This window comes from Salvelinus alpinus, chromosome 23 (assembly GCF_045679555.1).
Source record: "Salvelinus alpinus chromosome 23, SLU_Salpinus.1, whole genome shotgun sequence".
Classification (NCBI taxonomy): Eukaryota; Metazoa; Chordata; class Actinopteri; order Salmoniformes; family Salmonidae; genus Salvelinus; species Salvelinus alpinus.
In genome coordinates this window covers 3,493,290-3,781,647 of record NC_092108.1, presented here as the reverse complement: position 1 = coordinate 3,781,647, position 288,358 = coordinate 3,493,290, and the positions used below count along the sequence as shown (strand labels likewise).

General features: G+C 45.5%; 9 protein-coding genes and 1 pseudogene across 22 annotated transcripts in view; all 10 read right to left on the bottom strand.

Moving 5' to 3' along the window:
• The window catches only part of LOC139550098 (guanine nucleotide-binding protein G(s) subunit alpha-like), a 191,250-nt gene extending 151,908 nt beyond the window's left edge, over positions 1 to 39,342 (bottom strand). Inside the window, exon 1 of the mRNA XM_071360727.1 lies at positions 38,547 to 39,342. Within this exon, the coding sequence (XP_071216828.1) occupies positions 38,547 to 39,078 (532 nt within the window). The 5' untranslated portion in view covers positions 39,079 to 39,342. The remainder of the gene's footprint in view (positions 1 to 38,546) is intronic.
• A 2,755-nt stretch (positions 39,343 to 42,097) lies between these two features.
• LOC139550086 (transmembrane protein 14C-like) lies at positions 42,098 to 45,227 on the bottom strand. The gene is made up of 4 exons (XM_071360710.1): positions 44,140 to 45,227; positions 43,897 to 43,998; positions 43,686 to 43,773; positions 42,098 to 42,513 (listed from the first exon to the last, which is right to left on the bottom strand). The coding sequence occupies exons 1-4, from the start codon at positions 44,213 to 44,215 to the stop codon at positions 42,456 to 42,458; spliced, it is 324 nt and encodes a 107-aa protein (XP_071216811.1). The 5' UTR covers positions 44,216 to 45,227; the 3' UTR covers positions 42,098 to 42,455.
• Positions 45,228 to 61,325: 16,098 nt separating this feature from the next.
• On the bottom strand, positions 61,326 to 81,477 carry pak1ip1 (PAK1 interacting protein 1). 3 transcript variants are annotated; one of them, XM_071360707.1, is made up of 10 exons: positions 81,141 to 81,477; positions 79,450 to 79,612; positions 78,316 to 78,436; positions 74,236 to 74,310; positions 74,086 to 74,138; positions 73,829 to 73,974; positions 72,249 to 72,346; positions 72,008 to 72,104; positions 71,021 to 71,150; positions 61,326 to 61,490 (listed from the first exon to the last, which is right to left on the bottom strand). In XM_071360707.1, the coding sequence occupies exons 1-10, from the start codon at positions 81,216 to 81,218 to the stop codon at positions 61,360 to 61,362; spliced, it is 1,092 nt and encodes a 363-aa protein (XP_071216808.1). In that variant the 5' UTR covers positions 81,219 to 81,477; the 3' UTR covers positions 61,326 to 61,359. The 3 variants fall into 3 exon arrangements, with proteins under 3 accessions (XP_071216808.1, XP_071216809.1, XP_071216810.1); XM_071360708.1 differs by lacking the exons at positions 79,450 to 79,612; positions 81,141 to 81,477 and adding an exon at positions 79,110 to 79,260; XM_071360709.1 differs by lacking the exons at positions 79,450 to 79,612; positions 81,141 to 81,477 and adding an exon at positions 78,941 to 79,055.
• Positions 81,478 to 95,379: 13,902 nt separating this feature from the next.
• Positions 95,380 to 115,883, bottom strand: LOC139550084 (uridylate-specific endoribonuclease C-like). Its single transcript, XM_071360705.1, has 8 exons — positions 115,769 to 115,883; positions 111,544 to 111,643; positions 108,304 to 108,415; positions 107,684 to 107,805; positions 99,478 to 99,590; positions 98,159 to 98,312; positions 97,383 to 97,523; positions 95,380 to 96,153 (listed from the first exon to the last, which is right to left on the bottom strand). Exons 1-8 carry the CDS (start codon positions 115,777 to 115,779, stop codon positions 96,034 to 96,036), a joined length of 873 nt encoding a protein of 290 aa, XP_071216806.1. The 5' UTR covers positions 115,780 to 115,883; the 3' UTR covers positions 95,380 to 96,033.
• A 19,555-nt stretch (positions 115,884 to 135,438) lies between these two features.
• LOC139550082 (serine protease FAM111A-like) lies at positions 135,439 to 173,037 on the bottom strand. 3 transcript variants are annotated; one of them, XM_071360703.1, is made up of 6 exons: positions 172,799 to 173,037; positions 172,465 to 172,530; positions 141,490 to 141,570; positions 141,323 to 141,397; positions 140,097 to 140,168; positions 135,439 to 139,801 (listed from the first exon to the last, which is right to left on the bottom strand). In XM_071360703.1, the coding sequence occupies exons 3-6, from the start codon at positions 141,535 to 141,537 to the stop codon at positions 137,675 to 137,677; spliced, it is 2,322 nt and encodes a 773-aa protein (XP_071216804.1). In that variant the 5' UTR covers positions 141,538 to 141,570; positions 172,465 to 172,530; positions 172,799 to 173,037; the 3' UTR covers positions 135,439 to 137,674. The 3 variants fall into 3 exon arrangements, with proteins under 3 accessions (XP_071216804.1, XP_071216805.1, XP_071216803.1); XM_071360704.1 differs by lacking the exon at positions 172,465 to 172,530; XM_071360702.1 differs by lacking the exons at positions 172,465 to 172,530; positions 172,799 to 173,037 and adding an exon at positions 146,158 to 146,278 and having other exon boundaries at positions 141,490 to 141,620.
• On the bottom strand, positions 160,333 to 169,836 carry LOC139550081 (serine protease FAM111A-like). 2 transcript variants are annotated; one of them, XM_071360701.1, is made up of 5 exons: positions 168,686 to 169,836; positions 166,473 to 166,553; positions 166,306 to 166,380; positions 165,077 to 165,148; positions 160,333 to 164,781 (listed from the first exon to the last, which is right to left on the bottom strand). In XM_071360701.1, exons 2-5 carry the CDS (start codon positions 166,518 to 166,520, stop codon positions 162,640 to 162,642), a joined length of 2,337 nt encoding a protein of 778 aa, XP_071216802.1. In that variant the 5' UTR covers positions 166,521 to 166,553; positions 168,686 to 169,836; the 3' UTR covers positions 160,333 to 162,639. The 2 variants fall into 2 exon arrangements, with proteins under 2 accessions (XP_071216802.1, XP_071216801.1); XM_071360700.1 differs by having other exon boundaries at positions 166,473 to 166,548.
• A 4,079-nt stretch (positions 173,038 to 177,116) lies between the features above and the next one.
• On the bottom strand, positions 177,117 to 237,314 carry LOC139550080 (zinc finger FYVE domain-containing protein 9-like). Of its 7 annotated transcripts, none has more exons than XM_071360695.1 (19): positions 237,211 to 237,314; positions 224,928 to 225,038; positions 224,440 to 224,547; positions 208,806 to 210,430; positions 208,586 to 208,685; positions 205,807 to 205,983; positions 205,038 to 205,219; positions 200,980 to 201,112; positions 200,308 to 200,430; positions 198,738 to 198,893; positions 194,679 to 194,903; positions 194,510 to 194,592; positions 192,127 to 192,231; positions 186,410 to 186,560; positions 186,181 to 186,255; positions 183,896 to 184,057; positions 181,144 to 181,250; positions 180,767 to 180,949; positions 177,117 to 179,955 (listed from the first exon to the last, which is right to left on the bottom strand). In XM_071360695.1, the coding sequence occupies exons 3-19, from the start codon at positions 224,507 to 224,509 to the stop codon at positions 179,794 to 179,796; spliced, it is 3,819 nt and encodes a 1,272-aa protein (XP_071216796.1). In that variant the 5' UTR covers positions 224,510 to 224,547; positions 224,928 to 225,038; positions 237,211 to 237,314; the 3' UTR covers positions 177,117 to 179,793. The 7 variants fall into 7 exon arrangements, with proteins under 7 accessions (XP_071216796.1, XP_071216794.1, XP_071216793.1 ...); XM_071360693.1 differs by having other exon boundaries at positions 237,116 to 237,261; XM_071360692.1 differs by lacking the exon at positions 237,211 to 237,314 and adding an exon at positions 236,389 to 236,855.
• On the bottom strand, positions 202,494 to 202,576 carry LOC139551413 (small nucleolar RNA SNORA17; annotated as a pseudogene).
• A 3,451-nt stretch (positions 237,315 to 240,765) lies between the features above and the next one.
• LOC139550069 (transcription factor BTF3 homolog 4-like) lies at positions 240,766 to 252,072 on the bottom strand. Of its 3 annotated transcripts, XM_071360673.1 has the most exons (7): positions 251,924 to 252,072; positions 251,234 to 251,295; positions 245,301 to 245,414; positions 243,462 to 243,663; positions 241,492 to 241,560; positions 241,189 to 241,266; positions 240,766 to 241,008 (listed from the first exon to the last, which is right to left on the bottom strand). In XM_071360673.1, the coding sequence occupies exons 2-6, from the start codon at positions 251,285 to 251,287 to the stop codon at positions 241,220 to 241,222; spliced, it is 486 nt and encodes a 161-aa protein (XP_071216774.1). In that variant the 5' UTR covers positions 251,288 to 251,295; positions 251,924 to 252,072; the 3' UTR covers positions 240,766 to 241,008; positions 241,189 to 241,219. The 3 variants fall into 3 exon arrangements, with proteins under 3 accessions (XP_071216774.1, XP_071216775.1, XP_071216773.1); XM_071360674.1 differs by lacking the exons at positions 240,766 to 241,008; positions 251,924 to 252,072 and adding an exon at positions 251,637 to 251,797 and having other exon boundaries at positions 241,018 to 241,266; XM_071360672.1 differs by lacking the exon at positions 240,766 to 241,008 and having other exon boundaries at positions 241,019 to 241,266.
• A 7,241-nt stretch (positions 252,073 to 259,313) lies between these two features.
• The window catches only part of gipc2 (GIPC PDZ domain containing family, member 2), a 38,203-nt gene continuing 9,158 nt past the window's right edge, over positions 259,314 to 288,358 (bottom strand). The window contains exons 2-6 of the mRNA XM_071360671.1: positions 271,597 to 271,782; positions 264,459 to 264,639; positions 262,327 to 262,439; positions 261,138 to 261,219; positions 259,314 to 260,504 (exon numbers count right to left, since the gene is read on the bottom strand). Of these exons, the coding sequence (XP_071216772.1) occupies positions 260,353 to 260,504; positions 261,138 to 261,219; positions 262,327 to 262,439; positions 264,459 to 264,639; positions 271,597 to 271,782 (714 nt within the window). The 3' untranslated portion in view covers positions 259,314 to 260,352. The remainder of the gene's footprint in view (positions 260,505 to 261,137; positions 261,220 to 262,326; positions 262,440 to 264,458; positions 264,640 to 271,596; positions 271,783 to 288,358) is intronic.

Sequence of the window (288,358 nt, the reverse complement as noted above, 5' to 3'; positions counted from 1 at the left end):
ATTGTGGTGTTTGGAGGATATATTGTTCGGAGGATATATTGTGGTGTTCGGAGGATATATTGTGGTGTTTGGAGGATATATTGTGGTGTTTGGAGGATATATTGTGGTGTTTGGAGGATATATTGTTCGGAGGATATATTGTGGTGTTTGGAGGATATATTGTGGTGTTTGGAGGATATATTGTGGTGTTTGGAGGATATATTGTGGTGTTTGGAGGATATATTGTGGTGTTTGGAGGATATATTGTTCGGAGGATATATTGTGGTGTTCGGAGGATATATTGTGGTGTTTGGAGGATATATTGTGGTGTTTGGAGGATATATTGTGGTGTTTGGAGGATATATTGTTCGGAGGATATATTGTGGTGTTTGGAGGATATATTGTGGTGTTTGGAGGATATATTGTGGTGTTTGGAGGATATATTGTGGTGTTTGGAGGATATATTGTGGTGTTTGGAGGATATATTGTGGTGTTTGGAGGATATATTGTTCGGAGGATATATTGTGGTGTTCGGAGGATATATTGTGGTGTTCGGAGGATATATTGTGGTGTTTGGAGGATATATTGTGGTGTTTGGAGGATATATTGTGGTGTTTGGAGGATATATTGTGGTGTTTGGAGGATATATTGTGGTGTTTGGAGGATATATTGTGGTGTTTGGAGGATATATTGTGGTGTTTGGAGGATATATTGTGGTGTTTGGAGGATATATTGTTCGGAGGATATATTGTGGTGTTTGGAGGATATATTGTTCGGAGGATATATTGTGGTGTTTGGAGGATATATTGTGGTGTTTGGAGGATATATTGTTCGGAGGATATATTGTGGTGTTCGGAGGATATATTGTGGTGTTGGGAGGATATATTGTGGTGTTTGGAGGATATATTGTGGTGTTTGGAGGATATATTGTTCGGAGGATATATTGCGGTGTTTGGAAGATATATTGTGGTGTTTGGAGGATATATTGTTCGGAGGATATATTGTGGTGTTTGGAGGATATATTTTGGTGTTTGGAGGATATATTGTGGTGTTTGGAAGATATATTGTGGTGTTTGGAGGATATATTGTTTGGAGGATATATTGTGGTGTTTGGAGGATATATTGTGGTGTTTGGAGGATATATTGTTCGGAGGATATATTGTGGTGTTTGGAGGATATATTGTGGTGTTTGGAGGATATATTGTTCGGAGGATATATTGTGGTGTTTGGAGGATATATTGTGGTGTTTGGAGGATATATTGTGGTGTTTGGAGGATATATTGTGGTGTTTGGAGGATATATTGTTTGGAGGATATATTGTGGTGTTTGGAGGATATATTGTGGTGTTTGGAAGATATATTGTGGTGTTTGGAAGATATATTGTGGTGTTTGGAGGATATATTGTTTGGAGGATATATTGTGGTGTTCGGAGGATATATTGTGGTGTTTGGAGGATATATTGTTCGGAGGATATATTGTGGTGTTTGGAGGATATATTGTGGTGTTTGGAGGATATATTGTTCGGAGGATATATTGTGGTGTTTGGAGGATATATTGTGGTGTTTGGAGGATATATTGTGGTGTTTGGAGGATATATTGTGGTGTTGGGAGGATATATTGTTCGGAGGATATATTGTGGTGTTCGGAGGATATATTGTGGTGTTTGGAAGATATATTGTGGTGTTTGGAGGATATATTGTTTGGAGGATATATTGTGGTGTTCGGAGGATATATTGTGGTGTTCGGAGGATATATTGTGGTGTTTGGAGGATATATTGTGGTGTTTGGAGGATATATTGTTCGGAGGATATATTGTGGTGTTTGGAGGATATATTGTGGTGTTTGGAGGATATATTGTTCGGAGGATATATTGTGGTGTTTGGAGGATATATTGTGGTGTTTGGAGGATATATTGTGGTGTTTGGAGGATATATTGTGGTGTTTGGAGGATATATTGTGGTGTTTGGAGGATATATTGTGGTGTTTGGAGGATATATTGTGGTGTTTGGAGGATATATTGTGGTGTTTGGAGGATATATTGTGGTGTTCGGAGGATATATTGTACGGAGGATATATTGTTCGGAGGATATATTGTGGTGTTCGGAGGATATAATGTTTGGAGGATATATTGTGGTGTTTGGAGGATATATTGTGGTGTTGGGAGGATATATTGTGGTGTTGGGAGGATATATTGTGGTGTTGGGAGGATATATTGTGGTGTTGGGAGGATATATTGTGGTGTTTGGAGGATATATTGTGGTGTTTGGAGGATATATTGTTCGGAGGATATATTGTGGTGTTTGGAGGATATATTGTGGTGTTTGGAGGATATATTGTGGTGTTTGGAGGATATATTGTGGTGTTTGGAGGATATATTGTGGTGTTTGGAGGATATATTGTTCGGAGGATATATTGTGGTGTTCGGAGGATATATTGTGGTGTTTGGAAGATATATTGTGGTGTTTGGAGGATATATTGTTTGGAGGATATATTGTGGTGTTTGGAGGATATATTGTGGTGTTTGGAGGATATATTGTGGTGTTTGGAGGATATATTGTGGTGTTTGGAGGATATATTGTGGTGTTTGGAGGATATATTGTTCGGAGGATATATTGTGGTGTTTGGAGGATATATTGTGGTGTTTGGAGGATATATTGTGGTGTTTGGAGGATATATTGTGGTGTTTGGAGGATATATTGTGGTGTTCGGAGGATATATTGTGGTGTTCGGAGGATATATTGTGGTGTTCGGAGGATATATTGTTCGGAGGATATATTGTTCGGAGGATATATTGTGGTGTTCGGAGGATATAATGTTTGGAGGATATATTGTGGTGTTCGGAGGATATATTGTGGTGTTTGGAGGATATATTGTGGTGTTTGGAGGATATATTGTGGTGTTTGGAGGATATATTGTGGTGTTTGGAGGATATATTGTGGTGTTTGGAGGATATATTGTGGTGTTTGGAGGATATATTGTGGTGTTCGGAGGATATATTGTGGTGTTCGGAGGATATATTGTGGTGTTCGGAGGATATATTGTTCGGAGGATATATTGTTCGGAGGATATATTGTGGTGTTCGGAGGATATAATGTTTGGAGGATATATTGTGGTGTTCGGAGGATATATTGTGGTGTTTGGAGGATATATTGTGGTGTTTGGAGGATATATTGTGGTGTTCGGAGGATATATTGTGGTGTTGGGAGGATATATTGTGGTGTTGGGAGGATATATTGTGGTGTTGGGAGGATATATTGTGGTGTTGGGAGGATATATTGTGGTGTTGGGAGGATATATTGTGGTGTTGGGAGGATATATTGTGGTGTTGGGAGGATATATTGTGGTGTTGGGAGGATATATTGTGGTGTTGGGAGGATATATTGTGGTGTTGGGAGGATATATTGTGGTGTTGGGAGGATATATTGTGGTGTTGGGAGGATATATTGTGGTGTTGGGAGGATATATTGTGGTGTTCGGAGGATATACAGTGGGGAGAACAAGTATTTGATACACTGTCAATTTTGCAGGTTTTCCTACTTACAAAGCATGTAGAGGTCTGTACTTTTTATCATAGGTACACTTCAACTGTGAGAGATGGAATCTAAAACAAAAATCCAGAAAATCACATTGTATGATTTTTAAGTAATTCATTTGCATTTTATTGCATGACATAAGTATTTGATCACCTACCAACCAGTAAGAATTCCGGCTCTCACAGACCTGTTAGTTTTTCTTTGAGAAGCCCTCCTGTTCTCCACTCATTACCTGTATTAACTCCACCTGTTTGAACTCGTTACCTGTATAAAAGACACCTGTCCACACACTCAATCAAACAGACTCCAACCTCTCCACAATGGCCAAGACCAGAGAGCTGTGTAAGGACATCAGGGATAAAATTGTAGACCTGCACAAGGCTGGGATGGGCTACAGGACAATAGAAAAACAGCTTGGTGAGAAGGCAACAACTGTTGGCGCAATTATTAGAAAATGGAAGACGTTCAAGATGACGGTCAATCACCCTCGGTCTGGGGCTCCATGCAAGATCTCACCTCGTGGGGCATCAATGATCATGAAGAAGGTGAGGGATCAGCCCAGAACTACACGGCAGGACCTGGTCAATGACCTGAAGAGAGCTGGGACCACAATCTCAAAGAAAACCATTAGTAACACACCACGCCGTCATGGATTAAAATCCTGCAGTGCATGCAAGGTCCCCCTGCTCAAGCCAGTGCATGTCCAGGCCCGTCTGAAGTTTGCCAATGACCATCTGGATGATCCAGAGGAGGAATGGGAGAAGGTCATGTGGTCTGATGAGACAAAAATAGAGCTTTTTGGTCTAAACTCCACTCGCCGTGTTTGGAGGAAGAAGAAGGATGAGTACAACCCCAAGAACACCATCCCAACCGTGAAGCATGGAGGTGGAAACATCATTCTTTGGGGATGCTTTTCTGCAAAGGGGACAGGACGACTGCACTGTATTGAGGGAAGGATGGATTTGGCCATGTATCGCGAGATCTTGGCCAACAACCTCCTTCCCTCAGTAAGAGCATTGAAGATGGGTCGTGGCTGGGTCTTCCAGCATGACAACGACCCGAAACACACAGCCAGGGCAACTAAGGAGTGGCTCCGTAAGAAGCATTTCAAGGTCCTGGAGTGGCCTAGACAGTCTCCAGACCTGAACCCAATAGAAAATCTTTGGAGGGAGCTGAAAGTCCGTATTGCCCAGCGACAGCCCCGAAACCTGAAGGATCTGGAGAAGGTCTGTATGGAGGAGTGGGCCAAAATCCCTGCTGCAGTGTGTGCAAACCTGGTCAAGAACTACAGGAAACGTATGAACTCTGTAATTGCAAACAACGGTTTCTGTACCAAATATTAAGTTCTGCTTTTCTGATGTATCAAATACTTATGTCATGCAATAAAATGCAAATTAAATACTTAAAAATTATACAATGTGATTTTCTGGATTTTTGTTTTAGATTCTGTCTCTCACAGTTGAAGTGTACCTATGATACAAATGACAGACCTCTACATGCTTTGTAAGTAGGAAAACCTGCAAAATCGGCGGTGTATCAAATACTTGTTCTCCCCACTGTATTGTGGTGTTGGGAGGATATATTGTGGTGTTGGGAGGATATATTGTGGTGTTGGGAGGATATATTGTGGTGTTGGGAGGATATATTGTGGTGTTGGGAGGATATATTGTTTGGAGGATATATTGTGGTGTTGGGAGGATATATTGTGGTGTTTGGAGGATATATTGTTCGGAGGATATATTGTGGTGTTTGGAGGATATATTGTGGTGTTTGGAGGATATATTGTTCGGAGGATATATTGTGGTGTTTGGAGGATATATTGTGGTGTTTGGAGGATATATTGTGGTGTTTGGAGGATATATTGTGGTGTTCGGAGGATATATTGTGGTGTTGGGAGGATATATTGTGGTGTTCGGAGGATATATTGTTCGGAGGATATATTGTTCGGAGGATATATTGTGGTGTTCGGAGGATATAATGTTTGGAGGATATATTGTGGTGTTCGGAGGATATAATGTTTGGAGGATATATTGTGGTGTTCGGAGGATATATTGTGGTGTTCGGAGGATATATTGTGGTGTTTGGAGGATATATTGTGGTGTTCGGAGGATATATTGTGGTGTTCGGAGGATATATTGTGGTGTTGGGAGGATATATTGTGGTGTTGGGAGGATATATTGTGGTGTTGGGAGGATATATTGTGGTGTTGGGAGGATATATTGTGGTGTTGGGGGGATATATTGTGGTGTTGGGAGGATATATTGTGGTGTTGGGAGGATATATTGTGGTGTTCGGAGGATATATTGTGGTGTTGGGAGGATATATTGTGGTGTTCGGAGGATATATTGTGGTGTTGGGAGGATATATTGTTTGGAGGATATATTGTGGTGTTGGGAGGATATATTGTTTGGAGGATATATTGTGGTGTTTGGAGGATATATTGTTTGGAGGATATATTGTGGTGTTCGGAGGATATATTGTGGTGTTGGGAGGATATATTGTGGTGTTGGGAGGATATATTGTGGTGTTCGGAGGATATATTGTGGTGTTCGGAGGATATATTGTGGTGTTGGGAGGATATATTGTGGTGTTGGTAGGATATATTGTGGTGTTCGGAGGATATATTGTGGTGTTGGGAGGATATATTGTTTGGAGGATATATTGTGGTGTTGGGAGGATATATTGTTTGGAGGATATATTGTGGTGTTTGGAGGATATATTGTTTGGAGGATATATTGTGGTGTTCGGAGGATATATTGTGGTGTTTGGAGGATATATTGTGGTGTTTGGAGGATATATTGTTCGGAGGATATATTGTGGTGTTCGGAGGATATATTGTGGTGTTTGGAGGATATATTGTGGTGTTTGGAGGATATATTGTGGTGTTTGGAGGATATATTGTTCGGAGGATATATTGTGGTGTTTGGAGGATATATTGTGGTGTTCGGAGGATATATTGTGGTGTTCGGAGGATATATTGTGGTGTTCGGAGGATATATTGTGGTGTTTGGAGGATATATTGTGGTGTTTGGAGGATATATTGTGGTGTTTGGAGGATATATTGTGGTGTTTGGAGGATATATTGTGGTGTTTGGAGGATATATTGTGGTGTTTGGAGGATATATTGTTCGGAGGATATATTGCGGTGTTTGGAAGATATATTGTGGTGTTTGGAGGATATATTGTTCGGAGGATATATTGTGGTGTTTGGAGGATATATTGTGGTGTTTGGAGGATATATTGTTCGGAGGATATATTGTGGTGTTTGGAGGATATATTGTGGTGTTTGGAGGATATATTGTGGTGTTTGGAGGATATATTGTGGTGTTTGGAGGATATATTGTGGTGTTTGGAGGATATATTGTTCGGAGGATATATTGTGGTGTTTGGAGGATATATTGTGGTGTTTGGAGGATATATTGTTCGGAGGATATATTGTGGTGTTCGGAGGATATATTGTGGTGTTGGGAGGATATATTGTGGTGTTTGGAGGATATATTGTGGTGTTTGGAGGATATATTGTTCGGAGGATATATTGCGGTGTTTGGAAGATATATTGTGGTGTTTGGAGGATATATTGTTCGGAGGATATATTGTGGTGTTTGGAGGATATATTGTGGTGTTTGGAGGATATATTGTTCGGAGGATATATTGTGGTGTTCGGAGGATATATTGTGGTGTTCGGAGGATATATTGTGGTGTTTGGAGGATATATTGTGGTGTTTGGAGGATATATTGTGGTGTTTGGAGGATATATTGTGGTGTTTGGAGGATATATTGTGGTGTTTGGAGGATATATTGTGGTGTTTGGAGGATATATTGTGGTGTTTGGAGGATATATTGTTCGGAGGATATATTGTGGTGTTTGGAGGATATATTGTGGTGTTTGGAGGATATATTGTTCGGAGGATATATTGTGGTGTTCGGAGGATATATTGTGGTGTTGGGAGGATATATTGTGGTGTTTGGAGGATATATTGTGGTGTTTGGAGGATATATTGTTCGGAGGATATATTGCGGTGTTTGGAAGATATATTGTGGTGTTTGGAGGATATATTGTTCGGAGGATATATTGTGGTGTTTGGAGGATATATTGTGGTGTTTGGAGGATATATTGTTCGGAGGATATATTGTGGTGTTTGGAGGATATATTGTGGTGTTTGGAGGATATATTGTTCGGAGGATATATTGTGGTGTTTGGAGGATATATTGTGGTGTTTGGAGGATATATTGTGGTGTTTGGAGGATATATTGTGGTGTTTGGAGGATATATTGTGGTGTTTGGAGGATATATTGTTTGGAGGATATATTGTGGTGTTTGGAGGATATATTGTGGTGTTTGGAGGATATATTGTGGTGTTTGGAGGATATATTGTGGTGTTTGGAGGATATATTGTGGTGTTCGGAGGATATATTGTACGGAGGATATATTGTTCGGAGGATATATTGTGGTGTTCGGAGGATATAATGTTTGGAGGATATATTGTGGTGTTTGGAGGATATATTGTGGTGTTGGGAGGATATATTGTGGTGTTGGGAGGATATATTGTGGTGTTGGGAGGATATATTGTGGTGTTGGGAGGATATATTGTGGTGTTGGGAGGATATATTGTGGTGTTGGGAGGATATATTGTGGTGTTGGGAGGATATATTGTGGTGTTGGGAGGATATATTGTGGTGTTGGGAGGATATATTGTGGTGTTGGGAGGATATATTGTGGTGTTGGGAGGATATATTGTGGTGTTCGGAGGATATACAGTGGGGAGAACAAGTATTTGATACACTGTCAATTTTGCAGGTTTTCCTACTTACAAAGCATGTAGAGGTCTGTACTTTTTATCATAGGTACACTTCAACTGTGAGAGATGGAATCTAAAACAAAAATCCAGAAAATCACATTGTATGATTTTTAAGTAATTCATTTGCATTTTATTGCATGACATAAGTATTTGATCACCTACCAACCAGTAAGAATTCCGGCTCTCACAGACCTGTTAGTTTTTCTTTGAGAAGCCCTCCTGTTCTCCACTCATTACCTGTATTAACTCCACCTGTTTGAACTCGTTACCTGTATAAAAGACACCTGTCCACACACTCAATCAAACAGACTCCAACCTCTCCACAATGGCCAAGACCAGAGAGCTGTGTAAGGACATCAGGGATAAAATTGTAGACCTGCACAAGGCTGGGATGGGCTACAGGACAATAGAAAAACAGCTTGGTGAGAAGGCAACAACTGTTGGCGCAATTATTAGAAAATGGAAGACGTTCAAGATGACGGTCAATCACCCTCGGTCTGGGGCTCCATGCAAGATCTCACCTCGTGGGGCATCAATGATCATGAAGAAGGTGAGGGATCAGCCCAGAACTACACGGCAGGACCTGGTCAATGACCTGAAGAGAGCTGGGACCACAATCTCAAAGAAAACCATTAGTAACACACCACGCCGTCATGGATTAAAATCCTGCAGTGCATGCAAGGTCCCCCTGCTCAAGCCAGTGCATGTCCAGGCCCGTCTGAAGTTTGCCAATGACCATCTGGATGATCCAGAGGAGGAATGGGAGAAGGTCATGTGGTCTGATGAGACAAAAATAGAGCTTTTTGGTCTAAACTCCACTCGCCGTGTTTGGAGGAAGAAGAAGGATGAGTACAACCCCAAGAACACCATCCCAACCGTGAAGCATGGAGGTGGAAACATCATTCTTTGGGGATGCTTTTCTGCAAAGGGGACAGGACGACTGCACTGTATTGAGGGAAGGATGGATTTGGCCATGTATCGCGAGATCTTGGCCAACAACCTCCTTCCCTCAGTAAGAGCATTGAAGATGGGTCGTGGCTGGGTCTTCCAGCATGACAACGACCCGAAACACACAGCCAGGGCAACTAAGGAGTGGCTCCGTAAGAAGCATTTCAAGGTCCTGGAGTGGCCTAGACAGTCTCCAGACCTGAACCCAATAGAAAATCTTTGGAGGGAGCTGAAAGTCCGTATTGCCCAGCGACAGCCCCGAAACCTGAAGGATCTGGAGAAGGTCTGTATGGAGGAGTGGGCCAAAATCCCTGCTGCAGTGTGTGCAAACCTGGTCAAGAACTACAGGAAACGTATGAACTCTGTAATTGCAAACAACGGTTTCTGTACCAAATATTAAGTTCTGCTTTTCTGATGTATCAAATACTTATGTCATGCAATAAAATGCAAATTAAATACTTAAAAATTATACAATGTGATTTTCTGGATTTTTGTTTTAGATTCTGTCTCTCACAGTTGAAGTGTACCTATGATACAAATGACAGACCTCTACATGCTTTGTAAGTAGGAAAACCTGCAAAATCGGCGGTGTATCAAATACTTGTTCTCCCCACTGTATTGTGGTGTTGGGAGGATATATTGTGGTGTTGGGAGGATATATTGTGGTGTTGGGAGGATATATTGTGGTGTTGGGAGGATATATTGTGGTGTTGGGAGGATATATTGTTTGGAGGATATATTGTGGTGTTGGGAGGATATATTGTGGTGTTTGGAGGATATATTGTTCGGAGGATATATTGTGGTGTTTGGAGGATATATTGTGGTGTTTGGAGGATATATTGTGGTGTTTGGAGGATATATTGTGGTGTTTGGAGGATATATTGTTTGGAGGATATATTGTGGTGTTTGGAGGATATATTGTGGTGTTTGGAGGATATATTGTGGTGTTTGGAGGATATATTGTGGTGTTTGGAGGATATATTGTGGTGTTCGGAGGATATATTGTGGTGTTCGGAGGATATATTGTTCGGAGGATATATTGTTCGGAGGATATATTGTGGTGTTCGGAGGATATAATGTTTGGAGGATATATTGTGGTGTTCGGAGGATATAATGTTTGGAGGATATATTGTGGTGTTCGGAGGATATATTGTGGTGTTCGGAGGATATATTGTGGTGTTTGGAGGATATATTGTGGTGTTGGGAGGATATATTGTGGTGTTGGGAGGATATATTGTGGTGTTGGGAGGATATATTGTGGTGTTGGGAGGATATATTGTGGTGTTGGGAGGATATATTGTGGTGTTGGGAGGATATATTGTGGTGTTGGGGGGATATATTGTGGTGTTCGGAGGATATATTGTGGTGTTGGGAGGATATATTGTGGTGTTTGGAGGATATATTGTGGTGTTTGGAGGATATATTGTGGTGTTTGGAGGATATATTGTGGTGTTTGGAGGATATATTGTGGTGTTTGGAGGATATATTGTTCGGAGGATATATTGTGGTGTTGGGAGGATATATTGTGGTGTTGGGAGGATATATTGTGGTGTTCGGAGGATATATTGTGGTGTTGGGAGGATATATTGTGGTGTTGGGAGGATATATTGTGGTGTTGGTAGGATATATTGTGGTGTTCGGAGGATATATTGTGGTGTTGGGAGGATATATTGTTTGGAGGATATATTGTGGTGTTGGGAGGATATATTGTTTGGAGGATATATTGTGGTGTTTGGAGGATATATTGTTTGGAGGATATATTGTGGTGTTCGGAGGATATATTGTGGTGTTCGGAGGATATATTGTGGTGTTGGGAGGATATATTGTGGTGTTGGGAGGATATATTGTGGTGTTCGGAGGATATATTGTGGTGTTGGGAGGATATATTGTGGTGTTGGTAGGATATATTGTGGTGTTCGGAGGATATATTGTGGTGTTGGGAGGATATATTGTTTGGAGGATATATTGTGGTGTTGGGAGGATATATTGTTTGGAGGATATATTGTGGTGTTTGGAGGATATATTGTTTGGAGGATATATTGTGGTGTTCGGAGGATATATTGTGGTGTTTGGAGGATATATTGTGGTGTTTGGAGGATATATTGTTCGGAGGATATATTGTGGTGTTCGGAGGATATATTGTGGTGTTTGGAGGATATATTGTGGTGTTTGGAGGATATATTGTGGTGTTTGGAGGATATATTGTTCGGAGGATATATTGTGGTGTTTGGAGGATATATTGTGGTGTTTGGAGGATATATTGTGGTGTTTGGAGGATATATTGTTCGGAGGATATATTGTGGTGTTCGGAGGATATATTGTGGTGTTCGGAGGATATATTGTGGTGTTTGGAGGATATATTGTGGTGTTTGGAGGATATATTGTGGTGTTTGGAGGATATATTGTGGTGTTTGGAGGATATATTGTGGTGTTTGGAGGATATATTGTGGTGTTTGGAGGATATATTGTTCGGAGGATATATTGTGGTGTTTGGAGGATATATTGTGGTGTTTGGAGGATATATTGTTCGGAGGATATATTGTGGTGTTCGGAGGATATATTGTGGTATTGGGAGGATATATTGTGGTGTTTGGAGGATATATTGTGGTGTTTGGAGGATATATTGTTCGGAGGATATATTGCGGTGTTTGGAAGATATATTGTGGTGTTTGGAGGATATATTGTTCGGAGGATATATTGTGGTGTTTGGAGGATATATTGTGGTGTTTGGAGGATATATTGTGGTGTTTGGAGGATATATTGTGGTGTTTGGAGGATATATTGTTTGGAGGATATATTGTGGTGTTTGGAGGATATATTGTGGTGTTTGGAGGATATATTGTGGTGTTTGGAGGATATATTGTGGTGTTTGGAGGATATATTGTGGTGTTTGGAGGATATATTGTGGTGTTTGGAGGATATATTGTGGTGTTTGGAGGATATATTGTGGTGTTTGGAGGATATATTGTGGTGTTTGGAGGATATATTGTGGTGTTTGGAGGATATATTGTTCGGAGGATATATTGTGGTGTTTGGAGGATATATTGTGGTGTTTGGAGGATATATTGTGGTGTTTGGAGGATATATTGTGGTGTTTGGAGGATATATTGTGGTGTTTGGAGGATATATTGTTTGGAGGATATATTGTGGTGTTTGGAGGATATATTGTGGTGTTTGGAGGATATATTGTGGTGTTTGGAGGATATATTGTGGTGTTTGGAGGATATATTGTGGTGTTTGGAGGATATATTGTGGTGTTTGGAGGATATATTGTTCGGAGGATATATTGTGGTGTTTGGAGGATATATTGTGGTGTTTGGAGGATATATTGTGGTGTTTGGAGGATATATTGTGGTGTTTGGAGGATATATTGTGGTGTTTGGAGGATATATTGTTTGGAGGATATATTGTGGTGTTTGGAGGATATATTGTGGTGTTTGGAGGATATATTGTGGTGTTTGGAGGATATATTGTGGTGTTTGGAGGATATATTGTGGTGTTCGGAGGATATATTGTACGGAGGATATATTGTTCGGAGGATATATTGTGGTGTTCGGAGGATATAATGTTTGGAGGATATATTGTGGTGTTTGGAGGATATATTGTGGTGTTGGGAGGATATATTGTGGTGTTGGGAGGATATATTGTGGTGTTTGGAGGATATATTGTGGTGTTTGGAGGATATATTGTGGTGTTTGGAGGATATATTGTGGTGTTTGGAGGATATATTGTGGTGTTTGGAGGATATATTGTTCGGAGGATATATTGTGGTGTTTGGAGGATATATTGTGGTGTTGGGAGGATATATTGTGGTGTTGGGAGGATTTATTGTGGTGTTGGGAGGATATATTGTGGTGTTCGGAGGATATATTGTGGTGTTCGGAGGATATATTGTGGTGTTGGGAGGATATATTGTGGTGTTGGGAGGATATATTGTGGTGTTGGGAGGATATATTGTGGTGTTGGGAGGATATATTGTGGTGTTGGGAGGATATATTGTGGTGTTTGGTGTTCGGAGGATATACAGTGGGGAGAACAAGTATTTGATACACTGTCAATTTTGCAGGTTTTCCTACTTACAAAGCATGTAGAGGTCTGTACTTTTTATCATAGGTACACTTCAACTGTGAGAGATGGAATCTAAAACAAAAATCCAGAAAATCACATTGTATGATTTTTAAGTAATTCATTTGCATTTTATTGCATGACATAAGTATTTGATCACCTACCAACCAGTAAGAATTCCGGCTCTCACAGACCTGTTAGTTTTTCTTTGAGAAGCCCTCCTGTTCTCCACTCATTACCTGTATTAACTCCACCTGTTTGAACTCGTTACCTGTATAAAAGACACCTGTCCACACACTCAATCAAACAGACTCCAACCTCTCCACAATGGCCAAGACCAGAGAGCTGTGTAAGGACATCAGGGATAAAATTGTAGACCTGCACAAGGCTGGGATGGGCTACAGGACAATAGAAAAACAGCTTGGTGAGAAGGCAACAACTGTTGGCGCAATTATTAGAAAATGGAAGACGTTCAAGATGACGGTCAATCACCCTCGGTCTGGGGCTCCATGCAAGATCTCACCTCGTGGGGCATCAATGATCATGAAGAAGGTGAGGGATCAGCCCAGAACTACACGGCAGGACCTGGTCAATGACCTGAAGAGAGCTGGGACCACAATCTCAAAGAAAACCATTAGTAACACACCACGCCGTCATGGATTAAAATCCTGCAGTGCATGCAAGGTCCCCCTGCTCAAGCCAGTGCATGTCCAGGCCCGTCTGAAGTTTGCCAATGACCATCTGGATGATCCAGAGGAGGAATGGGAGAAGGTCATGTGGTCTGATGAGACAAAAATAGAGCTTTTTGGTCTAAACTCCACTCGCCGTGTTTGGAGGAAGAAGAAGGATGAGTACAACCCCAAGAACACCATCCCAACCGTGAAGCATGGAGGTGGAAACATCATTCTTTGGGGATGCTTTTCTGCAAAGGGGACAGGACGACTGCACTGTATTGAGGGAAGGATGGATTTGGCCATGTATCGCGAGATCTTGGCCAACAACCTCCTTCCCTCAGTAAGAGCATTGAAGATGGGTCGTGGCTGGGTCTTCCAGCATGACAACGACCCGAAACACACAGCCAGGGCAACTAAGGAGTGGCTCCGTAAGAAGCATTTCAAGGTCCTGGAGTGGCCTAGACAGTCTCCAGACCTGAACCCAATAGAAAATCTTTGGAGGGAGCTGAAAGTCCGTATTGCCCAGCGACAGCCCCGAAACCTGAAGGATCTGGAGAAGGTCTGTATGGAGGAGTGGGCCAAAATCCCTGCTGCAGTGTGTGCAAACCTGGTCAAGAACTACAGGAAACGTATGAACTCTGTAATTGCAAACAACGGTTTCTGTACCAAATATTAAGTTCTGCTTTTCTGATGTATCAAATACTTATGTCATGCAATAAAATGCAAATTAAATACTTAAAAATTATACAATGTGATTTTCTGGATTTTTGTTTTAGATTCTGTCTCTCACAGTTGAAGTGTACCTATGATACAAATGACAGACCTCTACATGCTTTGTAAGTAGGAAAACCTGCAAAATCGGCGGTGTATCAAATACTTGTTCTCCCCACTGTATTGTGGTGTTGGGAGGATATATTGTGGTGTTGGGAGGATATATTGTGGTGTTGGGAGGATATATTGTGGTGTTGGGAGGATATATTGTGGTGTTGGGAGGATATATTGTTTGGAGGATATATTGTGGTGTTGGGAGGATATATTGTGGTGTTTGGAGGATATATTGTTCGGAGGATATATTGTGGTGTTTGGAGGATATATTGTGGTGTTTGGAGGATATATTGTGGTGTTTGGAGGATATATTGTGGTGTTTGGAGGATATATTGTTTGGAGGATATATTGTGGTGTTTGGAGGATATATTGTGGTGTTTGGAGGATATATTGTGGTGTTTGGAGGATATATTGTGGTGTTTGGAGGATATATTGTGGTGTTTGGAGGATATATTGTGGTGTTCGGAGGATATATTGTTCGGAGGATATATTGTTCGGAGGATATATTGTGGTGTTCGGAGGATATAATGTTTGGAGGATATATTGTGGTGTTCGGAGGATATAATGTTTGGAGGATATATTGTGGTGTTCGGAGGATATATTGTGGTGTTCGGAGGATATATTGTGGTGTTTGGAGGATATATTGTGGTGTTCGGAGGATATATTGTGGTGTTGGGAGGATATATTGTGGTGTTGGGAGGATATATTGTGGTGTTGGGAGGATATATTGTGGTGTTGGGAGGATATATTGTGGTGTTGGGAGGATATATTGTGGTGTTGGGGGGATATATTGTGGTGTTCGGAGGATATATTGTGGTGTTGGGAGGATATATTGTGGTGTTTGGAGGATATATTGTGGTGTTTGGAGGATATATTGTGGTGTTCGGAGGATATATTGTTCGGAGGATATATTGTTCGGAGGATATATTGTTCGGAGGATATATTGTGGTGTTCGGAGGATATAATGTTTGGAGGATATATTGTGGTGTTCGGAGGATATAATGTTTGGAGGATATATTGTGGTGTTCGGAGGATATATTGTGGTGTTCGGAGGATATATTGTGGTGTTCGGAGGATATATTGTGGTGTTGGGAGGATATATTGTGGTGTTGGGAGGATATATTGTGGTGTTGGGAGGATATATTGTGGTGTTGGGAGGATATATTGTGGTGTTTGGAGGATATATTGTGGTGTTGGGAGGATATATTGTGGTGTTTGGAGGATATATTGTGGTGTTTGGAGGATATATTGTGGTGTTTGGAGGATATATTGTGGTGTTTGGAGGATATATTGTGGTGTTTGGAGGATATATTGTTCGGAGGATATATTGTGGTGTTGGGAGGATATATTGTGGTGTTGGGAGGATATATTGTGGTGTTGGGAGGATATATTGTGGTGTTGGTAGGATATATTGTGGTGTTCGGAGGATATATTGTGGTGTTGGGAGGATATATTGTGGTGTTCGGAGGATATATTGTGGTGTTGGGAGGATATATTGTTTGGAGGATATATTGTGGTGTTTGGAGGATATATTGTTTGGAGGATATATTGTGGTGTTCGGAGGATATATTGTGGTGTTCGGAGGATATATTGTGGTGTTGGGAGGATATATTGTGGTGTTGGGAGGATATATTGTGGTGTTCGGAGGATATATTGTGGTGTTGGGAGGATATATTGTGGTGTTGGTAGGATATATTGTGGTGTTCGGAGGATATATTGTGGTGTTGGGAGGATATATTGTTTGGAGGATATATTGTGGTGTTGGGAGGATATATTGTTTGGAGGATATATTGTGGTGTTTGGAGGATATATTGTTTGGAGGATATATTGTGGTGTTCGGAGGATATATTGTGGTGTTTGGAGGATATATTGTGGTGTTTGGAGGATATATTGTTCGGAGGATATATTGTGGTGTTCGGAGGATATATTGTGGTGTTTGGAGGATATATTGTGGTGTTTGGAGGATATATTGTGGTGTTTGGAGGATATATTGTTCGGAGGATATATTGTGGTGTTTGGAGGATATATTGTGGTGTTTGGAGGATATATTGTTCGGAGGATATATTGTGGTGTTCGGAGGATATATTGTGGTGTTTGGAGGATATATTGTGGTGTTTGGAGGATATATTGTGGTGTTTGGAGGATATATTGTGGTGTTTGGAGGATATATTGTGGTGTTTGGAGGATATATTGTTCGGAGGATATATTGTGGTGTTTGGAGGATATATTGTGGTGTTTGGAGGATATATTGTTCGGAGGATATATTGTGGTGTTCGGAGGATATATTGTGGTGTTGGGAGGATATATTGTGGTGTTTGGAGGATATATTGTGGTGTTTGGAGGATATATTGTGGTGTTTGGAGGATATATTGTTCGGAGGATATATTGTTCGGAGGATATATTGCGGTGTTTGGAAGATATATTGTGGTGTTTGGAGGATATATTGTTCGGAGGATATATTGTGGTGTTTGGAGGATATATTGTGGTGTTTGGAGGATATATTTTGGTGTTTGGAGGATATATTGTGGTGTTTGGAAGATATATTGTGGTGTTAGGAGGATATATTGTTTGGAGGATATATTGTGGTGTTTGGAGGATATATTGTGGTGTTTGGAAGATATATTGTGGTGTTTGGAGGATATATTGTTTGGAGGATATATTGTGGTGTTGGGAGGATATATTGTGGTGTTGGGAGGATATATTGTGGTGTTGGGAGGATATATTGTGGTGTTTGGAGGATATATTGTGGTGTTTGGAGGATATATTGTTCGGAGGATATATTGTGGTGTTTGGAGGATATATTGTGGTGTTTGGAGGATATATTGTGGTGTTTGGAGGATATATTGTGGTGTTTGGAGGATATATTGTGGTGTTTGGAGGATATATTGTGGTGTTTGGAGGATATATTGTGGGGTGTGGTGTGGAGGATATATTGTGGTGTTTGGAGAGGGGGGAGTATATTGTGGTGTTTGGAGGATATATTGTTTGGAGGATATATTGTGGTGTTCGGAGGATATATTGTGGTGTTTGGAGGATATATTGTTCGGAGGATATATTGTGGTGTTTGGAGGATATATTGTGGTGTTTGGAGGATATATTGTTCGGAGGATATATTGTGGTGTTTGGAGGATATATTGTGGTGTTTGGAGGATATATTGTGGTGTTTGGAGGATATATTGTGGTGTTGGGAGGATATATTGTTCGGAGGATATATTGTGGTGTTCGGAGGATATATTGTGGTGTTTGGAAGATATATTGTGGTGTTTGGAGGATATATTGTTTGGAGGATATATTGTGGTGTTCGGAGGATATATTGTGGTGTTCGGAGGATATATTGTGGTGTTTGGAGGATATATTGTGGTGTTTGGAGGATATATTGTTCGGAGGATATATTGTGGTGTTTGGAGGATATATTGTGGTGTTTGGAGGATATATTGTTCGGAGGATATATTGTGGTGTTTGGAGGATATATTGTGGTGTTTGGAGGATATATTGTGGTGTTGGAGGATATATTGTGGTGTTTGGAGGATATATTGTGGTGTTTGGAGGATATATTGTTGCGGAGGATATATTGTGGTGTTCGGAGGATATATTGTGGTGTTTGGAGGATATATTGTGGTGTTTGGAGGATATATTGTGGTGTTTGGAGGATATATTGTGGTGTTCGGAGGATATATTGTTTGGAGGATATATTGTGGTGTTCGGAGGATATATGTGTGTTGGAGGATATATTGTGGTGTTTGGAGGATATATTGTGGTGTTGGGAGGATATATTGTGGTGTTGGGAGGATATATTGTGGTGTTGGGAGGATATATTGTGGTGTTGGGAGGATATATTGTGGTGTTTGGAGGATATATTGTGGTGTTTGGAGGATATATTGTTCGGAGGATATATTGTGGTGTTTGGAGGATATATTGTGGTGTTTGGAGGATATATTGTGGTGTTTGGAGGATATATTGTGGTGTTTGGAGGATATATTGTGGTGTTTGGAGGATATATTGTTCGGAGGATATATTGTGGTGTTCGGAGGATATATTGTGGTGTTTGGAAGATATATTGTGGTGTTTGGAGGATATATTGTTTGGAGGATATATTGTGGTGTTTGGAGGATATATTGTGGTGTTTGGAGGATATATTGTGGTGTTTGGAGGATATATTGTGGTGTTTGGAGGATATATTGTGGTGTTTGGAGGATATATTGTTCGGAGGATATATTGTGGTGTTTGGAGGATATATTGTGGTGTTTGGAGGATATATTGTGGTGTTTGGAGGATATATTGTGGTGTTTGGAGGATATATTGTGGTGTTTGGAGGATATATTGTGGTGTTTGGAGGATATATTGTGGTGTTTGGAGGATATATTGTTCGGAGGATATATTGTTCGGAGGATATATTTATTGTGGTGTTCGGAGGATATATTGTGGTGTTTGGAGGATATATTGTGGTGTTGGAGGATATATTGTGGTGTTTGGAGGATATATTGTGGTGTTTGGAGGATATATTGTTCGGAGGATATATTGTTTGGAGGATATATTGTGGTGTTTGGAGGATATATTGTGGTGTTGGAGGATATATTGTTCGGAGGATATATTGTTTGGAGGATATATTGTGGTGTTGGAGGATATAGTGTTTGGAGGATATATTGTGGTGTTTGGAGGATATATTGTGGTGTTGGAGGATATATTGTGGTGTTGGAGGATATATTGTGGTGTTTGGAGGATATATTGTGGTGTTTGGAGGATATATTGTGGTGTTTGGAGGATATATTGTGGTGTTCGGAGGATATATTGTGGTGTTCGGAGGATATATTGTTCGGAGGATATATTGTTCGGAGGATATATTGTGGTGTTCGGAGGATATAATGTTTGGAGGATATATTGTGGTGTTCGGAGGATATATTGTGGTGTTTGGAGGATATATTGTGGTGTTTGGAGGATATATTGTGGTGTTCGGAGGATATATGTGGTGTTGGAGGATATATTGTGGTGTTGGAGGATATATTGTGGTGTTGGGAGGATATATTGTGGTGTTGGGAGGATATATTGTGGTGTTGGGAGGATATATTGTGGTGTTGGGAGGATATATTGTGGTGTTGGGAGGATATATTGTGGTGTTGGGAGGATATATTGTGGTGTTGGGAGGATATATTGTGGTGTTGGGAGGATATATTGTGGTGTTGGGAGGATATATTGTGGTGTTGGGAGGATATATTGTGGTGTTGGGAGGATATATTGTGGTGTTCGGAGGATATACAGTGGGGAGAACAAGTATTTGATACACTGTCAATTTTGCAGGTTTTCCTACTTACAAAGCATGTAGAGGTCTGTACTTTTTATCATAGGTACACTTCAACTGTGAGAGATGGAATCTAAAACAAAAATCCAGAAAATCACATTGTATGATTTTTAAGTAATTCATTTGCATTTTATTGCATGACATAAGTATTTGATCACCTACCAACCAGTAAGAATTCCGGCTCTCACAGACCTGTTAGTTTTTCTTTGAGAAGCCCTCCTGTTCTCCACTCATTACCTGTATTAACTCCACCTGTTTGAACTCGTTACCTGTATAAAAGACACCTGTCCACACACTCAATCAAACAGACTCCAACCTCTCCACAATGGCCAAGACCAGAGAGCTGTGTAAGGACATCAGGGATAAAATTGTAGACCTGCACAAGGCTGGGATGGGCTACAGGACAATAGAAAAACAGCTTGGTGAGAAGGCAACAACTGTTGGCGCAATTATTAGAAAATGGAAGACGTTCAAGATGACGGTCAATCACCCTCGGTCTGGGGCTCCATGCAAGATCTCACCTCGTGGGGCATCAATGATCATGAAGAAGGTGAGGGATCAGCCCAGAACTACACGGCAGGACCTGGTCAATGACCTGAAGAGAGCTGGGACCACAATCTCAAAGAAAACCATTAGTAACACACCACGCCGTCATGGATTAAAATCCTGCAGTGCATGCAAGGTCCCCCTGCTCAAGCCAGTGCATGTCCAGGCCCGTCTGAAGTTTGCCAATGACCATCTGGATGATCCAGAGGAGGAATGGGAGAAGGTCATGTGGTCTGATGAGACAAAAATAGAGCTTTTTGGTCTAAACTCCACTCGCCGTGTTTGGAGGAAGAAGAAGGATGAGTACAACCCCAAGAACACCATCCCAACCGTGAAGCATGGAGGTGGAAACATCATTCTTTGGGGATGCTTTTCTGCAAAGGGGACAGGACGACTGCACTGTATTGAGGGAAGGATGGATTTGGCCATGTATCGCGAGATCTTGGCCAACAACCTCCTTCCCTCAGTAAGAGCATTGAAGATGGGTCGTGGCTGGGTCTTCCAGCATGACAACGACCCGAAACACACAGCCAGGGCAACTAAGGAGTGGCTCCGTAAGAAGCATTTCAAGGTCCTGGAGTGGCCTAGACAGTCTCCAGACCTGAACCCAATAGAAAATCTTTGGAGGGAGCTGAAAGTCCGTATTGCCCAGCGACAGCCCCGAAACCTGAAGGATCTGGAGAAGGTCTGTATGGAGGAGTGGGCCAAAATCCCTGCTGCAGTGTGTGCAAACCTGGTCAAGAACTACAGGAAACGTATGAACTCTGTAATTGCAAACAACGGTTTCTGTACCAAATATTAAGTTCTGCTTTTCTGATGTATCAAATACTTATGTCATGCAATAAAATGCAAATTAATTACTTAAAAATCATACAATGTGATTTTCTGGATTTTTGTTTTAGATTCTGTCTCTCACAGTTGAAGTGTACCTATGATACAAATGACAGACCTCTACATGCTTTGTAAGTAGGAAAACCTGCAAAATCGGCGGTGTATCAAATACTTGTTCTCCCCACTGTATTGTGGTGTTGGGAGGATATATTGTGGTGTTGGGAGGATATATTGTGGTGTTGGGAGGATATATTGTGGTGTTGGGAGGATATATTGTGGTGTTGGGAGGATATATTGTTTGGAGGATATATTGTGGTGTTGGGAGGATATATTGTGGTGTTTGGAGGATATATTGTTCGGAGGATATATTGTGGTGTTTGGAGGATATATTGTGGTGTTTGGAGGATATATTGTGGTGTTTGGAGGATATATTGTGGTGTTTGGAGGATATATTGTTCGGAGGATATATTGTGGTGTTTGGAGGATATATTGTGGTGTTTGGAGGATATATTGTGGTGTTTGGAGGATATATTGTGGTGTTTGGAGGATATATTGTGGTGTTTGGAGGATATATTGTGGTGTTTGGAGGATATATTGTGGTGTTCGGAGGATATATTGTTCGGAGGATATATTGTTCGGAGGATATATTGTGGTGTTCGGAGGATATAATGTTTGGAGGATATATTGTGGTGTTCGGAGGATATAATGTTTGGAGGATATATTGTGGTGTTTGGAGGATATATTGTGGTGTTGGGAGGATATATTGTGGTGTTGGGAGGATATATTGTGGTGTTGGGAGGATATATTGTGGTGTTGGGAGGATATATTGTGGTGTTGGGAGGATATATTGTGGTGTTGGGAGGATATATTGTGGTGTTGGGAGGATATATTGTGGTGTTGGGAGGATATATTGTGGTGTTGGGAGGATATATTGTGGTGTTTGGAGGATATATTGTGGTGTTTGGAGGATATATTGTGGTGTTTGGAGGATATATTGTGGTGTTTGGAGGATATATTGTTCGGAGGATATATTGTGGTGTTGGGAGGATATATTGTGGTGTTGGGAGGATATATTGTGGTGTTCGGAGGATATATTGTGGTGTTGGGAGGATATATTGTGGTGTTGGTAGGATATATTGTGGTGTTCGGAGGATATATTGTGGTGTTGGGAGGATATATTGTTTGGAGGATATATTGTGGTGTTGGGAGGATATATTGTTTGGAGGATATATTGTGGTGTTTGGAGGATATATTGTTTGGAGGATATATTGTGGTGTTCGGAGGATATATTGTGGTGTTCGGAGGATATATTGTGGTGTTTGGAGGATATATTGTGGTGTTTGGAGGATATATTGTTCGGAGGATATATTGTGGTGTTCGGAGGATATATTGTGGTGTTCGGAGGATATATTGTGGTGTTTGGAGGATATATTGTGGTGTTTGGAGGATATATTGTTCGGAGGATATATTGTGGTGTTTGGAGGATATATTGTGGTGTTTGGAGGATATATTGTTCGGAGGATATATTGTGGTGTTTGGAGGATATATTGTTTGGAGGATATATTGTGGTGTTTGGAGGATATATTGTGGTGTTTGGAGGATATATTGTGGTGTTTGGAGGATATATTGTGGTGTTTGGAGGATATATTGTTCGGAGGATATATTGTGGTGTTTGGAGGATATATTGTGGTGTTTGGAGGATATATTGTTCGGAGGATATATTGTGGTGTTCGGAGGATATATTGTGGTGTTCGGAGGATATATTGTTCGGAGGATATATTGTTCGGAGGATATATTGTGGTGTTCGGAGGATATAATGTTTGGAGGATATATTGTGGTGTTCGGAGGATATATTGTGGTGTTTGGAGGATATATTGTGGTGTTCGGAGGATATATTGTGGTGTTGGGAGGATATATTGTGGTGTTGGGAGGTTATATTGTGGTGTTGGGAGGATATATTGTGGTGTTTGGAGGATATATTGTGGTGTTCGGAGGATATATTGTGGTGTTTGGAGGATATATTGTGGTGTTTGGAGGATATATTGTGGTGTTTGGAGGATATATTGTTCGGAGGATATATTGTGGTGTTCGGAGGATATATTGTGGTGTTTGGAGGATATTTTGTGGTGTTTGGAGGATATATTGTGGTGTTTGGAGGATATATTGTTCGGAGGATATATTGTGGTGTTCGGAGGATATATTGTGGTGTTTGGAGGATATATTGTGGTGTTTGGAGGATATATTGTGGTGTTTGGAGGATATATTGTGGTGTTTGGAGGATATATTGTTCGGAGGATATATTGTGGTGTTTGGAGGATATATTGTGGTGTTTGGAGGATATATTGTTCGGAGGATATATTGTGGTGTTCGGAGGATATATTGTGGTGTTCGGAGGATATATTGTGGTGTTTGGAGGATATATTGTGGTGTTTGGAGGATATATTGTGGTGTTTGGAGGATATATTGTTCGGAGGATATATTGTTCGGAGGATATATTGTGGTGTTTGGAGGATATATTGTGGTGTTTGGAGGATATATTGTTCGGAGGATATATTGTGGTGTTCGGAGGATATATTGTTCGGAGGATATATTGTGGTGTTTGGAGGATATATTGTGGTGTTTGGAGGATATATTGTTCGGAGGATATATTGTGGTGTTCGGAGGATATATTGTGGTGTTGGGAGGATATATTGTGGTGTTTGGAGGATATATTGTGGTGTTTGGAGGATATATTGTTCGGAGGATATATTGCGGTGTTTGGAAGATATATTGTGGTGTTTGGAGGATATATTGTTCGGAGGATATATTGTGGTGTTTGGAGGATATATTTTGGTGTTTGGAGGATATATTGTGGTGTTTGGAAGATATATTGTGGTGTTTGGAGGATATATTGTGGTGTTTGGAGGATATATTGTTCGGAGGATATATTGCGGTGTTTGGAAGATATATTGTGGTGTTTGGAGGATATATTGTTTGGAGGATATATTGTGGTGTTTGGAGGATATATTGTGGTGTTTGGAGGATATATTGTGGTGTTTGGAGGATATATTGTTTGGAGGATATATTGTGGTGTTTGGAGGATATATTGTGGTGTTTGGAGGATATATTGTGGTGTTTGGAGGATATATTGTTCGGAGGATATATTGTGGTGTTTGGAGGATATATTGTGGTGTTTGGAGGATATATTGTTCGGAGGATATATTGTGGTGTTTGGAGGATATATTGTGGTGTTTGGAGAATATATTGTGGTGTTTGGAGGATATATTGTGGTGTTTGGAGGATATATTGTTCGGAGGATATATTGTGGTGTTTGGAGGATATATTGTGGTGTTTGGAGGATATATTGTTCGGAGGATATATTGTGGTGTTTGGAGGATATATTGTGGTGTTTGGAGGATATATTGTTCGGAGGATATATTGTGGTGTTTGGAGGATATATTGTGGTGTTTGGAGGATATATTGTGGTGTTTGGAGGATATATTGTGGTGTTTGGAGGATATATTGTGGTGTTTGGAGGATATATTGTGGTGTTGGGAGGTTATATTGTGGTGTTGGGAGGATATATTGTGGTGTTTGGAGGATATATTGTGGTGTTGGGAGGTTATATTGTGGTGTTGGGAGGATATATTGTGGTGTTTGGAGGATATATTGTGGTGTTTGTAGGATATATTGTGGTGTTTGGAGGATATATTGTGGTGTTTGGAGGATATATTGTGGTGTTGGGAGGTTATATTGTGGTGTTTGGAGGATATATTGTGGTGTTTGGAGGATATATTGTTCGGAGGATATATTGTGGTGTTTGGAGGATATATTGTGGTGTTTGGAGGATATATTGTGGTGTTTGGAGGATATATTGTGGTGTTTGGAGGATATATTGTGGTGTTCGGAGGATATATTGTGGTGTTCGGAGGATATATTGTTCGGAGGATATATTGTTCGGAGGATATATTGTGGTGTTCGGAGGATATAATGTTTGGAGGATATATTGTGGTGTTCGGAGGATATATTGTGGTGTTCGGAGGATATATTGTGGTGTTCGGAGGATATATTGTGGTGTTCGGAGGATATATTGTTCGGAGGATATATTGTTCGGAGGATATATTGTGGTGTTCGGAGGATATAATGTTTGGAGGATATATTGTGGTGTTCGGAGGATATATTGTGGTGTTTGGAGGATATATTGTGGTGTTCGGAGGATATATTGTGGTGTTGGGAGGATATATTGTGGTGTTGGGAGGTTATATTGTGGTGTTGGGAGGATATATTGTGGTGTTTGGAGGATATATTGTGGTGTTGGGAGGTTATATTGTGGTGTTTGGAGGATATATTGTGGTGTTTGGAGGATATATTGTTCGGAGGATATATTGTGGTGTTTGGAGGATATATTGTGGTGTTTGGAGGATATATTGTGGTGTTTGGAGGATATATTGTGGTGTTTGGAGGATATATTGTGGTGTTTGGAGGATATATTGTGGTGTTTGGAGGATATATTGTGGTGTTTGGAGGATATATTGTGGTGTTTGGAGGATATATTGTTCGGAGGATATATTGTGGTGTTGGGAGGTTATATTGTGGTGTTGGGAGGATATATTGTGGTGTTTGGAGGATATATTGTGGTGTTTGGAGGATATATTGTGGTGTTTGGAGGATATATTGTTCGGAGGATATATTGTGGTGTTTGGAGGATATATTGTGGTGTTTGGAGGATATATTGTTCGGAGGATATATTGTGGTGTTTGGAGGATATATTGTGGTGTTTGGAGGATATATTGTTCGGAGGATATATTGTGGTGTTTGGAGGATATATTGTTCGGAGGATATATTGTGGTGTTTGGAGGATATATTGTGGTGTTGGGAGGTTATATTGTGGTGTTGGGAGGATATATTGTGGTGTTTGGAGGATATATTGTTCGGAGGATATATTGTGGTGTTTGGAGGATATATTGTGGTGTTTGGAGGATATATTGTGGTGTTTGGAGGATATATTGTGGTGTTTGGAGGATATATTGTGGTGTTTGGAGGATATATTGTTCGGAGGATATATTGTGGTGTTTGGAGGATATATTGTGGTGTTTGGAGGATATATTGTGGTGTTTGGAGGATATATTGTTCGGAGGATATATTGTGGTGTTTGGAGGATATATTGTGGTGTTTGGAGGATATATTGTTCGGAGGATATATTGTGGTGTTTGGAGGATATATTGTGGTGTTTGGAGGATATATTGTGGTGTTTGGAGGATATATTGTGGTGTTTGGAGGATATATTGTGGTGTTTGGAGGATATATTGTGGTGTTGGGAGGTTATATTGTGGTGTTGGGAGGATATATTGTGGTGTTTGGAGGATATATTGTGGTGTTGGGAGGTTATATTGTGGTGTTGGGAGGATATATTGTGGTGTTTGGAGGATATATTGTGGTGTTTGTAGGATATATTGTGGTGTTTGGAGGATATATTGTGGTGTTTGGAGGATATATTGTGGTGTTGGGAGGTTATATTGTGGTGTTTGGAGGATATATTGTGGTGTTTGGAGGATATATTGTTCGGAGGATATATTGTGGTGTTTGGAGGATATATTGTGGTGTTTGGAGGATATATTGTGGTGTTTGGAGGATATATTGTGGTGTTTGGAGGATATATTGTGGTGTTCGGAGGATATATTGTGGTGTTCGGAGGATATATTGTTCGGAGGATATATTGTTCGGAGGATATATTGTGGTGTTCGGAGGATATAATGTTTGGAGGATATATTGTGGTGTTCGGAGGATATATTGTGGTGTTCGGAGGATATATTGTGGTGTTCGGAGGATATATTGTGGTGTTCGGAGGATATATTGTTCGGAGGATATATTGTTCGGAGGATATATTGTGGTGTTCGGAGGATATAATGTTTGGAGGATATATTGTGGTGTTCGGAGGATATATTGTGGTGTTTGGAGGATATATTGTGGTGTTCGGAGGATATATTGTGGTGTTGGGAGGATATATTGTGGTGTTGGGAGGTTATATTGTGGTGTTGGGAGGATATATTGTGGTGTTTGGAGGATATATTGTGGTGTTGGGAGGTTATATTGTGGTGTTTGGAGGATATATTGTGGTGTTTGGAGGATATATTGTTCGGAGGATATATTGTGGTGTTTGGAGGATATATTGTGGTGTTTGGAGGATATATTGTGGTGTTTGGAGGATATATTGTGGTGTTTGGAGGATATATTGTGGTGTTTGGAGGATATATTGTGGTGTTTGGAGGATATATTGTTCGGAGGATATATTGTGGTGTTGGGAGGTTATATTGTGGTGTTGGGAGGATATATTGTGGTGTTTGGAGGATATATTGTGGTGTTTGGAGGATATATTGTGGTGTTTGGAGGATATATTGTTCGGAGGATATATTGTGGTGTTTGGAGGATATATTGTGGTGTTTGGAGGATATATTGTTCGGAGGATATATTGTGGTGTTTGGAGGATATATTGTGGTGTTTGGAGGATATATTGTTCGGAGGATATATTGTGGTGTTTGGAGGATATATTGTTCGGAGGATATATTGTGGTGTTTGGAGGATATATTGTGGTGTTGGGAGGTTATATTGTGGTGTTGGGAGGATATATTGTGGTGTTTGGAGGATATATTGTTCGGAGGATATATTGTGGTGTTTGGAGGATATATTGTGGTGTTTGGAGGATATATTGTGGTGTTTGGAGGATATATTGTGGTGTTTGGAGGATATATTGTGGTGTTTGGAGGATATATTGTTCGGAGGATATATTGTGGTGTTTGGAGGATATATTGTGGTGTTTGGAGGATATATTGTTCGGAGGATATATTGTGGTGTTCGGAGGATATATTGTGGTGTTGGGAGGATATATTGTGGTGTTGGGAGGATATATTGTGGTGTTTGGAGGATATATTGTGGTGTTTGGAGGATATATTGTGGTGTTTGGAGGATATATTGTTCGGAGGATATATTGCGGTGTTTGGAAGATATATTGTGGTGTTTGGAGGATATATTGTTCGGAGGATATATTGTGGTGTTCGGAGGATATATTGTGGTGTTCGGAGGATATATTGTGGTGTTCGGAGGATATATTGTGGTGTTGGGAGGATATATTGTGGTGTTTGGAGGATATATTGTGGTGTTGGGAGGTTATATTGTGGTGTTTGGAGGATATATTGTGGTGTTTGGAGGATATATTGTTCGGAGGATATATTGTGGTGTTTGGAGGATATATTGTGGTGTTGGGAGGTTATATTGTGGTGTTGGGAGGATATATTGTGGTGTTTGGAGGATATATTGTGGTGTTTGGAGGATATATTGTTCGGAGGATATATTGTGGTGTTTGGAGGATATATTGTGGTGTTTGGAGGATATATTGTGGTGTTCGGAGGATATATTGTGGTGTTCGGAGGATATATTGTTCGGAGGATATATTGTTCGGAGGATATATTGTGGTGTTCGGAGGATATAATGTTTGGAGGATATATTGTGGTGTTCGGAGGATATATTGTGGTGTTCGGAGGATATATTGTGGTGTTCGGAGGATATATTGTGGTGTTCGGAGGATATATTGTTCGGAGGATATATTGTTCGGAGGATATATTGTTCGGAGGATATATTGTGGTGTTCGGAGGATATAATGTTTGGAGGATATATTGTGGTGTTCGGAGGATATAATGTTTGGAGGATATATTGTGGTGTTCGGAGGATATATTGTGGTGTTTGGAGGATATATTGTGGTGTTCGGAGGATATATTGTGGTGTTGGGAGGATATATTGTGGTGTTGGGAGGTTATATTGTGGTGTTGGGAGGATATATTGTGGTGTTTGGAGGATATATTGTGGTGTTTGGAGGATATATTGTTCGGAGGATATATTGTGGTGTTTGGAGGATATATTGTGGTGTTTGGAGGATATATTGTGGTGTTTGGAGGATATATTGTGGTGTTTGGAGGATATATTGTTCGGAGGATATATTGTTGTGTTTGGAGGATATATTGTGGTGTTGGGAGGTTATATTGTGGTGTTCGGAGGATATATTGTGGTGTTTGGAGGATATATTGTGGTGTTTGGAGGATATATTGTGGTGTTTGGAGGATATATTGTGGTGTTTGGAGGATATATTGTTGTGTTTGGAGGATATATTGTTCGGAGGATATATTGTGGTGTTTGGAGGATATATTGTGGTGTTTGGAGGATATATTGTTCGGAGGATATATTGTGGTGTTTGGAGGATATATTGTGGTGTTTGGAGGATATATTGTTCGGAGGATATATTGTGGTGTTTGGAGGATATATTGTGGTGTTTGGAGGATATATTGTTCGGAGGATATATTGTGGTGTTTGGAGGATATATTGTGGTGTTTGGAGGATATATTGTGGTGTTGGGAGGTTATATTGTGGTGTTGGGAGGATATATTGTGGTGTTTGGAGGATATATTGTGGTGTTTGGAGGATATATTGTTCGGAGGATATATTGTGGTGTTTGGAGGATATATTGTGGTGTTTGGAGGATATATTGTGGTGTTTGGAGGATATATTGTGGTGTTTGGAGGATATATTGTTCGGAGGATATATTGTGGTGTTTGGAGGATATATTGTGGTGTTTGGAGGATATATTGTTCGGAGGATATATTGTGGTGTTCGGAGGATATATTGTGGTGTTGGGAGGATATATTGTGGTGTTTGGAGGATATATTGTGGTGTTTGGAGGATATATTGTTCGGAGGATATATTGCGGTGTTTGGAAGATATATTGTGGTGTTTGGAGGATATATTGTTCGGAGGATATATTGTGGTGTTCGGAGGATATATTGTGGTGTTTGGAGGATATATTGTGGTGTTTGGAAGATATATTGTGGTGTTTGGAAGATATATTGTGGTGTTGGGAGGATATATTGTGGTGTTCGGAGGATATATTGTGGTGTTGGGAGGATATATTGTTGTGTTCGGAGGATATATTGTGGTGTTGGGAGGATATATTGTTTGGAGGATATATTGTGGTGTTGGGAGGATATATTGTTTGGAGGATATATTGTGGTGTTTGGAGGATATATTGTTTGGAGGATATATTGTGGTGTTCGGAGGATATATTGTGGTGTTTGGAGGATATATTGTGGTGTTTGGAGGATATATTGTGGTGTTTGGAGGATATATTGTGGTGTTTGGAGGATATATTGTGGTGTTCGGAGGATATATTGTGGTGTTCGGAGGATATATTGTTCGGAGGATATATTGTGGTGTTCGGAGGATATAATGTTTGGAGGATATATTGTGGTGTTGGGAGGATATATTGTGGTGTTGGGAGGTTATATTGTGGTGTTGGGAGGATATATTGTGGTGTTTGGAGGATATATTGTGGTGTTTGGAGGATATATTGTTCGGAGGATATATTGTGGTGTTTGGAGGATATATTGTGGTGTTTGGAGGATATATTGTGGTGTTTGGAGGATATATTGTGGTGTTTGGAGGATATATTGTGGTGTTTGGAGGATATATTGTGGTGTTTGGAGGATATATTGTGGTGTTTGGAGGATATATTGTGGTGTTCGGAGGATATATTGTTCGGAGGATATATTGTTCGGAGGATATATTGTTCGGAGGATATATTGTTCGGAGGATATATTGTGGTGTTTGTGTGTTTTGGAGGATATATATATATTGTGGTGTTGGAGGATATATTGTGGTGTTGGGAGGATATATTGTGGTGTTGGGAGGATATATTGTGGTGTTGGGAGGATATATTGTGGTGTTGGGAGGATATATTGTGGTGTTGGGAGGATATATTGTGGTGTTGGGAGGATATATTGTGGTGTTGGGAGGATATATTGTGGTGTTGGGAGGATATATTGTGGTGTTGGGAGGATATATTGTGGTGTTGGGAGGATATATTGTGGTGTTGGGAGGATATATTGTGGTGTTGGGCGGATATATTGTGGTGTTGGGCGGATATATTGTGGTGTTGGGAGGATATATTGTGGTGTTGGGAGGATATATTGTGGTGTTGGGAGGATATATTGTGGTGTTGGGAGGATATATTGTGGTGTTGGGAGGATATATTGTTTGGAGGATATATTGTGGTGTTGGGAGGATATATTGTGGTGTTTGGAGGATATATTGTTCGGAGGATATATTGTGGTGTTGGGAGGATATATTGTGGTGTTTGGAGGATATATTGTTCGGAGGATATATTGTGGTGTTTGGAGGATATATTGTGGTGTTTGGAGGATATATTGTTCGGAGGATATATTGTGGTGTTTGGAGGATATATTGTGGTGTTTGGAGGATATATTGTGGTGTTTGGAGGATATATTGTTCGGAGGATATATTGTGGTGTTTGGAGGATATATTGTGGTGTTTGGAGGATATATTGTGGTGTTTGGAGGATATATTGTGGTGTTCGGAGGATATATTGTTCGGAGGATATATTGTTCGGAGGATATAATGTTTGGAGGATATATTGTGGTGTTCGGAGGATATAATGTTTGGAGGATATATTGTGGTGTTCGGAGGATATAATGTTTGGAGGATATATTGTGGTGTTCGGAGGATATATTGTGGTGTTTGGAGGATATATTGTGGTGTTCGGAGGATATATTGTGGTGTTTGGAGAATATATTGTTCGGAGGATATATTGTGGTGTTGGGAGGATATATTGTGGTGTTGGGAGGATATATTGTGGTGTTTGGAGGATATATTGTGGTGTTTGGAGGATATATTGTGGTGTTTGGAGGATATATTGTGGTGTTTGGAGGATATATTGTTCGGAGGATATATTGTGGTGTTGGGAGGATATATTGTGGTGTTGGGAGGATATATTGTGGTGTTTGGAAGATATATTGTGGTGTTTGGAAGATATATTGTGGTGTTGGGAGGATATATTGTGGTGTTCGGAGGATATATTGTGGTGTTGGGAGGATATATTGTTGTGTTCGGAGGATATATTGTGGTGTTGGGAGGATATATTGTTTGGAGGATATATTGTGGTGTTGGGAGGATATATTGTTTGGAGGATATATTGTGGTGTTTGGAGGATATATTGTTTGGAGGATATATTGTGGTGTTCGGAGGATATATTGTGGTGTTTGGAGGATATATTGTGGTGTTTGGAGGATATATTGTGGTGTTTGGAGGATATATTGTGGTGTTTGGAGGATATATTGTGGTGTTTGGAGGATATATTGTGGTGTTCGGAGGATATATTGTTCGGAGGATATATTGTGGTGTTCGGAGGATATAATGTTTGGAGGATATATTGTGGTGTTGGGAGGATATATTGTGGTGTTGGGAGGTTATATTGTGGTGTTGGGAGGATATATTGTGGTGTTTGGAGGATATATTGTGGTGTTTGGAGGATATATTGTTCGGAGGATATATTGTGGTGTTTGGAGGATATATTGTGGTGTTTGGAGGATATATTGTGGTGTTTGGAGGATATATTGTGGTGTTTGGAGGATATATTGTGGTGTTTGGAGGATATATTGTGGTGTTTGGAGGATATATTGTGGTGTTTGGAGGATATATTGTGGTGTTTGGAGGATATATTGTGGTGTTTGGAGGATATATTGTGGTGTTCGGAGGATATATTGTTCGGAGGATATATTGTTCGGAGGATATATTGTTCGGAGGATATATTGTTCGGAGGATATATTGTGGTGTTTGTGTGTTTTGGAGGATATATATATATTGTGGTGTTGGAGGATATATTGTGGTGTTGGGAGGATATATTGTGGTGTTGGGAGGATATATTGTGGTGTTGGGAGGATATATTGTGGTGTTGGGAGGATATATTGTGGTGTTGGGAGGATATATTGTGGTGTTGGGAGGATATATTGTGGTGTTGGGAGGATATATTGTGGTGTTGGGAGGATATATTGTGGTGTTGGGAGGATATATTGTGGTGTTGGGCGGATATATTGTGGTGTTGGGCGGATATATTGTGGTGTTGGGAGGATATATTGTGGTGTTGGGAGGATATATTGTGGTGTTGGGAGGATATATTGTGGTGTTGGGAGGATATATTGTGGTGTTGGGAGGATATATTGTTTGGAGGATATATTGTGGTGTTGGGAGGATATATTGTGGTGTTTGGAGGATATATTGTTCGGAGGATATATTGTGGTGTTGGGAGGATATATTGTGGTGTTTGGAGGATATATTGTTCGGAGGATATATTGTGGTGTTTGGAGGATATATTGTGGTGTTTGGAGGATATATTGTTCGGAGGATATATTGTGGTGTTTGGAGGATATATTGTGGTGTTTGGAGGATATATTGTGGTGTTTGGAGGATATATTGTTCGGAGGATATATTGTGGTGTTTGGAGGATATATTGTGGTGTTTGGAGGATATATTGTGGTGTTTGGAGGATATATTGTGGTGTTCGGAGGATATATTGTTCGGAGGATATATTGTGGTGTTTGGAGGATATATTGTGGTGTTCGGAGGATATATTGTGGTGTTTGGAGAATATATTGTGGTGTTTGGAGGATATATTGTGGTGTTGGGAGGATATATTGTGGTGTTGGGAGGATATATTGTGGTGTTTGGAGGATATATTGTGGTGTTTGGAGGATATATTGTGGTGTTTGGAGGATATATTGTGGTGTTTGGAGGATATATTGTTCGGAGGATATATTGTGGTGTTGGGAGGATATATTGTGGTGTTGGGAGGATATATTGTGGTGTTCGGAGGATATATTGTGGTGTTGGGAGGATATATTGTGGTGTTGGGAGGATATATTGTGGTGTTCGGAGGATATATTGTGGTGTTGGGAGGATATATTGTTTGGAGGATATATTGTGGTGTTGGGAGGATATATTGTTTGGAGGATATATTGTGGTGTTTGGAGGATATATTGTTTGGAGGATATATTGTGGTGTTCGGAGGATATATTGTGGTGTTTGGAGGATATATTGTGGTGTTTGGAGGATATATTGTTCGGAGGATATATTGTGGTGTTCGGAGGATATATTGTGGTGTTCGGAGGATATATTGTGGTGTTTGGAGGATATATTGTGGTGTTTGGAGGATATATTGTGGTGTTTGGAGGATATATTGTGGTGTTTGGAGGATATATTGTGGTGTTTGGAGGATATATTGTTCGGAGGATATATTGTGGTGTTTGGAGGATATATTGTGGTGTTTGGAGGATATATTGTTCGGAGGATATATTGTGGTGTTCGGAGGATATATTGTGGTGTTTGGAGGATATATTGTTTGGAGGATATATTGTGGTGTTTGGAGGATATATTGTGGTGTTTGGAGGATATATTGTGGTGTTTGGAGGATATATTGTGGTGTTTGGAGGATATATTGTTCGGAGGATATATTGTGGTGTTCGGAGGATATATTGTGGTGTTTGGAGGATATATTGTTTGGAGGATATATTGTGGTGTTCGGAGGATATATTGTGGTGTTCGGAGGATATATTGTGGTGTTTGGAGGATATATTGTTCGGAGGATATATTGTGGTGTTTGGAGGATATATTGTTCGGAGGATATATTGTGGTGTTCGGAGGATATATTGTGGTGTTTGGAGGATATATTGTTTGGAGGATATATTGTGGTGTTCGGAGGATATATTGTGGTGTTTGGAGGATATATTGTGGTGTTTGGAGGATATATTGTGGTGGTTGGAGGATATATTGTTCGGAGGATATATTGTGGTGTTCGGAGGATATATTGTGGTGTTTGGAGGATATATTGTTTGGAGGATATATTGTGGTGTTCGGAGGATATATTGTGGTGTTTGGAGGATATATTGTGGTGTTGGGAGGATATATTGTGGTGTTTGGAGGATATATTGTTTGGAGGATATATTGTGGTGTTGGGAGGATATATTGTGGTGTTGGGAGGATATATTGTGGGTTTTGGAGGATATATTGTGGTGTTGGGAGGATATTGTGGTGTTGGGAGGATATATTGTGGTGTTGGGAGGATATATTGTGGGTTTTGGAGGATATATTGTGGTGTTTGGAGGATATATTGTGGTGTTTGGAGGATATATTGTGGTGTTTGGAGGATATATTGTTCGGAGGATATATTGTGGTGTTCGGAGGATATATTGTGGTGTTTGGAGGATATATTGTTCGGAGGATATATTGTGGTGTTCGGAGGATATATTGTGGTGTTTGGAGGATATATTGTTTGGAGGATATATTGTGGTGTTCGGAGGATATATTGTGGTGTTTGGAGGATATATTGTGGTGTTTGGAAGATATATTGTGGTGTTTGGAGGATATATTGTTCGGAGGATATATTGTGGTGTTTGGAGGATATATTGTGGTGTTTGGAGGATATATTGTTCGGAGGATATATTGTGGTGTTTGGAGGATATATTGTGGTGTTTGGAGGATATATTGTGGTGTTTGGAGGATATATTGTGGTGTTTGGAGGATATATTGTTGGGAGGATATATTGTGGTGTTGGGAGGATATATTGTGGTGTTCGGAGGATATATTGTGGTGTTCGGAGGATATATTGTTCGGAGGATATATTGTTCGGAGGATATATTGTGGTGTTCGGAGGATATAATGTTTGGAGGATATATTGTGGTGTTTGGAGGATATATTGTGGTGTTTGGAGGATATATTGTGGTGTTTGGAGGATATATTGTGGTGTTTGGAGGATATATTGTGGTGTTGGGAGGATATATTGTGGTGTTGGGAGGATATATTGTGGTGTTGGGAGGATATATTGTGGTGTTGGGAGGATATATTGTGGTGTTGGGAGGATATATTGTGGTGTTGGGAGGATATATTGTGGTGTTGGGAGGATATATTGTGGTGTTGGGAGGATATATTGTGGTGTTGGGAGGATATATTGTGGTGTTGGGAGGATATATTGTGGTGTTGGGAGGATATATTGTGGTGTTGGGAGGATATATTGTGGTGTTTGGAGGATATATTGTGGTGTTGGGAGGATATATTGTGGTGTTGGGAGGATATATTGTTTGGAGGATATATTGTGGTGTTTGGAGGATATATTGTGGTGTTGGGAGGATATATTGTGGTGTTGGGAGGATATATTGTTTGGAGGATATATTGTGGTGTTTGGAGGATATATTGTGGTGTTGGGAGGATATATTGTTTGGAGGATATATTGTGGTGTTTGGAGGATATATTGTGGTGTTGGGAGGATATATTGTGGTGGACGGAGGATATATTGTGGTGTTGGGAGGATATATTGTGGTGTTGGGAGGATATATTGTGGTGTTGGGAGGATATATTGTGGTGTTGGGAGGATATATTGTGGTGTTGGGAGGATATATTGTTTGGAGGATATATTGTGGTGTTTGGAGGATATATTGTGGTGTTGGGAGGATATATTGTGGTGTTGGGAGGATATATTGTTTGGAGGATATATTGTGGTGTTTGGAGGATATATTGTGGTGTTGGGAGGATATATTGTTTGGAGGATATATTGTGGTGTTTGGAGGATATATTGTGGTGTTGGGAGGATATATTGTGGTGTTGGGAGGATATATTGTGGTGGACGGAGGATATATTGTGGTGTTGGGAGGATATATTGTGGTGTTGGGAGGATATATTGTGGTGTTGGGAGGATATATTGTGGTGTTGGGAGGATATATTGTGGTGTTGGGAGGATATATTGTTTGGAGGATATATTGTGGTGTTTGGAGGATATATTGTGGTGTTGGGAGGATATATTGTGGTGTTGGGAGGATATATTGTTTGGAGGATATATTGTGGTGTTTGGAGGATATATTGTGGTGTTGGGAGGATATATTGTTTGGAGGATATATTGTGGTGTTGGGAGGATATATTGTGGTGGACGGAGGATATATTGTGGTGTTCGGAGGATATATTGTGGTGTTGGGAGGATATATTGTGGTGTTGGGAGGATATATTGTGGTGTTTGGAGGATATATTGTGGTGTTTGGAGGATATATTGTGGTGTTTGGAGGATATATTGTGGTGTTTGGAGGATATATTGTTCGGAGGATATATTGTGGTGGACGGAGGATATATTGTGGTGTTGGGAGGATATATTGTGGTGTTTGGAGGATATATTGTGGTGTTTGGAGGATATATTGTGGTGTTGGGAGGATATATTGTGGTGTTCGGAGGATATATTGTGGTGTTTGGAGGATATATTTTGGTGTTTGGAGGATATATTGTGGTGTTTGGAGGATATATTGTGGTGTTGGGAGGATATATTGTGGTGTTGGGAGGATATATTGTGGTGTTCGGAGGATATATAGTGGTGTTCGGAGGATATATATGGACATAGAGAAGGACACTATATTTAAAGAATAGGGTGGTGAGGTGAATGGTTGAGACTAGAGGAAGGAATGGTTTGAATGAGGGAATAGAAAACCTTACAGGGATTTGAACCATCTGTCAGCATACGGTTTAGATATTTTGGAGAACAAAAATCACACTTTTTGTATTATTGTGTCAAGTCCCACAGCACTGACACTGGGTGATATATATGGACATGGTAACAGGCACAATGTATAAAGGCCAAGGGTGGTGTGGATAGTTGGGAGTAGAGAAAGGAAACACTTTAACATTGTGAGAATAAGAACGGATAGAGGACCCTTTAGCCTACATATGTTATTTAACCAGGTCGGCCAGTTGAGAACAAGTTCTCATTTACAACTGCGACCTGGTCAAGATAAAGCAAAGCAGTGAGCAATGGGGTCTTAAGCCACCTGTATGTAACTATATTTTACAATCATTTAACACTTTATATTTGTTAAATGCATCGGTTTAGTGTGTGTGTGTGTGAGTTGTAAAAGATCCACCATCATAACAACCCCGGAAATCCTCGTGGTCAATGTAACCGTAAACGCAACCAAAACAGAGATAGCTAGGACGAGGACTAAACTGGTGCGTAGAGGAGGAAAGACAGGCGACGTCCATCTTCAGCTCAGTCAAATGACAACTGCCGGGGATACCATTTCACGTGGAAAATAGCGCGACATAAGCATAGACAGCACTGGAATAGCCTACACGACCGTTATAGGCATCTGAAAGGCCGCCGTTCACAACATAAGGGAGAGATGGTTAAAACATGTTTCCATCCTACCTAGTAATAGCAGCCGATGAGTCTGTTTGTATTCCCGTTTGAGTTCTTTTAGCGCCCTGTCAATGTTCTTGCTGATTTTCTTCGCCTCCCTCTCGGCCTCCTTCTCCTCCACTAGCAGTTTGTCCCAGTTGTTCTGTTTTTGAGTGCTGGTTGTTTTCTGCAGCAGCTGTAATCGTTGACTACGGTCCTTGCCCGTTCCCTTGCCTCCACCCCCGTTCTGTATGAGCACTCCATCAGTGCCCGTGTTGTCTCTACCGCGGGACTCCCCGGTTGGGAGCTTGGCTAGGTCCCCATGGCGTACTTTGCCGCTACCGTCTCTGAGCGACGAGGTCTCGCCATATCCACCTGTGTCCTCTTGACGAGTTCCCCCGGCTCGACAAGGTACGGCGGTGTCTGGAGGCTGATCCGAGTCCGAGGTAGCGTTTGAAATAGACCCGCTCAAGTCCCCGAAGAGCCGGGGACGCAAACTGTAGCACAGTCCCATGTCGATGGTGTAGACAATATTTTTCCTTTGTAACGGTGGTAATTTCATAAATTAAAATGTAAAAAATCCTAAATTAAAATGTAAAAAATCCGCTTTCACGCAACAGTCCTAGCGCGACATCGTTACACAGAAGTTCCACTATTGCGATTTGAATTCGAATTTGATCCAAAATCGTGAATGAATTATGCTCCGACAGTTGCTATATGTCATTTAGCATTTTTCACCAGTCAGCCAGCGCTCCATAGTTACCGGATCACCTGATCCTTACTGGACACTGCGGGTCCACCTTACCGTAAGTAAACCAAAAGCAAATCCACGGAGATAAAATGATGCCATCCGCTGTGCAATTGCACAGAATCTTCAAGCCCACTGTTTAGAGGAAAGACATACCACGTCATATTTCGGCTGGCCATTTCGAGAGTGTTGGACATTGATTTCTATTTCACACAAGACGACAACACCAGTGTCTGTGATTGCCCGTAGTAGTATTTTTGACCATGATTATGGCTAATCCTGAATGAATCGTGAATAATTATGATTGAGAAAGTTACACGGTCAAAGATCATACCCTCAAGACATGCTAACGTCGCACCATTACCAATAACGGGAGGTTATCATGTCTTGGAGATATGATCTTTGACCCTCTAACTTTTACAAGATTCATTCATGATTATCCGTAGTCATGCTAACATCCACATGAATGGAGAATATTTTATTCGTATTTACAATAGGCAGAATGTACCGCAGACCAAGAGATGATTTGTGAAGGTGCTGAAGGCAAAACTAAAGAAACAGGAAATAATTTCTGCACACTTCCAGTCAAATGCCAGTTTAATTGTGGCTCAGCTTTCGGTCAGTCGACCTTCATCAGAGCCGACCGGTATGAAGCCACAAGGTGAATCAGGGGTAATGGCAGACACCTGTGATAATCTAAAGTTCCCACAAAGGGCCACTAGATGTCACATCAGATAGAAATACCAATGCTAGATAGAACATATTATAGATGCATTTCAACTAGAACAAAACGCGTGCACATAAAGAATGAGGTGTTACTACGAGCGACCCGTACTCTCAGAGTGGTGTTAGTACGAGCGACCCGTACTCTCAGAGTTGTGTTAGTACGAGCGACCCGTACTCTCAGAGGTGTTAGTACGAGCGACCCGTACTCTCAGAGAGGTGTTAGTACGAGCGACCCGTACTCTCAGAGAGGTGTTAGTACGAGCAGCCCGTACTCTCAGAGTGGTGTTAGTACGAGCGGCCCGTACTCTCAGAGGTGTTAGTACGAGCGACCCGTACTCTCAGAGTGGTGTTAGTACGAGCGACCCGTACTCTCAGAGAGGTGTTAGTACGAGCGACCCGTACTCTCTGAGAGGTGTTAGTACGAGTGACCCGTACTCTGAGAGGTGTTAGTACGAGCGACCCGTACTCTCAGAGTTGTGTTAGTACGAGCGACCCGTACTCTCAGAGTTGTGTTAGTACGAGCGACCCGTACTCTCAGAGAGGTGTTAGTACGAGCGACCCGTACTCTCAGAGAGGTGTTAGTACGAGCGGCCCGTACTCTCAGAGAGGTGTTAGTACGAGCGGCCCGTACTCTCAGAGGTGTTAGTACGAGCGACCCGTACTCTGAGAGGTGTTAGTACGAGCGACCCGTACTCTCACAGAGGTGTTAGTACGAGCGACCCGTACTCTCAGAGTGGTGTTAGTACGAGCGACCCGTACTCTCAGAGTGGTGTTAGTACGAGCGACCCGTACTCTCAGAGTGGTGTTAGTACGAGCGACCCTTACTCTCAGAGTGGTGTTAGTACGAGCGACCCGTACTCTCAGAGTGGTGTTAGTACGAGCGACCCGTACTCTCAGAGTGGTGTTAGTACGAGCGACCCGTACTCAGTGGTGTTAGTACGAGCGACCCGTACTCTCAGAGAGGTGTTAGTACGAGCGACCCGTACTCTGAGAGGTGTTAGTACGAGCGACCCGTACTCTCAGAGAGGTGTTAGTACGAGCGACCCGTACTCTCAGAGAGGTGTTAGTACGAGCGGCCCGTACTCTCAGAGAGGTGTTAGTACGAGCGACCCGTACTCTCACAGAGGTGTTAGTACGAGCGACCCGTACTCTCAGAGTGGTGTTAGTACGAGCGACCCGTACTCTGAGTGGTGTTAGTACGAGCGACCCGTACTCTCAGGTGTTAGTACGAGCGACCCGTACTCTCAGAGTGGTGTTAGTACGAGCGACCCGTACTCTCAGAGTGGTGTTAGTACGAGCGACCCGTACTCTCTGAGAGGTGTTAGTACGAGCGACCCGTACTCTCAGAGTGGTGTTAGTACGAGCGACCCGTACTCTCAGAGTGGTGTTAGTACGAGCGACCCGTACTCTCAGAGTGGTGTTAGTACGAGCGACCCGTACTCTCAGAGTGGTGTTAGTACGAGCGACCCGTACTCTCTGAGTGGTGTTAGTACGAGCGACCCGTACTCTCAGAGAGATACAACAGCAAAAAAAGAAAAGGAAAACAAAATATAAATGCAACATGTAGAGGTGGTCAAAAGTAGTGCACTATGTAGGGAATAGGGTGCCATTTGTCCTCACTGTATATAGACTTTTTGTTTTCTTTTGTTCTACTGTATTATTGACTGTACGTTTGTTTACTCCATGTGTAACTCTGTGTTGTTGTTTGTGTCGAACTGCTTTGCTTTATCTTGGCCAGGTCGCAGTTGTAAATGAGAACTTGTTCTCAACTAGCCTACCTGGTTAAATAAAGGGGAAATAAATAAATAAAAAATTACATGTTTGTTATTCTAGAGTGAGTTTTTTTATTCAACAACTCTAGATTGAGTGAGTTGTTTACCGATATAAAATTATAATTTTATTTCTAACTCAGCCAATGAGTTCAAAATATCCATGCTTTATTTCTACAAGATAACATTTGTCCGTATATCAAATATTTTTTTGGGGGGGGTACAAAATAGCTTGGTGTGAACATTTGTTGAACATCTAACATGATAAGACATCCTTATCAATGTTTTCCTAGCTGTCATGAGGAGGAAAACTCAACATGTTCAATGTTGAAAATATATATATTTTTGTGTCATCTTTATTCATTATTTACAACGCTGTAATTTTCACAGAAAGATAGTAAAGCCTTCCCCGGCCACACATGTACGCTTCAAATTAGACAAACCCAGCTGAATATCAAACCCAGCTGAATATCAAACCCAGCTGAATATCAAACCCAGCTGAATATCAAACCCAGCTGAATATCAAACCCAGCTGAATATCGATATTTTCATTCATTATATGCTTGTCTTGAAAGGTTTCAATTGTACATGTTTCTTTGCAACGATAATGATATAAATTCAGATGTCAAATAACTGTCTATATATAAACCACAAACATTGAATATCAAAACTGTGAAATTCCTATATTCTTCACATTTATGAATCATGTGGTCTCTTGAACATCCCCACTGCAGTCTTCCCCAGCATCAGTATACTAGAAAAAAAAGAGAGGAACATTTTGTTCTGGGATTAGTGGAAGAACAGTCAGCTCATTTACAAACATTGGAATGTCTGCCATGCTGGGGGTGTTACCAATCCCTCTACCTGTCTGTCATGGTGGGGGTGATACCAGTCCCTCTACCTGTCTGCCATGGTGGGGGTGATACCAGTCCCTCTACCTGTCTGCCATGGTGGGGGTGATACCAGTCCCTCTACCTGTCTGTCATGGTGGGGGTGTTACCAGTCCCTCTACCTGTCTGCCATGGTGGGGGTGTTACCAGTCCCTCTACCTGTCTGCCATGGTGGGGTTGCCCTGGTGGGGTTGCCCTGGTGGGGGTGCCCATTCCACCAGGGGTGCCCAATCTATTTTATCCACAGAGGGCCAGTGTGGGTGCAGGTTTGTGTTCCAACAAAAGCATTAACAGGCCTAATTCAATGCAAAACCGAAGCTATCTGGCCTAAGCTAGACTGTTAACATGGTTACTCCATGGATTTTCAGTCTGACTGAAGTCGCCCTGAAGAATGACGCAACATTCTCTACAGAATGTTGAATACAATGAAATGTACAGGTTGTACATGCTATAGGTCCTTCTGATGACAGGAGGTGGAGATAAGGGATCCACATTAAAGTGTTGTTCACCTGACTTTTTGCGCTCGCCGGAAGGTTCTGTTGCTTGTATTTTCAATCTCTTGATGAATTGCGTGTGATGCACAATATGTAAACAATAGCCGAATGTAACCAAAGCAGTCCACCTAAGCACCTTTCCTCGCAATCAGCAGGAATTGTTTGCCTTTCGGTTGTGGTTAGATTAGTCTCAGCCATATTGTTTGTCACATGCGAATTGCATCAGTATTGAAAATAAAACCCGGAAATAAAAACCGATAAACAGCATACTGAAGGTCGGGTTGATAACATTTCCCTGTGGATATTTTGTATCAGATTACCTCCGACATAGGGATAAAATCATCAGGACAACAGGTCAAGTAAGTTGAAGTTAAGTTTGTTCAACATTCTGACTTGTAAATGGGACTGTTTGGGAACGCTGAACAAACATGTTAGAGACGAGTGTGTAAGTATTTCACTCTCAGATTCTAAAAAAGAGGTTTAGCTATTCCATGGTTTAATAACAGAAGCCTTAATGAGACATGATGTCCCATCCACAGTACCTTGCTATTGTCATCAGACCAGCTGGCATGAACTTCCAGGAATTTAGAAACCTCATTCCCATGACAACGGCCAGTGTTCCTGAGGTACCTAATTTACACAACGAGAAGACATGTTACTGCAGTGTAGCTGTTCGAAAACACTAACATCAACTAGCCTACGCGTAAGGACATGTCATGTTATTGACAACAAGCCAAAGTCTGGCTCACTCACCTAGAGAAAGCCTGACATCTTTAGGATTCTGAGACATCAGGTAGGCACCAAGTCCAGCTAGAAACCCAAAGAAAAGTCCTGCAACCAGTGAAGTTACACTTCCTGGTATGGGAACAAATCACACAGCATATTGAAGAATAACTACTTCCATGTCACAATTCTATCAATATTTCTTGACAACTGACTTTAAAATAAATACTTGGTAAAGTCAACAAACATTTGAAAGTGTGTAATCATCCGTACCTGCTTTTATATAGCCCATGATTCCTCCTGCCGAGACCAATGCAGCATAGCTATAACCTATCCAATCTTGAGACATTGTCACGTCTTGTCTAAAACTAATAAAGAAAAGTATTATCAAAACTCACGGTAAACCTTAATCTGAGACAATTCAACTACAATGTAGCATTTCAGCGCCACAAGTCGAATTTCGCTGTTCCAGACCCGGAAGTGTTATGGATTTCAAAATAAAAGTGCCAAAACGTTGAGATTCTTCTTCTTCTTCTCTGAAACGTTATGGCATACCACAACTATTGTTGTATTGCCGCCACCAACTGCTTCATTACGGAGAAGGGAAAAAAACATTAATCCACACGTATTATCAAAAAAACTTTGTAAAACATCCCACTCCTTCAGTCATTCAAAAACTCTACAACTCTGCGTTATGGCTCAGTGGGCTGCGAGGGTAGGACCGCACCAGACACAACTCGGATGTAAGCCTTTTAATTCATGTCAACGTTCCTATACTTCATTTCCCCAATTGAGCAGTGCCCGTTTACCACCATTGCTATAAAAGTAACAAAGTCCTCCTTATTCATCATGAAGAATGTCTGTGTCCGGCTGGTGATGGGAACTCTCCGCAGGTTGCAGTGTATGCCTAGCCACTAGCATGAGACCGCTAGAGCTACTCGTTCTGTCTACCCTTTTTACAGCCTCCGCATAGGAGTTTCTTAAAACTGCCCATATTTTGGCAACCTCGGTCTCTTTCACCCTCCTGGTACATTTATCTGATTTCGTTTCATGATCTCCACCACAGTTCTAACATTTTCCTCCTTGTTCATTCTCTTGTGCCAAACAATCTCCTCCATAATGATCTTTCCCACATCTCGGCTTCTCCGGTCTGCATACACTTGATACATGGTCCACACGTTTTACAGCTGGTAGCCTACATTGCAAAAGTCTGGGAATAAACGCGTTGACAGGGTAGTTCACATATCCTGGCTGCAGTCGGATAGTGAGGAAACTCCTCAAAACACAAGAAAAGACGACAACTCTTCTACGTGATTCATCTGATTCATTCTGCGTGCATCGACCTCTCCATACATGTTTTTCAGTAGAGCAACGTTCAATTCTTCCGCTACTGCAGAAATGACTCATTTGACAGGCGCGCTGCATCGTAAATCAAAGCACAAAACATCCTATCCATCAGTTTTAGCGCGAGACACAACACACATTTCTTCTGATCAACAGATACATAAAAAAAATGTTTTATCGAAACAAGTTCACTTCTCGTGATTTTCACAGATTTAACTTTCCCATAGAGGAAGAGGAGAAGCGAAAGGGTTTTATAAACATGGGCCCAAAACCCTGTTTTCTCCAACAGGTGGGGCGTATTTTAATCTCACCAAGCGAGGAGTTTTTGTATGGAGTTCAATCAGTGTCGAATTTGGTTAACAAAAACAACGTCTGGTTTATTTGATCGCGTAGAAGTTTCGTACTGCTTAAATTGTTACAAGTTTACTGATATAAGTAGCTCCAGACGAGAACGCATCTAAATATATTCACTCTTACATGCTGACCAGACCGGACACTTAGCGTGCGCGAGCTTCGCAAAATAAATTTAGAAATCCATGTTATTCAATTATTGCACCCACACTGCTCGCTTGCCAACAAGTGTCTGCGACGCCAGGGGCTAAAATAGAAGTCGTTCCTATTTCTGACTCAGATCGCGCTGCAAGTCCTGCCTCTCCCATCTCCTCATTGGTTTATAGAAGCAGGTACACACGTGCCATCTCCTCATTGGTTTATAGAAGCAGGTACCCGCGTGCCACCCGCCCTGCTGATAAGGGTGGGTCTGTTGTACTATCCGATACGTCAGTCCTTACAGCAGAGTGGGTCGGTTGTACTATTCGATACGTCAGTCCTTAACCGCCCTGCTGATAAGGGTGGGTCGGTTGTACAATCCGATCGTCAGTCCTTACCCGCCCTGCTGATAAGGGTGGGTCGGTTGTACAATCCGATACGTCAGTCCTTACCCGCCCTGCTGATAAGGGTGGGTCGGTTGTACAATCCATTAGTCCTTACCCGCCCTGCTGATAAGGGTGGGTCGGTTGTACAATCCGATACGTCAGTCCTTACCCGCCCTGCTGATAAGGGTGGGTCGGTTGTACAATCCGATACGTCAGTCCTTACCCGCCCTGCTGATAAGGGTGGGTCGGTTGTACAATCCGATACGTCAGTCCTTACCCGCCCTGCTGATAAGGGTGGGTTGGTTGTACAATCCGATACGTCAGTTCTTACCCGCCCTGCTGATAAGGGTGGGTCGGTTGTACTCATAGATAGGACAGTTTATGTAAATGAGTGTCATAGACAACTGTTTGACAACACCTTTTACAAGAAACTCAGAAGTGACCCAACTGCCCAATTTCAGAACACGATCTTTACTGTCCTGGATGGGTGTTTAAGTTCTGGTCAGAAAACCAAAAAATAACAACTTTTTTCTCAGAACAGCTCCCCTCCTAAAGGACTCCAGCAGTATGGTCTCAGAACAGCTCCCCTCCTAAAGGACACCAGTAGTATGGTCTCAGAACAGCTCCCCTCCTAAAGGAAACCAGCAGTATGGTCTCAGAACAGCTCCCCTCCTAAAGGACACCAGCAGTATGATCTCAGAACAGCTCCCCTCCTAAAGGACACCAGCAGTATGGTCTCAGAACAGCTCCCCTCCTAAAGGACACCAGCAGTATGATCTCAGAACAGCTCCCCTCCTAAAGGACACCAGCAGTATGGTCTCAGAACAGCTCCCCTCCTAAAGGACACCAGCAGTATGGTCTCAGAACAGCTCCCCTCCTTTGTAAAGGACACCAGCAGTATGGTCTCAGAACAGCTCCCCTCCTAAAGGACACCAGCAGTATGGTCTCAGAACAGCTCCCCTCCTAAAGGACACCAGCAGTATGATCTCAGAACAGCTCCCCTCCTAAAGGACACCAGCAGTATGGTCTCAGAACAGCTCCCCTCCTTTGTAAAGGACACCAGCAGTATGATCTCAGAACAGCTCCCCTCCTAAAGGACACCAGCAGTATGGTCTCAGAACAGCTCCCCTCCTAAAGGACACCAGCAGTATGATCTCAGAACAGCTCCCCTCCTAAAGGACACCAGCAGTATGGTCTCAGAACAGCTCCCCTCCTTTGTAAAGGACACCAGCAGAATGATCTCAGAACAGCTCCCCTCCTAAAGGACACCAGCAGTATGGTCTCAGAACAGCTCCCCTCCTAAAGGACACCAGCAGTATGATCTCAGAACAGCTCCCCTCCTAAAGGACACCAGCAGTATGATCTCAGAACAGCTCCCCTCCTAAAGGACACCAGCAGTATGGTCTCAGAACAGCTCCCCTCCTTTGTAAAGGACACCAGCAGTATGGTCTCAGAACAGCTCCCCTCCTTTGTAAAGGACACCAGCAGTATGATCTCAGAACAGCTCCCCTCCTAAAGGACACCAGCAGTATGATCTCAGAACAGCTCCCCTCCTAAAGGACACCAGCAGTATGATCTCAGAACAGCTCCCCTCCTAAAGGACACCAGCAGTATGGTCTCAGAACAGCTCCCCTCCTTTGTAAAGGACACCAGCAGTATGATCTCAGAACAGCTCCCCTCCTAAAGGACACCAGCAGTATGATCTCAGAACAGCTCCCCTCCTAAAGGACACCAGCAGTATGGTCTCTATCATTGAATCTCTTGATCCTCTCCCTGAGAACACTTTGTTAGTTACTTTTGAAATTATGTAAAAATGTACCACTAGCCACTTTAAACAATGCCACTTAATATAATGTTTACATACCCTACATTACCCATCTCATATGTATATGTATATACTGTACTCTATATCATCTACTGCATCTTGCCATCTTTATGTAATACATGTACCACTAGCCACTTTAAACTATGCCACTTATGTTTACATACCCTACAGTACTCATCTCATATGTATATACCGTACTCTATACCATCTACTGCATCTTGCCTATGCCGTTCTGTACCATCACTCATTCATATATCTTTATGTACATATTCTTTATCCCTTTACACTTGTGTGTATAAGGTAGTAGTTGTGGAATTGTTAGGTTAGATTACTTGTTGTTATTACTGCATTGTCGGAACTAGAAGCACAAGCATTTCGCTACACTCGCATTAACATCTGCTAACCATGTGTATGTGACTAATAAAATTTGATTTGATTTGATTTGATTTGATGTTGAGTCGTTATACACTAATATTCCACACGAGGGCGGTATTGAAGCGATGGAACATTTTCTTCTGCAACGTGACCCTGATGAACTACCTTCCAGTGCATCATGCATTATAACATTAGCTGAAATAGTACTCACACATAACTATTTTATGCTTCTAAATTATTATTTTTATTCAGGCGAAGGGTACTGCTATGGGATCCCCCGTGGCTCCTAACTATGCTCATTTGTATGTGGGTTACATGGAGAAACAGTGAATTCTCAATCCTAGAGAAAATGTTTTCTTGTCTATCATTATTATGTGGAAACGGTACATTGATGATATTTTTGTTCTATGGAGGGGTGACGCAAAACAGCTCCAGGCGTTCCATGATTTTCTTAACTCTTGTTCTGAGCACCTGAGATTTACTATGCAATCTGACACACGGCAAATCAGTTTCCTTGATCTTCTGATTTTGTGTGAGGATAATATTCTATACACTGATCTTTACAGGAAACCCTACTGATCGTAACAGTTTGTTGAGGGCAAATAGCTGTCAAAAAATTCAGATTTCGACAGAAATATGGCTGAGACGCAACGAAAATTCAAGGAAAGGGGGTACAAAAATGGTCAGATTAATACTGCCACTGAGAAAATCCTAAATAAATCGAGACATAATCACTTTCAAGGACACTTTCGCAAAAAACAGCATTCTTGCGTTCTATCTACCCGCTATTGAAAGTGCTCTGAACAAAAGAAGGGAATCGTTCACAAACAGTGGCCCATTCTAAAATCTGATGACAGTATCGGTAATGTGTTTTCAGACCCTGCCTTGGTCGTGTTTTCGTGGGGCAGAAATCTCAGATCAATTGGTAAACTCTGATTTACCACCCCAAAATATTCCTGAACAACTTCTATTTGCGCCTCCACTGGATGGAAACTACAAGTGTAATGGCTGTGCTCAATGCAATGGCACTTTATACATGTAGATCCTTCAAACTCCCCCAAACAGGGAAACAGATCCCAATCAAAAGGGTTATTACGTGCTCCACTAAGGCAGTTATTTATCTTATAAATTATAAAATTGTGGGCAAAAACGAATCTCATGCATTATTAGGTGCAAAAACTCGACGTACCCAGTTGCAGCCCACTTTCTGGAAGCGAACCACTCCATTTCGTCTCTACGTTATATCGGCATCGAACACGTCACCCTCCCTAGGAGAGGGGGTGACCTCGACCATTTATTGTTAAAACGAGAGGCTGCCTGGATCTTTAATTTAAAGGCCCTTGCTCCCTTCGGTCTCAACGTAGACTTTGATCTGAATCCATTGTGATTTTGCTATTCATTGTAAATGTTTGTATTTGGCTTATGTAGCCAAATTCTATCTATGATCGTATGCTATCCATTCACGTTTTTTATATGTTCTATTTATATCTGTAAATTAACCAATGATATCAAGCCACACCCGGCCAGGGTTACAGACCTGTGCGTGTCCTTTGACACTATGTAAACTAGTGACCCGCAGTGTTTGTCATTACACCCTGATGAAGACAGCTTGTCTGTCGAACCGTTGGTTATCAGATTATTAAATTATTGCATCTGAGCTGCTAGTGTGCGGCTCTGCTTTTCTTTTCAAAGTGTTCTACTCCGCTATCCAGCACCTCAACTAAACAGGTGTTCTACTCCGCTATCCAGCACCTCGACTAAACAGGTGTTCTACTCCGCTATCCAGCACCTCGACTAAACAGGTGTTCTACTCCGCTAGCCAGCACCTCGACTAAACAGGTGTTCTACTCCGCTATCCAGCACCTCGACTAAACAGGTGTTCTACTCCGCTAGCCAGCACCTCGACTAAACAGGTGTTCTACTCCGCTATCCAGCACCTCGACTAAACAGGTGTTCTACTCCGCTATCCAGCACCTCGACTAAACAGGTGTTCTACTCCGCTATCCAGCACCTCGACTAAACAGGTGTTCTACTCCGCTAGCCAGCACCTCGACTAAACAGGTGTTCTACTCCGCTAGCCAGCACCTCGACTAAACAGGTGTTCTACTCCGCTATCCAGCACCTCGACTAAACAGGTGTTCTACTCCGCTGTCCAGCACCTCGACTAAACAGGTGTTCTACTCCGCTATCCAGCACCTCGACTAAACAGGTGTTCTACTCCGCTAGCCAGCACCTCGACTAAACAGGTGTTCTACTCCGCTAGCCAGCACCTCGACTAAACAGGTGTTCTACTCCGCTATCCAGCACCTCGACTAAACAGGTGTTCTACTCCGCTGTCCAGCACCTCGACTAAACAGGTGTTCTACTCCGCTGTCCAGCACCTCGACTAAACAGGTGTTCTACTCCGGCAATGAGATGTCTAACCGGGTACTGATGAGGGGCAATGAGATGTCTAACCAGGTACTGATGAGGGGCAATGAGATGTCTAACCAGGTACTGATGAGGGGCAATGAGATGTCTAACCAGGTACTGATGAGGAGCAATGAGATGTCTAACCAGGTACTGATGAGGAGCAATGAGATGTCTAACCGGGTACTGATGAGGGGCAATGAGATGTCTAACCGGGTACTGATGAGGGGCAATGAGATGTCTAACCAGGTACTGATGAGGGGCAATGAGATGTCTAACCAGGTACTGATGAGGGGCAATGAGATGTCTAACCAGGTACTGATGAGGAGCAATGAGATGTCTAACCAGGTACTGATGAGGGGCAATGAGATGTCTAACCAGGTACTGATGAGGGGCAATGAGATGTCTAACCGGGTACTGATGAGGGGCAATGAGATGTCTAACCAGGTACTGATGAGGGGCAATGAGATGTCTAACCGGGTACCGATGAGGAGCAATGAGATGTCTAACCGGGTACTGATGAGGGGCAATGAGATGTCTAACCAGGTACTGATGAGGGGCAATGAGATGTCTAACCAGGTACTGATGAGGAGCAATGAGATGTCTAACCGGGTACTGATGAGGGGCAATGAGATGTCTAACCAGGTACTGATGAGGAGCAATGAGATGTCTAACCAGGTACTGATGAGGAGCAATGAGATGTCTAACCAGGTACTGATGAGGGGCAATGAGATGTCTAACCAGGTACTGATGAGGGGCAATGAGATGTCTAACCAGGTACTGATGAGGGGCAATGAGATGTCTAACCGGGTACTGATGAGGAGCAATGAGATGTCTAACCAGGTACTGATGAGGAGCAATGAGATGTCTAACCGGGTACTGATGAGGGGCAATGAGATGTCTAACCGGGTACTGATGAGGGGCAATGAGATGTCTAACCAGGTACTGATGAGGAGCAATGAGATGTCTAACCGGGTACACATGGGGGGCAATGAGATGTCTAACCGGGTACTGATGAGGAGCAATGAGATGTCTAACCAGGTACTGATGAGGAGCAATGAGATGTCTAACCAGGTACTGATGAGGAGCAATGAGATGTCTAACCAGGTACTGATGAGGAGCAATGAGATGTCTAACCGGGTACTGATGAGGAGCAATGAGATGTCTAACCGGGTACACATGGGGGGCAATGAGATGTCTAACCGGGTACTGATGAGGAGCAATGAGATGTCTAACCAGGTACTGATGAGGAGCAATGAGATGTCTAACCGGGTACTGATGAGGGGCAATGAGATGTCTAACCAGGTACTGATGAGGGGCAATGAGATGTCTAACCAGGTACTGATGAGGGGCAATGAGATGTCTAACCGGGTACTGATGAGGGGCAATGAGATGTCTAACCAGGTACTGATGAGGAGCAATGAGATGTCTAACCAGGTACTGATGAGGGGTGAATGGCCTATGGGTGAATGGCCTATGGATGTATGGCCTATGGTATGGTCTATGGATGCATGGCCTATGGATGCATGGCCTATGGGTGAATGGCCTATGGATGCATGGCCTATGGATGCATGGCCTATGGATGTATGGTCTATGGATGCATGGCCTATGGGTGAATGGCCTATGGATGCATGGTCTATGGATGTATGGTCTATGGATGTATGGTCTATGGATGCATGGCCTATGGATGTATGGCCTATGGGTGAATGGCCTATGGATGCATGGTCTATGGATGCATGGCCTATGGATGTATGGTCTATGGATGCATGGCCTATGGATGTATGGCCTATGGATGCATGGTCTATGGATGTATGGCCTATGGATGCATGGCCTATGGATGCATGGTGTATGGATGTATGGCCTATGGATGCATGGCCTATGGTGTATGGATGTATGGTCTATGGATGTATGGTCTATGGATGTATGGTCTATGGATGTATGGCCTATGGATGCATGGCCTATGGATGTATGGTCTATGGATGTATGGTCTATGGATGTATGGCCTATGGATGTATGGTCTATGGATGTATGGTCTATGGATGCATGGCGTATGGATGCATGGTCTATGGATGTATGGCCTATGGATGTATGGTCTATGGATGCATGGCGTATGGATGCATGGTGTATGGATGCATGGCCTATGGGTGAATGGCCTATGGATGCATGGCCTATGGTGTATGGATGTATGGTCTATGGATGTATGGTCTATGGATGTATGGCGTATGGATGCATGGTCTATGGATGTATGGTCTATGGATGTATGGTCTATGGATGCATGGCGTATGGATGCATGGTCTATGGATGTATGGCCTATGGATGCATGGTCTATGGCCTATGGATGCATGGTGTATGGATGTATGGTCTATGGATGTATGGTCTATGGATGTATGGCCTATGGTGTATGGATGTATGGTCTATGGGTGAATGGCCTATGGGTGAATGGCCTATGGATGCATGGTCTATGGATGCATGGCGTATGGATGCATGACGTATGGATGTATGGTCTATGGGTGAATGGTCTATGGGTGAATGGTCTATGGGTGAATGGTCTATGGGTGAATGGTCTATGGGTGAATGGCCTATGGATGTATGGTCTATGGATGCATGGTCTATGGATGTATGGTCTATGGATGCATGGCGTATTGATGCATGGTCTATGGATGTATGGCCTATGGATGTATGGTCTATGGATGTATGGCCTATGGATGTATGGTCTATGGATGTATGGCCTATGGATGTATGGTCTATGGATGTATGGCCTATGGATGTATGGTCTATGGATGTATGGTCTATGGATGTATGGCCTATGGATGTATGGTCTATGGATGTATGGCCTATGGATGCATGGCGTATGGATGTATGGTCTATGGATGTATGGTCTATGGATGTATGGCCTATGGATGCATGGCGTATTGATGCATGGTCTATGGATGTATGGCGTATGGATGTATGGCCTATTGATGCATGGTCTATGGATGTATGGCGTATGGATGTATGGCCTATGGATGTATGGTCTATGGATGTATGGTCTATGGATGTATGGCCTATGGATGTATGGCCTATGGATGTATGGTCTATGGATGTATGGCCTATGGATGTATGGTCTATGGATGTATGGCCTATGGATGTATGGTCTATGGATGTATGGCGTATGGATGCATGGTCTATGGATGTATGGCCTATGGATGTATGGTCTATGGATGTATGGCCTATGGATGCATGGCGTATGGATGTATGGCCTATGGATGTATGGTCTATGGATGTATGGTCTATGGATGTATGGTCTATGGATGTATGGCCTATGGATGCATGGCCTATGGTGTATGGATGCATGGCCTATGGGTGAATGGCCTATGGATGCATGGCCTGTGGGTGAATGGCCTATGGGTGAATGGTCTATGGATGTATGGTCTATGGATGCATGGTCTATGGATGTATGGCCTATGGATGCATGGCCTATGGATGCATGGCCTATGGGTGAATGGCCTATGGATGCATGGCCTATGGATGCATGGCCTATGGATGTATGGTCTATGGATGCATGGCCTATGGGTGAATGGCCTATGGATGCATGGTCTATGGATGTATGGTCTATGGATGTATGGTCTATGGATGCATGGCCTATGGATGTATGGCCTATGGGTGAATGGCCTATGGATGCATGGTCTATGGATGCATGGCCTATGGATGTATGGTCTATGGATGTATGGCCTATGGATGTATGGCCTATGGATGCATGGTCTATGGATGTATGGCCTATGGATGCATGGCCTATGGATGCATGGTGTATGGATGTATGGCCTATGGATGCATGGCCTATGGTGTATGGATGTATGGTCTATGGATGTATGGTCTATGGATGTATGGTCTATGGATGTATGGCCTATGGATGCATGGCCTATGGATGTATGGTCTATGGATGTATGGTCTATGGATGTATGGCCTATGGATGTATGGTCTATGGATGTATGGTCTATGGATGCATGGCGTATGGATGCATGGTCTATGGATGTATGGCCTATGGATGTATGGTCTATGGATGCATGGCGTATGGATGCATGGTGTATGGATGCATGGCCTATGGGTGAATGGCCTATGGATGCATGGCCTATGGTGTATGGATGTATGGTCTATGGATGTATGGTCTATGGATGTATGGCGTATGGATGCATGGTCTATGGATGTATGGTCTATGGATGTATGGTCTATGGATGCATGGCGTATGGATGCATGGTCTATGGATGTATGGCCTATGGATGCATGGTGTATGGATGTATGGTCTATGGATGTATGGCCTATGGTGTATGGATGCATGGTCTATGGTGTATGGATGCATGGTCTATGGATGTATGGTCTATGGATGTATGGTCTATGGATGTATGGTCTATGGATGTATGGCCTATGGATGTATGGTCTATGGATGCATGGTCTATGGATGTATGGCCTATGGATGCATGGTGTATGGATGTATGGTCTATGGATGTATGGTCTATGGATGTATGGCCTATGGATGTATGGCCTATGGATGCATGGTCTATGGATGCATGGTCTATGGATGTATGGTCTATGGATGCATGGTCTATGGTGTATGGATGCATGGTCTATGGGTGAATGGCCTATGGGTGAATGGCCTATGGATGCATGGCCTATGGATGCATGGTCTATGGATGCATGGCGTATGGATGCATGACGTATGGATGCATGGTCTATGGGTGAATGGTCTATGGGTGAATGGTCTATGGGTGAATGGTCTATGGGTGAATGGTCTATGGGTGAATGGCCTATGGATGTATGGTCTATGGGTGAATGGTCTATGGATGTATGGTCTATGGATGTATGGTCTATGGATGTATGGTCTATGGATGCATGGCGTATTGATGCATGGTCTATGGATGTATGGCGTATGGATGTATGGCCTATGGATGTATGGTCTATGGATGTATGGTCTATGGATGTATGGCCTATGGATGTATGGTCTATGGATGTATGGCCTATGGATGTATGGTCTATGGATGTATGGCCTATGGATGTATGGTCTATGGATGTATGGTCTATGGATGTATGGCCTATGGATGTATGGCCTATGGATGTATGGTCTATGGATGTATGGTCTATGGATGTATGGTCTATGGATGTATGGCCTATGGATGCATGGCGTATGGATGTATGGTCTATGGATGTATGGTCTATGGATGCATGGTCTATGGATGGATGCATGGTCTATGGATGTATGGCCTATGGATGCATGGCGTATTGATGCATGGTCTATGGATGTATGGCGTATGGATGTATGGCCTATTGATGCATGGTCTATGGATGTATGGCGTATGGATGTATGGCCTATGGATGTATGGTCTATGGATGTATGGTCTATGGATGTATGGCCTATGGATGTATGGCCTATGGATGTATGGTCTATGGATGTATGGCCTATGGATGTATGGTCTATGGATGTATGGCCTATGGATGTATGGTCTATGGATGTATGGCGTATGGATGCATGGTCTATGGATGTATGGCCTATGGATGTATGGTCTATGGATGTATGGCCTATGGATGCATGGCGTATGGATGTATGGCCTATGGATGTATGGTCTATGGATGTATGGTCTATGGATGTATGGTCTATGGATGTATGGCCTATGGATGCATGGCCTATGGTGTATGGATGCATGGCCTATGGGTGAATGGCCTATGGATGCATGGCCTATGGTGTATGGATGCATGGCCTGTGGGTGAATGGCCTATGGGTGAATGGTCTATGGATGTATGGTCTATGGATGCATGGTCTATGGATGTATGGCCTATGGATGCATGGTCTATGGATGTATGGCGTATGGATGCATGGTCTATGGATGCATGGCGTATGGATGCATGACGTATGGATGTATGGTCTATGGGTGAATGGTCTATGGGTGAATGGCCTATGGGTGAATGGTCTATGGGTGAATGGTCTATGGGTGAATGGCCTATGGATGCATGGTCTATGGATGCATGGCCTATGGATGCATGGTCTATGGATGTATGGCCTATGGATGCATGGCCTATGGTGTATGGATGTATGGTCTATGGATGTATGGCCTATGGTGTATGGATGCATGGTCTATGGATGCATGGTCTATGGTGTATGGATGCATGGTCTATGGATGTATGGTCTATGGATGCATGGCCTATGGATGCATGGCCTATGGTGTATGGATGCATGGCCTATGGATGCATGGTCTATGGATGTATGGCCTATGGATGCATGGCGTATTGATGCATGGTCTATGGATGTATGGCCTATGGATGTATGGTCTATGGATGTATGGTCTATGGATGTATGGTCTATGGATGTATGGCCTATGGATGCATGGCCTATGGTGTATGGATGTATGGTCTATGGATGTATGGTCTATGGATGTATGGTCTATGGATGTATGGCCTATGGATGCATGGCCTATGGTGTATGGATGTATGGTCTATGGATGCATGGCCTATGGTGTATGGATGTATGGTCTATGGATGTATGGCCTATGGATGTATGGATGTATGGTCTATGGATGCATGGCCTATGGTGTATGGATGTATGGTCTATGGATGTATGGTCTATGGATGTATGGCCTATGGATGCATGGCCTATGGTGTATGGATGTATGGTCTATGGATGTATGGCCTATGGGTGAATGGTCTATGGATGTATGGTCTATGGATGTATGGCCTATGGGTGAATGGTCTATGGATGTATGGCCTATGGATGTACCCCTACCTTTTGGTGCAACCCTAGCTCGACACCACCAAAAGTAGATTTAATCAACTGGAGATGATTCTGGAAGGAGAGGATGAAGGGGCGGTAGAACTTCTGACAGCAAGGTATGTAAAGTCAATACCACGTCACATCACATTTACACAGACGGCTCCAAGTACCCAGTGACAGGACACGTCTCGGCAGCCTTCACTATCCCAGAAACACGTCTCAGCAGCCTTCACTATCCCAGAAACACATCCCAGCAGCCTTCACTATCCCAAAAACACGTCTCGGCAGCCTTCACTATCCCAGAAACACGTCTCGGCAGCCTTCACTATCCCAGAAACACGTCTCAGCAGCCTTCACTATCCCAGAAACACGTCTCGGCAGCCTTCACTATCCCAAAAACACGTCTCGGCAGCCTTCACTATCCCAGAAACACGTCTCAGCAGCCTTCACTATCCCAGAAACACGTCTCGGCAGCCTTCACTATCCCAGAAACACGTCTCAGCAGCCTTCACTATCCCAGAAACACGTCTCGGCAGCCTTCACTATCCCAGAAACACGTCTCAGCAGCCTTCACTATCCCAGAAACACGTCCCAGCAGCCTTCACTATCCCAAAAACACGTCTCAGCAGCCTTCACTATCCCAGAAACACGTCTCGGCAGCCTTCACTATCCCAGAAACACGTCTCGGCAGCCTTCACTATCCCAGAAACACGTCTCGGCAGCCTTCACTATCCCAGAAACACGTCTCGGCAGCCTTCACTATCCCAGAAACACGTCTCGGCAGCCTTCACTATCCCAGAAACACGTCCCGGCAGCCTTCACTATCCCAGTAACACGTCTCAGCAGCCTTCATTATCCCAGAAACACGTCCCAGCAGCCTTCACTATCCCAGAAACACGTCTCAGACTCTAGCCTGGTAGTACAGAATCTAATACACCTCCATAGTCTCATCAGACTCTAGCCTGGTTGTACAGAATCTAATACAACGCCAGTCTCAGACTCTAGCCTGGTAATACAGAATCTAATACACCTCCATAGTCTCATCAGACTCTAGCCTGGTAGTACAGAATCTAATACACCTCCATAGTCTCATCAGACTCTAGCCTGGTAGTACAGAATCTAATACACCTCCATAGTCTCATCAGACTCTAGCCTGGTAGTACAGAATCTAATACACCTCCATAGTCTCATCAGACTCTAGCCTGGTAGTACAGAATCTAATACACCTCCATAGTCTCAGACTCTAGCCTGGTAGTACAGAATCTAATACACCTCCATAGTCTCATCAGACTCTAGCCTGGTAATACAGAATCTAATACACCTCCATAGTCTCAGACTCTAGCCTGGTAGTACAGAATCTAATACACCTCCATAGTCTCATCAGACTCTAGCCTGGTAGTACAGAATCTAATACACCTCCATAGTCTCATCAGACTCTAGCCTGGTAATACAGAATCTAATACACCTCCATAGTCTCAGACTCTAGCCTGGTAGTACAGAATCTAATACACCTCCATAGTCTCATCAGACTCTAGCCTGGTAGTACAGAATCTAATACACCTCCATAGTCTCATCAGACTCTAGCCTGGTAGTACAGAATCTAATACACCTCCATAGTCTCATCAGACTCTAGCCTGGTAGTACAGAATCTAATACACCTCCATAGTCTCATCAGACTCTAGCCTGGTAGTACAGAATCTAATACACCTCCATAGTCTCATCAGACTCTAGCCTGGTAGTACAGAATCTAATACAATCAATTTGAACCTAGACATCATCTTCTGTTTAATATTAACATTGTGTTTGTTTCTACCCAGACATCTTCTGTTTAATATTAACATTGTGTTTCTGTTTGTAGCCAGACATCTTTCATCACCTGTCAGATTTGACATTTGAAGCCGACAAAAGATCAACAAATCTGTTCTATACTGAACCAAAACATAAAACTGCAACATGTAAAGTGTTGGTCCCATGTTTCATACGCACAAAAAGCGTATTTCTCTCCAGTTTTGTGAACAAATATGTTTACATCCCTCCTTTACCAAGATAATCCATCCACCTGACAGGAGTGGCATATCAAGAAGCTGATTAAACAGCATGATCATTACACAGGTGCACCTTGTGCTGGGGGGACAATAAAAGGCCACTAAAATGTGCAGTTTTGTCACGCAACAGATGTCTCAAGTTGAGGGAGTGTGCAATTGGCATGCTGACTGCAGAGCTGTTTGTAGAGATTTTAATGTTAATTTCTCTACCATAAATCACTGTCATTTTAGAGAATTTGGCAGTATGTTCAACCAGCCTCACAACCGCAGACCCACGTGTATGGCATCGTGTGGGCGAGCGGTTTTGCTGATGTCAACATTGTCAGAGTCCCATGGTGGCAGTGGGGTAATGGTATGGGCAAGCATAAGCTACGGACAATAAACACAATTGCATTTTAAATCGATGGCAATTTGAATGCAGAGATATCCTGATACCCATTGTTGTGCCATTCATCCACGCCATCACCTCATGTTTCAGCATGATAATGCACGGCCCCATGTCGCAAGGATCTGTACACAATTCCTGGAAGCTGAAAATGTCCCAGTTCTTCCATGGCCTGCATACTCACCAGACATGTCACCCACTGAGCATGTTTGGGATGCTCTGGATCGACGTGTACGACAGCGTGTTCCAGGTCCCGCCAATATCCACCAACTTCACACAGCCATTGAAGAGGAGTGGGACAACATTCCACAGGCCACAATCAACATCCTGATCAACTCTATGTGAAGGAGATGTGTCGTGCTGCATTAGGAAAATGGTGGTCAGATACTGACTGGTTTTCATGAGGTAAATGGTGGTCAGATACTGACTGGTTTTCATGAGGTAAATGGTGGTCAGATACTGACTGGTTTTCTGATCCACCGCCTACTTAAAATATATATGTGACCGACAGATGTATATCTATATTCCCAGTCATGTGAAATCAATAGATTAGGACCTAATTATGTTATTTCAATTGACTGATTTCCTAATATGACTCAGTAACTAAGTAAAATTTGAGAAAATGTTGCATTTATTTTTGTTCAGTAAAAATATAAAAAAGGCCCAAAAGTCAATGCACTCTCTCCCTCGTGTTCTTAGACTACCTATTGGACAATCCAACTCCCATACACTCACCTACAGACTAAGCTATTTTCATTCTGTATTATAACTCATTTTCATTGTTATGTTTGGCTAGGAAAATTTAGATTGATAGGAGTCCATTGTTATTGGGATCATAATGCGACAACGAGACAGTACGAGGACATACAAGCTGTTTATAAAGTAGGTCTGTCACCTCCTAGTGGCCAAATGTCATTGTCACATAGATCTATAAGACCACATTATATACAAAATCTCCACACCAAAAATACCAGCCTGGTCTCAGACTAGACGTAACATAGTAAATGTAAATCCTGGACACTCAAATTAGTATTATATGTTACGTTTTGGTATGGTTACATATGACGGATTGTTACTTGAGGCAAAAAAACAAAAGTAGGGTGGTTGACCAGGGTAGATGGGTGGGCATATAACGTAAACATCTAGCAACCCAAAGGTTGTGAGTTTGAATCTCATCCTGGACAACTTTAGCAACTATTTTCTAGCTACTTAGCATGTTAGCTAACCCTTCCCCTAACCCTTTAACCTAACTCCTAAACTTCACCCTAACCCCTAGACTAGCTAACGTTAGCCACCTAGCTAGAACGTAACATATCGTATATTTAGCAAATTTATAATGTAACATATACAAAATGGGTGATGAACATCCACAAATTAATACATACCATACGAAACATAACATATCATACTAAATGGTGCATCTCGGGTTTACGTACAGAATAATACAAAATGACCTGACACCAGGTTGAAAATACAATTTTAAAATAGTATTTTTTTTATTAAGTTTTCTGCTTTTTTCCCCCACCATCTTTTTTCTTCTTGGGTGAAGCATGGTCCTCTTGGACCACTTCTACAGTCGAGATCCTGACCCTCTTCCTCTTCTTCTCAAGCGCCAGTATATCTTTGATGTCTGTTGGGGATGAAGGAAAACAACCACATGATATTGTCATGCTATATTGTCAGAAAAAAATATGCATTTAAAAAAAGCACCAAAATATTTTTGTACATCACTTTCTATAAAAGAGACATTGATGTTAAGGGTTTCTCTAGTCCAGAGTTTCCTAAAACTCTTAAGTACATCCAGCCATTCCACATATTAGATCTGGTACAACACACTGTAATAGAATAGAAACAGAATAACTTTAGTTGTGACGAGTCATGCAACAACATTCACACAAATGCATTACAAGACAAACATATGTCACAAGAACACATTGTTCATTCAAAACAGTAGGACCAAGCCATATTAAGGCTAGCAGGGCTCCTCCCAGTAGGACCAAGCCATATTAAGGCTAGCAGGGCTCCTCCCAGTAGGACCAAGCCATATTAAGGCTAGCAGGGCTCCTCCCAGTAGGACCAAGCCATATTAAGGCTAGCAGGGCTCCTCCACCCAGTAGGACCAAGCCATATTAAGGCTAGCAGGGCTCCTCCACCCAGTAGGACCAAGCCATATTAAGGCTAGCAGGGCTCCTCCCAGTAGGACCAAGCCATATTAAGGCTAGCAGGGCTCCTCCCAGTAGGACCAAGCCATATTAAGGCTAGCAGGGCTCCTCCACCCAGTAGGACCAAGCCATATTAAGGCTAGCAGGGCTCCTCCACCCAGTAGGACCAAGCCATATTAAGGCTAGCAGGGCTCCTCCCAGTAGGACCAAGCCATATTAAGGCTAGCAGGGCTCCTCCCAGTAGGACCAAGCCATATTAAGGCTAGCAGGGCTCCTCCCAGTAGGACCAAGCCATATTAAGGCTAGCAGGGCTCCTCCCAGTAGGACCAAGCCATATTAAGGCTAGCAGGGCTCCACCCAGTAGGACCAAGCCATATTAAGGCTAGCAGGGCTCCTCCACCCAGTAGGACCAAGCCATATTAAGGCTAGCAGGGCTCCTCCACCCAGTAGGACCAAGCCATATTAAGGCTAGCAGGGCTCCTCCACCCAGTAGGACCAAGCCATATTAAGGCTAGCAGGGCTCCACCCAGTAGGACCAAGCCATATTAAGGCTAGCAGGGCTCCTCCACCCAGTAGGACCAAGCCATATTAAGGCTAGCAGGGCTCCTCCACCCAGTAGGACCAAGCCATATTAAGGCTAGCAGGGCTCCTCCACCCAGTAGGACCAAGCCATATTAAGGCTAGCAGGGCTCCTCCACCCAGTAGGACCAAGCCATATTAAGGCTAGCAGGGCTCCTCCACCCAGTAGGACCAAGCCATATTAAGGCTAGCAGGGCTCCCACCCAGTAGGACCAAGCCATATTAAGGCTAGCAGGGCTCCTCCACCCAGTAGGACCAAGCCATATTAAGGCTAGCAGGGCTCCTCCACCCAGTAGGACCAAGCCATATTAAGGCTAGCAGGGCTCCTCCACCCAGTAGGACCAAGTCATATTAAGGCTAGCAGGGCTCCTCCACCCAGTAGGACCAAGTCATATTAAGGCTAGCAGGGCTCCTCCACCCAGTAGGACCAAGCCATATTAAGGCTAGCAGGGCTCCTCCACCCAGTAGGGCCAAGCCATATTAAGGCTAGCAGGGCTCCTCCACCCAGTAGGACCAAGCCATATTAAGGCTAGCAGGGCTCCTCCACCCAGTAGGACCAAGCCATATTAAGGCTAGCAGGGCTCCTCCCAGTAGGACCAAGCCATATTAAGGCTAGCAGGGCTCCTCCCAGTAGGACCAAGCCATATTAAGGCTAGCAGGGCTCCTCCCAGTAGGACCAAGCCATATTAAGGCTAGCAGGGCTCCTCCACCCAGTAGGACCAAGCCATATTAAGGCTAGCAGGGCTCCTCCCAGTAGGACCAAGCCATATTAAGGCTAGCAGGGCTCCTCCCAGTAGGACCAAGCCATATTAAGGCTAGCAGGGCTCCTCCCAGTAGGACCAAGCCATATTAAGGCTAGCAGGGCTCCTCCACCCAGTAGGACCAAGCCATATTAAGGCCAGCAGGGCTCCTCCACCCAGTAGGACCAAGCCATATTAAGGCTAGCAGGGCTCCTCCACCCAGTAGGACCAAGCCATATTAAGGCTACCAGGGCTCCTCCACCCAGTAGGACCAAGCCATATTAAGGCTAGCAGGGCTCCTCCACCCAGTAGGACCAAGCCATATTAAGGCTACCAGGGCTCCCACCCAGTAGGACCAAGCCATATTAAGGCTACCAGGGCTCCTCCACCCAGTAGGACCAAGCCATATTAAGGCTAGCAGGGCTCCTCCACCCAGTAGGACCAAGCCATATTAAGGCTACCAGGGCTCCTCCACCCAGTAGGACCAAGCCATATTAAGGCTAGCAGGGCTCCTCCACCCAGTAGGACCAAGCCATATTAAGGCTAGCAGGGCTCCTCCACCCAGTAGGACCAAGCCATATTAAGGCTAGCAGGGCTCCCACCCAGTAGGACCAAGCCATATTAAGGCTAGCAGGGCTCCTCCACCCAGTAGGACCAAGCCATATTAAGGCTAGCAGGGCTCCTCCACCCAGTAGGACCAAGCCATATTAAGGCTAGCAGGGCTCCTCCACCCAGTAGGACCAAGCCATATTAAGGCTAGCAGGGCTCCTCCCAGTAGGACCAAGCCATATTAAGGCTACCAGGGCTCCTCCACCCAGTAGGACCAAGCCATATTAAGGCTAGCAGGGCTCCCACCCAGTAGGACCAAGCCATATTAAGGCTACCAGGGCTCCTCCACCCAGTAGGACCAAGCCATATTAAGGCTAGCAGGGCTCCTCCACCCAGTAGGACCAAGCCATATTAAGGCTACCAGGGCTCCTCCACCCAGTAGGACCAAGCCATATTAAGGCTAGCAGGGCTCCTCCACCCAGTAGGACCAAGCCATATTAAGGCTAGCAGGGCTCCTCCACCCAGTAGGACCAAGCCATATTAAGGCTAGCAGGGCTCCTCCACCCAGTAGGACCAAGCCATATTAAGGCTAGCAGGGCTCCTCCACCCAGTAGGACCAAGCCATATTAAGGCTAGCAGGGCTCCTCCACCCAGTAGGACCAAGCCATATTAAGGCTAGCAGGGCTCCTCCACCCAGTAGGACCAAGCCATATTAAGGCTAGCAGGGCTCCTCCACCCAGTAGGACCAAGCCATATTAAGGCTAGCAGGGCTCCTCCACCCAGTAGGACCAAGCCATATTAAGGCTACCAGGGCTCCTCCACCCAGTAGGACCAAGCCATATTAAGGCTAGCAGGGCTCCTCCACCCAGTAGGACCAAGCCATATTAAGGCTAGCAGGGCTCCTCCACCCAGTAGGACCAAGCCATATTAAGGCTAGCAGGGCTCCTCCACCCAGTAGGACCAAGCCATATTAAGGCTAGCAGGGCTCCTCCACCCAGTAGGACCAAGCCATATTAAGGCTAGCAGGGCTCCTCCACCCAGTAGGACCAAGCCATATTAAGGCTAGCAGGGCTCCTCCACCCAGTAGGACCAAGCCATATTAAGGCTACCAGGGCTCCTCCACCCAGTAGGACCAAGCCATATTAAGGCTAGCAGGGCTCCTCCACCCAGTAGGACCAAGCCATATTAAGGCTAGCAGGGCTCCTCCACCCAGTAGGACCAAGCCATATTAAGGCTAGCAGGGCTCCTCCACCCAGTAGGACCAAGCCATATTAAGGCTAGCAGGGCTCCTCCACCCAGTAGGACCAAGCCATATTAAGGCTAGCAGGGCTCCACCCAGTAGGACCAAGCCATATTAAGGCTACCAGGGCTCCTCCACCCAGTAGGACCAAGCCATATTAAGGCTAGCAGGGCTCCACCCAGTAGGACCAAGCCATATTAAGGCTACCAGGGCTCCTCCACCCAGTAGGACCAAGCCATATTAAGGCTAGCAGGGCTCCCACCCAGTAGGACCAAGCCATATTAAGGCTACCAGGGCTCCTCCACCCAGTAGGACCAAGCCATATTAAGGCTAGCAGGGCTCCCACCCAGTAGGACCAAGCCATATTAAGGCTAGCAGGGCTCCTCCACCCAGTAGGACCAAGCCATATTAAGGCTAGCAGGGCTCCTCCACCCAGTAGGACCAAGCCATATTAAGGCTAGCAGGGCTCCTCCACCCAGTAGGACCAAGCCATATTAAGGCTAGCAGGGCTCCTCCACCCAGTAGGACCAAGCCATATTAAGGCTAGCAGGGCTCCTCCACCCAGTAGGACCAAGCCATATTAAGGCTAGCAGGGCTCCTCCACCCAGTAGGACCAAGCCATATTAAGGCTACCAGGGCTCCTCCACCCAGTAGGACCAAGCCATATTAAGGCTAGCAGGGCTCCTCCACCCAGTAGGACCAAGCCATATTAAGGCTAGCAGGGCTCCTCCACCCAGTAGGACCAAGCCATATTAAGGCTACCAGGGCTCCTCCACCCAGTAGGACCAAGCCATATTAAGGCTACCAGGGCTCCTCCACCCAGTAGGACCAAGCCATATTAAGGCTAGCAGGGCTCCTCCACCCAGTAGGACCAAGCCATATTAAGGCTAGCAGGGCTCCTCCACCCAGTAGGACCAAGCCATATTAAGGCTAGCAGGGCTCCTCCACCCAGTAGGACCAAGCCATATTAAGGCTAGCAGGGCTCCTCCACCCAGTAGGACCAAGCCATATTAAGGCTACCAGGGCTCCTCCACCCAGTAGGACCAAGCCATATTAAGGCTAGCAGGGCTCCTCCACCCAGTAGGACCAAGCCATATTAAGGCTAGCAGGGCTCCACCCAGTAGGACCAAGCCATATTAAGGCTAGCAGGGCTCCTCCACCCAGTAGGACCAAGCCATATTAAGGCTAGCAGGGCTCCTCCACCCAGTAGGACCAAGCCATATTAAGGCTAGCAGGGCTCCTCCACCCAGTAGGACCAAGCCATATTAAGGCTAGCAGGGCTCCTCCACCCAGTAGGACCAAGCCATATTAAGGCTAGCAGGGCTCCTCCACCCAGTAGGACCAAGCCATATTAAGGCTAGCAGGGCTCCTCCACCCAGTAGGACCAAGCCATATTAAGGCTAGCAGGGCTCCACCCAGTAGGACCAAGCCATATTAAGGCTAGCAGGGCTCCACCCAGTAGGACCAAGCCATATTAAGGCTAGCAGGGCTCCTCCACCCAGTAGGACCAAGCCATATTAAGGCTAGCAGGGCTCCACCCAGTAGGACCAAGCCATATTAAGGCTACCAGGGCTCCTCCACCCAGTAGGACCAAGCCATATTAAGGCTACCAGGGCTCCTCCACCCAGTAGGACCAAGCCATATTAAGGCTAGCAGGGCTCCTCCACCCAGTAGGACCAAGCCATATTAAGGCTACCAGGGCTCCTCCACCCAGTAGGACCAAGCCATATTAAGGCTACCAGGGCTCCTCCACCCAGTAGGACCAAGCCATATTAAGGCTACCAGGGCTCCTCCACCCAGTAGGACCAAGCCATATTAAGGCTACCAGGGCTCCTCCACCCAGTAGGACCAAGCCATATTAAGGCTAGCAGGGCTCCACCCAGTAGGACCAAGCCATATTAAGGCTAGCAGGGCTCCTCCACCCAGTAGGACCAAGCCATATTAAGGCTACCAGGGCTCCTCCACCCAGTAGGACCAAGCCATATTAAGGCTAGCAGGGCTCCACCCAGTAGGACCAAGCCATATTAAGGCTAGCAGGGCTCCTCCACCCAGTAGGACCAAGCCATATTAAGGCTAGCAGGGCTCCTCCACCCAGTAGGACCAAGTCATATTAAGGCTAGCAGGGCTCCTCCACCCAGTAGGACCAAGCCATATTAAGGCTACCAGGGCTCCTCCACCCAGTAGGACCAAGCCATATTAAGGCTAGCAGGGCTCCACCCAGTAGGACCAAGCCATATTAAGGCTAGCAGGGCTCCTCCACCCAGTAGGACCAAGCCATATTAAGGCTAGCAGGGCTCCTCCACCCAGTAGAACCAAGCCATATTAAGGCTAGCAGGGCTCCTCAACCCAGTAGGACCAAGCCATATTAAGGCTACCAGGGCTCCTCCACCCAGTAGGACCAAGCCATATTAAGGCTAGCAGGGCTCCTCCACCCAGTAGGACCAAGTCATATTAAGGCTAGCAGGGCTCCTCCACCCAGTAGGACCAAGCCATATTAAGGCTAGCAGGGCTCCTCAACCCAGTAGGACCAAGCCATATTAAGGCTACCAGGGCTCCTCCACCCAGTAGGACCAAGCCATATTAAGGCTAGCAGGGCTCCTCCACCCAGTAGGACCAAGCCATATTAAGGCTAGCAGGGCTCCTCAACCCAGTAGGACCAAGCCATATTAAGGCTACCAGGGCTCCTCCACCCAGTAGGACCAAGCCATATTAAGGCTAGCAGGGCTCCTCCACCCAGTAGGACCAAGTCATATTAAGGCTAGCAGGGCTCCTCCACCCAGTAGGACCAAGCCATATTAAGGCTAGCAGGGCTCCTCAACCCAGTAGGACCAAGCCATATTAAGGCTACCAGGGCTCCTCCACCCAGTAGGACCAAGCCATATTAAGGCTAGCAGGGCTCCTCCACCCAGTAGGACCAAGCCATATTAAGGCTAGCAGGGCTCCTCCACCCAGTAGGACCAAGTCATATTAAGGCTAGCAGGGCTCCTCCACCCAGTAGGACCAAGCCATATTAAGGCTAGCAGGGCTCCTCCACCCAGTAGGACCAAGTCATATTAAGGCTAGCAGGGCTCCTCCACCCAGTAGGACCAAGCCATATTAAGGCTAGCAGGGCTCCACCCAGTAGAACCAGGGCACAGGAGCCATGAGGGAAACCCCAGTATAACTTAGCTGGGCATCAATGTTCGCTTTTTGTCCCCCCTAAAAGTGTCACAGCTCGTAATGTATCAATATTTATCTTTTAAAATGAGCTATGACATAGCCAATAAATATATAGCACAACTTTGGATTTCACCCGTCTCATTATCGAATGGTTTACACTGTTTGGAAGTTGACGGACTGAGTGAGCTTCTCTTCTTCTCCAGCTGGAATATGTTCCGGGACTCTTCCGATGGCATTGAGGAGTACTCCACATCAGTCACTGGCTTCATCAATAAGTGCATCGATGACGTCGTCCCCACAGTGACTGTACGTACATACCCCAACCAGAAGCCAAGGATTACAGGCAACATCCGCACTGAGCTAAAGGCTAGAGCTGCTGCTTTCAAGGTGCAGGACTCTAACCCGGAAGCCTATAAGAAATGTCGCTATGCCCTCCGACGAACTATCAAACAGGCAAAGCGTCAATACAGGACTAAGATTGAATCGTACTACACCGGCTCTGACGCTCGTCGGATGTGGCAGGGCTTGCAAACCATTACAGACTACAAAGGGAAGCACAGCCGAGAGCTGCCCAGCGACACGAGGCTACCAGACGAGCTAAATTACTTCCATGCTCGCATCGAGGCAAATAACACTGAAACATGCATGAGAGCACCAACTGTTCCGGACGACTGTGTGATCACGCTCTCTGTAGCCAAAGCTCATCAATAAGCTAAGGACCCTGGGACTAAACATCTCCCTCTGCAACTGGATCCTGGACTTCCTGACGGGCCACCCCAAGGAAGTAAGGGTAGGTAACAACACATCCGCCACGCTGATCCTCAACACAGGGGCCACTCAGGGGTGCGTGATCAGTCCCCTCCTATACTCCCTGTTCACTCCTGACTGCATGGCCAGGCACGACTCCAACACCATCATTAAGTTTGCCGATGACACAACAGTGGTAGGCCTGATCAGCGTCAACGATGAGACAGCCTATAGGGAGGAGGTCAGAGACCTGGCTGTGTGGTACCAGGACAACAACCTCTCCCTCAATGTGATCAAGACAAAGGAGATGATTGTGAACTACAGCAAAAGGAGGGCCGAGCACACCCCCATTCTCATTGACGGGGCTGCAGTGGAGCAGGTTGACAGCTTCAAGCTCCTTGGTGTCCACATCACCAACAAACTAGAATGGTCCAAACACACCAAGACAGTCGTGAAGAGGGCTCGACAAAGTCTATTCCCACTCAGGAGACTGAAAAGATTTGGCATGGGTCCTCAGATCCTCAAAAGGTTCTACAGCTGCAACATCGAGAGCATCCTGACTGGTTGCATCACTGCCTGGTATGGCAACTGCTCGGCCTCCGACCGCAAGGCACTACAGAGGGTAGTGCGAACGGCCCAGTACATCACTGGGGACAAGCTTCCTGCCATCCAGGAGCTCTATAACAGTGTCAAAGGAAGGCCCACAAAATTGTCAAAGACTCCAGCCACCCAAGTCATAGACTGTTCTCTCTGCTACCGCACGGCAAGCAGTACCGGAGCGACAAGTCTAGGTCCAAAAGGCTTTTTAACAGCTTCTACCCCCAAGCCATAAGACTCCTGAACAGCTAATCAAAGGGCTACCCAGAACTCTCTTTTACACTGCTGCTACTCTGTTTATTATCTATGCATAGTCACTTTAACTCTACCTACATGTACATATTACCTCAACTAACCAGTGCCCCCGCACATTGACTCTGTACCGGTACCCCCCTGTATATAGCATTGCTTGTTATTTTACTGTGACTGTTTAATTATTTGTTACTTTTATTTTCTACGTATTGTTTTATTAACTTCTTAAAGCATTGTTGGTTAAGGGCATGTAAGTAAGTATTTCACTGTAAGGTCTACTACAGCTGTTGTATTTGGCGAAAGTGACAAATACATTTTAATTTGAGCTTCCACCATGCATTGAGGTCCTCGTTATGAAATTATCAATATTACCCATGTCTGTATATCTAAAAATGACTACATTTTACATTACATTTTAGTCATTTAGCAGACGCTCTTATCCAGAGCGACTTACAGTAGAGTGCATACATTTTATTACATTTTTACATACTGAGACAAGGATATCCCTACCGGCCAAACCCTCCCTACCGGCCAAACCCTCCCTAACCCGGACGACGCTATGCCAATTGTGCGTCGCCCCACGGATCTCCCGGTTGCGGCCGGCTGCGACAGAGCCTGGGCGCGAACCCAGCCTGGGCGTGAACCCAGAGACTGCGATGCAGTGCCCTAGACCACTGCGCCACCCGGGAGATCAACACTATACACAGTTCTTTGAGAGGTTGTCCTTCTCTTATGAGTACCATTACACATTTATTTTGTTGTTCCCCCTGCTGCTACTGGACCAGGGCTCTCTTGGAAAAGAGATGTTATCTCAATGAGAAAAACCGGTATAAATAAAAGGTTAAATACTACATTTTGAACTATTCCAACACTAATAATGGTGAAAAGCCATACCAGGACTGGGCTAACACCATTAGACCCGTAGTTCTTCACCCCGGTGACCCAAAATGGTGTTTATTTTTCTACTACTACAACTGATTAGTGGAATCAGGTGTTTAGTACTGGGGCAAAAAACTACAATGTGCGCCATTTTGGGTCACACCGGGACCAGGATATGCGTGCAATGACAGTCACTTTGGATAAAATGCTCAAATGGCATATTAATTATTGATTAAAGAATTAGACCGTCCAGTACCGTGAGAGGTGGCAGGTTCTGTTTTGACCTCCGGGGGAGGCTCCTGTAGAGTGGTGGGCTTCCACACGGCCAGACACGTCAACCGAGCTGTAGTATTCACCTTCCCCAGGAGGACCGGAGGCTCCAAGGACTGGAACACAACAGACAACCACCGGATCAGAGAACACAGTATTTAGTGCCATCATGTCAACTCCTACAATCGTCATGGTTACTTAAAAGACTAGTAGCAACACAGACAACAACGGATACAGATGACATCACTGATGAATAATACAATGATGTCATCATGCGAGCAACATTACTGTTCTTCAAACCTGGAAACCCTTTAGTCCTACCAGACGGTGTGTAAATGCTTGGTCTAGTCCTACCAGGAACGGTGTGTAAATGTTTGGTCTAGTCCTACCAGGGACGGTGTGTAAATGCTTGGTCTAGTCCTACCAGAGACAGTGTGTAAATGCTTGGTCTAGTCCTACCAGGGACGGTGTGTAAATGCTTGGTCTAGTCCTACCAGGGACAGTGTGTAAATGCTTGGTCTAGTCCTACCAGGGACAGTGTGTAAATGCTTGGTCTAGTCCTACCAGAGACAGTGTGTAAATGCTTGGTCTAGTCCTACCAGAGACAGTGTGTAAATGCTTGGTCTAGTCCTACCAGGGACAGTGTGTAAATGCTTGGTCTAGTCCTACCAGAGACAGTGTGTAAATGCTTGGTCTAGTCCTACCAGGGACGGTGTGTAAATGCTTGGTCTAGTCCTACCAGGGACGGTGTGTAAATGCTTGGTCTAGTCCTACCAGGAACGGTGTGTAAATGCTTGGTCTAGTCCTACCAGGGACGGTGTGTAAATGCTTGGTTTCGTCATGCAGGGCTCTCGTGGAAGACCCCTTGGTCTCAATGGGACACCCCTGCCTAAATAAAATACAAGTTCCACCTACAGGCTATTGAGGGCCACAGTGAAGGAAAGCCGAGGACAGGTAGACAGGTGGTACAAACCTCAAGGTTAAGTTTCCACATTTTGATGAAGCCATCGTTTGATGCGGTCACCAGAACACAGAAGTCGTCCATGGTGAAACTGTCCACTGATTTCACCCTGACAGAGGTGAACACAATACTCTTCACAACTTTTCACAAAATGCCAAAGAAACATCCAAGAATTCTATTAAAATCATACAACTAGTGTACATCATGATTACAGGAGGGCAGGAGCGAAACCATAGATATTAATTCTACGTACCTGGTCTCATGAGCCTCAAACTCACAGAGCACCTTCTGAGTGTTGATGTCACACAGCCTGACTGTCTCGTCGTCCCCCGCTATGGCCAGGATGGAATTCTGATGACAAACAAACCAGTCACTCCATACAGAGGAACAATAAAATGAAAGGTTGCTTGCCCCTTCTCACATCTCATATTCATCCATCCGGTTTTTCTTTACGGGTTGTACTGTGCTTTTATCTAGAGTGTCGTGTAGTGTGTATCAAGTCCAGTCACCACCATTAACCTGCATCTTGACTGTCACAAATATACCATGTGTATTAAGCATTACTCTTAATATTGCTCACCATTGTGTTGATCACTCTGAACTAAATATAAAACTTTAGTGATCTTACATTATCGAAACAAAGAACCCAGAACCCCGGCCTTCTCGGCAAGAGCCCAGAACCCTATCCTTCTCGGTAAGAGCCCAGAACCCGATCCTTCTCGGTAAGAGCCCAGAACCCCATCCTTCTCGGTAAGAGCCCAGAACCCCATCCTTCTCGATAAGAGCCCAGAACCCCATCCTTCTCGGTAAGAGCCCAGAACCCCATCCTTCTCGGTAAGAGCCCAGAACCCCATCCTTCTCGGTAAGAGCCCAGAACCCCATCCTTCTCGGTAAGAGCCCAGAACCCCATCCTTCTCGGTAAGAGCCCAGAACCCCATCCTTCTCGGTAAGAGCCCAGAACCCCATCCTTCTCGATAAGAGCCCAGAACCCTATCCTTCTCGATAAGAGCCCAGAACCCTATCCTTCTCGATAAGAGCCCAGAACCCTATCCTTCTCGATAAGAGCCCAGAACCCTATCCTTCTCGATAAGAGCCCAGAACCCTATCCTTCTCGATAAGAGCCCAGAACCCTATCCTTCTCGATAAGAGCCCAGAACCCTATCCTTCTCGATAAGAGCCCAGAACCCTATCCTTCTCGATAAGAGCCCAGAACCCTATCCTTCTCGATAAGAGCCCAGAACCCTATCCTTCTCGATAAGAGCCCAGAACCCTATCCTTCTCGGTAAGAGCCCAGAACCCTATCCTTCTCGGTAAGAGCCCAGAACCCTATCCTTCTCGGTAAGAGCCCAGAACCCTATCCTTCTCGGTAAGAGCCCAGAACCCTATCCTTCTCGGTAAGAGCCCAGAACCCTATCCTTCTCGGTAAGAGCCCAGAACCCTATCCTTCTCGGTAAGAGCCCAGAACCCTATCCTTCTCTGTAAGAGCCCAGAACCCTATCCTTCTCGGTAAGAGCCCAGAACCCTATCCTTCTCTGTAAGAGCCCAGAACCCTATCCTTCTCTGTAAGAGCCCAGAACCCTATCCTTCTCTGTAAGAGCCCAGAACCCTATCCTTCTTGATAAGAGCCCAGAACCCCATCCTTCTCGGTAAGAGCCCAGAACCCTATCCTTCTCGGTAAGAGCCCAGAACCCTATCCTTCTCGGTAAGAGCCCAGAACCCTATCCTTCTTGATAAGAGCCCAGAACCCCATCCTTCTTGGTAAGAGCCCAGAACCCTATCCTTCTTGATAAGAGCCCAGAACCCTATCCTTCTTGGTAAGAGCCCAGAACTCACAGTGAGGAACTTGATGGATGAGATCCTCTTGGGGCTGATGATGGTTGATGTCACAGTCGCCGTTTCCAGGTTATAAACGTCCACCTTGTCGCCGATCACTACCACATACTTATCCCCCTCGGGAGACCACTTCACTATCACCGCATCTAGGGGAGAGAGAGAGTTAGAGATCAAAAAATGGCCATGATTATCTTACAAAATGTGTCAAATACTGAAGCATGTGTAAAGGTACATGGTCAGATGGAGTGATCACATACTCTGTTTAATGTTTTTGATGAAAGCCGATCTTCCGTCGATTAAATTCCACGTTCTGCAACAACAAAAAACCGTCAGTCAACTTTAGTTCCTAGAGAATGTTTCGAACACCTACAACAAGAAGCAAAATGTAGTCGAAACAGAATGCGCACCTGAGTGTCTTGTCTGTGCCGACAGTCAGGGCCAGTTTCCCAGAGGGATGGACGGACAGTGACGTAACTTGGCCTCTGTGGAGAAGAAATAAAACGTGTACGTTAGTGCTGGGGTGGAACAAAGATCTGCACATTCCCTTAGCTTCCCAGGACCCCAGAGTTGGAGACCTTAATGGATCAACGTGTTAATCCTGTTAGTCATTGGGTTTCCATCCAACAGTATCTGCATTATAAATACACTGAACTAAAATATAAAACGCAACATGTTGGTCCCATGTTTAATGATGAAATAAAATACCCCAGAAATGTTCCATACGCACAAAAAATCGTATTTCTCTTTAGTGTTGTGCACAAATTTGTTTACATCCCTGTCAGTGAGCATTTCTCCTTTACCAAGAAAATCCATCCACCTGACTGGTGTGGCATATCAAGAAGCTGATTAAACGGCATGATCATTACACAGGTGCACCTTGTGCTGGGGGACAATAAAAGGCCACTAAAATTTGCAGTTTTGTCTTACAACACAATGCCACAGATGTCTCAAGTTGAGGGAGCGTGCAATTGGCATGCTGACTACATGAATGTCCACCAGAGCTGTTGCCAGAGAATTGAATAGTAATTTCTCGACCATAAGCTGCATCCAACGTTGTTTTAGATAATTTTTCAGTACGTTCAACCAGCCTCACATCCACCGACCACGTGTACGGCGTCGTGTGGGCGAGCGGTTTACTGATGTCAACGTTGTGAACAGAGTGCCCCTTTGGATTATGGTATGAGCAGGCATAAACAACGGACAACGAACACAATTATATTTTTTATCTATGGCAATTTGAATGCCCAGAGATACCATGATGAGATCCTGAGGCCCATTGTTGTGCCATTCATCCACCACCATCACCTCATGTTTCAGCATGATAATGCACGGCTCCATGTTACAAGGATCTGGACACAATTCCTGGAAAATGTCCCAGTTCTTCCATGGCCTGCATACGCACCAGACATATCACCAATTGAGCATGTTTGGGATGCTCTGGATCGACGTGGACGACAGAGTGTTCCAGTTCCCGCCAATATCCAGCGACTTGGCACAGCCATTGAAGAGGAGTGGGACAACATTCCACAGGCCACAATCAACAGCCTGATCAACTCTATGTGAAGGAGAGTGTCACGCTGCATGAGGTAAATGGTGGTCAGATACTGACTGGTTTTCATGAGGTAAATGGTGGTCAGATACTGACTGGTTTTCATGACGTAAAATGGTGGTCAGATACTGACTGGTTTTCATGAGGTAAATGGTGGTCAGATACTGACTGGTTTTCTGATCCACACCCCTACTTTCTTTTAAAAGGTATCTGTGACCAGCAGATGCATGTCTGTCATGTGAAATCCAAAGATTCATTTTTTCAATTGACTGATTTCCTTATAATGAACTGTAACTCAGTAAAGTATTTGAAATTGTGGCATGTTGCATTTATATTTTTGTTCAGTATAAATTGGCATTTCCTCACAAGAGGTGTGTTTCCATCAGACTGACTTGGTGCACATAAAAAAAAAAAGAACATAAATAATTTTCATGTACCGACTAAAAACATGAGTTTAAAACGTTTCCACAAACGGTTGTGATAAATGGCAAACTTGACCAATGTGGTTTTCACGCATGTTCTCTAGACAACAGTTTGCGGATTAATTTGACACTGCACTGGTTATATGATGAGATGGATAAGATTACCTGGCAGCTAAGCACCGATCATCATGTCACTCGTGTACAAACGAAGACCCTCTAAATTTACTGGAAAGGAGCATCAAGCCCATCGTCGTCTTTCACCGCCCTGTAGCCTACACTGGGCCTGCGTTTCCAAATCGCAGTGGGAGGACCACACGACATAGCACCGGCTGACTGCACATTTACCTCCACACAATGGTTATTCTATCAACAATTGTGAGATTTTCTTTTGTTTCCACCGCAATTCTTCGCATATTTAAATTGTACTGATACACAAAAAAGATCCCACCAACTCGAACAAAAAAATTGTCAACATTGTATCAAATTGGATTGACATTCCCTGTTTCCAGTCAACCAGATGGGCTAAATGACTTTTATGCTCGCTTCGAGGCAAGCAACACTGAAGCATATATGAGAACACCAGCTGTTCCGGATGACTGTGTGATCACGCTCTCCGTAGCTTTTAAAAAGATCAACTTTCACAAGGCCGCGGGACAGGACGGATTACCAGAACGTTACTCAGAGCATGCGTGGACCAACTGGCAAGTGTCTTCACTGACATCTTCAACCTCTCCCTGACGGAGTCTGTAATACTTACATGTTTCAAGCAGACCACCACAGTCCCTTTGCCCAAGAAAGCTAAAGTAACCTGCCTAAATGACTACCGCCCTGTAGCACTCACGTCAGTAGCCATGAAGTGCTTTGAAAGGCTGGTCACGGCTCACATCAACACCACCATCATCCCGGAAACGCTAGACCCACTCCAATTCACATACCGCCCCAACGCATCCAAAGATGACGCAATCGCAAACCACACTGCCCTTTCCCACCTGAACAAAAGGAACACCTACGTGAGAATGCAGTTCATTGACTACAGCTCAGCGTTCAACACCATAGTGCACACAAAGCTCATCACTAAGCTAAGGACACTGGGACTAAACACCTCCTGCAACTGTACTTCCTGACGGGCCATCCCGGGTGGTAAGGGTAGGCAACAACATCTGCCACGCTGATCATCAACATGGGGGCTCCTCAGGATTGCGTGCTCAGTCCCCTCCTGTACTCTGTTTACCCACGACTGCGTGGCCACACATCTCCAACACCATCATTAAGTTTTCCGACAACACAACGGTGATAGGCCTGATCACCGACAACGATGAGACGGCCTATAGGGAGGTCAGAGACCAGGCAGTGTCAGAGACCTCTCCCTCAACGTGATCAAAACAAAATAAATGATTGTGGACTACAGGAAAAGGAGGGACGAGCACGCCCCCATTCTCATCGACGGGGCTGCAGTGGAGCGGGTCGAGAGTTTCAAGTTCCTTGATGTCCACATCAACAAACTTCACGAGACAGTCGTGAAGAGGGCATGACAACACCTTTTCCCCTCAGGAGGCTGAAAAGATTTGGCATGGGTCCCCAGATCCTCAAAATGTTCTAGAGCTGCACCATCGAGAGCATCCTGCCCGGGTTGCATCACCGCCTGGTATGGCAACTGCTCGGCATTTGACCGTAAGGCGTTACAGAGAGTAGTGCGTACGGCCCAGTACATCACTGGGGCCAAGCTTCCTACCATCCAGAACCTAGGCGGTGTCAGACTCCAGTCACCCAAGTCAGAGACTGTTCTCTCTGCTACCGCTAAGGCAAACGGTACCGGAGCATCAAGTCGAGGTCCAAAAGGCTCCTTAACAGCTTCTACCCCCGAGTCATAAGACTGATAAACAATTAATCAAATGGCCAGCAGACTATTTACATTGACAATTCCCCCCTTTGTTTTAACACTTCTGTTATTTGCTGTTTATTATCTATGCATAGTCACTTTACCCCTACCTACATGTACAAATTACCTACAGGTACAAATTACCTCGACTAACCTGTGCCCCTGCACATTGACTCTGTACCCCCTGTACATAGCCTCGTTATTTTATTGTGTTACTTTTGTTTATTTAGTAAATAACCAAGTGCACTGTTGGTTAAGGGCCTGTCTACACCAGGTGTAGACCTGTTGTATTCGGCCCATGTGACAAATAAAATGTCATTTGACTTGTGATTATTATTGATTTTATATATGTCATGACTTTACACACATAATTTTTTTTTTTTAAACAGTGGATGGAAACCTGCTTAGTTTGACAATATATTGTGAATCATGTCTGTCAGTGGGGTTGCAAAATTCTGCTGACTTTCCCAAAAATTCTTAGGTTTTCCACAAATCCTGGTTGGAAGATTCCAGGATTCAGAAGGGAATAAGCAGACATCCGGAATCTTCCAACCAGGATTTCTGGAAACCCTAAGAACCTTTGGGAGTTACCAGAACTTTGCAAACCCTAATAATTTCTGAGAGAGTGACAACTTACTTGTGCGCTCTGATGGACTTAAGACACTCCCAGTTCTTGGTGCTCCAAACACACAGCAGTCCGTCCTGTCCTCCGCTCAGCAGGTGGGAGGTGCCATAGAACTCCAGGCAAGAAATGGTACCTGAACAACCATCAAAAACAATGAAACCTGGGTCAGGGGTACTAAAGTACTAAAGTCCGCAACACTTGGGGGACAATATTTCAATCGATATTAGTGGCTTGCCAAGCCTCAAGATCATGGGCCACACAATAATGTTGTTGACCATGTCAGTGACTTAATTAAAACTGCACGTGGAAGGAATAGACAGTCAAAACTTAGCCATTGCAGTCATAAATGAATGGTGGATGCAATTAGTGAGGTATCTTCAAGATTGTCAGATTGGGACCCGATTGTTGCTGTAGCAGGGGAGACTGATTTAAAAAAAAAAAAAAAAAATGGTTTTCCAGAACTTACCGTCACGATGCAGCAACATTTTCTATGCTCTTTCCCTTACAAAAATGTTTTCCCTATTGGAGTAAATCGTTTCCATTGCTAAATGTTTTGCTACAGTGTTCGACTCATGAATACACCCCTGACGCTGCAGAGCTCCATGTTCTGTCCTCTTCTTCATGTCATATCTCTTACCGTCGTGATGCTGTAGAGCTCCATGTTCTATCCTCTTCTTCATGTCATATCTCTTACCGTCGTGATGCTGTAGAGCTCCATGTTCTATCCTCTTCTTCATGTCATATCTCTTACCGTCGTGATGCTGTAGAGCTCCATGTTCTATCCTCTTCTTCATGTCATCTCTTACCGTCGTGATGCAGCAGAGCTCCATGTTCTATCCTCTTCTTCATGTCATATCTCTTACCGTCGTGATGCAGCAGAGCTCCATGTTCTATCCTCTTCTTCATGTCATCTCTTACCGTCGTGATGCAGTAGAGCTCCATGTTCTATCCTCTTCTTCATGTCATATCTCTTACCGTCGTGACGCAGTAGAGCTCCGTGTTCTGTCCTCTTCTTCATGTCATATCTCTTACCGTCGTGATGCAGCAGAGCTCCATGTTCTATCCTCTTCTTCATGTCATATCTCTTACCGTCGTGACGCAGCAGAGCTCCATGTTCTATCCTCTTCTTCATGTCATATCTCTTACCGTCGTGATGCAGCAGAGCTCCATGTTCTATCCTCTTCTTCATGTCGTAGATCTGGATGGTCTCGTCTCTGCTTCCTGTAGCGATGTACCTCTCGCTGGTGGCCACCGCGGACACTGAGGCAGTGTGGGCATGGTGGGTGAAGTCTGCCGTGGCTGTCCACTCCTGCAGATAAACAACACAGCAATGAGACCTGCTTCCAAACATCTGTCAATGAGGTTTGATCAATAGAGGCAATAAAGGTGGTTATATTAGCAGTTTAGCGATGGTAGCTAACGCCTTTATCAAAGGGGCAATAGAGTGACACCATCCTAGCTAACTAGCAGGGTAGGTTACAGCCACACCAACACCATCCTAGCTAACTAGCAGAGTGATGTTGGTTACAGCCACACCAACACCATCCTAGCTAGCAGAGTGATGTAGGTTATAGCCACACCAACACCATCCTAGCTAGCTAGCAGAGTGATGTTGGTTACAGCCACAACCTACACCATCCTAGCTAGCTAGCAGAGTGATGTTGGTTACAGCCACACCAACACCATCCTAGCTAGCAGAGTGATGTAGGTTATAGCCACACCAACACCATCCTAGCTAGCTAGCAGAGTGATGTTGGTTACAGCCACAACCTACACCATCCTAGCTAGCTAGCAGAGTGATGTTGGTTACAGCCACAACCTACACCATCCTAGCTAGCTAGCAGAGTGATGTTGGTTACAGCCACAACCTACACCATCCTAGCTAGCTAGCAGTGATGTAGGTTATAGCCACACCAACACCATCCTAGCTAGCTAGCAGGGTTGGTTACAGCCACACCAACACCATCCGCACGAATTAGACTATAAAATAAATGAAATAATAAAATAAAAGCCCCACTCGCGGTCTTATTTAATTCAACTGTTTTTGACAGTATGGAGCACAACCCCACCGAGGAGTTTAGAAGGGAGGACCTGTCCCAAACTTTTATTCCATAAACTGGCAGCCGCACTACGCAGCTGTTGCAAGAGCACATTCTTCACTGGCTGTCCACTGGTCGCAAAAACAATGATTGATTGGCAGCTTATACTTCTTAAATTCCACCATTATTGGGTTAAAATACACATGTACATTAGTTAACAGACATCCACAATCCGTAAGGTGCAAATAATTAAGAGTAAGCGGTAGTGTGAGTCACATTAATTCTCTCTGTAGATATAAATAATAAGTGATATCCGTGTCGCCTGTAGGCTACACCACTGCGGTCGTCATTTCTAACCAAATGTTATTCAAGTTGGATAATCTCTTTTAGCCGATAGCAGTCGCACCATTGGGAGACATGTTGGACTGTAGCCTCCTGCTCTTTTCCCACGATCCATCAAACACATTTGGAGTCATCATAGTGACTTGTGGTCAGACTCGCTCGGGTGGAACAAACTTAAAACGTGTGCCCTTTTTCAATACTTTTTTAAATGTCCTTGAGAAAACAAAGTCGTCATTATTTTCTCGAACATTTTTTATTAGTATTCGTGTACTTTTTTTAAAGTATTTGTAATCGTATTACAATATGTTTGCTGGTAATGTAACGGATTAGTTCGTTTCGTTATCATCCGTTACATACACCCCAACTCTGCTAACAAACGTAAAAAAGGTAAACAGTTTGTCATATATACAGGAGAATCAGGTATCAAAATCAAGCTGATTAACTAAAGTAACATACCTCTTCACCCGTAGACAACCGGTAACCAAAGGCGATCTGCTCGTAACTTCCAGCAATGAGCTCTATTACGGGCCCCATGCTGTCCTGACGAGAAGGCTACAGTAACTAGCTAACAAACAACCTTTCTCACGTGTTTCTGTCGAGATTATTCCGACTCTGTCACGGGAGACAATTAAAACACCAAAGGGTAACTGTTGAAATTTACGTGCAAAACATGAGCTGAACGAAATATTATTTTAACTAGCTAGAAACAGTTGCTAGAGAAATGATTTCGTGCTTGAAAACACATGTCCCCAGATTGACGGTACGCGCATGCGTGAGGGTACTATTCACTTCCGAGGTCGACATTCTGGGATTTCAAAATATAAGTCCAAATCATGTTGGGTGCGTCTCTTTGCAGTCATGCAGTCATAATTTCGTTTGCCTATAAGTAAATCAGGCCTATTTTAAATCAGGCCTATAATAGATCAGGCCTATAATAGATTAGGCCTACAATACATCAGTCCTATAGTAAATCAGGCCTACAATAGATCAGGCCTATAATAGATCAGGCCTAATGTAAATCAGGCCTATCAGCCTATAGTAAAGCAGGCCTATAGTAAATCAGGCCTATAATAGATCAGGCCTATAGTAAATCAGGCCTATAGTAAATCAGGCCTATAATAGATCAGGCCTATAGTAAATCAGGCCTATAGTAAATCAGGCCTATAGTAAATCAGGCCTATAATAGATCAGTCCTATAGTAAATCAGGCCTATAGTAAATCAGGCCTATAGTAAATCAGGCCTATAATAGATCAGTCCTATAGTAAATCAGGCCTATAGTAAATCAGGCCTATAGTAAATCAGGCCTATAATAGATCAGTCCTATAGTAAATCAGGCCAATAGTAAATCAGGCCTATAGTAAATCAGGCCTATAGTAAATCAGGCCTACAATAGATCAGGCCTACAATAGATCAGGCCTATAATAGATCAGGCCTATAATAGATCAGGCCTATAATGAAATAATACAATACATAGAATAAAAGATAATGAAGTGAATTTAATAATAATAATAATATAATTTTAATTTTTAATTTACCCTTTATTTAACCAGGAAGTCTAATTGAGAACAAGTTCTCATTTACAACTGCGACCTGGCCAAGATAAAGCAAAGCAGTGCGACACAAACAACAACACAGAGTTACACATGGAACAAACAAAACGTACAGTCAATAACGCAATAGAAAAACTGCAAATGGCGTGAGGAGGTAAGGCCATAGTAGCGGAGTAATTACAATTCATACACACTTCTGACTCAGATATCATGTGCAATCTCATGACTGGAATTGACCGCAAGACAGCAGGATTTTCTTCATAAAGAAAATATTACAAAAGCTTAACTTAACTCAACTGTGGTTAAACGAGCTTAAAGTCGTCTGAGTCATCACACGGTCCTTGCTGTTCTGGATCCTTCGGACATCCCTACCCCGCATTGAAGAAGGGCTGTTATTATGGGCGGGCCTTATGGGGCCTTGTCCGCCCTACCATACCTCGTTGCCTGTCCAAATAAAATATTGATAATAACCAGGTTTCTATCCAACCTTTTTACGTGAGTAAAGTACGTGAGATAATATATGTCATGACAGACCTGTTGGTAAACAGAACATTTGCGGGTAAACTTTATAAATGTCGATAAAAACAAAATACGATAGACAAGGCCGGTTATTTTGGTGTCGGTAAAATTAATTTTATGATATCCCACTCTAACTAATTGGAAAGGAAAGGTACACTGTTCAGGTGCTGGCTACCACTAAACTAAATTGATGTTTTGCCAAAATTATATGATTACACCTGTTTAAGAGAGCACAGAGGATCATTAGCTTCTAAGAACATAGCTGTGGATTGTTTCAAATCACAAGGGCTGGCCTATCCCTATATTGGGAAGCCCACAATTTGGGCAGCGTGAGGCAATAGGCCTAGCTGATTATTGAGCTGTGGCTGTCATTGAAAAGCATCTACAATATGTGTTCATTAAGTTTTATATAATCAGGGGAGCCCAACTGAGACCAAGGGTCTCATTTGTAATGGTGCCTTGAGGACATCTTATAAAAGATAATACGACAAGATACAAGACAGAATAACAAGATACAATAACAAGGACATTACATAGAACATCACAAAAACTAATGATTCAAGTCAATCAATTAAAACAATTGCACAACTAGGTAAACTCATTTATCAGCAGGGTTTTAAACTGCAAAGAAGCTAATGATCCTCTGTGGAAACAATCCACAGCTATGTAACTGCCCCAGTGGGACCAGGGAATCCAAATTTAATGAATTTTGTAAGTGAATACAAAAATGTGGAGTATTAAAACTAAAAACACATTTTCCTACAGTACCAGTCAAACATTTGGACACACCTGCTCATTCATGGGTTTTTCTTTATTTTTTACTATTTTCAGTGAAGACATCAAAACTATAAAATAACACATATGGAATCATGTAGTTTAAAAAAAGTGTTAAACAAATCCAAATATATTTTATATTTGAGATTCTTCAAAGTAGCCAGCCTTTGCCTTGATGACAGCATTGTACACTCTTGGCATTCTCTCAACCAGCTTCATGAGGTAGTCACCTGGAATGCATTTCAATTAACAGGTGTGCCTTGTTAATTTGTGTAATTTCTTTCCTTCTTAATGCGTTTAAGCCAATCAGTTGTGTTGTGACAAGGTAGGGGTGTTATACAGAAGATAGCCCTATTTGGTGAAAGACCAAGTCCATATTATGGCAAAACAGCTCAAATAAGCAAAGAGAAACGATAGTCCATCATTACTTTAAGACATGAAGGTCAGTCAATGCGGAACATTTCAAGAACTTTTAAAGTTTCTTCAAGTGCAGTCGCGAAAACCATCAAGCACAATGATGAACAGGCTCTCATGAGGACCGCCACAGGAAAGTAAGACCCAGAGTTACCTCTGCTGCAGAGGACAAGTTCATTAGAGTTACCAGCCTTAGAAACCCAAATAAATGCTTCACAGAGTTGAAGTAACAGACTCATCTCAACATCAACTGTTCAGAGGAGACTGTGTGAATCAGGCCTTCACTACTAAAGGACACCGATAAGAAGAAGAGACTTGCTTGGGCCAAGAAACACGAGCAATGGACATTAGACCGGTGGAAATCTGTCCTTTGATCTGATGAGTCCAAATTTGAGATTTTTGGTTCCAACCGCTGTGTCTTTGTGAGACGCAGAGTAGGTGAACGGATGATCTCCGCATGTGTGGTCCCCACCGTGAAGCATGGACGAGGAGGTGTGATGGTGTGGGGGTGCTTTGCTGGTGACACTTTCTGTGATTTATTTAGAATTCAAGGCACACTTAACCAGCATGGCTACCACAGCATTGTGCAGTGATACGCCATCCCATCTGGTTTGGGCTTAGTAGTAATAGTGGTAGTGGTAGTGGTGGTTAGTATCGGGCTTAAACTGTCAAACTATCAATCAAATATTGTGGTTGATGAGGGGGTGGGACTTCCGACCTAGGATTTGAATATCACACCCACTGTTCTGAGTGGCCAGGGCATTACCACATGTTGTATGTAAATATCACACCCATTGTTCTGATTGGACGGGGCATTACCACATGTTGTATGTAAATATCACACCCATTGTTCTGAGTGGCCGGGGCATTACCACATGCTGTATGTAAATATCACACCCATTTTTGTGATTACAGTATTGTGGATGGGAGGAGGGGTCCTAGTGTCTGTGTGAAGACATGTTGCGAAAGTTGTTGGTTGGAGTGACATAGACTATTGTGTTGATCAAGGGGCTATTGTATTGGGGCCTATGGTGACACGGTGGGGGTTGATGTGAGGAGTTAGTTAGGCAACAGACTATTGTATTGGGGCCTATGGTGACACGGTGGGGGTTGATGTGAGGAGTTAGTTAGGATGGGAGTTTCATCTCTGGGCATAACGCCTGTACTCCATGGTCCAATTTCATTAACCAGTGAGAATGTTTGAAGTTGTGATGGGCTAGTCAGGGGGGTGGGGTTGTGTGTATTGGTGGGGAGGGGCTGGTGATGTGGGTCTGGACAGTTAAACAAAACAAAAAATGCAAATCTTGTGATTTATGAGTGGGCGGGACTTCACACCAGGATGTACATATCACACCAACTGTTCTGAGTGGCTTAGAGTTCAAACCACACATACCGGTTTTTCACATTCCACCGTGGTGATACTCAGGGTCTGACTGAAACTAGGTATACCCAGTCGGTCAAGCATCCGCTATGGAGGTTAAAGGTCGAAGCACCTGAGAAATCTATCAACAGGTCTGGTCTACCCAGTACCACCAAGCGGGTCAACAGGTCTGGTCTACCCAGTACCACCAAGCGGGTCAACAGATCTGGTCTACCCAGTACCACCAAGCAGGTCAACAGGTCTGGTCTACCCAGTACCACCAAGCAGGTCAACAGGTCTGGTCTACCCAGTATCCCCAAGCGGGTCAACAGGTCTGGTCTACCCAGTATCACCAAGCGGGTCAACAGGTCTGGTCTACCCAGTACCACCAAGCGAGTCAGACCAAATGAAGAAGACATGATGAAGTTTGCCAGGAGTTCTTCAGTTATATCCAGACATGTTGGGGCAGGATAGTTTCAGACAGCTGAGTCTGTGGATATTTATTCTGACCCTAGAGACATGTGTGAGGGCTTGTTGTATAATCCTGTGTATTAGGCTATATGGAAAAACAAAATACAAAATACCTTTTTTATATCAAGTAGTGTCCTTGGTCAATTGTGGGACAAAGATGTGTTACACCCTTTGATCAGTGGTAGTGGATCAGGACATTTGGAGAGGCTAAGGACTATTGTGACTTTTGATCAAGTTTGTGGGTGGAGAAGATGGGGGGGGTTTGGTTGGGCATGTTGAAACACTTTGGTGTTTAGGGTAGGATTTTGGTTGGTGGCCTGTTGCAACTGTTTTTGAAAGGGGTGTATTTTGAGGGGGGAGGAGTTGAAATCCAACATTGTAATCTAACTGGTTGAGGGTAGACTTACGCCTCCCAGAGCATTAACACCTGGCCAAATGGGGAATCAACAAGCAGTTCCCAGAGCATTCACACCTGGCCCGGTGGGGAATCAACAAGCAGTTCCCAGAGCATTCACACCTGGCCCAGTGGTGAATCAACAAGCAGTTCCCAGAGCATTTACACCTGGCCCAGTGGGGAATCAACAAGCAGTTCCCAGAGCATTCACACCTGGCCCAGTGGGGAATCAACATGCAGTTCCCAGAGCATTCACATCTGGCTCAGTGGGGAATCAACAAGCAGTTCCCAGAGGATTCACACCTGGCCCAGTGGGGAATCAACAAGCAGTTCCCAGAGCATTCACACCTGGCCCAGTCGGGAATCAACAAGCAGTTCCCAGAGCATTCACACCTGGCCCAGTGGGGAATCAACAAGCAGTTCCTAGAGCAATTACACCTGGCCCAGTGGAGAATCAACAAGCAGTTCCTAGAGCTTATTACACCTGGCCCAGTCGGGAATCAACAAGCAGTTCCTAGAGCATTACACCTGACCCAGTGGGGAATCAACAAGCCGTTCCCAGAACATTGACACCTGGCCCAATGGGGAATCAACAAGCAGTTCCCAGAGAATTTACACCTGGCCCAATGGGGAATCAACAAGCAGTTCCCAGAGCATTCACACCTGGCCCAATGGGGAATCAACAAGCAGTTCCCAGAGCATTTACACCTGGCCCAATGGGGAATCAACAAGCAGTTCCCAGAGCATTCACACCTGGCCCAATGGGGAATCAACAAGCAGTTCCCAGAGAATTCACACCTGGCCCAGTGGGGAATCAACAAGCAGTTCCTAGAGCATTCTCACCTGGCCCAGTGGGGAATCAACAAGCAGTTCCTAGAGCATTTACACCTGGCCCAGTGGGGAATCAACAAGCAGTTCCTAGAGCATTCACACCTGGCCCAGTGGGGAATCAACAAGCAGTTCCCAGAGCATTCATACCTGGCCCAGTGGGGAATCAACAAGCAGTTCCTGGAGCATTCACACCTGGCCCAGAGGGGAATCAACAAGCAGTTCCCAGAGCATTAACACCTGGCCCAGTGGGGAATCAACAAGCAGTTCCCAGAGCATTCCCACCTGGCCCAGTGGGGAATCAACAAGCAGTTCCTAGAGCATTCACACCTGGCCCAGTGGGGAATCAACAAGCAGTTCCCAGAGCATGAACACCTGGCCCAGTGGGGAATCAACAAGCAGTTCCCAGAGCATTCACACCTGGCCCAGTGGGGAATCAACAAGCAGTTCCCAGAGAATTAACACCTGGCCCAGTGGGGAATCAACAAGCAGTTCCCAGAGCATTCCACCTGGCCCAGTGGGGAATCAACAAGCAGTTCCTAGAGCATTCACACCTGGCCCAGTGGGGAATCAACAAGCAGTTCCCAGAGCATGAACACCTGGCCCAGTGGGGAATCAACAAGCAGTTCCCAGAGCATGAACACCTGGCCCAGTGGGGAATCAACAAGCAGTTCCCAGAGCATGAACACCTGGCCCAGTGGGGAATCAACAAGCAGTTCCCAGAGCATGAACACCTGGCCCAGTGGGGAATCAACAAGCAGTTCCCAGAGCATGAACACCTGGCCCAGTGGGGAATCAACAAGCAGTTCCCAGAGCATGAACACCTGGCCCAGTGGGGAATCAACAAGCAGTTCCCAGAGCATGAACACCTGGCCCAGTGGGGAATCAACAAGCAGTTCCCAGAGCATGAACACCTGGCCCAGTGGGGAATCAACAAGCAGTTCCCAGAGCATGAACACCTGGCCCAGTGGGGAATCAACAAGCAGTTCCCAGAGCATGAACACCTGGCCCAGTGGGGAATCAACAAGCAGTTCCCAGAGCATTTACACCTGGCCCAGTGGGGAATCAACAAGCAGTTCCCAAAGCATTTACACCTGGCCCAGTGGGGAATCAACAAGCAGTTCCCAGAGCATTCACACCTGGCCCAGTGGAGAATCAACAAGCAGTTCCCAGAGCATTGACACCTGGCCCAGTGGGGAATCAACAAGCAGTTCCCAGAGCATTTACACCTGGCCCAGTGGGGAATCAACAAGCAGTTCCCAGAGCATGAACACCTGGCCCAGTGGGGAATCAACAAGCAGTTCCCAGAGCATGAACACCTGGCCCAGTGGGGAATCAACAAGCAGTTCCCAGAGCATTTACACCTGGCCCAGTGGGGAATAAACAAGCAGTTCCCAAAGCATTTACACCTGGCCCAGTGGGGAATCAACAAGCAGTTCCCAGAGCATTCACACCTGGCCCAGTGGAGAATCAACAAGCAGTTCCCAGAGCATTGACACCTGGCCCAGTGGGGAATCAACAAGCAGTTCCCAGAGCATTCACACCTGGCCCAGTGGGGAATCAAGCAGTTGTCTGGACTTCACAGAGCATTGGACGTTACCATTTTAAAAAATCCCTTTTACATTTCCACAACTCTAAGCACATTTTCAATTGGCTGAGTACATCAAACTGAGTGATCAAAAACACTGACACTGTATATGACATGAATTTTATATGGAATTGCATATTTGGACAGTAGTTCACCCCCAGAAGCCTTTGCAAGGGTTAAACGTGTATCAGTATTGTTGTTTCGCTGTCACTCTAAGACAGCCCCTCTCTAGAGCCTTTCTAATTGGAGGAATGGTGTGTCTGGACGGGTAGCTGTAACCTGGTTGGAGTACTATGAACACAATAAGATTCGATTTCTAAGATCTGGAAGGATCTCACACCCCACCCCCCCAGAATGTTTTACCCCTTTTTATTTGATGTTACAGACCAACTAGGACCAACAATAGTAGCCTGCCTATCAGAAACTTGCCCATACTGGTATATTAATTCAATATATAACCAAACGACCTCTTGACCTTGGGGGTGGTTTATATATTTAATGCATTGTACTGCCGTTGTAGCATGTTAACACATTTAAGATGGTACCATGTAATTGCTACCATTTACCGTGATTGTATGTTACCAGGGTAGAATGTATAATGCAGGTTTAAAACCATGGTATTGCCATAATCCATATCTACCATGGTATGATGCAATACCATATTTAGGTGCATGGCAGTACCATCAGACGTCAAGGCTAGAACCATGGTACATTTCCATGAGTCGTACAATACCACGGTATAAGTGAAAGTTCCATGGTACGTTTTTGTAAGAGTCAAAAGTAGGATTCCTGTAGGCCTAATGGCAGACTAAACTACAGGACCAGTCAAAAGTAGGATTCCTGTAGGCCTAATGGCAGACTAAACTACAGGACCAGTCAAAAGTAGGATTCCTGTAGACCTAATGGCAGACTAAACTACAGGACCAGTCAAAAGTAGGATTCCTGTAGGCCTAATGGCAGACTAAACTACAGGACCAGTCAATAGTAGAATTCCTGTAGGCCTAATGGCAGACTAAACTACAGGACCAGTCAAAAGTAGGATTCCTGTAGGCCTAATGGCAGACTAAACTACAGTACCAGTCAAAAGTAGGATTCCTGTAGGCCTAATGGCAGACTAAACTACAGGACCAGTCAAAAGTAGGATTCCTGTAGGCCTAATGGCAGACTAAACTACAGGACCAGTCAAAAGTAGGATTCCTGTAGGCCTAATGGCAGACTAAACTACAGTACCAGTCAAAAGTAGGATTCCTGTAGGCCTAATGGCAGACTAAAGTACAGTACCAGTCAAAAGTTGACCTACTCAGTCAAGGGATTCTTTATTTTTACTATTTTCCACATTGTAGAATAATAGTGAAGACCTCAAACATGAAATAACACATGGAATCATGTAGTAACCAAAAAAAAGTGTTAAATAAAAATATATTTTATTTTCTTCAAAGAAGCCACCCTTTGCATCGATGACAGCTTTGCACGCTCAACCAGCTTCATCAGGACTGCTTTTCCAACAGTCTTGAAGGAGTTCCCACATATGCTGAGTACTTGTTGGCTGCTTTTCCTTCACTCTGCGGTCCAACTCATCCCAAACCATCTCAATTGGGTTGAGGTCGGGTGATTGTGGAGGCCAGGTCATCTGATGCAGCATTCCATCACTCTCCTTCTTGGTCTAATATCCCTTACACAGCCTGGTGATGTGTTTGGTCATTGTCCTGTTGAAAAACAAATGATAGTCAAATGACAGTGGGTGTGATATTTACATACCACATGTGGTAATGCCCCAGCCACTCAGAACAATGGGTGTGATATTTACATACAACATGTGGTAATGCCTCGGCCAATCAGAACAGTGGGTGTGATATTTACATACAACATGTGGTAATGCCCCGGCCACTCAGGACAATGGGTGTGACATTTACATCCTGGTGTGAAATTCAAATCCTAGGCGGAAGTCCCACCCCCTCAATCACAATATTTGATTGATAGTAGTAGTCGGCTTTAAACCACCACTGCGTCTACCATCACAGGTAGTCGTCATCATAGCCTCACATGGTCTCTCCTATCACTGCTATGCGGACGACACAGGTACTTCTCCCCCCTCCTGACACCCAGGTGGTGACACGTATCTCTACGTTGCTGGCAGATATCCCAGCTTGGATGTCGGCCCACCACCTCAAGCTCAACCTCGACAAGACAGAGCTGCTCTTCCTCCCGGTGAAGGCCTGCTCGCTTCAAGACCTCTCCATCATGGTTGACAACTCCAGTGTCGCCCCTCCCTGAGTGCAAAGAACCTTGGCGTGACCCTGGACAACACCCTGTCGTTCTCTGAAAACAAAGTGACCCGTTCCTGCAGGTTCACTCTCTACAACATCCGTAGAGTACGACCCTGCCTCACACAGGAAGCAGTGACCCGTTCCTGCAGGTTCACGCTCTACAACATGCATAGAGTACGACCCTACCTCACACAGGAAGCAGCGCAGGTCCTAATCCATGCACTTGTCGTCTCCCGTCTGGAGATGACCTGCTTGGTGGTACTGGGTAGACCAGAACTGCAACTATCTGTTGGCCTGCAACTTATCCAGAACACTGCAGCCCGCCTGGTTTTCAACCTTCCCAAGTTCTCTCATGTCAGGTCCTCCCATGTCACTGGCCTCCAGTCAAAACTCACATCCACTACAAGACCATGGTGTTTACCTACGGAGCAGCAAGAGGAACGGCCCCTCCCTACCTTCAGGCTATGCTCAAACCGAGCAATCTGTTCTCCCACCTCGGGTCTCTTAGCTCTCCCACCCCGGGTCTCTTAGCTCTCCCACCCCGGGTCTCTTAGCTCTCCCACCCCGGGTCTCTTAGCTCTCCCACCCCGGGTCTCTTAGCTCTCCCACCCCGGGTCTCTTAGCTCTCCCACCTCGGGTCTCTTAGCTCTCCCACCTCGGGTCTCTTAGCTCTCCCACCCGTCACAGGAAATGACAACGGAGTGGTATATATAGGGGGAGTAATCAGGGATGTGATAAGGTCCAGGTGTGCTTAATGATGAGGTGCAGGTGTGCATAATGATGGGTTGCCAGGACCGGTGGTTAGTAGAAAGGCGACGTTGAGCGCCGGAGAGGGAGTAGGAGTAGACGTGACACTAACATGCACAGTACCAGTCAAAAGTTTGGACACACCTACTCATTCCAGGGTTTTTCTTTATTTTTTACTATTTTCTACATTGTAGAATAATAGTGATGACATCAAAACTATGAAATAACACATATGGAATCATGTAGTAACCAAAAAAGTGTTAAACGAATCAAAATATATTTAAAGTTTTATATTCTTTGCAGCAATTCGACCATGAAGGCCTGATTCACACAGTCTCCTCTGAACAGTTGATGTTGAGATGTGTCTGTTACTTGAACTCTGTGAAGCATTTATTTGGGCTGCAATTTCTGAGGCCGGTAACTCTAATGAACTTATCCTCTGCAGCAGAGGTAACTCTGGGTCTTCCTTTCCTGTGGCAGTCCTCATGAGAGACAGTTTCATCATAGTGCTTGATGGTTGTTGCAACTGCACTTGAATACATATTTGTTTTTAATTACATTTTCCGCATTAACTGACCTTCATGTCTCAAAGTAATGATGGACTGTCGTTTCTCTTTGCTCATTTGAGCTGTTCTTGTCATAATATGGACTTGGTCTTTTACCAAATAGGGCTATCTTCTGTATACCACCCCTACCTTGTCACAACACAACTGATTGGCTCAAACGCATTAAGAAGGAAAGAAATTACACAAATTAAATAGTCACACCTGTTAATTAAATGCATTCCAGGTGACTACCTCATGAAGCTGGTTGAGAGAATGCCAAGAGCGTGCAAAGATGTCATCGGGGCTACCGGATGAGCTAAACACATTTTTCTCACGCTTCGAGCTCAACGAAGACTGTGACCTGCCGAGGAGAGCCACTGAGGACAAAGTGGGCTATGTACTTCATGTCTCCACGGAAGATGTATGTAAGTCATTCCAACGTGTTAACCCTCGCAAAGCTGCCGAACTAGACGGCATCCCTGGCCGCACCCTTCAGAGCATGTGCAGACCAGCTGGCTGTTGTGTTTTCAGACATGTCTCTCCTCAGAATCCTACCACAACAGACACAGTTCAAACACAGTTGCAGTCAAAGGAGGCAGGAAAAGATGGTAGTTCTCTGGTGGTGAAGCAAAAACGGCAAGAGATTCCAAACTCTAAAGAGATCCTAAACATCCTGCGTTCCCAATATGCAGGTTTGGTAGATCACTTGAAAGAGAGAGAGAACTTGAAAAAGCCTTCAGACGTGCAACAATTCTTAAGAGTAGAGTTTGGAAAGAAAACACAGAGCTTCCAAGAGGTGAAGAAAGTGAAGAGACTAATGGAGCTGAGTGCTTCTGTTTGTCAGGTGAGAATTGAAGGGACAGCAAACGGAACTGGCTTCCTTCTGTTTGACAAGTTCATCCTTACAAACGCCCATGTTGTCCAGAAAATCTATGAGCCGATAACTAACACGCTTCAACAATCAGTAACGGTCACGTTTGACTTTGAAGACCTGGGTGAGAAAACGCAGCAGATACCAGTGCAAAGTGAAGTTGTAGCCTATGGAAAAGTTGATTCTGGAATCTTGACTTTGCTTTGCTGGAGCTTAGCTCAGATCCTCACATCACCTTGCCTTTAAGCTTGCTTGACAGCTTCAGCTTTCCGTCTCCAGAGGGTGGAATCTGCATCATCGGCCACCCCGAGGGCGGGGTGAAAAAGACAGACCCCTGCTTCTTCATTCAATATGGAGATCGTAAACAAGCTGTAGAAAAACATGTAACAGAAAATAAGGAATTATTACATGTCATAAACAAAGATATTTTGAAGAGAACTGGGACATCAACACACATCTACTGAGGGACACAGAAATGATTATATACACCGAGTGGACAAAACATTAGGAACACCTTCCTAGCATTGAGTTGCACCCTTGTTTCCCCTCAGAACAGCCTCACTTCATCAGGTCATGGACTCTACAAGGTGTTGAAAGCATTTCCACAGGGATGCTGGTCCCATGTTGACTCCAATGCTTCCCACAGTTGTGTCAAGTTGGCTGGATGTCCTTTGGGTGGTGGACCATTCTTGATGCACACAGAAAACTGTTGAGTGTTAAAAACCCAGCAGCGTTGCAGTTCTTGACAAACAAGTGCGCCTGGAACCTACTACCATACCCTGCTCAAAGGCACCTACCACCATACCCCGTTCAAAGGCACCTACTACCATACCCCGTTCAAAGGCACCTACCACCATACCCCATTCAAAGGCACCTACCACCATACCCCGTTCAAAGGCACATACTACCATACCCCGCTCAAAGGCACCTACTACCATACCCCGTTCAAAGGCACCTACTACCATACCCCGCTCAAAGGCACCTACTACCATACCCCATTCAAAGGCACCTACTACCATACCCCGTTCAAAGGCACCTACTACCATACCCCGTTCAAAGGCACCTACTACCATACCCCGTTCAAAGGCACCTACTACCATACCCCGCTCAAAGGCACCTACTACCATACCCCGTTCAAAGGCACCTACTGCCATACCCCGTTCAAAGGCACCTACTACCATACCCCGTTCAAAGGCACCTACTACCATACCCCGTTCAAAGGCACCTACTGCCATACCCCGTTCAAAGGCACATACTACCATACCCCGTTCAAAAGGCACATACTACCATACCCCGTTCAAAGGCACATACTACCATACCCCGCTCAAAGGCACCTACTACCATACCCCGTTCAAAGGCACCTACTACCATTACCCCGTTCAAAGGCACCTACCACCATACCCCGCTCAAAGGCACCTACTACCATACCCCGCTCAAAGGCACCTACTACCATACCCCATTCAAAGGCACCTACTACCATACCCCGTTCAAAGGCACCTACCACCATACCCAGTTCAAAGGCACCTACCACCATACCCCGTTCAAAGGCACATACTACCATACCCCGTTCAAAGGCACCTACTACCATACCCCGTTCAAAGGCACCTACTACCATACCCCTCGTTCAAAGGCACCTACTACCATACCCCGTTCAAAGGCACCTACTACCATACCCCGTTCAAAGGCACTTCAATATTTTGTCTTGCCCATTCACCCTCTGAATGACACACATACACAATCCATGTCTCAAATGTCTCAAGGCTTAAAAATCCTTCTTTAACCCGTCTCCTCCCCTCTTCATCTACACTGATTGAAGAGGATTTAACAAGAGACATCAGTAAGGTTTCACCTGGATTCACCTGGTCAGTCTATGTCATGGAAAGAGCAGGTGTTCTTAATGTTTTAATGTTTTGTCCACTCAGTGAAGTAAAAGTCATCAAATCTAAATAGTAAAGTAAGGTACAGGAATCCCATTGAACAACTTAAGTAGTACTTTAAAGTATTTTTATTAAAGTACTTTACACCACTGATGATAACGATTAATGAAAGTAGTGACGTGTATACTATTATTAAAATCCATGCTTTTAATCTAAGCTGTATTATTATGTTTTCATATATTAATTAGTTTATATTTCATTATTACATTCCTCAATACAGACCTGTTCTTAGGCAGATCATGATTACGTTCGATGCATCATTCATGTAACCAACTACTATTGAATCAAATAAACCTGAGATCTTTCCATGGAAATTGTAGTTTAACATACGCTAGTCTGCCATGCTTGTATTGTTTTCTGCCAGGAAGACATGTTCTGTAACCATTGCTTGTTTTAATCTTCAAAATAAAAGTACAGAAGAAGGTAAAATAGTATACTTGTAAACATGTTTTATTTTCTTCAAGTAGAAATTGAAATGGGGAAATGCCTCCAAACTTGACATATGGCCCCGTAATCATAACAAACGAATAATATGTTAAATACAATTCAGAAGAGTACAACACTGTCAATATAATGTTAGACAATCAGGTTCCTATCATAGTAAATCTTGGTTTTAATGGACTGTCAAAATGCCTAACAAAATGTTCTTAACTGTAAATATAAACAGCCCTCTGCTTTGTGAAAGACCAAGGACCAGTATTGAATATTCAGGACAGAAAGGAGAGCTGGTAGCAGAGAGAGACACAATTCTGGTCCTTTATCAACTGTAATCTCTAATATAATAGTTTAGAGCAAATGATGAATGATCCAGGATTTGTAATTAGTAATTGAACCCGGGAATGAGGTTAAGAATTTGATTGGAGGAGAACACGACCTAATAACAATATGGAGTCAAAAACAAGTACACGACAATGATCAACCTTTAAAATAGCAGATGATTCTGTCTAGGCCCCAAGTGGCACCCTATCCCCTATATAGTGCACTACTAGCCCTAAGGGCCCTGGTAAAAAGCAGTGCACTACATAGGGAATAGGGTTCCATTTGGGCCTCTGCTTTCAGAATCAGGGTGCGTAGATCTCCCCACTACAGGTCCCTGTTGTTGCTGCTGAGTAGTTTGGGGTAGGAGGTTCCGATGGATCGCCCCTGACGATACACCACCATCTCTAGCAGGTACTCGTCCACCTTCACCACGACCGTGGTCACCTGTACATAAACCACAAGGCTAACGTTAGCCAATACATCCACCCATTTATATACTGGCTAGGGTTCTCCTCATTAACACCAACGTTGGGCTGCATCCCAATTCACAACCTTTTCCAGAACTATACTGGAGGGGTAATGTTATACTGGTCAGAACAGTAGTTTATTCAGCCTGGAGGGGTAATGTTATGCTGGTCAGAACAGTAGTTTATTCAGTCTGGAGGGGTAATGTTATGCTGGTCAGAACAGTAGTTTATTCAGCCTGGAGGGGTAATGTTATGCTGGTCAGAACAGTAGTTTATTCAGCCTGGAGGGGTAATGTTATGCTGGTCAGAACAGTAGTTTATTCAGCCTGGAGGGGTAATGTTATACTGGTCAGAACAGTAGTTTATTCAGCCTGGAGGGGTAATGTTATACTGGTCAGAACAGTAGTTTATTCAGCCTGGAGGGGTAATGTTATGCTGGTCAGAACAGTAGATTATTCAGCCTGGAGGGGTAATGTTATACTGGTCAGAACAGTAGTTTATTCAGCCTGGAGGGGTAATGTTATGCTGGTCAGAACAGTAGTTTATTCAGCCTGGAGGGGTAATGTTATGCTGGTCAGAACAGTAGTTTATTCAGCCTGGAGGGGTAATGTTATGCTGGTCAGAACAGTAGTGTATTCAGTCTGGAGGGGTAATGTTATGCTGGTCAGAACAGTAGTTTATTCAGCCTGGAGGGGTAATGTTATGCTGGTCAGAACAGTAGTTTATTCAGCCTGGAGGGGTAATGTTATGCTGGTCAGAACAGTAGTTTATTCAGTCTGGAGGGGTAATGTTATGCTGGTCAGAACAGTAGTTTATTCAGCCTGGAGGGGTAATGTTATACTGGTCAGAACAGTAGTTTATTCAGCCTGGAGGGGTAATGTTATACTGGTCAGAACAGTAGTTTATTCAGCCTGGAGGGGTAATGTTATGCTGGTCAGAACAGTAGTTTATTCAGCCTGGAGGGGTAATGTTATACTGGTCAGAACAGTAGTTTATTCAGCCTGGAGGGATAATGTTAGCTATGATGACTTCGGGTTGATAAGACGTGTCATCAGGGTGGTTCAGGGAACCATGGCCTGAGATCTGAGAACTAGCATTAGCTCCCCAAGCTAATGTCTTCTAGGGCCTAGGCTTCAGCACTACAGGCCATGGTTATCTAATAGACCCAGGTTTGAGCCCCGTGTGGTCACTTACGCAACCACTCACCTTCTCAGTCGACGCGAGGAAGAGGATGGTGAAGAGGGCGACCTCGAACTCTGGGCTGACCCCGATGAAGGAGCTTCCCACAGGCTTGACCAGGCCCTTCCAGCTGAACTGCAGGTTTAGAACGTGGTCATCCTCATCTGGCTGCAGAGAGAGGTCAAAACGACAGATTCTTACCTTGTCGCCTCTGGGATTCGATCCAGCAACCTTCCGGTTACTGGGCCAACGCTCTAACCACTAGGCTACCTGCCACCTCCTACACTCTAACCACTAGGCTACCTTCCGACCCTACACTCTAACCACTAGGCTACCTGCCGCCTCTACACTCTAACCACTAGGCTACCTGCCGCCCCTACACTCTAACCACTAGGCTACCTGCCGCCCCTACACTCTAACCACTAGGCTACCTGCCGCCCCTACACTCTAACCACTAGGCTACCTGCCACCTCTCCACTCTAACCACTAGGCTACCTGCCGCCCCTACACTCTAACCACTAATGATTATAACAACATGTGATAAACGTGTCATGTGGTGTACGTAACAATACGGCTAAATATAATGTATGATTTGGGAAGTTTACAGTGGTAGTCACAGTTTGGGTGTCTTGAAATTAGTCAGTAAAATGTAAATACTAAAAACAACACACACAAAAGTTGAACTAATTACCAAAGCAAGACAACAACCATAGGCTACATTTCTGAAAACAATTATCTTGTGTATAGACCTGTGAAATGTAACTCTGCTGATAACATAGGGAGATTGTTCTAGAATGTCTTACAGTGTTTCTGTTGCCCTGGGCCTTGTAACCCTTGTAGTCCACATTGCCATGCTTCTCCTGCAGATAGAACTGAACCCAGTTGTGGAACCCTGTGATCTCCTTCCCATACTTAGACTCACCAACAAACACATGCTCAAAACCACATGAGTCCTCACTGTATTGGAAACATAAGAAAATATATAATCAGTCTCGGTCCTTGTGTCTCTCTCTGTCTCGGTCCTTGTCTCTCTCTCTCTGTCTCGGTCCTTGTCTCTCTCTCTCTGTCTCGGTCCTTGTCTCTCTCTCTCTGTCTCGGTCCTTGTCTCTCTCTCTCTGTCTCGGTCCTTGTCTCTCTCTCTGTCTCGGTCCTTGTCTCTCTCTCTCTCTCTGTCTCTCTCTCTCTCTCCCCCTGCGTGTCTCTCTCTCTCTCTCTCTCTCTCTCTCTCTCTCTCCCCCTGCGTGTCTCTCTCTCTCTCTCTCTCTCTCTCCCCCTGCGTGTCTCTCTCTCTCTCTCTCTCTCTCTCTCCCCCTGCGTGTCTCTCTCTCTCTCTCTCTCTCTCTCCCCCTGCGTGTCTCTCTCTCTCTCTCTCTCTCTCTCTCCCTGCGTGTCTCTCTCTCTCTCTCTCTCTCTCTCCCCCTGCGTGTCTCTCTCTCTCTCTCTCTCTCTCTCTCTCTCTCCCCCTGCGTGTCTCTCTCTCTCTCTCTCTCTCTCTCTCCCCCTGCGTGTCTCTCTCTCTCTCTCTCTCTCTCTCCCTCTGCGTGTCTCTCTCTCTCTCTCTCTCTCTCCCTCTGCGTGTCTCTCTCTCTCTCTCTCTCTCTCTCCCCCTGCGTGTCTCTCTCTCTCCTCCCCCTGCGTGTCTCTCTCTCTCTCTCCCCCTGCGTGTCTCTCTCTCTCTCTCCCCCTGCGTGCTCTCTCTCTCTCTCCCCCTGCTTGTCTCTCTCTCTCTCCCCCTGCGTGTCTCTCTCTCTCTCTCCCCCTGCGTGTCTCTCTCTCTCTCCCTCTGCGTGTCTCTCTCTCTCTCTCCCCCTGCGTGTCTCTCTCTCTCTCTCCCCCTGCGTGTCTCTCTCTCTCTCTCCCCCTGCGTGTCTCTCTCTCTCTCTCCCTCTGCGTGTCTCTCTCTCTCTCTCCCCCTGCGTGTCTCTCTCTCTCTCTCTCTCTCTCTCCCTCTGCGTGTCTCTCTCTCTCTCTCCCCCTGCGTGTCTCTCTCTCTCTCTCTCTCTCTCTCCCCCTGCGTGTCTCTGTCTCTTTCACACACATACAGGTACAACTAAAACACGCTCAAACTCCTCGCTGTATTCGGGCATAATAAATATGAAATCCCCCGACACCACACACTCACCCTCCACTCCGGTCTCGGTGATAGAGTCTGAACCACATGTCATAGAGCTGTCTCTTGAACTGCTGCTGGTCTGACGGGGACTGACCCTTACTCACCAGGTACTTGTGGGCACACTGACACACACACACACACAAGGATTAGACCGACACATCAGTACACATTGTGGAATCTATACCTGAGACAAAGTAACAAGACAAAACACAGGTCCACAATGACAGAACACCATCTGATTAACTCATGTAGGATAAGGACCCGTCTCCAGGAGTCCTGGTCTGAACAGACAGGTTAAGGGCCTGTCTCCAGGAGTCCTGGTCTGAACAGACAGGTTAAGGGCCTGTTTTCAGGAGTCCTGGTCTGAACAGACAGGTTAAGGGCCTGTCTCCAGGAGTCCTGGTCTGAACAGACAGGTTAAGGGCCCGTCTCCAGGAGTCCTGGTCTGAACAGACATGTTAAGGGCCCTTCTCCAGGAGTCCTGTTCAGAACAGACAGGTTAAGGGCCTGTCCAGAACAGACAGGTTAAGGGCCTGTCTCCAGGAGTCCTGTCCTGAACAGACAGGTTAAGGGCCCGTCTCCAGGAGTCCTGGTCTGAACAGACAGGTTAAGGGCCCGTCTCCAGGAGTCCTGGTCTGAACAGACATGTTAAGGGCCCGTCTCCAGGAGTCCTGTCCAGACCAGGAGTCCTGTCCAGAACAGACAGGTTAAGGGCCTGTCTCCAGGAGTCCTGTCCTGAACAGACAGGTTAAGGGCCCGTCTCCAGGAGTCCTGGTCTGAACAGACAGGTTAAGGGCCCGTCTCCAGGAGTCCTGGTCTGAACAGACAGGTTAAGGGCCTGTCTCCAGGAGTCCTGGTCTGAACAGACAGGTTAAGGGCCTGTCTCCAGGAGTCCTGTCCAGAACAGACAGGTTAAGGGCCCGTCTCCAGGAGTCCTGTCCTGAACAGACATGTTAAGGGCCTGTCTCCAGGAGTCCTGTCCAGAACAGACATGTTAAGGGCCTGTCTCCAGGAGTCCTGTCCAGAACAGACAGGTTAAGGGCCTGTCTCCAGGAGTCCTGTCCTGAACAGACAGGTTAAGGGCCTGTCTCCAGGAGTCCTGTCCAGAACAGACATGTTAAGGACCTGTCTCCAGGAGTCCTGGTCTGAACAGACAGGTTAAGGGCCTGTCTCCAGGAGTCCTGTCCTGAACAGACAGGTTAAGGGCCTGTCTCCAGGAGTCCTGTCCAGAACAGACATGTTAAGGACCTGTCTCCAGGAGTCCTGTCCAGACCAGGAGTCCTGTCCAGAACAGACAGGTTAAGGGCCTGTCTCCAGGAGTCCTGTCCTGAACAGACAGGTTAAGGGCCTGTCTCCAGGAGTCCTGTCCAGAACAGACATGTTAAGGACCTGTCTCCAGGAGTCCTGTCCAGACCAGGAGTCCTGTCCAGAACAGACAGGTTAAGGGCCTGTCTCCAGGAGTCCTGTCCTGAACAGACAGGTTAAGGGCCCGTCTCCAGGAGTCCTGTCCAGAACAGACATGTTAAGGACCCGTCTCCAGGAGTCCTGTCCAGAACAGACAGGTTAAGGGCCCGTCTCCAGGAGTCCTGGTCTGAACAGACAGGTTAAGGGCCCGTCTCCAGGAGTCCTGGTCTGAACAGACATGTTAAGGGCCCGTCTCCAGGAGTCCTGTTCAGAACAGACAGGTTAAGGGCCCGTCTCCAGGAGTCCTGGTCTGAACAGACATGTTAAGGGCCCGTCTCCAGGAGTCCTGTCCAGAACAGACAGGTTAAGGGCCCGTCTCCAGGAGTCCTGGTCTGAACAGACAGGTTAAGGGCCCGTCTCCAGGAGTCCTGGCCTGAACAGACAGGTTAAGGGCCCGTCTCCAGGAGTCCTGGTCTGAACAGACAGGTTAAGGGCCCGTCTCCAGGAGTCCTGTCCAGAACAGACAGGTTAAGGGCCCGTCTCCAGGAGTCCTGTCCAGAACAGACAGGTTAAGGGCCTGTCCAGAACAGACAGGTTAAGGGCCCGTCTCCAGGAGTCCTGGTCTGAACAGACATGTTAAGGGCCCGTCTCCAGGAGTCCTGGTCTGAACAGACAGGTTAAGGGCCTGTCTCCAGGAGTCCTGTCCAGAACAGACATGTTAAGGGCCTGTCTCCAGGAGTCCTGGTCCTGAACAGATAGGTTAAGGGCCCGTCTCCAGGAGTCCTGTCCAGAACAGACAGGTTAAGGGCCTGTCTCCAGGAGTCCTGTCCTGAACAGACAGGTTAAGGGCCCGTCTCCAGGAGTCCTGGTCTGAACAGACAGGTTAAGGGCCCGTCTCCAGGAGTCCTGGTCTGAACAGACATGTTAAGGGCCCGTCTCCAGGAGTCCTGTCCAGAACAGACAGGTTAAGGGCCCGTCTCCAGGAGTCCTGTCCAGAACAGACAGGTTAAGGGCCCGTCTCCAGGAGTCCTGGTCTGAACAGACAGGTTAAGGGCCTGTCTCCAGGAGTCCTGGTCTGAACAGACAGGTTAAGGGCCCGTCTCCAGGAGTCCTGGTCTGAACAGACAGGTTAAGGGCCTGTCCAGAACAGACAGGTTAAGGGCCTGTCCAGAACAGACATGTTAAGGGCCCGTCTCCAGGAGTCCTGTTCAGAACAGACAGGTTAAGGGCCCGTCTCCAGGAGTCCTGGTCTGAACAGACAGGTTAAGGGCCCGTCTCCAGGAGTCCTGTTCAGAACAGACAGGTTAAGGGCCTGTCCAGAACAGACAGGTTAAGGGCCTGTCTCCAGGAGTCCTGTCCAGAACAGACAGGTTAAGGGCCCGTCTCCAGGAGTCCTGGTCCTGAACAGACAGGTTAAGGGCCCGTCTCCAGGAGTCCTGTCCTGAACAGACAGGTTAAGGGCCCGTCTCCAGGAGTCCTGTCCTGAACAGATAGGTTAAGGGCCTGTCCAGAACAGACAGGTTAAGGGCCTGTCTCCAGGAGTCCTGGTCCTGAACAGACAGGTTAAGGGCCTGTCTCCAGGAGTCCTGTCCAGAACAGATAGGTTAAGGGCCTGTCCAGAACAGACAGGTTAAGGGCCCGTCTCCAGGAGTCCTGGTCTGAACAGACATGTTAAGGGCCCGTCTCCAGGAGTCCTGTCCTGAACAGACAGGTTAAGGGCCCGTCTCCAGGAGTCCTGGTCTGAACAGACAGGTTAAGGGCCTGTCCAGAACAGACAGGTTAAGGGCCTGTCTCCAGGAGTCCTGGTCCTGAACAGACAGGTTAAGGGCCCGTCTCCAGGAGTCCTGTCCTGAACAGACAGGTTAAGGGCCCGTCTCCAGGAGTCCTGTCCTGAACAGACAGGTTAAGGGCCTGTCTCCAGGAGTCCTGGTCCTGAACAGATAGGTTAAGGGCCCGTCTCCAGGAGTCCTGGTCTGAACAGACAGGTTAAGGGCCTGTCCAGAACAGACAGGTTAAGGGCCCGTCTCCAGGAGTCCTGGTCCTGAACAGACAGGTTAAGGGCCCGTCTCCAGGAGTCCTGTCCTGAACAGACAGGTTAAGGGCCCGTCTCCAGGAGTCCTTTCCTGAACAGATAGGTTAAGGGCCCGTCTCCAGGAGTCCTGTCCTGAACAGACAGGTTAAGGGCCTGTCTCCAGGAGTCCTGGTCTGAACAGACAGGTTAAGGGCCCGTCTCCAGGAGTCCTGGTCCTGAACAGACATGTTAAGGGCCCGTCTCCAGGAGTCCTGTTCAGAACAGACAGGTTAAGGGCCTGTCCAGAACAGACATGTTAAGGGCCCGTCTCCAGGAGTCCTGGTCCTGAACAGACAGGTTAAGGGCCCGTCTCCAGGAGTCCTGGTCCTGAACAGACAGGTTAAGGGCCCGTCTCCAGAAGTCCTGGTCTGAACAGACAGGTTAAGGGCCTGTCCAGAACAGACATGTTAAGGGCCCGTCTCCAGGAGTCCTGGTCCTGAACAGACAGGTTAAGGGCCCGTCTCCAGGAGTCCTGTCCTGAACAGACAGGTTAAGGGCCCGTCTCCAGGAGTCCTGTCCTGAACAGATAGGTTAAGGGCCCGTCTCCAGGAGTCCTGTCCTGAACAGATAGGTTAAGGGCCTGTCTCCAGGAGTCCTGGTCCTGAACAGACAGGTTAAGGGCCTGTCTCCAGGAGTCCTGTCCAGAACAGACAGGTTAAGGGCCTGTCCAGAACAGACAGGTTAAGGGCCTGTCTCCAGGAGTCCTGGTCCTGAACAGACAGGTTAAGGGCCTGTCTCCAGGAGTCCTGTCCAGAACAGACAGGTTAAGGGCCTGTCCAGAACAGACAGGTTAAGGGCCCGTCTCCAGGAGTCCTGGTCTGAACAGACATGTTAAGGGCCCGTCTCCAGGAGTCCTGTCCTGAACAGACAGGTTAAGGGCCCGTCTCCAGGAGTCCTGGTCTGAACAGACAGGTTAAGGGCCTGTCCAGAACAGACAGGTTAAGGGCCTGTCTCCAGGAGTCCTGGTCCTGAACAGACAGGTTAAGGGCCCGTCTCCAGGAGTCCTGTCCTGAACAGACAGGTTAAGGGCCCGTCTCCAGGAGTCCTGTCCTGAACAGACAGGTTAAGGGCCTGTCTCCAGGAGTCCTGGTCCTGAACAGATAGGTTAAGGGCCCGTCTCCAGGAGTCCTGGTCTGAACAGACAGGTTAAGGGCCTGTCCAGAACAGACAGGTTAAGGGCCTGTCTCCAGGAGTCCTGGTCCTGAACAGACAGGTTAAGGGCCCGTCTCCAGGAGTCCTGTTCAGAACAGACAGGTTAAGGGCCCGTCTCCAGGAGTCCTGGTCTGAACAGACAGGTTAAGGGCCCGTCTCCAGGAGTCCTGTCCTGAACAGACAGGTTAAGGGCCCGTCTCCAGGAGTCCTTTCCTGAACAGATAGGTTAAGGGCCCGTCTCCAGGAGTCCTGTCCTGAACAGACAGGTTAAGGGCCTGTCTCCAGGAGTCCTGGTCTGAACAGACAGGTTAAGGGCCCGTCTCCAGGAGTCCTGGTCCTGAACAGACATGTTAAGGGCCCGTCTCCAGGAGTCCTGTTCAGAACAGACAGGTTAAGGGCCTGTCCAGAACAGACAGGTTAAGGGCCCGTCTCCAGGAGTCCTGGTCCTGAACAGACAGGTTAAGGGCCCGTCTCCAGGAGTCCTGTCCAGAACAGACAGGTTAAGGGCCCGTCTCCAGGAGTCCTGTCCAGAACAGACATGTTAAGGACCCGTCTCCAGGAGTCCTGTCCAGAACAGACAGGTTAAGGGCCTGTCTCCAGGAGTCCTGTCCAGAACAGACATGTTAAGGGCCTGTCTCCAGGAGTCCTGTCCTGAACAGACAGGTTAAGGGCCTGTCTCCAGGAGTCCTGTCCAGAACAGACATGTTAAGGACCTGTCTCCAGGAGTCCTGTCCAGAACAGACAGGTTAAGGGCCCGTCTCCAGGAGTCCTGGTCTGAACAGACAGGTTAAGGGCCCGTCTCCAGGAGTCCTGGTCTGAACAGACAGGTTAAGGGCCCGTCTCCAGGAGTCCTGGTCTGAACAGACAGGTTAAGGGCCCGTCTCCAGGAGTCCTGGTCTGAACAGACAGGTTAAGGGCCCGTCTCCAGGAGTCCTGGTCTGAACAGACAGGTTAAGGGCCTGTCTCCAGGAGTCCTGTCCAGAACAGACAGGTTAAGGACCTGTCTCCAGGAGTCCTGTCCAGAACAGACAGGTTAAGGGCCTGTCCAGAACAGACATGTTAAGGGCCCGTCTCCAGGAGTCCTGGTCTGAACAGACAGGTTAAGGGCCCGTCTCCAGGAGTCCTGTCCTGAACAGACATGTTAAGGGCCCGTCTCCAGGAGTCCTGTCCAGAACAGACAGGTTAAGGGCCTGTCTCCAGGAGTCCTGTCCAGAACAGACAGGTTAAGGGCCCGTCTCCAGGAGTCCTGTCCTGAACAGACATGTTAAGGGCCCGTCTCCAGGAGTCCTGGTCTGAACAGACAGGTTAAGGGCCCGTCTCCAGGAGTCCTGTCCTGAACAGACATGTTAAGGGCCCGTCTCCAGGAGTCCTGTCCAGAACAGACAGGTTAAGGGCCCGTCTCCAGGAGTCCTGGTCTGAACAGACAGGTTAAGGGCCCGTCTCCAGGAGTCCTGTCCTGAACAGACATGTTAAGGGCCCGTCTCCAGGAGTCCTGTCCAGAACAGACAGGTTAAGGGCCCGTCTCCAGGAGTCCTGGTCTGAACAGACAGGTTAAGGGCCCGTCTCCAGGAGTCCTGTCCTGAACAGACATGTTAAGGGCCCGTCTCCAGGAGTCCTGTCCTGAACAGACATGTTAAGGGCCCGTCTCCAGGAGTCCTGTCCAGAACAGACAGGTTAAGGGCCCGTCTCCAGGAGTCCTGTCCTGAACAGACAGGTTAAGGACCTGTCTCCAGGAGTCCTGGTCTGAACAGACAGGTTAAGGGCCCGTCTCCAGGAGTCCTGTCCAGAACAGACATGTTAAGGACCTGTCTCCAGGAGTCCTGGTCTGAACAGACAGGTTAAGGGCCCGTCTCCAGGAGTCCTGGTCTGAACAGACAGGTTAAGGGCCTGTCTCCAGGAGTCCTGGTCCTGAACAGACAGGTTAAGGGCCCGTCTCCAGGAGTCCTGTCCAGAACAGACAGGTTAAGGGCCCGTCTCCAGGAGTCCTGGTCTGAACAGACAGGTTAAGGGCCCGTCTCCAGGAGTCCTGTCCTGAACAGACATGTTAAGGGCCCGTCTCCAGGAGTCCTGTCCAGAACAGACAGGTTAAGGGCCCGTCTCCAGGAGTCCTGGTCTGAACAGACAGGTTAAGGGCCCGTCTCCAGGAGTCCTGTCCTGAACAGACATGTTAAGGGCCCGTCTCCAGGAGTCCTGTCCAGAACAGACAGGTTAAGGGCCCGTCTCCAGGAGTCCTGGTCTGAACAGACAGGTTAAGGGCCCGTCTCCAGGAGTCCTGTCCTGAACAGACATGTTAAGGGCCCGTCTCCAGGAGTCCTGTCCTGAACAGACATGTTAAGGGCCCGTCTCCAGGAGTCCTGTCCAGAACAGACAGGTTAAGGGCCCGTCTCCAGGAGTCCTGTCCTGAACAGACAGGTTAAGGACCTGTCTCCAGGAGTCCTGGTCTGAACAGACAGGTTAAGGGCCCGTCTCCAGGAGTCCTGTCCAGAACAGACATGTTAAGGACCTGTCTCCAGGAGTCCTGGTCTGAACAGACAGGTTAAGGGCCCGTCTCCAGGAGTCCTGGTCTGAACAGACAGGTTAAGGGCCTGTCTCCAGGAGTCCTGGTCCTGAACAGACAGGTTAAGGGCCCGTCTCCAGGAGTCCTGTCCAGAACAGACAGGTTAAGGGCCCGTCTCCAGGAGTCCTGGTCTGAACAGACAGGTTAAGGGCCCGTCTCCAGGAGTCCTGGTCTGAACAGACAGGTTAAGGGCCCGTCTCCAGGAGTCCTGTCCTGAACAGACATGTTAAGGGCCCGTCTCCAGGAGTCCTGTCCAGAACAGACAGGTTAAGGGCCCGTCTCCAGGAGTCCTGGTCTGAACAGACAGGTTAAGGGCCCGTCTCCAGGAGTCCTGTCCTGAACAGACATGTTAAGGGCCCGTCTCCAGGAGTCCTGTCCAGAACAGACAGGTTAAGGGCCCGTCTCCAGGAGTCCTGGTCTGAACAGACAGGTTAAGGGCCCGTCTCCAGGAGTCCTGTCCTGAACAGACATGTTAAGGGCCCGTCTCCAGGAGTCCTGTCCTGAACAGACATGTTAAGGGCCCGTCTCCAGGAGTCCTGTCCAGAACAGACAGGTTAAGGGCCCGTCTCCAGGAGTCCTGTCCTGAACAGACAGGTTAAGGACCTGTCTCCAGGAGTCCTGGTCTGAACAGACAGGTTAAGGGCCCGTCTCCAGGAGTCCTGTCCAGAACAGACATGTTAAGGACCTGTCTCCAGGAGTCCTGGTCTGAACAGACAGGTTAAGGGCCCGTCTCCAGGAGTCCTGGTCTGAACAGACAGGTTAAGGGCCTGTCTCCAGGAGTCCTGGTCCTGAACAGACAGGTTAAGGGCCCGTCTCCAGGAGTCCTGTCCAGAACAGACAGGTTAAGGGCCCGTCTCCAGGAGTCCTGGTCTGAACAGACAGGTTAAGGGCCCGTCTCCAGGAGTCCTGGCTATGGATCTAAATGACGACAGAACATAGCAATATGTGCTCAACCAAGCAATAAGGAGTAGACTATAACCCCCACTTTTACCTGTGGGCACACAGCGCCAGATCACACACACACACACTACCTTCATGACCTCGGTCTCCAGAATGGCATTGAGGAAGAGATCGTTCTCCATCAGCTCCTCAGAGGTGACGGTCTCCGACACGCCTGTAGACATCTCATAGTTGTCCAGGAGACGCATGAACACTGCAGAGAAGGAACATATATCACTCTGAAGAACGCTTTGTGAAATACTGGCTATGCCTTCAATAACAGGAAGAGAGGAGGTAATGCCTTCAATAACAGGAAGAGAGGAGGTAATGCCTTCAATAACAGGAAGAGAGGAGGTAATGCCTTGAATAACAGGAAGAGAGGAGGTAATGCCTTCAATAACAGGAAGAGAGGAGGTAATGCCTTCAATAACAGGAAGAGAGGAGAGAAGGTAGAGAGGAGGAAGGGAGGAGTGAAGGAAGGGAGGAGTGAAGGAAGGGAGAAGTGAAGGAAAGGAAAGGAGTGGAGGAAGGGAGGAGTGAAGGAAGGGAGGAGTGAAGGAAAGGAGGAGTGGAGGAAGGGAGGAGTGAAGGAAGGGAGGAGTGAAGGAAAGGAGAGTCGAGAAAGGGTGGAGTGAAGGAAAGGAGAGTGGAGGAAAGGAGAGTGGAGAAAGGGTGGAGTGAAGGAAAGGAGAGTGGAGGTAGAAGGACTTACAGGCGTAGGTCTTGATGTTTTTCAGTTTGCCCTCGTTGACATTAGCAAACAGAGGAGCCCTAGCCATGTCTCTGGCAGTGTTACTACCCTGGGCCACGTAACCTGCCTTTCCCTGGATAGACAAACATACTGTATGAATAAGACCATCACATCTCCCAACAACACAATGAAAACTACTCTGTGGGCCTGACCTCAACCCTGAATAAGCATTATTTAGACAGGGAGTCAATGCTGAGACCAAGGTGTCTTTATTTAGACAGGGAGTCGATGCTGAGACCAAGGTGTCTTTATTTAGACAGGGAGTCAATGCTGAGACCGAGGGGTCTTTATTTAGACAGGGAGTCAATGCTGAGACCGAGGGGTCTTTATTTAGACAGGGAGTCAATGCTGAGACCAAGGTGTCTTTATTTAGACAGGGAGTCAATGCTGAGACCAAGGTGTCTTTATTTAGACAGGGAGTCAATGCTGAGACCAAGGTGTGTTTATTTAGACAGGGAGTCAATGCTGAGACCAAGGTGTCTTTATTTAGACAGGGAGTCAATGCTGAGACCAAGGTGTGTTTATTTAGACAGGGAGACAATGCTGAGACCAAGGTGTCTTTATTTAGACAGGGAGTCAATGCTGAGACCAAGGGGTCTTTATGTAGACAGGGAGTCAATGCTGAGACCAAGGTGTCTTTATTTAGACAGGGAGTCAATGCTGAGACCAAGGTGTCTTTATTTAGACAGGGAGTCAATGCTGAGACCGAGGGGTCTTTATTTAGACAGGGAGTCAATGCTGAGCCCAAGGGGTCTTTATGTAGACAGGGAGTCAATGCTGAGACCAAGGTGTCTTTATTTAGACAGGGAGTCAATGCTGAGACCAGGGTGTCTTTATTTAGACAGGGAGTCAATGCTAAGCATTCCTTCCTGTCTTTATTTGGATAGCTAGCTCTCAGTCACGTTACCTGCCTCTCTAGGGGGATTCAGACCAGAGTTACACGTAGTGGCAACTTCATTAACCCCTCGATGGGTATTCTGACCTTGAAGCATGTGTACCAGTCAGGTATTCCTTTGGAATTAATGAATGACAGATCTCTTGCATGTAGTCATCACAAACCTGATGTTTTTAAAGAGAGAGTATACCATTTTCAAATGTCACGCATCTCAAAAAGGAAAATAGTGCTTTTGTACAATTTAAAAAACCTAATATTTCACAAATGAATTTTAGGTTTTATAATAAAAACGTATGTATTTACAGTGTTGCAAAAGATTGTCTGGACCACTTTAAAAGTCAGGTAGATCACATCATTACCCTCTTTCTGTTTACAAAGCCCTGCTCCACAAACTTCCAACTTACCTCACGTCACTGGTAAGATTTAAAATGACAAGTTATCAAACCCCTTCACAGGGTTGGTTAACTCTGGAGACTCCTTTGGTTTCTAAAGAGTTAGGTAGATCAGCTTTTCATTTCCTTCCACCTTACGTGTGGAATGATCTACAATACATTTTAAAATTGGAGGAATTGGTGTCTCTAGGGCGTTTCAGACGGTCGTTAGGGGACCCTCTAGGGCATTTCAGACGGTCGTTAGGGGACCCTCTAGAACGTTTCAGACGGTCGTTAGGGGACCCTCTACGGCGTTTCAGACGGTCGTTAGGGGACCCTCTAGAACGTTTCAGACGGTCGTTAGGGGACCCTCTAGACCTCGGTCTCAGCATTGACTCCCTGTCTAAATAAAGACACCTTGGTCTCAGCATTGACTCCCTGTCTAAATAAAGACACCTTGGTCTCAGCATTGACTCCCTGTCTAAATAAAGACACCTTGGTCTCAGCATTGACTCCCTGTCTAAATAAAGACACCTTGGTCTCAGCATTGACTCCCTGTCTAAATAAAGACACCTTGGTCTCAGCATTGACTCCCTGTCTAAATAAAGACACCTTGGTCTCAGCATTGACTCCCTGTCTAAATAAAGACACCTTGGTCTCAGCATTGACTCCCTGTCTAAATAAAGACACCTTGGTCTCAGCATTGACTCCCTGTCTAAATAAAGACACCTTGGTCTCAGCATTGACTCCCTGTCTAAATAAAGACACCTTGGTCTCAGCATTGACTCCCTGTCTAAATAAAGACACCTTGGTCTCAGCATTGACTCCCTGTCTAAATAAAGACACCTTGGTCTCAGCATTGACTCCCTGTCTAAATAAAGACACCTTGGTCTCAGCATTGACTCCCTGTCTAAATAAAGACACCTTGGTCTCAGCATTGACTCCCTGTCTAAATAAAGACACCTTGGTCTCAGCATTGACTCCCTGTCTAAATAAAGACACCTTGGTCTCAGCATTGACTCCCTGTCTAAATAAAGACACCTTGGTCTCAGCATTGACTCCCTGTCTAAATAAAGACACCTTGGTCTCAGCATTGACTCCCTGTCTAAATAAAGACACCTTGGTCTCAGCATTGACTCCCTGTCTAAATAAAGACACCTTGGTCACAGCATTGACTTCCTGTCTAAATAAAGGATCAATCAAAATAGTTTCTAGGGCACAACATGTCCTTCAAAAGTAACTAGAATTCCTATAGGCCCAATATAGGCTGTATATTTTCTGGTGCTACTAAATTTAATCTCGTGCTCCTAAATTCAAATTTAAAAAAAGGTACATCGTATTTAAAGGGATGGCTTTAGATCAAAGTACTGAAAACCCCCAGTTAACGAAAACTGAACCAAGTGGGAGGGTTTTCAGTGCTTTCATTAAATGTGTGCATAAGGTAACCATTCCTGTAGAGATGGTTGATCACCTGCACAAGGTAAGTCTGAATACCAAATACTGAGAAGAGCTTAAATCAAAACATGTGGGAAAAAATGTCCTAAGTCTGAATCGGGCCCTGAGGTGTGTTTCCTGCTCCTATGTCTGAATCGGGCCCTGAGGTGTGTTTCCTGCTCCTATGTCTGAATCGGGCCCTGAGGTGTGTTTCCTGCTGCTATATCTGAATCGTGCCCTGAGGTGTGTTTCCTGCCCCTATGTCTGAATCGGGTCCTAGGTGTGTATCCTGCTCCTACGTCTGAATCGGGCCCCGAAGTGTGTTTCCTGCTCCTATGTCTGAATCGGGCCCTGAGGTGTGTTTCCTGCCCCTATGTCTGAATCGGGCCCTGAGGTGTGTTTCCTGCTGCTGGGTGGTGCCATTCTATCTCTACCAGAGTGCTTTGCAGATAGAGTCGATTAACAAGCCAAGTAGTAGCACGGTAACCCTGACATCCGTACCTGTAGGGAGATGGTGTAGTCAGTCCCAGGTTTTAAACGGTTTGTATCCCGACTCCACAGCTGGTTCAGAACCTCAGAGAGCTCGTGGTTCACACCTTGACTAATACACAGACAGACAATACACACATCGATATGAACTCAAATGTATATTTTCCCATTGCAATGCAAGAAAATGACCCTTGCTATAGATAAAATGCTACAGTATAAAATTGTTAGGGGAGGGGACAAAAGTAGAGAGATACTGCTAGGGAGATCTATGTTCCATCTCTTCCAGTAACTATTTTTAATCTCTTCCAGTAACCTACAGAGATCTGTGTTCCATCTCTCCCAGTAACCTACAGAGATCTGTGTTCCATCTCCTTCCAGTAACCTCCAGAGATCTGTGTTCCATCTCTCCCAGTAACCTCCAGAGATCTGTGTTCCATCTCTCCCAGTAACCTACAGAGATCTGTGTTCCATATCTTCCAGTAACCTACAGAGATCTATGTTCCATCTCTCCCAGTAACCTACAGAGATCTGTGTTCCGTCTCTCCCAGTAACCTACAGAGATCTATGTTCCATCTCTTCCAGTAACCTACAGAGATCTGTGTTCCATCTCTTCCAGTAACCTACAGAGATCTGTGTTCCATCTCTCCCAGTAACCTACAGAGATCTGTGTTCCATCTCTTCCAGTAACCTACAGAGATCTGTGTTCCATATCTTCCAGTAACCTACAGAGATCTGTGTTCCATCTCTTCCAGTAACCTACAGAGATCTGTGTTCCATCTCTCCCAGTAACCTACAGAGATCTGTGTTCCATCTCTTCCAGTAACCTACAGAGATCTGTGTTCCATCTCTTTCCAGTAACCTACAGAGATCTGTGTTCCATCTCTTCCAGTAACCTACAGAGATCTGTGTTCCATCTCTTCCAGTAACCTACAGAGATCTGTGCTCCATCTCTCCCAGTAACCTACAGAGATCTGTGTTCCATCTCTCCCAGTAACCTACAGAGATCTGTGTTCCATCTCTTCCAGTAACCTACAGAGATCTGTGTTCCATCTCTTCCAGTAACCTACAGAGATCTGTGTTCCATCTCTTCCAGTAACCTACAGCGATCTGTGTTCCATCTCTTCCAGTAACCTACAGAGATCTGTGTTCCATCTCTTCCAGTAACCTACAGAGATCTGTGTTCCATCTCTTCCAGTAACCTACAGAGATCTATGTTCCATCTCTTCCAGTAACCTACGTAGATCTGTGTTCCATCTCTTCTAGTAACCTACAGAGATCTGTGTTCCATCTCTTCTAGTAACCTACAGAGATTTGTGTTCATCTCTTCCAGTAACCTACAGAGATCTGTGTTCCATCTCTCCCAGTAACCTACAGAGATCTGTGTTAATCTCTTCCAGTAACCTACAGAGATCTGTGTTCCATCTCTCCCAGTAACCTACAGAGATCTGTGTTCCATCTCTCCCAGTAACCTACAGAGATCTATGTTCCATCTCTCCCAGTAACCTACAGAGATCTGTGTTCCATCTCTTTCCAGTAACCTACAGAGATCTGTGTTCCATCTCTTTCCAGTAACCTACAGAGATCTGTGTTCCATCTCTCCCAGTAACATACAGAGATCTATGTTCCATCTCTTTCCAGTAACCTACAGAGATCTGTGTTCCATCTCTTTCCAGTAACCTACAGAGATCTGTGTTCCATCTCTCCCAGTAACCTACATAGATCTATGTCTCTGCATTGTTATAATGGTAACCTAACATAGATCTATGTTGATACATTGTTATAATGGTAACCTAACGTAGATCTATGTTGATACTTAGCTGGTGGCTCTGCATTGTTATAATGGTAACCTAACATAGATCTATGTTGATTCATTGTTATAAATGGTAACCTAACGTAGATCTATGTTGATACTTAGCTGGTGGCTCTGCATTGTTATAATGGTAGCCTAACGTAGATCTATGTCTCTGCATTGTTATAATGGTAGCCTAACGTAGATCTATGTTGATTCATTGTTATAATGGTAACCTAACGTAGATCTATGTTGATTCATTGTTATAATGGTAACCTAACGTAGCAGGCGTAAAAAGAAAACACCCGAAACTAGAGGAAGAGTTGAGATGGAGTGTTGTCTTGTTAATGTCCAAAACTGGAAAATCCGGTTGTTGGGGACCGAGACAGAGGCTACTATAACAGAGATAATACCGTGGAGGTTTGATAAACCAATAACAGGAAATAAACATATCCCAAGGGCTAACAGCCACAGCCCCATTCAGTTAACTCTGTGGCATTCAATTCCCTTAAAATAACAACATCTGGGACACTTAAAAAAGTCACCATTCAGTCACCATTCATTCTCATAGAAAAGACCAGTGCCCATTCATTCTCATAGAAAAGACCAGTGCCCATTCATTCTCATAGAAAAGACCAGTGCCCATTCATTCTCATAGAAAAGACCAGTGCCCATTCATTCTCATAGAAAAGACCAGTGCCCATTCATTCTCATAGAAAAGACCAGTACCCAAGAGTTTTTGATACTGGTGCTATTTTGGCCACCCCTAACCCCTAACCCCTAACCAGAGGACAGCCCCGTAACCTCAGTATCTAAAACAACTCAGATAGTACAGGGCACAAAATATTGTGAAATCGCTCGTGACAGGAAACTCCCCATCTACCATAATATAACTACAGAATATCATTAAACATGTTGTACTATTGAAACAGAGAGTTCCATTAATGCATCATGAGTTCCTTAGTGGAACAGCAAACAGCCAATGGGGTCAGACAGCAAACAGCCAATGGGGGTCAGACAGCAAACAGCCAATGGAGTCAGACAGCAAACAGCCAATGGAGTCAGACAGCAAACAGCCAATGGAGTCAGACAGCAAACAGCCAATGGAGTCAGACAGCAAACAGCCAATGGAGTCAGACAGCAAACAGCCAACGGAGTCAGACAGCCAATGGGGGCCAGACAGCAAACAGCCAATGGGCAGCGGTCTGAGCTGATCTACTTCCTGTGTTGGTTTCAGAGTGTAGTTTGGTGAGCTAATGAATATCATGTCCACATCCTGTTGCTGTTTCATCTTGGAACATCAAAAGGCCCTTTCAGCCACCGACAGCGTTTAGCTGACCCAGTAATTAGTACTGAACAGTTGTTTGGCACAAAAACTATCGTTTTAGTGCATGTTGATTGCTCAACTTTATCTTCTTTTTTTTGTGATGTTATATTTTTGCGTTTTTGATCTTTAAATCAAAACCTAGCATGCTATGACTAATTAATTATATAGTTGTAGATGAATTCAAATCAAATTGTATTTGTCACACGTGCTTAATAGTCCCGAATGTGTCTTTGTTTGTAGCTAATCTAAAACTCTGACACAATTAAGCCCCTTTGTTGAGTATTCAGGCGGATGCGTCAACAGAAACCAAGACAGATCCAGATGAAAACCACGTCAGTAGACATGACGTTTACATATGGAGACGCATGGTCAATATTCGGTATATTGTTCCTGCTGTTATAAAACTCCATGTACCACGTCCGTCAACACTTTTAGTTCAACAGGAGGAAATTAAATGTTATGCTTTTAAGTTTCACTAACGGGTCTCTTCAAACAAAAACAGTCTAAATTTCAAAGAAAGATTTCCAAAGATGCAGGCTTCTATTTAAAGACTCAATAACAGTACCACAGCGTCATATCTGATCCTGGTGTTGTTTTATTTAACGAGGGAAGTCAGTTAAGAACAAATTCTTATTTACAATGACGGCCTAGGAACAGTGGGTTAACTGCCTTGTTCAGGGGCAGAATGACAGAGTTTTACCTTGTCAGCTCGGGGATTCAATCGTGCAACTTTTCGGTTACTAGTCCAACGCTCTAACCACTAGGCTTCCTGCCGCGCTAGGCTACCTGCCGTTGTTAACCAGGAATCCATTTCACGACTAAAATAACAACCTTTGCACTTTAAAAAATGTGCTGTAAGGTCTACACCTGCTGTATTCGGCGCATGTGACAAATCAAATTTGATTTACATTAGTCTACAACTAACTAATATTTGTCATAGCAGGCTGTTTGATTTAAAGATCAAACGAAAAAATAACATCACAAAAAAAGATACAATTGAGCAATCAACATGCACTAAAACTATATATTTATTTTGCCAAAAGTAAGTCTATCATTATTTGCTATGGATCATTGTCATTCTACAGCATGTATGTGATAATTTAGCCTACAATGTAACTCACCTCCGTGCCATAGTTAGTTATTCAGTGAGTAAAGTAACTTCCGACTTCGCATCGCTTCTTCAGCAATAAACAGTTTGCGTGAAGACGGTTATCTGATCTGTCGGCCAAAAGTCCCTGTGATGTTCGTCCAATAACATGACAGAAAGATGAAAACGCGTGCGGGCGGGGCGTGGGGGCGGGGTTTGCACGTTCTAACACCATTCCATTGGTCCTGAAGTGAAATCACCATCTACCTTGTGCACCAGGCATTGGGGAAATTTGATTGTGCTGATCCGCGGGGAAAGAACGGCGAGGGAGGAGCACCGTCTCAAAGAGAACAGTCATCTGCGCTGCTCGGTCATGTTATCAACAAGGCATGGTGCATTTTTCAGCAACAAATAGAACTTATTTTTTACATAAAATATATAATTTTTTATTTCAAACTAGTTTTCCTTTGGAAAGCAGATAAAGCATTTTTTAATCAAAAGTAATGACTTTAGCATGACAACAGAATCCTACTCATTAGTCCACGTGCTTAATCACGAAACTTTTGTGTTGAACCGACTTTTGTTTTGATCCGACTTCACCGTGGCCTTTGAATGGGACACCTGGCTCAACCTGGTTCCAAAACGAATGAAATCAATGTTCACCTGGTACAAAGCCCGCCTCCACGGGCGCCCGAGCCAGATGAATCTACTCCGCTCCCTGCAGAACGTATAGGCCTGATCACGTGACACCGTTCCGCTAGAGGAGAAACGGCTGAGAGGAGATGCTCTCTGCTTTAACAGTAGGTGCAAATCAATTCAAGAGCTTTATTCGCATGGGAAACATGTTTACATTGCCAAAGCAAGTGAAATAGATAAACAAACGTGAAATAAACAATAAAAAAATGAACAGTACACATTACACTCTCAAAAGATCCAAAGGAATATAGACATTTAAAATGTCATATTATGCATATATACAGTGTTGTAACGATGTGAAAATACTTAAAGTACAAAAGGGAAAATAAATAAACATAAATATGGGTTGTATTTACAATGGTGTTTGTTCTTCACTGGTTGACCTTTTCTTGAGGCAACAGGTCACAAGTCTTGCTGCTGTGATGGAACACTGTGGTATTTCACCCAGTAGATATGGGAGTTTATCAAAATTGGATTTGTTTTCAAATTCTTTGTGGATCTGTGTAATCTGAGGGAAATATGTGTCTCTAATATGGTCATACATTGGGCAGGAGGTTAGGAAGTGCAGATCTGTAAGATTTCCTTAAGTTTGGGTCAGTCACAGCAGTCAGGTATTCTGCCACTGTGTACTCTCTGTTTAGGGCCAAATAGCATTCTAGTTTTCTCTGTTTTTTTTGTTAAATCTTTCCAATGTGTCAAGTAATTACCTTTTTGTTTTCTCATGATTTGGTTGGGTCTAATTGTGTTGCTGTCCTGGGGCTCTGTGGAGTCTGTTTGAGCTAAACGACTATCGCCCCGTAGCACTCACTTCTGTCATCATGAAGTGCTTTGAGAGACTAGTCAAGGACCATATCACCTCTACCTTACCTGACACCCGAGACCCACTCCAATTTGCTTACCACCCCAATAGGTCCACAGACGATGTAATCGTCATCACACGGCACACTGCCCTAACCCATCTGGACAAGAGGAATACCTATGTAAGAATGCTGTTCATTGACTACAGCTCAGCATTTAACACCATAGTGCCTTCCAAACCCATCATCAAGCTTGGAGGCCCTGGGTCTCGACCCCTCCCTGTGCAACTGGGTCCTGGACTTCCTGACGGGCCGCCCCCAGGTGGTGAAGGTAGGAAACAACATCTCCACCCCGCTGATCCTCAACACTGGGGCCCCACAAGGGTGCGTTTTCAGCCCTCTCCTGTAGTCCCTGTTAACCCATGACTGCGTGGCCATGCACGCCTCCAACTCAATCATCAAGTTTGCAGACGACACTACAGTGGTAGGCTTGATTACCAACAACGACGAGACGGCCTACAGGGAGGAGGTGAGGGCCCTCGGAGTGTGGTGTCAGGAAAATAACCTTACACTCAACGCCAACAAAACAAAGGAGATGATCGTGGACTTCAGGAAACAGCAGAGGGAGCACCCCCCTATCCACATCGACGGGACAGTAGTGGAGAAGGTGGAAAGTTTTACATTTGTGAGTGTTAAAAAACACTCACAAACTTTTACAGATGCACAATCGAGAGCATCCTGTCGGGCTGTATCACCTGGTACGGCAACTGCTCCGCCCACAACTCCATTCACCTGGTATATACAGTATACCACCCAAACCTACTCCCTTCACCTGGTATATACAGTATACCACCCAAACCTGCTCCCTTCACCTGGTATATACAGTATACCACCCAAACCTGCTCCCTTCACCTGGTATATACAGTATACCACCCAAACCTGCTCCTTTCACCTGGTATATACAGTATACCACCCAAACCTGCTCCCTTGACCTGGTATATACAGTATACCACCCAAACCTGCTCCCTTCACCTGGTATATACAGTATACCACCCAAACCTGCTCCCTTCACCTGGTATATACAGTATACCACCCAAACCTGCTCCCTTGACCTGGTATATACAGTATACCACCCAAACCTACTCCATTCACCTGGTATATACAGTATACCACCCAAACCTGCTCCCTTCACCTGGTATATACAGTATACCACCCAAACCTACTCCATTCACCTGGTATATACAGTATACCACCCAAACCTGCTCCCTTCACCTGGTATATACAGTATACCACCCAAACCTACTCCCTTCACCTGGTATATACAGTATACCACCCAAACCTGCTCCCTTCACCTGGTATATACAGTATACCACCCAAACCTGCTTCCTTCACCTGGTATATGGTAAGGCTCTCCAGAGGGTAGTGAGGTCTGCACAACGCATCACCGGGGGCAAACTACCTGCCCTCCAGGACATCTACACCACCCGATGTCACAGGAAGGCCATAAAGATCATCAAGGACAATAACCACCCGAGTCACTGCCTGTCCACCCCGCTACCACCCAGAAGGCGAGGTCAGTACAGGTGCATCAAAGCTGGGACCGAGAGACTGAAAAACAGCTTCTATCTCAAGGCCATCAGACTGTTAAACAGCCATCACTAACATTGAGTGGCTGCTGCCAACATACTGACTCAAATCTCTAGCCACTTTAATAATTAAAAATTGGATGTCATAAATGTATCACTAGTCACTTTAAACTATGCCACTTTATATAATGTTTACATACCCTACATTACTCATCTCATATGTATATACTGTACTCTATACCATCTACTGCATCTTGCCTATGCCGTTCGGCCATCGCTCATTCATATATTTATATGTACATACTCTTATTCATTCCTTTACACTTGTGTGTATTAGGTAGTTGGTGTGAAATTGTTAGATTACTTGTTAGATATTACTGCACTGTTGGAACTAGAAGCACAAGCATTTCACTACACTCACATTAACATCTGCTGACCGTGTGTATGTGACCAATAAAATTTGATTTGATTTGTGTTTGTGAACAGAGCCCCAGCTTGCTTAGTGGACTCTTCTCCAGGTTCATCTCTCTGCAGGTGATGGCTTTGTTATGGAAGGTGTGGGAATTGCTTTCTTTTAGCTGGTTGTAGAATTTAACAGCTCTTTTCTGGATTTTGACAATTAGCGGGTATCGGCCTAATTCTGCTCTGCATGCATTAAATTGGTGTTTTACATTGTACACAGAGTCTCAAATTTGGTGTTTGTCCCATTTTGTGATTTAATGGTTGGTGAGCGGACCCCAGACCTCACAACTATAAAGGGCAATGGGTTCTATAACTGATTCAAGTATTTTTTAGCCAGATCCTAATTGGTATATTTAATTTTATGTTCCTTTTGACGGCATAGAAGGACCTTCTTGCCTTGTCTCTCAGATCGTTCACAGCTTTGTGGAAGTTACCTGTGGTGCTGATGTTAAGGCCAAGGTATGTATAGTTTGTGTGCTCTATGGCAGGTATTCCCCCCAGGGGTACGCGCAATGCCGTCGGGGGTACGCCAAATAAAAAGGTGATTCACATTTATTTTATAAAACAACATATTCTTTGTTTTTAAAAAAATCTTCACATTTATAGCCTTCTGATTGACCAGTGTCTGCAGCCTGTTAGCACAGAGTGTCACGATCGTGTTGACGTGAAAGAGAGGACCAAGGCGCAACATGACTTGAATACATCTTCTTTAATTATAACGACGAAGATGAACACGTAACACTTAACACACTAACCAAACAACAAACGATCGTGAAACCTAAAACGCAAGTGCACACACAAACTACTTACGTCGACATATACATATACAATGACCCACAAACAGCTAAAGCCTATGGCAGCCTTAAAGATGGCTCCCAATTAGAGACAACAGAAATCAGCTGTCTCTAATTGAGAACCCATTCCGGCCACCATAGACTTTCCTAGTAAACTACACACCCATAGACACAGCTAGATACATACACTCAACACAAAACCATAAACTACAACCAACACCCCCTCTACCATATAATACCCCAAAATACACACATACCCCATGTCACACCCTGACCTAACTAAAATAATAAATAAAACAAATAATACTAAGGCCAGGGCGTGACATAACCCCCCCCTTAAGGTGCGAACTCCGGGCGCACCAGCACATAGTCTAGGGGAGGGTCTGGGTGGGCTTCCTTCCACGGCGGCGGCTCCGGCACTGGTCGTGGTCCCCACCCCACCATAGTCATAAGGGGCAGCACCGGGATAAGGGGCAGCACCGGGATAAGGGGCAGCACCGGGATAAGGGCCAGCACCGGGATAAGGGCCAGCACCGGGCTGAGGGACTCTGGCAGGTCCTGGCTGAGGGACTCTGGCAGGTCCTGGCTGAGGGACTCTGGCAGGTCCTGGCTGAGGGACTCTGGCAGGTCCTGGCTGAGGGACTCTGGCAGGTCCTGGCTGAGGGACTCTGGCAGGTCCTGGCTGAGGGACTCTGGCAGGTCCTGGCTGAGGGACTCTGGCAGGTCCTGGCTGAGGGACTCTGGCAGGTCCTGGCTGAGGGACTCTGGCAGGCCCTGGCTGAGGGACTCTGGCAGGTCCTGGCTGAGGGACTCTGGCAGGTCCTGGCTGAGGGACTCTGGCAGGTCCTGGCTGAGGGACTCTGGCAGGTCCTGGCTGAGGGACTCTGGCAGGTCCTGGCTGAGGGACTCTGGCAGGTCCTGGCTGAGGGACTCTGGCAGGTCCTGGCTGAGGGACTGGCAGGTCCTGGCTGACTGACGGCTCTGGCTGGTCATGGCTGGCTGACGGCTCTGGCTGGTCATGGCTGGCTGACGGCTCTGGCTGGTCATGGCTGGCTGACGGCTCTGGCTGGTCATGGCTGGCTGACGGCTCTGGCTGATCCGGTCTGGCGGAAGGCTCTGGCTGATCCGGTCTGGCGGAAGGCTCTGGCTGATCCGGTCTGGCGGAAGGCTCTGGCTGATCCGGTCTGGCGGAAGGCTCTGGCTGATCCGGTCTGGCGGAAGGCTCTGGCTGATCCGGTCTGGCGGAAGGCTCTGGCTGATCCGGTCTGGCGGAAGGCTCTGGCTGATCCGGTCTGGCGGAAGGCTCTGGCTGATCCGGTCTGGCGGAAGGCTCTAGCGGCTCCTGTCTGGCGGACGGCTCTAGCGGCTCCTGTCTGGCGGACGGCTCTGTAGGCTCATGGCAGACGGGCGGCTTTGCAGGCTCATGGCAGACGGGCGGCTTTGCAGGCTCATGGCAGACGGACAGTTCAGACGGCGTAGGGCAGACGGGCAGTTCAGGCGCCGCTGGGCAGACGGGCAGTTCAGGCGCCGCTGGGCAGACGGGCAGTTCAGGCGCCGCTGGGCAGACGGGCAGTTCAGGCGCCGCTGGGCAGACGGGCAGTTCAGGCGCCGCTGGGCAGACGGGCAGTTCAGGCGCCGCTGGGCAGACGGCAGACTCTGGCCGGCTGAGACGCACTGTAGGCCTGGTGCGTGGTACCGGAACTGGAGGTACCGGGCTAATGACACGCACCTTAAGGCTAGTGCGGGGAACAACAACAGGGCACACTGAGTTCTCAAAGCGCACTATATGCCTGGTGCGTGGTACCGGACTGAGGGCACGCACCTCAGGATGAGTGCGGGGAGAAATAACAGTGTGTACAGGACTCAGGAGACGCACAGGTGGCTTAGTGCGTGGTGCCGGAACTGGAGGCACTGGGCTGGAGACACGCACCATAGGGAGAGTGCGTGGAGGAGGAACAGGGCTCTGAAAACGCACTGAAAGCCTGGTGCGTGGTGTAGGCACTGGTGGTACTAGGCTGGGGCGGGAAGGTGGCGCCGGATATACCGGACCGTGAAGGAGGACACGTGCTCTTGAGCACCGAGCCTCCCCAACCTTACCAGGTTGAATGGTCCCCGTAGCCCTGCCAGTGCGGCGAGGTGGAATAGCCCGCACTGGGCTATGCAGGCGAACCGGGGACACCACCTGCAAGGCTGGTGCCATGTACGCCGGCCCGAGGAGACGTACTGGAGACCAGATACGTTGGGCCGGCTTCATGGCACTCGGCTCGATGCCCAACCTAGCCCTCCCAGTGCGGCAAGGTGGAATAGCCCGCACTGGGCTAAGCACGCGTACTGGGGACACCGTGCGCTTTACCGCATAACACGGTGTCTGACCAGTACGACGCCCTCTTACTCCACGGCAAGCCCGGGGAGTTGGCTCAGGTATCCAACCCGGCTTCGCCACACACCCCTTTAGCCCCCCCCCAAGAAATGTTTGGTTGTTACTCACGGGCTTCCAGCCACTCTGCCTTGCCTTTGCCTCATAAAACCGCCTCTCCGCTTTCGCTGCCTCCAGCTCCGCTTTGGGACGGCGATATTCCCCTGGCTGAGTCCAGGGTCCTTTGCCGTCCAGGATCTCCTCCCATGTCCATGAGTCCTGTTTACTGTGCCGCTGTTGTTGGTTCCGATCATGCTGCTTGATCCTGTTGTGGTGGGGAATTCTGTCACGATCGTGTTGACGTGAAAGAGAGGACCAAGGCGCAACATGACTTGAATACATCTTCTTTAATTATAACGACGAAGATGAACACGTAACACTTAACACACTAACCAAACAACAAACGATCGTGAAACCTAAAACGCAAGTGCACACACAAACTACTTACGTCGACATATACATATACAATGACCCACAAACAGCTAAAGCCTATGGCAGCCTTAAAGATGGCTCCCAATTAGAGACAACAGAAATCAGCTGTCTCTAATTGAGAACCCATTCCGGCCACCATAGACTTTCCTAGTAAACTACACACCCATAGACACAGCTAGATACATACACTCAACACAAAACCATAAACTACAACCAACACCCCCTCTACCATATAATACCCCAAAATACACACATACCCCATGTCACACCCTGACCTAACTAAAATAATAAATAAAACAAATAATACTAAGGCCAGGGCGTGACACAGAGGTGATGCATTCTGGGAGTTTTAAGGAGATGAGGAGCAGCTATTCTTGGTGCTGTGTGTGTGTGTGTGTGTGTGTGTGAGCGCGTGTGCGTGCGTGCGCGTGTGTCCGTGTGTGTGCGTGTGTGTCCGTGCGCATCCGTAAAGCATGCTGCTATTGTAGGAGAAAATGAATGACTATGGGTGATTTTCCAGTATCTAGACTGTTCTCCCAGAAGTAGTAAGCAGAATCAACATAAGGTTAATTAATAGACAAGTGCAAGCAGAATAAAGGCTGAGCTCAGGTGAATGAACAGAGCTGGGTCAACATGGAGGTAATCACTAGACATGTAAAAACAGAACGTAAGCAGAAAATGTCTGCCTGTGCTGTTATAGGTCTGAGGGAAGTCCTTACCTGGTCCTGTGACTGGCTTTAGGGCATGTAGTTGTATTGTATACAGTTGAAGTCGGAAGTTTACATACACTTATGTTGGACTCATTAAAACTCGTTTTTCAACCACTCCACACATTTCTTGTTAACAAACTATAGTTTTGGCAAGTCGGTTAGGATATATACTTTGTGCATGACACAAGTAATTTTTCCTACAATTGTTTACAGAAAGGTTATTTCACTTATAATTCACTGTATCACGATTCCAGTGGGTCAGAAGTTTACATACATTAAGTTGACTGTGTCTTTAAACAGCGTGGAAAATTCCAGAAAATTATGTCATGGCTTTAGAAGCTTCTGATAGGCTAACTAACATAATTTGAGTCAATTGGAGGTGTACCTGTGGATGTATTTCAAGGCCTACCTTCAAACTCAGTGCCTTTTTGCTTGACATCATGGGAAAATCAAAAGAAATCAGCCAAGACCTCAGAAAAAAAATTGTAGACCTCCACAAGTCTGGTTCATCCTTGGGAGCAATTTCCAACCCCTGAAGGTACCACGTTCATCTGTACAAACAATAGTACGCAAGTATAAACACCATGGGACCACGCAGCCGTCATACCGCTCAGGAAGGAGACGCGCTCTGTCTCCTAGAGATGAACGTACTTTGGTGCGAAAAGTGCAAATCAATCCCAGAACAACAGCAAAGGACCTTGTGAAGATGCTGGAGGAAACAGGTACAAAAGTATCTATGTCCACAGTAAAACAAGTCCTATATTGACATAACCTGAAAGGCCGCTCAGCAAGGAAGAAGCCACTGCTCCAAAACCGCCATAAAAAAGCCAGACTACGGTTTGCAACTGCACATGGGGACAAAGATTGTACTTTTTGGAGAAATATCCTCTGGTCTGATGAAACAAAAATAGAACTGTTTGGCCATAATGACCATCGTTATGTTTGGAGGAAAAAGGGGGAGGCTTGCAAGCTGAAGAACAACATCCCAACCGTGAAGCAGGGGGGAGGGAGAGGAAGAGAGGGAGGGAGAGAGAGGGGAGGGGGGATCATTGCTCCAGGCAGGGGAGGCAGTATGACCAGACACATACTGTATCAAGCTTCATTGGGAATCTATACAGATAGCTAGTCTATACAGATAGCTAGTCTATACAGATAGCTAGTCTATACAGATAGCTAGTCTATACAGATAGCTAGTCTATACAGATAGCTAGTCTATACAGATAGCTAGTCTATACAGATAGCTAGTCTATACAGATAGCTAGTCTATACAGATAGCTAGTCAATTCCTGTTTCCAAACCCTTATTGCAACATTAGTTGACACATATGTTACCATTTGTTTTCTCTAATGGGACACGAGACACGTCCACCGTTATGTTTGCTGATGAAGCAAAGTGTGAAATAAACATATTGACACTGTTTGACATTGTTGACCTACTGACAACAGTTGGTGATAAGGAAGTTAAATTATCCAGATCCTAAGCACCTGACATCTGACCTAAATACACCTCCACCTTGTTGTTTGCTGATGCAGCAACTTTCATGTTTGGATTAAAAAGACACTGGACTGGTGACCTCCATCTTGACCAGTGAGAGGACAGAGACACATCAGGACTGGTGACCTCCATCTTGACCAGTGAGAGGACAGAGACACATCAGGACTGGTGACCTCCATCTTGACCAGTGAGAGGACAGAGACACATCAGGACTGGTGACCGCCATCTTGACCAGTGAGAGGACAGAGACACATCAGGACTGGTGATCTCCATCTAGACCAGTGAGAGGACAGAGACACATCAGGACTGGTGACCTCCATCTTGACCAGTGAGAGGACAGAGACACATCAGGACTGGTGACCTCCATCTTGACCAGTGAGAGGACAGAGACACATCAGGACTGGTGACCTCCATCTTGACCAGTGAGAGGACAGAGACACATCAGGACTGGTGACCTCCATCTTGACCAGTGAGAGGACAGAGACACAACAGGACTGGTGACCTCCATCTTGACCAGTGAGAGGACAGAGACACAACAGGACTGGTGACCTCCATCTTGACCAGTGAGAGGACAGAGACACAACAGGACTGGTGACCTCCATCTTGACCAGTGAGAGGACAGAGACACATCAGGACTGGTGACCTCCATCTTGACCAGTGAGAGGACAGAGACACATCAGGACTGGTGACCTCCATCTAGACCAGTGAGAGGACAGAGACACATCAGGACTGGTGACCTCCATCTTGACCAGTGAGAGGACAGAGACACATCAGGACTGGTGACCTCCATCTTGACCAGTGAGAGGACAGAGACACATCAGGACTGGTGACCTCCATCTTGACCAGTGAGAGGACAGAGACACATCAGGACTGGTGACCTCCATCTTGACCAGTGAGAGGACAGAGACACATCAGGACTGGTGATCTCCATCTTGACCAGTGAGAGGACAGAGACACATCAGGACTGGTGACCTCCATCTAGACCAGTGAGAGGACAGAGACACGTCAGGACTGGTGACCTCCATCTTGACCAGTGAGAGGACAGAGACACGTCAGGACTGGTGACCTCCATCTTGACCAGTGAGAGGACAGAGACACATCAGGACTGGTGACCTCCATCTTGACCAGTGAGAGGACAGAGACACATCAGGACTGGTGACCTCCATCTTGACCAGTGAGAGGACAGAGACACATCAGGACTGGTGACCTCCATCTTGACCAGTGAGAGGACAGAGACACATCAGGACTGGTGACCTCCATCTTGACCAGTGAGAGGACAGAGACACATCAGGACTGGTGACCTCCATCTTGACCAGTGAGAGGACAGAGACACATCAGGACTGGTGACCTCCATCTTGACCAGTGAGAGGACAGAGACACATCAGGACTGGTGACCTCCATCTTGACCAGTGAGAGGACAGAGACACATCAGGACTGGTGACCTCCATCTTGACCAGTGAGAGAGACAGAGACACATCAGGACTGGTGACCTCCATCTTGACCAGTGAGAGGACAGAGACACATCAGGACTGGTGACCTCCATCTTGACCAGTGAGAGGACAGAGACACATCAGGACTGGTGACCTCCATCTTGACCAGTGAGAGGACAGAGACACATCAGGACTGGTGACCTCCATCTTGACCAGTGAGAGGACAGAGACACATCAGGACTGGTGACCTCCATCTTGACCAGTGAGAGGACAGAGACACATCAGGACTGGTGACCTCCATCTTGACCAGTGAGAGGACAGAGACACATCAGGACTGGTGACCTCCATCTTGATCAGTGAGAGGACAGAGACACATCAGGACTGGTGACCTTCATCTTGACCAGTGAGAGGACAGAGACACATCAGGACTGGTGATCTCCATCTTGACCAGTGAGAGGACAGAGACACATCAGGACTGGTGACCTCCATCTTGACCAGTGAGAGGACAGAGACACATCAGGACTGGTGACCTCCATCTAGACCAGTGAGAGGACAGAGACACAACAGGACTGGTGACCTCCATCTTGACCAGTGAGAGGACAGAGACACAACAGGACTGGTGACCTCCATCTTGACCAGTGAGAGGACAGAGACACATCAGGACTGGTGATCTCCATCTTGACCAGTGAGAGGACAGAGACACATCAGGACTGGTGACCTCCATCTTGACCAGTGAGAGGACAGAGACACATCAGGACTGGTGATCTCCATCTTGACCAGTGAGAGGACAGAGACGCATCAGGACTGGTGACCTCCATCTTGACCAGTGAGAGGACAGAGACACATCAGGACTGGTGACCTCCATCTTGACCAGTGAGAGGACAGAGACACATCAGGACTGGTGACCTCCATCTTGACCAGTGAGAGGACAGAGACACATCAGGACTGGTGACCTCCATCTTGACCAGTGAGAGGACAGAGACACATCAGGACTGGTGACCTCCATCTTGACCAGTGAGAGGACAGAGACACATCAGGACTGGTGACCTCCATCTAGACCAGTGAGAGGACAGAGACACATCAGGACTGGTGATCTCCATCTTGACCAGTGAGAGGACAGAGACACATCAGGACTGGTGACCTCCATCTTGACCAGTGAGAGGACAGAGACACATCAGGACTGGTGACCTCCATCTTGACCAGTGAGAGGACAGAGACACATCAGGACTGGTGACCTCCATCTTGACCAGTGAGAGGACAGAGACACATCAGGACTGGTGACCTCCATCTTGACCAGTGAGAGGACAGAGACACATCAGGACTGGTGACCTCCATCTAGACCAGTGAGAGGACAGAGACACATCAGGACTGGTGATCTCCATCTTGACCAGTGAGAGGACAGAGACACATCAGGACTGGTGACCTCCATCTTGACCAGTGAGAGGACAGAGACACATCAGGACTGGTGACCTCCATCTTGACCAGTGAGAGGACAGAGACACATCAGGACTGGTGACCTCCATCTAGACCAGTGAGAGGACAGAGACACATCAGGACTGGTGACCTCCATCTAGACCAGTGAGAGGACAGAGACACATCATGACTGGTGACCTCCATCTAGACCAGTGAGAGGACAGAGACACATCAGGACTGGTGACCTCCATCTTGACCAGTGAGAGGACAGAGACACATCAGGACTGGTGACCTCCATCTTGACCAGTGAGAGGACAGAGACACATCAGGACTGGTGACCTCCATCTTGACCAGTGAGAGGACAGAGACACATCAGGACTGGTGACCTCCATCTTGACCAGTGAGAGGACAGAGACACATCAGGACTGGTGACCTCCATCTTGACCAGTGAGAGGACAGAGACACATCAGGACTGGTGACCTCCATCTAGACCAGTGAGAGGACAGAGACACATCAGGACTGGTGACCTCCATCTAGACCAGTGAGAGGACAGAGACACATCAGGACTGGTGACCTCCATCTTGACCAGTGAGAGGACAGAGACACATCAGGACTGGTGACCTCCATCTTGACCAGTGAGAGGACAGAGACACATCAGGACTGGTGACCTCCATCTTGACCAGTGAGAGGACAGAGACACATCAGGACTGGTGACCTCCATCTAGACCAGTGAGAGGACAGAGACACATCAGGACTGGTGATCTCCGTCTTGACCAGTGAGAGGACAGAGACACATCAGGACTGGTGATCTCCATCTTGACCAGTGAGAGGACAGAGACACATCAGGACTGGTGACCTCCATCTTGACCAGTGAGAGGACAGAGACACATCAGGACTGGTGACCTCCATCTTGACCAGTGAGAGGACAGAGACACGTCAGGACTGGTGACCTCCATCTTGACCAGTGAGAGGACAGAGACACATCAGGACTGGTGACCTCCATCTAGACCAGTGAGAGGACAGAGACACATCAGGACTGGTGACCTCCATCTTGACCAGTGAGAGGACAGAGACACATCAGGACTGGTGACCTCCATCTTGACCAGTGAGAGGACAGAGACACATCAGGACTGGTGACCTCCATCTTGACCAGTGAGAGGACAGAGACACATCAGGACTGGTGACCTCCATCTTGACCAGTGAGAGGACAGAGACACGTCAGGACTGGTGACCTCCATCTTGACCAGTGAGAGGACAGAGACACATCAGGACTGGTGACCTCCATCTTGACCAGTGAGAGGACAGAGACACATCAGGACTGGTGACCTCCATCTTGACCAGTGAGAGGACAGAGACACATCAGGACTGGTGACCTCCATCTTGACCAGTGAGAGGACAGAGACACATCAGGACTGGTGACCTCCATCTTGACCAGTGAGAGGACAGAGACACATCAGGACTGGTGACCTCCATCTTGACCAGTGAGAGGACAGAGACACATCAGGACTGGTGACCTCCATCTAGACCAGTGAGAGGACAGAGACACATCAGGACTGGTGACCTCCATCTTGACCAGTGAGAGGACAGAGACACATCAGGACTGGTGACCTCCATCTTGACCAGTGAGAGGACAGAGACACATCAGGACTGGTGACCTCCATCTTGACCAGTGAGAGGACAGAGACACATCAGGACTGGTGACCTCCATCTAGACCAGTGAGAGGACAGAGACACGTCAGCGGTTATGTTTAGTAGGTTCAAACCGGGATATTTTTTTTTTTTAAATGAAGTGAAACAGTAACCTGGTCCTACTCTCATGTTGCCATACCAACGTCACATCATTGACACGCCTCCCTTGGAGGTCTGGAGAATGTTGTTTTGTAAAAACGTTTTGAATGGTCTGCTGGTTCCCAGCGACAATATTTTGATTGGATGTTACATTTCACGAACCCTCCCCCCACGTGCCCATTGAAGTGGGTGGTAGGTGTTATGTTTGTCACTGTTTTCTGACCGGGTAGGATAGTTTTTGTTAGGAAGTTGTTCCGAATGATAGCTAGTTGGCAACATTGCAGAAAATGGAAGAAAAACGTCCTTGTGTTTATCAGAAGTTCTATACAAAGAAAATAGACATTCGTCAACATGTTCTGAAGAAGTTTGAATTTCCCGGCCGTTGCTGTCATTGTCAAGCCATGTTCTGTTACAAGACGGTTTGCTACAGGGCTCTCGAGTGGCGCAGCGGTCTAAGGCACTGCATCTAAGTGTAAGACGCGTCGCTACAGTCCCTGGTTCGAATCCAGACTGTATTACATCCGGCCGCGATTGGGAGTCCCATAGGGCGATGCACAATTGGCCCAGCGTTACCTGAGTTGGGCCGGGGTAGGCCGTCATTGTAAATAAACATTTGTTCTTAACTGACTTGCCTAGTTAAATAAAGGTTAAATAAATAAAATAAATAATTTGTGCCCTACTGAACACGACTCCGGAGAGACAGAGATACAGCATGTGAAGGGAGTAGGTTTGGGTGGTATACTGTATATACCAGGTGAAGGGAGCAGGTTTGGGTGGTATACTGTATATACCAGGTGAAGGGAGCAGGTTTGGGTGGTATACTGTATATACCAGGTGAAGGCAGCAGGTTTGGGTGGTATACTGTATATACCAGGTGAAGGCAGCAGGTTTGGGTGGTATACTGTATATACCAGGTGAAGGGAGCAGGTTTGGGTGGTATACTGTATATACCAGGTGAAGGGAGCAGGTTTGGGTGGTATACTGTATATACCAGGTGAAGGGAGTAGGTTTGGGTGGTATACTGTATATACCAGGTGAAGGGAGTAGGTTTGGGTGGTATACTGTATATACCAGGTGAAGGGAGCAGGTTTGGGTGGTATACTGTATATACCAGGTGAAGGGAGTAGGTTTGGGTGGTATACTGTATATACCAGGTGAAGGGAGTAGGTTTGGGTGGTATACTGTATATACCAGGTGAAGGGAGCAGGTTTGGGTGGTATACTGTATATACCAGGTGAAGGGAGCAGGTTTGGGTGGTATACTGTATATACCAGGTGAAGGGAGCAGGTTTGGGTGGTATACTGTATATACCAGGTGAAGGGAGCAGGTTTGGGTGGTATACTGTATATACCAGGTGAAGGGAGCAGGTTTGGGAGGTATACTGTATATACCAGGTGAAGGGAGCAGGTTTGGGTGGTATACTGTATATACCAGGTGAAGGGAGCAGGTTTGGGTGGTATACTGTATATACCAGGTGAAGGGAGCAGGTTTGGGTGGTATACTGTATATACCAGGTGAAGGCAGCAGGTTTGGGTGGTATACTGTATATACCAGGTGAAGGCAGCAGGTTTGGGTGGTATACTGTATATACCAGGTGAAGGGAGCAGGTTTGGGTGGTATACTGTATATACCAGGTGAAGGCAGCAGGTTTGGGTGGTATACTGTATATACCAGGTGAAGGGAGCAGGTTTGGGTGGTATACTGTATATACCAGGTGAAGGGAGCAGGTTTGGGTGGTATACTGTATATACCAGGTGAAGGCAGCAGGTTTGGGTGGTATACTGTATATACCAGGTGAAGGGAGCAGGTTTGGGTGGTATACTGTATATACCAGGTGAAGGGAGCAGGTTTGGGTGGTATACTGTATATACCAGGTGAAGGGAGCAGGTTTGGGTGGTATACTGTATATACCAGGTGAAGGGAGCAGGTTTGGGTGGTATACTGTATATACCAGGTAAAGGGAGGTTAGAGTGTTGGGGCTGCAGGTAGACTAGTGGTTAGAGTGGAGGGGCGGCAGGTAGCCTAGTGGTTAGAGTGTAGGGGGGGCAGGTAGTCTAGTGGTTAGAGTGGAGGGGCGGCAGGTAGTCTAGTGGTTAGAGTGTAGGGACGGCAGGTAGTCTAGCGGTTAGAGTGTAGGGGCGGCAGGTAGCCTAGTGGTTAGAGTGTAGGGACGGCAGGTAGACTAGTGGTTAGAGTGTAGGGGGGCAGGTAGCCTAGTGGTTAGAGTGTAGGGACGGCAGGTAAACTAGCGGTTAGAGTGTAGGGACGGCAGGTAGTCTAGCGGTTAGAGTGTAGGGGCGGCAGGTAGACTAGTGGTTAGAGTGTAGGGGCGGCAGGTAGCCTAGTGGTTAGAGTGTAGGGGTGGCAGGTAGTCTAGCGGTTAGAGTGTAGAGGCGGCAGGTAGTCTAGCGGTTAGAGTGTAGTGGCGGCAGGTAGACTAGTGGTTAGAGTGTAGAGGCGGCAGGTAGCCTAGTGGTTAGAGCTTTGGGCCAGTAACCGAACGGTTGCGAATCGCCAAACTGACAAGGTAAAAATCTGTAGTTCTACCCCTGAACAAGGCAGTTAACCCACTGTACCTAGACCATCATTGTAAGTAAGAATGTTCTTCTTAACTGACTTGCCTGGTTAAATAAAGGTTATATAAAAAAAACTATATGGATGTGTCTGTAAATGCTACATCCTCATTCTCCATCAGCCAGTGTGCTTCAAGAGGACAAAGTGGAAAGAGTCACTCTGTGTGCTGCCATTATGAATGATAATGTAGTGTACAATGTACTGCTGAAATACCTGTGTTGTTTCTCTGTGCTGCCATTATGAATGATAATGTAGTGTACAATGTACTGCTGAAATACCTGTGTTGTTTCCAGCAATATATTCCACTCATTATCTGAATTTCATTCATACAGTGGAAGCAAAGAGACAGGCGAGGTGCTGTTGCAACAGGTGCTGTTGCTATGTTTTTAATGCCCCTATTTCTGATGATTATTCATTGTTGATAATGAAAAGACTGACATATTTCTCAACATGCTCACAAACTGCCAATGATGAAAACTGTCCCACCCTGATCTGTTTCCCCTGTCCTTGTCATTATCTCCACCCCCCTCCAGGTGTCGCCCATCTTCCCCATTACCCCCTGTGTATTTATACCTGTGTTCTCTGTTTGTCTGTTGCCAGTTCATTTAGTCAGGTCTTACCAGCGTGCTTTCCCATCTTCCTGTTTCTCAAGTTCAATTTCCTAGTTTTCCCAGGTCTGACTATTCTGTCTGCCCTTGTAACCGATGTAAAATGGCTAGCTAGTTAGCGGTGGTGCGCGCTAATAGCGTTTCAATCGGTGACGTCACTCGCTTTGAGACCTTGAAGTAGTGGTTCCCCTTGCTCTGCAAGGGCCGCGGCTATTGTGGAGCGATGGGTAACGATGCTTCGTGGGTGACTGTTGTTGATGTGTGCATAAGGTCTCTTGTTCGCGCCCGGGTCGGGGCGAGGGGACGTACTAAAGTTATACTGTTACACCCTGACCCCCGAGTCTGCCTGCTATCCTGTACCTGCCTGACTGACCTGATCACGAACCCCAACCTGTCCTCCACCTGTTCTTTACCTGCCCCGTGTTTGTAATAAATGATCTAAGAACTGTACTATCTAACTCCTGTGTCATATTCATGATGTCATATGTGTTTCTTGTATTTTTGCTATTGGATTAAATGGTAGTTAAAATGCCTAGATGGTTGTAACATTACCCCTCCAGGCTGAATAAACTACTGTTCTGACCAGCATAACATTACCCCTCCAGGCTGAATAAACTACTGTTCTGACCAGCCATAACATTACCCCTCCAGGCTGAATAAACTACTGTTCTGACCAGTATAACATTACCCCTCCAGGCTGAATAAACTACTGTTCTGACCAGTATAACATTACCCCTCCAGGCTGAATAAACTACTGTTCTGACCAGCATAACATTACCCCTCCAGGCTGAATAAACTACTGTTCTGACCAGCCATAACATTACCCCTCCAGGCTGAATAAACTACTGTTCTGACCAGTATAACATTACCCCTCCAGGCTGAATAAACTACTGTTCTGACCAGTATAACATTACCCCTCCAGGCTGAATAAACTACTGTTCTGACCAGCATAACATTACCCCTCCAGGCTGAATAAACTACTGTTCTGACCAGTATAACATTACCCCTCCAGGCTGAATAAACTACTGTTCTGACCAGTATAACATTACCCCTCCAGGCTGAATAAACTACTGTTCTGTCCAGTATAACATTACCCCTCCAGGCTGAATAAACTACTGTTCTGACCAGTATAACATTACCCCTCCAGGCTGAATAAACTACTGTTCTGACCAGTATAACATTACCCCTCCAGACTGAATAAACTACTGTTCTGACCAGCCATAACATTACCCCTCCAGGCTGAATAAACTACTGTTCTGACCAGTATAACATTACCCCTCCAGACTGAATAAACTACTGTTCTGACCAGTATAACATTACCCCTCCAGGCTGAATCAGTATAGTTCTGGAAAAGGGTTGTGAATTGGGATGCAGCCCAACGTTGGTGTTGATGAAGAGAACCCTAGCCAGTATATAAATGGGTGGATGTATTGGCTAACGTTAGCCTTGTGGTTTATGTACAGGTGACCACGGCCGTGGTGAAGGTGGACGAGTACCTGCTAGAGATGGTGGTGTATCGTCAGGGGCGATCCATCGGAACCTCCTACCCCAAACTACTCAGCAGCAACAACAGGGACCTGTAGTGGGGAGATCTACGCACCCTGAATCTGAAAGCAGAGGCCCCAACGGAACCCTTTTCCCTATGTAGTGCACTGCTTTCAACCAGGGCCCATAGGGCTAGTAGTGCACTATATAGGGAATAGGGTGCCACTTGGGGCCTAGACAGAATAATCTGTCATGTTAAAGGTTGATCATTTTGTGTACTTGTTTTTGACTCCATATTGTTATTAGGTCGTGTTCTCCTCCAATCAAATCCTTAACCTCGTTCCCAGGTTGACTCTGATCTGGTCATCATGGTAGATGTTAAAGGTTAACTCTGATCTGGTCATCATGGTAGATATTAAAGGTTAACTCTGATCTGGACATCATGGTAGATATTAAAGGTTAACTCTGATCTGGTCATCATGGTAGATGTTAAAGGTTAACTCTGATCTGGACATCATGGTAGATATTAAAGGTTAACTCTGATTTGGTCATCATGGTAGATATTAAAGGTTGTTTTTGACTCCATATTGTTATTAGGTCGTGTTCTCCTCCAATCAAACTCTTAACCTCGTTCCCAGGTTCAATCACTAATTACAAATCACTAAACTATTATATTAGAGATTACAGTGATACAGGACCAGGATTGTGTCTCTCCCTGCTACCAGCTCTCCTTTCTGTCCTGAATATTCAATAGTGGTCCTTGGTCTTTCACAAAGCAGAGGGCTGTTTATATTTTCTGTTAAGAACATTTTGTAAAGCATTTTGAAAATCCATTAAAAACAATATGTACTATGATGGGAACCTGATTGTCTAACATTATATTGACAGTATTGTACTCTTCTGAATTGTTTTTAAACCTATTATTAGTCTGTTATGATTACGGGGCCATATGTCAAGTGTGGGGGCATTTCCCCATTTCAATTTCTACTTGAAGAAAATCAAACATGTTTACAAGTATACCATCTTACCTTCTTCTGTACTTTTATTTTGAAGATTAAAACAAGCAATGGTTACAGTACATGTCTTCCTGGCAGAAAGCAATACAAGCATGGCAGACTAGCGTATGTTAAACTACAATTTCCATGGAAAGATCTCAGGTTTATTTGATTCAATAATAGTTGGTTACATGAATGATGCATCGAACGTAATCATGATCTGCCTAAGAACAGGTCTGTATTGAGGAATGTAATAATGAAATATATACTAATTAATATATGAAAACATACAAATAATACAGCTTACATTAAAAGCATGGAGTATACACGTCACTACTTTCATTACTCGTTATCAGTGGTGTAAAGTACTTTAGTAAAAAATACTTTAAAGTACTACTTAAGTTGTTTTATGGGATACTTATATATTTGACTACTTTTACTTTTACTTCACTACTTTCCTAAAGAAAATGAAAATATTTTTACTCCATACATTTTCCTTGACACCCAAAAGTACTCATTACATTTTGAATGCTTAGCAGGACAGGAAAAAAGTCAAATTCAGGAAAACATCCCTGGTCATCCCTACTGCCTCTGATCTGGAGGACTCACTAAACACAAATGCATAGTTTGTAAATAATGTCTGAGTGTTGGAGTGTGCCCCTGGCTATCTGTAATGATGTCTGAGTGTTGGAGTGTCCCCCCTGGCTATCTGTAATGATGTCTGAGTGTTGGAGTGTTCCCCTGGCTATCTGTAAATAATGTCTGAGTGTTGGAGTGTACCCCTGGCTATCTGTAATAATGTCTGAGTGTTGGAGTGTTCCCCTGGCTATCTGTAATGATGTCTGAGTGTTGGAGTGTCCCCCCTGGCTATCTGTAATCATGTCTGAGTGTTCCCCTGGCTATCTGTAATGATGTCTGAGTGTTGGAGTGTTCCCCTGGCTATCTGTAATGATGTCTGAGTGTTGGAGTGTCCCCCTGGCTATCTGTAATGATGTCTGAGTGTTGGAGTGTGCCCCCTGGCTATCTGTAATGATGTCTGAGTGTTGGAGTGTGCCCCCTGGCTATCTGTAATGATGTCTGAGTGTTGGAGTGTTCCCCTGGCTATCTGTAATGATGTCTGAGTGTTGGAGTGTTCCCCTGGCTATCTGTAATGATGTCTGAGTGTTGGAGTGTTCACCTGGCTATCTGTAATGATGTCTGAGTGTTGGAGTGTTCCCCCTGGCTATCTGTAATGATGTCTGAGTGTTGGAGTGTCCCCCTGGCTATCTGTAATGATGTCTGAGTGTTGGAGTGTTCCCCTGGCTATCTGTAATGATGTCTGAGTGTTGGAGTGTTCCCCCTGGCTATCTGTAATGATGTCTGAGTGTTGGAGTGTTCCCCTGGCTATCTGTAATGATGTCTGAGTGTTGGAGTGTTCCCCCTGGCTATCTGTAATGATGTCTGAGTGTAGGAGTGTTCCCCTGGCTATCTGTAATGATGTCTGAGTGTTGGAGTGTTCCCCTGGCTATCTGTAATGATGTCTGAGTGTTGGAGTGTCCCCCCTGGCTATCTGTAATGATGTCTGAGTGTTGGAGTGTGCCCCTGGCTATCTGTAATGATGTCTGAGTGTAGGAGTGTCCCCCCTGGCTATCTGTAATGATGTCTGAGTGTTGGAGTGTCCCCCTGGCTATCTGTAATGATGTCTGAGTGTTGGAGTGTCCCCCTGGCTATCTGTAATGATGTCTGAGTGTTGGAGTGTTCCCCTGGTTATCTGTAATGATGTCTGAGTGTTGGAGTGTCCCCCTGGCTATCTGTAATGATGTCTGAGTGTTGGAGTGTTCCCCTGGCTATCTGTAATGATGTCTGAGTGTAGGAGTGTCCCCCCTGGCTATCTGTAATGATGTCTGAGTGTTGGAGTGTCCCCCTGGCTATCTGTAATGATGTCTGAGTGTTGGAGTGTTCCCCTGGCTATCTGTAATGATGTCTGAGTGTTGGAGTGTGCCCCTGGCTATCTGTAATGATGTCTGAGTGTTGGAGTGTCCCCCTGGCTATCTGTAATGATGTCTGAGTGTAGGAGTGTCCCCCCTGGCTATCTGTACATTTTAAAAACAAGAAAATGGTGCCGCCTGCTTTGCTTAACGTCAGGAATTTGAAATGATTTACACTTTTACTTTTGATACTAAAGTATATTTTAGCAACTACATTTTCTTTTGATATTTAAGTATATTTTAAACTAAATAGTTTTAGACTTTTACTCAAGAAGAATTTTACTGGGCTACTTTTACTTCGACCCCACAGGGTCGACCCCTGTGGCGTCGACCCCTGTGACGTCGACCCCTGTGACGTCGACCCCTGTGACGTCGACCCCTGTGGCGTCGACCCCTGTGGCGTCGACCCCTGTGGCGTCGACCCCTGTGACGTCGACCCCTGTGACGTCGACCCCTGTGGCGTCGACCCCTGTGACGTCGACCCCTGTGACGTCGACCCCTGTGACGTCGACCCCTGTGGCGTCGACCCCTGTGGCGTCGACCCCTGTGACGTCGACCCCTGTGGCGTCGCCTTTATCAAAGAGGAACTGGTGGAAGGTTCTCTGCTCTCCCTGATCTGTAGCTGAAGTGTTACTGTTGAACGGCAGCTTCTCCTGAAAGGCCTTGATCAGGGTGGCTTTAGACTGTGTCTTGACTCTTTCCATCACTACGTCTAATTTCTGACTCCTGTGGCTCAGGAATCCCTGTAGAACATCAACTCTTTTCCTACGCACCGCTTGGATGATGATCTCCTCAAGTATGCCTGACAGGGGGATGGCATACTCTATGATACTCTGGGTTTTCTGTCCTTTACCCGGGTAGGAGTAGCCTCCTGTATGCATAGCTATCAGCTGGCAGTACTCATTGAAGACTGGAGAGCCAGAGGCACCGTGGAAGATACAGCTGTCAAAAATCATATTTTTTGTGTCCCTCGGTAGATGTGTGATGTCCCATTTCTCCTCTAAACATCTTCTCTTTATGACATGAAGGAATTCCTCATTTTCTGTTAAATGTTTTTCTACAGCTTGTTTACGATCTCCATATTGAATGATAAAGCAGGGGTCTGTCTTTTTCACCCCGCCCTCGGGGTGGCCGATGATGCAGATTCCACCCTCTAGAGACGGAAAGCTGAAGCTGTCAAGCAAGCTTAAAGGCAAGGTGATGTCAGGATCTGAGCTAAGCTCCAGCAAAGCAAAGTCAAGATTCCCAGAATAATCTTTTCCATAGGCTACAACCTCACTTTGCACTGGTATCTGCTGTGTTTTCTCACCCAGGTCTTCAAAGTCAAACGTGACCGTTACAGATTGTTGCAGCGTGTTAGTTATCGGCTCATAGATTTCCTGGAAAACATGGGCGTTTGTAAGGATGAACTTGTCAAACAGAAGGAAGCCAGTTCCTTTTGCTGTCCCTTCAATTCTCACCTGACAAACAGAAGCACTCAGCTCTATGAGTCTCTTCACTTTCTTCACCTCTTGGAAGCTCTGTGTTTTCTTTCCAAACTCTACTCTTAAGAATTGTTGCACGTCTAAAGGCTTTTTCAAATTCTCTCTCTCTTTCAAGTGATCTACCAAGCCTGCATATTGGGAACGCAGGATGTTTAGGATCTCTTTAGAGTTTAGAATCTCTTGCCATTTTTGCTTCACCACCAGAGAACTACCATCTTTTCCTGCCTCCTTTGACTGCAACTGTGTTTGAACTGTGTCTGTTGTGGTAGGATTCTGAGGAGAGACAGCTGCTTCCGATGTTCCACAATCGATACGTTTTACCTGCACAACCAACATTTCACCTTTACGACCTTTATGACTTTTCCTATCAAGACCATCAACTGTCTGGGACATCTCTGTGTCGACCCTCGTCTCTGGCTCAGAAAGAACACAGCTTGTACTGATGATGGTTTCATCAAATCGCCCATCTCTCCTCAAGGCTTGGTTCACCTCTTCCCCTTTGTATCCGTACACACAAACATACTTCACTTTCTTCTTTAGCTCTGGGTTTTTCATTACTTTTGTTTTAATATTTTGTCCACCCTCAGTTTCAACATTGAAAGCCATCAACTTTCCAGGGTGCATTTTCTTTTGGTTACTCTGTTTGGAAAGGCCCTGGGTATCTGAAGAACTGCCTTCTGGAACTTTGATGAAGCTGACTGTCACTAGCTCATCGTTATCAATTAAATGACAGGGGAAATGTGTACTGACAGCTGCCCGTGGCTCTTTTTCTCTTTGGATGACAATTTCCATCCCCTGTTTTTTCTTTGTCGTATTCTTGAACATCTCGCTTGTTCGCAGTGCACCCAGGACCGTTCCACGAGTATGGCATGTAATGGAGTATTGTTTGTATTCGAAGCGGTATCGGAAGGAATGGCTTTCATCATGTTCTTCTTTCTGTGACAGAAGATATGTAAGTGTTAAGTCTCAGGGGATTAGAACCACAGTCTCCCTCTCAGGACACCAATGTCAACCATTTGGCCAAGAGGAAATTCCCCCTGGTCCGAGAGTGACACTGATTTTAAGAAGCAGGAAGAGAGTTACTCTGCCTCACCTCCGCTACATCAGCTTGTCAAATAGAAGACCATATTAAAAAGAACACTCATAATTTACTATTATTAATGAACAGATAAATACATTGGAAAAGCATTATCAACTAAAGCAAATACAGGCAGATTAATGCATGTCTAACCTTGATATCAGGATCCTGAGATTGGCTAGATGTTCCTGGCTGGTTGCCCGAGGATTTACTCTGATGAGAACTCTGTAATGCATGAGTTACAACATATACATCAACTACAATTACAACAAAGGGTCATTTTACATCAAAACAAATTGTGTGACTTGCTTCAGCTGTCCAGCTGTATTTGTATGTTAGTGGAATCATTTCTGAAGTTTAAATTGTTAGAGGCTAGTGTTGAAGAATTGGGGCTAGTATAGTAGTGACTGTATTATAAATACTAGAGGGAAGTAGCCTTTAGTGACTGTAGTAGTGATAAATGGTGGTGATAGTATTAGTAGTAGTAGTAGTAGTAATAGTAGTAATGGTAGTAGTAGTAGTAGTAGTAGTAATGTTGGTAGTAGTAGTGGTAGTAGTAGTAATGGTAGTAGTAGTAGTAGTAGTAGTAATGTTGGTAGTAGTAGTGGTAGTAGTAGTAATGGTAGTAGTAGTGGTAATATGGTAGTAGTAGTAGTAGTAGTAATGTTGGTAGTAGTGGTATTAGTAGTAATACCACTACTAATACCAATGTTGGTGGTAGTAGTAGTGGTAGTAGTAGTAATGGTAGTAGTAGTGGTAATGGTAGTAGTAGTAGTAGTAATGGTAGTAGTAATGGTGGTAGTAGTGGTAATGGTAGTAGTAATGGTGGTAGTAGTGGTAGTATCAGTAGTAATGGTAGTAGTGGTAGTAGTGGTAGTAGTAGTAGTAATGGTAGTAGTGGTAGTAGTGGTAGTAGTAGTAGTAATGGTAGTAGTGGTAGTAATGGTAGTAGTAGTAATGGTAGTAGTGGTAGTAGCGGTAGTAGTAATAATGGTGGTAGTAGTGGTATCTAACATAAACAGTGCTAAGGGAATTTTATTGTTTGTGCTTTTCTTCTAACTAATTTCTGTCTTCTATTCATGTGCTGTTCTAGTAACCAGTGTGTTCATGCAAGTGGCTGACTGTACAAATCCTCAATTATCAGTAGCTGCATTTTGGCAGTACGACCATATTTTGTTTGGCGAACAAACAAACGATATCTCAGTTTCAAGGTCTTTGAGTGTCCCTGTGTAAGAATTTCCACCACAGTGTACAAAAAAAATTGCATTCCAAAGAAGAGTCAGAAAGTTGTACAATATTTAAAGTGTAACTGCTGAAGCAAGTCACACTAATAAAATAAAACTAAGATTAAAAGTAATATGACAGAGTGTGTGTGTCACCTTGGCATCAGATCCTGGAGATTGGTCAGGAGTTTGTTGCTGGTTGTTTGAAGTGTTACTTGGACGTGTAATCTTCTGTAATTTAGAAAAACACCATCACATTTTGTAGGTTCTGGCGGGGACTCAAGTTGTAGAAAGGTGGTTTGGTAGAACTCCTTTCAAAATACCTTCACAGATGTGTCCAGATTCGGTTGTGTCTTCTCTCTATCATCCATGGTCTTATGTTCAGGCAACAGCACAGTACAATTCTGCCAGCAGCACAAACAAAGACGCCACTTTCGTATGGTAATGAGGAAACCTTCAAAATAAAAGCCTGCATTTCAACACATTGTAATATCATTAGCTGAATAATAAGATAAAAATGGCCATTGAATAAAATTATATTATGACAAGTTATTTATGAGATTTAAAAAATATATGGTTTTGAAAATATTTAAGACCAATTATGAAAACTACAATGTTTATTATCCTGTTGTGTTGTCACTTTATCCCTACCTATATGCACATATCTACCTCAATTACCTCGTAGCCCTGCACATCGACTCGGTACTGGTACCGCGTGTATGTAGACGAGTTATTACCTCGTACCCCCGCACATCGACTCAGTACTGGTACCCCGTGTATATAGACGAGTTATTACCTCGTAGCCCTGCACATCGACTCGGTACTGGTACCGCGTGTATATAGACAAGTTATCGTTATTCATTGTGGATTTATTTATTGTGTTATTATTTCTCTGTGCATTGTTGGGAAGGACCCGTTAGTAAGCATTTCACTGGTAGTCTACACCTGTTGTTTACCAAGCATTTCTCTGTTAGTCTACACCTGTTGTTTACCAAGCATTTCACTGTTAGTCTACACCTGTAGTTTACAAAGCATTTAACTGTTAGTTTACACCTGTAGTTTACAAAGCATTTAACTGTTAGTTTACACCCCTAGTTTACAAAGCATTTCACTGTTAGTTTACACCTGTAGTTTACAAAGCATTTAACTGTTAGTTTACACCCCTAGTTTACAAAGCATTTCACTGTTAGTTTACACCTGTTGTTTACAAAGCATGTGACAAATTAAAACGTGGTACTAACCAAACAGTGCCTTGCACAAGTATTCATATCCCTTGGATTTCTTCACATTGTTTTTTATTGTGTTACAAAGTGGGATTGAAATGGATTTAATTGTATTTTTTTGTCAACAACCTACACAAAATACTCAGTAATCAATGATCCCTCTAAACTGCGCGTGTCCCTGCTGCACTGAAAACATATCAGCCCAAGAAGAGAAGCACAAGATTGAATTTCACTCAACTTTCTAGAGTTTTCCCTGTTAGTTAACAATTTCAACGTTTCTCTTTACTGTGGCAATTGTGATCAAATCAACGCAACGCTAGTCACTTTCAATACAACCTACCGAAACAAAACGAACTGTGAAAGAGATTGTGCTCTAGGCAGAACCTTCAGAGTAGGATTCTACTGCGCAAGACTCAGCCCGCACAGACCGCTGCGGCATAACCAATCAGAGCTGCTGTAGGCCAACATGCAATTACACAACGGGTGGGTCTAATCCGGAATGCTGATTGGTTAAAACCACATTCCAGCCTGTGTCTATTCCACAATTTAACACCGGCTAAATCTATGATGTTAAAATGCCTATTTACTCGGGATCCATCTGACTGCGTAATCCACCCATCAGCCCAGCCAGGCAATTTATAAACTTGATCTCCACTATAAAAGTATCTAGACATTATCTCACATTTCTTTTGGACTAACATTTAGTTTTCAACAATGGAGATTTCTCTAAACCTTGCTGTCTGTCTCGTTGACATTTACAACATTGTTTCAATATTAAAATTCAATGTCCAGCTGTCCCATAGTAATGAATGTGTCTGGAGTCGGGATGAAAGACAGGCAGGCAGATTTTCTCAGCCAGTCAAAATCATGAATCAGCATCATTTCTATGGATATATAGAAATAACTATTGGCTAGCTCCTCTGAACAACAGTGTCCTGACGAGAGAGCACATTTTCTATGCCAGGTGAAACAGCACATCATTAGCTCATTGTTATGGATGTATCCAAATAAATGTCACTAGAAAACAGCTTAAACAAATGCAGCTACTGTTGTTATTCTGGCAGCACTTTTTGACATGACTAAGTTAGCCGTAGCTGGCTAGCTAGCAAGCAAGGGATAAGAATGTTGCCAGCCAGTAATGGCTGGAAAGGAGCGAATGGACTGGCATCAAACACATGGAAACCATGGAAACCATGTGTTTGATACTATTTCACCTATTCCGCTCCAGCCATTACCATGCGCCCATCCTCCCAAATTAAGATGCCACCAACATCTTCTGTTGGAGGAGTTACTGGCTAGCTTAGCTAACAAACTAGCTACAGTGGCTAGCTTAGCTAACAAACTAGCTACAGTGGCTAGCTTAGCTAACAAACTAGCTACAGTGGCTAGCTTAGCTAACAAACTAGCTACAGTGGCTAGCTTAGCTAACAAACTAGCAACATTGGTTGCTACGCGCAAGACCAGAAAAACACATGGATGAACCACTAAAACCACACCCCATTTCTGTTTCAAAATTGAGAAAGAGGCAGAGTTGACCATTTTTGTGCCTAAAGTTGACCTTTAAAAATTTGAAAAAAAGTCTGAATAATATTTCAGAGATTCCATGTTTTGAATAAAGTGTCATTATTTAGAGAATAAATTAAACTTAGAGATCAAAGTCACAATATTTCAAAAATAAACTCTATTTTATTTAAAGAATAGTCAATTCCGAAAATAAAGTTGCAGTTATATTTCAAGATTAAAGTAGTGGAATTTGATTAATTACATGCCTCCCTGACTCCTATACACCAGCTAGTCAGTTATGGAATTAGTTCCATTAAAGGCACACTCCTTCACTCCTCCTCCCTGACTCCTATACACCAGCTACACATAGACCTCCTGACACCCTGGCTCCCTGTTGCTGTGGCACTCCGTTGAAATGCTGGTGACCTGGTGGAACTATACTTTAGAATTGGCTTTAGAAAGAAGGAAATCCTTGCTCTTTTAGCACATAATAACCATATTATTATAATTATTAGGACCTTGAAGAGGTTATGCCGCAGATTGGCTCTTTTCCGAAGGAGGGGGTAGCATATTGGCCTTGCTGCAAAGTGAAAGTGACTGTTATGTATGGAATACATTTTAGGAACTTCATCATCCCTCAGACCTTACCCCTCCCCTAGTCAAGTGTCACCCCAACCTCCTAAACCCTCCCCTAGTCAAGTGTCACCCCACCTCCTAAACCCTCCCCTAGTCAAGTATCACCACTCCTCCTAAACCCTCCCCTAGTCAAGTATCACCACTCCTCCTAAACCCTCCCTGTCAGTTATGGAATGAGTTCCTAATATGTATTCCGTACCTTGCTGATCCCAGAGGTCACGTGATTATGGCTGAGAAAAATATCCGGCGGCAGCCTCCTCCCTCCAAAATGTTTGACTTTATTCTCTAAATATTATTTCTACTTTATTCTCAATTTTATTTCAATTTTATTCTGTAAATATTGCGACTGTCGAAATTTCTACTTTGTTCTCTAAGTATTTCGAGTTTTTGAAGCACTCTCCAAGCAATGTTTATTTTTATCTTCACTTGGCCCTAATGCTTGACAGTAAAAAATAAATACATCAATCAACAGCACTGGTTGACATTATTCTACATGAAACAAAATGTGATGATTCATTAAAGTTCTTTCCTTCTTGACTCTTAGAGGCGTTCACACCAAATTGGTGTGGTGCGGTTTTTCTGGTTTGGTTTGGGGAGGTTTTTCTGGTTTGGTGCGGTTTTTCCGAACTCTGGTGCGTTTACCCCTTTAGTTCGGACTGTTCGGTTCATTTGGACTGGTGTGAACAATATCCACACGTAGGAGCGCACTAAACAACCCACCGTGGTTCGCACAAAAAGGGGGTCTTAGTCTGATTCAATTCGTACCGTGGTGCAGTTTGCTGCAGATGAGAACGCAGTCCGAACCAAACACAGGAAAATAACCAGAGTCTCGCATTATTATTGGTTGTTAGACTGCGAACTTTGATTAAAAGCACCCAGCATCATAACTTGAGAGCTCTGAAGCATTCTGTAAGCAGAAGCGCATTGATGAGCGCATCAGATGCAGATTGGGGGAGACGGGGCCTATACCTGGGATATACTCTAGGCTACTGAATATAGACTTTTCCACGTCGCATTTAGAGCGGCTATTGCGCTGTTTCTTCCCGCATGTTGTTGGAAGACCAAAACGAGAGTAATATGAAGATTCGGACACACAAGTGATGCTGCATGATAATCATAAACAGATATAACTCGAGCATTTTTGTCCAATAAACAAATTATTTTCATGGACATTTGGTTTCGTTTAGGAATTTGAGTTCGTTTGACATTTAGCAATTTGGAAACCAACTGGACAAAATAAAAAAAGGCTACAGTCCGGAACATTTTTCTTGAACATTTGGTTAAACTATGGTTTACATGAATCAACTTTAATACATTTGGTTAAACTATGGTTTACATGAATTTGGTTAAACTATGGTTTACATGAATCAACATTAATACATTTGGTTAAACTATGGTTTACATGAATCAACTTTAATACATGTGGTTAAACTATGGTTTACATGAATCAACATTAATACATGTGGTTAAACTATGGTTTACATGAATCAACATTAATACATTTGGTTAAACTATGGTTTACATGAATCAACATTAATACATGTGGTTAAACTATGGTTTACATGAATCAACATTAATACATGTGGTTAAACTATGGTTTACATGAATCAACATTAATACATTTCTTACCTCATAAAAAATGGTATCATATGTGTTAGGATACCAAAGTTTAGAAATAGCCTAGATTTCCATCAAGTACTCTGTCACTGTCAGAAGAAAATAGGATATCAGCCGACTGTATCCAAGACCTAGAAAATGGCACGATAAGGAAGAGGGTGTGCCTTTTATGGAACAGATCACCTGTGATGAAAGGTGCTCGATCAAGGACAGCCTTCTTTATAGTAACTCTGTGCATACTTGAACGATGTGTTAATGTATCAACATATAGCTTTCTTTATTGATATTTAATTTTTATGGATTTACACGTCATGACAGTCTCGACTTAAAAACAAACATATTTCACAATGTTTCACTCAGAGATCATAAATGGCCTACTTACGCGGATAGTTCTTCCAAAACGACAAGACAGTCCATGCGAACTGTGAGCAGCATAAAATATTAACAAACGCTGTGTTGATGACCTGTGGCGAATAACATCAAATGAAACCAGCAGACCCTCTCAGAAGGCATCAGATTATGAGTGTTAATGTATTCTTCTTCTTCTTCTGTATAATGGTGTTCATAACAATGATATGTGCATTCTGCCACCTACTGTACAGGGGGACAATAAAAATTGCGGGGTAAAACATAAAAAAAACAATTAAACAAAAATTCAATACAAGCGATCAGTAACAAAATATTATTTAAACTAAATCAGCCTGCTTTTCTGTTTTAATCAGGTCCCTACACAGGCTCAGATGGATCCTGTGATGGCAGGATATTTCCTGGCGACAGTAGTCCTTGCAGTTCTTCTGCCATTCTGAGTCTTGGAGGCCCAAAAACCTTCTCGGCTGCAGATATAATGATGTTGTAACAATGACGCTGTGAGTCGAGAAGCAGGTACAGGTGAAACGTTTAATAAAACAAACCTGAAACGAGACAGCGTAACAGTGGCGATATAGCATGAACACAGGAACAATACAGACTGAGGTAGGAACCCAAGGGAGTGACAGAGAAAGGGAAGGTAATCAGGGAGGTAATGGAGTCCAAGTGAGTGTCCTAATGATCTGCAGATGCGCGTAATGTTGGATGCCAGGTGTGCGTAATGATGAATCCTAGGACCGGTGGTTAGTATTCCGGCAACGTCGAACGCCGGAGGGGAGGAGCGGGAGTAGACGTGACAGTACCTCCCCTCTGACACATGGGTCCCGCCGCAGGACGACACCAACAAGAGTCACGACCCCGAGAACGAGGAGACTGGCTCGTCCTCGGGGTCGTGATCCGGGCGGCTAAGGTGGGAATCATGGATGATGTTGGGATCCAGAATGTCCTCCACCGGAACCCAACACCGCTCCTCTTGCCCATACCCCTCCCAGTCCACCGGGTACTGGAGCCGACCCCCACGATGCCAAGAGTCCAGTAGGAATCTGACAGCATACGTCGGACTCCCCTCGATGTCCAGGTGGTCGTGGGGGACAGCATCAGCTAGGGGACCAGGAACCACTGACCTGAGAAGGGAGACATGAAAAGAGGGTGAGATACGATAGTGACTGGGAAGCTTTAACCTATACGTCACCTCATTGACCCTCCGGAGACCCTTGAATGGCCCCACAAACCTGGGGCTCAGTTTCTTGCAGGGCAGAAGGAGTGAGAGGTTCCTGGTCTAAAGCCAGACGCGATCCCCAGGGTGGAACACAGGGGTCTCACTGCGGTGGCAGTCGGCCTGTTCCTTTTGACGATGGACTGCGGGCTGGAGTCTTCGGTCTGGCCTGGGGTCCACGGAGCCAGGGCGGGCTGAAAACCCAGAACACACTGGAAGGGGGTCAACCCAGTGGAGGAGTGACATAACGAGTTCTGGGTGTACTCTGCCCATGGAAGGAATCGTGCCCACTCACTCTGCCCTTTCCCGTTAGACTGAGGCCGGTACTTGGAAGTTAGGCAGACCGTGACCCTGAGCTTCTCCATAAAGGCCCTGCATACTAGTGATGTGAATTGGGGGCCACGGTCAGAGACGAAGTCCTCCGGAAGGCCATGATGTCTAAAGACCTGCTGGAAGAGTACCTCAGCGACCTAAACGACAGGAGGTAGAAAATCTATCCACTGCCACCAAAATGGTGGTGAAACCGTCAGAGGAGGGGAGGTCAGTTACAAAGTCAATGGATAGATGTCACCAGGGTCGGTGAGGCACAGGAAACGGCAGGATCTTCCCTTCCACGGCGACTTGGTGTGGGCACATACGGAACAGGAGTTGACATAGCGAGTGACGTCCTGTGCTTAGGTAGGCCACCAGTATTTCCCAAAGATGGATTGGGTAGTGCGAGAAATACCTGGACATCCAACGACGGCAGCTGTGTGCGCCCAGGTCAGCAGCCGGTCCCTTATCCCTGTGGGAACGTAAATGCGCTCGGGAGGACAATTAGTGGGTGCGGGCGCCATCTGCAGAGCCTGGCGGATGTCCGCATCTACATCCCAGATCACAGGATTTTCGACTCGGGAGGATGGAATTATGGGCGCATTCTGGATAGGACCCTCTTCCAAATCGTAGAGACGGGACAGGGCATAGGCCTTAAGTCAGTGTGAAGTCAAACCTTGTGAAGAAAAGGGCCCACCGAGCTTGGTGCGGATTCAGCCTCTTCGCTGTCCGTATGTACTTCAGGTTCCGATGGTCGGTGAGATGTTTTCTCCAGCCAGTGTCTCCACTCCTCTAATGCCAACTTTACAGGAGCTCACGATCACCGACGTTGTAATTCCTCTCTGCAGGGGACAGTTTCTTATAGTAAAACACACACGGGTACAACTTCTGTGGATTACCCTGTTGTTGAGACAGAACTGGCCCCAGACCTACCTCTGAAGCGTCCACCTCCACCACAAAGGATGACGTGAGATCTGGGTGTTTGAGTACTGGGGTGGAGGTGAAACGTCCCTTGAATAGACAGAAGGCCTCGTCAGCTACTGGGCTCCACACCAACCTATGGGACCTTCCTTTAAAACTTCTTAAGGCCAGGTGTCCCACTAGCGGGACACTAGTCGACAACATCTGGGGGAAATTGGAGAGCGCGCAATTCAAATAAATAATTGTAATATTAAACATTTATGAACGTACAAGTATCTTATATCATTTAAAAGCTTAATTTCTTGTTAATCTAACTACGTTGTCCGATTTACAATAGGCTTTACAGCGAAAGCATACCATGCGATTGTCTGAGGACGGCGCCCCACATGAACATATTTTCCAAACAGCACAGGCGTCACAAAATCACAAATAGCGATTAAATAAATCACTTAAGGGTCCCAGCTACAACATGAATGATCGTTTTGTTAGATAAAATCCTTCTTTATATCCCAAAAAGTCTGTTTAGTTGGCGCCATCAATTTCAGTAATCCACTCGTTCAACATGCATACAAAGGAATCCAAAAAGCTGCCACTAAACTTTGTTCAAACAAGTCAAACTATGTTTCTATTTAATCCCCAGGTTTAAATGATATTGTTCGGGAGTCTTTGCGCCAAAACTCAAAATTCTTCCTCGTTCATGAAGAAACAAACCTGAAACAATGAACAAAGACTGTTGACATCTAGTGGAAGCCATAGGAATTGCAATCAGGGAGCTGGGATTACATAGGACCCATAGCTTTCTACTATAAGAGCCTGGAACCTCAAAAAAAACATTTCCGGTTGGTTTTACTTTGGACTTTCGCCTGCCATATCAATTGTGTTATAGTCTCAGACATTATGTTAACATTTCTACAAACTTCAAAGTGTTTTCTATCCAATCCTACCAATTATGTGCATATCCTGGCTTCTGGGCCTGAGTAACAGGCAGTTTACTTTGGGCATGTCAGTCAGGCGGAAATTCTGAAAAAATAGGTGAGAGGTGAGAGGAACGACGACAGAGCTGAAGTTCCTAATGAAGCGCCAGTAGAAGTTGGCAACCCCAAAAACCGTTGTAACCCCTTCATGGTGGTTGGAACTGGCCATGACCTGACTGCATCTAGCTTCTTATCATCCATCCTCACACCCTGCGGGCTGATTTGGTAACCTAAGAAGGAGACCGTCCTCTGGTGAAATTGACAAACAGGTGGTTGTCGAGGAGGCGTTCCAGGACTGCTCGAACGTGAATGATGTGATCCTCCAGGGTAGCCGAGTAGATCAGGATGTCATCGATATACACGACCACCTGGCGACCCAGCATGTCCCTGAACACTTCGTTAACGAATGCCTGGAACACTGAGCCATATGGCATCACCAAGTACTCGTAGTGACCAGTACTTGGATGCGGTGAGATTGTGCACGCTCCACAGGTCCAGTTTGGTAAAGAACAGGCCCCTTGGAGCTGTTCGATGGCTGATGGTACCAATGGGAGAGTGTACCGATACTTTGTGGTGATTTTATTGAGTACTCTGTAGTCAATGCAGGGACATAGCGTCCAAGAAGGATGGGGGTTTAAGAAAAAATCTTCCATGGCCTGGGTCTCAGCGACCGCCAGAGGGTAGATGCGTCTGCGCTGAGGCACAGAACCTGAAAGCAGGTCGATGGCACAGTCCCAGGGGCGATGAGGTGGAAGGCAGGTGACGCGGGTCTTAGAGAATATCTCCCACAGGTCCTGGTATACCTCCGGGATGTTGTGCTGAAGGACAACCACAGGACTCTCAATTGACGTGGAGCCACAGGGGACAGGGAAGCAGATCCTCCGGCATTCGGGTGACCAGTCTAATTCTCATTCTCAACTATGAGATGGTAGCGTTGTGGCGTTGAAGCCAAGGGAGGCTTCAAAGCCACACTTTTCCGGATTGAAACGGAAAAGGAGAGGAGAGCGGGTATGAGATGGTGTTTAGGGAGGAGGCAAAGGTCTGGTCAATAAAGTTCCACGCAGCACCGGAATCCACTAAAGCTGTAGACACAGTACATGAGGGACAGTCAGCTAGTGTGATGAACACCAAAAGGAGCCGGCAGTTATGAAGATGGAATACTCACTCCTGCCCCAGGGGTGGAAGATCACGTGACTGTCCTCTGCTCTTGTGGATCCTGGATTCGGACATGCCGGACACCTCTGGAGCTTGTGCCCTCCTTGTCCACAGTACAGACAGAGCCCCAGCTGTGTCCATCTGTGTCGCTCCGCCGCGCGGGGAGATGAGTAACCCCTACCTCCAGGTTACTATGACTACACGCTATCAACACCATACCACTCCTGGTTACTATGACTACACGCTATCAACACCATACCACTCCTGGTTACTATGACTACACGCTATCAACACCATACCACTCCTGGTTACTATGACTACACGCTATCAACACCATACCACTCCTGGTTACTATGACTACACGATATCAACACCATACCACTCCTGATTACTATGACTACACGATATCAACACAATACCACTCCTGGTTACTATGACTACACGATATCAACACAATACCACTCCTGGTTACTATGACTACATCCACTTTTCCCAACGCCTTCTTCACCATCCTCTTAACATCAAAAAGGTTTGCCAAATAAACGTCCTTATCTAAAAAACGTACTCCAACAAGCAACGATTCATCAGACTAATTTTCCACAACAATTGTAGCCCTTTTTGTTCCATTCTTTGACTTCACTGTTGTCCACTCATCTTTCTGGCTAACTGTACTCAACGTGTTTTCAGCTTCAAACAACACTTCTGCTTCCGCCATCTCACCCTGTCTCCCTCAATAATGTATTTTACCAACCTCTGCCTGCCCTGGACCTGCCCTTTGCCTGCCCCTTTGTTATAGTACGATTCTCAGAATATTTACTATCAGCCTCCTGTGTCTGCATCTGGGTCATGTCCTGAGTCGTGATACTAAAATGTGTATATATCTATTGGATGGAAAACGGCTTCCAGTGTAAAATTGAACAACTGAAACTAAATACAACGTAGAAAAGATACGGAGACCTATTTATGTTTTAATAGTAGCCTAGAACCTTTAATAAGTTACAATCAACGATATAAAAGCAATCAGGCCCCCGTTGACGTTGTAATAATGTTTGGAGTATAAGAATACGGCATTTAGCCATGTCAAAATGCATAGAATTGAAGGAGATTAGCTTTAAAACTGCAACATTGTATTTCAGCTCCATGTCAAAATGCATAGAATTGAAGGAGATTAGCTTTAAAACTGCAACATTGTATTTCAGCTCCATGTCAAAATGCATAGAATTGAAGGAGATTAGCTTTAAAACTGCAACATTGTATTTCAGCTCCATGACAACGTGTAGAATTGAAGGAGATTAGCTTTAAAACTGCAACATTGTACTCTCTGCTGGCAATATGATATGCTTGATCTATTATTTGGTCTGTGTGTTTTTTCACCGCTCAACTTTTAATGGTGGGTCGCGACTCAACAGACACCTCGATTGGTGGGTCGCGACTCAAAAGACACCTCGATTGGTGGGTCGCGACTCAACAGACACCTCGATTGGTGGGTCGCGACTCAAAAGACACCTCGATTGGTGGGTCGCGACTCAACAGACACCTCGATTGGTGGGTCGCGACTCAAAAGACACCTCGATTGGTGGGTCGCGACTCAACAGACACCTCGATTGGTGGGTCGCGACTTAAAGAAGTTTGGGAAGCCCTGCTCTAAAGAACGGGGAAAGGACTGGATGGGGCAGGCATATTAGAAAACTACAAACTACATCTGGTGTGTCTGGGTCGAGTTGGAGGAAAAGCCTGCACTTCTTTGTTTCTCTCCAGAGCCTGTATTCACAATGTTTCTCACAGTAAGAGTGCTGATCTCGAATCAGTTGGCCCTTTTAGATAATAATGAATGAGATCATATGGACAGGTGGGGGACCTGATCCAAGATCAGCCATCCTACTTTTGGGAAACAATTTGTTAATGGACCTAGTAGGAGGGTTGACTACCCCAGATGTAAAGTTACGCTCTGTTCCTTTCTCCTTATCCCTGTGTTTCTCTCCAGACCCCAGAGTCCATGCTGGCCTCATTGAAGAAGGGAGGGATGTCTCCTTATCCCTGTGTTTCTCTCCAGACCCCAGAGTCCATGCTGGCCTCATTGAAGAAGGGAGGGATGTCTCCTTATCCCTGTGTTTCTCTCCAGACCCCAGAGTCCATGCTGGCCTCATTGAAGAAGGGAGGGATGTCTCCTTATCCCTGTGTTTCTCTCCAGACCCCAGAGTCCATACTGGTCTCATTGAAGAAGGGAGGGATGTCTCCTTATCCCTGTGTGTTTCTCTCCAGACCCCAGAGTCCATGCTGGTCTCATCGAAGAAGGGGATGAAGGTGGATGATTTTAATATCCCCCCACCTGTAGCTAGTGGAACCCCCTTCCCCCCCTAAACACAAAACCTAAATCTGCGCTGACACCTCCAGAACAGCAGGGGGAGCCAGAGGCTGCTGCTCCTGCTGAAACATTACCTGTCTCCCATGAGGCAGTGTCACTCAGCAGTGAGGAGGAGCAGTTGTCAGAGAGGAAGCGGAAGAGAGAGGCTCAACTCGGTGGAAAATATGTCTCCCTTCAGCAGATGGCTTTTGTTGTTGTTTTTGTACGGAGGACAATGAGAGAGCGTTGAATTTGGTCAACAACAAAACATTTGTCATCAGAAATGTACTACACTCCTAGATGTGTTATAAATGCTCTCTTTCTCTCTCTCTCTTCCTGTGTTAATCATTTTCTCTCTCTTTCAACTCAATACAATTTAAGGGGCTTTATTGACATGGGAAACAAATGTTTACATTGCCAAAGCAAGTAAAATAGATACTAAACAAAAGTGAAATAAACAAAAAATGAACAGTAAACATTACACTCACAAATGTTCAAAAAGAATAAAGACATTTCAAATGTCATATTATGGCTGTATACCGTGTTGTAACGATGTGCAAATAGTTAAAGTATAAAAGGGAAAAGAAATAAACATAAATATGAGTCCCTTCCCTGTTTCACACAAGGAAGTTTGGTGGATGGGACTACCAGCTCTCTGTAACCTAGAGGGCAACCAGTGGGTTCGTCTCCTTTGTACCATGTTTCTTGTAGGATGACAATGTCTGTATTTCCAATGTATTTGATGAAGTCTGGGTTCCTGCTCTTTAGGCCAAAGGCAGATGACCTCAGACCTTGTATATTCCAGGATGAGAAAGTAAAAGCTTTGTGTTCCGTAGTGTCTAGTGTTGTTTTGTGTGGTTTAGGCCCCGGACCATCACAGTAGGTGTGAGCAGAGCATGTTGAGTATCTGATACATACCAGAGAAAGTCTCTCAGTTTAGCATACTGAATGGTCTTCTGATGGTTGATGAGCTCCTCATTGTATTCAAGGTGGTTAGGCTTAGGCCCCCAGAGCATTCCCACCTGGCCCAGTGGGGAATCAACAAGCAGTTCCCCGAGCATTCATACCTGGCCCAGTGGGGAATCAACAAGCAGTTCCCAGAGCATTCACACCTGGCCCAGTGGGGAATCAACAAGCAGTTCCCAGAGCATTCACACCTGGCCCAGTGGGGAATCAACAAGCAGTTCCCAGAGCATTCACACCTGGCCCAGTGGGGAATCAACAAGCAGTTCCCAGAGCATTCACACCTGGCCCAGTGGGGAATCAACAAGCAGTTCCCAGAGCATTAACACCTGGCCCAGTGGGGAATCAACAAGCAGTTCCCAGAGCATTCACACCTGGCCCAGTGGGGAATCAACAAGCAGTTCCTAGAGCATTCACACCTGGCCCAGTGGGGAATCAACAAGCAGTTCCCAGAGCATTCACACCTGGCCCAGTGGGGAATCAACAAGCAGTTCCCAGAGCATTCACACCTGGCCCAGTGGGGAATCAACAAGCAGTTCCCAGAGCATTCACACCTGGCCCAGTGGGGAATCAACAAGCAGTTCCCAGAGCATTCACACCTGGCCCAGTGGGGAATCAACAAGCAGTTCCCAGAGCATTCACACCTGGCCTAGTGGGGAATCAACAAGCAGTTCCCAGAGCATGAACACCTGGCCCAGTCGGGAATCAACAAGCAGTTCCCAGAGCATTTACACCTGGCCTAGTGGGGAATCAACAAGCAGTTCCCAGAGCATTTACACCTGGCCTAGTGGGGAATCAACAAGCAGTTCCCAGAGCATTCACACCTGGCCCAATGGGGAATCAACAAGCAGTTCCCAGAGCATTCACACCTGGCCCAGTGGGGAATCAACATGCAGTTCCCAGAGCATTTACACCTGGCCCAGTGGGGAATCAACAAGCAGTTCCCAGAGCATTCACACCTGGCCCAATGGGGAATCAACAAGCAGTTCCCAGAGCATTTACACCTGGCCCAATGGGGAATCAACAAGCAGTTCCCAGAGCATTCACACCTGGCCCAGTGGGGAATCAACATGCAGTTCCCAGAGCATTTACACCTGGCCCAGTGGGGAATCAACATGCAGTCTGTACTTCACAGAGCCTTGGAAGTTACCGTTTTCTTTTTCAATCACTTTGGTACCATTTTCACAAGCATGTCGTTCAGCACAAAATCAGAAACAGATCATCAGAATGGCTCATGTTTCAAAACTCTAAAGCACATTTTCAATTGACTGAGTCACAGAAAACAAATAGAATATGTATCCTACCTATCCTATCTAATTATCTGCTTTTCAAAACGCAATATTCACTTTAGATATGATTTTCTTGTCACGTTAACAATACTATTAACTATCACTTAATCAAACTGCTAAACCCAGATTATATAGTGCCTAGTTAACGTATATAGTTTGATAACTGCTGAACACTGTAAATGTCTTATTTTAAGTCTTATTTTACTCGTCATGAATATATACATTTGGCATCTATTTATGTTTATATTTTACATTTCAGTCATTTAGAAGATGCTCTTATCCAGAGTGACTGACAGAATCAGTTACGGTGAACTGCCTTGCTCCAGGAAACCAAATGATATGAGCAGTTTGATTGGGGCGGCAGGTAGACTAGTGGTTAGAGTGTTGAGGCGGCAGGTAGTCTAGTGGTTAGAGTGTAGGGACGGCAGGTAGCCTAGTGGTTAGAGTGTAGGGGCGGCAGGTAGACTAGTGGTTAGAGTGTAGGGGGGGCAGGTAGTCTAGTGGTTAGAGTGTAGGGACGGCAGGTAGCCTAGTGGTTAGAGTGTAGGGGCGGCAGGTAGCCTAGTGGTTAGAGTGTAGGGGCGGCAGGTAGCCTAGTGGTTAGAGTGTAGGGGCGGCAGGTAGACTAGTGGTTAGAGTGTTGAGGCAGTAACTGAAAGGTTGCTAGATCGAATCCCTGAGCTGACAAGGTAAAAATATGTCGTTCTACCCCTGAACAAGGCAGTTAACCAGCTGTTCCTAGGCCGTCATTGTAAATAATAATTTGTTAACTGATTTGCCTAGTTAAATAAAGGTTAAATAAAAAAAACTATATGGATGTGTCTGTAAATGCTACATCCTCATTCTCCATCAGCCAGTGTGCTTCAATAGGACAAAGTGGAGTCACTCTGTGTGCTGCCATTATGAATGATAATGTAGTGTACAATGTACTGCTGAACTACCTGTGTTGTTTCTGTGTGCTGCCATTATGAATGATAATGTAGTGAACAATGTACTGCTGAAATACCTGTGTTGTTTCTAACAATATATTCCACTCATTATCTGAATTTCATTCATACACTGGAAGCATGTGTGGTCCCGTGTGGCTCAGTTGGTAGAGCATGGCGCTTGCAACGCCAGGGTTGTGGGTTCATTTCCCACGGGGGGACCAGGATGAATATGTATGAACTTTCCAATTTGTAAGTCGCTCTGGATAAGAGCGTCTGCTAAATGACTTAAATGTAAATGTAAGCAAAGAGACAGGCGATACTGTATAAGCTAACAAGTCTTATATAAAAAGGTGCTGTTGCTATGTTTTTAATGCCCCTATTTCTGATGATTGTTCATTGTTGATAATGAAAAGACTGACATATTTCTCAACATGCTCACAAACTGCCATATCCATACTGGATACAATTGATGAAAACTGTCCCACCCTGATCTGTTTCACCTGTCTTTGTGATTGTCTCCACCCCATCCAGGTGCTGCTTATTTTCCCCAGTGTATATATCCCTGTGTTTCCTGTCTCTCTGTGCCAGTTCATCTTGTCAGGTCTTACCAGCGTGCTTTCCCATCTTCCTGTTTCTCAAGTTCTGTTTCCTAGTTTTCCCGGGTCTGACTATTCTGACCCCCGAGTCTGCCTGCCATCCTGTACCTGCCTGACTGACCTGATCACGAACCCCAACCTGTCCTCCACCTGCCCTTTACCTGCCCCGTTTTTGTAATAAATGACCTAAGAAATGTACTATCTGCCTCCTGTGTCTGCATCTGGGTCATATTCTGAGTCGTGATAGAAAACGTTATGCATGTGAAGTTATAGTGAAATTCTGGAAAATGATATTGACGATCTATTCTTTCTATTCAGCACTTAAAAAATAAACGTTTTGAAATGTGTATCTTGTCATTTTTTCTATTGGATTAAACGGTAGTTAAAATGCCTAGATGGTGGTAACATTACCCTTCCAGGCTGAATAAACTACTGTTCTGACCAGTATAACATTACCCCTCCAGGCTGAATAAACTACTGTTCTGACAAGCATAACATTACCCCTCCAGGCTGAATAAACTACTGTTCTGACCAGCATAACATTACCCCTCCAGACTGAATAAACTACTGTTCTGACCAGTATAACATTACCCCTCCAGGCTGAATAAACTACTGTTCTGACCAGTGTAACATTACCCCTCCAGGCTGAATAAACTACTGTTCTGACCAGCATAACATTACCCCTCCAGGCTGAATAAACTACTGTTCTGACCAGCATAACATTACCCCTCCAGGCTGAATAAACTACTGTTCTGACAAGCATAACATTACCCCTCCAGGCTGAATAAACTACTGTTCTGACCAGCATAACATTACCCCTCCAGACTGAATAAACTACTGTTCTGACCAGTATAACATTACCCCTCCAGGCTGAATAAACTACTGTTCTGACCAGTGTAACATTACCCCTCCAGGCTGAATAAACTACTGTTCTGACCAGCATAACATTACCCCTCCAGGCTGAATAAACTACTGTTCTGACCAGCATAACATTACCCCTCCAGGCTGAATAAACTACTGTTCTGACCAGCATAACATTACCCCTCCAGGCTGAATAAACTACTGGTCTGACCAGTATAACATTACCCCTCCAGGCTGAATAAACTACTGTTCTGACCAGCATAACATTACCCCTCCAGGCTGAATAAACTACTGTTCTGACCAGTATAACATTACCCCTCCAGGCTGAATAAACTACTGTTCTGACCAGCATAACATTACCCCTCCAGGCTGAATAAACTACTGTTCTGACCAGCATAACATTACCCCTCCAGGCTGAATAAACTACTGTTCTGACCAGCATAACATTACCCCTCCAGGCTGAATAAACTACTGTTCTGACCAGCATAACATTACCCCTCCAGGCTGAATAAACTACTGTTCTGACCAGCATAACATTACCCCTCCAGGCTGAATAAACTACTGTTCTGACCAGCATAACTTTACCCCTCCAGGCTGAATAAACTACTGTTCTGACCAGCATAACATTACCCCTCCAGGCTGAATAAACTACTATTCTGACCAGCATAACATTACCCCTCCAGGCTGAATAAACTACTATTCTGACCAGCATAACATTACCCCTCCAGGCTGAATAAACTACTGTTCTGACCAGCATAACATTACCCCTCCAGGCTGAATAAACTACTGTTCTGACCAGTATAACATTACCCCTCCAGGCTGAATAAACTACTGTTCTGACCAGCATAACATTACCCCTCCAGGCTGAATAAACTACTGTTCTGACCAGTATAACATTACCCCTCCAGGCTGAATAAACTACTGTTCTGACCAGCATAACATTACCCCTCCAGGCTGAATAAACTACTGTTCTGACCAGTATAACATTACCCCTCCAGGCTGAATAAACTACTGTTCTGACCAGTATAACATTACCCCTCCAGGCTGAATAAACTACTGGTCTGACCAGCATAACATTACCCATCCAGGCTGAATAAACTACTGTTCTGACCAGCATAACATTACCCCTCCAGGCTGAATAAACTACTGTTCTGACCAGTATAACATTACCCCTCCAGGCTGAATAAACTACTGTTCTGACCAGTATAACATTACCCCTCCAGGCTGAATCAGTATAGTTCTGGAAAGGGTTGTGAATTGGGATGCAGCCCAACATTGGTGTTGATAAGGAGAACCCTAGCCAGTATATAAATGGGTGGATGTATTGGCTAACGTTAGCCTTGTGGTTTATGTACAGGTGACCACGGCCGTGGTGAAGGTGGACGAGTACCTGCTAGAGATGGTGGTGTACCGTCAGGGGCGATCCATCGGAACCTCCTACCCCAAACTGCTCAGCAGCAACAACAGGGACCTGTAGTGGGGAGATCTACGCATTCTGATTCTGAAAGAAGAGGCCCAAATGGAACCCTATTCCCTATGTAGTGCACTGCTTTCAACCAGGGCCCATAGGGCTAGTAGTGCACTATATAGGGAATAGGGTGCCACTTGGGGCCTAGTTAGAATAATATGTCATGTAAAAGGTTGATCATTGTTGTGTACTTGTTTTTGACTCCATATTGTTATTAGGTCGTGTTCTCCTCCAATCAAATCCTTAACCTCGTTCCCAGGATCAATTACTAATTACAAATCACTAAACTATTATATTAGAGATTACAGTGATACAGGACCAGGATTGTGTCTCTCCCTGCTACTAGCTCTCCTTTCTGTCCTGAATATTCAATACTGGTCCTTGGTCTTTCACAAAGCAGAGGGCTGTTTATATTTTCTGTTAAGAACATTTTGTAAAGCATTTTGATAATCCAGTAAAAACAATATTTACTATGATAGGAACCTGATTGTCTAACATTATATTGACAGTATTGTACTCTTGTATTTAACCTATTAGTTTGTTATGATTACGGGGCCATATGTCAAGTTTGGGGGGCATTTCCCCATTTCAATTTCTACTTGAAGAAAATCAAACATGTTTACAAGTATACTATCTTATTTATTTCCCCTTTATTTAACCAGGTAGGCCAGTTGAGAACAAGTTCTCATTTACAACTGTGACCTGGCCAAGATAAAGCAAAGCAGTGTGACAAAAATAACAACGCAGAGTTACACGTGGAACAAACAAACATACAGTAAATAACACAATAGAAAAGCTTCTTCTGTACTTTTATTTTGAAGATTAAAACAAGCAATGGTTACAGTACATGTCTTCCTGGCAGAAAACAATACAAGCATGGCAGACTAGCGTATGTTACTACAATTTCCATGGAAAGATCTCAGGTTTATTTGATTCAATAGTAGTTGGTTACATGAATGATGCATCGAACGTAATCATGATCTGCCTAAGAACAGGTCTGTATTGAGGAATGTAATAATTTAATATATACTAATTAATACATGAAAACATACAAAGAAATACAGCTTAGATTAGAGCATGGATTTTAAGAATAGTATACATGTCACTACTTTCATTACTCATTATCATCAGTGGTGTAAAGTACTACTTAAGTTGTTTTATGGGATTCCTGTACCTTACTATTTATATTTGACAACTTTTACTTCACTACATTCCTAAAGAAAATTATGTACTTTTTACTCCATACATTTTCCTTGACACCCAAAATGACTTGATACATGTTGAATGCTTAGCAGGACAGGAAAATAGTCAAATTCAGGAAAACATCCCTGACCAAAAAAAAAAAAAGGTCACATTCACACAAGAGAACAAATGGTCATCCCTACTGCCTCTGATCTGGCTGACTCACTAAACACAAATGCATAGTTTGTAAATTATGTCTGAGTGTTGGAGTGTGCCCCTGGCTATCTGTAATGATGTGAGTGTAGGAGTGTTCCCCTGGCTATCCATACATTTTCAAAACAAGAAAATGGTGCCGCCTGCTTTGCTTAACGTAAGGAATTTGAAATGATTTACACTTTTGATACTAAAGTATATTTTAGCAATTACATTTTCTTTTAAAATTTAACTTCTTTGGGACTGGGGTGCAGTATCGAGTAGCTTGGATAAAAAGGTGCCCAGAGTAGACTGCCTGCTACTGAGGCCTAAAAGCTAGAAAGTGCATATAATTAGTAGATCTGGATAAAAAAAACACTCTGAAGTTTCTAAAACTGTTTGAATGATGTCTGTGAGAAAATATCCAACCAGGAAGTGTGAAATCTGAGGGTTGTAGTTTTTCAAGTCATTGCCTATCAAATATACAATATACACTTCCTAAGGCTTCCACTAGATGTCAACAGTCTTTAGAACCTTGTTTAAGGCGTCTACTATGAAAGGGGAGAGAAAGAGATTTCGTTTCAATCAGGTGTCTGGCATGAGCTGATGACGCGCGCTCCCGTGAGAGGTAGCTGCGTTCCATTGCAATTCTAAAGACAAAGGAATTCTCCGGTTGGAACATTATTGAAGATTTATGTTAAAAACATCTTAAAGATTGATTCTATACTTCGTTTGACATGTTTCTACGGACTGTAACGGAACTTTTTGATTTTTCATCTGGACCTAGTGATCGCACCTCATGAATTTGGATTTGTGAACTAAATGCGCAAACAACAAGGTTGTATTTGGACATAAATTATGGACTTTATCGAACAAAACAAACATTTATTGTGGAACTGGGATTCCTGGGAGTGCATTCTGATGAAGATCATCAAAGGTAAGTGAATATTTATAATGCTATTTCTGACTTCTGTTGACTCCACAACATGGCGGATATCTGTATGGCTTGTTTTTGTGTCTGAGCGCTGTACTCAGGTTATTGCATGGTGTGCTTTTTCCCGTAGTTAAAAAAAAATCTAACACAGCGGTTGCATTAAGAAGTGGAACTAAAATTCATTGCATAACACTTGTATCTTTTAGCAATGTTTATTATGAGTATTTCTGTAAATTGATGTGGCTCTCTGCAAAATCACCGGATGTTTTGGAACTACTGAACATAACGCGCCAATGTAAACTGAGAGTTTTGGATATAAATATGAACTTCATCGAACAAAACACACATGTATTGTGTAACATGAAGTCCTATGAGTGTCATCTGATGAAGATCAAAGGTTAGTAATTCATTTTCTCTATTTCTGCTTTTTGTGACTCCTCTCTTTGACTGGAAAAATGGCTGTTTTTCTGTGACTAGGTGCTGACCTAACATAATCGTTTGGTGTGCTTTCGTCGTAAAGCCTTTTTGAAATCGGACACTGTGGCTAGATTTACAACAAGTTTATCTATAAAATGGTGTAAAATACTTGTATGTTTGAGGAATTTTAATTATGCGATTTCTGTTTTGAACTTCGCGCCCTGCAATTTCACTGGCTGTTGGCGAGGTGGGACACTACCGTCCCACATATCCCAGAGAGGTTTTAAGTATATTTTAAACTAAATACTTTTACTCAAGAAGTATTTTACTGGGCTACTTTTACTTGAGTCACTTTCTATTAAGGTATCTTTACTTTTACTCAAATATGACAACTGGGCACTTTTTCCACCACTGGTCATCATCCACCTCCATGGCTTCGACCCCTGTGGCGTCGACCCCTGTGACGTCGACCCCTGTGGCGTCGACCCCTGTGGCGTCGACCCCTGTGACGTCGACCCCTGTGGCGTCGACCCCTGTGACGTCGACCCCTGTGGCGTCGACCCCTGTGGCGTCGACCCCTGTGGCGTCACCTTTATCAAAGAGGAACTGGAGGAAGGTTCTCTGCTCTCTCTGATCTGTAGCTGAAGTGTTACTGTCGAACGGCAGCTTCTCCTGAAAGGCCTTGACCAGGCTGGCTTTATCAGACTGTGTCTTGACTCTTTCCATCACTACGTCTAATTTCTGACTCCTGTGGCTCAGGAATCCCTGTAGCACATCAACTCTTTTCCTACGCACCGCTTGGATGATGATCTCCTCAAGTATGCCTGACAGGGGGATGGCATACTCTATGATACTCTGGGTATTCCCTCTTTTACCCTGGTAGGAGTAGCCTGCTGTATGCATAGCTATCAGCTGGCAGTACTCATTGAAGACTGGAGAGCCAGAGGCACCGTGAAAGAAACAGCTGTCATAGGTAATCTTCTCTGTGTCCCTCAGGAGATGTGTGATGTCCCAGTTCTCCTCAAAATATCTGCTGTTTATGACATGTAATAATTCCTCATTTTCTGTTACATGTTTTTCTACAGCTTGTTTACGATCTCCATTTTGAATGATAAAGCAGGGGTCTGTCTTTTTCACCCCGCCCTCGGGGTGACCGATGATGCAGATTCCGCCCTCTGGAGACGGAAAGCTGAAGCTGCCAAGCAAGCTTAAAGGCAAGGTGATGTGAGGATCTGAGCTAAGCTCCAGCAAAGCAAAGTCAACACAACCAGAATCAACTTTTCCATAGGCTACAACCTTACTTTGCACTGGTATCTGCTGCATTTTCTCACCCAGGTCTTCAAAGTCAAACGTGACTGTTACTGATTGTTGCAGCGTGTTAGTTATCCAATCATAGATTTTCTGGACAACATGGGCGTTTGTAAGGATGAACTTGTCAAACAGAAGGAAGCCAGTTCCTGTTGCTGTCCCTTCAATTCTCACCTGACAAACAGAAGCACTCAGCTCCATTAGTCTCTTCACTTTCTTCACCTCTTGGAAGCTCTGTGTTTTCTTTCCAAACTCTACTCTTAAGAATTGTTGCACATCTGAAGGCTTTTTCAAATTCTCTCTCTCTTTCAAGTGATCTACCAAACCTGCATGTTGGGAACGCAGGATGTTTAGGATCTCTTTAGAGTTTAGAATCTCTTGCCATTTTTGCTTCACCACCAGAGAACTACCATCTTTTCCTGCCTCCTTTGACTGCAACTGTGTTTGAACTGTGTCTGTTGTGGTAGGATTCTGAGGAGAGACAGCTGCTTCCGATGTTCCACCAGGGGGGACGGACAGCTCTTCAGTTGGTGTGTTGTCCCAATCCTCAAGACTATCTGGCTGTGGCTGAGATACACGACCGATACGTTTTACCTGCACAACCAACATTTCACCTTCACGACCTTGATGACTTTTCCCATCAAGACCATCAACTGGCTGGGACATCTCTGTGTCGACCCTCGTCTCTGGCTCAGAAAGAACACAGCGTGTACTGAAGATGGTTTTATCAAATCGCCCATCTCTCCTCAAGGCTCGCTTCACCTTTTCCCCTTTGTATGCGTACACACAAACATACTTCACTTTCTTCTTTAGCTCTGGGTTTTTCATTACTTTTGTTTTAATATTTTGTCCACCCTCAGTTTCAACATTGAAAGCCATCAACTTTCCAGGGTGCATTTTCTTTTGGTTACTCTGTTTGGAAAGGCCCTGGGTATCTGAAGAACTGCCTTTTGGACCTCTGATGAAGCTGACTGTCACTAGCTCATAGTTATCAATTAAATGGCAGGGGAAATGTGTACTGACAGCTGCCCTTGGCTCTTTTTCTCTTTGGATGACAATTTCCATCCCCTGTTTTGTCTTTGTCATGTTCTCGAACTCCGGGCTTGTTCGCAGTGCATCCAGGACCGTTCCATGAGTATGGTATGTAACTCTGCGTTGTTGGTATAAGAAGCGGTATCGGAAGGTATGGCTTTCATCATGTGCTTCTTTCTGTGACAGAAGAGATGTAAGTGTTAAGTCTCTGGGGATTAGAACCACAGTCTCCCTCTCAGGAAACCAATGTCAACCATTAGGCCAAGAGGAAATTCCCCCTGGTCCGAGAGTGACACCAATTTTAAGAAGCAGGAAGAGAGTTACTCTGCCTCACCTCCGCTACATCAGCTTGTCAAATAGAGGACCATATTAAAAAGAACACTCATAATTCACTATTATTAATGAACAGATAAATACACTGGAAAAGCATTATCAACTAAAGCAAATACAGGCAGATGAATGCATGTCTAACCTTGATATCAGGATCCTGAGATTGGCTAGATGTTCCTGGCTGGTTGCCCGAGGATTTACTCTGATGAGAACTCTGTAATGCATGAGTTACAACATATACATCAACTACAATTACAACAAAGGGTCATTTTACATCAAAACAAATTGTGTGACTTGCTTCAGCTGTCCAGCTGTATTTGTATGTTAGTGGAATCATTTCTGAAGTTTAAATTGTTAGAGGCTAGTGTTGAAGAATTGGGGCTAGTATAGTAGTGACTGTATTATAAATACTAGAGGGAAGTAGCCTTTAGTGACTGTAGTAGTGATAAATGGTGGTGATAGTATTAGTAGTAGTAGTAGTAGTAGTAGTAGTAGTAATGGTAGTAGTAGTAGTAGTAGTAGTAATGTTGGTAGTAGTAGTGGTAGTAGTAGTAATGGTAGTAGTAGTAGTAGTAGTAGTAATGTTGGTAGTAGTAGTGGTAGTAGTAGTAATGGTAGTAGTAGTGGTAATATGGTAGTAGTAGTAGTAGTAGTAATGTTGGTAGTAGTGGTATTAGTAGTAATACCACTACTAATACCAATGTTGGTGGTAGTAGTAGTGGTAGTAGTAGTAATGGTAGTAGTAGTGGTAATGGTAGTAGTAGTAGTAGTAATGGTAGTAGTAATGGTGGTAGTAGTGGTAATGGTAGTAGTAATGGTGGTAGTAGTGGTAGTATCAGTAGTAATGGTAGTAGTGGTAGTAGTGGTAGTAGTAGTAGTAATGGTAGTAGTGGTAGTAGTGGTAGTAGTAGTAGTAATGGTAGTAGTGGTAGTAATGGTAGTAGTAGTAATGGTAGTAGTGGTAGTAGCGGTAGTAGTAATAATGGTGGTAGTAGTGGTATCTAACATAAACAGTGCTAAGGGAATTTTATTGTTTGTGCTTTTCTTCTAACTAATTTCTGTCTTCTATTCATGTGCTGTTCTAGTAACCAGTGTGTTCATGCAAGTGGCTGACTGTACAAATCCTCAATTATCAGTAGCTGCATTTTGGCAGTACGACCATATTTTGTTTGGCGAACAAACAAACGATATCTCAGTTTCAAGGTCTTTGAGTGTCCCTGTGTAAGAATTTCCACCACAGTGTACAAAAAAAATTGCATTCCAAAGAAGAGTCAGAAAGTTGTACAATATTTAAAGTGTAACTGCTGAAGCAAGTCACACTAATAAAATAAAACTAAGATTAAAAGTAATATGACAGAGTGTGTGTGTCACCTTGGCATCAGATCCTGGAGATTGGTCAGGAGTTTGTTGCTGGTTGTTTGAAGTGTTACTTGGACGTGTAATCTTCTGTAATATAGATAAACACCATCACATTTTGTAGGTTCTGGCGGTGACTCAAGTTGTAGAAAGTTGGTTTGGTAGAACTCCTTTCAAAATACCTTCAAAAATTGGTCCAGATTCGGTTGTGTCTTCTCTCTATCTCCCATGGTCTTATGTTCAGGCAACAGCACAGTCCTATTCTGCCAGCAGCACAAACAAAGACGCCACTTCCGTATGGTAATGAGGAAACCTTCAAAATAAAAGCCTGCATTTCAACACATTGTAATATCATTAGCTGAATAATAAGATAAAAATGGCCATTGAATAAAATTATATTATGACAACAAGAAAAGGCGCTAAGTTATTAATGAGATTTAAAAAATATGGTTTTAAAAATATAAGAGCAATTATGAAAACTACAGTGTTTATTATCCTGTTGTCTTGTCACTTTATCCCTACCTATATGCACATATCTACCTCAATTACCTCGTACCCCTGCACATCGACTCAGTACTGGTACCGCGTGTATATAGACAAGTTATCGTACCTCATTGTGGATGTATTTATTGTGTTATTATTTCTCTCTGCATTGTTGGGAAGTACCCGTTAGTAAGCATTTCACTGTTAGTCTAAACCTGTTGTTTACCAAGCATTTCACTGTTAGTTTACACCTGTAGTTTACCAAGCATGAGAAATTAAAATGTGGTCCTAACCAAATAGTGCCTTGCAAAAGTATTCATATCCCTTAGATTTCTTCACATTTTTTTTTATTGTGTTACAAAGTGGGATTGAAATGGATTTAATTGTATTTTTTTGTCAACAACCTACACAAAATACTTAGTAATCAATGATCCCTCCAAGCTGCGCGTGTGTCCCTGCTGCACTGAATAAATATCAGCCCAAGAAGAGAAGCACAAGATTGACTTTTACTCAACTTTCTAGAGTTTTCCCTGTTAGTTAACAATTTCAACGTTTCTCTTTACTGTGGCAATTGTGATCGAATCAACGCAACGCTAGTCACTTTCAATACAACGTACCGAAACAAAACGAACTGTGAAAGAGATTCTGCTCTAGGCAGAACCTTCAGAGTAGGATTCTACTGCGCAAGACTCAGCCCGCAGACCGCTGCGGCATAACCAATCAGAGCTGCTGTAGGCCTACATGCAATTACACAACGGGTGGGTCTAATCCGGAATGCTGATTGGTTAAAACCGCATTCCTGCTGTTGTCTGTTCCACAAGTTACACACGGTATGGCTCGCTCAGCATTTTATACTGAAGCGTTACGGTACGTTTCACACTGAAGCGTTACGGTACGTTTTATACTGAAGCGTTACGGTACGTTTCACACTGAAGCGTTACGGTACGTTTTATACTGAAGCGTTACGGTACGTTTTATACTGAAGCGTTACGGTACGTTTTATACAAGTTAGAGAAAATAACTACATTTAAAAAACTACAGAAAATACCGTTGCTGACCTTGATAATCATCACGTCTCTGTATTATATTTCAATGTTGCCGTTATTGGTTTAGAAAACCAGATAAGCCTTTACAGTATACTCTAACCTTGACAGAAAAGCAACACTATAGCTTGTAAATAATGTTCTCCTTTGTTGTGCTCGTAGACTTGCCTCTGCGCGCCCGATAGTCAGCAAAGGCAAGGCTTTGATAATCTAGTTTGTAAATAATCTTGTTACCGTAATACTTTTTGAAAACTAGGTAATAGTCCTATGCCTTTACTGTATATTGCTAACCTTGATAGATAAGCAGCACATATCGGCCTACAACTTGTAAATCATTTTCTCCATCGCTGTTCGTTAAAGCGTGATTATACTGTATTCTAATAGCCTGGTTAATATTCATTACATTTAACTTGTAAATCAATTAGATGGTCATTTAGATTTATTTTTAAGTTTGCCTTTTGTGTGGTTGTTTTTTAGTTGAGTGTTTAAAAAGGTATTGATTTCAGGTCCATGGATAGTACCAGGTCATTTAAAGCTGTGTTGCTGGATATGTACCACAGCCCCCCTCCAAAACTATCCGTATTTGTTTAGTAGAGACCTGACTGAGTATTTTCCACCCCAGTTTATGAGACAGGTAGTAACGTTTTTCTTCTACAAGCCAATAAGTATCTCATATACTATGTATTGCAGTGAATGGAGTGGGTAGAGTGAGGAGTCACCAGTACTCTGTATTAAACCTGTTGCCCAGCACAATAGATCCATTTAAATTCTGCAGATTATATTAAGTAATTCCAATAACAGACATTTGTTATAGTGTATTTCTTTAAATATACACCAGGGCTCTCTAACCCTGATCCTGGAACGCTTACCGTCCTGTACGTTCACTCCATCCCCAGTGAGAGATACCGTCCTGTACGTTCACTCCATCCCCAGTGAGAGATACCATCCTGTACGTTCACTCCACCCCCAGTTGTAAACTAGCCCGATTCAGCTTATCAATCAGCTAATTATTAGAATCAGGTACGTTAGATTAGGTTTGGAGCGAAAACCTACAGGACGGGAGCTCTCCAGTAACAGGGTTGGAGCACCCTGGCCTACACAACAGCTTTCAACATACCAGTATTTGTGTACATTTTTTAAAGAAATGCTGGTATACATTTTTATTTCACCTTTTATTTAACTAGGCAAGTCAGTTAAGAACAAATTCCTATTTTCAATGACGGCCTAGGAACAGTGGGTTAACTGCCTTGTTCAATAAATACAATATTAAAATATATGTCAAATGATAATTTATTTTCCCCCAAAGGTGGTTGCTGTGAAAATCAGTTGTACTGCACAGGTGAAAAAAATAAATATCTTCCCAAAGTTGAGCATGTCTTTGCAGCGGGACTCTTATTTTGAAGAAAACAAATCTACATTCATGCCGCCAGCATAATATCCTGCTGCTAGGAGAACGGTAAATCAACTACGGAAGAATATTAGGGCCAGACGAAGAGAAACCCAAAAAGGATGCACTTAAAAGGTTGACTTTGGGCAAAAACAACAGCTTTAAACTGTATAACCGATCAATACCCCATCATGCCAGGTCATTTAATGTTTAAAAATAACAAAATGGCTGAATAAGATATTTAGCTACAGAAGTGCCATTTCTTACAGATCTCTACAGCTTTAGTCCAAAAACAAATCCTGTAAAATGACGTCAACACATACTGGAGGGCAGTGGAGGCTGCTGAGGGGAGGACGGCTCATAATAATGGCTGGAAAGGAGCAAATGGAATGGCATCAAACTAATAGGAAACCATGTGTTTGATACTATTCCACCTATTCCGCTCCAGCCATTACCATGAGCCCATCCTCCCAAATTAAGGTGCCACCAACATCCTGTGTTGGAGGAGTTACTGGCTAGCTTAGCTAACAAACTAGCTACAGTGGCTAGCTTAGCTAACAAACTAGCTACAGTGGCTAGCTTAGCTAACAAACTAGCTACATTGGCTAGCTTAGCTAACAAACTAGCTACATTGGCTAGCTTAGCTAACAAACTAGCTACATTGCCTAGCTTAGCTAACAAACTAGCTACATTGGCTAGCTTAGCTAACAAACTAGCTACATTGGCTAGCTTAGCTAACAAACTAGCTACATTGGCTAGCTTAGCTAACAAACTAGCTACATTGGTTGCTGCGCGCATGACCAGAAAAACACATGGATGAACCACTTATGCCACACCCCATTTCTGTCAAAATTGAGAAAGAGGCTGAGTAGGACGGTTTTTTGTACCCAAAGTTCACCTATTTTTTTTAAACAAATATATACACTGCTCAAAAAAATAACGGGAACACTTAAACAACACAATGTAACTCCAAGTCAATCACACTTCTGTGAAATCAAACTGTCCACTTAGGAAGCAACACTGATTGACAATAAATTTCACATGCTGTTGTGCAAATGGAATAGACAAAAGGTGGAAATTATAGGCAATTACCAAGACACCCCCAAAAAAGGTACCGAGATGAGATCCTCAGACCCCTTGTGAGACCATATGCTGACACATGCACATTTGTGGCCTGCTGGAGGTCATTTTGCAGGGCTCTGGCAGTGCACCTCCTTGCACAAAGGCGGAGGTAGCGGTCCTGCTGCTGAGTTGTTGCCCTCCTACGGCCTCCTCCACGTCTCCTGATGTACTGGCCTGTCTCCTGGTAGCACCTCCATGCTCTGGACACTACGCTGACAGACACAGCAAACCTTTTTGCCACAGCTCGCATTGATGTGCCATCCTGGATGAACTGCACTACCTGAGCCACTTGTGTGGGTTGTAGACTCTGTCTCATGCTACCACTAGAGTGAGAGCACCGCCAGCATTCAAAAGTGACCAAAACATCAGCCAGGAAGCATAGGAACTGAGAAGTGGTCTGTGGTCACCACCTGCAGAATCACTCCTTTTTTGGGGGTGTCTTGGTAATTGCCTATAATTTCCACCTTTTGTCTATTCCATTTGCACAACAGCATGTGAAATTTATTGTCAATCAGTGTTGCTTCCTAAGTGGACAGTTTGATTTCACAGAAGTGTGATTGACTTGGAGTTACATTGTGTTGTTTAAGTGTTCCCTTTATTTTTTTGAGCAGTGTATAAAAAAAAATGCATGAATAAAACTTCAAATTCTCAGAATGTTGAGAATAAAGTTGTATTATTTTGAGACTAGTCTAAATTAAACTTAGAGAATAAAGAAAAAATATTTCAAGAATAAAGTGTACATTTAATTTCAAGAACATCATTCCTCCTCAGACCATACTCCTTAACTAGTCAAGTGTCAACCCTCCCCTAGTCAAATATCACCCCTCCCCTAGTCAAGTATCACCACTCCTCCTAAACCCTCCCCGTCAGTTATGGAATGAGTTCCTAATATGTATTCCGTACCTTGCTGATCCCAGAGGTCACGTGACTATGGCTGAGAAAAATATCCTGCTGTAGCCTCCTCCCTCCAAAATGTTTGACTTTATTCTCTAAATATTATTTCTACTTTATTCTCAATTTGATAAAAAATGTATTCTGAAAATATTTGTACTTTATTCTCGAATTATTGCGACTTTAACTCAATTGTATTTTTTCTCCAATTAATTGTGATTTATTCTCAAGTATTTCGAGTTTTTGATAGCACCCTCTATGCAATGTATTTTTCCCCCATCTTTACTGGCCCTATTTCAGGCTGTATCACATCCGGCCGTGATTTGGAGTCCATTAGGGCGGCGCACAATTGGCCCAGCGTCGTCCGGGTTTGACCGGTGTAGGCCGTCATTGTAAATAAGAATTTGTTCTTAACTGACTTGCCTAGTTAGATACATGTTAAATAAATAAATGGATTATTCATCTAAGTGCTTTCCTTCTTGACTCTTAGTGGGCGTTCATTCTGTTAGTAAAACGTTTATTGGAGACAGGAGATCAAGTGGAGACATAGGACGAGGTGGATACTTTTATAATAAGGCCGTTTAATCAAGTGTAAAGATATCAGGCAAAAACGTGCACGGCCCCTTTCTGTCAGATTCTTATGAAATCGTCGGAGAAGAGAGCGCTAAACATATTGGACAGCTTATATATGCATTGAATGAAGTAGGTTGATCTGGTGTTCTGGCCTTCTGGTTGGTCGATCTGGGTCGTGGGTATTCCTGCTCGGACCCGGTGTCGACGTTCCATTGGTTCTTCCCACAGTCCTTTGTCTTGTGCTCCAACCTTGAGTTGTGTGTGTCTATAATTGCCATGGGGGAGGGGAGTTGTGTGTGTCGGTGGTTGTCGTCTAATGAGATCAGCATATGTCCAAGAGAAAGAGGGGTTGTGTGCATATTGTGTCAACTATAGCTAATGTTGAGAAGTTGTTAAAACAAGTTACCAATATCTAATACAATTTCTTACAATTCCAAATTGGTTTGGTGCAGTTTTCTGAACTCTGGTGCGTTTACCCCCTTAGTTCGGACTGTTCGGTTCATTTGGTGTGCACACTATAATGTAACAAAGAGTCGAACTCTGATTCGAACTATAGTTAAAAAATATTTGCGAAAACCCACTTTAAAAAAAAAAGTAGGCTTCAGCCCGGAACATGTTTCTTGAACATTCGATTAAACTATGGTTTACATTAATCAACATTAATACATGTCTTACCTGATTCAAAATCGTATCATATGTTTTAGGATACCAGAAGCTACATTTCCATGAAGTACTCTGTCACTGTGAGAAGAAAACAGGATATCAGCCATCTGATAGACCTACAAAATGGCGCGATAAGATTTGGAACAGAGCAGCTGTGATGAAAGGTGCTCGATCAAGGACAGCCTTCTTTATACTAACACTGTGCATACTTGAACGATGTATTCATATATCAACATATAGCTTTCTTTATTGATAATTCATATTTCTGGATTGACGCATGTCATGACAGTCTTGACCAGAAAAACAAACCTGTTTCACTCAGAGATCATAACAGCGGGATACTTACGCGGATAGTTCTTCCAAAACGACAGGACAGTCCCCGCGAACTGTGAGCAGAATAAACTATTATCAAACGCTGTGTTGATGACCTGGGCAGAATAACATTAAATGAAACCAGCAGACCCTCAGCGAACACGTCAGAAAGATGATCATGAATTTTATTTTTCGCGGGCAGTGGTTTAAATAGTCCCGCAATAGGGGAAGTATCGGTAACCGACCACAACCGACCACGATTGGTTGATCAAATCGCCCTGTTCAAGACTCACCACTGAGCGACTTTTACAATCTTCCGCAGACCAAAAAAGGCAATGATGTGTATCAAATATTGTTTAGATATATATTTTTTAATCACAAAATCTTCAACTCTCTTTTTTGGTGTTCCTTGAGCTCGAATTAAATGATGTAGGTTATATCTGCTGGAACGCAGCCAGGCTGAACACCGGTAACATTGCTCACTAGACCTGCACCTGACTAGCAACCAACTCACCAGTAGCCTACTGCCTGCTAGCTAATGTCCTTCATCCTCAGGCTTTTCCCCAGATCTCTTGCTGGGTTGGTTTGTAATTACTCCGGTTAGGGCTGTTTAAAGTGGAACTGGCTGCATTTTAGCAACATGAAATCTTATTAAAATCTGCTAATAAACGCCCCCAGGAAAAATCTGACAAGCGAGCACTTAAATGTGGTAATTTTCACATTTTGATAAATTCTTACAATGTTTGGGAATTACATATAGTAAGGCAATTGTGAAAATTCTATACCAATTTAGTGGCCCCTTGGTGGATCTAGCGCGAGGTGGAGCGGCCCCTTGGAGGACCGGGGACGAGCCCTGCAAGGGTCCGGCAGCTCCTCCTCTGGCCCTCCAAGTGGCCGCTTTGGCCCTTCGAAAGGTACCGCCCCAGCTCTCCAAGGGTCCTCCTCGGCCCTCCAAGTAGCCCCTCCGGTTCCAGTCCAAGTGGCCCCTCCGGTTCCAGTCCAAGGGGCCCCTCCGGTTCCAGTCCAAGGGGCCGCTCCGGTTCCAGTCCAGTCTCAACTACCTGGATGCCAAGTTTGACTTCCCCCTACCCCAGTACGGTGAGTTAGTGAGCTACAGCACTGTTTCCCAACCACCCTAACCCATAAGTTTAAGCCGGTTGGGGAGGTTCTACTAAGCTTTATGGAATTGTTTTAAGAAGGTCATACCAAGGATCATTTTGCAATTTGATTTTGAATTTTAAGACCGCTTGAAGTATCAAGAAAATACATTAAAAAGAAGTTTGTTCTGAAGTCTACTGTATTTGTGAGAGATGAGAAAGATCAGGAAACATTTTACATGTCTTTAACGCTGTATTTTTGGCACTAGACAGTCTCCATTTATTTTATTTTTGAGATTCTTCAAAGTAGCCACCCTTTGCCTTGACAGCTTTGCACCCTCTTGGCATTCTCTCAACCAGCTTCATGAGGTAGTCACCTGGAATGCATTTCAATTAACAGGTATGCCTTGTTAAAAGTTAATGTGGAATTTCTTTCCTTCTTAATGCTTTTTAGCCAATCAGTTGTGTTGTGACAAGGTAGGGGTGGTATACAGAAGATGGTATTTTACCAAATAGGGCTAAGTCCATATTATGGACAGAACAGCTCAAATAAGCAAACGGCAGTCCCTCATCAATATGGAACATTTCAAGATTCTTCAAGTGCAGTCGCAAAAACCATCAAGTGATATGATGAAACTGTCTCTCATGAGGACCATCACAGGAAAGGAAGACCTGCTGCAGAGGATAAGTTCATTAGAGTTACCAGCCCAAATAAATGCTTCAGAGTTCAACAGACACATCGCAACATCAACTGTTCAGAGGAGACGGTCGAATTGCTGCAAAGAAACCACTTCTGAAGGACACCAATAAGAAAAAGGAACTTGCCTGGGCCAAGAAACACAAGCAATGGACGTTAGACCGGTGGAAATCTGTCTTTTGGTGAGATTTTCTTGTTGGTTCAAACCGGTGTCTTTGTGAGACGCAGAGTAGGTGAACGGATGATCTCTGCATGTGTGGTTCCCACCATGAAGCATGGAGGAGGAGGTGTGATGGTTCTTTGCTGGTGACACTGTCAGTGATTTATTTAGAATTCAAGGCATACTTAACCAGCATGGCTACCACAGCATTCTGCAGCGATATGCCATCCCATCTGGTTTGCACTTAGTGGGACTATCATTTGTTTTTCCACAGGACAATGACCCAAAACACACCTCCAGGCTATGTAAGGGCTATTTGACCAAGAAGGAGAGTGATGGAGCGCTGCATCAGATGACCTGGCCTCCACAATCAAAAAGCATTCCTGATGAAGCTGGTTGAGAGAATTCCAAGAGTGTGCAACGCTGTCATCAAGGCAAAGGGTGACTAAATATAAAATATATTTGTTTAACACTTTTTTGGTTACTACATGATTACATATGTGTTATTTCATAGTTTCGATGTCTTCACTATTATTCCACAATGTAGAAAATAGTACAAATAAAGAAAAACCCTTGAATGAGGTTTGTCCAAACTTTTGACTGGTACTGTATACTTTCATATAAACTCAGCAAAAAAAGAAGTGCCCCTTTTTCAGGACCCTGTCTTTCAAAGATAATTCGTAAAAATCCAAATAACTTCACAGATCTTCATTGTAAAGGGTTTAAACACTTCCCATGCTTGTTCAATGAACCATAAACAATTAATGAACATGCACCTGTGGAACGTTCGTTAAGACACTAACAGCTTACAGACGGTAGGCAATTAAGGTCACAGTTATAAAAACTTAGGACACTAAGAGGCCTTTCTACTGACTCTGAAAAACACCAAAAACGATGCCCAGGGTCTCTGCTCATCTGCGTGAACGTGCCTTAGGCATGCTGCAAGGAGGCATGAGGACTGCAGATGTGGCCAGGGCAATAAATTGCAATGTCTGTACTGTGAGACGCCTAAGACAGCGCTACAGGGAGACAGGACGGACAGCTGATCGTCCTCGCAGTGGCAGACAACGTGTAACACCTGCACAGGATCGGTACATCCGAACATCACACCTGCGGGACAGGTACAGGATGGCAACAACTGCCCGAGTTACACCAGGAACGCACAATCCCTCCATCAGTGCTCAGACTGTCCGCAATAGGCTGAGAGAGGCTGGACTGATGGCATGTAGGCCTGTTGTAAGGCAGGTCCTCACCGGCAACAACGTCGCCTATGGGCACAAACCCACCGTCGCTGGACCAGACAGGACTGGCAAAAAGTGCTCTTCAGGTCGGATTTGCGTTTATCGTCGAAGGAATGAGCGTTACAGCGAGGCCTGTACTCTGGAGCGAGATCGATTTGGAGGTGGAGGGTCCATCATGGTCTGTGGCGGTGTGTCACAGCATCATCCGACTGAGCTTGTTGTCATTGCAGGCAATCTCAACGCTGTGCGTTACAGGGAAGACGTCCTCCTCCCTCATGTGGTACCCTTCCTGCATCATCCTGATGTAGGCCACTGTGTTCTTGGGGACCTTCAATGCTGCAGACATTTGTTGGTACCCTTCCCCAGATCTGTACCTCGTCACAATCCAATATCCCAGAGCTCTACAGACAATTCCTTCAACCTCATGGCTTGTTTTTTTTTGTCAGAAATGCACTGTTAACTGTGGAACCTTATATAGACAGGTGTGTGCCTTTCCAAATCATGTCCAATCAATTGAATTTACCACAGGTGGACTTCAATCAAGTTGTAGAAAAAGCTACATTTAAAAGTCTCATAGCAAAGGGTCTGAATACTTGTGTAAAGAAGGTGTCCGTTTAAAAAAAATAATGACATTTGCAAAAAAATTCTAAAGACCTGTTTTCACTTTGTCCTTATGGGGTATTGTGATGTCATCATGGGGGTATTGTGATGTCATCATGGGGGTATTGTGATGTCATCATGGGGTATTGTGTGTAGATGGATGAGGGAAATGTTTTATTTAATCCATTCTAGAAAAAGGCTGTAACATAAAACAGAATGTGGAAAAAGTCAAGGGGTCTGAATACTTTCCAAATGCACTGTACCTCGATATTATATACAGAGTACATCTTGGACATTGAGTATGTCGCTACTATCAGAATATAGTCAACTGTTTACTTATAAATCAATGCAGTCATATTTCCGCCAAATTCTCCTTTTTAATTTAAATGTTTCTCATCAAAATGCAAACTTTCGCTCCACCCCTCCAATATGTTCCCCCCCTCCAATATGTATCTTTTGGTATACTGGCCCATTTATCCTAAAGAGACTGCAGTGTAGAGCTTATAGGTTCCAGTGTGTCATCCTGAATGTGTATCTGGGGGAAAAAGTAAGGATGCTTTTAACTTTTCTATACATGTTTATTATACTACAGTTTTTGATAGACTGGTTTAGACATTTGTAAATGTACAGTAAAGAAAAATCAGATGTACAGGGTTTTTGGCTTTTCATACAGATACATTTTTTTTTAATAATTGATGTCCAAATGTTGAAATGAAAAAGAAACATGATTTTTCTGAAAATCCAGCCACGTTCAGGACTGATTTAAATGGATGTTTGTGTTGACTCAATCCACACGACGGCAGAATATTGTCTGCAGAGTAGTTGGTTTCCTTTCGTCACCATTGGCGAGCTCGTTTAGTTTTGTTTCTGTATACATGCAGTACGAGTTCTGGTAGAAGTATGTTTCATTGAAAAACAAAATGCTACCGTCAAGTCTAAACCTTTGGGTATTCGCACACCTGAAGTAATGCCAAGGGGGGAAAAAGTCAAAGGGTGTATTCACTAGTGCACACCGTAAGCAAACGGAAGAAACGTTTTGCAACAACAAGAGTTTCTATTGGACCATTTTTAGGTAGGTCCCGCCCCGTTTCGTTTGGTTCCAATACATCCATGGAAAATCAAGGGACCGAAATAATCTTTAAAATGTTGCCTATTGAAGTTGCACACTGCAGTGTGAGGATAAGGAAGTCACTGACACACCCATGTCGATGATCATCTCTCCAGAAAACTGGGTGCTGTTCATTAGGGCACGTTACAGAAAATATTTTGCAAAAGAGACCAAAAGAGTGTTTCTATTGGACAACTCCAACTCAGGCTGACACAACGTATTAATTACCTGCAAAACGTTTTGTAGTGGAAAATGAAAACAAGTGTTCCTTATTGGACAGGTAGTTCAGTTAGTCCCTTCCTGTTCTTCCGTTTGGTGCCTAATGAACACGACCCAGGAGGAATGAAAACCTCCAACAATAACCATTTTAATGTCATTTGTCCATAGCAGTTTATTTATTCATTGTCCTCGTAATACTACGTCCTCAATACTGTCTGCCAACCACATTTATTTTATCTTTACAATAAAATTACTATTCTTTAATACATATAGTATACAAACGTATACCTTAATGATGTTTGTCAATACATCTCCTGCAGATATTCATGCGTGATTGTCTGAGTTTACAGATGAGACTGTCTATCTATCGTAGCACTGGTCGATCATATCGTAGGCATTTTGTTTTATACCAACAAAACCACAATGGTCATGTCTCAAGTACTTAATAATATATTGTATTGATCTTTGTTTACACACAACGTCAGATTTACCGTCATTATTTTTACGAAATGTCAGCATGTCTATGGGGGGGGGGGTTTGTTCTGCCAAATTTATCGACAAAAATAATATTGACAGATCAAAAATAAGACCTTACAGTTTCTCATCCTCAAGAACAGAACTACATAATTCTTACAAATCTGTTTAGGTCCTTATTCACACAGCAGGGGGCAGTCCTGGGCTGGACCCCAGATCTGTTTAGGTCCTTATTCACACAGCAGAGGGCTTGGTTTGCATCCCAAATCTATGGACCCCTATCCCCTATATAGCTCACTACTTTTCACCAAAGGCCTATGGGGTCAAGTCGTGCCCTAAATAGGGAATAAGATGCTGTGCTGTATCTCTGCTACAGGAGGATCTAGTGAGACAACTACAATTGTGCTGCCTAGAAAACATTCCAACAACAACAACTAGAGCAAACAAACTGTAGTCCGTCCATGTCAGGAAATAAAGAATCTGGTCATCATTGGATAAAGCTAAAGAGGCCAGACTGAAGACCCGAGGAGAGTCCTTCCTTCTCTTGCATCCTTCCTTCAATCATTCCTTAAACACTTCCTTCCTCTGAAGAGTGGTGCAAATGAAACCGCATCAACAGGAGGATGCTTCCTCTCTCTCTCCTTATCTGAGTTTTTTAAATCTTCCTAGCTCACCGGACCGTGTGAAGTCCCTCTCAGCGGAGATAGAAGCGTTGTTTCACCAGGCAGAGCTCTGGACACCTCTCCGTCAGGTCCTCAGAGCACCCTATGCTACAACAAGGCCTTCAGAGAATACATTTCCCAGAGTGCAGTGCTTCTGCTTTGTCCTCTAGCTACCACAGTGGAACTGGAATGCTACTCAGACTTCCTGGATCATGTGATCTGGTCCAAGGACAGAGAAGAGATGGTGCATAGGTGGAGTGGAGGGACGCTAGCTAGCTGGTAGCTAATCTGCAGAGCTAACTGTCCGTCTGGTGAAGGGATAGCAACATTAGCTAGCTGGTAGCTAACCAGCAGAGCTAGCTGTCCGTCTGGTGAAGGGATAGCAACATTAGCTAGCTGGTAGCTAACCAGCAGAGCTAGCTGTCCGTCTGGTGAAGGGATAGCAACATTAGCTAGCTGGTAGCTAACCAGCAGAGCTAGCTGTCCGTCTGGTGAAGGGATAGCAACATTAGCTAGCTGGTAGCTAACCAGCAGAGCTAGCTGTCCGTCTGGTGAAGGGATAGCAACATGAGCTAGCTGGTAGCTAACCAGCAGAGCTAGCTGTCCGTCTGGTGAAGGCATAGTAACATTAGCTAGCTGCCCTGCTCAGTTTTCAGCCCCTCTCTGAAGGGATGGGAGGCGAGGCAGAATGGGAGGGGGGGGAAAAGAGGTGGTGGCGGAGAGAAAGGGAGAACCAGGAGACGGGACGGGGGGGTCCGTTGCATCCGTCTCCTAGGAGATAATCTCCAGGATGTAGAAAACCAGCTCCATGATGACAGGGCCCTCACTGAGTTGACACGCCCCGCTGTGGATGACAGGGATCAGGGTACTGTCCAGGTCGCTCAAGTAATGGGGGAGGAGAGGCTGGCCGTTACTGCCCGCCAGGTAACCCACCTAGGAACAGGACAGAGACAGGTAGTTATTATTGATCGATCTATTGATTTATTGTCATGGAAATTCAACACAATGTCGTGGAAATTACCACTAGGGACACTTGAAGTCAATCTTAAATGAATCATTTTTTAAACTGTCAGCGCGCTGGAGAGGTTCCAACCAACTCAATGAACCATAGTGAACGTCTGTCAGAAGCTCTACCGGGACAGTCCCGTTAGTTCCCTTATATACTGACAAGTCATATTTGCATGATTTAGCTTATTCATCTATTCATAATTAATTAACGTTTGTTTCATTCATGTGACCGACCAATGCCACACGAGGCTTATTCTCTCCCAAGCTGAGACCTTGAAACTGAGATATCTTTCGTTCTCAAAACAAGGTCTGGTCGTACTGCCAAATTGCAGATACTGATAAGTGAGGATTCGTTCGTTCAGTCACTTGCATGAACACAGACATTGGTTACTAGAACAGCACATGATTAGAAGAAAGAAATGTGTTATTAAAAAAGCACAAGTTTAAAATGTCCATCACACTATCCTGGACGTGCACACACACACACAGGTTAGTGTAGAACACAGCTACATTACTCTGTCACCTAGTCCGGAACCAAGTCATCACAAACAGCTTGTTGCTTCACAGGTTGTTGTTTCTTACCCTGGTTTAGAAGATAATTAACGGATGCTCTGGCTGCCCTGATTGGCAGAAATCAATTCAATTGCATTTAACCCTTGCTCTGCTGTCACAAGGGACTCTGGATTGTACCTTTGATGAGAATATATTAAACTCCCCCCCCCCCTCCCCTATGTACCTGCTCTGAGTCGAGGGTGACCCGTAGGCTCAGCTTGGCCATGCCATCCTCCTTCAACAGTTTCAGGTGCGGGCACAGCGCCACACAGAACGCCCTCGCCACGTTCTCCGTCAAGCGGCTGTGATCAGCAGGGTCACTCAGACCGTTGGGCTGAGCCTGGTCATCACTCTGGAGGTAGAACACCTGGAGAGAGAGAGAGAGAGAGAGAGAGAGAGAGAGAGAGAGAGAGAGAGAGAGAGAGAGAGAGAGAGAGAGAGAGAGAGAGAGAAATTCGACATCAATATTTCTTACACCAATCCATTCCTTTTAAATCCATGAAGGGGAATGAACGAGTGCACACCTCTGGGGAGAAGGGAGGATGACAACACGTCACATACCTCTGTCCAGCGGATGACCTTCCCGTTGGCCTTGAACTCTGACCCTTGGAAGATCTTCACACTAGTGATGGACTCCATAGACTTCCCATCGATAGGACTGATCACTCTGTGGGTGGGGGGGGTTTAGTTAAAACATTTACTGTCAGTCATAGAAAGACGCAAGAAAGGCAGAGAGTAGTTGATTTTATATTTTTTAAGGGACCAGATCGATGCCTAACCTCCAGCCACTCCTGTCGATTGAGACATGATTGGATCATTGGAAGAAATATGGCAACATTACCTTGTCATCCCCCCCAATCAGAAGGCACGATTAAGCTAAATGGCTTATATCCATCCAATCCCCTCAGATCTATAGGAGTGTAGGGACTAGGGGTTGATATCCATCCAATCCCCTCAGATCTATAGGAGTGTAGGGACTAGGGGTTGATATCCATCCAATCCCCTCAGATCTATAGGAGTGTAGGGACTAGGGGTTGATATCTATCTAATCCCCTCAGATCTATAGGAGTGTAGGGACTAGGGGTTGATATCTAATCCCCTCAGATCTATAGGAGTGTAGGGACTAGGGGTTGATATCTATCTAATCCCCTCAGATCTATAGGAGTGTAGGGACTAGGGGTTGATATCTATCTAATCCCCTCAGATCTATAGGAGTGTAGGGACTAGGGGTTGATATCTATCTAATCCCCTCAGATCTATAGGAGTGTAGGGACTAGGGGTTGATATCTATCTAATCCCCTCAGATCTATAGGAGTGTAGGGACTAGGGGTTGATATCTATCTAATCCCCTCAGATCTATAGGAGTGTAGGGACTAGGGGTTGATATCTATCTAATCCCCTCAGATCTATAGGAGTGTAGGGACTAGGGGATGATATCTATCTAATCCCCTCAGATCTATAGGAGTGTAGGGACTAGGGGTTGATATCTAATCCCCTCAGATCTATAGGAGTGGAGGGACTAGGGGTTGATATCTAATCCCCTCAGATCTATAGGAGTGTAGGGACTAGGGGTTGATATCTAATCCCCTCAGATCTATAGGAGTGTAGGGACTAGGGGTTGATATCTATCTAATCCCCTCAGATCTATAGGAGTGTATGGACTAGGGGTTGATATCTAATCCCCTCAGATCTATAGGAGTGTAGGGACTAGGGGTTGATATCTATCTAATCCCCTCAGATCTATAGGAGTGTTGGGACTAGGGGTTGATATCTAATCCCCTCAGATCTATAGGAGTGTAGGGACTAGGGGTTGATATCTATCTAATCCCCTCAGATCTATAGGAGTGTAGGGACTAGGGGTTGATATCTAATCCCCTCAGATCTATAGGAGTGTAGGGACTAGGGGTTGATATCTATCTAATCCCCTCAGATCTATAGGAGTGTAGGGACTAGGGGTTGATATCTATCTAATCCCCTCAGATCTATAGGAGTGTAGGGACTAGGGGTTGATATCCCCTCAGATCTATAGGAGTGTAGGGACTAGGGGTTGATATCCCCTCAGATCTATAGGAGTGTAGGGGCTAGGGGTTGATATCTATCTAATCCCCTCAGATCTATAGGAGTGTAGGGACTAGGGGTTGATATCCCCTCAGATCTATAGGAGTGTAGGGACTAGGGGTTGATATCCCCTCAGATCTATAGGAGTGTAGGGGCTAGGGGTTGATATCCCCTCAGATCTATAGGAGTGTAGGGGCTAGGGGTTGATATCCCCTCAGATCTATAGGAGTGTAGGGACTAGGGGTTGATATCCCCTCAGATCTATAGGAGTGTAGGGACTAGGGGTTGATATCCCCTCAGATCTATAGGAGTGTAGGGACTAGGGGTTGATATCCCCTCAGATCTATAGGAGTGTAGGGACTAGGGGTTGATATCCCCTCAGATCTATAGGAGTGTAGGGACTAGGGGTTGATATCCCCTCAGATCTATAGGAGTGTAGGGACTAGGGGTTGATATCCCCTCAGATCTATAGGAGTGTAGGGACTAGGGGTTGATATCCCCTCAGATCTATAGGAGTGTAGGGACTAGGGGTTGATATCCCCTCAGATCTATAGGAGTGTAGGGACTAGGGGTTGATATCCCCTCAGATCTATAGGAGTGTAGGGACTAGGGGTTGATATCCCCTCAGATCTATAGGAGTGTAGGGACTAGGGGTTGATATCCCCTCAGATCTATAGGAGTGTAGGGACTAGGGGTTGATATCCCCTCAGATCTATAGGAGTGTAGGGACTAGGGGTTGATATCCCCTCAGATCTATAGGAGTGTAGGGACTAGGGGTTGATATCCCCTCAGATCTATAGGAGTGTAGGGGTTGATCACCCCTTATTGAAGTTGAGGTCATCTATCCACTGTATGTGTACGTGTTCCTCCCTTCTCCCTGCCTCTCCCTCCACTTCCTCCCTCCCTCTCTCCCTGCCTCTCCCTCCACTTCCTCCCTTCCTCTCTCCCTGCCTCTCCCTCCACTTCCTCCCTTCCTCTCCCTGCACTCCATCCCTCTCTCCCTGCCACTCCCTCCATTCCTCTCTCCCTGCCACTCCCTCCCTCCCTCCCTCCCTGCCACTCCCTCCCTCCCTGCCACTCCCTCCCTCCCTGCCACTCCCTCCCTCCCTGCCACTCCCTCTACTTCCTCCCTCCCTCTCCCTCTACTTCCTCCCTCCCTCTCCCTCTACTTCCTCCCTCCCTCTCCCTCTCCTTCCTCCCTCCCTCTCCCTCTCCTCCCTCCCTCTCCCTCCCTGCCTCCCTCTCCCCTTCTCCCCCTTGTTGAAGTTGATGTCATCTTCTATCCACTGTATGTGAACATGCTCCTGGCCGTCCTCCTGGTCGACCAGGCCACAGGTGATACTGAAGTCCTTCATGTCCCTCAGGGCTTGCCGTAGAGCGTCCATAGTCTCTCCTGTGATCTGCACCATCACACCGTCTACAGGGGAACCACAGGTATATCACACCCCCCCCGTCTACAGGTACAGTGGGGACAACAAGTATTTGATAACCTGCAAAATCAGCAGTGTTTCCTACTTACAAAGCATGTAGAGGTCTGTAATTTGTATCATAGGTACACTTTGACTGTGAGAGTCGGAATCTAAAACAAACATTCAGAAAATCACATTGTATGATTTTTAAGTAATTAATTTGCATTTTATTGCATGACATAAGTATTTAATCACCTACCAACCAGTAAGAATTCCGGCTCTCACAGACCTGTTAGTTTTTCTTTAAGAAGCCCTCCTGTTCTCCACTCATTACCTGTATTAACTGCACCTGTTTGAACTAGTTACCTGTATAAAAGACACCTGTCCACACACTCAATCAAACAGACTCCAACCTCTCCACAATGGCCAAGACCAGAGAGCTGTGTAAGGACATCAGGGATAAAATTGTAGACCTGCACAAGGCTGGGATGGGCTACAGGACAATAGGCAAGCAGCTTGGTGAGAAGGCAACAACTGTTGGCGCAATTATTAGAAAATGGAAGAAGTTGAAGATGACGGTCAATCACCCTCGGTCTGGGGCTCCATGCAAGATCTCACCTCGTGGGGCATCAGTGATCATGAGGAAGGTGAGGGATCAGCCCAGAACTACACGGCAGGACCTGGTCAATGACCTGAAGAGAGCTGGGACCACAGTCTCAAAGAAAACCATTAGTAACACACCACGCCGTCATGGATTAAAATCCTGCAGCGCACGCAAGGTCCCCCTGCTCAAGCCAGCGCATGTCCAGGCCCGTCTGAAGTTTGCCAATGACCATCTGGATGATCCAGAGGAGGAATGGGAGAAGGTCATGTGGTCTGATGAGACAGAAATAGAACTTTTTGGTCTAAACTCCACTCGCCGTGTTTGGAGGAAGAAGAAGGATGAGTACAACCCCAAGAACACCATCCCAACCGTGAAGCATGGAGGTGGAAACATCATTCTTTGGGGATGCTTTTCTGCAAAGGGGACAGGACGACTGCACCGTATTGAGGGGAGGATGGATGGGGCCATGTATCGCAAGATCTTGGCCAACAACCTCCTTCCCTCAGTAAGAGCATTGAAGATAGGTCGTGGCTGGTTCTTCCAGCATGACAACGACCCGAAACACACAGCCAGGGCAACTAAGGAGTGGCTCCGTAAGAAGCATCTCAAGGTCCTGGAGTGGCCTAGCCAGTCTCCAGACCTGAACCCAAGAGAAAATCTTTGGAGGGAGCTGAAAGTCCGTATTGCCCAGCGACAGCCCCGAAACCTGAAGGATCTGGAGAAGGTCTGTATGGAGGAGTGGGCCAAAATCCCTGTTGCAGTGTGTGCAAACCTGGTCAAGAACTACAGGAAACGTATGATCTCTGTAATTGCAAACAAAGGTTTCTGTACCAAATATTAAGTTCTGCTTTTCTGATGTATCAAATACTTATGTCATGCAATAAAATGCAAATTAATTACTTAAAAATCATACAATGTGATTTTCTGGATTTTTGTTGTAGATTCCGTCTCTCACAGTTGAAGTGTACCTATGATAAAAATTACAGACCTCTACATGCTTTGTAAGTAGGAAAACCTGCAAAAATCGGCAGTGTATCAAATACTTGTTCTCCCCACTGTATATCTCCACACCCCCCTCCCCCATCTACAGGGGAACAACAGGTATATCACCCCCACATCTACAGGGGAACAGGTATATCACACCGTCTACATGGGAACAGGTACGCTCCATTAACACCAGGAATGATATGGTAAAAAATAGGTGGGTCATTTAAACCCTGAGGACAGTGGGTCATTTAAACCCTGAGTACAGTGGGTCATTTAAACCCTGAGGACAGTGGGTCATTTAAACCCTGAGGACAGTGGGTCATTTAAACCCTGAGGACAGTGGGTCATTTAAACCCTGAGGACAGTGGGTCATTTAAACCCTGAGGACAGTGGTTCATTTAAACCCTGAGGACAGTGGTTCATTTAAACCCTGAGGACAGTGGGTAAATAGGTGATACCTGTAAAACCAAAACCACTAATCTAGCGTAACAGGTGGGTACATCCGATTCACAAAATAACAAGGTGGGTAAGCTGGAGTACCTTCAACGATGCTGGTCTTGGCCAGGTGTCCTGCCTTCAGAGAACCACTGAACACAAAGAAGCAGGCTCCGGTCACTGGAGAAAAAACAACAAATACTGGTTTTAAATACGACATTTCCATTTAAATCGTAAGCCATCTGAAGGGGCGGGATTCAACACTAACGCCATCTATGGTTTGGTTAGTCCACTTCCCAGACTATGACTCCCCGTTGTTGTGTGTCTACCCTACCTTTGCGTGGTTGATGGTGAATGCTGATGGCCTGTGTCTGGTAGTTTCCGTCATCGTTCTGAACGCACACCAGGTGGGAGTCGGCCCGCTCGTTGAAACACGCCCCCATGGCCAAGACGTGCTCATTGGACTTGTTCATAGCCTTCATCAGCTGGAGGGGACATGGGACATGGGACATAAATACTTGTTCATAGCCTCCATTAGCTGGAGGGGACATGGGACATAAATACTTGTTCATAGCCTCCATTAGCTGAAGGGGACATGGGACATACATACTTGTTCATAGCCTCCATTAGCTGAAGGGGACAGAGAATATGGTTGTGTCATTAAAGGTCCAATCTGTAATGTCACCAGACTAACCCAGCCACTTTTTCATAGCAGGGGTAGAAATAAAATTTCATTAGTCTCTGTTGTAGCTGTGAGAAAAAAACGAATATTTCATTAAAACAATAGCATGCCAGTAGAGGAATGGGGTTGAGACAAAGACCCTCTGAACCAGATCAGTTCTGAACTGCCCGTTCAAACCTGGTTACAGTATGAACAGGTATCTAAACCAGTTCTGAACTGCCCGTTCAAACCTGGTTACAGTATGAACAGGTATCTAGATCAGATCTGAACTGCCCGTTCAAACCTGGTTACAGTATGAACAGGTATCTAGATCAGATCTGAACTGCCCGTTCAAACCTGGTTACAGTATGAACAGGTATCTAGACCAGATCTGAACTGCCCGTTCAAACCTGGTTACAGTATGAACAGGTATCTAGACCAGTTCTGAACTGCCCGTTCAAACCTGGTTACAGTATGAACAGGTATCTAGACCAGTTCTGAACTGCCCGTTCAAACCTGGTTACAGTATGAACAGGTATCTAGACCAGTTCTGAACTGCCCGTTCAAACCTGGTTACAGTATGAACAGGTATCTAAACCAGTTCTGAACTGCCCGTTCAAACCTGGTTACAGTATGAACAGGTATCTAAACCAGTTCTGAACTGCCCGTTCAAACCTGGTTACAGTATGAACAGGTATCTAAACCAGTTCTGAACTGCCCGTTCAAACCTGGTTACAGTATGAACAGGTATCTAAACCAGTTCTGAACTGCCCGTTCAAACCTGGTTACAGTATGAACAGGTATCTAAACCAGTTCTGAACTGCCCGTTCAAACCTGGTTACAGTATGAACAGGTATCTAAACCAGTTCTGAACTGCCCGTTCAAACCTGGTTACAGTATGAACAGGTATCTAAACCAGTTCTGAACTGCCCGTTCAAACCTGGTTACAGTATGAACAGGTATCTAGATCAGATCTGAACTGCCTGTTCAAACCTGGTTACAGTATGAACAGGTATCTAAATTAGATCAAATTTTTTTAGATTTTTTTCCTGAGGACTTGGCTGATTTCTTTTGATTTTCCCATGATGTCAAGCAAAGAGGCACTGAGTTTGAAGGTAGGCCTTGAAATACATCCACAGGTACACTTCCAGTTGACTCAAATTATGTCAATTAGCCTATCAGAAGCTTCGAAAGCCATGACATCATTTTCTGGAATTTTCTAAGCTGTTTAAAGGCACAGTCAACTTAGTGTATGTAAACTTCTGACCCACTGGAATTGTGATAAAGTGAATTATAAGTGAAATAATCTGTCTGTAAACAATTGTTGGAAAAATGACTTGTGTCATGCACAAAGTAGATGTCCTAACCGACTTGCCAAAACTATAGTTTGTTAACAAGAAATTTGTGGAGTGGTTGAAAAACGAGTTTTAATGACTCCAACCTAAGTGTATGTAAACTTCCGACTTCAGCTGTATCTGTGATTGACATTTCTAAACTGTAATTCACAAGGAAGAAAACAAGTGAGAATCTGGAGCGTTTTAGACTGACTGTGTTAAGAGCGTTCATACAAGCTGTTGTCAAAACAGGCCACGCTTCATATCCCAGGGTTCCTATATGTTAGAGTGGCAGTAGCCACGCACAAACGCTTCATATCCCAGGGTTCCTATATGTTAGAGGGGCAGTAGCCACGCTGAGAAACTATACATTTAGTAACACCGGCTTACAGGGAATAACGAAACCTTCTGTGCCAAATTGCAGACATCTTGGTTAGCCTGGAATCATGACAGCTAATGTCACATACATTGTATCAATGCAGGCAGGTCCAGACTGAATCAGTGAAGTTTAACCAGAATGATAATTCAGTGTGGATTTCAGGCTACATAATGTCTGTTAAGGTTCATATGAGAACGCTCATTAGATTTAGTCTAGTCTTAGTCATTCAGACTAAAATATCATTAAGTCATTTGAATAACAATTTAGTCTAGTTATTGTCAAAATTACATAAACAGCGGGCCATTTCAGTAAACTAAATTCCCTTTCATTTTAGTCACGTCACATTTATATTGTCTCATTAACCTATAGTAAACATACATCACTGACTACCTGGTCCCTACCAACAGAGCCTGGTCCCTACCAACAGAGCCTGGTCCAAACCAACAGAGCCTGGTCCAAACCAACAGAGCCTGGTCCAAACCAACAGAGCCTGGTCCAAACCAACAGAGCCTGGTCCAAACCAACAGAGCCTGGTCCAAACCAACAGAGCCTGGTCCAAACCAACAGAGCCTGGTCCTGATTAAACATCCTATTCTCTTCCCAACAGCAGAAATATGAATTCCTAAATTCAGCCTACAGAGATATTGAACATGACACTAAACAGACACATACAAGTGCAGACAGCGAGAAGCACATTGGTGCTACTAAGTAGTATGGGGTTGCACCTCAGTCGCGTCGTTTCCATTGTTATCAACATACTAGATGCTGCAGCATATTGAAGTCCAGAAGTAGTACAGGAGATAATGACTGTATCACCCAGTGATGTAGTGGAGTCACTAAACCTCCAGATAATGACTGTATCACCCAGTGATGTAGTGGAGTCACTAAACCTCCAGATAATGACTGTATCACCCAGTGATGTAGTGGAGTCACTAAACCTCCAGATAATGACTGTTTCACCCAGTGATGTAGTGGAGTCACTAAACCTCCAGATAATGACTGTATCACCCAGTGATGTAGTGGAGTCACTAAACCTCCAGATAATGACTGTATCACCCAGTGATGTAGTGGAGTCACTAAACCTCCAGATAATGACTGTATCACCCAGTGATGTAGTGGAGTCACTAAACCTCCAGATAATGACTGTATCACCCAGTGATGTAGTGGAGTCACTAAACCTCCAGATAATGACTGTATCACCCAGTGATGTAGTGGAGTCACTAAACCTCCCAGATAATGACTAACACCCAGTGATGTAGTGGAGTCACTAAACCTCCAGATAATGACTGTATCACCCAGTGATGTAGTGGAGTCACTAAACCTCCAGATAATGACTGTATCACCCAGTGATGTAGTGGAGTCACTAAACCTCCCAGATAATGACTAACACCCAGTGATGTAGTGGAGTCACTAAACCTCCAGATAATGACTGTTTCACCCAGTGATGTAGTGGAGTCACTAAACCTCCAGATAATGACTGTTTCACCCAGTGATGTAGTGGAGTCACTAAACCTCCAGATAATGACTAACACCCAGTGATGTAGTGGAGTCACTAAACCTCCAGATAATGACTGTTTCACCCAGTGATGTAGTGGAGTCACTAAACCTCCAGATAATGACTAACACCCAGTGATGTAGTGGAGTCACTAAACCTCCAGATAATGACTGTATCACCCAGTGATGTAGTGGAGTCACTAAACCTCCAGATAATGACTGTATCACCCAGTGATGTAGTCAGTTTGGCCTAAAAACTAATATGACCCCTCTATGGAACTTCCTGTCTGTAGCATCCAAACAGTTTGGGCTACACATTAATGTGACCCCTCTGTGGAAAGGTGAGACTCTCACGAATACGTACATGTCGTTTGTTTTGCTCTAAGACACCCAAAGGCCTCACAAGACTTGTCTGAAGGTCCCCCGGGACCAGGTAAACATTTTTATGTAAGTAAATATATGGAGACTGTTCAGTGGAAATACAAGTAGCCAAGTCTCCCTCCTTTCATCAGAGAAAACAGCTTGAGAGATTATCATAAAATATTACCCATAATACCTACATATTTCTTTCTATGGTGCATTGGTCATTCTAAAATAGGCTACTTGTGGACCGGACCGCTAACCATTTTGTTTAGGCTACACCTTATTAAAATAATGTTACCTCATTAGCTAGCTATAGCTAAAAACCTGGGGTGGAAAGTTCAGGTAGAAATATGCTATGGAGAACAAACATACCTCTATGTTGAATAAGAAATAACATCAGCTCTATTCATAGAACTGTTTTGCAACTGAATGTAGTCATGGTAACATGATCAGTAGCTCACTGAAAGTAGTCATGGTAACATATATGCAAACATTTGGTGACACAGAAAGGAAAATCAAACAATTTAACTATTAGCGCCTCTACATCCCCACTGGGTAAATGGCGCCTCTACGTCCCCACCGGGTAAATGGCGCCTCTACGTCCCCACCGGGTAAATGGCGCCTCTACGTCCCCACCGGGTAAATGGCGCCTCTACGTCCCCACCGGGTAAATGGCGCCTCTACGTCCCCACCGGGTAAATGGCGCCTCTACGTCCCCACCGGGTAAATGGAGCCTCTACGTCCCCACCGGGTAAATGGAGCCTCTACGTCCCCACCGGGTAAATGGAGCCTCTACGTCCCCACCGGGTAAATGGAGCCTCTACGTCCCCACCGGGTAAATGGCTTTATTTTGAGTTAACCCATAAGTCTAAGCCCTCTCCATGCCGGGGGAGGAGGGTGGGTCTACTAAGCTATATGGAATTGTTTTAAGGAGGTCATTTAGCTATTTGATTTAGAATTTTAAGACCCCCTGAAGAATCAAAAATATATATAAAAAAATATTTTGGTCCTTACTGCTATAAGCCAATAGAAACACATTGAATAACAGACAGTCCTTACTGCTATTGGCCAATAGAAACACATTGAATAACAGATAGTCCTTACTGCTATTAGCCAATAGAAACACATTGAACAACAGATAGTCCTTACTGCTATTAGCCAATAGAAACACATTGAACAACAGATAGTCCTTACTGCTATTAGCCAATAGAAACACATTGAACAACAGATAGTCCTTACTGCTATTAGCCAATAGAAACACATTGAACAACAGATAGTCCTTACTGCTATTAGCCAATAGAAACACATTGAACAACAGATAGTCCTTACTGCTATTAGCCAATAGAAACACATTGAACAACAGATAGTCCTTACTGCTATTAGCCAATAGAAACACACTGAATAACAGATAGTCCTTACTGCTATTAGCCAATAGAAACACATTGAACAACAGACAGTCCTTACTGCTATTAGCCAATAGAAACACATTGAATAACAGATTGTCCCTGGGGGAGGGGGGGGGTCTACAAAGCTATATGGAATTGTTTTCTCTCGGGAGAGAAAAACATTGATAGACTGTTGTTTTACTATTCAACTCAATGCTGCTATTGTTTTTAATTTGGTAACGAGGCTTGTGTTTCTTAACCAGGCAAGGATAACTAAGGCTGTTGTGGTGACTAGTTAGCAATGGGGAAGTTGCCTGTGGCGATATGTATAATCGGAGGCGGAGCCTGTCTGCCCACACTCACTCCTACTCAGGGAGGCTCAACCTGATTGGCTAAGCCCCACTGGGAATTAATATGATTGGTTGAGAGCCTCACCTCGTTGTATCGGTTGCTGGGGATCTTGATGCAGGTCTTCTTCACCTCCATGTCCACCACCAGACCCTTCACCATGGACAACGTGTACTGGTAGTTACGCAAGTCCTGTAGATACATTATATAGACCCTTCACCATGGCAACATGTACTGGTAGTTACATTATATTATATAGACCCTTCACCATGGCAACGTGTACTGGTAGTTACATTATATTATATAGACCCTTCACCATGGCAACGTGTACTGGTAGTTATATTATATAGACCCTTCACCATGGCAACGTGTACTGGTAGTTACATTATATAGACCCTTCACCATGGACAACGTGTACTGGTAGTTACGCAAGTCCTGTAGATACATTATATAGACCCTTCACCATGGCAACGTGTACTGGTAGTTACATTATATTATATAGACCCTTCACCATGGCAACGTGTACTGGTAGTTACATTATATTATATAGACCCTTCACCATGGACAACGTGTTCTGGTAGTTACATTATATAGACACTTCACCATGGCAACGTGTACTGGTAGTTACATTATATTATATAGACCCTTCACCATGGCAACGTGTACTGGTAGTTATGCAAGTCCTGTAGATACATTACATTATATAGATGCTTCACCATGGCAACATGTACTGGTAGTTACATTATATTATATAGACCCTTCACCATGGCAACGTGTACTGGTAGTTACATTATATAGACCCTTCACCATGGCAACGTGTACTGGTAGTTATATTATATAGACCCTTCACCATGGCAACGTGTACTGGTAGTTACATTATATAGACCCTTCACCATGGCAACGTGTACTGGTAGTTGCATTATATAGACCCTTCACCATGGACAACGTGTACTGGTAGTTACATTATATAGACCCTTCACCATGGCAACGTGTACTGGTAGTTACATTATATTATATAGACCCTTCACCATGGACAACATGTACTGGTAGTTATATAGACCCTTCACCATGGCAACGTGTACTGGTAGTTACATTATATAGACCCTTCACCATGGCAACGTGTACTGGTAGTTACATTATATAGACCCTTCACCATGGCAACATGTACTGGTAGTTACATTATATAGACCCTTCACCATGGACAACGTGTACTGGTAGTTATATTATATAGACCCTTCACCATGGCAACGTGTACTGGTAGTTACGCAAGTCCTGTAGATACATTACATTATATAGATGCTTCACCATGGCAACATGTACTGGTAGTTACATTATATTATATAGACCCTTCACCATGGCAACGTGTACTGGTAGTTACATTATATAGACCCTTCACCATGGCAACGTGTACTGGTAGTTATATTATATAGACCCTTCACCATGGCAACGTGTACTGGTAGTTACATTATATAGACCCTTCACCATGGACAACATGTACTGGTAGTTATATAGACCCTTCACCATGGCAACGTGTACTGGTAGTTACATTATATAGACCCTTCACCATGGCAACATGTACTGGTAGTTACATTATATAGACCCTTCACCATGGACAACGTGTACTGGTAGTTATATTATATAGACCCTTCACCATGGCAACGTGTACTGGTAGTTATATAGACCCTTCACCATGGCAACGTGTACTGGTAGTTATATTATATAGACACTTCACCATGGACAACGTGTACTGGTAGTTATATTATATAGACCCTTCACCATGGCAACGTGTACTGGTAGTTATATTATATAGACCCTTCACCATGGACAACGTGTACTGGTAGTTATATTATATAGACCCTTCACCATGGCAACGTGTACTGGTAGTTATATAGACCATTCACCATGGCAACGTGTACTGGTAGTTACATTATATAGACCCTTCACCATGGACAACGTGTACTGGTAGTTACATTATATAGACCCTTCACCATGGCAACGTGTACTGGTAGTTATATTATATAGACCCTTCACCATGGACAACGTGTACTGGTAGTTATATTATATAGACCCTTCACCATGGCAACGTGTACTGGTAGTTACATTATATAGACCCTTCACCATGGACAACGTGTACTGGTAGTTATATAGACCATTCACCATGGCAACGTGTACTGGTAGTTATATTATATAGACCCTTCACCATGGCAACGTGTACTGGTAGTTATATTATATAGACCCTTCACCATGGCAACGTGTACTGGTAGTTACATTATATAGACCCTTCACCATGGCAACGTGTACTGGTAGTTATATTATATAGACCCTTCACCATGGCAACGTGTACTGGTAGTTACAGAAGTGCAGCTCGTCAACACAAGACATTCAGAGGCACAAAAAAAAATATATATATATATAAAATCAGAAAGTAAACAAAATAGTTAATTATTCTAAAGAAAAGCTGAGTTCTTACTGCTAGCAGGTTCATAATGGTGTGGCCGGTCTCTCCAAACAGGGGTTTTCTGAACCGCACACTGAACAGAGGGCAGGGGTAGACTGAAAACATAACGTAATTACATCAATCTCTCTTCTAACAAGCCAAAAAATACCCAGCCAAAACAACGCAACGCCTCTGTACTCACATCTGTACTCTGCACCCAGCCGGAACATGAGTCTGATGGGGAACACTTTGGCCCAGGGGGTCTCCCACTTCTGCAGTAACACCCCAAACAGGTAGGGGGGGTTGGGGAGCATCAGGTCCTGGAGGGACTGGAAGGACGGGCTAACGTAGAGGAACCCTCCATGCTCCCTGCTGCCCAGGAAACTCTGGGTGAAGAACGAGTGGCCCAGGTGGGTCAGAACGTTACCTGGAGAGAGGAGAGAAGAATGTTACCTGGAGGGAAGAGGGGGAGGGAGGAGAGGAACGAGTGGCCCAGGTGGGTCAGAACGTTACCTAGAGAGAGGAGGGAGGGGGAGAGGGGACGAGGGAGGAGAGGAACGAGTGGCCCAGGTGGGTCAGAACATTACCTAGAGAGAGGAGGGAGGGGGAGGAGAGGAACGAGCGGCTCAGGTGAGTCAGAACATTACCTAGAGAGAGGAGGGAGGGGGAGAGGGGACGAGGGAGGAGAGGAACGAGTGGCTCAGGTGAGTCAGAACATTACCTAGAGAGAGGAGGGAGGGGACGAGGGCGGAGAGGAACGAGTGGCTCAGGTGGGTCAGAACATTACCTAGAGAGAGGAGGGAGGGGACGAGGGAGGAGAGGAACGAGTGGCTCAGGTGAGTCAGAACATTACCTAGAGAGAGGAGGGAGGGGGAGAGGGGACGAGGCAGGAGAGGAACGAGTGGCTCAGGTGGGTCAGAACATTACCTATGAGATTAGAGAACACATTGGGAGGGATTTTAGACCCGTTCCTCCATACAGAATCTGATTGGAGAACACGTTGGAAGGGATCTTAGACCGTTCCTCCATACAGAATCTGATTGGAGAACACATTGGGAGGGATTTTAGACCCGTTCCTCCATACAGAATCTTTGCAGATCCTTGATATCCTTCATCTGTTCTTATGGACTGGCCCTCTCCAATTCAAACCACAGGTTTTCAATGTGGTTCAAGTCCGGAGAATGACATGGCCATCGCAAAATGTTGATTTTGTGGTCAATTAACCATTTCTTTGTGGATTTTGACATGTGCTTGGGGCTATCTTCCAACAAATTTGGACGAGATGAAAGTTGGCTAAACAGCATTGGCACATGGATTGGAACCATTGGAACCACACATATCTAGCTAGCTTTCACACATACCCATGTGCTACGCTAGCTAGCTAGCTAGCTTTCACACATACCCATGTGCTACGCTAGCTAGCTAGCTTTCACACATACCCATGTGCTACGCTAGCTAGCTAGCTTTCACACATACCCATGTGCTAAGCTAGCAAGCTAGCTTTCACACATACCCATGTGCTAAGCTAGCAAGCTAGCTTTCACACATACCCATGTGCTACGCTAGCTAGCTAGCTTTCACACATACCCATGTGCTACGCTAGCTAGCTAGCTTTCACACATACCCATGTGCTACGTTAGCTAGCTAGCTTTCACACATACCCATGTGCTACGCTAGCTAGCTAGCTTTCACACATACCCATGTGCTACGTTAGCTAGCTAGCTTTCACACATAGCTAGCTAGCTTTCACACATACCCATGTGCTACCCTAATAATAGCTAGCTCATAATCAAATAAACCTAACGACATGTTTAATGCACATCAGCAGCTTCCGTTCAATAATGTTTAAACTCCAACTGACTAGCTACTGTAAGATCGCTGCTAAATAAAAAATCAGGCAAACTAGCTCGATATAATTTGAGGGCTTCAGCTTACACCAGAAAAAAAGATGTCAAACAAGCAACAACATTGTGTATTTTCTAGGACAAAATAATGATGAGCAGATAAGGAGGCAGTGGCCAGACACCAGTCCTGAGTAACGGAAGACATAACCACCACTAATAATGTAGTCTTATGTGGTGGTGCCCCCTTCCACTGTAATACCCCTGGGCCCGAGTGAGTAATGGCAACCAGTCAGTGCCACGCTGGTACGTGTCCCTGGTGAATTAGCTGTGAATCAGGAACTGTGATTTGGCTGTGTTTAACTGTCTATTTACGGTTGGCTTCCATGACTGTATGGTGACAGTCATTCTCCCCGTGTGATAGGAGCTGGGTCCGATATAGGAGCCGAAGTCGGGCTCCTTCATGACCCGTGTCTGTGACGAGAGGGGCCCGGAGCGCATCTACTGGCCCCACACCTCAGAGGGGACAAAAGCTGATTACTAACAAGATAGAACACCACAAGTGTTTAGTAATATCACCTTTCAATAGGCGTCACTCCACTCTCATTTTTCTACAGACGGGCAGAAGAGGCGCTTTTGAAATGAGTCATCTGACTGAAAGGCAGGTTGATCCTGATGTCTGAATTGGGAGAGACCTTGTTCTCAGCATTAAAATGATACACATCTGTTACTTTATTTGGTATTGTGTTATTAACAAATAGTATGGTACTATAAATAGGGGGGGGAACTCAGGGAACTCTCGTCAGGGAACTCTCGTCAGGGAACTCTCGTCAGGGAACTCTCGTCAGGGAACTCTCGTCAGGGAACTCTCGTCAGGGAACTCTCGTCAGGGAACTCTCGTCAGGGAACTCTCGTCAGGGAACTCTCGTCAGGGAACTCTCGTCAGGGAACTCTCGTCAGGGAACTCTCGTCTTAGACAGGACACCATACAGGAAGGTGTAATGTTGCATGTTGTTATATTAGCAGAACACTGCTTCTACAGTTTGATGTGAAGGATGGTTTGTTCTACATGGAACTGGTACACAAGTTTTCAAAACACTTTTTAGAATATTACTCTGTAGACTAGTCAGCGCCATCTTCTAGTCAGCGCCATCCTCTAGTCAGTACCATCCTCTAGTCAGTACCAGTAGAGTACCATCCTCTAGTCAAAACCGACAGGAGGGTCTCTCTCTAGGAACAGGGTTGGAGTTAAACCCTACAGGAGGGTCTCTCTCCAGGAACAGGGTTGGAGTTAAACCCTACAGGAAGGTCTCTCTCCAGGAACAGGGTTGGAGTTAAACCCTACAGGAAGGTCTCTCTCCAGGAACAGGGTTGGAGTTAAAACCTACAGGAGGGTCTCTCTCTAGGAACAGGGTTAGAGTTAAACCCTACAGGAAGGTCTCTCTCCAGGAAGAAGGAAGGGCCTGATTTAGATAATATACAACACTAGAACTGCTAAGGATGATGATGCAACATTCTCTCCATCACCACCGTACTGACTGACTAGGACTGAACCAGCAGAGACACGGACAATATGTCTGTCATTCCCCAGACAATATGTCTGTCATTCCCCAGACAATATGTCTGTCATTCCCCAGACAATATGTCTGTCATTCCCCAGACAATATGTCTGTCATTCCCCAGACAATATGTCTGTCATTCCCCAGACAATATGTCTGTCATTCCCCAGACAATATGTCTGTCATTCCCCAGACCGTCGGCTTTCCCTGCTTTTGCTGTGTATATCTAAACAACCAACAGCCCGAGGCACAGAGACATCAATGTCACACAATATTTTTAACCGCAGCATAAGGTGGAGAGTGGTGAGACAGAGTGGCTCCCTATTCCCTATGTAGTGCACTTGTTTTGACCAAGTCCCATAGGGCTAGTAGTGCACTATATAGGGAATAGGGTACCATAGGGCTCTGGTCTAAAGTAGTGCACTATATATAGGGAATAGGGTGCCATAGGGCTCTGGTCTAAAGTAGTGCACTAAATATAGGGAATAGGGTGCCATAGGGCTCTGGACTAAAGTAGTGCACTATATAGGGAATAGGGTGCCATTTAGGAAGCACACAGAACATTAGTGGGACACTACAGAGTGCCTCCTGGCAATGCTGTATAATATCATCTAAGTAGGCCTCCTGGTTGAGGTAACATACTGGTATTATTATACCTGTGAAGGTCTCCTGGTAGAGCTGTAAAATATCTTAGTAGGCCTCCTGGTGGAGGTCTCTTGATGGAGGTACATTATACTACCCTGTGAGGGCCTCCTGATGGAGGAATATTATACTAACTGGTGAAGGCTTCCTGGTAGAGGTACAGTATGTTAAACTAACCTGTGAGGGCCTCCTGGTAGAGGTACAGTATGTTAAACTAACCTGTGAGGGCCTCCTGGTAGAGCTGTACGAAGTGGCTGAAGAGGTCTTTGGGGATGCTCTTCTCGTCAGGCAGACACTGCAGCAGCACCACCACCTCAGCCTGGCCCACTGCATGCATCCCCTTACTGGTCACATACCAACACTTCCTGTTTACGTCTACAAGGGGAGAAGGGACACCAGAGAGGGGGTTAGATACCGGCGCAGCCTAGGGGGTTAGATACCGTAGCAGCCTAGGGGGTTAGATACCGTAGCAGCCTAGGGGGTTAGATACCGTAGCAGCCTAGGGGGTTAGATACCGTAGCAGCCTAGGGGGTTAGATACCGTAGCAGCCTAGGGGGTTAGATACCGTAGCAGCCTAGGGGGTTAGATACCGTAACAGCCTATTGGGTTAGATACCGTAGCAGCCTAGGGGTTTAGATACCGTAGCAGCCTAGGGGTTTAGATACCGTAGCAGCCTAGGGGTTTAGATACCGTAGCAGCCTAGGGGTTTAGATACCGTAGCAGCCTAGGGGGTTAGATACCGTAGCAGCCTAGGGGGTTAGATACCGTAGCAGCCTAGGGGGTTAGATACCGTAGCAGCCTAGGGGGTTAGATACCGTAGCAGCCTAGGGGGTTAGATACGGCGTAGCAGCCTAGGGGGTTAGATACCGTAGCAGCCTAGGGGGTTAGATACCGTAGCAGCCTAGGGGGTTAGATACCGTAGCAGCCTAGGGGGTTAGATACCGTAGCAGCCTAGGGGGTTAGATACCGTAGCAGCCTAGGGGGTTAGATACCGTAGCAGCCTAGGGGGTTAGATACCGTAGCAGCCTAGGGGGTTAGATACCGTAGCAGCCTAGGGGGTTAGATACCGTAGCAGCCTATTGGGTTAGATACGGCGTAGCAGCCTAGGGGGTTAGATACCGTAGCAGCCTATTGGGTTAGATACGGCGTAGCAGCCTAGGGGGTTAGATACGGCGTAGCAGCCTAGGGGGTTAGATACGGCGTAGCAGCCTAGGGGGTTAGATACGGCGTAGCAGCCTAGGGGGTTAGATACGGCGTAGCAGCCTAGGGGGTTAGATACGGCGTAGCAGCCTAGGGGGTTAGATACGGCGTAGCCTAGGGGGTTAGATACGGCGTAGCCTAGGGGGTTAGATACGGCGTAGCCTAGGGGGTTAGATACGGCGTAGCCTAGGGGGTTAGATACGGCGTAGCCTAGGGGGTTAGATACGGCGTAGCCTAGGGGGTTAGATACGGCGTAGCCTAGGGGGTTAGATACGGCGTAGCCTAGGGGGTTAGATACCGTAGCCTAGGGGGTTAGATACCGTAGCCTAGGGGGTTAGATACCGTAGCCTAGGGGGTTAGATACCGTAGCCTAGGGGGTTAGATACCGTAGCCTAGGGGGTTAGATACCGTAGCCTAGGGGGAGCGGGGGTTAGATACTGTACAGTATAGCAGGGTTATTCACTAACAGTCCCGGAAAGCTAAACACTCAGGTTCTCATTTTCTCCTTCTAGTCAGGGACTAACTCAGACCTAGGAGAGGGTACGCTCTGGTCAATCAACGACAGTGGAGCTAGAAGACCTTAACTCACAGTTGACCAGTTTGACCATGGCCAGCAGGTTAGCGTTGAGCACAAACACCAAAGGGTCAGGACCTCCCTCCTCCAGCTGCTGCATCAGAACGGTCTCACAGGGACGCTCCTCCACCGCATAGTCTGTGGGTGGTGATGGTGGGAGTTAAACAAAAGCTTTCAAACATCTCACATTGAGCCCCACTGAAGAGAGCTCCCAACCCTATGTACATGTACCCCCAGACCCCTCCCAGCATGCAACAGCATGCAACATGGGCTAATTGAAAGCAGACCCAGATCCCTCCCAGCATGCAACATGGGCTAATTGAAAGCAGACCCAGATCCCTCCCAGCATGCAACATGGGCTAATTGAAAGCAGACCCAGAACCCTCCCAGCATGCAACATGGGCTAATTGAAAGCAGACCCAGATCCCTCCCAGCATGCAACATGGGCTAATTGAAAGCAGACCCAGATCCCTCCCAGCATGCAACATGGGCTAATTGAAAGCAGACCCAGATCCCTCCCAGCATGCAACATGGGCTAATTGAAAGCAGACCCAGACCCCTCCCAGCATGAAACATGGGCTAATTGAAAGCAGACCCAGATCCCTCCCAGCATGCAACATGGGCTAATTGAAAGCAGACCCAGACCCCTCCCAGCATGCAACAGTGAGGATGGCTAAGGTCAAGCACCTGTGCTGTGGCCTCCCGTACCTCCTTTAACTCCGGTGGAGATGAGGATGGGAGGAAGTCCGTCCTCCGGAATTAGACTGATGGAGCTGCCTACAGGGCTTCCCACTGGGGATGCAGGAGCCGGGGACAACGCCTGGAGAGAGGGGGTGATAGCATAAAGTGGTCGTTGTCAAATGCAGGTGGACTGGTGAAGTGGTCTCTGCTGTGAATGGTTGTAAATGCAGTGATATAAAGTCATTTTGGCAAATGTTTACATTCTTGAACACTACAGTTAAATGATCATTAGTCATGGGAAGATTTCCCTTCACATTCAGTAAATAATGTGTGGTAGAGAACCTAGCCCTGAAGAGCGTTTGGGCCAATTACCGAAAAGTCCCTGGTTCGAATCCCTGAGCCGACTACCGTATGTGAAAAATCTGTGCCCTTGAGCAAGGCACTTAAACCCAATTGTTCCTGCAAGTCACTCTGGATAAGAGTCTGCTAAATGATAAAACATTTAATTGGTGTTAATATGCTAAATAAACTCAAGGAAAAATAGTAACAATAATGAGGCTATATACAGGGTGTTACGGTACAGAGTCAATGTGGAGGCTATATACAGGGTATTACGGTACAGAGTCAATGTGGAGGCTATATACAGGGGGTACCGGTAGAGTCAATGTGGAGGCTATATACAGGAGGTACCGGTAGAGTCAATGTGGAGGCTATATACAGGGGGTACCGGTACAGAGTCAATGTGGAGGCTATATACAGGGGGTACCGGTACAGAGTCAATGTGGATGCTATATACAGGGGGTACCGGTACAGAGTCAATGTGGAGGCTATATACAGGGTGTTACGGTACAGAGTCAATGTGGAGGCTACATACAGGGGGTACCGGTACAGAGTCAATGTGGAGGCTATATACAGGGTGTTACGGTACAGAGTCAATGTGGAGGCTATATACTGGGTGTTACGGTACAGAGTCAATGTGGAGGCTTTATACAGGGTGTTACGGTACAGAGTCAATGTGGAGGCTATATACAGGGGGTACCGGTACAGAGTCAATGTGGAGGCTATATACAGGGGGTACCGGTACAGAGTCAATGTGGAGGCTATATACAGGGTGTTACGGTACAGAGTCAATGTGGAGGCTATATACAGGGTGTTACGGTACAGAGTCAATGTGGAGGCTATATACAGGTGGTACTGGTCCAGAGTCAATGTGGAGGCTATATACAGGAGGTACCGGGTCAATGTTGAGGCTATATACAGGTGGTACCGGTACCGAGTCAATGTGGAGGCTATATACAGGGGGGTACAGGTACCGAGTCCATGTGCAGGAGTTCAGGTTTGTTGAGGTAATGTAGGTAGAGGTAAAGTGTCTATGCATAGATAATAAACAGAGTAGCAGCAGCGTAAAAGGAATATGAATGTGTGTGGGGGTGGGGGTGGTAGAAGCTGTTCAGGAGTCTGATGGCTTGGAGGGTAGAAGCTGTTAAGGAGCCTTTTACCAGGCGGTGTCCTCTACTCAAAGTCCTAGACTGTTCTCTCTGCTACCGCAAGACAAGCTGTACCAGACTTGGCAGTCCGGTACAGCTTGTCTTGCGGTAGCAGAGAGAACAGTCTAGGACTTTGAGTAGAGGACACCGCCTGGTATAAAGGTCCTGGATGGCATGGAGTTCGGCACCAGTGATGTACTGGGCGGTATGCACTACCCTCTGTAGGGCCTTGTGGTCAGATGCCAAGCAGTTGCCATACCAGGTGGTGATCTAACCAGTCAGGGTGTTCTTGATGGTTCAGCTGTAGAACTTTGAGGATCTGGGTACCAAATCTTTTCAGTCTCCTGAGGGAGAATAGGCGTTGTCGTGCCCTCCTCACGACTGTTGGTGTGTTTGTGTTGGGGGGGACCATGATAGGTCCTTACTGATGTGAACAGCAGCCCCGTCGATGTGAATGGGAGCGGGTTCGGCCCTCCTTTTCCTGTAGTCCCTGATCAGCTCCTTTGTCTTGCTCACGTTGAGGGAGAGGCTGTTGTCCTGGCACCACATTGGCAGGTTTTTGAACTCCTCCCTATAGGCTGTCTCATCGTTGTCGGTGGTCAAGCCTACCACTGTTGTGTCGTCAGCAAACTTGATGGTGTTGGAGTTGTGTTTTTCCACTCAGTCATGGGTGAACAGGGAGTACAGGAGGGGACTAGGCACGCACCCCTGAGGGGCTCCAGTGTTGAGGATCAGCGTGGCGGATGAGTTGTTGCCTACTCTTACCACCTGGCGGCGGTCCATCAGGAAGTCCAGGATCCAGTTGCAGAGGGAGGTGTTTGGTCCCAGAGACCTTCGTTTAGTGATGAGCTTGGAGGGCACTAGTGTAGTCAATGAACAGCATTCTCACATAGATGTTCCTTTTGTCCAGGTGGGAAAGGGCAGTGTGGAGTTTGCGTCGTCTGTGGATCTGTTGGTGTGGTATGTGAATTGGAGTGAGTCCGTGGTTTCTGGGATAATGGTGTTGATGTGAGCCATGACCAGCCTTTCAAAGCATTTCATGGCTACAGAGGGGGGGGGGGGGTAGTCAGGTTACCTTGGCGTTCTTGGGCACAGGGACTATGGTGGTCTGCTTGAAACGTAGGTATTACAGACTGGCTCAGGGAGGAGGTAGAAAATGACAGTGAAGACACTTGCCAGTTGGTCAGCGCAGGCTCCGAGTACGCGTCCTGGTCATCCATCTGGCCGTGCGGCCTTGTGAATGTTGACCTGTTCAAAGTTGTTTGCCTTGAAGCGAGCATAGAAGGCATTTAGCTCGTCTGGTAGGTTTGTGTCACTGGGCAGCTCGCGGCTGGGTTTCCCTTTGCACTCCATGATTGTGTCGGGGCTTGCAAACTTCTGACGAGCATCAGAGACTGTTTAGTAGTACTTTCACATACACTGACAAAAATATGAAATTTTGAAGCTTTTGAAAAGCACCCAGGTCTTTGTAGTTGAATCTGTGCTTGGAATTCAATACTTGACTGGAGGACCTTACAGATGTTGTATGTATGGGGGACACAGGAAGTCATTCTCAGAAATCAGGTCAATATACAATATCTTGTGTATGTGACGAAAACATTTAGAAACTTTATTTACATAAAACATTATAAAAAAAAAAAAAACACGTTTCTACACAGTCCATGTAACTTCTGTGATATATTAAGCCACATTTTATTCCTGAACTAATTTATGCATAAACAAAAGGCTAAAAACGTATATTTTAGTTTGTTTAATTAGCTTCTTGATATGCCACACGTCAGGTGGATAGATTATTTTTCAAAGGAGAAATGCTCACTAACAGGGATGTAAACAAATTTGTGAAATAAGCTTTTTGTGCATTTGGAAAATTTCTGGGATCTTTTATTTCATTGTAACGTTTTGAAAATGTGTGTGATGATTTAATTTGCCCTATTCATGATGCTAGCAGCAAACAATGTCCAAACTCCGAAGGTTTGTGCTAGCTAGCTAGCTGGCTGTAAACAGAAGGTCTGGGGTGGTCCTACGTAAAACAACAGATCATGATTAGTTAAATTCTAAAAACAGGGATATCTTGGGGTGGCAGGTAGCCCAGTGGTTAGAGCGTAGGGCCAGTAACCAAAAGGTTGCTAGATCGAATCCCTGAGTGGACAAGGTCAAAATCTGTCATTCTGCCCCTGAACAAGGCAGTTAACCCACTGTTCCAAGACCATTCATTATAAATAAGAATTTGTTCTTAACTGACTTGCCTAGTTCAATTTTTTCCTACCGGCATGGTGCCACCTTGAAGTGTGAGGGCACAGCCCCTTCATTATGGGAGCTTCGCGCAGACACATCAACGCAGACGTTCCAGACTCAAGTCAGACTATTTTAGCACAGGGTTACAAGCATCTCTCTTGGCTAAGGTCAATCCAGTGACAATTTGCCCTGCTGTGGTTTCCCTCCTAATACTTACCCGGCTCACCGGCCCACCGGCCCACCGGCTCACCGGCTCACCTCAGAATATCAATTCTAAACTGGAAATACTAGACTTTTGTTAATGTTCCTCTTCAACAAACTGTAAAATAAAGACTTCCTGACCTGTGGTGCAGACCGTACCTCTGACGAATCAGCAGCGGAGGATTTGTTGGAACACTGCGAGACGGCCAATGGACGCGAGGGAGCGGGGCTGGTAGCAGGGGGCTTGGGGGATTCCGCTACTTCCCCATTGGGTAGGATCCCGTCTGCAAAGCACACCCTCCTCTGCTCCCGCGCGAGAGACCCTGTGACGCACAGACACTGTCGGTAAATACTTCAAACACAGAAACAAAGAGGAAGAAAACTGAGTAAAAACTAGAGATGGTGAGATGAAAAAGTTAACACAGGTGGGTGTACGGGAGATGGTATAACACAGGTGGGCGTACGGGTGATGGTATAACACAGGTGGGTGTACGGGTGATGGTATACCACAGGTGGGCGTACGGGAGATGGTATACCACAGGTGGGCGTACGGGAGATGGTATAACAGGTGGGCGTACGGGAGATGGTATACCACAGGTGGGTGTACGGGTGATGGTATAACACAGGTGGGCGTATGGGAGATGGTATACCACAGGTGGGTGTATGACAGATGGTATACCACAGGTGGGTGTATGACAGATGGTACAACACAGGTGGGTGTATGACAGATGGTATACCACAGGTGGGTGTATGACAGATGGTACACCACAGGTGGGTGTATGACAGATGGTATACCACAGGTGGGTGTATGGGAGATGGTATAACACAGGTGGGTGTATGGGAGATGGTATAACACAGGTGGGTGTACGGGAGATGGTATAACACAGGTGGGTGTACGAGAGATGGTTACCCTCTGAGCTGGGTGTTTTAGGGACTGCCACAGGGACCATGACAGTGGGGGGAAGGGAGGCCAGCGCCCCTGAGGCTTGGACCTGCTGCAGAGGTGGGATGGTACTGCAGTACTCTGCTGGGTTGTTGGGGTTAGGACTCTGGTTAGACCCGTCACATATACCCTCCCTCGAATGAGCTGAGGGAAGAGAGGAACAGAGGAAGAGGTATAGGATTGAGACACACACAGTACCAGTCAAAAGTTCAGACGCACCTACTCATCTACATTGTAGAATAATAGTGAAGACATCAAAACTATGAAATAACACATATGGAATCATGTAGTAACCCTCCAAAAAAAAGTGTTAAATAAATCAAAATATATTTGAGATTCAAGTCAACCAGGTTGATCCAGGTTGATCTAGGGGACCGGGTTGATCTAGGGGACCGGGTTGATCTAGGGGACCGGGTTGATCTAGGGAGCTCTAGGGGACCAGGTTGATCTAGGGGACCAGGTTGATCTAGGGGACCAGGTTGATCTAGGGGACCAGGTTGATCTAGGGAGCTCTAGGGGACCAGGTTGATCTAGGGGACCAGGTTGATCTAGGGGACCAGGTTGATCTAGGGGACCAGGTTGATCTAGGGGACCAGGTTGATCTAGGGAGCTCTAGGGGACCAGGTTGATCTAGGGGACCAGGTTGATCTAGGGGACCAGGTTGATCTAGGGGACCAGGTTGATCTAGGGGACCAGGTTGATCTAGGGGACCAGGTTGATCTAGGGGACCAGGTTGATCTAGGGGACCAGGTTGATCTAGGGGACCAGGTTGATCTAGGGGACCAGGTTGATCTAGGGAGCTCTAGGGGACCGGGTTGATCTAGGGGACCACGTTGATCTAGGGGACCAGGTTGATCTAGGGAGCTCTAGGGGACCGGGTTGATCTAGGGGACCAGGTTGATCTAGGGGACCAGGTTGATCTAGGGGACCAGGTTGATCTAGGGGACCGGGTTGATCTAGGGAGCTCTAGGGGACCGGGTTGATCTAGGGGACCAGGTTGATCTAGGGGACCGGGTTGATCTAGGGGACCAGGTTGATCTAGGGGACCAGGTTGATCTAGGGGACCAGGTTGATCTAGGGGACCAGGTTGATCTAGGGGGCTCTAGGGGACCAGGTTGATCTAGGGAGCTCTAGGGGAACGGGTTGATCTAGGGAGCTCTAGGGGACCAGGGAGCTCTAGGGGACCAGGTTGATCTAGGGGACCAGGTTGATCTAGGGGACCAGGTTGATCTAGGGGGCTCTAGGGGACCAGGTTGATCTAGGGGACCAGGTTGATCTAGGGAGCTCTAGGGGACCGGGTTGATCTAGGGGACCGGGTTGATCTAGGGAGCTCTAGGGGACCAGGTTGATATAGGGGACCGGGTTGATCTAGGGAGCTCTAGGGGACCAGGTTGATCTAGGGGACCAGGTTGATCTAGGGGACCAGGTTGATCTAGGGGACCAGGTTGATCTAGGGAGCTCTAGGGGACCAGGTTGATCTAGGGGACCAGGTTGATCTAGGGGACCAGGTTGATCTAGGGGACCAGGTTGATCTAGGGAGCTCTAGGGGACCAGGTTGATCTAGGGGACCAGGTTGATCTAGGGGACCAGGTTGATCTAGGGGACCAGGTTGATCTAGGGGACCAGGTTGATCTAGGGGACCAGGTTGATCTAGGGGACCAGGTTGATCTAGGGGACTAGGTTGATCTAGGGAGCTCTAGGGGACCGGGTTGATCTAGGGGACCACGTTGATCTAGGGGACCAGGTTGATCTAGGGAGCTCTAGGGGACCGGGTTGATCTAGGGGACCAGGTTGATCTAGGGGACCAGGTTGATCTAGGGGACCAGGTTGATCTAGGGGACCGGGTTGATCTAGGGAGCTCTAGGGGACCGGGTTGATCTAGGGGACCAGGTTGATCTAGGGGACCGGGTTGATCTAGGGGACCAGGTTGATCTAGGGGACCAGGTTGATCTAGGGGACCAGGTTGATCTAGGGGACCAGGTTGATCTAGGGGGCTCTAGGGGACCAGGTTGATCTAGGGAGCTCTAGGGGAACGGGTTGATCTAGGGAGCTCTAGGGGACCAGGGAGCTCTAGGGGACCAGGTTGATCTAGGGGACCAGGTTGATCTAGGGGACCAGGTTGATCTAGGGGGCTCTAGGGGACCAGGTTGATCTAGGGGACCAGGTTGATCTAGGGAGCTCTAGGGGACCGGGTTGATCTAGGGGACCGGGTTGATCTAGGGAGCTCTAGGGGACCAGGTTGATATAGGGGACCGGGTTGATCTAGGGAGCTCTAGGGGACCAGGTTGATCTAGGGGACCAGGTTGATCTAGGGGACCAGGTTGATCTAGGGGACCAGGTTGATCTAGGGGACCAGGTTGATCTAGGGGACCAGGTTGATCTAGTGGACCAGGTTGATCTAGGGGACCAGGTTGATCTAGGGGACCAGGTTGATCTAGGGGACCAGGTTGATCTAGGGGACCAGGTTGATCTAGGGAGCTCTAGGGGACCAGGTTGATCTAGGGAGCTCTAGGGGACCGGGTTGATGTAGGATACTTGATCAAGATATGATCTGGAAACGTAAACACCCAACCCGAACCCAAGGAAGATGTACTAGTAGATGCTGATCTAGGACCAGAGCTCCCTAGATCTCCCTAGGTCAACCCGGTCCCCTAGATCAACCCGGTATTGAGTTTAAATCCTAATGGATACAATTCTGAATGGGATGTAGTAAGCTGATCCTAGACCTGAAGTATTAGTGACTCACCACTCTGTAGGGCAGAGTGACAGGTGATACAGACTCTGGCCTCCTTCCTGTCCATGTAGATCAGTCTGCTCCTCAGGCTGCAGCAGGCAGCACAGAACACCTGGAGAGAGAGACCATTATATTGGGCTACAGTTGGAGTTAAAACCTACAGGAGGGTACTACAGGAGGGTAGCTCTCCAGGAACAGGGTTGAAAAGCCCTGCTGTATAGACTCCACCCACCTTTCCACAGGCCCTGCAGTGATGCCTCCTCTTGGTGAAGGTGAAGCGGACCTCACACTTCATACAGACTGGAGCCTGGGAGTCAGGGACCCACACGGGGGCTACCTCCCCCAGGGAGGAGAGCTGTTTCCTGGGCAGAGCCCCCTGGTGATGCTGCCCTGCCTGGAAGTCATTATCCGGGCTGCTCTCTGACACCTCCACCAGGCCCGACGACGACGGTGACTCCCCGGTTAGCAACTCCCCCTTCACAACACCACCACCACCAACAGGGTCGCCCAAGGCAACTACAGTTCCCGTATCCATGACTACGGCACTGCCACGGTTCTCAAAGTTCCTGTTCTTTCCGCCACCGGTAATGCTGCCGGCGGTGTTAGCAGAAGGTGCTAGCTGGTTCTGGACCTGTTCGTATACGGGCCGGGGGATCTGAAGTTTGAGACCGACTGGTTGTTTAGGACGTGCCCCGCCAAACGGTAAGCTCACCGGCTGCAAACCACTGTTGTTCAGTTTCTTGGGTAAATAGCTACCACCTCTTTCTCCACTTCCTTCGTTCTCTTGCTTGCTCTCCTCCATCTCCTTCTCTTCTGTTACGGAGTCCTCCTTGGAGGGGGGAGGGGTGAGAGACCCTCTCTCCTCGTCTTCCCCTGCGGTAGCCAGGCCGTTGGTGAGAGCCATCTCTCCGTTCTGACCTCCATTCTTCTCCAGCTCTCCGTTCAACCTCTTCTCCTTCTGAGAAGACTTCCTACACTCCTTTCTCCTCCCTCTCAGTTCTTCCATCACCCCTCCATTCTGTACGTTCCCCCCCGAGTCTTCCCCCAGTGTTCCCCCTCTCCATCCTCCATTCTGTACCTTCCCCCCAGAGTCTTCTCCCGGTGTTCCCCCTCTCCATCCTCCATTCTGTCCTCTCTCCCCAGTGTCCTGTGACTGTCCCCCAGCCATGTCAGCCTCCTCTCCGTCCCTCTCCTGTATGGGTGACCCAGTCCAAGCGCTCTCTGGCTCCAACCGGGGGTTCGACTCCTCTACTGCCACCTGTCTGTCTGCCACCTGTCTGTCCCCTCCCAGTCTCTCCTCATAGGTAAAGTGTGAATGACTAATGTGAGAGCTTCCACCGCTCCTCTCCCCCTCCCTACCCTCCACAGGGGCATCAGGACGTGGGTCAAAGGAGGCAGGCAGCTGGTGGTGGTTTGAAGGGGTCCCCTTGCAGGGTTCCTCACTGAGCCCGTTGAGAGCAGGGCTGGTAGAGGTGAAGCCGTTCTCCAGGGCCGGCTGGTGGTAAGGAGGGGGGCTAGAGGAAGCCGGCACAGGGGGAGACAAGCCCTCCTCACCCCCCACCAGCTTGCCGATGTTGGGTTGGGGGAGCGGAGGGCTGTGGACGTCCGCAGTGCGGCCTGGCCTCTCCTCTCCCCAGGAAGGAGGCTTGGCAGTGGGGTGGCGTTTGGAGTCAGGCCCCTGGAAGTCGCTAGAGGACGGGTCGGGGGCCGGGAGGGTCTTGAAGGGGAGGGGACAGTCCCCCTCCCTGGGGTCAGGTGTCAAAGCCAGAGCAGGGTTCAGAGACAGGAAGTGGGTCGGAGGGGAGAGGATCTGACTCCACTTAGCATCAGACAGAGTGGGACTGTCTGTCTCATTATCTAGAAGGGGGGGCAGAGAGAGAGAGAGATTATGGGCACGTTCATCTGCGCAGGTGTTGCGACACATGCCAGATCTTACAACGCCTGGATAGGTATTTTACGTATCAGCTAACCACATATATTCTAGCTATCTGGTGCCAAACAGCACAGTCAATGACGTGGCATGCAACCATTGGTTGATGCATGCAACACCAGAGCAGGGGAACGTGACCTATAAAACCATGATGACATTAGTTTGAAACAGAAGAGATTCCATACAATATCAAATAAAACCACACAAGACAACTACACCACCAAATGTTTTTGATTTATTTAAACCTCTTTGGTACTGAACGGGTTCAAATAGGAGTGGAAATGGAGCAACGAGGCTGGAATGGGTGGATTGAGAAATTAAATGTTGGGATGTGTTGGGAGGGAAATGGCCTGAGAGCCAAATTTCTCTCCTCCTTTCCTACCCTGCGCCCTCGAAGTAGCCCTTGCAGACTGTGTTGACTTACATGCCACGGCAGCTGCCATTGAGGCTGCTGGCACCATCTCGGGTACAGTAGGTGGCAGTGATGCACCAACGTTGGATGCCAACCCCTGGGAAAAAAACACCAGAGGCGGCTGCTAGCTAGCTAGGGGAAACCAGTAGTGTCCTTCACCCCTGCCGAGCACTTCTTTCCCGTAGTTATGTTAATGTTACATGGAGGTTACTAGCTAGCTAGGGGAAACCAGTAGTGTCCTTCACCCCCGCCCGCCGAGCACTTCTTTCCCGTAGTTCTGTTAATGTTACATGGAGGTTACTAGCTAGCTAGCGTACCCGTCCCTACTCCCGTAGCACTACCGTGTAGTGATTACCCTCCCCACAGCAAATTACAACAAAAAAATACATTAACATAAGTAAATATTCAGACCCTTTACTCAGTACTTTGTTGAAGCACCTTTGGCAGCGATTAAAGCCTCGAGTCTTCTTGGGTATGATGCTACAAGCTTGGCGCACCTGTATTTGGGGAGTTTCTCCCATTCTTCTCTGCAGATCCTCTCAAGCTCTGTCAGGTTGGATGGGGAGCGTCGCTGCACAGCTATTTTCAGGTCTCTCCAGAAATGTTCGATCGGGTTCAAGTCCGGGCTCTGGCTAGGCTACTCAAGTACATACAGAGACTACCGAAGACACTCCTCCTTGGCTGCGTGCTTAGGCTCTTTGTCCTGTTGGAAGGTGAACCTTCACCCCCAGTCTGAGGTCCTGAGCAGGTTATCAAGGATCTCTCTGTACTTTGCGCCTTTCATCTTTTTCTCAATCCTAACTAGTCTCCCAGTCCCTGCCGCTGAAAAACATCCCCACAGCATGATGCTGCCACCACCATGCTTCACCATAGGGAGGGTACCAAGTTTCCTTGAGACGGAACGCTTGGCATTCAGGTGGAAGAGTTCAATCTTGGTTTTATCAGACCAGAGAATCTTGTTTCTCATGGTCTGAGAGTCCTTTAGGTCCCGTTTGGCAAACTCCAAGCCGGCTGTCATGTGTCTTTTACTGAGAAGTGGCTTCCATCTGGCCACTCTACCATAAAGGCCTGATTGGTGGAGTGCTGCAGAGATGGTTGTCCTTCTGGAAGATCCTCCCATCTCCAGAAGAACTCTGGAGCTCTGTCAAGAGTGGCAAATCGGGTTCTTGGTCACCTCCCTGACCAAGGCCCTTCTCCCCAGATTGCGCAGTTTGGCCAGACAGCCAGCTCTAGGAAAAGTCTTGGTGGTTCCAAACTTCTTCTATTTAAAAATAATGGAGGCCACTGTTCTTGGGGACCTTCAATGGTGCAGAAATGTGTTGGTACCCTTCCCCAGATCTGTGCCTCGACACAATCCTGTCTCAGAGCTCTACGGACAATTCCTTCGACCTCATGGCTTGGTTTTTGCTCTGACATGCACTGTCAAATGTGGGACCTTATATAGACAGGTGTGCGCCTTTCCAAATCATGTCCAATCAATTGAATTTACCACAGGTGGACTTCAATCAAGTTGTAGAAACATCTCAAGGATGATCAATGGAAACAGGATGCAACTGAGCTCAATTTCGAGTCTCATAAAAAAGGGTCTGAATACTTATGTAAATAAAGGTATGTTTTATAATTTTTAATACATTTGCACAAATTTCTACACCTGTTTTCGCTTCGTCATTACGGGGTATTGTGTAGATTGAAGGGAAAAAAATCATATTAAGAATAAGGCCGTAACGTGGTTAACGTCAAGGGGTCTGAATACTTTCTGAATGCTCTGTACAAAAATAAAACCTAACATGTAAAGTGTTGCTCATGTTTCATGAGCTGACATTTTTTTTTAAAGACACCAGAAATTCTCCATTTGGACAAAAACCTTTTTGTCCAAATGGCATGCTGACTGCAGGAATGTCCACCAGAGCTGTTAACAGATCATTTAATCTTTATTTAACCAGGCAAGTCAGTTAAGAACACATTGTTATTTACAATGACCGCCTAGGAACAGTGGGTTAACTGCCTTGTTCAGGGGCAGAACAACAGATTTTTACCTTGTCAGCTCTGGGATTCGATCTTGCAACCTTTCGGTTGCTAGTCCAACGCTCTAACCACTAGGCTACCTGCTCTAACCACCAGACGCCATCGGGGCCGCGGCGTCTCCTCCAGACGCCATCGGGGCGACTCCTCCAGACGCCATCGGGGCGACTCCTCCAGACGCCATCGGGGGCGCGGCGACTCCTCCAGACGCCATCGGGGCGGCGGCGACTCCTCCAGACGCCATCGGGGCGGCGGCGACTCCTCCAGACGCCATCGGGGCGGCGGCGACTCCTCCAGACGCCATCGGGGCGGCGGCGACTCCTCCAGACGCCATCGGGGCGGCGGCGACTCCTCCAGACGCCATCGGGGCGGCGGCGACTCCTCCAGACGCCATCGGGGCGGCGGCGACTCCTCCAGACGCCATCGGGGCGGCGGCGACTCCTCCAGACGCCATCGGGGCGGCGGCGACTCCTCCAGACGCCATCGGGGCGGCGGCGACTCCTCCAGACGCCATCGGGGCGGCGGCGACTCCTCCAGACGCCATCGGGGCGGCAGCGACTCCTCCAGACGCCATCGAGAGCTCAAGAACGTGCTCTTTAGAAAAGCTTTCAAGGACCTCGGTTCTCCTCCGGATCTGATGAAACCTGTATGTAGCTTTGATTGTTGTCTCAGTTCTGGATCATCTTCATCATCATCATCATTTAAAAAAAATGTGTGCCTTGGTTGTGAGAAAGGCTCTTTACAAATGAAATGAATTATTATTTGTTATTTTGGCTAGCTTCACATAGGGACAAGCATGTTCCAGGGCTGCGTTCAGCAGGACACAACGTTGGCAAATGTTCAGATAGATAAGTAGAAAAAAACCTCAGATTCAAGTAATCATGTCAGTTCTATCTGCAGCATTCCAAAACGTTTTTTTTTGTATTGAACATGCCCTGGGGCGTACTCATTAGGCCGATTCTGAAACAAAACATTTCTTAAAAAAACGGTAGTAAATGGAACGGAGAGGGACCTACCAGAATTCGTCCAAAAGAAACTAGTGTCTGTTTGCTTATGTTTAGTTCTTAAAATGGTAAACTGTTTCCTTAATGACTACAACCCAGGCAAACCCACTGAGCTATACATAACCCGCTCTGCCCACCGTTTGTCTGTATGGAAAGCCACCGCAAATGAAACCGAGTGGTGGGCAATTCCCGCCCATAGTGGACTCTGCCCCAGTAAAGATGCTTCTCCCCCCCGTTGGCCCTCTTTCCCCCCCGTTGGCCCTCTTTCCCCCCCGTTGGCCCTCTTTCCCCCCCGTTGGCCCTCTGTGCTCTTCCATCCCTCCTCCCCTGTTCTCTCCATCCCTCCTCCCCTGTTCTCTCCATCCCTCCTCCCCTGTTCTCTCCATCCCTCCTCCCCTGTTCTCTCCCTCTCTCCTCCCCTGTTCTCTCCCTCTCTCCTCCCCTGTTCTCTCCCTCTCTCCTCTGAGACCCATTAGTCACTCTGGTACATGAATACAGTCTGATAAAATGTGGGAGTCGACGACATTCCTGAACATTCACTTCCCATAAACATACACACACTCTTAATCTGCCAAGCTAGATCTCTGGAAGAGGACACAGAGGTAAATCAGTCACAGCCTGAACACACACACACACACACACACGGAGGTCTCCATAGCAACCGACGGGGAGCGGTGTGATAATTCCCGGGTCACCTTTTGGAGGACCAGCGGGGGGAGAAAAACACTCTCTCTATGACCCATCCAGCCGTCATCACAGCATGGCTCCAACCCTATACTGCTGATCTCTGCACTAGTCTTAAATAGACACAGTCAGCGACAACACACACAGACGCTGTACTGCGCTATCCACTGTATACAATGATGTCCGACTTGAAGAAGCCGAGCTCCACAAGAGGTGAAACGATTGTCACCTACCCCGGGCGCCACTGGTTATTGTATTTGAAACCGATGATAATGGGGATCAAGCATCACAGTAGCATTAAATTATAATATATAAAAAAATATAAAAAGCACCGCCATTGAAAAACCTTGATTTACTTGCAAGTGACAGAACGCTAAATTGTAGCTGATCCCATTAGATAACATGGCACACATTAGCCCTATGCTAACGTCTACAGGTAGTACTGATTCTATCCTGGCACGACTTCAGCCTATGAAAGACCTTAGACCTTATATCCACCAACCAATGGCATTTCTTAAAATGAAAGTCAACCCCGGCCAAAGAGGGATATTTTAAACATACAAATTCAAGGTTTACGTTGGTCTGTAACAAAAATGTGTGCCAATATTGCACTGTTAACGAGGCTAAAGCTACTAACGTTTGATAATATTTTCAGCAAATGACAAACCCCCCCCCCCCAATTATTTTTATTATATTCACACATCCATGTGCTTTCTTGGGGAAAATATGAATAAGTTCCTTACAACTCGTAAGTTTATCATAGATCATGAAAAAAATAAAAAGAGCCTTGTAAAATAGCAGTCATGTAGGGTATGATTGTCATCATCGCTTCCTGGGTTTAACACTGCTAAAATGGATGCCTCACAAACAATAGTGAACTTAAACGTTGTGTTTCGAATCCCTCCCCTCGGAGCAAGCTTTTTTTGTTGAGGAAAAAAATGTAGCGGTTTACTGCGGGTCTTTGATGCTCGATTCAATACACATGTGACCAAACGGATTATAGTAACGCATAGCCTATAAAATGCTGTAGGCGTCCATATAAAACTTAGCCTACGCAATATGATTATTAGGCATAGTGCAAGGCTGATGAAAGCAGTAGCTCCTTATTAAATTCATTCATAAATCTTAATTTTCATGATGCTGAGTCGCAAAGAAAAAGCCATATCTGAGACTGGCCAATAAAAAAAGCAAAGGTTACGATGGGCAAAAGAACAGACACTGGACAGAGGAACTCTGCCTAGAAGGCCAGCATCCCGGAGTAACCTCTTCACTGTTGAGACTGGTGTTTTGTGGGTACTATTTAATGAAGCTGCCAGTTGAGGACTTGTGAAGCATCGGTTTCTCAAACTAGACACTCTAATGTACTTGTCCTCTTGCTCAGTTGTGCACCGGGGCCTCCCACTCCTCTTTCTATTCTGGTTAGAGACAGTTTGCGCTGTTCTGTGAAGGGAGTAGTACACAGCGTTGTACGAGATCTTCAGTTTCTTGCCAATTTCTCACATGGAATAGTCTTAAATTCTCAGAACATTAATAGACTGACGAGTTTCAGAAGAAAGTTCTTTTTTTCTGGCCATTTTGAGCCTGTAATCGAACCCATAAATGCTGATACTCCAGATACTCAATTAGTCTAAAGGCCAGTTTTATTGCTTCTTTAAACAGGACAACAGTTTTCAGCTGTGCTAACATAATTGCAAAATGGTTTTCTAATGATCAATTTAAAATGATCAACTTGGATTATCTAACACAAAGAGCCATTGGAACACAGGAGTGATGGCTGCTGATAATGGGCCTCTGTGCACCTATGTAGATATTCCATTCCAGCTACAACATTTACAATGTCTACACTGTATTTCTGATAAATTGTATGTTATTTTAATGAAGAAAAAAAAAATGTTTTTCTTTCAAAAGGGACATTTCTAAGTGACCCCAAACTTTTGAACGGGAGTGTAAGTATTCAGACCCTTTACTCAGTACTTTGTTGAAGCAGCTTTGGAAGCAATCACAGCCTCAAGTCTTCTTGGGTATGACACTACAAGCTTGGCACACCTGTATTTGGGGAGTTTCTCCCATTCTTCTCTGCAGATCCTCTCAAGCTCTGTCAAGTTGGACGGGGAGCGTTGCTACACAGCTATTTTCAGGTCTCACCAGAGATGCCAAGTCCAGGCTCTGGCTGGGCCACTCAAGGACATTCATAGACTTGTCCCGAAGCCACTCTTGCGTTGTCTTGGCTGTGTGGTTAGGATTGTTTTCCTGTTGGAAGGTGAACCTTCGCCCCAGTCTGAGGTCCTGAGCACTCTGAAGCAGGTTTTCGTCAAGGATCTCTGTACTTTGCTCTGTTCATCTTTCCCTCAATCCTGACTAGTCTCCCAATCCCCGCCGTTGAAAAACATCCCCACAGCATGATGCTGCCAACACCATGCTTCACTGTAGGGATGGTGACAGGTTTCCTCCAGACGTGACGCTTGACATTCAGGCCAAAGACTTCAATCTTGGTTTCATCAGAACTGAGAATGTTGTTTCTCATGGTCTGAGTTTATTTAGGTGCCTTTTGGCAAACTCCAAGCAGGCTGTCATGTGCCTTTTACTGAGGAGTGGCTTCCGTCTGGCCACTCTACCATAAAGGCCTGATTGGTGGAGTGCTGCAGAGATGGTTGTCCTTCTGGAAGGTTCTCCCATCTCCAGAAGAACTCTGGAGCTCTATCAGAGTGATCATCAGGTTCTTGGTCACCTCCCTGACCAAGGCCCTTCTCCCCCGATTACTCAGTTTGGCTGGGCAGCCAGCTCTAGGAAGAGTCTTGGTGGTTCCAAACTTCTTCCTTTTAAGAATGATGGAGGCCACTGTGTTCTTGGTTCCCTTCCCCAGATCTGTGCCTTGACACAATCCTGTCTCAGAGCTCTACGGACAATTCCTATGACCTCATGGCTTCATTATGTGTCGATTGATGAGGGGAAAAAAAATCAATGAACACATTTTAGACTAAGGCTGTAACATAACAAAAATGTGGAAAAAGTCAAGGGGTCCGAATACTTTCTGAATGCTCTGTAAATCAATATTTCAAGGGGGGACACACACATGAGATTCTAACCCTTGCCACAATCTGCAACAATTACGTGGACTATGCACTAGTCAGTCAAATACACCTGATAGTTGCTTTGATGATCAGAACATGCTGCTGGACTAGTTAGTTAAGTTTCGGTTAGTTTAGGTATGTTAAGGACACTTCCATCCATGAACAAGTGTTGGAACACATCGAACTACTTAAACAATTTTTTAAAATTGTCTGATGCACTTGTGTTACCTCACGCTATCTGGTCCCGTGTGGCTCAGTTGGAAGAGATTGGCGCTAGCAACGCTAGGGTTGTGGTTTCGACTCCCAAAGGGGACCAGCACGAAAAACCCGGGTTCCCGGGTGGCGCAGTGGTCTAGGGCACTGCATCGCAGTGCTAGCTGCGCCACCAGAGTCTATGGGTTCGCGCCCAGGCTGGGCTGGGTTCGCGCCCAGGCTCTGTCGCAGCCGGCCGCAACCGGGAGATCCGTGGGGCGACGCACAATTGGCATAGCGTCGTCCGGGTTGAGGGAGGGTTTGGCCGGTAGGGAGGGTTTGGCCGGTAGGGATATCCTTGTCTCAGTATGTAAAGAATGTAATAAAATGTATGCACTCTACTGTAAGTCGCTCTGGATAAGAGCGTCTGCTAAATGACTAAAATGTAAAAAAATGTAAAAAGTACAAGTAGGTATGAACTCACTAATGGATAAAAGCATCTGCTTAATGACTCAAATGCATCTGATGGTTCCAGCTATAATTTAACATTGTCACATGAAAGTAAATCAAATAAGCGGATATACATTTGGTGCGTAACATTTAACTTTAAAACGCTCGCAAGTATGACCCCACAGTGTTGAAGGAACAACATGTTGTTCTATTGTCCCAAACAAGAAAATGCTCACCCAGAAGCAGCGCTCCTAGTGGCCAGGGACTTGTATGCAGGGAAACTTAAATCTGGTTTACCTCATTTCTACCAGCATGTCACAGTTGCAACCAGAGGAAAAATAAGATTAAAAATAAACTCTAGACCAACTTTACTCCACACAGAGACGCATACAAAGCTCTCCCTCACCCTCCATTTGGCAAATCTGACAATTGTACCCTCCTGATTCCTGCTTACAAGCAAAAACTAAAGCAGGAAGTACCAGTGACTCGCTCAATAGAGAAGTGGTCAGATGACGCAGACGCTACAGGACTATTTTGCAGCAGACTGCAATATGTTCCGGGATTGATCCAATGGCATTGAGGAGTACACCACCTCAGTCACCGGGCTTCATCAATAAGTGCATCGACGACGTCGTCCCCCACAGTGACTGTACGTACATACCCCAACCAGAAGCCATGGATTACAGGCAACATCCGCACTGAGCTAAAGGCTGGAGCTGCTGCTTTCTAATCTGTATGACTGACGCTCATCAGATGTTTATTTTAATTTGATTAAAACTAGGCAAGTCAGTTAAGAACAAATTATTATTTACAATGACGGCCTACACCGGCCAAACCCTAAACCGGACGGCGCGGAGCCAATTGTGCGCTGCCCTATGGGACTCCCAATCACGGCCAGTTGTGATACCGCCTGGAATCGAACCAGGGTCTGTAGTGACTCCTGAGATGCAGTGCCTTAGACCGCTGGTCCACTCGGGAGCCCTAATGTGGAAGGCCTTGAAAACCATTACAGACTACAAAAGGGAAATCAAGCAGTGAGCTGCTCAGTGACGCAAGTCTACCAGAAGAGCTAAATGCCTTTTATGCTCACTTCGAGGCAAGCAACACTGAAGGATGCATGAGAGCACCAGCTGTTCCGGACGACAGTGTGATTACGCTCTCGGTAGCCTATATGAGCAAGACCTTTAAACAGATCATCATTCACAAAGCCGCGGAGCTAGACGGATTACCAGGAAATGTACTCAAAGCATGCGCGGACCAACCGGCATAACAGTGTTAGGCCTGATTATCGACAGCCAATAGGGAGGGAGGAGGTCAGAGACAACCTCTCCCTCAATGTGAGCAATACAAAAGGAGCTGATTGTGGGCTACAGGAAAAGGCAGATCGAACAGGCCCCCATTAACATCGACGGAGCAGGTCGAGAGTTTCAAGTTACTTGGTGTCCACATCACTAACGAACTATCATGGTCCAAACACACCAAGACAGTCGTGAGGAGGGCACGACAAAACCTTTTCCCCTCAGGAGGCTGAAAAGATTTGGCATGGGTCCCCAGATCCTCAAAAGTTCTAGAGCTGCACCATCGAGAGCATCCTGACCGGTTGCATCACCGCCAGGTATGGCAACTGCTCGGCATCTGACCGTAAGGCGGTACAAAGGGTACGGCCCAGTACATCAGTTTCCTAACAGCCAAGACCTATATAGTAGGCGATGTCAGACTCCAGTCACCCAAATCAGACTGCCTTAGCGGTAGCAGAGAACAAACGGTACCGGAGCGCCAAGTCTAGGTCCAAAAGGCTCCTTTAACAGCTTCTATTCCCAAGCCATAAAACAGCTGAACACTTAATCAAAATGGCCACCTGGACTGTTTACATTGATGCTGCTGCCCCCTCACCCCCTGTTTTTACACTGCTGCTAGTCGGTGTTTATTATCTATGCATAGTCACTGCACCCCTACCTACATGTATAAATTACCTTGACTAACCTCTATACCCGCACATTGACTTGGTACCTAGGTCTACTACACCTGTTGTATTCAGCATTTCACTGTGAGGTCTACTAGACCTGTTGTATTCAGCATTTCACTGTGAGGTCTACTACACCTGTTGTATTCAACATTTCACTGTAAGGTCTACTACACCTGTTGTATTCAGCATTTCACTGTGAGGTCTACTACACCTGTTGTATTCAGCATTTCACTGTGAGGTCTACTACACCTGTTGTATTCAGCATTTCACTGTGAGGTCTACTACACCTGTTGTATTCAGCATTTCACTGTGAGGTCTACTACACCTGTTGTATTCAGCATTTCACTGTGAGGTCTACTACACCTGTTGTATTCAGCATTTCACTGTGAGGTCTACTACACCTGTTGTATTCAGCATTTCACTGTGAGGTCTACTACACCTGTTGTATTCAGCATTTCACTGTGAGGTCTACTACACCTGTTGTATTCAGCATTTCACTGTGCGGTCTACCTACACCTGTTGTATTCAGCATTTCACTGTGAGGTCTACTACACCTGTTGTATTCAGCATTTCACTGTGAGGTCTACTACACCTGTTGTATTCAGCATTTCACTGTGAGGTCTACTACACCTGTTGTATTCAGCATTTCACTGTGAGGTCTACTACACCTGTTGTATTCAGCATTTCACTGTGAGGTCTACTACACCTGTTGTATTCAGCATTTCACTGTGAGGTCTACTACACCTGTTGTATTCAGCATTTCACTGTGAGGTCTACTACACCTGTTGTATTCAGCATTTCACTGTGAGGTCTACTACACCTGTTGTATTCAGCATTTCACTGTGAGGTCTACTACACCTGTTGTATTCAGCATTTCACTGTGAGGTCTACTACACCTGTTGTATTCAACATTTCACTGTAAAGTCTACTACACCTGTTGTATTCAGCATTTCACTGTGAGGTCTACTACACCTGTTGTATTCAGCATTTCACTGTGAGGTCTACTACACCTGTTGTATTCAGCATTTCACTGTGAGGTCTACTACACCTGTTGTATTCAGCATTTCACTGTGAGGTCTACTACATCTGTTGTATTCAGCATTTCACTGTGAGGTCTACTACACCTGTTGTATTCAGCATTTCACTGTGAGGTCTACTACACCTGTTGTATTCAGCATTTCACTGTGAGGTCTACTACACCTGTTGTATTCAGCATTTCACTGTGAGGTCTACTACACCTGTTGTATTCAGCATTTCACTGTGAGGTCTACTACACCTGTTGTATTCAGCATTTCACTGTAAGGTCTACCTACACCTGTTGTATTCAGCATTTCACTGTGAGGTCTACTACACCTGTTGTATTCAGCATTTCACTGTGAGGTCTACTACACCTGTTGTATTCAGAATTTCACTGTGAGGTCTACTACACCTGTTGTATTCAGCATTTCACTGTGAGGTCTACTACACCTGTTGTATTCAGCATTTCACTGTGAGGTCTACTACACCTGTTGTATTCAGCATTTCACTGTGAGGTCTACTACACCTGTTGTATTCAACATTTCACTGTAAAGTCTACTACACCTGTTGTATTCAACATTTCACTGTAAAGTCTACTACACCTGTTGTATTCAGCATTTCACTGTGAGGTCTACTACACCTGTTGTATTCAACATTTCACTGTAAAGTCTACTACACCTGTTGTATTCAACATTTCACTGTAAAGTCTACTACACCTGTTGTATTCAGCATTTCACTGTGAGGTCTACTACACCTGTTGTATTCAGCATTTCACTGTAAGGTCTACTACACCTGTTGTATTCAGCATTTCACTGTAAGGTCTACTACACCTGTTGTATTCAGCATTTCACTGTAAGGTCTACTACACCTGTTGTATTCAGCATTTCACTGTAAGGTCTACTACACCTGTTGTATTCAGCATTTCACTGTGGTCTACTACACCTGTTGTATTCAGCATTTCACTGTGAGGTCTACTACACCTGTTGTATTCAGCATTTCACTGTAAGGTCTACTACACCTGTTGTATTCAGCATTTCACTGTAAGTCTACTACACCTGTTGTATTCAGCATTTCACTGTAAGGTCTACTACACCTGTTGTATTCAGCATTTCACTGTAAGGTCTACTACACCTGTTGTATTCAGCATTTCACTGTAAGGTCTACTACACCTGTTGTATTCAGCATTTCACTGTGAGGTCTACTACACCTGTTGTATTCAGCATTTCACTGTGAGGTCTACTACACCTGTTGTATTCAGCATTTCACTGTGAGGTCTACTACACCTGTTGTATTCAGCATTTCACTGTGAGGTCTACTACACCTGTTGTATTCAGCATTTCACTGTGAGGTCTACTACACCTGTTGTATTCAGCATTTCACTGTGAGGTCTACTACACCTGTTGTATTCAGCATTTCACTGTGAGGTCTACTACACCTGTTGTATTCAGCATTTCACTGTGAGGTCTACTACACCTGTTGTATTCAGCATTTCACTGTAAGGTCTACCTACACCTGTTGTATTCAGCATTTCACTGTGAGGTCTACTACACCTGTTGTATTCAGCATTTCACTGTGAGGTCTACTACACCTGTTGTATTCAGAATTTCACTGTGAGGTCTACTACACCTGTTGTATTCAGCATTTCACTGTGAGGTCTACTACACCTGTTGTATTCAGCATTTCACTGTGAGGTCTACCTACACCTGTTGTATTCAGCATTTCACTGTGAGGTCTACTACACCTGTTGTATTCAACATTTCACTGTAAAGTCTACTACACCTGTTGTATTCAACATTTCACTGTAAAGTCTACTACACCTGTTGTATTCAGCATTTCACTGTGAGGTCTACTACACCTGTTGTATTCAACATTTCACTGTAAAGTCTACTACACCTGTTGTATTCAACATTTCACTGTAAAGTCTACTACACCTGTTGTATTCAGCATTTCACTGTGAGGTCTACTACACCTGTTGTATTCAGCATTTCACTGAGGTCTACTACACCTGTTGTATTCAGCATTTCACTGTGAGGTCTACTACACCTGTTGTATTCAGCATTTCACTGTAAGGTCTACTACACCTGTTGTATTCAGCATTTCACTGTAAGGTCTACTACACCTGTTGTATTCAGCATTTCACTGTAAGGTCTACTACACCTGTTGTATTCAGCATTTCACTGTAAGGTCTACTACACCTGTTGTATTCAGCATTTCACTGTGGTCTACTACACCTGTTGTATTCAGCATTTCACTGTGAGGTCTACTACACCTGTTGTATTCAGCATTTCACTGTAAGGTCTACTACACCTGTTGTATTCAGCATTTCACTGTAAGTCTACTACACCTGTTGTATTCAGCATTTCACTGTAAGGTCTACTACACCTGTTGTATTCAGCATTTCACTGTAAGGTCTACTACACCTGTTGTATTCAGCATTTCACTGTAAGGTCTACTACACCTGTTGTATTCAGCATTTCACTGTGAGGTCTACTACACCTGTTGTATTCAGCATTTCACTGTGAGGTCTACTACACCTGTTGTATTCAACATTTCACTGTAAAGTCTACTACACCTGTTGTATTCAACATTTCACTGTAAAGTCTACTACACCTGTTGTAGTCAGCATTTCACTGTGAGGTCTACTACACCTGTTGTATTCAGCATTTCACTGTGAAGTCTACTACACCTGTTGTATTCAGCATTTCACTGTTAAGTCTACTACACCTGTTGTATTCATGTGACAAATAAAAGTTTGATTTGATGAGAAACGGGATGTGGCAGTTCCACCACTAAGGACTCCAGATTCAACACCGTTTAAAAATGAACAACGATATGAACGGCCCACACTTAAACACGGACAAGTGCTCACACACACACACACACCCCTCAACCAAATATATATGACACCAATTACCCATAACCCTGAGGGAGAGGCTGATCCTATTCTCTGTATTCCCTCTCCACCGTTACCCTCCTTTAATAACCAGATAATATGTCCTATAAAAACTCACTCTGGAGAGAAGAGGAGAATCAAAGCTCAGCCCAGAAACAGTACACCTGAAGGCTTGATTGACAAGTGGCTAATTGGTTAATTGGTTAATTGGTTAATTGGTCTCACCTTGATTCTGTTCAAAGTCGTCCAGCACCTTGTCCAGGTTGAAGGCCTCTGCCTGGAAGTAATTCTCCATGGGTCAGGTAACTCCACCCTGACACAAGCTGCAGGAACCTGTTAACGCCACAGGGTTAACAACATTGACATCAGTATTGACTCTCCCTCCCCCCCCCAAGAAGTCCTCTCTAGTAGCAGTCCCATGTACTCTCTTCTCCGCAGGCTACTGTCAGCCACCCTCCATTCCCTCTCTCCCCCCCTGCCCAGAGGTAGTCTTCAGCAGCAGTCCCAGGTAGTCTCTACTCTGTAGGCTTCTCTCCCTTCCTTCCCCCCCCCCCCCCACAGGTGGTCTTCAGCAGCAATCCCAGGTAGTCTCTACTGTGTAGGCTTCTCTCCCTTCCTTCCCCCTCACCTGCCTCCCCCCCCACAGGTGGTCTTCAGCAGCAGTCCCAGGTAGTCTCTACTGTGTAGGCTTCTCTCCCTTCCTTCCCCCTCACCTGCCCAAAGGTCCTCTCCTGTCGCAGTCCCAGGTAGCCGTTCTCTCTCTGAGACTTCTCTCTCCCAGCCTCACTTCCTCATCCAGTCTGGCCAGCGCCAAGCGCCCATACCTGCAACGACAAATACATGTCACACTCGAGTTCATCAAGAAATGGCCCGTAGTTTGTGTCCATTTACATCCCCTGCATCTCTCACGAAGCGTGCACACTTCAGGGAGAAGTGGTAGGGAACGAGTGCACACTTGAGGGAGAAGTGGTAGTGAACGAGTGCACACTTCAGGGAGAAGTGGTAGTGAACGAGTGCACACTTCAGGGAGAAGTGGTAGTGAGAGAAATAGGAGAACAGTAGAGCTGGACTACAGTAACACAGCCAATAGGAGCTGGACTACAGTAACACAGCCAATAGGAGCTGGACTACAGTAACACTCCTGGCCAGTTTTGTTGCTGACCTCAGGAGATCATGGAGTAAAACCTGCACTGTTTCAACTTCAGGGTCGTGACAGTATAAACAAGGACAATAAAACAGAGGAGAGACCAGGCTTTACACCAGGGACCGGTGACTGCCTCACAAAAAGGAGCCGACTCCACACATTTTTCGCTTGGTTTGAGATGCAAGCTCCCCGCCCCTCCACACACTGCAAGGTGGAAGACACAGGAGGTCGCTAGTAGAAAAAGCTGCTGGAGATGTACAGTATATGGTAAGGGTTGGCCCGCCCCATCCTGCGTCTCAGGGCAGTGACAGAGCAGGGTTGGCCTGCTCCATCCTGCGTCTCAGGGCAGTGACAGAGCAGGGTTGGCCTGCTTCATCCTGCGTCTCAGGGCAGTGACAGAGCAGGGTTGGCCCGCCCCATCCAGCGTCCCAGGGCAGTGACACAGCAGGGTTGGCCCGCTCCATCCAGCGTCCCAGGGCAGTGACACAGCAGGGTTGGCCCGCCCCATCCAGCGTCCCAGGGCAGTGACACAGCAGGGTTGGCCCGCTCCATCCTGCGTCTCAGGGCAGTGACACAGCAGGGTTGGCCCGCCCCATCCAGCGTCGCTGGACAGTGACACAGCAGATGAGGAATTGATGGTGATCATTGATGACGCAGAACAAAATAAGGATGACCTGGAATGAACCAACAAAATGACTCCACAACAACCAAACACCTAGACGGAACACTACTGTAATGTGCCTTCTTCCACCCAAATCAGCCAACCTGAATTATAGAATAAAATAACCAAAACAAAAATCACATGAATTATAGAAGAGCACCAAACTCAGAGGATGATTTAATTCCAGAGCCTAACGCTCCAGGTCCCGAGGCGTCTCCGGTAACGCTCCAGGTCCCGAGGCGTCTCCGGTAACGCTCCAGGTCCCGAGGCGTCTCCGGTAACGCTCCAGGTCCCCGAGGCGTCTCCGGTAACGCTCCAGGTCCCCGAGGCGTCTCCGGTAACGCTCCAGGTCCCCGAGGCGTCTCCGGTAACGCTCCAGGTCCCGAGGCGTCTCCGGTAACGCTCCAGGTCCCGAGGCGTCTCCGGTAACGCTGCAGGTCCCCGGGGCGTCTCCGGTAACGCTCCAGGTCCCCGAGGCGTCTCCGGTAACGCTCCAGGTCCCCGAGGCGTCTCCGGTAACGCTCCAGGTCCCGAGGCGTCTCCGGTAACGCTCCAGGTCCCCGAGGCGTCTCCGGTAACGCTCCAGGTCCCCGAGGCGTCTCCGGTAACGCTCCAGGTCCCCGAGGCGTCTCCGGTAACGCTCCAGGTCCCCGAGGCGTCTCCGGTAACGCTCCAGGTCCCGAGGCGTCTCGGGTAACGCTCCAGGTCCCGAGGCGTCTCGGGTAACGCTCCAGGTCCCGAGGCGTCTCGGGTAACGCTCCAGGTCCCGAGGCGTCTCCGGTAACGCTACAGGTCCTGAGGCGTCTCCGGTAACGCCAGGTCCCGATTACCTGTCCTACTTCCTCCCAAAGTGTGCACTTATTCACTTCCCCTTCACATATTTAAAAGGAAGTGACTGGTCTAGGAGGTGGACACTCCCACTAGCCCATGCCTTGCCCCACAACTCTAAAAGCATTGGATTGGTGGAGGAGCGAAGGAATACTTCTGGAGAAAGGAGCCATTATTGGGACACACCACCTTATGCCAGGAACAAATGACATCAAATTTTATTGGTCACATACACATGGTTAGCAGATGTTAATGCGAGTGTAGCGAAATGCTTGTAGAGTCTAAATTGAAGATACTCAGGTTAGGACACACCCCCTTAGGCCAGGAACAGCATCTGTGGGATATTAGAATCCTCATCTTAACCTTTTTCATCTTCAACCTCAAACGCAGTCAGGAAGAAGGGGCGATAGAGAACAAGTTGAGCAGGCGCCTGTCCTCACAGAGAAGGGTGTGTGTAGGATAGAGCACAGAACAGATGGAAGCAGGATGGAGGAAGGGGATGGATGGAAGAAGGGGCGATAGAGAACAAGTTGAGCAGGCGCCTGTCCTCACAGAGAAGGGTGTGTGTAGGATAGAGCACAGAACAGATGGAAGAAGGATGGAGGAAGGGGATGGATGGAAGAAGGGGCGATAGAGAACAAGTTGAGCAGGCGCCTGTCCTCACAGAGAAGGGTGTGTGGAGGATAGAGCACAGAACAGATGGAAGCAGGATGGAGGAAGGGGATGGATGGAAGATGGGGCGATAGAGAACAAGTTGAGCAGGCGCCTGTCCTCACAGAGAAGGGTGTGGGGAGGATAGAGCACAGAACAGATGGAAGATGGGGCGATAGAGAACAAGTTGAGCAGGCGCCTGTCCTCACAGAGAAGGGTGTGTGGAGGATAGAGCACAGAACAGATGGAAGATGGGGCGATAGAGAACAAGTTGAGCAGGCGCCTGTCCTCACAGAGAAGGGTGTGTGGAGGATAGAGCACAGAACAGATGGAAGATGGGGCGATAGAGAACAAGTTGAGCAGGCGCCTGTCCTCACAGAGAAGGGTGTGTGGAGGATAGAGCACAGAACAGATGGAAGATGGGGCGATAGAGAACAAGTTGAGCAGGCGCCTGTCCTCACAGAGAAGGGTGTGTGGAGGATAGAGCACAGAACAGATGGAAGCAGGATGGAGGAAGGGGATGGATGGAAGATGGGGCGATAGAGAACAAGTTGAGCAGGCGCCTGTCCTCACAGAGAAGGGTGTGTGGAGGATAGAGCACAGAACAGATGGAAGATGGGGCGATAGAGAACAAGTTGAGCAGGCGCCTGTCCTCACAGAGAAGGGTGTGTGGAGGATAGAGCACAGAACAGATGGAAGCAGGATGGAGGAAGGGGATGGATGGAAGATGGGGCGATAGAGAACAAGTTGAGCAGGCGCCTGTCCTCACAGAGAAGGGTGTGTGGAGGATAGAGCACAGAACAGATGGAAGATGGGGCGATAGAGAACAAGTTGAGCAGGCGCCTGTCCTCACAGAGAAGGGTGTGTGGAGGATAGAGCACAGAACAGATGGAAGCAGGATGGAGGAAGGGGATGGATGGAAGATGGGGCGATAGAGAACAAGTTGAGCAGGCGCCTGTCCTCACAGAGAAGGGTGTGTGGAGGATAGAGCACAGAACAGATGGAAGAAGGAAGGGGATGGATGGAAGATGGGGCGATAGAGAACAAGTTGAGCAGGCGCCTGTCCTCACAGAGAAGGGTGTGTGGAGGATAGAGCACAGAACAGATGGAAGCACAACTGACACATCAGACCATTTCATCAGTTCTTGAACAGCTTGTATGAAATGGATATGAACGTAGCTTGGTTTGGATGTGTTGACGGTGAAGTAGCTAGCCTATTTACGTAGCTTGGTTTGGATGTGTTGACGGTGAAGTAGCTAGCCTATTTACGTAGCTTGATTTGGATGTGTTGATGGTAAAGTAGCTAGCCTACTGCTATTTCTGTTAATTTCTAGGTCGACACAATGGTCGACACAATGCCGGTTAATTCAATGTCAAGCGGACAGGCTCCTGTCCTCACAGAGAAGTGTGTGTGGAGGTGCAGGAGGCTGTCTACATGGTTTGTAGCAGTGAGTATGTAGAATGATGCTAGTTACTATACCTACAGCCAACTACCTGACCTCATAACAGCAATGACTGGTCATCACCTAACACAAGGGTTAGGAGCCCTATTCCCTATTTAGTGCATAGGGCTCTAGTCTAAAGTAATGCACTATATAGGGAATAGGGCGCAATAGGGCTCTGGTCTAAAGTAGTGCACTATATAGGGAATAGGGTGCCATAGGGCTCTGGTCTAAAGTAGTGCACTATATAGGGAATAGGGTTCCATTAAGGACGTAAGAAAGCGTCTTTGTAAACATGACAGTGGACTACTAACACAGGCGTTAGGTAAAGTGGTGACGAGGCAATGACATACTGGGAGAAAAAAGTCAAACAAATTCTGCCCCCCCCCCCCCATAAGGTAGTCACTGCTCTGTGACCCCCCCCCCCCCCAATAATGTAGTCACTGCTCTGTGACTCCCCCCCCCCCCCCCCCCCCCCAATAATGTAGTCACTGCTCTGTGACCGCCACCCCCCCCCCAATAACGTAGTCACTGCTCTGTGACCCCCCCCCAAATAATGTAGTCACTGCTCTGTGACCCCCCCCCCAATAATGTAGTCACTGCTCTGTGACCTCCCCCCCTATAATGTAGTAACTGCTCTGTGACCCCGCCCCCCCCCAATAATGTAGTCACTGCTCTGTGACCCCCCCCCCAATAATGTAGTCACTGCTCTGTGACCCCCCCCCCAATAATGTAGTCACTGCTCTGTGACCCCCCCCCCCAATAATGTAGTCACTGCTCTGTGACCCCCCCCCCCCCCCCAATAATGTAGTCACTGCTCTGTGACCCCCCCCAAATAATGTAGTCACTGCTCTGTGACCCCCCCCCCCAATAATGTAGTCACTGCTCTGTGACCCCCCCCCAATAATGTAGTCACTGCTCTGTGACACCCACCCCCCCAAATAATGTAGTCACTGCTCTGTGACCCCCCCCCCCCCCCAAATAATGTAGTCACTGCTCATCATACTAACACAAGACAGACTACCCTTCCCTTGTTCTCTCTCTGTGTGATAACTACTAAGACAAGACATGAACAGAGGACTAAAGCCTGAGATTTAAATGCTGAGGAGACCGAAACGTGTGTGCGTGTGTGTGTGTGTGTGTGTGGCAGAGGTACAGAGAGGAAGGGCCGTCAGACTGTCACAGAAAGTGTCTCTTAACCTCCTTTCATCTTACACGTCAACTGCTATTCCCAGATTTCTCTGCTCTTTCTTCCCCCTCTCTCTCGGCTTTGATCTACATTTAAACACTAAGGGTGTGTCCCAAACGGCAGCCTTATTCCACATATATAGTGCACTACTATTGACCACAACCCATCATAAGTAGGGCACTATGAAGGGAATGAAGGTGCCATTTGGAACACATCCCCAGAGACAAACCTCAGTAGGAACAAGCTGCCTGTCGGCCTGCCATCAGAGGAGGAATACTGACTGAGAGCAGAGTGTAACCTACATCAGAGACAAACCCCAGTCGGAACAAGCTGCCTGTCGACCTGCCATCAGAGACAAACATCAGTCGGAACAAGCTGCCTGTCGGCCTGCCATCAGAGACAAACCTCAGTCGGAACAAGCTGCCTGTCGGCCTGCCATCAGAGACAAACCCCAGTCGGAACAAGCTGCCTGTCGGCCTGCCATCAGAGACAAACCCCAGTCGGAACAAGCTGCCTGTCGGCCTGCCATTAGAGACAAACCTCAGTTGGAACAAGCTGCCTGTCGGCCTGCCATCAGACAAACCCCAGTCGGAACAAGCTGCCTGTCGGCCTGCCATCAGAGGAGGAATACTTACTGAGAGCAGAGTGTAACCTACATCAGAGACAAACCTCAGTCGGAACAAGCTGCCTGTCGGCCTGCCATCAGAGGAGGAATACTTACTGAGAGCAGAGTGTAACCTACATCAGAGACAAACCCCAGTCGGAACAAGCTGCCTGTCGACCTGCCATCAGAGACAAACATCAGTCGGAACAAGCTGCCTGTCGGCCTGCCATCAGAGACAAACCTCAGTCGGAACAAGCTGCCTGTCGGCCTGCCATCAGAGACAAACCCCAGTCGGAACAAGCTGCCTGTCGGCCTGCCATCAGAGACAAACCCCAGTCGGAACAAGCTGCCTGTCGGCCTGCCATCAGAGGAGGAATACTTACTGAGAGCAGAGTGTAACCTACATCAGAGACAAACCCCAGTCGGAACAAGCTGCCTGTCGGCCTGCCATCAGAGACAAACCCCAGTCGGAACAAGCTGCCTGTCGGCCTGCCATCAGAGGAGGAATACTTACTGAGAGCAGAGTGTAACCTACATCAGAGACAAACCCCAGTCGGAACAAGCTGCCTGTCGGCCTGCCATCAGAGACAAACCTCAGTCGGAACAAGCTGCCTGTCATCAGAGACAAACCCCAGTCGGAACAAGCTGCCTGTCGGCCTGCCATCAGAGACAAACCCCAGTTGGAACAAGCTGCCTGTCGGCCTGCCATCAGAGACAAACCCCAGTCGGAACAAGCTGCCTGTCGGCCTGTTATCAGAGACAAACCCCAGTAGGAACAAGCTGCCTGTCGGCCTGCCATCAGAGGAGGAATACTTACTGAGAGCAGAGTGTAACCTACATCAGAGACAAACCCCAGTCGGAACAAGCTGCCTGTCGGCCTGCCATCAGAGACAAACCCCAGTCGGAACAAGCTGCCTGTCGGCCTGCCATCAGAGACAAACCTCAGTTGGAACAAGCTGCCTGTCGGCCTGCCATCAGAGACAAACCCCAGTCGGAACAAGCTGCCTGTCGGCCTGCCATCAGAGGAGGAATACTTACTGAGAGCAGAGTGTAACCTACATCAGAGACAAACCCCAGTCGGAACAAGCTGCCTGTCGGCCTGCCATCAGAGACAAACCCCAGTCGGAACAAGCTGCCTGTCGGCCTGTTATCAGAGACAAACCCCAGTCGGAACAAGCTGCCTGTCGGCCTGCCATCAGAGACAAACCCCAGTAGGAACAAGCTGCCTGTCGGCCTGCCATCAGAGGAGGAATACTTACTGAGAGCAGAGTGTAACCTACATCAGAGACAAACCCCAGTCGGAAACAAGCTGCCTGTCGGCCTGCCATCAGAGACAAACCCCAGTCGGAACAAGCTGCCTGTCGGCCTGCCATCAGAGGAGGAATACTTACTGAGAGCAGAGTGTAACCTACATCAGAGACAAACCCCAGTCGGAACAAGCTGCCTGTCGGCCTGCCATCAGAGACAAACCCCAGTCGGAACAAGCTGCCTGTCGGCCTGCCATCAGAGACAAACCCCAGTCGGAACAAGCTGCCTGTCGGCCTGCCATCAGAGACAAACCCCAGTCGGAACAAGCTGCCTGTCGGCCTGCCATCAGAGACAAACCCAGTCGGAACAAGCTGCCTGTCGGCCTGCCATCAGAGACAAACCCCAGTCGGAACAAGCTGCCTGTCGACCTGCCATCAGAGACAAACCCCAGTAGGAACAAGCTGCCTGTCGGCCTTCATGTTGTTAATCCCATGTCCAGATAAAGTGAAATATTATTTGTCCTAAAAAAAATGTATTTAATTTTTTTTTAATAACAATTCAAGCTTATCAGAAGACTTTGCATTAGTCATTCATTACAGCTGCAGTGCCGGTTGTCGTCATTCATTACAGCTGCAGTGCCGGTTGTCCTCATTCATTACAGCTGCAGTGCCGGTTGTCCTCATTCATTACAGCTGCAGTGCCGGTTGTCCTCATTCATTACAGCTGCAGTGCCGGTTGTCCTCATTCATTACAGCTGCAGTGCCGGTTGTCCTCATTCATTACAGCTGCAGAGCCGGTTGTCCTCATTCATTACAGCTGCAGAGCCGGTTGTCCTCATTCATTACAGCTGCAGTGCCGGTTGTATTCATTCATTACAGCTGCAGTGCCGGTTGTCCTCATTCATTACAGCTGCAGAGCCGGTTGTCCTCATTCATTACAGCTGCAGAGCCGGTTGTCCTCATTCATTACAGCTGCAGTGCCGGTTGTCCTCATTCATTACAGCTGCAGTGCCGGTTGTATCCATTCATTACAGCTGCAGTGCCGGTTGTCCTCATTCATTACAGCTGCAGAGCCGGTTGTCCTCATTCATTACAGCTGCAGTGCCGGTTGTATTCATTCATTACAGCTGCAGTGCCGGTTGTCCTCATTCATTACAGCTGCAGTGCCGGTTGTAGTCATTCATTACAGCTGCAGTGCCGGTTGTAGTCATTCATTACAGCTGCAGTGCCGGTTGTAGTCATTCATTACAGCTGCAGTGCCGGTTGTCCTCATTCATTACAGCTGCAGTGCCGGTTGTATTCATTCATTACAGCTGCAGAGCCGGTTGTAGTCATTCATTACAGCTGCAGTGCCGGTTGTATTCATTCATTACAGCTGCAGAGCCGGTTGTCCTCATTCATTACAGCTGCAGTGCCGGTTGTAGTCATTCATTACAGCTGCAGAGCCGGTTGTAGTCATTCATTACAGCTGCAGTGCCGGTTGTAGTCATTCATTACAGCTGCAGTGCCGGTTGTAGTCATTCATTACAGCTGCAGTGCCGGTTGTCCTCATTCATTACAGCTGCAGTGCCGGTTGTCCTCATTCATTACAGCTGCAGTGCCGGTTGTCCTCATTCATTACAGCTGCAGTGCCGGTTGTCCTCATTCATTACAGCTGCAGTGCCGGTTGTCCTCATTCATTACAGCTGCAGAGCCGGTTGTATTCATTCATTACAGCTGCAGTGCCGGTTGTCCTCATTCATTACAGCTGCAGTGCCGGTTGTCCTCATTCATTACAGCTGCAGTGCCGGTTGTAGTCATTCATTACAGCTGCAGTGCCGGTTGTCCTCATTCATTACAGCTGCAGTGCCGGTTGTATTCATTCATTACAGCTGCAGTGCCGGTTGTAGTCATTCATTACAGCTGCAGTGCCGGTTGTAGTCATTCATTACAGCTGCAGTGCCGGTTGTATTCATTCATTACAGCTGCAGTGCCGGTTGTAGTCATTCATTACAGCTGCAGTGCTGGTTGTCCTCATTCATTACAGCTGCAGTGCCGGTTGTCCTCATTCATTACAGCTGCAGTGCCGGTTGTATTAATTCATTACAGCTGCAGTGCCGGTTGTATTAATTCATTACAGCTGCAGTGCCGGTTGTACTCATTCATTACAGCTGCAGTGCCGGTTGTAGCGTGAGTGGAAGTAGGGAGAAACCGCATTTTATAGCAAATTTAAAAAAGTGTTTAACAACGTGTTGACAGTGCTGAGTAACAACTTGAACATACCCATAAAAACAGCAGCGCTTCGCTGTATTCGTTGAAGCCTTCTCATGGTTTTAAAAGTTTTGAAATCTCACATTATCAACTTGGCAGTGAGGTCAAGGTTCTCTTTTTACAGTCTATGGCTCGAGGACACAGTGCAGTCACGGTGATCAGAGCTATCCGATTGGCCAACGGTAGGCCTGTAGGTGCACTTGTTCTCTAGGCCCGGCGTGTAGGAGTTCTACCTTCAGACAAATGAAATGATTCAAAATGGGAACAATTTGCCTTCCGACACTATACCTGCTAAATCAAGTGCACCTGCCGCCAACAACACAAAACAAATAATAAATAGAAACGCAAGGCTTTATCGTTGTTGTTTTTTTACAGAAATGTTTGGTGATCGACTAGGAATGCCTTGGACCGTGCAGTCGATCTAAGGGTTGGTAACCACTGCACTAAGCTAATAACTGTGAACGAAGGTCAGCCATCTTTCCTTTGCAGTAGCTCAAACTGTCATGTTTACCAGCTGACAAACTTTTACAAGTTGATTTTACTCCTGACTCAAGAGTTTGTCTGAGCAGTGTCTTAATAACATCACCCTAAAACCTACTCTGAGCAGCGTCTTGTCCTAAAACCTACTCTGAGCAGCGTCTTGTCCTAAAACCTACTCTGAGCAGCGTCTTGTCCTAAAACCTACTCTGAGCAGCGTCTTATCGTCCTAAAACCTACTCTGAGCAGTGTCTTATCGTCCTAAAACCTACTCTGAGCAGTGTCTTATCCTAAAACCTACTCTGAGCAGCGTCTTATCGTCCTAAAACCTACTCTGAGCAGCGTCTTGTCCTAAAACCTACTCTGAGCAGCGTCTTGTCCTAAAACCTACTCTGAGCAGCGTCTTGTCCTAAAACCTACTCTGAGCAGCGTCTTGTCCTAAAACCTACTCTGAGCTGGGAGTATTTTTAGTCTTATAAAAACAGGTTAACTGTATTCCTGGAGCCTTTTCTGAGATGTTTTGTGAATAAAGGAACTGGTCTCTCCCTTGTCCCTGTTCTCTTTTAAAATGGGGATCTAAAAGGCTGAACGGATCAATATGCACTCCTACTTCGAGACGCTTGATAAATACGTCGCCTAGCTTCTTGGATAGGCCAGCCTCTTTCACTTACTCTAACAACCATCCTACACAAGGAATCAGTTCAATATTTAGGCTAATTATTATACCATTAAACAGTTGATATTTCGTCTGGCCTCTTTGAAAGTAGCCTACTACACCACTCCGGGAACCGCTTACCAACAACAGCTGTGTGGTTAGTAGTTGAAGCCATAACAGACCAAAAATAAGCTCCACTGAGTCACATTCAGTACCTTGTCAACAATACTGGAACCCGAGGTCGTTACATTTCATAATATACTATAACATAGCTATCATTAAAAGAAGTGACAGCTAGTTGGTTGTTTATGGTTAACTTGTGGCCAGGGAGTTGATGGGGTTGCCATCAGCACAAGGATCTGAGGTAAGATGCTAACTTAGTAGCTAAAACCTAAATGCAATGCAGAATCCACTTGAGGCCGCACAAGTTCAGTCAATAACGTGAAGGCTACAATGTTGTAACAACGTGCTCAAAATGTTGCTAAATAGTAGCACCAGAGAGCGATAATGTTTCCAAGTAGCTGTTTAGGACAATAGATATATTGTCTCTGGTAAATCACCAGTACAATGTTGCGGATGGTCGAGTTTACTAGCGGCTACTGGCTGCTGCACTGTGTTGCTGTAATCATGGCCAGGCATATCGTCGTATATCCGTCGGGGTTATTATGGCTACAAGCCAGTGGCACCGACTGTTGTTGAACAAAGCTGACACCCGAAAGCAGCCTAAATGTTGTCCACTGCCAGCCAAGAGATTAGCTAGCGTTATTTCCCGTCAGTTAGCACGCTAGCTAATGTTGTTTGTGTGGCTTTGCTACTCGACGTTGGCGCTAACGAGACACAGATACTTAAAGTAGGCAATGTTACAATCTTTATAAAATGTCCCCATCAGATCTTATAAGGAGGACTTACAGAAAGCCATAAATGTAATACATCAGTAGGACTCAATGGCCGAAGCCTAGTGACTGTGTACCACCAGAGCTATAAGATTACATGGAACAACAAACCGACGGCATAAACTATACTCACTGGTGGAATCCCCATCATCACGCGTAGAGCCACGAAATCCTCCCGTCCCTATCCCTCATTCTCTCTCACACACACAGGTCATTTACAACGATCGCCTTTAAAAAATGAGATTTGACATGTCTCGCCGTGAAAGCACACCACTTACAGTTCTGTTGTGGCCAGACTCGAACAGCAGAAGTCGGAAAGTAATAGTTGTGCAACAGCACTCAAGAATCCCTCCTCCCCCAAGGGTTAACATGAGGAAAGGTTACGGGAGCTGCAACAGCGGCAAAAGGCACGACATCTTGGCTCAACCCATCCGAATGGTGACCGAGCCGGGATTAAAAACGAGCTCCACGGTTAAGTCAATGTGGCATTCATTTCATAACCTTGTGAGGAGGGCTTTTCCAGGCAACAGAAAAGGCCGCAAAGCCAGAACAGGGCAATAAACAGCAGCACAGCGCCCCTTGATCCTGAGGAAAATACGTCTTAAAACGACACCCAATTCCCTATCTAGCTCAACACAGGCAAAAGTAGTGTACTACATATGGGATATAACTCCTTCTCGCCATAATTAAACGTAAAGGACGGCAATCAATGTTATATAGGATTTCATATTGGCTATGTAACCATGCACTGATGTGGTTAGTCTGAAGCCCCGACGTTGAATTCTCATGTCAGGCAGAAATGAATGCTCAGGAAAGTTGTTTCCAGCCAGTATATTGAATTAAATGATATGTGGACTTACTTCTCCGCTTGTCCGTGCGGTTGGTCCTTTTGGAGGAAGGAATGTGAGAGAATATATCCACAGGAGAGTATAATTAAACTTTTCAAAGCGCTCACCTGAAGCATGTGTAGATAGAACCGTGTAAACACGTGCACGGTCTCGGCAAGTATGACCGTGTCTGTTTTCATCTTGTGCGCATGTCTCAGGTGACCTGCGCTTTCAACAGGTGACTTAGTTATAGTCTCACCTTCCTCCCTGCATATGTACCAACCACACAGACAACCGGGAAAGTATGTTCAAATATAATTATATTTAACATTCTGGCTTGTGAGAGGTATTTTCCATGGGCATTAATCTCAGACTTTGAACCAGAGGTATCACAGTCTGGCTGTCAGGCAAAGAGGTGATCTATGCTGAGAGACCTAGGGTAAAAAATAGCCTCTACATTTACACACACATTCCTGGTGAGGCTTCTGTAGTGTGGGTGTGTCTTGTGAGTCTTTATTTAACCAGGTAAGTCAGTTAGGAATAAATTATTATTTACAATGACGGCCTACCCCGGCCGATGCTGGAGCCATTGTGCGCCGCCCTGTGGGACTCCCAATCACGGGCTGCTGTGATACAGCCTGGGATCGAACCAGGGTCTGTAGTGACGCCTCTAGCCTGAGACTGCGGCTCCACTCGGGACCATGCAGATCCAGTCTGCTTTGCAGCCCTCAATAACTAGAAAAATCAAAACATGTCATAAAAAAAAATAACAAAACTATGCACAGGCTTCATCCCAAATGGCAGGTATTTCCTACCTTTGACCAGAGCCCCATATAGGGGGCCAGTTCAGACACACACATTGTATCTGAACTATTCAATGTTGTTATCCCTAATACAGCTAATATCCCTAATACAGCTAATAAAAACCACAATGTTGATATCCCTAACACAGCTAATAAAACCACAATGTTGATATCCCTAATACAGCTAATAAAAACCACAATGTTGATATCCCTAATACAGCTAATAAAACCACAATGTTGATATCCCTAATACAGCTAATAAAACCACAATGTTGATATCCCTAATACAGCTAATATCCCTAATACAGCTAATAAAACCACAATGTTGATATCCCTAATACAGCTAATATCCCTAATACAGCTAATAAAACCACAATGTTGATATCCCTAATACAGCTAATATCCCTAATACAGCTAATAAAACCACAATGTTGATATCCCTAATACAGCTAATAAAACCACAATGTTGGATTGAACAAGCAGATCCCTAATACAGCCAATAAAAACACAGCATACGAAATATTAAAATTGATCACATATTTTGTTTTTAATACACAGGAAGAAAAACAATTCAATAAGTCTAATGATGTCTGACCACGGCTGGGTTGGAGCGTGTTAGCCATGCTATAGTACGGGCCATTTAAACCTTCTAGATGTTCGACTGACAACTGTTGCCGATAGTAAGGTGCGTTCGAAATGGGACTCCATTTATTCACCGTAATAGTACAAGAGGCAAAGAGTACCATTTAGGAACGCAAGCCCAAGTGCCCAAGTCCCTCAGGGGATCTAGTCCTGAATGTGACAGCCTGTTAAAATACATGTTGTGTTGCTATGGCGTTGGTACACTGGGCCTCTGTCCAAAATGGGCCCCCCTTATTCCCTACATGGGGCTCTCGTCAAAAGTAGTGCACGATGAATAGGGCGCCATTCGGGACAGAGCCCAGGTCGGTTTCTCTGAGGTTAAAAATAGCAGACGATGACAACAGTTCCATCACAACAGAGAGGTCTGGGGTGTATTCAGTTAAATGTGAACCATTCTGAATGTCACAGATATCAATAGAAGGGATAGAGCAGACATGATTCCCTATTGCATTTGACAAGACATATCTACGTTACATTTTTTTTGTGCTGAATGTTCTGTAACATTATGTCTTCCTGAACAGGCCCCTGTTTGAGCTCACATGATAGAGGGGTTGGTACCGGATAGTAGGTGGGGTACTGAGTTGGTACTGGGTAGTAGGTGGGGTACTGAGTTGGTACTGGGTAGTAGGTGGGGTACTGAGTTGGTACTGGGTAGTAGGTGGGGTACTGAGTTGGTGGGGTACTGAGTTGGTACTGGGTAGTAGGTGGGGTACTGAGTTGGTACTGGGTAGTAGGTGGGGTACTGAGTTGGTGGGGTACTGAGTTGGTACTGGGTAGTAGGTGGGGTACTGGGTAGTAGGTGGGGTACTGAGTTGGTACTGGGTAGTAGGTGGGGTACTGAGTTGGTACTGGGTAGTAGGTGGGGTACTGAGTTGGTACTGGGTAGTAGGTGGGGTACTGAGTTGGTACTGGGTAGTAGGTGGGGTACTGAGTTGGTACTGGGTAGTAGGTGGGGTACTGAGTTGGTACTGGGTAGTAGGTGGGGTACTGAGTTGGTACTGGGTAGTAGGTGGGGTACTGAGTTGGTACTGGGTAGTAGGTGGGGTACTGAGTTGGTACTGGGTAGTAGGTGGGGTACTGAGTTGGTACTGGGTAGTAGGTGGGGTACTGAGTTGGTACTGGGTAGTAGGTGGGGTACTGAGTTGGTACTGGGTAGTAGGTGGGGTACTGAGTTGGTACTGGGTAGTAGGTGGGGTACTGAGTTGGTACTGGATAGTAGGTGGGGTACTGAGTTGGTACTGGGTAGTAGGTGGGGTACTGAGTTGGTACTGGGTAGTAGGTGGGGTACTGAGTTGGTACTGGGTAGTAGGTGGGGTACTGAGTTGGTACTGGGTAGTAGGTGGGGTACTGAGTTGGTACTGGGTAGTAGGTGGGGTACTGAGTTGGTACTGGGTAGTAGGTGGGGTACTGAGTTGGTACTGGGTAGTAGCTGGGGTACTGAGTTGGTACTGGGTAGTAGCTGGGGTACTGAGTAGGTACTGGGTAGTAGGTGGGGTACTGAGTTGGTACTGGGTAGTAGGTGGGGTACTGAGTTGGTACTGGGTAGTAGGTGGGGTACTGAGTTGGTACTGGGTAGTTGTTGGGGTACTGGGTAGTTGGTACTGGGTAGTTGGTACTGGGTAGTTGGTACTGGGTAGTTGGTGGGGTACTGAGTTGGTACTGGGTAGTTGTTGGGGTACTGGGTAGTTGGTACTGGGTAGTTGGTACTGGGTAGTTGGTACTGGGTAGTTGGTACTGGGTAGTTGGTGGGGTACTGAGTTGGTACTGGGTAGTTGGTACTGGGTAGTTGGTACGGGGTAGTTGGTACGGGGTAGTTGGTGATAGGTAGTTGGTACTGGGTAGTAGGTGGGGTACTGAGTTGGTACTGGGTAGTAGGTGGGGTACTGAGTTGGTACTGGGTAGTTGGTACTGGGTAGTTGGTACTAGGTAGTTGGTACTGGGTAGTTGGTCCTAGGTAGTTGGTACTAGGTAGTCGGTACTGGGTAGTTGGTACTAGGTAGTTGGTACTGGGTAGTTGGTAGTGGGTAGTTGGTACTAGGTAGTTGGTACTAGGTAGTTGGTACTGGGTAGTTGGTACTGGGTAGTTGGTGGGGTACTGGGTAGTTGGTACTGGGTAGTTGGTACTAGGTAGTTGGTGGGGTACTGGGTAGTTGGTACTGGGTAGGTTGTACTGGGTAGTTGGTGGGGTACTAGGTAGTTGGTACGGGGTAGTTGGTACGGGGTAGTTGGTACGGGGTAGTTGGTACTAGGTAGTTGGTGGGGTACTGAGTTGGTACTGGGTAGTTGGTACTGAGTAGTTGGTACTGGGTAGTTGGTACGGGGTAGTTGGTACGGGGTAGTTGGTACGGGGTAGTTGGTACTAGGTAGTTGGTACTGGGTAGTTGGTACTGGGTAGTAGGTGGGGTACTGAGTTGGTACTGGGTAGTAGGTGGGGTACTGAGTTGGTACTGGGTAGTTGGTACTGGGTAGTTGGTACTAGGTAGTCGGTACTGGGTAGTTGGTACTAGGTAGTTGGTACTGGGTAGTTGGTAGTGGGTAGTTGGTACTAGGTAGTTGGTACTAGGTAGTTGGTACTGGGTAGTTGGTACTGGGTAGTTGGTGGGGTACTGGGTAGTTGGTACTGGGAAGTTGGTACTGGGTAGTTGGTACTGGGTACTGGGTGGAGGGTAGAAGGAGGCTGGAGTTGGATTGGTTAGTCGGCTTCATTCTTTGACGCCTCATCAAAGTTTTCTACGAGATCTGTGGAGAGGAGAGACGGGAGTTGATTCAAGACTGAGTCTCACATGAAGCAAACGTAAAACACAGAATATGTAATTCAATATGCTATGAGAAACTAGCCTGGCCGTGGCCAGAACACCAGGGAGGGAGACCAACGAACTGCACCTCCACGTGATCATTCACATCACAGTAAAAGGTCAAAGGTCACACGATGCTGTCATTGAACAACGACGTGTGAAACAATACCTGGAACGTCATCGTCCTCCTCCTCAATATCTCCTGGTTTGCTGATTGACATCGATTTGTCGTCAAGTACTGCAGTTGGAGAAGAAATGGGTAAAAATATACATTTTATAGGGGACAGTGTGTGTCTGTATAGGGGACAGTGTGTGTCTATATAGGGGACAGTGTGTGTGTCTGTATAGGGGACAGTGTGTGTGTCTATATAGGGGACAGTGTGTGTCTATATAGGGGACAGTGTGTGTGTCTATATAGGGGACAGTGTGTGTGTCTGTATAGGGCACAGTGTGTGTCTATATAGGGGACAGTGTGTGTCTATATAGGGGACAGTGTGTGTCTGTAAAGGGGACAGTGTGTGTGTCTATATAACAGGGGACAGTGTGTGTGTCTGTACAGGGGACAGTGTGAGTGTCTGTATAGGGGACAGTGTGTGTCTATATAGGGGACAGTGTGTGTCTGTATAGGGGACAGTGTGTGTCTATATAATAGGGGACAGTGTGAGTGTCTGTATAGGGCACAGTGTGTGTGTCTATATAGGGGACAGTGTGTGTGTCTATATAGGGGACAGTGTGTGTGTCTGTATAGGGCACAGTGTGTGTCTATATAGGGCACAGTGTGTGTCTATATAATAGGGGACAGTGTGAGTGTCTGTATAGGGCACAGTGTGTGTGTCTATATAACAGGGGACAGTGTGTGTGTCTGTACAGGGGACAGTGTGAGTGTCTGTATAGGGGACAGTGTGTGTCTATATAGGGGACAGTGTGTGTCTATATAGGGGACAGTGTGTGTCTATATAGGGGACAGTGTGTGTGTCTATATAGGGGACAGTGTGTGTGTCTATATAGGGGACAGTGTGTGTCTATACAGGGGACAGTGTGTGTGTCTATACAGGGGACAGTGTGTGTCTATATAGGGGACAGTGTGTGTCTATACAGGGGACAGTGTGTGTGTCTATACAGGGGACAGTGTGTTTGTCTATACAGGGGACAGTGTGTGTGTCTGTATAGGGGACAGTGTGTGTGTCTGTATAGGGGACAGTGTGTGTCTATATAGGGGACAGTGTGTGTCTGTATAGGGGACAGTGTGTGTGTCTATATAGGGGACAGTGTGTGTGTCTGTATAGGGGACAGTGTGTGTGTCTATATAGGGGACAGTGTGTGTGTCTATATAGGGGACAGTGTGTGTGTCTGTACAGGGGACAGTGTGTGTGTCTATATAGGGGACAGTGTGTGTCTATACAGGGGACAGTGTGTGTCTATATAGGGGACAGTGTGTGTCTATATAGGGGACAGTGTGTGTCTATATAGGGGACAGTGTGTGTGTCTATACAGGGGACAGTGTGTGTCTATATAGGGGACAGTGTGTGTCTATATAGGGGACAGTGTGTGTCTATATAGGGGACAGAGTGTGTCTATACAGGGGACAGTGTGTGTCTATACAGGGGACAGTGTGTGTCTATATAGGGGACAGTGTGTGTCTATATAGGGGACAGTGTGTGTCTATATAGGGGACAGAGTGTGTCTATACAGGGGACAGTGTGTGGCTATATAGGGGACAGTGTGTGTCTATATAGGGGACAGTGTGTGGCTATATAGGGGACAGTGTGTGTCTATACAGGGGACAGTGTGTGTCTATATAGGGGACAGTGTGTGTCTATATAGGGGACAGTGTGTGTCTATATAGGGGACAGTGTGTGGCTATATAGGGGACAGTGTGTGTCTATATAGGGGACAGTGTGTGTCTATATAGGGGACAGTGTGTGTCTATATAGGGGACAGTGTGTGTGTCTATACAGGGGACAGTGTGTGTGTCTATACAGGGGACAGTGTGTGTCTATATAGGGGACAGAGTGTGTCTATACAGGGGACAGTGTGTGGCTATATAGGGGACAGTGTGTGTGTGTGTGTGTGTGTGTGTGTGTGTGTGTGTGTGTGTGTGTGTGTGTGTGTCTATCGGAGTCTCCATGTCCCACCCACCTTGGCGTGGGAACTGCTCTGCCAGTTTGCGGAGGCTGGTGAAGCTGTCTGCCCCCAGCTGGCTGAGGATGCCTGGCAGCATCTCTGTCAGCTGTTTGTTCTCTGCATGGCCTGTGATGGCAAACGTGTTGGCAGACAGAGAGGCCTGCACCTTGGGGTTGTTGAAGTGGATCACCGTGCCATCGTCCTTTATCATGTTCACCTGGGAGGGGGGGGGGGGGGTCATTTAGACGAGGGTTGGACACCAGTTATCAATAGGTCTCCTCTGGTTCTGAAAGTGGACATCACTGGTCCATCCGTCCGTCCGTCCGTCCATACATACATACATACAGGATATATTCAGACTTGTTGACTTTTTCCACATTTTGTTACGTCACAGCCTCATTCTAAGATGGATTAAATTGTTTTTCTCCACACAATACCCCATACTGACAAAGCAAAAACAGGTTTTTAGAAAAAACAGTGTGTACGTCTGTATTTGTTGGTACCCTTCCCCAGATCTGTGCCTCGACACAATCCTGTCTCGGAGCTCTACGGACAATTCCTTCCACCTCATGGCTTCGTTTTTGCTCTGACATACACTGTGAACTGTGGGACCTTATATAGACAGGTGTGTGCCTTTCCAAATCATGTCCAATCATTTGAATTGACCACAGGTGGACTCCAATCAAGTTGTAGAAACATCTCAAGGATGATCAATGGAAACAGGATGCACCTGAGCTCAATTATGAGTCAGGTAGTAAATGGTCTGAATACTTAAATAAGGTATCCGTTATTCATTTTGAATACTTTTGCAAAAATGTCTAGAAACCTGTTTTCACTTTGTCATTATGGGGTATTGTGTGGAGATTAAGGATTTTTTATTTAATACATTTTAGAATAAGACTAACGTGACAAAAAGTGTAAAAAGTGAAGGGCTCTGAATACTTTCCGAATGCTCTGTACATATTCAGTGCCCTCCATAGTTACTTGGACAGAGAAGCATTTTCTCCTTTTGACTCTAAACTCCAAAAGATTTAATTTCAAATTAAACAATGACTATGGAGGTTAAAGTGCAGACTGTCGGATTTAATTTGAGGGTATTTACATCCATATTGGGTGAACCGTTTAGAAATTACAATATTTTTTCTGTACATCAGTTCCCCATTTTACGGGACCAAAAGCATTGGGACGAATTCACTTATGTGTATTAAAGTAGTCAAAAGTTCAGTATTTGTGTGTCTAACTTTCTCACTCATCATTATTCAAGATTATATATAATCATCCACATTAAGTGTTTATTGACTACAAATTGATACAATACACTATTTACCATTCATTTCTATTTGTCACAAAATAATCTGAAATACAACCAAAACAGAACAGCAAATTTGTAGAGTCACAAGCTTAATGTAATCATTGTGTGCTAGGAATATGGGACCAAATACTGCACTTACTACTTTAATATACATCCCAATACCTTTTGGTCCCCTAAACTGGAGGGAATAGGTACAGAAAGTGCTGTAATTTTCTAAACGGTTCACTCGAATATGGATGAAAATACCCTCAAATTAAATCCGACAGTCTGCACTTTAACCTCCAGTCATTGTTTGATTTGAAATCAAATCTTTTGGAGTGTAGAGTCAAAAGAAGAAGAAGAAAATCCATAATTGTCCCAGAATGCACCGTAAATTAGTTTTGTCGGAACAGTTGAATTAAAGAATAGGAGCAGAAAAAAACCCATTAGGAGAGAACTGCCAGCTGTGTTTCCACACGGGGAAGTGGACTGGCAATATAAGAACACTGATAACATAAATAACACTTTGGAGAAAAGTGTGATGAAGTGATCGATTGGCATACCTCCTCAATACCAGAGATGTTGTTCACTGCCAGTTTCTTCAAGGAACTCTGGAGTTTTTTGTCGTCGGCTGTTGCCGTTCTGTGAACCACCTTCTTCTTCCTACGAGCTGTTCCCTGAGGACAACAAACAGGTAAAGGTCAACATGTCCTTCTTCCTACGAGCTGTTCCCTGAGGACAACAAACAGGTAAAGGTCAACATGTCCTTCTTCCGACGAGCTGTTCCCTGAGGACAACAAACAGGTAAAGGTCAACATGTCCTTCTTCCGACGAGCTGTTCCCTGAGGACAACAAACAGGTAAAGGTCAACATGTCCTTCTTCCTACGAGCTGTTCCCTGAGGACGACAAACAGGTAAAGGTCAACATGTCCTTCTTCCTACGAGCTGTTCCCTGAGGACGACAAACAGGTAAAGGTCAACATGTCCTTCTTCCTACGAGCTGTTCCCTGAGGACAACAAACAGGTAAAGATCAACATGTGTTTCTTCTTCCGACGAGCTGTTCCCTGAGGACAACAAACAGGTAAAGGTCAACATGTCCTTCTTCCTACGAGCTGTTCCCTGAGGACGACAAACAGGTAAAGATCAACATGTGTTTCTTCTTCCGACGAGCTGTTCCCTGAGGACAACAAACAGGTAAAGGTCAACATGTCCTTCTTCCTACGAGCTGTTCCCTGAGGACAACAAACAGGTAAAGGTCAACACGTCCTTCTTCCTACGAGCTGTTCCCTGAGGACGACAAACAAGTAAAGGTCAACATGTCCTTCTTCCTACGAGCTGTTCCCTGAGGACAACAAACAGGTAAAGGTCAACATGTCCTTCTTCCTACGAGCTGTTCCCTGAGGACAACAAACAGGTAAAGGTCAACATGTCCTTCTTCCTACGAGCTGTTCCCTGAGGACGACAAACAGGTAAAGGTCAACATGTCCTTCTTCCTACGAGCTGTTCCCTGAGGGCAACAAACAGGTAAAGGTCAACATGTCCTTCTTCCTACGAGCTGTTCCCTGAGGACAACAAACAGGTAAAGGTCAACATGTCCTTCTTCCTACGAGCTGTTCCCTGAGGACGACAAACAGGTAAAGGTCAACATGTCCTTCTTCCTACGAGCTGTTCCCTGAGGGCAACAAACAGGTAAAGGTCAACATGTCCTTCTTCCTACGAGCTGTTCCCTGAGGACGACAAACAGGTAAAGGTCAACATGTCCTTCTTCCTACGAGCTGTTCCCTGAGGACAACAAACAGGTAAAGGTCAACATGTCCTTCTTCCTACGAGCTGTTCCCTGAGGACAACAAACAGGTAAAGGTCAACATGTCCTTCTTCCGACGAGCTGTTCCCTGAGGACGACAAACAGGTAAAGGTCAACATGTCCTTCTTCCTACGAGCTGTTCCCTGAGGACGACAAACAGGTAAAGGTCAACATGTCCTTCTTCCTACGAGCTGTTCCCTGAGGACGACAAACAAGTAAAGGTCAACATGTCCTTCTTCCTACGAGATGTTCCCTGAGGACGACAAACAGGTAAAGGTCAACATGTCCTTCTTCCTACGAGCTGTTCCCTGAGGACGACAAACAGGTAAAGGTCAACATGTCCTTCTTCCGACGAGCTGTTCCCTGAGGACGACAAACAAGTTATAAGGTGTGATGTCACTTGTACCAAGTACAGTGAAATGCCTTTCTTGCAAGCGACAAAACCCAACAATGCATAGGGGGAAGGAGACAGGGATACTGGAGTGATAGAGGTAGATATGTATAGGGGGAAGGATACAGAGATACTGGAGTGATGGAGGTAGATATGTATAGGGGGAAGGAGACAGGGATACTGGAGTGATGGAGGTAGATATGTATAGGGGGAAGGGGACAGGGATACTGGAGTGATGGAGGTAGATATGTATAGGGGGAAGGAGACAGGGATACTGGAGTGATGGAGGTAGATATGTATAGGGGTAAGGTGACTATATACAGGGTCAGTACCATATTAACAATGTACAGGGATACTGGAGTGATGGAGGTAGATATGTATAGGGGGAAGGGGACAGGGATACTGGAGTGATGGAGGTAGATATGTATAGGGGGAAGGAGACAGGGATACTGGAGTGATGGAGGTAGATATGTATAGGGGGAAGGAGACAGGGATACTGGAGTGATGGAGGTAGATATGTATAGGGGGAAGGAGACAGGGATACTGGAGTGATGGAGGTAGATATGTATAGGGGTAAGGGGACAGGGATACTGGAGTGATGGAGGTAGATATGTATAGGGGTAAGGGGACAGGGATACTGGAGTGATGGAGGTAGATATGTATAGGGGGAAGGAGACAGGGATACCGGAGTGATGGAGGTAGATATGTATAGGGGGAAGGATACAGGGATACTGGAGTGATGGAGGTAGATATGTAGTTGATGATAATCCAAGTCATATTAGCAACCCATGCTAGTTGATCATCCTAGTCATATTAGCAACCCATGCTAGTTGATAGTCCTAGTCATATTACCAACCCATGCTAGTTGATGATAATCCTAGTCATATTAGCAACCCATGCTAGTTGATGATAATCCTAGTCATATTAGCAACCCATGCTAGTTGATGATAATACTAGTCATATTAGCATCCCATGCTAGTTGATGATAATCCTAGTCATATTAGCAACCCATGCTAGTTGATGATAATCCTAGTCATATTAGCATCCCATGCTAGTTCATGATAATCCTAGTCATATTATTCAACCCATGCTAGTTGATGATAATCCTAGTCATATTAGCAACCCATGCTAGTTGTTGATAATCCTAGTCATATTAGCAGGCCATGCTAGTTGATGATAATCCTAGTCATATTAGCAACCCATGCTAGTTGATGATAATCCTAGTCATATTAGCAACCATTGCTAGTTGATGATAATCCTAGTCATATTAGCATCCCATGCTAGTTGATGATAATCCTAGTCATATTAGCAACCCATGCTAGTTGATGATAATACTAGTCATATTAGCAACCCATGCTAGTTGATGATAATCCTAGTCATATTAGCAACCCATGTTAGTTGATGATAATCCTAGTCATATTAGCATCCCATGCTAGTTGATGATAATCCTAGTCATATTAGCAACCCATGCTAGTTGATGATAATCCTAGTCATATTAGCAACCCATGCTAGTTGATGATAATCCTAGTCATATTAGCATCCCATGCTAGTTGATGATAATCCTAGTCATATTAGCATCCCATGCTAGTTGATGATAATCCTAGTCATATTAGCATTACACGCTAGTTGATGCATCTTTAGATCTCCCCTTTTTCAAAATGCTCCCACTAATTGCATTATGAAACAGACATTGGAGCTTAGCCTACTACCTTGTGTGCTTGTAATGTGAAGAAATAATAGTTGATCAACATTCTAAGATAAACGTTTTGATCTGTTGCATCAGACTCATGTAACCCAGGTCTACTGGTTGTATGAATTTGGGATCCATCGTCCCACAACTGTCCCAGAGGCTGTTTGGAATAGGCCATTTCTTTCTCACACAGCACAACAAGCTGACCAATAAGAATAGGTCAACTTTCCTACTATGGGGGATAGTAGATTGACAGGCAAGTAATTCTGCTGTTCGTTACTCATCTTGTTGGCTAGTGATTCTGCTGTTCGTTACTGGTCTTGTTGGCTAGTGATTCTGCTGTTCGTTACTGGTCTTGTTGGCTAGTGATTCTGCTGTTCGTTACTGGTCTTGTTGGCTAGTGATTCTGCTGTTCGTTACTCATCTTGTTGGCTAGTGATTCTGCTGTTTGTTACTGGTCTTGTTGGTGATGAAAAGTCAATGTGGACAGGTATTCTAACATCCTCATGGTGTCATCAGAATTCAATCAGGAGGACCGCACATCATTCCATTCTCAACTAGCACGTTCTGTTAAACTCAATTACCATAATCTACATGTGACTTCTAATCATTCTGAGCACCGTGGGTGGACGCCGTAATCAGGTTAATCATTCTGAGCACCGTGGGTGGACGCCGTAATCAGGTTAATCATTCTGAACACCGTGGGTGGACGCCGTAATCAGGTTAATCATTCTGAGCACCGTGGGTGGACGCCGTAATCAGGTTAATCATTCTGAACACCGTGGGTGGACGCCCTAATCAGGTTAATCATTCTGAGCACCGTGGGTGGACGCCGTAATCAGGTTAATCATTCTGAGCACCGTGGGTGGACGCCCTAATCAGGTTAATCATTCTGAGCACCGTGGGTGGACGCCGTAATCAGGTTACGCACCCAACGCATACGGATTCTGCAAATTTCTCAAATGTTCAGTAAATTTTAAAATGCTGACCTGCGGCCACAGAAACCCTGCCCAGGGTCCTAATTTTGGCTTGGAGGGGGATAATGGTGTTGAACGCTGAGCTGTAGTCAATGAACAGCATTCTTACAGGTGGGTGAGGGGCAGTGTGGAGCGCAATAGAGATCGCATCGTCTATGGATCTGTTGGGGCTGTTGGAGTGGGTCAAGGGATGTCTGGGATGATGGAGTTGAAGTGTGTCATAGCCAGCCTTCCAAAGCACTTCTTGATTACAGATGTGAGTACTACAGCGTGGTTTTCATTGTGGCATGAAGCTTTTCGAGTTCATGGCGGACAAGAACAACAAGTGAAGACAACAGCTTGTGGTCACATTATTCCAGTGGGACCGGGTACAAACAAGAGAAACACTGCAGAGCAGCCATGAATGGAGAATGGATACAACCATAGAATACCTTTGGATACAACACACACAGTGAACACGGATAGAATCTTCTGCACATTGGTTAGACTCAGAGCCCAGGGAAATGTATACGAGTCTTCAATCAAAACATTTCTCAACTCATTTTGAACCATCTCAGGTCAGTATAATGGGAGTTAGAAGCCTAACTTACAACTGTCATAAACTTAAGCAATTCTGAAGAATTTTGAATTCAGGCTGTATCACAACAGGCCGTGATTGGGAGTTGGCGCACAATTGGCCCCAGTGTCGTCCGGGTTTGGCCGGTGTTGGCTGTCATTGTAAATAAGAATTTGTTCTTAACTGACTTGCCTAGTTAAATAAAGGTCCCAATTGAAATAATAACCGGTTAGTGATATCCTGAGTGTCAACAGCGCCATCTATCTGTGGAGGGGAGACAGCACAGGAGGATGCCCCTACTCAACAGTAGGAGACAAAACCCTGGGCCCCATAGTCCAGCCACACAGGCCCCAGGCTGAATGGGCCAAAGCATCTGTCCATAATAGGAATGCTGAACTCAGGGAAACAGGACTGGCAGCTGCCTTATCACATCTAACTCCCTTCAACCAGGCAGTTAGGCAGCAGTTGGTTTGGTAACCTTCAACCCAACCCATTACATTGACCTATATACTAGGCAGTGTCAAAGAAAGGCCCAAAAAATTGTCAAAGACTCCAATCCCCCAAGTCAGAGTGTTCTCTCTGCTACCGCACGGCAAACGGTACCGGAGCACCAAGTCTTGGACCAAAAGGCTCCTTAACAGCTTCTACCTCCAAGCCATCAGACTGCTGAACAATTAGTAAAATGGCCACCTGGACTATTTACATTGACCCCTTTTGTTTTTACACTGCTGCTACTCGCTGTTTATTATCTATGCATAGTCACTTTACCTTGGCTAACCTGTACCCCCCGCACATTAACTCGGTACTGGTACCCCCTGTATATAGCCTTGTTATTGTTATGTAATTATCTTGTTACTTTTTTTTTTTTTTTACTTCAGTTTATTTACTAAATATTTTCTTAACTCTATTTCTTGAACTGCATTTTTGGTTAAGGGCTTGTAAGTACGCATTTCACAGTAAGGTCTACACCCGCACATGTGACATACAATTTGATTTGATTACCAAATATGGAAAAGTGAACTCATGGCTGTGTCATAATGAAATGTAAATCCAAATGTAGAGATAGTAGTTAGTTACCTTTCCACCTATCCGGACCTGGGCCTGAAGTTTGGCGAGTTTCTCTTGGTTCATGGCTTTATCTGATCAAGGGAGGGACAGACAATATTTCCATGAATTAATTTACAACGAAAACGTATGCACACTCACTACTGAATGAATGTAATCTGTTTCAATCACTGAATCTATTATCTTACTACAGGTTTATCCTTAACCACTGTGGAAGTTTTGAATTGACCTAAGTTACAAATGAAGGAAGCTGTTGAGTAAACTGACAGTTGAGCTGGCTATATATCCATCGAGGTATTTAGTTAAAGTTAGCTAGATAACATTGTTAGTAACAAGCAAGCTAGCTAGTAATTACCGCTAGCTCGATAAACCCCTAGTTAAAACATTAACACTCAGCCATAAAATATGTAGCTACCTATCTAGCTGTCATTTAGTAAGTTAACCAATTTTATTTTTATTTCATTCATTTCTAAAAGTAACAAAAGGTTCAGAGATTATTGGCGATGTGTCTAGCTAACTATTTAGATAACGGTTAACGTTACTGCATAAGCCATAGCTAAGCTAACTAGCTAGGTAACCTAGCCAGCAAGCCAGACATGTCAACAACACAATGTGATGCTCAAAGCAAACCGACAGAAACGTTTCTTATTTTAGGGCTGTTATCTTTGTTTTACAGTCCATAGTCCCAGTTGAATGATTTACCCGTGTAAAGACAGCGTAGGTAGCTTGTTGTATTGATCCGTCACACGGTACAGCACCTCTATCCAGACAGGTCCACAGCACAACTGGGACGCAGCAGGCACCACGCGATTGGTGAATGGCGACGATGGCCAATTGGAAATTTATTTTCTCACCGCAAGGTGACAATATTTCTTGGTTTGTGATTTTCAGCAAAAGGGTAATTGCTGTTCAGGTTGAATACCTGAAGAAAATTCATGTAGTTAGTGCCCGGGTGAATGGTGAAAAATAAAAACGTCTTTCAGTCTTATTTTTTGATAAAGAGCAAATACCTACGCATGTGAAGCTTGGTTACTCTCACCGCGGTAAGAGTTTTTGTCCCCAAACCATTGCAGTGTTAGAATTCTAAAGGATTTGGCCATGTTTCAAGTGTCTGCAGACGGACAGAGTATATTGAAGAACGGTGTTACAAAAATCGCTGAAGTTGGAGACTTATATCTCCCTCACTAACTTTAAACATCAGCTATCTGAGCAGCTTACTGATCGCTGCAGCTGTACATAGCCCATCTGTAAATAGCCCATCCAACTACCTACCTCATCCCCATATTGTTTTTATTTACTTTTTTACTCTTTTGCACATCAGTATTTCTACTTGCACATCATCATCTGCACATCTATCACTCCAGTGTTAATTTGGTCAATTGTAATTACTTCGCCACTATGGCCTATTTATTGCCTTACCTCCTTACTCCATTCGCACACACTGTACAGTATATAGATTTTTCTATTGTGTTATTGACCATACCTTTGTTCATCCGATGTGTAACTCTGTGTTGTTTGAGTATCACTGCTTTGCTTTATCTTGGCCAGGTCGCAGTTGTAATTGAGAACCTGTTCTCAACTGGCCTACCTGGTTAAATAAAGGTGAAATAAAAATTTATTAATAAAACAACAAAGTGCTGTACAGAAACCCAGCCTAAAACCCCAAACACCAAGCAATGCAGGTGTAGAAGCACAGTGGCTAGGAAAAACTCCCTAGAAAGGCAGGAACCTAGGAAGAAACCTAGAGAGGAACCAGGCTATGAGGGGTGGCCAGTCCTCTTCTGGCTGTGCCGGGTGGAGATTATAACAGAACATTGCCAAGATGTTCAAATGTTCATAGACGACCAGCAGGGTCAGATAATAATAATCACAGTGGTTGTAGAGGGTGCAACAGGACAGCACCTCAGGAGTAAAATCATAGTTCACACATCATGTAGCATAGCCCACAGGCCTATATGTTTTGATAAAGTTTGTATCACAACCAAAGTGGCCAAATTCATATATATAGACTGTATTCTAGTCCAGTCCATCCTATTCAACTATTGCTGTACATATACTATTCTATCATATTCTTCACATATACTATATATTCTATCCACGTACTGTCCATAATGTCTATACATACCATCACATATATGTTTACACACACAGCGGACTCCGACATTAATCGTCCAAATATTTCTATATTTTTTAATTCCTGTCTTTTACTTTTAGATGTGTGTGTATTGTTAGATATTACTGCACTGTTGGAGCTAGAAGGACAAGCATTTCGCTACATAACATCTGCTAAACACGTGTATGCGACCAATAACATGTGATTTGATTTGAAATAACTCCAATACGTAACCTATAGACCTTCGTACAAAAAGACCGTTCAATGCACGACTGAGATCGATCGTATAGTGTAGACTAGTCCTAGGCTATACCAGATACGTTTCTTCTTTCTTTGCATGGCCGTTTTATTAACACGTTCCATGCAATTCTACAACACTTTATATGACTGGAGACATGATAGCAGAATCTTTTTGAATAACACAAATTACAGGGTAGCCTTTGTAAGCGATGTGAAATGGCTAGTTAGTTAGCGGTGGTGCGCGCTAATAGCGTTTCAATCGGTGACGTCACTCGCTCTGAGACCTTGAAGTAGTTGTTCCCCTTGCTCGGCTTTTGTGGAGCAATGGGTAACGATGCTTCGAGGGTGACTGTTGTCGATGTGCAGAGGGTTCCTGGTTCGAGGCGAGGAGAGGGACGGAAGCTATACTGTTACACCTACTCTTCCAGCCCAGCCTCTGCTGGTGCCAATAAGAAAGGCCTTACTGTAACGACCTGGGTGTCGGGGGGTGTGAAATCAGACGCAGGAACAGCAGAGCTTCAATACGGTGATTTTTAATTCCCAACCGGCAAACCAAAATGTCCAACACGGACTTACTGGGTGTCATAAACACCTGTCTACAAACACGGGAGACAAACCCAGTATACAATACAATAAACCACTCCCGAAATCCACAGCTACAGACGAACAATCCCGCACAAAGAAGCATACAAGCTGGCTGACTAATAAAGCCACACTAATTACCAATTAACTCAAACCAGGTGATACAAATAAACACATAAGGAGGGGGAGGAAAAAGAGTCAGTGGCAGCTAATAGGCCGGTGACGACGACCGCCGAGCGCCACCAGAACGGGAAGGAGAGCCTGCCTCGGTTGAAGTCGTGACACTTACAGTTAAATTAAACTACAACTTAGTTCAATTAAGAATTTTTATAACTAAAAGAGAGATTAGTATTTTCATTGTCTTCTCTTTACAGCAATAACTATTCACTTTCCAAACTATGTTTTCCTGCGATTGTATTTTGAAATATTTCAATATGCCTGGCTTGGCCTCTCTACTTTTCACAGACAGTCGCAACTCGACAATAATCTGCCCAAATTACACACTGCCTTTCCTTCTGACTTTAGGCAATAAGATTTAAATAAGATTTGATTATTATTATTTGACCATGCTGGTCATTAATGAACATTTGAACATCTTGGCCATGTTGTTATAATCTCCACCCGGCACAGCCAGAAGAGGACTGGCCACCCCTCATAGCCTGGTTCCTCTCTAGGTTTCTTCCTAGGTTTTGGCCTTTCTAGGGAGTTTTTCCCAGCCACCGTGCTTCGACACCTTCATTTCTTGATGTGTGGGGGTTTTAGGCTGGGTTTCTGTACAGCACTTTGAGATATCAGCTGATGTAAGAAGGGCTTTATAAATACATTTGATTTGACTTACATGTAACCTCCATTCGCTATTCCAGTGCAGACGATGGATTACGTTTTTTTGCAGGCCATTCTAAATAAATAAAATATTTCCACTCATAGGCTATATGTTTATACAACTGATAAAAATGAAGCATAGTCTGATGGTTGAGAATATTATCATGTGCTTGACAAACTGGATGAAGAGTGTGCAGAAGACGGAACACTCAGTCAGAACACGGAACACTCAGTCGGAACAATCAGTCAGAATATGGAACACTCAGTCGGAACAATCAGTCAGAATATGGAACTCAGTCAGAACACGGAACACTCAGTCAGAACAATCAGTCAGAATATGGAACAATCAGTCGGAACAATCAGTCAGAATATGGAACTCAGTCAGAACACGGAACACTCAGTCAGAACAATCAGTCAGAATATGGAACTCAGTCAGAACACGGAACACTCAGTCAGAACAATCAGTCAGAACAATCAGTCAGAATATGGAACAATCAGTCAGAATATGGAACTCAGTCAGAACACGGAACACTCAGTCAGAACAATCAGTCAGAATATGGAACACTCAGTCAGAACAATCAGTCAGAATATGGAACACTCAGTCAGAACAATCAGTCAGAACACGGAACAATCAGTCAGAATATGGAACACTCAGTCGGAACAATCAGTCAGAATATGGAACACTCAGTCAGAACAATCAGTCAGAATATGGAACAATCAGTCAGAACAATCAGTCAGAATATGGAACAATCAGTCAGAATATGGAACACTCAGTCAGAACAATCAGTCAGAATATGGAACAATCAGTCAGAATATGGAACACTCAGTCAGAACAATCAGTCAGAATATGGAACACTCAGTCAGAACAATCAGTCAGAACACGGAACAATCAGTCAGAATATGGAACACTCAGTCGGAACAATCAGTCAGAATATGGAACACTCAGTCAGAACAATCAGTCAGAATATGGAACACTCAGTCAGAACAATCAGTCAGAATATGGAACAATCAGTCAGAACAATCAGTCAGAATATGGAACAATCAGTCGGAACAATCAGTCAGAATATGGAACAATCAGTCAGAACAATCAGTCAGAATATGGAACACTCAGTCAGAACAATCAGTCAGAATATGGAACAATCAGTCAGAACAATCAGTCAGAATATGGAACAATCAGTCAGAACAATCAGTCAGAATATGGAACACTCAGTCAGAACAATCAGTCAGAATATGGAACAATCAGTCAGAATATGGAACACTCAGTCAGAACAATCAGTCAGAATATGGAACAATCAGTCAGAACAATCAGTCAGAATATGGAACAATCAGTCAGAATATGGAACACTCAGTCGGAACAATCAGTCAGAATATGGAACACTCAGTCAGAACAATCAGTCAGAATATGGAACACTCAGTCAGAACAATCAGCAGAGCAGAGCTCGTGCCCTCCCTCCATACGTAAAATGTATGCACGGATGACTGAAAGTCTCTGGATAATAGTGTCTGTTGCATGGAATATACAGTATATATATATATACACCTTCATTCCTTTGTAGTGAATAATGAAACAACACTCAGCTAGGAACCAGTATTTTTATTTGAATCTAACAAACATAACAGTGATTGATCCCTTTATGTATAGTCAGAAAACACTATGAAGCTGCAGTGTTCAATAGAAAACATCTCAATACAAATACTACACTAAGAATTACTATTCAAATTCAGTGTGTTGATTTCAATTCAATCTACAGTAGTTTCTTTCAACAGTGTAAGACATTTTTAAATTGCGATTGACCACAACAGTGACACCTCGATAGCCTTTCAAGATGGCTGCCAAATTCCAAAAGAGAATTCCAAATTCCAAAAGAGAATTCCAAATTCCAAAAGAGAATTCTGAATTCCAAAAGAGAATTTCGCTTGTTGGTGGAGCCAGGTCTTGAGATGGTATAAAACATTTTCCAGCTTAAAATATCAAGTCAACAATTTTCTATTTGAACAAATAAAAAATAAAGTAGAAGTATTTATCAATTACAGTTCAATTACATACTAAGCAGCCTGTAGAACAAACATTATACAAAAAGTGAATGTTAGTTCTCTCTCCGTAGCTAGAATAAAAACCCATCAAAGTCCTCTGTAGGCTCTAGAAGACTTGGAGTTCCACAATGTTCCTCACAGATTCAGACATGTGTTTCTGATAAGGAACTGCTGGTTTTAAATCAATCAGGTACTAATTGTCCCTCACGTGTATCCCAAATGGAACACCAATCCCTATATAGCGCACTATAATGGGGAATAAGGTGCTATATCAGTCACTATATCAGTCATTATATCAGTCATTATATCAGTCACTACTATATCAGTCATTATCAGTCAGTCACTACTATATCAGTCACTACTATATCAGTCACTACTATATCAGTCACTACTATATCAGTCACTACTATATCAGTCACTATATCAGTCACTACTATATCAGTCATTATATCAGTCACTACTATATCAGTCACTACTATATCAGTCACTACTATATCAGTCACTATATCAGTCACTACTATATCAGTCACTACTATATCAGTCACTACTATATCAGTCATTATATCAGTCACTATATCAGACATTATATCAGCCGTTATATCAGTCACTATATCGTCACTACTATATCAGTCACTATATCGTCACTACTATATCAGTCACTATATCAGTCACTATATCAGTCACTATATCAGTCACTATATCAGTCATTATATCAGTCACTTTATCAGACATTATATCAGTCACTATCAGTCCCTATATCAGTCACTATCAGTCACTATGTCAGTCACAGGCATAGTCTTATGGTCCAAAGCCCAGGCTTGTTTTTAACACATAATATCCTCAATGCTGTGTAGAATAACAGCATTATCGATGGAGTAGAGGGGGTGGGGGGGTATTTAACAGCATTATCGATGGAGTAGAGGGGGGTGGGGGGTCTTTAACATCATTATCGATGGAGTAGAGGGGGTGGGGGGTCTTTAACAGCATTATCGATGGAGTAGAGGGGGTGGGGGGTCTTTAACAGCATTAGTGATGGAGTAGAGGAGGGTGGGGGGGGTCTTTAACAGCATTATCGATGGAGTAGAGGGGGTGGGGGGTCTTTAACATCATTATCGATGGAGTAGAGGGGGTGGGGGGGGTCTTTAACAGCATTATCGATGGAGTAGAGAGGGTGGGGGGTCTTTAACAGCATTATCGATGGAGTAGAGGGGGTGGGGGGTCTTTAACAGCATTATCGATGGAGTAGTGGGGGTGGGGGGGTCTTTAAAAGCATTATCGATTGAGTAGTGGGGGTGGGGGGGGTCTTTAAAAGCATTATCGATGGAGTAGAGGAGGGTGGGGGGTCTTTAAAAGCATTATCGATTGAGTAGAGGAGGGTGAGGTGGGGGGTCTTTAAAAGCATTATCGATGGAGTAGAGGAGGGTGAGGTGGGGGGTCTTTAAAAGCATTATCGATGGAGTAGCGGGGGTGGGGGGGGTCTTTAACATCTTTAGTGATGGAGTAGAGGGGGGTGGGGGGGTCTTTAACAGCATTAGTGATGGAGTAGAGGAGGGTGGGGGGGGTCTTTAAAAGCATTATCGATGGAGTAGCGGGGGTGGGGGGGTCTTTAACATCATTAGTGATGGAGTAGAGGGGGGTGGGGGGGTCTTTAACATCATTCGTGATGGAGTAGAGGGGGGTGGGGGGGTCTTTAACATCATTAGTGATGGAGTAGAGGGGGGTGGGGGGTCTTTAACATCATTAGTGATGGAGTAGAGGGGGGTGGGGGGGTCTTTAACATCATTACTGATGGAGTAGAGGGGGGTGGGGGGGTCTTTAACATCATTACTGATGGAGTAGAGGGGGGTGGGGGGGGTCTTTAACAGCATTACTGATGGAGTAGAGGGGGGTGGGGGGGTCTTTAACATCATTAGTGATGGAGTAGAGGGGGGTGGGGGGGTCTTTAACATCATTAGTGATGGAGTAGAGGGGGGTGGGGGGGTCTTTAACATCATTAGTGATGGAGTAGAGGGGGGTGGGGGGTCTTTAACATCATTAGTGATGGAGTAGAGGAGGGTGAGGTGGGGGGTCTTTAAAAGCATTATCGATGGAGTAGCGGGGGTGGGGGGGTCTTTAACATCATTAGTGATGGAGTAGAGGAGGGTGGGGGGGTCTTTAACATCATTAGTGATGGAGTAGAGGGGGGTGGAGGGGTCTTTAACATCATTAGTGATGGAGTAGAGGGGGTGGGGGGTCTTTAACATCATTAGTGATGGAGTAGAGGGGGGTGGGGGGTCTTTAACATCATTAGTGATGGAGTAGAGGGGGGTGGGGGGTCTTTAACATCATTAGTGATGGAGTAGAGGGGGGTGGGGGGTCTTTAACATCATTAGTGATGGAGTAGAGGGGGGTCTTTAACATCATTACTGATGGAGTAGAGGGGGTGGGGGGGCTTTAACAGTATTGCTATTTAATACATCACTATAACTACATCGCTGCTGTTCAGATTCCACAGCAACATTTTAAGAACTATTCTAAAAAGCCCTGATATACAGTCATTAAAGCCCTGATATACAGTCATTAAAGCCCTGATATACAGTCATTAAAGCCCTGATATACAGTCATTAAAGCCCTGATATACAGTCCTTAAAGCCCTGATATACAGTCATTAAAGCCCTGATATACAGTCATTAAAGCCCTGATATACAGTCCTTAAAGCCCTGATATACAGTCCTTAAAGCCCTGATATACAGTCCTTAAAGCCCTGATATACAGTCATTAAAGCCCTGATATACAGTCCTTAAAGCCCTGATATACAGTCCTTAAAGCCCTGATATACAGTCATTAAAGCCCTGATATACAGCAGTCTACTGTATGTGATCCTCAATGTCAGTTCACCAGTCATTAAAGACAAGTGCTATAGCGGTGATTCAGACATCAGAAACCTTTTGTAACCTGTGGAAAAAGGACATAGAATGTATATCCCAAATAGCACCCTAATCCATATATAGTGCACTACGTTTGGCCAGGGCCCTATGGGTAGTGCACTATAAAGGGAATATGGGGGGTGCCATTTGGGACACAAGCAGAAAACTAGGTTGAGTGGGACATGACTGAAGTGATTCTGTCTTTTTAGGGTGCAACACTGTTAACCCTACAAAACAGAGCCATTAAAAAAAATAAACTAAATCCACTCTACCCTCTTTCTCTACTGGCTGGTGTTTGTCCAGCTGGCTGGATGAAGATGTGGAGATGTGGAACTCAGGGGGATTGGTAGCCTGGTCCCAGATCTGTTTGTGAGGTCTTGCCAACTGTAAACAGATCTGGGACCAGGCTAGGGAATCAGGGGAAAGTTAAAACGTTAAAAGTGTCCCTGTTTGGCGTCTCCGATAGCGCCCCAGACGTCGAACACAAACTCGTCAGGAAAAGCGAAGTCTCCGAGGGCCTCGTCCAGGGCCATGGCAAACTCATCAGGGTTCTTCTTGTCCCGACCCACCTCTACCATGGTCGCCGCTAGAGAGTGGGGGGGGAACGGAGAGAGAAGAGGAGGCAGGGAGAGGAGAGAGGAGAGGGGAGAGGGGGGGAGAGGGGAGAGAGGAGAGGAGAGAGGAGAGGGGAGAGGAGAGGGGAGAGGAGAGAGAGGGGAGAGGAGAGGGGAGAGGGGGAAGAGAGAGAGAGGAGAGGAGAGGGGAGAGGGGGAAGAGAGAGGGGAGAGGAGAGAGGGGGAGAGAGGGGAGAGGAGAGAGGGGAGAGGGGGTATAGAGAGGGGAGGAGAGAGGAGAGGGAGAGGAGAGGAGGGGAGATGGGGGAGAGAGAAGAGTGGGGAGAGAGAGAGGAGAGAGAGGGGAGAGGAGAGAGAGAGAGGAGAGGGGAGAGGAGGGGAGGAGAGAGGAGAGGGGAGATGGGGGAGAGAGAAGAGGGGGGAGAGAGAGGGGAGAGGAGAGAGGGTTAGTTAAACTCATCAGGGTTCTTCTTGTTCCGATTCACCTCCACCATGGTTGCCGCTAGAGACTGGGGGAGAGGGTTAGTTTGCTCGGGGACCTTTCACAAATTTGTACAACTCTCTCAGTGGTTGAAATGTTGCTGTTGTGTGTGTGTGTGTGTGTGTGTGTGTGTGTGTGTGTGTGTGTGTGTGTGTGTACTCACCCAGTTCTGTATCTCTGATACCCATGTAAGTCTCCAGTAGGTCATCCACCTTCTGCACTGCTCTCTCATCAAACTCTGTCGGCTGGAAAACACAAGACAGTCCACACTCCTCTCTGAGTAACAGATAATACACTGTACAGTAACATATTATGTACAGTCATATATAATACACTGTACAGTAACAGATAATACACTGTATAGTAACAGATAATACACTGTATAGTAACAGATAATACACTGTATAGTAACAGATAATACACTGTACAGTAATAGATAATACACTGTATAGTAACAGATAATACACTGTACAGTAATAGCTAATACACTGTACAGTAATAGATAATACACTGTAATAGATAATGCACTGTACAGTAATAGATAATACACTGTAATAGATAATGCACTGTACATTAATAGATAATGCACTGTACAGTAACAGATAATACACTGTACAGTAACATATAATACTGTACAGTAATAGATAATACACTGTATAGTAACAGATAATACACTGTAATAGATAACACTGTACAGTAATAGATAACACACTGTAATAGATAATGCACTGTACAGTAATAGATAATACACTGTAACAGATAATGCACTGTACAGTAATAGATAATATACTGTACAGTAATAGATAATACACTGTACAGTAACAGATAATATACTGTACAGTAACAGATAATACAATGTACAGTAACATATAAAACACTGTACAGTAATAGATAATACACCGTGACAAATACACTGTACAGTAACAGATAATACACTGTAATAGATAATACACTGTACATTAATAGATAATACACTGTAATAGATAATACACTGTACAGTAACAGATAATACACTGTACAGTAACATATAATACACTGTACAGTAACATATAATACACTGTACAGTAATAGATAATACACTGTAATAGATAATGCACTGTACAGTAATAGATAATGCACTGTACAGTAATAGATAATACACTGTACAGTAATAGATAACACACTGTAATAGATAATGCACTGTACAGTAATAGATAATACACTGTAATAGATAATACACTGTACAGTAATGATAATGATTACATCACTTTGTCCAAACCACTGCTTAGCCCAACACCAGCAGGAACCCCCTATCACAAGGGGGTTATGGGTGGTATTGGGAGGGGTGTAAGGGGACATGAATACACACTCACCACTTCCTCTACGGTAGCAGGGCCCCTGGAGCGAAGTCTCAGAGTCCCTCTCCCTGTCCCCATCTTATTCTCACTGGCCGGCTTGACTCCCTTCGACCTCGGCTCCAGCATCTCTGTTCAGCACATAATACACTTCAAGTCAACGGTTTCCGAGATAATGCTTTAAATGTGGCTAATGTATCTCTGACATACACATGTGTTTTACAAGTGGGCTGGTATATATGTGACAAAAACATCAAGAATCACATCAAGCTCTGGGTGATAACTACAGGTAGTCTGGACTAGAATCACATCAACCTCTGGGTGATAACTACAGGTAGTCTGGACTAGAATCACATCAACCTCTGGGTGATAACTACAGGTAGTCTGGACATGAGTCACATCAACCTCTGGGTGATAACTACAGGTAGTCTGGACTAGAATCACATTAACCTCTGGGTGATAACTACAGGTAGTCTGGACTAGAATCACATCAACCTCTGGGTGATAACTACAGGTAGTCTGGACTAGAATCACATTAACCTCTGGGTGATAACTACAGGTAGTCTGGACTAGAATCACATTAACCTCTGGGTGATAACTACAGGTAGTCTGGACTAGAATCACATCAACCTCTGGGTGATAACTACAGGTAATCTGGACTAGAGTCACATCAACCTCTGGGTGATAACTACAGGTAGTCTGGACTAGAGTCACATCAACCTCTGGGTGATAACTACAGGTAATCTGGACTAGAGTCACATCAACCTCTGGGTGATAACTACAGGTAGTCTGGACTAGAATCACATCAACCTCTGGGTGATAACTACAGGTAGTCTGGACTAGAGTCACATCAACCTCTGGGTGATAACTACAGGTTGTCTGGACTAGAATCACATTAACCTCTGGGTGATAACTACAGGTAGTCTGGACTAGAGTCACATCAACCTCTGGGTGATAACTACAGGTAGTCTGGACTAGAATCACATTAACCTCTGGGTGATAACTACAGGTAGTCTGGACTAGAATCACATCAACCTCTGGGTGATAACTACAGGTAATCTGGACTAGAGTCACATCAACCTCTGGGTGATAACTACAGGTAATCTGGACTAGAATCACATCAACCTCTGGGTGATAACTACAGGTAGTCTGGACTAGAATCACATCAACCTCTGGGTGATAACTACAGGTAGTCTGGACTAGAGTCACATCAACCTCTGGGTGATAACTACAGGTAGTCTGGACTAGAATCACATCAACCTCTGGGTGATAACTACAGGTAATCTGGACTAGAATCACATTAACCTCTGGGTGATAACTACAGGTAGTCTGGACTAGAGTCACATCAACCTCTGGGTGATAACTACAGGTAGTCTGGACTAGAATCACATCAACCTCTGGGTGATAACTACAGGTAATCTGGACTAGAGTCACATCAACCTCTGGGTGATAACTACAGGTAATCTGGACTAGAGTCACATCAACCTCTGGGTGATAACTACAGGTAATCTGGACTAGAATCACATCAACCTCTGGGTGATAACTACAGGTAGTCTGGACTAGAATCACATCAACCTCTGGGTGATAACTACAGGTAATCTGGACTAGAATCACATTAACCTCTGGGTGATAACTACAGGTAGTCTGGACTAGAATCACATCAACCTCTGGGTGATAACTACAGGTAATCTGGACTAGAATCACATTAACCTCTGGGTGATAACTACAGGTAGTCTGGACTAGAATCACATCAACCTCTGGGTGATAACTACAGGTAATCTGGACTAGAATCACATCAACCTCTGGGTGATAACTACAGCTCGTCTGGACTAGAATCACATTAACCTCTGGGTGATAACTACAGGTAATCTGGACTAGAATCACATTAACCTCTGGGTGATAACTACAGGTAATCTGGACTAGAGTCACATCAACCTCTGGGTGATAACTACAGGTAGTCTGGACTAGAATCACATTAACCTCTGGGTGATAACTACAGGTAATCTGGACTAGAATTAGTTGTGTTAGTGCCTGCACACCCTACAGCTCCCTACAGAGTTGGAGACCTCTGCCCTTGTCCCATGCCCTCACAGAAGACCTTCATCTCTATAAATGTTAAAGCCTACACTAGTCCCTAGCTGTCCACTCACCGAAGGCCTTCATGGGCTCCACCAGTTTGAGGGTGAACTTCTGCTCCTTAGGCAGCTCCTTCAGCATGCGAGCCACCTCGTAGTGACGTGTTCCCACTATGTTCTTGCCGTTGATGCATTCTATGTGGTCTCCTACAGAGATCCCCTTCACCTTTTCCACAACACTGCCCTCCTTGATACGCTGTTGGGGGACCGGGGGAGAGAGAGAGAGACATCTATAAGACATTTCATCACACAGCCCTTCAATGTCAAGAGATGAAACAAGAGAAGAGTCCCCCTCAGCCAGCTGGTTCTGAGGCTCAGTTCACCAACCCAAACCAACCCCATAGAGCCTCAGGACAGCAGACAGCCAGCTGGTTCTGAGGCTCAGTTCACCAACCCAAACCAACCCCATAGAGCCTCAGGACAGCAGTCAGCCAGCTGGTTCTGAGGCTCAGTTCACTAACTCAAACCAACCCCATAGAGCCTCAGGACATCACTCAGAACATCTGGCCCAACCAAATCATCACAAAGCAAAAATAAAAATATATAACCTATTGGAAAGACACCACAACAAAGTAAACTTCAATGCTATTTGTCTCTGAACAGACAGTACATGGTGGCAGACTGATTATCTGTTCAGGAAAACACTGACTAGGTACAGACTCAGAGAGCACAGTCTGGCTATAGAAACCGGTCATCACAGACAAACCTGGCTACCCAGAGAGGACAGTCTGGCTATAGAGACCGGTCGTCACAGACAAACCTGGCTGCCCAGAGAGGACAGTCTGGCTATAGAGACCGGTCGTCACAGACAAACCTGGCTGCCCAGAGAGGACAGTCTGGCTATAGAGACCGGTCGTCACAGACAAACCTGGCTACCCAGAGAGGACAGTCTGGCTATAGAGACCGGTCGTCACAGACAAACCTGGCTACCCAGAGAGGACAGTCTGGCTATAGAGACCGGTCGTCACAGACAAACCTGGCTGACCAGACACTCTGCTCCAGGGACGGGTAGAGACAGAGCTGCATTGCCTATTACACTGTGACAAATACTCAGACCGAAGAGAATCTTTCTTTCCCGAAATTATCATCCAGTACAAAGAATTTGAAACTATAAAAGATGAAGAAAAATATCATATTTATTGGGTGAAAATGTGTTTTGGCAGCCAAATATATGTCCTCCTGCCACAACCTGAGGGACAGCCACTGAAAAGTGCAATGTAATGTGTTTTGTTTGTGTTGTCTTTCATACCACGTCATGTGTCTTCTGTTTGAGACTGGTCTACTACTATTGATTTAATGTATTGTTATTCTCATTAATATTGTTGTTGTAGTTGCTGGTAATCCCATTTCCACTACTACTATTATTATTGCTGTTGGTCACACCATTTTTGATAAATGTATACTTTGACAATGTAAGTAATTTGACTTGCCATGTCAATAAAGTATATTAGAGCGAGAGAGAGAGTTGGAGAGGGAGAGAGAGTTGGAGAGATAGAGACAGAGAGAGATAGAGACAGAGAGAGAGTGGAGAGATAGAGACAGAGAGAGATAGAGAGAGATAGAGACAGAGAGAGACTGAGAGACACAGAGAGACAGAGAGAGAAAGAGAGAGAGATAGATATCAAAAGCCACATGTTGACATTATCACTGTAGCTCCCTCCAGTAACCACGAGCACAAACGTTCCTTGATTTTATCTGGCGGCTTTATTCTGTAGTTTTAGTCAGAATTATCACCTTCCGTGAGAACTATAAAGTAAATTAAAATACAGTTAATAAGCACACTCTTACAACCTTCTTATCTTACGAGTGACTTATTAGCTTGGTATAACTCTGAAGTGAAAAATACCTCATTGGCTGCTTATTACAGAAGGGAGGAAATCAACAACTTCACACTTATTATTCCTGGCATGAATTCACGCTTCATTCTTAATTATTATAACGTTACCATCCTAACATACACACGTCACCCTTTACGAACTACACCCGAAGACATGAAAACGTAGCTAACACAGCGCGGGTTTGCCTTCGCTCCAAAGGTGTGTTACTACGATAATAATCCCCGTTACAACAGTTCTTAGTTCCGCTTGTCTTATCGTTCCCCCGCATAGCGAACACGTAAACAACACAAAAAAACAACGACATTGAGTTACAGGTTAATTGTCAGTTACAATCACAACTTTTTGCCTTCTTTGATTTCAGACAAAAACTACGTCTGAAATATATTTTAAAGTTCTAACTACAATCAGTTAGAACAAATTAATGACGCTACAGTGTGTTGTATGATTTATCCTTTACAGGTGAAACCCCGAAAAAAAGATTAGTAAAACAACTGGCTTCAAGAAACGTCCCATAAAGGAGAAGTTGAAAGGATTCTCTTTGATAATGAGAGGCTTCAGAGAGTTTAAATAAAGAACAGATATTTGCAATGCAGATTTATCTCCTAATTTAGGAGCATCCGTTCTGTGCCGGATGGGTTTTGGTTGCTGTGTGAATATTAATTATCCATTTAATACAGGCTGATTCTGCTGAGACTGACTAAAATCAAATCACATTTTATTTGTCACAAACACATATTTAGCAGGTGTTATTGCGGGTCTAGTAGCGAAATGCTTGTGTTTCTAGCTCCAACAGTGCAGTAATATCTAGCAATTCACAACAATACACACAAATCTAAAAGTAAAAGAATGTAATTAAGAAATATATTAATATTACGATGAGAAATGTTGGAGTGGCATTGACTAAAATACAGTAGAATACAATATATACATATGAGTAAAGCAGTATGTAAACATTATTAAAGTGACCAGTGTTCCATTATTAAAGTGGCCAGTGATTTCAAGTGTATGTATACGGGGCAGCAGCCTCTAAGGTGCAGGGTTGAGTAACCGGGTGGTAGCCGGCTAGTGATGGCTATTTAACAGTATGATGGCCTTGAGATAGAACCTGTTTTTCAGTCTCTCGGTCCCAGCTCGGGGTGAACAGGACGTGGCTCGGGTGGTTGATGTCCTTGATTATCTTTTCAGCCTTCTTGTTACATCGGGTGGTGTAGGTGTCCTGGAGGGCAGGTAGTTTGCCCCCGGTGATACGTTGGGCAGACCGCACCTCCCTCTGGAGAGCCCTGCGGTTTGCGAGCGGTGAAGTTGCCATACCAGCAGGTGATACAGCACGACAGGATGCTCTCAATGATGCATCTGTAAAAGTTTGTGAGGGTCTTAGTGTCCAAGCCAAATTTCTTCAGCCTCCTGAGGTTGAAGAGGCGCTGTTGCGCCTTCTTCACCAAACTGTCTCTGTGGGTGGACCATTTCAGTCTGTCCGTGATGTGTACGCCGAGGAACTTAAAGCTTTCCACCTTCTCCACTGCAGTCCTGTCGATGTGGATAGGGGGGTGCTCCCTCTGCTGTCTCCTGAAGTCCACGATCAGCTCCTTCGTTTTGTTGACGTTGAGTGAGAGGTTGTTTTCCTGGCACCACTCCACCAGAGCCCTCACCTCCTTCCTGTAGGCCGTCTCGTCATCGTTGGTAATCAGGCCTACTACTGTTGTCTGCAAACTTGATGATTGAGTTGGATGCGTGCTTGGCCATACAATCATGGGTGAACAGAGAGTACAGGAGCAAGTGGGGACAGCAGACTGGGATAGGGAGAGATTGAATATTACATTTTACATTTAAGTCATTTAGCAGACGCTCTTATCCAGAGCGACTTACAAAATTATGTCCGTAAACACACCAGCCAGCTGGTCTGCACATGCTCTGAGAACGCAACTAGGGATCCCGTCTGGGCCGGCAGCCTTGCGAGGGTTAACACGTTTAAATGTCTTACACACGTCGGCGACGGAGAAGGAGAGACCGCAGTCCTTGGTAGCGGGTCGCGTAGGAGGCACTGTATTATCCTCAAAGCGGGCGAAGAAGGTGCTTAGCTTGTCCGGGAGCAAGATGTCGGTGTCCGCGACGTGGCTGATGTTCTCTTTGTAATCCGTGATTTCCTGTAGACCCTGCCACATACGTCTCGTGTCTGAGCCGTTGAATTGTGAGAAGGAGTTTCTCACTCACTAAACCCTCATCAACGACCAGCTCCCTGCATACCACTTCACAATATCCACTATTAATATGGGCCCTGGTCAAATGTAGGGCCCTACATAGGGAATAGCCCTGGTCAAATGTAGGGCCCTACATAGGGAATAGCCCTGGTCAAATGTAGGGCCCTACATAGGGAATAGCCCTGGTCAAATGTAGGGCCCTACATAGGGAATAGCCCTGGTCAAATGTAGTGCCCTACATAGGGAATAGCCCTGGTCAAATGTAGGGCCCTACATAGGGAATAGCCCTGGTCAAATGTAGGGCCCTACATAGGGAATAGCCCTGGTCAAATGTAGTGCCCTACATAGGGAATAGCCTTGGTCAAATGTAGTGCCCTACATAGGGAATAGCCCTGGTCAAATGTAGTGCCCTACATAGGGAATAGCCCTGGTCAAATGTAGTGCCCTACATAGGGAATAGCCCTGGTCAAATGTAGTGCCCTACATAGGGAATAGCCCTGGTCAAATGTAGGGCCCTACATAGGGAATAGCCTTGGTCAAATGTAGTGCCCTACATAGGGAATAGCCCTGGTCAAATGTAGTGCCCTACATAGGGAATAGCCTTGGTCAAATGTAGTGCCCTACATAGGGAATAGCCCTGGTCAAATGTAGGGCCCTACATAGGGAATAGGGTGCCATTTGGGACTCAAACCCTAAGCAGGTTTGTGTCCCCTGGGGTGTCTGTCTGATGTGGGGTGTCTGTCTGATGTGGGGTGTCTGTCTGATGTGGGGTGTCTGTCTGATGTGGGGTGTCTGTCTGATGTGGGGTGTCTGTCTGATGTGGGGTGTCTGTCTGATGTGGGGTGTCTGTCTGATGTGGGGTGTCTGTCTGATGTGGGGTGTCTGTCTGATGTGGGGCGTCTGTCTGATGTGGGGTGTCTGTCTGATGTGGGGTGTCTGTCTGATGTGGGGTGTTTGTCTGATGTGGGGCGTCTGTCTGATGTGGGGTGTCTGTCTGATGTGGGGCGTCTGTCTGATGTGGGGTGTCTGTCTGATGTGGGGTGTCTGTCTGATGTGGGGTGTCTGTCTGATGTGGGGTGTCTGTCTTATCTGTCCAATGTAAACGCTGATTAATCAAAACCCTTATCAAGCACAAAGTAAATCACTGGTGTGTAATACGCTGAAAATGTCATGATGACATGACGCTTCACGAACACAAGGTGGCGTCTTGGAGCAATCGGTTTCACTCTCTCTATGCAAGACGTTGGTGGTAAACCTTCACTCTCTCTATGCAAGACGTTGGTGGTAAACCTTCACTCTCTCTATGCAAGACGTTGGTGGTAAACCTTCACTCTCTCTATGCAAGACGTTGGTGGAAAACTCTGACCTTAAGGAGTACTAAACTTGCATCTCTTCAATAATCATTAATCATTTCTCAAGCAAGAATGTTGCTAGGACTGTCTGGGAGTGGTCTGAGTGGGGAGGGAACATAGCTGTTATTGGCAGAGAGGGTCTGAGTGGGGAGGGAACATGGCTGTTATTGGCAGAGAGGGTCTGAGTGGGGAGGGAACATAGCTGTTATTGGCAGAGAGGGTCTGAGTGGGGAGGGAACCTATCTGTTATTGGCAGAGAGGGTCTGAGTGGGGAGGGAACATAGCTGTTATTGGCAGAGAGGGTCTGAGTGGGGAGGGAAACCTAGCTGTTATTGGCAGAAAGGTTCTGAGTGGGGAGGGAACATAGCTGTTATTGGCAGAGAGGTTGAGTGGGGAGGGAACATAGCTGTTATTGGCAGAGAGGGTCTGAGTGGGGAGGGAACATAGCTGTTATTGGCAGAGAGGGTCTGAGTGGGGAGGGAACATAGCTGTTATTGGCAGAGAGGGTCTGAGTGGGGAGGGAACATAGCTGTTATTGGCAGAGAGGGTCTGAGTGGGGAGGGAACATAGCTGTTATTGGCAGAGAGGTTCTGAGTGGGGAGGGAACATAGCTGTTATTGGCAGAGAGGGTCTGAGTGGGGAGGGAACATAGCTGTTATTGGCAGAGAGGGTCTGAGTGGGGAGGGAACATAGCTGTTATTGGCAGAGAGGTTCTGAGTGGGGAGGGAACCTAACTGTTATTGGCAGAGAGGGTCTGAGTGGGGAGGGAACCTAGCTGTTATTGGCAGAGAGAGTCTGAGTGGGACAATTTCACAGTGTTATTCCAACCTCATAGTGTGGAAAATGTACAGTATATAAAATGCATGAAAATCATGTTTTTGTCACACCTTGATCTGTTTCACCTGTCTTTGTGATTGTCTCCAGTCACCTCCTGGTGTCACCCGTTTTCCCCATTATTCCCAGGGTATTTAGTCCTGTGTTCTCTGTTTGTTTGTTGCCGGTTCGTCTTGTCATGCCAAGTCAACCAGCGTGTTTTTCTGTGCTCCTGCTTTTTCCAAGTCTGTTCTAGTCCTCCCGGTTCTGACCTTAGCCTGCCCTGACACTGAGCCCTCCTGCCTGACCATTCAGCCTGCCCTGACACTGAGCCCTCCTGCCTGACCATTCAGCCTGCCCTGACACTGAGCCCGCCTGCCTGACCATTCAGCCTGCCCTGACACTGAGCCCTCCTGCCTGACCATTCAGCCTGCCCTGACACTGAGCCCTCCTGCCTGACCATTCAGCCTGCCCTGACACTGAGCCCTCCTGCCTGACCATTCAGCCTGCCCTGACACTGAGCCCTCCTGCCTGACCATTCAGCCTGCCCTGACACTGAGCCCTCCTGCCTGACCATTCTGCCTGCCCTGACACTGAGCCCTCCTGCCTGACCATTCTGCCTGCCCTGACACTGAGCCCTCCTGCCACTCTGTACTTCCTGACTTGAACCATCTGCCTCCCGTGTCTGCATCATAACCCTGTATCGGTATAGTTTTTGACTGCACTGGGCCTTTAACGATTCAACCACTGTATAATATATGAGATACAATTGAATCAATTGATTGATTGCATTGATTTCATCTATTAGATTGATTGACTGATAGATTATTGGTAGACGATAGACAGACAGACGGATAAAGTGAACAGGATCTGGGGAGGGAGAGACAGACGGACACACAGAGAGACGGACGGACGGATGGACGATCGTATAAACAGATGAACTCTTACATACCTTGATGAAGGCGTATCCCGCCCCGTTGTCTGTGATGGTGAGTCCCAGGGCGTCCTCGGACTTAAACACCTCCACCTCCTTCTTAATCGCCTTAATGTGGGCGAATATAAAGTCCTCCAGGCCGATCTGACCACCAAGCAGCTTCTCCATGTCGATCTTATGGGTGTTCAATGTACAGAACAGGATCTGGGGAGAGAGAGACAGATTAATGAACAGGATCTGGGGAGAGAGAGACAGATTAATGAACAGGGTCTGGTGAGAGAGAGACAGATTAATGAACAGGATCTGGGGAGAGAGAGACAGACAGACATATTAATGAACAGGGTCTGGGGAGAGACAGTTGATAGGCTTGAAGTCATAAACAGCTCAATGCTTGAAGCATTGTGAAGAGCTGCTGTCAAAACGCACGAAAGTGATGTTTGAATGAACGCTTACAAGCCTGCTGCTGCCTACCAACGCTCAGTCAGACTGCTCTATCAAATAATAGACTTAATTATAACATAATAACACACAGAAATACGAGCCTTAGTTCATTAAAATGGTCGAATCCGGAAACTATCATTTCGAAAACAAAACGTTTCTTCTTTCAGTGAAATACGGAACCGTTCCGTATTTTATCTAACGGGTGGCATCCATCAGTCTAAATATTGCTGTTACATTGCACAACCTTCAATGTTATGTCATAATTACGTAAAATTCTGGCAAATTAGTTTGCAACGAGCCAGGCGGCCCAAACTGTTGCATATACACTGACTCTGCGTGCAATGAACACAAGAGAAGTGACACAATTTCACCTGGTTAATATTGCCTGCTAACCTGGATTTCTTTTAGCTAAATATGCAGGTTTAAAAATATATACTTGTGTGTATTGATTTTAAGAAAGGCATTGATGTTTATGGTTCGGTACACGTTGGAGCAACGACAGTCCTTTTTCGCGAATGCGCACCGCATCGATTATACGCAACGCATGTTGACATCACACTTGTGACAGGCTGACCTTGACCTGACCTCTGCACCATTTTCCCACTATCTTATCAACAATCCATATATTTGGTAGACACCAGGCTATGGGTCCTCTATTTCAGAGGTAACATATATTTGGTAGACACCAGGCTATGGGTCCTCTATTTCAGAGGTAACATATATCTGGTAGACACCAGGCTATGGGTCCTCTATTTCAGAGGTAACATATATTTGGTAGACACCAGGCTATGGGTCCTCTATTTCAGAGGTAACATATATTTGGTAGACACCAGGCTATGGGTCCTCTATTTCAGAGGTAACATATATTTGGGGTTAGTAACTTATTCCCTATATAGTGCACTACTTCAGACCAGGGCCCTATTCCCTATATAGTGCACTACTTTAGACCAGGGCCCTATTCCCTATATAGTGCACTACTATAGACCAGGGCCCTATTCCCTATATAGTGCACTACTACGGCCCCTTGGCCTCTTTACAGGGAAAAGGGTGACATTTGGGACACATCTCTGGTTGGCTGCTTCCTTGTTAAGCCTCTTTGGTTGTGTACCAACAGGCACAGAACACTGCTCTGCTCTGCTCTACTCTACTCCTCACTTCACACACATCAGCTGACTCACACTGACACAAGCAAGGGTTGCCTCTGGTTACAAGAGTATAAAATAACAGGATTGGGGGGGGGGGGGGGGGGCAAAGAGAGAGGGTGGAGTATTAGAGAGAGAGGAAGAGCGAGAGAGAGGAGAGGTGGTGGGAATAAAGTGAAGGAGGCTGGGCCATTCACAGGTACAGTACATTAGAAAATATAAAGGTTTGATTCGTGTCTCTCTCTCTCTTCTCTTCCTTTCTCTCTCTCTTCTCTTCCTGTCTCTCTCTCTTCTCTTCCTGTCTCTCTCTCTTCTCTTCCTGTCTCTCTCTCTCTCTTCCTGTCTCTCTCTCTTCTATTCCTGTCTCTCTCTCTCTTCTCTTCCTGTCTCTCTCTCTTCTCTTCCTGTCTCTCTCTCTTCTCTTCCTGTCTCTCTCTCTTCCTGTCTCTCTCTCTTCTCTTCCTGTCTCTCTCTCTTCTCTTCCTGTCTCTCTCTCTTCTCTTCCTGTCTCTCTCTCTTCTCTTCCTGTCTCTCTCTCTCTTCTCTTCCTGTCCCTCTCTCTTCTCTTCCTTTCTCTAGCTCTTCTCTCTCTCACACAATTAGAGGCTCATTAAAATTCAACAGATTTTAATTGTGAGAGAGTGGTGCCTACCTACCTGTTCTAAAGTAGCAGGTCAGGCCATTACCCAGAAGGCCACGGGAGAGACAAACAGTAGAATACGCTGTCAATGAAATCAGGGCCTTCACGCTCTCTCTCCCTCTGACACTTCTCTTTCATGTCTCTCTCTCTTCTCTTCCTTTCTCTAGCTCTTCTCTCTCTCACAGAATGTTCTCTGCCTCTCCTGACACACACACACCTCAACTTTACCGCCCTGACTCACAAGGACACATCCACCTCCCTCCTCTCCTCACTTATCCCTACTCTCCTCCCTCCACCTCCCTCCTCTTTCTCCCACAGGCTAGAACTGAGGGAGGTAGAACTGAGGGAGGTAGAACTGAGGGAGGTAGAACTGAGGGAGGTAGAACTGAGAGAGGTAGAACTGAGGGAGGTAGAACTGAGGGAGGTAGAACTGAGGGAGGTAGAACACATGGACATGGAAGGTGTAAAAAACCTGGACTGACAGTTTCATTCAAGACCGAAATAAAACTACTCTAGAACCGACAATGTAGGTCTATCAAAACTAATAAAACTACTCCAGAACAGACCATGTAATATATTATAATATGCTACGCATGACATACATTTTGGAAATGGGTGGCCCGAAGAATGGAACCCACAACCCTGGCGGTGCAAGCACCATGCTCTACCAACTGAGCCCACAACCCTGGCGGTGCAAGCACCATGCTATACCAACTGAGCCCACAACCCTGGCGGTGCAAGCGCCATGCTCTACCAACTGAACCCACAACCCTGGCGGTGCAAGCACCATGCTCTACCAACTGAGCCCACAACCCTGGCGGTGCAAGCACCATGCTCGCCCAACTGAGCCCACAACCCTGGCGGTGCAAGCACCATGCTCTACCAACTGAGCCCACAACCCTGGGGGTGCAGGCACCATGCTCTACCAACTGAGCCCACAACCCTGGCGGTGCAAGCACCATGCTCGCCCAACTGAGCCCACAACCCTGGCGGTGCAAGCACCATGCTCTACCAACTGAGCCCACAACCCTGGCGGTGCAAGCTCCATGCTCTACCAACTGAGCCCACAACCCTGGGGGTGCAGGCACCATGCTCTACCAACTGAGCCCACAACCCTGGCGGTGCAAGCACCATGCTCGCCCAACTGAGCCCACAACCCTGGCGGTGCAAGCACCATGCTCTACCAACTGAGCCCACAACCCTGGCGGTGCAAGCTCCATGCTCTACCAACTGAGCCCACAACACTGGCGGTGCAAGCTCCATGCTCTACCAGCTGAGCCATACAGGACCATGTACAGTGCCTTAGGAAAGTATTCATACCCATTGACTTATTCCACATTTTGACTTATTCCAGCTTATCACCCATCTAGCACCATCCTTACCGTGAAGCATGGTGGTGGTAGCAGCATGCTATGGGGATGGTTTCAGCAGCAGGGACTGGGAGACTGGTAAGGACAGAGGGAACAATGAATGGAGCCAAATAGAGGCAAATCCTTGATGAGAACCTGCTTCAGAGTGCAAACAACCTTAGACTGGGGCGAAGATTTACGTTCCAACAGGACAATGACCCCCAAGAATACAGCCAAAGCAATGTTGGAATGGCTTCAGAACAAGAATGTGAAAGTCTTTGAGTGGCCCAGCCAAATCTGTGGAAAGACTTGAAGATTGCTGTTCACCGCAGCTCCCCATCTAACTTAACAGAACTAGAGAAAATCTACAAAGAAGAATGGGAGAAAATCCCCAAATCCAGATGTGCAAAACTGATTCAGACATAAGACAACTCACAGCTGATCTTGGCCAGGTCACAGTTGTAAATGAGAACTTGTTCTCAACTAGCCTACCTGGTTGAATAAAGGTTAAATAAAAAAATATTTAAAAGAAAATTGAGACATGAGACGACTCAAAGCTGATTCAGACATGAGACGACTCAAAGCTGATTCAGACATGAGACGACTCAAAGCTGATTCAGACATGAGACGACTCAAAGCTGATTCAGACATGAGACGACTCAAAGCTGATGGAGACATGAGATGACTCAAAGCTGATGGAGACATGAGACGACTCAAAGCTGATGGAGACATGAGACGACTCAAAGCTGAGTCAGACATGAGACGACTCAAAGCTGATTCAGACATGAGACGACTCAAAGCTGATTCAGACATGAGACGACTCAAAGCTGATGGAGACATGAGACGACTCAAAGCTGATGGAGACATGAGACGACTCAAAGCTGATGGAGACATGAGACGACTCAAAGCTGATTCAGACATGAGACGACTCAAAGCTGAGTCAGACATGAGACGACTCAAAGCAGATTCAGACATGAGACGACTCAAAGCTGATTCAGACATGAGACGACTCAAAGCTGATTCAGACATGAGACGACTCAAAGCTGATTCAGACATGAGACGACTCAAAGCTGATGGAGACATGAGACGACTCAAAGCTGATGGAGACATGAGACGACTCAAAGCTGATTCAGACATGAGACGACTCAAAGCTGATTCAGACATGAGACGACTCAAAGCTGATTTAGACATGAGACGACTCAGAGCTGATTCAGGTCTAAGACGACTCAAAGCTGATTGAGACATAAGACGACTCAAAGCTGATGCAGACATGAGACGACTCAAAGCTGATTCAGACATGAGACGACTCAAAGCTGATTCAGACATGAGACGACTCAAAGCTGATTCAGACATGAGACGACTCAAAGCTGATTCAGACATGAGACGACTCAAAGCTGATTCAGACATGAGACGACTCAAAGCTGATTCAGACATGAGACGACTCAAAGCTGATTGAGACATGAGACGACTCAAAGCTGATTCAGACATGAGACGACTCAAAGCTGATTCAGACATGAGACGACTCAAAGCTGATTCAGACATGAGACGACTCAAAGCTGATTCAGACATGAGACGACTCAAAGCTGATGGAGACATGAGACGACTCAAAGCTGATGGAGACATGAGACAACTCAAAGCTGATGGAGACATGAGACGACTCAAAGCTGATTCAGACATGAGACGACTCAAAGCTGATTCAGACATGAGACGACTCAAAGCTGATGGAGACATGAGACGACTCAAAGCTGATTCAGACATGAGACGACTCAAAGCTGATTCAGACATGAGACGACTCAAAGCTGTAATCGCAGACAAAGGTGCTTCTCCAATGTATAAAAAGTCCATGGATCTGATTACTTTCTCAATGCCCTGTATCGGTAAAGTGACTAGGCCACAGGATCGACAATAAGCAGGAGCCAGATGAGACTCTGCAATAATGATCAGGTTTAATGTCTACTTTAAAGAACCAGTGCAGTCAAACATGTGATTTCCCTGTGTTTTATATATATTTTTTCCACAATATGAGGTTGGAATAATACTGTGATATTTAGAAAATTATGATAATGCCCTTTTAATGTAAGTGCTGTTTGAAAATACATCTCAGCCTGTTGTTGGTGGGATGGAGTTTTGGACTGCCTGGTGACATCACCAGGCGGTAAATTAGTTAATAGACCAATAAGAAAGAGTTAAATTAGTTAATAGAGCTCTCTGCCAAAATTTGATATGGAGATAAAAATAGCTGCATTGAACCTTTAATGACCACCACTCTGAGATACACTACATGATCAAAAGTATGTGGACACCTGATAGTGGAATATCTCATTCCAAAAATCATGGGCATTAATATGGAGTTGGTCCCCCCCGTTTGCTGCTATAACAGCCTCCACTCTTCTGGGAAGGCTTTCCACTAGATGTTGGAACATTGCTGCTATAACAGCCTCCACTCTTCTGGGAAGGCTTTCCACTAGATATTGGAACATTGCTGCTGTAATAGCCTCCACTCTTCTGGGAAGGCTTTCCACTAGATGTTGGAACATTGCTGCTATAACAGCCTCCACTCTTCTGGGAAGGCTTTCCACTAGATGTTGGAACATTGCTGCCAAAACAGCCTCCACTCTTCTGGGAAGGCTTTCCACTAGATGTTGGAACATTGCTGCTATAACAGCCTCCACTCTTCTGGGAAGGCTTTCCACTAGATGTTGGAACATTGCTGTTATAACAGCCTCCACTCTTCAGGGAAGGCTTTCCACTAGATGTTGGAACATTGCTGCTATAACAGCCTCCACTCTTCTGGGAAGGCTTTCCACTAGATGTTGGAACATTGCTGCTATAACAGCCTCCACTCTTCTGGGAAGGCTTTCCACTAGATGATGGAACATTGCTGCTATAACAGCCTCCACTCTTCTGGGAAGGCTTTCCACTAGATGTTGGAACATTGTTGCAGGGACTTGCCTCAATTCAGACACAAGAGCATTAGTGAGGTCGGGCACTGATGTTGGGTGATTAGGCCTGGCTCACAGTCGGCATTACAATTCATCCCAAAGGTGTTCGACGGGGTTGAGGACCGAACCATGACAGACGATTTTTATTCGCTACGTGCTTCAGCGCTGTCCCGTTCTGTAAGCTTGTGTGGCCTACCACTTCACGGCTGAGCTGTTGTTGCTCCTAGATGTTTCCACTTCACAATAACATCACTTATAGTTGACCGGGGGGCAGCTCCAGCAGTTGACCGGGGCAGCTCTAACAGTTGACCGGGGGCAGCTCCAGCAGTTGACCGGGGCAGCTCTAACAGTTGACCGGGGGGCAGCTCTAGCAGTTGACCGGGGGCAGCTCTAGCAGTTGACCGGGGGCAGCTCTAACAGTTGACCGGGGGGCAGCTCTAGCAGTTGACCGGGGCAGCTCTAGCAGTTGACCGGGGGCAGCTCTAGCAGTTGACCGGGGGCAGCTCTAGCAGTTGACCGGGGGCAGCTCTAACAGTTGACCGGGGGGCAGCTCTAGCAGTTGACCGGGGCAGCTCTAGCAGTTGACCGGGGGCAGCTCTAGCAGTTGACCGGGGGCAGCTCTAGCAGTTGACCGGGGGCAGCTCTAGCAGTTGACCGGGGGCAGCTCTAACAGTTGACCGGGGGGCAGCTCTAGCAGTTGACCGGGGCAGCTCTAGCAGTTGACCGGGGCAGCTCTAGCAGTTGACCGGGGCAGCTCTAGCAGTTGACCGGGGGCAGCTCTAGCAGTTGACCGGGGGCAGCTCTAGCAGTTGACCGGGGGCAGTTCTAGCAGTTGACCGGGGGCAGCTCTAGCAGTTGACCGGGGGCAGCTCTAGCAGTTAGAGGCATTATGAAGCTCTGTAGTGAGTGTTGCAACCGAGGACAGATTATTTTTAATTCAGCAGTCCTGTTCTGTGAGCTTGTGTGGTCTACCACTTCGCTGCTGAGCCGTTGTTGCTCCTAGACATTTCCACTTCACAATAACAGCCCTTACAGTTGACCCGGGGCAGCTCTAGCAGTTGACCCGGGGCAGCTCTAGCAGGGCAGAACTGACTTGTTGTTAAGGTGGTATTCTATGACGGTGCCACGTTGAAAGTCACTGAGCTCTTCAGTAAGGCCATTCTACTGCCAATGTTTGTCTATGGAGATTGCATGGCGTGTGCTCGATTTTATACACCTGTCGGCAATGGGTGAGGCTGAAATAGCTGAATCCACTAATTCGAAGCGGTGTCCATATACTTTGTATATATAATGTAACTAACTGAATAACGTATATAACTAACTGACTACCGGTATAACTTGTTTAAGGAATTTTGTTGCTTCATCTAATGAGAAAACCATGGAATTTTTCTATTGTCTGACCTAGAGATGTGCAATGACATGCTGACGTGACAGATGCTGTGTTAATATGCCCAGCCAATAATCTGATCATTCATTTACTGACTGCGTGACTGTCTGACTGCATGACTGACTGTCTGTCTGTCTGACTGACTGTCTGTCTGTCTGCGTGACTGACTGTCTGTCTGACTGACTGCGTGACTGACTGTCTGACTGACTGACTGTCTGTCTGTCTGTCTGTCTGACTGTATTTCTGTCTGACTGTCTGACTGCGTGACTGACTGTCTGTCTGACTAGCTGTCTGCCTGACTGTCTTTCTGTCTGACTGTCTGTCTGTCTGTCTGACTAGCTGTCTGACTGTCTGACTAGCTGTATGTCTGTCTGTCTGACTGTCTTTCTGACTGCCTGACTGACTGTCTTTCTGTCTGACTGTCTGACTAGCTGTCTGTCTGACTGTCTGACTGTCTGTCTGTCTGACTAGCTGTATGTCTGTCTGTCTGACTGTCTTTCTGACTGTGTGACTGACTGTCTTTCTGTCTGATTGTCTGTCTGTCTGACTGTCTGTCTGACTAGCAGTATGTCTGTCTGTCTGACCTGCTGTCTGTCTGGCTGACTGTCTGTCTGACTACAATGAACAACAATAGAAATGCACCATTAAAGCCCTTCTCAGATTTTACAGTTAAAAATGTTCATATATGGAAATTAATTAGTCTCTAATCTATGTATGTCACATGACTGGGAATACAGATCTGCATCTGTTGGTCACAGATACCATAACAACAAGGTAGTGGTGTGGATCAGAAAACCAGTCAGTATCTGACCACCATTTACCTCATGAAAACCAGTCAGTATCTGACCACCATTTGCCTCATGAAAACCAGTCAGTATCTGACCACCATTTACCTCATGAAAACCAGTCAGTAGCTGACCACCATTTACCTCATGAAAACCAGTCAGTATCTGACCACCATCTGCCTCATGAAAACCAGTCAGTATCTGACCACCATTTACCTCATGAAAACCAGTCAGTATCTGACCACCATTTACCTCATGAAAACCAGTCAGTATCTGACCACCATTTACCTCATGAAAACCAGTCAGTATCTGACCACCATTTACCTCATGAAAACCAGTCAGTATCTGGTGTGACCACCATTTACCTCATGAAAACCAGTCAGTATCTGGTGTGACCACCATTTGCCTCATGAAAACCAGTCAGTATCTGACCACCATTTGCCTCATGAAAACCAGTCAGTATCTGTGACCACCATTTGCCTCATGAAAACCAGTCAGTATCTGACCACCATTTACCTCATGCAGCACGACACATCTCCTTCACATAGAGTTGATCAGGCTGTTGATTGTGGAATGTTGTCCCACTCCTCTTCAATGGCTGTGTGAAGTCGCTGGATATTGGCGGGAACTGGAACACGCTGTTGTACACGTCTATCCAGAGCATCCCAAGCATGCTCAATGGGTGACAGTATGCAGGCCATGGAAGAACTGGGACATTTTCAGCTTCCAGGAATTGTGTACCGATTTGAGACACGGGGCTGTGTATTATTATGCTGAAACATGAGGTGATGGCAGCGGATGAATGGCACGACAATGGGCCTCAGGATCTCGACTCTGTGCATTAAAATTGCCATCGATAAAATGCAATTGTGTTCGTCCACACAATGCCATACACGCTGTCTGACATCTGTCCGGTACAGTTGAAACCGGGATTAATCCGTGAAGAGCACATTTCTCCAGCGAGGCCAGTGAGCATTGAGGGTGAGCATTTGCCCACTGAAGTCGGTTACGACGCTGAACGGCAGTCCGGTCAAGATCCTGGTGAGGACGACGAACACACAGATTAGCTTCCCTGAGACGGACTCTGACAGTTTGTGTAGAAATTCTGTCCGGGTGGTTGGTCTCAGACGATCCCACAGGTGAAGAAGCAGGATGTGGAGGTCCTGGGCTGGCGTGGTTACACGTGGTCTGAGGTTGTGAGGCTGATTGGAAGTACTGCCAAATTCTCTAAAACGATGTTGGAGGCGGTTTATGGTAGAGAAATTAACATTCAATTCTCTGGCAACAGCTCTGGTGGACATTCCTGCAATCAGCATGCCATTTGCACACTCCCTCAACTTGAGACATCAGTGGCATTGTGTTGTGTGACAAAACTGCACATTTTAGAGTGGCCTTTTATTATCCCCAGCACAAGGTGCACCTGTGTAATGATCATGCTGTTTAATCATCTTCTTGATAATCCATCCTCCTGACAGGTGTGGCCTATCTTGGCAGAGAAATGCTCACTAACAGGGATGTAAACAAATTTGTGCACAACATTTTAAAGGAAATAAGCTTTTTGTGCATCAGGAACATATCTGGGATCTTTTATTTCAGCTCATGAAACACGGAACGAACACTTGTCATGTTTAGTTTCTATTTTGGTTCAGTAGAACTTTCTGAATGACCATAGGTCATAGGTCATAGGTCACTGTAGGTCTGGTTGTTAACAGGAAGAGCTGTTAGGGTCATGTACTGTAGGTCTGGTTGTTAACAGGAAGAGCTGTTAGGGTCATGTACTGTAGGTCTGGTTGTTGACAGGAAGAGCTGTTAGGGTCATGTACTGTAGGTCTGGTTGTTAACAGGAAGAGGTGTTAGGGTCATGTACTGTAGGTCTGGTTGTTAACAGGAAGAGCTGTTAGGGTCATGTACTGTAGGTCTGGTTGTTGACAGGAAGAGGTGTTAGGGTCATGTACTGTAGGTCTGGTGGTTAACAGGAAGAGCTGTTAGGGTCATGTACTGTAGGTCTGGTGGTTAACAGGAAGAGCTGTTAGGGTCATGTACTGTAGGTCTGGTGGTTAACAGGAAGAGGTGTTAGGGTCATGTACTGTAGGTCTGGTTGTTAACAGGAAGAGCTGTTAGGGTCATGTACTGTAGGTCTGGTTGTTAACAGGAAGAGCTGTTAGGGTCATGTACTGTAGGTCTGGTTGTTGACAGGAAGAGCTGTTAGGGTCATGTACTGTAGATCTGGTTGTTAACAGGAAGAGGTGTTAGGGTCATGTACTGTAGGTCTGGTTGTTAACAGGAAGAGCTGTTAGGGTCATGTACTGTAGGTCTGGTTGTTAACAGGAAGAGCTGTTAGGGTCATGTACTGTAGGTCTGGTTGTTAACAGGAAGAGCTGTTAGGGTCATGTACTGTAGGTCTGGTTGTTAACAGGAAGAGCTGTTAGGGTCATGTACTGTAGGTCTGGTTGTTAACAGGAAGAGCTGTTAGGGTCATGTACTGTAGGTCTGGTTGTTGACAGGAAGAGCTGTTAGGGTCATGTACTGTAGATCTGGTTGTTAACAGGAAGAGGTGTTAGGGTCATGTACTGTAGGTCTGGTTGTTAACAGGAAGAGCTGTTAGGGTCATGTACTGTAGGTCTGGTTGTTAACAGGAAGAGCTGTTAGGGTCATGTACTGTAGGTCTGGTTGTTAACAGGAAGAGGTGTTAGGGTCATGTACTGTAGGTCTGGTTGTTAACAGGAAGAGGTGTTAGGGTCATGTACTGTAGGTCTGGTTGTTAACAGGAAGAGGTGTTAGGGTCATGTACTGTAGGTCTGGTGGTTAACAGGAAGAGGTGTTAGGGTCATGTACTGTAGGTCTGGTTGTTAACAGGAAGAGCTGTTAGGGTCATGTACTGTAGGTCTGGTTGTTAACAGGAAGAGCTGTTAGGGTCATGTACTGTAGGTCTGGTTGTTAACAGGAAGTTCTGTTAGGGTCATGTACTGTAGGTCTGGTTGTTAACAGGAAGAGGTGTTAGGGTCATGTACTGTAGGTCTGGTGGTTAACAGGAAGTTCTGTTAGGGTCATGTACTGTAGGTCTGGTTGTTAACAGGAAGAGCTGTTAGGGTCATGTACTGTAGGGTTGTTGACAGGGAATACAGCCCATCAGCATTAAGTCTGGTTGATCATTGACATGGATGGAGTGACTGAGGGTGCTGTTACTGTAGGGTTGTTGAGGGTGCTCCGTGCTTCAGAATGAGTAATGCCTACATGATGATCATTATGATAATGACACAAATAAAACGCTTCAGGGAAAGGAACATTTATTTGGATCTGGAGTTTTTCCTTCCGCCTGCAGAAACGAAACATCACTGGATGAAGACCTTTATGAAGGGGACAGGAGTTTTTCCTTCTGACTACCTGGGTCCAGAGTTTTTCTCAGTCTGGTGTGTCACAAAGAGGTTGTATTCGGGTGACAATCAAGAGAGTCACCTCAACCTATTCCTTCCTGTCTGTGACATCACACCCCAACCTCTGAGCAGCCAATGGGAACTCTACGTCTCAACCTTGTTTACGTCTCACCAACTGTGTTCAAACCTTCTATCCCCTCGGCTGGTAAACAACTACTTAATCAACTGAACCCCTTTCAACGTAATCACGGATAAGCTCACAACTGAGCTCTGTCTGTCTGTCTGTCTGTCTGTCTGTCTGTCTGTCTGTCTGTCTGTCTGTCTGTCTGTCTGTCTGTCTGTCTGTCTGTCTGTCTGAGCTCTGTCTGTCTGTCTGTCTGTCCTCTGTCTGTCCGTCTGTCTGTCTGTCTGTCTGTCTGTCTGTCTGTCTGTCTGTCTGTCTGTCTGTCTGAGCTCTGTCTGTCTTTCTGTCTGAGCTCTGTCTGAGCTCTGTCTGTCTGTCTGTCTGTCTGTCTGTCTGTCTGTCTGTCTGTCTGTCTGTCTGTCTGTCTGTCTGTCTGTCTGTCTGAGCTGTCTGTCTGTCTGAGCTCTGTCTGTCTGTCTGTCTGTCTGTCTGTCTGTCTGATCCTAACTAAACACATGCTATGTTGCTGTTCAGACCTGTTGCATACAGATGTAGGATCTTAATTTGAGCCAGTTTGCTGTAGCAGGAAAATAATCCTGCAGCAACAGGACATGTGAATTATTATGTGGAGTATAATTAACGGAAATGACTAACTTTAGAAACCTTTTTAAACCTTGAATACACTACAAGTTTGCATTTCCTGCTCTACAGGAAACTTCTCAGCAATAAAAGAGTGATTAAATGAAGATCCTCCATCTGTATTACAGACGTACACACACTGATCCTCCATCTGTATTACAGACGTACACACTGATCCTCCATCTGTATTACAGATGAACACACACTGATCCTCCATCTGTATTACAGACGAACACACACTGATCCTCCATCTGTATTACAGACGTACACACTGATCCTCCATCTGTATTAAAGACGTACACACTGATCCTCCATCTGTATTACAGACGTACACACACACTGATCCTCCATCTGTATTACAGACGTACACACACTGATCCTCCATCTGTATTACAGACGTACACACTGATCATCCATCTGTATTACAGACGTACACACACTGATCCTCCATCTGTATTACAGACGAACACACTGATCCTCCATCTGTATTACAGACGTACACACTGATCCTCCATCTGTATTACAGACGTACACACTGATCCTCCATCTGTATTACAGATGAACACACACTGATCCTCCATCTGTATTACAGACGTACACACACTGATCCTCCATCTGTATTACAGACGTACACACTGATCCTCCAAATAAAATGACCGTTGGTCTCCTCTAGCTCAGTCGACTTAGACAACATGAGACTACCATTGTCTCAGGTCTCTCTCTCAGTATTAACACCAGGTCTCTCTCTCTCAGTATTAACACCAGGTCTCTCTCTCAGAATTAACACCAGGTCTCTCTCAGTATTAACACCAGGTCTCTCTCTCAGTATTAACACCAGGTCTCTCTCAGTACTAACACCAGGTCTCTCTCTCAGTATTAACACCAGGTCTCTCTCAGTATTAACACCAGGTCTCTCTCAGTATTAACACCAGGTCTCTCTCTCAGTATTAACACCAGGTCTCTATCTCAGTATTAACACCAGGTCTCTCTCTCTCAGTATTAACACCAGGTCTCTCTCTCAGTATTAACACCAGGTCTCTCTCTCAGTATTAACACCAGGTCTCTATCTCAGTATTAACACCAGGTCTCTCTCTCTCAGTATTAACACCAGGTCTCTCTCTCAGTATTAACACCAGGTCTCTCTCTCTCAGTATTAACACCAGGTCTCTCTCTCAGTATTAACACCAGGTCTCTCTCTCAGTATTAACACCAGGTCTCTCTCTCAGTATAAACACCAGGTCTCTCTCTCAGTATAAACACCAGGTCTCTCTCTCTCAGTATTAACACCAGGTCTCTCTCTCAGTATTAACACCAGGTCTCTCTCAGTACTAACACCAGGTCTCTCTCTCAGTATTAACACCAGGTCTCTCTCTCAGTATTAACACCAGGTCTCTCTCTCAGTATTAACACCAGGTCTCTCTCTCAGTATTAACACCAGGTCTCTCTCTCAGTATTAACACAATGTCTCTCTCTCAGTATTAACACCAGGTCTCTCTCTCTCAGTATTAACACCAGGTCTCTCTCTCAGTATTAACACCAGGTCTCTCTCAGTATTAACACCAGGTCTCTCTCTCAGTATTAACACCAGGTCTCTCTCTCAGTATTAACACCAGGTCTCTCTCAGTATTAACACCAGGTCTCTCTCAGTATTAACACCAGGTCTCTCTCAGTATTAACACCAGGTCTCTCTCTCAGTATTAACACCAGGTCTCTCTCTCTCAGTATTAACACCAGGTCTCTCTCAGTATTAACACCAGGTCTCTCTCTCAGTATAAACACCAGGTCTCTCTCTCAGTATTAACACCAGGTCTCTCTCAGTATTAACACCAGGTCTCTCTCTCAGTATAAACACCAGGTCTCTCTCTCAGTATTAACACCAGGTCTCTCTCTCAGTATTAACACCAGGTCTCTCTCTCAGTATTAACACCAGGTCTCTCTCTCAGTATTAACACAAGGTCTCTCTCTCAGTATTAACACCAGGTCTCTCTCTCTCAGTATTAACACCAGGTCTCTCTCAGTATTAACACCAGGTCTCTCTCTCAGTATTAACACCAGGTCTCTCTCAGTATTAACACCAGGTCTCTCTCAGTATTAACACCAGGTCTCTCTCAGTATTAACACCAGGTCTCTCTCTCAGTATTAACACCAGGTCTCTCTCTCAGTATAAACACCAGGTCTCTCTCTCAGTATTAACACCAGGTCTCTCTCAGTATTAACACCAGGTCTCTCTCAGTATTAACACCAGGTCTCTCTCAGTATTAACACCAGGTCTCTCTCAGTACTAACACCAGGTCTCTCTCTCTCAGTATTAACACCAGGTCTCTCTCTCAGTATTAACACCAGGTCTCTCTCAGTATTAACACCAGGTCTCTCTCTCAGTACAAACACCAGGTCTCTCTCAGTATTAACACCAGGTCTCTCTCAGTATTAACACCAGGTCTCTCTCTCAGTATTAACACCAGGTCTCTCTCTCAGTATTAACACCAGGTCTCTCTCTCAGTATTAACACCAGGTCTCTCTCAGTATTAACACCAGGTCTCTCTCTCAGTATAAACACCAGGTCTCTCTCTCAGTATTAACACCAGGTCTCTCTCTCAGTATTAACACCAGGTCTCTCTCTCAGTATTAACACCAGGTCTCTCTCTCAGTATTAACACCAGGTCTCTCTCTCAGTATTAACACCAGGTCTCTCTCTCTCAGTATTAACACCAGGTCTCTCTCTCAGTATAAACACCAGGTCTCTCTCTCTCAGTGTAGAAGCACGCTGTAATCCATTGACCAATAAAGTAAAGACAACAAGTGTCATCTGTCCAAAGGAAGGAAGGCAGCTTGACTATTCAAACTTTAACCAAATGACTTGGTGAGCCCTACCCTGGCTAATAGTACAGATAGGTAATAACACTATATAGACAAAAGTATGTGGACACCCCTTCAAATTAGTGGATTCAGCTATTTCAGCCTCACCCGTTGCTGACAGGTGTATAAAATGGAGCACAGTCATGCAATCTCCATAGGAAAACATTGGCAGTATAGTGATCTTACTGAAGAGCTCAGTGACTGTGTGGCATCGTCACAGGATGCCACGTTTCCAACAAGTCAGTTTGTCAAATGTCTCCCCTGCTAGAGCTGCCCCCCGGTCAACTGTAAGAGCTGCCCGGTCAACTGTAAGAGCTGCCCCGGTCAACTGTAAGAGCTGCCCCCCGGTCAACTGTAAGAGCTGCCCCCCGGTCAACTGTAAGAGCTGCCCCCCGGTCAACTGTTAGAGCTGCCCCCGGTCAACTGCTAGAGCTGCCCCCCGGTCAACTGCTAGAGCTGCCCCCCGGTCAACTGTTAGAGCTGCCCCGGTCAACTGTTAGAGCTGCCCCCCGGTCAACTGCTAGAGCTGCCCCCCGGTCAACTGCTGCCCCCCGGTCAACTGCTAGAGCTGCCCCCCGGTCAACTGCTAGAGCTGCCCCCCGGTCAACTGTTAGAGCTGCCCCCCGGTCAACTGTTAGAGCTGCCCCCCGGTCAACTGTAAGAGCTGCCCCGGTCAACTGCTAGAGCTGCCCCCCGGTCAACTGTAAGAGCTGCCCCGGTCAACTGCTAGAGCTGCCCCCCGGTCAACTGTAAGAGCTGCCCCCCGGTCAACTGCTAGAGCTGCCCCGGTCAACTGCTAGAGCTGCCCCCCGGTCAACTGTAAGAGCTGCCCCGGTCAACTGTAAGAGCTGCCCCGGTCAACTGCTAGAGCTGCCCCCCGGTCAACTGTAAGAGCTGCCCCGGTCAACTGCTAGAGCTGCCCCCCGGTCAACTGTAAGAGCTGCCCCGGTCAACTGTAAGAGCTGCCCCGGTCAACTGCTAGAGCTGCCCCCCGGTCAACTGTAAGAGCTGCCCCGGTCAACTGCTAGAGCTGCCCCCCGGTCAACTGTAAGAGCTGCCCCGGTCAACTGCTAGAGCTGCCCCCCGGTCAACTGTAAGAGC

Excerpts from the sequence above, each read along its gene's own strand:
- LOC139550069 (XM_071360673.1), bottom strand. The coding sequence starts at position 251,287 with ATGAACCAAGAGAAACTCGCCAAACTTCAGGCCCAGGTCCGGATAGGT. Across the intron at positions 243,664-245,300 it reads ACATCTCTGGTATTGAGGAG|GTGAACATGATAAAGGACGA; the intron begins GTATGCCAATCG and ends CCCCCCTCCCAG. Across the intron at positions 241,561-243,461 it reads AGAGCAGTTCCCACGCCAAG|TACTTGACGACAAATCGATG; the intron begins GTGGGTGGGACA and ends CTCCAACTGCAG.
- LOC139550086 (XM_071360710.1), bottom strand. The coding sequence starts at position 44,215 with ATGTCTCAAGATTGGATAGGTTATAGCTATGCTGCATTGGTCTCGGCA. Across the intron at positions 43,999-44,139 it reads CATGGGCTATATAAAAGCAG|GAAGTGTAACTTCACTGGTT; the intron begins GTACGGATGATT and ends TTCCCATACCAG. Across the intron at positions 42,514-43,685 it reads GGTCTGATGACAATAGCAAG|TATACTGATGCTGGGGAAGA; the intron begins GTACTGTGGATG and ends TTTTTTTTCTAG.
- LOC139550080 (XM_071360695.1), bottom strand. The coding sequence starts at position 224,509 with ATGGAGAATTACTTCCAGGCAGAGGCCTTCAACCTGGACAAGGTGCTG. Across the intron at positions 208,686-208,805 it reads ACTGCAGGGCCTGTGGAAAG|GTGTTCTGTGCTGCCTGCTG; the intron begins GTGGGTGGAGTC and ends CTCTCTCTCCAG. Across the intron at positions 205,984-208,585 it reads TCACTCTGCCCTACAGAGTG|CTCATTCGAGGGAGGGTATA; the intron begins GTGAGTCACTAA and ends CTCTTCCCTCAG.
- pak1ip1 (XM_071360707.1), bottom strand. The coding sequence starts at position 81,218 with ATGGGGCCCGTAATAGAGCTCATTGCTGGAAGTTACGAGCAGATCGCC. Across the intron at positions 79,613-81,140 it reads GGTTGTCTACGGGTGAAGAG|GAGTGGACAGCCACGGCAGA; the intron begins GTATGTTACTTT and ends GTTTATCTGCAG. Across the intron at positions 72,347-73,828 it reads CATCCATCAAGTTCCTCACT|AATTCCATCCTGGCCATAGC; the intron begins GTGAGTTCTGGG and ends GTTTGTCATCAG.
- LOC139550084 (XM_071360705.1), bottom strand. Across the intron at positions 107,806-108,303 it reads AAACATCAAGACCTACGCCT|TGTTCATGCGTCTCCTGGAC; the intron begins GTAAGTCCTTCT and ends CCTTCTCTGCAG. Across the intron at positions 99,591-107,683 it reads TGGAGACCGAGGTCATGAAG|TGTGCCCACAAGTACCTGGT; the intron begins GTAGTGTGTGTG and ends TGTGTGTGTCAG.
- LOC139550081 (XM_071360700.1), bottom strand. The coding sequence starts at position 168,762 with ATGGTATCTCTCACTGGGGATGGAGTGAACGTACAGGACGGTATCTCT. Across the intron at positions 166,381-166,472 it reads ATCTGGACCAATTTTTGAAG|AAGATTACACGTCCAAGTAA; the intron begins GTATTTTGAAAG and ends TCTATATTACAG. Across the intron at positions 164,782-165,076 it reads CTCAGGATCCTGATATCAAG|AAAGAAGCACATGATGAAAG; the intron begins GTTAGACATGCA and ends CTTCTGTCACAG.
- LOC139550082 (XM_071360703.1), bottom strand. The coding sequence starts at position 141,537 with ATGGATGATAGAGAGAAGACACAACCGAATCTGGACACATCTGTGAAG. Across the intron at positions 141,398-141,489 it reads ATCTGGACACATCTGTGAAG|AAGATTACACGTCCAAGTAA; the intron begins GTATTTTGAAAG and ends TCTAAATTACAG. Across the intron at positions 139,802-140,096 it reads CTCAGGATCCTGATATCAAG|AAAGAAGAACATGATGAAAG; the intron begins GTTAGACATGCA and ends CTTCTGTCACAG.